We start from the raw sequence: 251,355 nt of genomic DNA on the forward strand, positions 1-251,355 counted from the left end.
CCTTGTCCTGCAAAAGGAGGAACCTTAAAAGACATCCCTGTACTGTGCTCATTTGAGCGAGGATGCCTTCTCCTTAAGAGAGCCTATCTAGGTCCTTAAAAACCACATTTTCTGCACTAGAACAGGTTTAAGAAAATGCCATAAGAAAATGCCATACTGGGTCAGACCAAGGGTCCATCAAGCCCAGCATCCTGTTTCCAACAGTGGCCAATCCAGGCCATAAGAACCTGGCAAGTACCCAAAAACTAAGTCTATTCCATGTAACCATTGCTAATGGCAGTGGCTATTCTCTAAGTGAACTTAATAGTTTGACTTAAAGTTGACTAGGAATCCCGGATACTGAAGGAACTGAATGACCATCTCAAGAGGCTCTATAACTTGTGACAGGGATGGTCATACCAGCCAGTCACCTAGATATGAGAACACACAGCCAATGAAGCTGCCCTTTCACCATCATCAAGCACTTCATGCACTCTTGGGGCCACAGACTGGCCAAAAAGAAACACTTTTGATACAAACCCGAGGAACTTTCTATATGAAGGGGTTTCATCTTGAACTTCTCCTGAACTAACAGTTCATTCAGTCTTTATAAATTCAAAATAAGTCTCAATCCTTCCAATTTCCTGGATATGAGAAAAAATCCAGGAATAAAATGCCTGATAACACTCCTGTAAAAAAAAAATACGCTCCATAGTCTATTGCAAGAGGAGTGACTTCTTTGGGTACTATTGAAACTGAACTGAACTGAAAGCCCAAATCCATTAGGTTGGAGGACAATAAGAAAAGTTTGGAGCAATATCTCTGCTCCACAAATGTTTTAGGTCCCTCAGGTCCCTGGTGATCTGTTGTCACTCTGCAAAGGATTGGACCATGCTCCACACCAAAGGAGATGGGGAAGAAGCCTACAGATCTTTCAAAAAACTGATGCCTGATTTAGGCTATGTCTGCTGTGAAGTTTTAGGCTGAATCCTCTCCTTTTGACACCTCTGAGCAGGAAGCTGTTGCAGAAACCTTGAAGACATTGAAAAAAGAGGAAGAGGCCTCTCTGAAACAGTGTACGTCTAGAAAAGATCCGGTGCCTATCTGCCCTGACTGACAACATCTGTAGTGTGGAATGATGCTTCTTAATCAGAATTACTGTCTTGACTATGTAACGTTGTGGCCAGCCGTGGAACAGCTTGTGACCAGCCACATTCACTGCCATTCCTCTGCACCGTGATGAGGCAGAGACGCTGACCACTCAGTTTCCCGGAGCATCCTAGGCACGCACGTGTGCGGTACGGCACTTCTTAAAGTCTCTGTGGTAATAAACACTGCAGCCAGCGCTCCGTGATGACATCAGTGGCCAGCTATTTAAACCTCGGCCACGCGCTACTACCTCGTTTCAGTGTCAGGTCCTCCTGCATCCAATTCAGTGCAAGTTGTTCATGTTCCTGTTTGCCTTTGTCTTGCCTCTGTCTGCCTTGCCTTGCCATTGTGTTCCTTGTCCTGCTTTTCCTTGTGTTCCTGCCATGTCATGGTCCCCATGCCCTGTCTTGTTTGTCTATCTCTACTTGATTTCTGGTTTTGACCACTGCTTTGGAAATTGAGTACTCTTCTGGACTGCCGCCTGCCCTGACCTTAGCTTGGACCTTGACCTGCCTTCTTGCTCCCTGCCCCGACCTTTATCTGGACCCAGATACTGTCGCTCACCACCAGTCCTGAATACTGCCTGTCAGATTGCTCCTTGCAGGACTTTCACCCAAGACCTGCCAGCCCTGGAACCCAAGGGCTCAACTTGTGGGAAACGGCTTTGGTACAGATGAAAATCCTGCCTCCAGTCGTAGTAAGAGTGAGTCCACCAGCTGCCGATGTGGGCCTAAAAGGTTCATCTGCTAGGTTGCATCAACCATGCCATAGCCCAAGGGTTCACATCCATGACAGTTTGCTGAGGCCATGAGCTTGGTGGACTCATCCCCAGCTCAGGCTATCTCGGGCTTGGCATTCTAGATCCAGCGGCAACAAGACTAGCCTAATCAGATGACCAGCATACTGCAAGGCCTTGTGGCCCGAATATAAGCCATGCAGATCCATTTGCCCATACCTGCAATGGTGCTGCCACCAGCGGCACTGATGCAACCCCTGGACCCATGCCGCAATTACCACCACTGCTCATGTATGCTGGAGACCCGAAGGTCTGCAGAGCTACATCAATCAGTGCAAAATAAACTTTGAGCTGCAGGCTGCCAACTTTCCTTCAGTTAGGACTAAATTTCTGTTGCTTTTGGTAGGTCCTGCCTTGGCCTGGGCTTCACCCCTCTGGGAACGTGATGACCCCCTGGTAGGGAATTTGGATAATTTCCTAAAGCAGTTTCATCTAGTATTGAACGAGACAGGCCAATCTGTCTGTGCTGCTGCAGAGCTGCTTCGTATTTGGCAAGGCAACTGCATGTTAGGAGACTACACCATTCAATTTCGGACCTTCACCTCTGAGCTCCATAGGGACAAGGACAGTCTCAACACCATCTTTTGGCAGGGTCTCACAGACCGCATCAAAGATAAGCTAGCTGAACGAGACCTACCGACAACCCTAGAGGCCCTTATCATACTAACCATTCGAGTGGATCTCTGTTTTCAATAGTGGGTCCGGGAGAGAGAGGTCTTCCAACATTTCAGACTGGCGCCCAAGTTTCAGCATCCCTTGATCCCCACTACGGATGTCGTGCCTGCTCCTCTTGCAGAGGAACCTATGCAACTTGGCAGGGCCTGTCTCACTAAGGAGGAGAAGCTGAGATGTCGCCAGCTCAACTCTGTCTTTACTGTGCTGCTCTGGGGCACTTTGCAGGCTGGTACCCCAAGAAAGCAGAAAATGTTCATGCCTAGGGTTGGTTATAGATACAACCCTAGGTCAACCTGCTTCCTCCCCCCGTTACTCGTACCTGTTCGCCTCAGCTCCTATAATTCTAAGATAATCATGGAAGCATTTCTGGACTCTGGTACCGGGGATAATTTCATTGATGAAGCATTGGTATGCCAATACAACCTGCCTCTGGTGACTCTGCATAAACCAGAGCCTACGTTGGCTGATACTTCACAACCCAATTATTGATCGGCAGGCTCTTCAGATTGCCAATTGGGGCTCCATATGCCATCAACAGTGTCTCACTTGACTTCCTCCTCCTGTACCACTAACACGAACCATGACCTTGACCCTCCTGGGCCTCCCTTCTCAATACTCAGCATTTGCCGATGTCTTTAGCAAAAAGGGGCATAGACCCTGCCACCTACAACTGCCCAATGAAGCTGCTTCCAGGGAAGATGCCCCCTAGGGGCAGGGTCTATTCCCATTCTGCTCCTGAAATGGCAACCATGTCGACTTACATTAAAGAAAACTTGGGCCAAGGTTTCATCCATCCTTCCTCATCCCTGGCAGAGGTAGGGTTCTTCTTTGTGGGAAAAAAGGATGGCTCCCTTAGGCCATGCATTGATTATAGAGACCTATATGCCATAACCCACAAGAACCGATACTGCCCCTAATTACGGAACTATTTAATCGCCTGCAAGGGATACACATATTCACTCTGGATCTCAGGGGAGCTTACAATCTTATACAGATACGAGAAGGGGATAAGTGGAAGGCAGCTTTCAACACAAGAAACAGCCATTACAAGTACCTTGTAATGACATTTGGTCTTTGTAACTCTCCTGCAGTCTTCCAACATATGGTCAATGAGATCTTCCGAGACCTCCTCTGCCTGCATGACCAGGTATATCTGGATGACATTCTCATTTTTTCATGCTTTCTGGTACAGCATCAGGAGCATGTGAATCAAGTATTGAAGAGGGATCCACATCTACCCCATTGGGCATGGCCATGGGGTAGGGGGCTGTTTCCCACCGGCACCCTTCTCTTTGCCTCTTCCAGCATCCACATCTTTCTGCGTCTTGTTCAACCCCTGCCATGAGACGGATCCGTAGGTTGGCTCTTTGGTTGGGGGAGCCTTCCCATACTTGTGAGAGCAAGAGAGGGAACATCCCACCTCAGTTCTGTTCCTCACTCTACTCCAATGCTCAGCTCCTGCTGAGGCTTTGGATCCTTCCAAATGGCCTCCATCTTCCAGCAGATAAAGTTTACTTTTTTCATTCTTTCTTTTTATTATATTTAATGTGGGGCTGCCAAAGCAGCAATAAAAATATGCAGAAAAAGAAGTGGTGCTAGGCCTCAAGCATTAACTAGATAGAAACCATTTTTAAGAAAGAGACAGCATACATCCATACGATAGCTCAGACAAATCTAGATTGAGGTGCTCACAAGGAACGTCCATGTATGCTCAATAAAGTTTTACTAAACTTTGAGAGATGGGTCCATTTGGTGCTGTTGGATAATATTTTACAACCCCATTATCGATCGGCAGGCTCTACAGATTGCCCATTGGGGCTCCATTTGCCAGCAGAAGTGACTCACTCGGGTTCCTCCTCCTGTACCACTAACCCGGACCATGACCTCAACCCTCCCGGGCCTCCCTTCTCAATACTCAGCATTTGCTGATGTCACATTATGGCTAATTCAACCTTGCTTATTAACAGATAATTCTACTCCACTATGGAATACCCCAGGAGTTATCCAGTTAAGTAGTTAGCTGGCTAACTTGTGACAAGTAAAACTGGTGGGCTTTTTAAAATCCCCTTTAACATGGACCTCTGTTAGTATGCCTGGGGTGCTGTTTTGCCCAGCAATTGACCTGGGTAAGAAAATGCTAGGATAATAATATGGTAAAACAATCATTTTGTTTTCCTCTAAGTTAGATGATCTCCTCAAACCTTTCCAACCTCTTCCATTCACTGAGAATGGAATAAATGAATTGAAAATCCTTAGTTAATGTAAGATATGTCATAAATTATCTTAATCTCTAAATATGCCAATTTATAAGGAAGGCTCAGGACAAGGATCTTTGGGGGCTTATAGTATTATGCACAAGGCTGGTCATGTGGAAAAAAAGATATGGGATTGTTAACAAAAGAATCCTTGTCCTGGTTGAAAGGAAAGACAATAGAGAGATAAGAAATATTAGCAGAAATCTGTGAGATATATCATTATCTTGATGATAACTGGCAGAGTGTTCCTGTTTTTTCAAACAAGAAAATCTGTCCTGCGAAAGATGTATCATAGAGCATATAAAACCTTGGCCAGCTATGCTTCTAGAAAAGGTCAAACGTACTTGAGAGCTGGTACTGCTAACAACCATGGTCTCCAGTGTCTCTTGGTATTGATCATATCCAACAAAACCTTTTATTTAAGTGATACCATGGCTGACTGTGATCACGTGATGGCCCAAATCTGAATCTTGTCAGCATCTTCACTCAAACTAGTTTCCAAACCATTTCTGGCCATTCCCAGTGACAGATGCAGATAGTACAGTGGTCTTGGCAACTTGCACATGGATTCAACCTTATTATAGGAAACAATGAGGGCCTCAGATAAGCGATGTCTTCATCACCTTCATTTCTATAAGAATGTCTTGCCAGCATTAATACTGGCCCCAGAGAAAGCTGAGTGAATAACAGCCGTAAAGCTATATTGTTCACAGTCCTATGATTTGTAAAACCTTGAATGATACTCCTTGCTGAAAACTAGGTGCTCTGGCTTTCATTAACAATAAATAAAGAATAGCCCAGTGAGAAAAAGAAGCCTGGAAGTGAGAACAAGACAAATACATTAAGATATAAAATATTGTTCAATAATGATTGTCAATGCCTGATTTAGGTCGAAAATTGGCATCTAAAAGTAACATCAACTTTATTCTTTTAAGTTGTATACCCCCATATTTGGTTGGATAAGGAGCATGCAAACTGTGTTTCTGATATATTTTTCTGTCATTATCAAGAAAAGATTTGATTAAGAATGGGACACTTTATTTTGTGATATATCACACAGGCAGTGGCTTCAGATGGGATCAGTAGGCAGCTTTTAAAATATCTACATAGGGACATGGACTGCACATACTTTTCCCCCCCGAACTCTGTACTGATTTTCATAGCAAAAGTGCATAAGTAGTTATGTACTTTTGCTTTGAAACTTGCCACGGCTACCAAGTGCATGCAGTGACCTGCACCTTCTTTTTCTGTGGGAAAAGTATAGATAAAGATTTGAAAGTGTCATCTGCATGTCTACTTTTCCCCTCCCGAAATGAACGTGCCCCTGGGAACACTGCCTCTCAATACGGCTAAAAGTATGCTTGCTGTAAAGGGTATTTGTGTCTTCTGAAACCGAGTAGCAGAATCACATGCTGAGGGGCTGATCTCCCCCACCAGAATTAGTTTAATATTGGGCAATTATTGCTTAGGGCCTTTGGATTTCAAGAGTCTCTAATTCTGTCTCTCTGAGGAGCCAATGTAATAAGACATGAGTGAAAATTGTGCACTAAACTGCAGCATATATATTCTATACTCATGCACTAAAATAAGATTTAACTCCTGATGCAATAAGCTAATGGCATGCTAATACATCAGGAGTTTTAAAGGTAATAATAACCTAATAATAGTAACCTGATAATGTGCGAGCCAAGGTTTAGCATGCATAAAAACAATATTTATGTGCATAAACCATGTTTTCTGCACAGAAAATGTGTTCTGTGCACAAATAGTTTTTTAAAGTACAGAACACGACTTGTGCAGAAAACTTGATTAGTACACAAATGCTATTTTTTATGTATAGAAAATGGGATTTGTGCATAAATCAGCTTTTCTGCTCAAAAATCCCCAAGTATAGGACCATGAACTCCAGGTTAGCATGTGGCACATTTAAAACTAATCAGAGAAAGTTCTTTTTCTCTCAACGCACATTTAAACTCTGGAATTTGTTGCCAGAGGATGTGGTTAGTGCAGTTAGTATAACTGTGTTTAAAAAAGGATTGGATAAGTTCTTGGAGGAGAAGTCCATTACCTGCTATTAATTAAGCTGACTTAGAAAATAGCCACTGCTATTACTATCAACAGTAACATGGGATAGACTTAGTTTTTGGGTACTTGCCAGGTTCTTAATGGCCTGGATTGGCCACTGTTGGAAACAGGATGCTGGGCTTGATGGACCCTTGGTCTGACCCAGTATGGCATGTTCTTATGAGTGCCTATTTCTATGGACAGAAAATGTGGATTTTTCCAGATTTGTGCAAAACCAGTCAGGAATGGAGGAAAAACTTTTTTACAACATGCATGGGCATGGCATTTCTATTGCACTTTCCTTGTAAATGTTTGCTTACAATGAATAGTGTTATTTATGTTTTTTTGAGCCCTCGCAGCTACGGTATTTTCTTGATAATAAAAAAAGAAAATGGAGACCAAAGTTAGTGTTACGCTTGGGCTCCGGTCAGGCGTCGTGAACACCACCCAGCAGGGTGGCTCCAGGTGGAGAGAGACAGGAAGCTAGAAACAGAGTCTGGTTCCAGTCTGGGTCAGGGCAGGCAGCAAGTAGCAGAGTCAGGGTTCAGGCTGGGTCAGGGCAGGCGGCAGTCAGCAGGATCTGGGTCCAGGCTGGGTCAGGGCAGGTGGCGAGTAGCAGTGTCTAAGTACAGGCAGGGTCAGGGCAGGCGGCAGTCAGCAAGGTCTGGGTCCAGGCTGGGTCAGGGCACAGTAAGCAGGGCAAGGCAGGTCAGAAGGCCCGTAGGCCACACACACACACACACACACGCACAGAAGGCCCGTAGGCCACACACCAATAGCGGGGCAAGGCAGGTCAGAAGGCCCGTAGGCCACACACACACAGAAGGCCCGTAGGCCACACACCATAAGCGGGGCAAGGCAGGTCAGAGGGCCCGTAGGCCACACACACACAGAAGGCCCGTAGGCCACACACCATAAGCGGGGCAAGGCAGGTCAGAAGGCCCGTAGGCCACACACACACAGAAGGCCCGTAGGCCACACACCATAAGCGGGGCAAGGCAGGTCAGAAGGCCCGTAGGCCACACAAGCGGGGCAAGGCAGGTCAGAAGGCCCGTAGGCCACACACACACAGAAGGCCCGTAGGCCACACACCATAAGCGGGGCAAGGCAGGTCAGAAGGCCCGTAGGCCACACACACACAGAAGGCCCGTAGGCCACACACCATAAGCGGGGCAAGGCAGGTCAGAAGGCCCGTAGGCCACACACACACAGACGGCCCGTAGGCCAGGTATGGAAAGCAAGGAAGAAGGCCCAAAGGCCGCGCAAGGCAAGGCAAGGCCAGGCCCGAAGGCCACGCAAGGCAAGGCAAGGCAAGGAAAGGCCCGAAGGCCACGCAAGGCAAGGCAAGGCAAGGAAAGGCCCGAAGGCCACGCAAGGCAAGGCAAGGCAAGGAAAGGCCCGAAGGCCGCGCAAGGCAAGGCAAGGCAAGGAAAGGCCCGAAGGCCGCGCAAGGCAAGGGAAGGCCCGAAGGCCGCGCAAGGCAGGCTAGAGCAGGGAGCCCAGGTGAGCTCGATGCCGAAGCACAGAGGCAACTGTCAGGCAGGGTTATAAGGGCACACCCAGAGCATAGAGTGGACAGGGGAGATAGACTGGGCCTGTCAGGAGAGCCAGCACTAGAGGGACCCCTGGTGGTGAGGCGGTTGCACAGCAGCCACAGCCATAACAGTACCCCCTCCTCAAGGCCTCCCCCACCTCCTCCTGGGGCGATGCGGCAGGTTCAACTCCTTCCCAAGGCAGCAAGGCAGTCCATAACCCCTCCTGGAGTAATAAGGCAGACAAAACCCCCACCTGGAGCAGCAAAATAGTCCGTAATCCCTCCTGAGATGACAGCAGGACTGGTCCGGACCCCTCCAGGGTCGGCATCAGGACTGGCACGGACCCCTCCAAGGTCGGCGACAGCAGGACCAGTACGGACCCCTCCAGGGTCGGCAGCAGAGCCGATTCGAGCCCCTCCGAGGACGGCAGCAGGACCGGTTCAGACCCCTCCGGGGATGACACAGCCAACACAGGTTCTTCTCGGGGTAGTGCAGCAGGCTCGGACCCCTCTCGGGGCATTGTAACAGGCTCAGACCCCTCTCGGAGCATTGTAACAGGCTCAGACCCCTCTCGGAGCATTGTAACAGGCCCGGACCCCTCTCGGGGCATTGTAGCAAACTCGGACCCCTCTCGGGGCATTGTAGCAGGCTCGGACCCCTCTCGGGGCGTTGTTGTAGGCTCGGACCCCTCTCGGGGCGTTGAAGCAGGCTCGGACCCCACTCGGGGCGTTGAAGCAGGCTCGGACCCCTCTCGGGGCGTTGAAGCAGGCTCGAACGCCTCTCCGGGCGTTGTAGCAGGTTCGGACCCCTCTCGGGGCAATGAAGCAGGCTCGAACACCTCTCCGGGCGTTGTAGCAGGTTCAGACCCCTCTCGGGGCGTTGTAGCAGACTTGGACCCCTCTCGGGGCGATGAAGCAGGCTCGGCCCCCTCTCGGGGCGATGAAGCAGGCTCGGCCCCCTCTCGGGGCGATGCAGCAGGCTTGGATCCTCCTCTTGGGGCGATGCAGCAGGCTCGGCCCCCTCTTGGGGTGCTGCAGCAGGCTCGGCCCCCTCTTGGGGTGCTGCAGCAGGCTCGGCCCCCTCTTGGGGCGATGCAGCAGGCTCGGCCCCCTCTTGGGGCGATGCAGCAGGCTCGGACCCTTCTCGGGGTGAGGCAGGAGGCATGGATCCTTCGCGGGGTGAAACAGCAGGCTTGGACCCTTCTTGGGATGCAGCAGGCTCAGGTGGCAGAGCAGCAAGGTTAGAAGCAGTGCACATGGAAGAGACAGATTGCACTGCTGTGGGCTTGAATCCTGGAGCCAAAGTCTGTAGCTCCTGATTTTGTTTCTGGAGGAGCAGTTTAGAGAAGGCACAGGCAGTTCTAGGACATCTAGGGAAGGTGCTCGTTAGTGTCCCAACAGCAGCTGTGGGAAGCAGAGCCCTGCTAGAGTTAATCAGCTCTCTCCGTTTTAGAGAAAACTGTTCCCGAGGATCCAGCACTGGTGTCACAGAAACCTTCTTGGTCAGGTAAGTCCTGGGTTTTTCTTTCCACAAACTGTCAGCTAACATGTCTGTTTTAGTTGAGCCAGAAGCAGAATACCGGTTAGGAAAGCTGATAGTTTTTTCTAATGGAACAGCTGGTCTTAGAGCAGAACAACGGGGGCAGGGTTTGCCTGGTGGTAACAGACACGGAAGACAGGAGCATTTCCACCACCCTGGTTTTGGAGTTAGACAATTTAAACATTCCTGATAAACTGAGACATTCTTCTTATGACAATTGCTGCAAACCCAATGCTCTTGATCTGAGAGTTGACATGCAAGACAGTTCTTGTAACTAAGATAGTTCAAAGTCTGGCAACAAGCACAGACATAAAAACTTGGAGGCTGAGGCATAATGTGAGTAGAGGTAAAAGAAAAATTGGCTCACCGGTAGTACCAAGGCCTATCTCTTCCCCTGGAAAATTAATGGCTTCGGCATACTGTTACGCTTGGACTCCGGTCAGGCGTCATGAACACCACCCAGCAGGGTGGCTCCAGCTGGAGAGAGACAGGAAGCTAGAAACAGAGTCTGGTTCCAGTCTGGGTCAGGGCAGGCAGCAAGTAGCAGAGTCAGGGTTCAGGCTGGGTCAGGGCAGGCGGCGAGTAGCAGTGTCTAAGTACAGGCAGGGTCAGGGCAGGCGGCAGTCAGCAAGGTCTGGGTCCAGGCTGGGTCAGGGCACAGTAAGCAGGGCAAGGCAGGTCAGAAGGCCCGTAGGCCACACACACACACACACACGCACAGAAGGCCCGTAGGCCACACACCAATAGCGGGGCAAGGCAGGTCAGAAGGCCCGTAGGCCACACACACACAGAAGGCCCGTAGGCCACACACCATAAGCGGGGCAAGGCAGGTCAGAAGGCCCGTAGGCCACACACACACAGAAGGCCCGTAGGCCACACACCATAAGCGGGGCAAGGCAGGTCAGAAGGCCCGTAGGCCACACAAGCGGGGCAAGGCAGGTCAGAAGGCCCGTAGGCCACACACACACAGAAGGCCCGTAGGCCACACACCATAAGCGGGGCAAGGCAGGTCAGAAGGCCCGTAGGCCACACACACACAGAAGGCCCGTAGGCCACACACCATAAGCGGGGCAAGGCAGGTCAGAAGGCCCGTAGGCCACACACACACAGAAGGCCCTTAGGCCACACACCATAAGCGGGGCAAGGCAGGTCAGAAGGCCCGTAGGCCACACACACACAGAAGGCCCTTAGGCCACACACCATAAGCGGGGCAAGGCAGGTCAGAAGGCCCGTAGGCCACACACACACAGACGGCCCGTAGGCCAGGTATGGAAAGCAAGGAAGAAGGCCCAAAGGCCGCGCAAGGCAAGGCCAGGCCCGAAGGCCGCGCAAGGCAGGCTAGAGCAGGGAGCCCAGGTGAGCTCGATGCCGAAGCACCGAGGCAACTGTCAGGCAGGGTTATAAGGGCACACCCAGAGCATAGAGTGGACAGGGGAGATAGACTGGGCCTGTCAGGAGAGCCAGCACTAGAGGGACCCCTGGTGGTGAGGCGGTTGCACAGCAGCCACAGCCATAACAGTTAGGGTGGTTTCACCATAGGTTGAAAGCACTTGGTGGATGGTCAATGAAGCTTGGGCATTCTCACTTTTTTATAGTTTTTGCTTGTTCTGTATTCCAAATTAGGTTAGCTCCGAGACCTTTTCTTTCAGATCCTACCAATTTAGTGAGCTATGGGTAGAAGCTATATTTCTTTGGTAAATTGTTGCTTAATGACATTGATTTGGTCTGGATGTGTTCTCTTCAAGTTTATGCTTGATATATTGTTATAAATGAAATAAAAACTAAAAAAAACCCCAAACCATAAGTTAAGCCTATGCAGCGCTCTACATTGGGGGGTGGCGGTGGGGGGGGGGGGGGGGGGAAGTGCTTATTTATGTGCACAATTTTTGTACACAGGACTCTTTGCTAAGTCAGAAGTAAAGTTCAGCACACAATCTGCTCACTAGAATGTAGGGACAACCCAGCACACCTTATAACATTGGGCCCTAAGAGTAACAAAGAACCCCTTATCTTTGGGAAAGAAAGCCATCAAGTTTAGAGAGAGGATAAGGTAATCCAGTTGTTGAGAAGATTGCTTCCTGGCTTTCTGGCACTATTCCATCCCCAAAGGTTTTTCCTCCTTTCTGGAGCACTGAGGGTAATTTCCTGCACCTGGTTCACTATATAAATGGATTCATTTTATCAGGGCTTACCCATGTGGAACACAGACGAGATGTTTCATCTGCTCCTCATTGCACTCGTGCTGCTGCAGGTTGCAGCTCTCTCGGTGAGTATTGCAATGGATCACTCATCTATCTGCCGATAGAAACATAAAAGCTGATGAAAGTTAAGACCGCCGGACCAATCTTATTTGTCTCATTTTCCCTATCTATTCCGATACCCCAGACCCTACAAGATCTGCATCTTTATCCTCACTTCCCAATACTAAGGATCTTCTGTACTTGTTCCACGACTTCTTGAATTCCAATAATGTTTTGCTTTTCAACTGTTTCCATTGGGACATTATTCCATGCATCTACCACCCCTTCAGTGAATAATTTATTCTTAGGCTACTCCTGAGTCTCCTTTATTCTACAGTTTCTTTTCTACCAAAATATGCTTGCCACAAATACCTTTTCAAGTGTTTGAATGTCTCTACCCTATCTCCCATCTCCCTCTTCTCCTCCAGGAAATAATATTTAGAGTCCTTAAGGCTGCCCTCATAGGGCCCATGCACTATGCATCATTTCGATAGCCCTCCTCTAAACTTCATCTTTTCTGTCTATACTCCTCTGGATAAGTGGCCTCCAGAAGAGGTTTTACCAATAACAGAGGTATAATGACCTCCTTTTTCCACTGCTTCATCCCACAAGATGAACCACATTACAAGAATCACCTAAGAAAGTATCCTATCCTTCCGTGGGTAGTGAATGTGGAAGTGTAAGAAACAAGGCTGCTTAGTTCTTCTATTCAGAGGTTAACCACAAAAACTAAATTAGAGGAACATTTTTATGTCATGGTAACTGAGATGGTTGCAAAAGCCTTATTATGTAAATATCCTATTTTACACCTATTTTAGATGGATTATGGTTTTGTGTGCCTGAAAGCTGAAGCTATCCCAGTCAATCATTTCAATTCAGAGTTGAAAATCAGCATTAAAGTCTGTATGTTGCTTCTTATCCATACAATATCTCATGTTTTGGAATCCTAGTACTTCAAAAATATGCCTACAGCTACCTCTGGGGATACTTATGCATGCTAAATTGCAGCTTCTGAAAAAGAGGAAGTAATTACACATTTGTTGAGATTACTGTTGAGCAAACGTAGCCATAGGAAAATAAATTGACTTGCCCAAGGTCACACAGAGGGCCTGTGGCTGAGCTGGGGTTAGAACCCAGGCAGAGAGAAATAAGGTGATTTTCCCAAAGACACATGAAGAATTCAGGTGTCCCAGAAGCTCTCCTGGGTCTGTCCACTTGCTCTGACTAGTAGGCTACATCTCTTCCAATTGATACCCTGTAAAGAAAGAAATGGATAGATATCAAGAGATCTCACTGGAAAATCCAAAGGAGTCATTTGTATCGAGTACTAAAATATCCTGGAACGCTTCACAGAGTACAATCCCTCAAAACTTCTCTAGCCTAACATATTACTTTGTCTTTCCTACCGATTTCATTCTGCTATAAACCTTAAGAGATGCAGGGTAAACCAAAACCAAAGTTTCACTACTAATCAAATCTTGTAACGTTTCAGACACCCCCGCATGCCTTAGCCAGTAAGTCACGTAGCTCAGGCATTGATTGGGAGTCATAAAACATGGTGAGAAGTCCCCTCTCCAAAATCTGCCGCACCCTCACAATTTGCGTTACCTGAACTTCACCGAGTACCTAAAGAGGAGGTATAGAATCTGGTTTAGGAAAAGGTGGAATGGAGGAGGGCAAGGGTGGAAGCAAAGCAAAGCAGACGTAGCAGCCCAGCAGGAGGCAGCCTGTTTCTGGACTCCACCAAGCCCTCCAGAAGAGGCGGTCCTTCCTGTGTCTAATGATAAAGTCTGCAGGAGCTCTGGATATTGCGAATATGCCCAGCACTGAAGGTACATGTATATTTTATTCACTTAAATATTTTTATGTGATATTGAATGTATGGATAAGGTTTCAATTTTAGTTTTCCAGTTTTGCCTCTTTTTTGTTTAAGAACATGATTTGGGCAAACCTTTTTTTTTATTGTGCATGCTTGCATCATCAGTTTAGAATTTGTCAGTAGTGCAACCTATTTTTTTTATCAAATGCTAACATTGTCACTTACGGGCTCTGTGTAAGCAGAGACAGGCTGAGTCCATCCTGGTTTTATCCTTGCTGTATATATGAAGCTGGAAAAATTTGAACTAAGTGTTCCAAGATACAAATGGGGTAAAACCAGGATGGGCTTAGCCTGTGCAGATGACATGGAATCAATTTACCAACCTTACGTATCAAGACCCCCAATTATCCATGTTAAACATGAAGGCGGAGGAAGAATAGGATGTGGCAGATTGCCGGGTTCAGTCAGGGGTGCCATTATGCATATAGTTAAGGCTTTCTGTGGTCAATGTCAACCAACAATATATGAAAGCTAAATATAAACGACACCAGGCAGGTGGCACCTTATAGATTTAACCAATTTATTGAGGCCTGAGCTTTTGATGATAAGAGTCCACTTCATCAGATGCATGAGGTGAAATACAGAGAATGCTAACACGGTTATCCCTCTGAGTATCTAAATATAAATGGTTTCTAGTTTCCCTTTTCATTTAATATTTAGATAATCGGCTGCCCTTGTTTTATTTTAGCCCCTAATCTAGCTAGCTAAACCTCCAGAGGAAATTAGATAGCATTATAAGTAATCAAAGATCCACAATGCTGAGGCAAATATACAAATGGGAGGCAATTACTTCAGCAAGCTCCTGTTATCTGAGATGGACTTCCAAATTCCTGCTCTTTCACTGCTAGCAGAGTTTTTTGAAGGAGAAACTAATTCCTTCATTGGTTCATGCCTTCTGCTTGAACAGTCAAACTCATTCAATGATTGCGCGGTCAATCCCACAATGAAGGCCTGGCACACCTGGGTGCAGTTTGGTGGAGGTTAGAGCACAACATTTAAACTTGGTACTCTGTGGATTCTAAACCTGGCTCTGTCACTGACTTTCTCTGGAGTCTTGGGCAAATAGTTTCTCTTTGACCCTCCTCATCTATTCCACTATAAATTACCAGTTCCTTATGTCACTAACTCACTTAGCACCACCTTATAAGGCCACTGCAAATTGTCTGCATTGGGACACAGCCCAAAGGTAATTTTAACCCACAGACTGTTCCAGTTTGAAGGCAAAATTGTGGGCAGACGTTTGCTTAGAAACTTGCTGTGGGTTCTTGGGGCCATTTGCACCTACTGTCTGTTTTTCCTGGAAAATAGCACACACAGAAGACGTCCTCTCAATGCAAGTCCAAGTTTGCATGTTGTGGAAGAACATGCGGACTCTTAATTAATGTCTTCCACTTATATACCGCCTGACCAAAAAATGGCTCCAGGCCGGTGAACAATACATGAGGCACCAAAATACAATCCACACAGGTACATAAAGAGAACCTACATTTACAGACTTCAAATTAAAATAACACAAACAGAACAGAAATTCAACTACACAGTTTCAATTTTTCAGTCGCATGGAGGGAAGGCCAACTTTGAAACCGCCGAATAATGTGAGAAATGCTTTTTACCTGTGTAAATCGCTCTGAAAGTTGTCTTCTGAATAAGCATTTTTATTGTGCTGCTTCATGAAACGTGATTTTACGGAAGGAGAACGGTTCCGTTCTACACAGACGAATATAACATGCATGAAAATACCAGGAAAGCTGAATGAAATGTTACTCTCGCTGGCCAGTTTGGCTGCTGGTATCTGTGGGAAGTTTTATAATATAATAAACCATATTATTTTGTTTGTTTGTTCTAGTGGGCACCTGATGAGACAATGAGCTACGTCAAAAGCCTGGGGGGCAGCCACAGGGTGAGCTCGAAGAGCTTGTGGAGAAAATTATCCCCAAGGATACGGCAAAAATTATTATTGTGAATTTACGCTATTATTTTCCTAATTACACTTCTACAACTTATATATACATAGTAGGCAATAGTCATGAGCAGAACAGAGAAACCCTCCACTATTCTCAAAAGAGATCCAGGCAATTTTTGTCTGTAACTATAATATTTATAGTTTTCTTTTCTCTGTGCAAACCAAGAGCAGGAAGGCTTTCAAAAAGATACTGATGCACCTACTAATGGAAAGGAGCATTTTAAAAGCACACTGGTGCAGTAAGTTCGGTCACGACTTAACTCCATTCACTCAAATCGGGTCATCAGGAGGCTTATCAAGTGACTCCATGGCATCAGGACAGGCTGAGCCAGTCCTTGTTTTTGCTCCCCACTGCACTGATTTCTCTGTGAGGAACTACAAATCCAGAGATGAAATGGAGATAAGACCAGAACGGGCTCAGCCTGGTCCTCATGATGTGATCCATTGGTAACTGTAGTCATCAGTAACCCTCACAAGTTTGCATATACAGTATTCACTGTAGAGACAGCATGCTACGTGTACTGAGCATTGTAATGGAGTTCATCTTACTGTTTGCTAATCATACTAGTAGGCACTGAGAATATAGATGTTGAATTTCCTTAATTAGTCACTAACCCCTCTAACATATCTGGTAACATTTTCTTTTGATACTGCTATAGTGAAAATCGCTTTCATTTTCACTAAGATACATGTTTGGGTTTTTTTTTTCATTTCCTCTTCTCTACAAAAAGGATGCAACTCCAAAAGTTGCAGAATGCGGAACTCACAGCACAGTCGGCAGCTGCTGTGAAACCGGAGGCCCTGTTGTCATCATGTCTTCAGGGAAAACCAGCCTGGGAGAGAGAGGAGAGGCCTGAAACGGGGTCAATTCTGGTTCTGAACTGCCCTCTCCTGGTGAGCTAATGGGACAGTCAGTCCTCTTAGCAGGCGATGTCCCAGGATGGAGAAAAAAAAAGAGGAATGCAGGCTAGAAGGACATATCTAAGTTGTGTCTGTACTTTTTTTTTTTCTGTGCAAAATGTTTCAAATAATGTTCTAAATAAACATGTATTATGTTACCAGACTGAAGGATAGTGTTTTTATAGGAAGCTCACCCACGTTTTAAACACAAAACAGAGGCGCAGCAAGATCTGTAAAATTCATTCTAGGGCTCCATTCAGCAGAAAATTTGAAAGACATGAGAATGCTCTGAAGCCCAGCTGGCTCTGTGCCATTCAGACAGTTTGATTAGTGTTTGAAGCAAACTGTGATGTCAGTTTGCATTAGGAAAAATAGCAGCAGGCCAAATATCTCCAGGTATTTGACCACTTGAGGCTCCAGAATTTTGCAGAGCTGATTCTTTGCAAGCTTTTCACCTTTATTTGGATAAAGATGCTAGCGTGCAAGAGCTTTAGAAGCCTGAACAGACCCTTTCCTTAGATGCCAAGAAGTCAGTTTTGTCCAGGATCGGTAGGACTACTAGAGCTCTGCAATCCAATGCAGGAAAAAAATGAACCATAATGTCATCAGCTATTCCGTCGTCCATAGCTCAACCTTTCTGACATTTACAAAATCCTCAATAAACGTTTTAAATTTCAGTCGGTGCTATGGTTTATTGGCCATGATGGCCTAAGCCCCCCGCAGAAATAGAAGCCTCTAATCGCAAAGGCACATACACGATAGATCCGTGGCACAGGGAACTGCATCCAATGAGTTACATGGTGGATAACTTCTATCCCCCACTACCTACAGGCCGCTGTCTAGGTTTTCCTTTGAACGAAAATAGCTATTAGGTGCAAAATAATATTTTTCTTTTTTTTTTCCTTTTCATCCTACTGCTAGCCAATTTGTCTTTTGCTGTGCTCAAGATTCTACTCCAAATGATTCCAAGTAAGAAACAAAAGAGGGGTAAGGAATACAATATGAGGGCAAAAGACCTTATAAAGGGGTTTCTCCGATTATATACCATGGGAAAAGAAAAAGCCTTTGATAAACTGAGGATTTTCCCTGGCCACTTCCTTCCCCTCACCAGATGCAGCTTCCTTGATCTCCTAAGGACAAGAGGCCCCTTCAGCAGGCTATGATGAGAGACATCAAGGAGGATATCTTCAGACCGTTCAAGGGCTTTACACCAGTTTTCAAAGAGAAAGTATGCACTTCCTTCAGCTCTGAAACCTGCTGCAGCAGATACGAAATACGGGCAGTTTCGTGCGCCTGCTTTTTGTGCAGGCAGAATTTTGCTTGAAAAGCATTTGCAGAGATCTCAAAATGCAAGCTATGTGGCTACCTGGGAGCACCACACCTCTCAATGCCACTAGAAGTACAATACGCAGACGGATAGTACATTGAGGGTAGGCAAATCTGAGACAGGCGACCGAAGCAGGTAACTCGCTTTCTACCTAGGAAATTGCTTTTAAATTGCCTTCCCCATTACAGAAAAATGCAGAAACAAAATCCATCAGGTGAGTTCCATTATTGGTTGGGCAATATTTTGACGGATTCCTACTTCATCAGCCTACTTCTGTTGAAACATAGAATATGACGGCAGCAAAGGACCTCAAGCTCTAGTTAGTCTGCACAACTCTGTTCTTGTTCATTGCAGAGACTCCAGCTGGTCTTTGGCTTTCCTCTCACTTGTTCATAAATTGTACCATTTAGTTTGTGCTCCTGCACAACGCTTCCCTTTCAGGTTGACATGATGCCACCTCTGAATTAGAGTATAACTATTTCTGGTCTAACCTAAATGCTTTCTGGAGGCGCAGAAAGCACATTTCGAATTCAACACTTGATTTTACAATCATTCTTTGTTGCCATCCATTGTGGCATAGTAGGCATTTTTGCTATTTCTATCCAAAAACACCGTGGGGGTCAATATTGAAAAATTATCCGTTTATCTGAGTTAACCAGAAAGACATATCTAGTTAACTTAGATGGAATATTCAGCAGCACGGCTATGCTGCTGAATATCTTGAAAGAAATCGCTACTTGGATGGATAAGTCTTATCTAAGCTTAGACCTGCTATTGAGCTTATCCAGCTATCTAGCGATCACTGAATATAACTGGCTGTTTGGCGGCCGATAACTAGCCAGATAAGTCATACTTATCTGGCTATCAAGTGTTTAACTATCTGGCCCATTCTGCATAGAATCATGTCTGCAGGAGAATTCCACTCTTCTATGTCATTTCCCCATCCTAAAACTCAGTGTGCTATAACGTAGCTTTGCTATCTCTTTCATGGTCCTTGTATTGAAAGACTGGTTTACAATTGTGATGTGTAACTATCTAAGACTTAAGCAGGCATGCATAACAAGAATTGCATTCATAATGGTTCAGTTTTAAAATCTTTGACGAGACTTGTTGAAGTTACAGCTGTTGATCTGCATATTCCATAGGTCACCAAGACCGTACCTGGAGTAGTGAATAAGAAAGATCAATGTGTGTGCAATGTGGTCCTCCCTGAAAACATATTCCCTGCACAAAAACTGGAAGCTCTGGAGAAGACTGCTCACAGCCTGAACACAAGTGTCCTGCAGGAAATGAACAAAGTAAGCTCTTTGACTACTTTGAAGGGTTGGACAGCATGTAGACTGTGCTAGCAAGCATGCAACAGGAACACATATGACTGTAGTACCAGGAAACATTTGGACTGGTGGCAGTGTGCATGGGGCTCATGACGATGTGGTATTTAGGAGTGCTTCGCTTGGTGGCAGTGCATGTGGAACCAATGAAGATATAGTCCTGGAGAGACCTTAGCTTTATGACATTGAGTGTGAAACTCATGAGGCTAAAGTACTGAGAAGAGCATAGCATGATAAAAATGTGGGGCCCATTAGGCTGCAGTAGTGGCGAGTGCTTAGCTTTGTAGTAACTATAAAACCCTTCCAAGCAGTTCCTGATTTTCTTACAGCTTCAGGAATATGAGAATAGCTTGAAAATGATCAAGGAGAAGCTGGAGAATTTGACCCTCAAGGTGGACCAAATGAACGTTCCTACAGAAGTGTTGCTCTCTGAGGTGGATTTCAATCTTCTCAAAGCTGAAGTGAAGCTTATGGAAACTTTTGTGCATGATCTCCAAACTTCAGTCAATGGCAGCAACAGTAATGTAGATAATCTCTATAATGAGGTAAGAATTGGATATTTGTTGTAATCTCCATGAGAAATGTCAACATCAAGACTATGTAAGAAACAAAGTCCATATCTGGATACCTTAAATAGAATCTTGGTCTTTAGCTCAAAGGGGTAGTCTGCTACAGCAGATAAATGTTAGAAATAAATGTTCAAAACAAGCTTAGCCACCTAGCAACATTTTCCAAAAATGTACCACTACTAAATGACTAAATATAGCCACTTAGTAAATCTAGACAGTTATATTTAGCAAATCAAATTCTGAGCAATCATTAACAGGAGTGGAACTAGGCTGCTGATACTAGCTTTTAAAAAGGAGATAGAGCAGCTTTTAAACTAGAACTATGGGGAAAGTCCTCAGCAGCTCATGGTGCAGAGGAAGGTAAATTCAAAGGATACTAAAATAATAGGGGATTTAGAGCATCCTAATAGAGAGGTTCCAATAAAAGTATACATAGCCCATTTGCCTATAAGTACAGATCAGATTAGTAAAAAATTCCAAATTATCCCTATCAACTGCTAAGAAAATTGCATATACAAATAAAAAATGTACCTTGAAATATCTGCCTTCTAATGCCAGAAGTCTAAAAAATAAAATGTGAGAGTTAGAATGTATAGCATTGAATAGAGGTAGATTTAATTGGCATCTTAGAGACCTGGTGGAAGGAAGATAACCAATGGCACACTGATATACCAGCTTGGTGGGGGGTGGCACTTTATGTTAGGGATGGTATAAAGTCCGATAGGATAAAGATCCTGCAGGAGACTACATGCACAGTAGAATTTTTATGGGTGGAAATTCCATGAGCGATTGGGAAGAGTATAGTGGTGGGGGTATACTACCATCCACCTTGCCAAAATGAACAGAGGGATGATGAAATGCTACCAAAACTTAGGGAAGCTAACAAATTTGGCAGCACAGTAATAATGGAGATTTCAATTACCCCAGTATTGACTGGGTAAATGTCACATCAGGACATGCTAGGGAGGTACTGTTTCTAGATGAAATAAATTACTGTTTCATGAAACAGCTGGTCCAGAAACTGAAGAGAGGGGGAGCCATTTTAGACCATTCAGCAACAGTGATCATAATGCAATCAAATCTGTGTTAATAACAGGAGGGAGGCCATTATGTAAATCTACTGCTCTAGCATTTAACTTTCAAAAGGGAAACTTTGATAAAATGAGGAAAACTAAAATGTGCAGCTACAATGGTAAGAATTTACATCAAGCATGGACATTGTTTAAAAATATCATGTTGGAAGCCTAGACCAGATGTATTATTCCATGCATTAGAAAAGGCGGAAGGAAGGTCATACAACTGCCACTATGGTGAGGTGAAAGAGGCTATTTTATCCAAAAGAACTTCTTTCAGAAATTGGAAAAAAGAATATTGAAAAAGCATAAGCATTCCCAAGTTAGATATAAATCATCGATAAGGCAGGCACAAATAGAATTTGAAAAGAAGCTGGCTGTAGAAGTAAAAACTCATAATAAAATCTTTTTAAAATATATCTACCGCAGGAAGCCTGTGAGGGAATTGGTTGGACCATTAGATCATCGAAGAGTTAAAGGAGTGCTTAGAGAAGACAAGGCATAGTGGAAAGACTAAATGAATTCTTTGCTTCGGTTTTTACTGAAGAGAATTTGGGGAGATAGCTTTGCTGAAAACAGTATTTAATGGTGATGATCATCCCTGGGAACTCTGGATTCGAGCCAGAGACTTAGGGTTTAGAGACCTGTCTCTGGGAGAGCACCCAGAATATCTGGAGTCCTATAAATCACCATCTCTGCTCAGTTGCAGCCTTTTTCCCCAGCCTTCCCCTGGCTGCTGATTGGTTCTAGCTATCACAATGAACCAATCAGCAGTGAGAGGTGGAGAAGGACTGCTAGTCCTGCATGGATCAGGATAAACAGATGGAGAGATGGCAAGAGAAACTGTTAATGCAGTGTGATAGAGTAGGGGTGAGCAAACCTTTTGAGCCATGCTCCCCCTTCCATCCATACAATATGTTGGGCCCCGCACCCACAAAGTTGGGTTACATCTTGTAGATATATATGTGGGTGTGAATGTCAAAGTCTCTCATCAACCAATCAGCTGTAGAAACTTTTGCCAAATAGGCAATCATGCAGCAAGCCAGAAGCTCAAATTCCCAGTTTACATTCTCTTGAGGTTGCTGATAGGAGCAATCAGATGCACACAAACACAAACAGGCCGTTATTGTTAGCCTAGTCTTGGACACGCGTTTTCCCTTACCCCTTTTTCAGTAAGGGGAGGAAAACGCGCGTCCAACCCGCGGCATCTAATAGCGCCCTCAACATGCAAATGCATGTTGAAGGCCCTATTAGGTATTCCCCGCAATACAGAAAGTAAAATGTGCAGCCAAGCTGCACATTTTACTTTCAGAAATTAGCGCTGACCCAAAGGTCGGCGCTAATTTCTTCCGACACCGGGAAAGTGCACAGAAAAGCAGTAAAAACTCCTTTTCTGTGCACCCTCCGACTTAATATCATGGCGATATTAAGTTGCAGGTCCCGAAGAGTAAAAAAAAAATAAATTTGCATTTGGCCCACGGCTGTCGGGCCGAAAACTGGACGCTCAATTTTGCCGCCGTCCGGTTTCCAAGCCCGTAGCTGTCAGCAGGCTCGAGAACCGACGCCGGCAAAATTGAGCGTCGGCTGTCAAACCCGCTGACAGCCGCCGCTCCTGTCAAAAAGGAGGCGCTAGGGACGTGCTAGTGTCCCTAGCGCCTCCTTTTCCCCGTTTCTACCGCGCCACCTAATTTGCATACAGCATCGCGCGCACCGGCGAGGGGCCGGTGCGCGCGCCGGGAGAGCGGGCGTTCATCCGCTCTCCCGCGGATTTTACTGTATCGGCCCGTCTGAGAGGCAGATACCACACCACATCCAGACAGGCACCTCACAGTAACAGCAGCACAAACTCCATCCACTGCCAGACACATTGGGAACTAATACAAAACCCTACAAAAAAGACACTCAAAATCTATACTGCAAACTTATCATAACATAACAGTAGTAACACCAAGAACTCCAACAAGAGCCCTACCTGTGAAAAACCAGCACTGTAAATATTACACTGAGTCCCAGAATACCAATACAGAGCCACCATTCCTCATAAAGCAATAAAATCAAGAAATATAAAGCATAAATTATAATAGTGGAATCATACTAATAAAAGAATATTTCAAAACTACTGACAAATAGAACATATATTAAAGTCATATAAATTTGTTTACATTTCCCAAGCACCCATAAAATATTTCAAAACAGCACATATAGCAAATAACATCCAATAATTAAAACTAATGAGGATAAAAAAGCACCCCTGCTGTCCATACCTGGGAACTTGATTTCCAGTCAGCCTGAGATTATTGAGGATTAGAGGGCTAGGGGGACACCCAAACTTTATCCTCTCCTGCTCACACACACACTCGCATGTTTATTCTCTCTCACACATACACATACATACATTCTCTCATACATACCCACACACTCTCGTACACAGGTTCTAAGTTCCCCCCCCCCCCACACACACACCTCATGCACATAAAAGCTCTTACTCCCCCAGATTCCTTCATACACACTCAGGCTCTCATCCACACAGACCTCCAGGCAGGCACCCATTCATTCTCACACACATACACAGACCCCAGGCAGGCACCTAGTCTCTCTCTCTCTCTCTCTCTCTCTCTCTCACACACACACACACATACACTGACCCCCAGGCAGGTACCTATTCTCTCACACCCACACCCACAAGCAGGCACTCATTCTCTCACAAGCATACATACACAGACAGACCCCCAGACAGGCACTCTTTCTCTCACAAACATACCCATACAGACAGACCCCCAGGCAGGCACCCATTCTCTCTCTCACACATACACACACATACACACATACATACACACACAAGCTCCCATTCAAACACACACTGAAGGCAGGTCCCCTCTCTTTGTTTTGCTGGCAGCTTCAGAGCCTCTCCCATTCCTGCTGCCGTCACCACCACCGCATGGAGCCAATCCCGCTTCGCTGCTTCTGTTACTGCCCGATCTCCCCCTCTGTGCTGGCAGGACTAGCACTTGCTCCATGTTGTTCTCATGCATTGTGAGATCAGTATAAAGAACGTGTTATTCTCGTGAATTCTAATATCACGGGCCTGCACAGACACGGTATCCTTATCTGTTCAGCCGCTGGAGGGATGATGTCCACTGGTGGCAGCATGCCACCAGTGGACATCATGTGTGTTGGGGGGCCAGAGAGAAGAGAAAACTTGAGAACCTGTATGTGTGTGTGTATGTGTGTGTGGGGAGGGTCAGTGAGAGGAGACAGTAAGAGTGTATGTGTGTGGGTAGTTGGGGGGAGTAAGAATGTGGAGGGAGCCAGAATGGGAAGTAAGGATGAGAAAAGAGAGGGGCAAACAATAGAAGGGACAAAAATGTGGAGGTGGGGGGAGTGAAAAGAGGCAGCTGGAGAAGAGATCAAGAGTTGAGGAAGGGAAGGAAAAGGGAGAACAAGTGTATGTGTGGTGGGTGAGGGAGAGATAAGAGCAAGAATGTGGGTGGAAGAAAAAGGAGTTGGGATAGAGGGGAGCACAATATAGGGAAGAGAGAAGGCAATATATTGGAGGAGAGAGAGTCGTCAGGGGAAAATGAGAGCAAGGGCATGAGGAGAAAAAGGGGGAATAGGGAGGAGGAAGAAAAAGGGGTATAAACACCAGGGATGGCCGGAGATGGAGAAAGTGGACCCTGATTTGGGGGGAGGATTCCAGGGTGATAATACAGAAGGAAGTGGATGAGGAATGGAGGAGAGAATGCAGGAGAAATGGTAGGAAGAACGGTGAAAGCAGAGCAAGTAGGATGAAAAGGGAAAAAAGGAGAAGGGGAGAGAAAAAGAAGGAAGAGAAAGTGTTAAAGTATCTTCTGCTGAAGGAAAGAGATAAAGAAGGAAAGGAGAGAGAGAATTGAAACAGAAAATATAAATGAAGGACACCAGAGAGAGAGAGAAAACAAAGAAATAGAGATAAAGACAGAGAATGAGAAAAACAAGTCTGAGCCAGAAAATCAAGCCAGAGACACCAAAGATTGGAAATTTTTTTTTATCTGATAGAGAACTTAAATTAAGAAGAAAGTAGTTGGCGGGGGGGGAGGGCAGATGGAGTGGAGGAAAACTTTTGTACAGCCCGGCTAACCCCCACCCCCACTAATCTCAGGGTGAGTAGAAATTCCCAGATATGGTGATGATTCAGAAGTACTGAAACAAATCACGGTGAACCTGTTTGTGAGAGAATGAGTGAAGAACTGAAAAATTAAATTGCAGATCAATCACTAGTAATTTGTAACCTATAATTGAAATCTATTGTATCTGAAGACTGGAGGATGGCCAATGTGACGCCAGTTTTTAAAAAGGGCTCTAGGGGTAATCTAGGAAATTATAGACCAGCGAGCCTGACTTTGGTGCCAGGAAAAATCGTAGAAACTATTCTAAAAAATAAAATCACAGATCATATAGAAAAGCATAGTTTAATGGGACACAGCCAGCATGGATTTACACATGGGAAGTCTTGCCTCACCAATTTACTATATTCTTTTGAAGGGTTAATAAACATGTGGATAATGGTGATCCAATGGAGACAGTGTATTTGGATTTTCAAAAGGAGTTTGACAAAGTCCCCCATGAGAGACTCCTGAGAAAAATAAAAAGTCATGGGATAGGAGGCAATGTCCTATTGTGGACTGCAAACTGGTTAAAAGACAGGAAATAGAGAGTAGGAATAAATGGTCAGTTTTTTTAGTGGAGAAAATTAAACAGTAGAGTGCCTCAGGAATCTGTAAAAAATGATCTAGAAAAGGAAATGACGAATGAGGTGATCAAATTTGCAGATGACACAATTATTTCAAAGAGTAAAATTACAAGCACATTGTGAGAAATTGCAGGAAGCCCTTGTAAGACTGGGAGATTAGGCATCCAAATGACAGATGAAATTTAATATGGACAACTGCACTCTATGATGCAACATAAAAACCTGCTAGAAAAGTCTCTCAGAACTGTGTGCAGTAGCCGTGTAGGGGTATATTTTATATTATGTCATAGAACACTCTACACACAATCTGGTAAAGCAAAACTTAGTTTACTAAATGATGTAAATATATGGATAATACATCAGCAAAGTAACAACACTGAATACAGTATCACAGTAAGCTGTACATAAATCAATGTAGGTATATAGGAAACAAACAGAAATAAAGATAGCATATTAATCAAAGAACAAAGAACAAAAAGAAGAACACCTCCCTTATACGTCCTCCCCTATATAAACCAGTGTTCATAGAAACCTGGAAGACATGGGCCCAGGGACTCTGAAAAAGAACAAGTCACTCCCTGTTCCTTTCAGCTCATCCAACTAAAATAAACATATGCTATGCCTTATATATCCCTCTGCAAGCTAGATACTCCAAAGCATTTCAGTACCAATCTTTTGATCTCCCTTTTCGTAAAAGACACTAACTTATTATCAGCTCACTGGTATCAATACTAGTCTTTTGCATTTGATCTTCCCAGATGTTAAGAGATACCAAATGTCTTAGTCTTTGATGTCCCCAGAGACACCAAATGTTATTTTAACACTCTATCAGCTCATTGGTGCCAGGAAGTCACAGGAATGAAGGGAACAAATGATGATGGTGTCATGCCTTTATACAATCCCTATACTCAACTTATATGCAATATATTGATGCATACTCAATCATTAGAGTCTGTTCTAATCCATAGCTGTCTATTTGCAGTTCAAAGTCTTCCAGGGATCTAGCTAACTGGCCTAAAATTATCTTCTCACAAGAACCTATGTAGCAAAGCTGCCATACCAAAACAGCACTAATTTCCAGGTTCAAACAACATCAACCACCCTACAGGATGCTGGGCTTGATGGACCCTTGGTCTGACCCAGTATGGCATGTTCTTATGTTCTTTACCTGTGAAAAGGCAGCACTGTATTTGAATGAAGCCACTCTTCTTCACAATGTTAAAGTTCGGTACAGTAAGGACAAAATTTATACTTATGTGGCCAACATACTGATTGCAAAGAACCTATACTTTGATATACCTAACTTTATACCTCTGAGACCATTAAAATGTATCAGGGGATACATTTTAATGTATCCCCTGATACATTAACACTTTCTCTTCCTTCTAGATTACCCCTAGAGCCCTTCTAGATTACCCCTAGAGCCCTTTTTAAAGGGCTCTAGGGGTAAGCCCTTCTAGATTACCCCTAGAGCCCTTTTTAAAAACTGGCGTCACATTGGCCATCCTCCAGTCTTCAGATACAATAGATTTCAATTATAGGTTACAAATTACTAATGATTGATCTGCAATTTAATTTTTCAGTTCTTCACTCATTCTCTCACAAACAGGTTCACCGTGATTTGTTTCAGTACTTCTGAATCATCACCATATCTGGGAATTTCTACTCACCCTGAGATTAGTGGGGGTGGGGGTTAGCCGGGCTGTACAAAAGTTTTCCTCCACTCCATCTGCCCTCCCCCCCCCCCCCCCCCCAACTACTTTCTTCTTAATTTAAGTTCTCTATCAGATAAAAAAAAATTTCCAATCTTTGGTGTCTCTGGCTTGATTTTCTGGCTCAGACTTGTTTTTCTCATTCTCTGTCTTTATCTCTATTTCTTTGTTTTCTCTCTCTCTCTCTCTCTCTCTCTCTGGTGTCCTTCATTTATATTTTCTGTTTCAATTCTCTCTCTCCTTTCCTTCTTTATCTCTTTCCTTCAGCAGAAGATACTTTAACACTTTCTCTTCCTTCTTTTTCTCTCCCCTTCTCCTTTTTTCCCTTTTCATCCTACTTGCTCTGCTTTCACCGTTCTTCCTACCATTTCTCCTGCATTCTCTCCTCCACTTCCTTCTGTATTATCACCCTGGAATCCTCCCCCCAAATCAGGGTCCACTTTCTCCATCTCCGGTCCCTCTCTTTTCTTTGGGATGTTGGCACCACAGGTTTATGCAATACCTGATAAAGGCTTTCATGTCATGAAGGTACTGAAGATGAGCCAGTCTTATCACTGTATCTGGAGAATCAGGAGCTGGCAAGACAGAAACACCAAATTTGTCCTAAGATATTTAACAGAATCCTATGGTACAGGTCAAGATATCAATCCGCTGTTAGAAGCTTTTGGGAATGCCAAGACAGTTTGTAATAGCAGTCTTTTTTTTAAATTTGTAGAAATTCACTTTAATGAAAAGAATTCTGTGGTTGGTGGATTTGTTTCACATTACCTTCTAGAAAAGTCTCAAATCTGTGTATAAGGTCAAGATGAAAGGAATTACCATATTTTATAGGCTGTGTGCAGGTGCTCTGAACGAAATTCGACTAAAGCTTTAGTCGAATTTAAATTGTGGCTGCACTAGGTATTTTGCAATGAAAGAAACAGATAAGTAGATTCTACAGAATCGCAAAAGTCCTGAGTACCTTAAACAAGATTCCTTGAAAGACCCACTGTTAGATGATCATGGAGATTTTAACCGAATGTGCATAGCTATGAAAAAGATTGGTCTGAATGATGCAGAAAAACTTGATCTTTTTCCTTTGTTAGCTGGTGTCCTTCACCTTGGAAATATTGATTTTGAGGAATCTGGCAACACCTCTGGTGGATGTACCCTGCAGAAGAAAACTAGTCAGTCATTGGAGTGTTACACAGTGCTACTGGGACTAGATCAGGAGGATTTAGGTGTCATCTTAACCTCTAGAGCAGGGGTCAGGAACCTTTTTGGCTGAGAGAGCCATAAACGCCACATATTTTAAAATGTAATTCCATGAGAGCCATACAATATGTTTAAAACTAAATACAAGTAAATGTGTGAATTTTATGTAAGATCACACTTTTAATGTACAATACGTCTCTGAAAATATTACACCAGGCCTTAAGACACCAATACATCTCCTATTAGGAAAACGGACCAAGTCAGGCTGCTATAGAGTCCTACACAGAAACAACACGCCAGCAGAAAACCTCACCTGAATCACGTGCTGACCCTCACCTAACATAGAATAAAGAAACCAAAACGCATAACAAGAAGCATGCAGAAAAAACTGAATTGGAAACTGCAACAAGCCAGTGTAACAAAGGATAAAAAGAAACATCACCCATCCTTATAAAACAAATCAAGAAATATAAAATCATCAGCAGTAAAACTGTACTAACAAAAAGAACATATTTTGAAACAGCTGATGAGTGGAATATCCAATAATTAAAAACTCATATAAAACATTTCCAGATACCAACAAAATATTTCAAAATAGCAGACACAAAGATCCAGTAATGAAAAATAATAAGGATACAAAAATTTTTTTGCTCTGCATACCTGGGAACGTTTGATATCCAGGTGTCCTGAGATTGTTCTGAATTAGCAGGAGGAGGGGTGGTTTGCTTGGAACTTTCTCCTCTCTCAGTCACATACCAGCGCTCTCTCTCACACTGGCTCTCAGTTACACACCTATACACACATGCTCTCAGTCACTCACATATACACATGCTTTTTCTCTCTCACTTATATAGGCTCTTAATTACACATTTACACACATGCTGTCTATCTTTTCACGCTTACACACACACACACAGGCTTTCAATCACATAAATACATGCTGTCTTTTTCTCTCACACACAGACTCTCATTCACATGCTTACAAACATGTCCTCTCTTTCTCTCATTTACACACAGGCTCTCAATCACATACTCACATGCTCCCTCACCTAAACCAGCTGTCAATCACACACAGACACACATGATCTCTCTCTTACTTATACACACAGGCTCTTAATCATACATACACATGATTTCTCTCACACACAAAGGATCTCAATCATACACACATACTCTTTCACACAAACAGGTTTTCAATCACAAACTTACACATACAGGTTCTCAATCATACACTTACATTCATGCTCTCTCTCTCACAGGCAGGCTCTCAATCACATATACAGGCTCTCAATCATTCACATACATGCAATCTCTCACTCACACACACAGGATCTCAAACACACATGCTCGCTCGCTCATTCACTCTCTCTCTCCCCCACCCCGGGAACTCGCGGCAGCAGCAGCCTCCTCCCAACGCTAACCTCCTTCATTTTCAGCCCTCGCGAAGGCGGAGTCCCATCGGCCGCGGTTGAAACTCTCCATTTTCCTCCGAGCCGCGCTGCAGTCTTCTTCCCGTCGGACACTAGCGTGGCCTCTTCTTCCCGCGCAGGCACCCGATGCTCACCACTTCCTCTTCCGGGCTGCGGGAAGAAGAGGGCACCGGCGTGCTCTCTTCTTCCCGCGGCCCGGAAGAGGAAGTGGTGAGCATCGGGTGCCTGCACGGGAAGAAGAGGCCTGCGCAGGCACCCGATGACTCCCGCGCTGGCACCCGGCTGACACCCGATGACTCCCGCGCAGGCACCCGGCTGACACCCGATGATTCCCGCGCAGGCACCCGGCTGACTCCAGTCGTGCCGCTGCCGGCGTGCTCTCTTCTCCTCCCCCGCCCCCCGCGGCCCGGAAGAGGAAGTGGAGAGCATCGGGTGCCTGCGCGGAAGAAGAGACCACACTAGCGTGGTCTCTTCTTCCCGCGCAGGCACCCGGCTGACACCCGATGACTCCCGCGCTGGCACCCGGCTGACACCCGATGATTCCCGCGCAGGCACCCGGCTGACTCCAGTCGTGCTGCTGCCGGCATGCTCTCTTCTCCTCCCCCGCAGGCACCCGATGCTCTCCACTTCCTCTTCCGGGCCGCGGGGGGGCGGGGGAGGAGAAGAGAGCACGCCGGCAGCGGCACGACTGGAGTCAGCCGGGTGCCTGCGCGGGAATCATCGGGTGTCAGCCGGGTGCCAACCCGGGAGTCATCGGGTGTCAGCCGGGTGCCAGCGCGGGAGTCATCGGGTGTCAGCCGGGTGCCTGCGCGGGCCTCTTCTTCCCGCGCAGGCACCCGATGCTCTCCACTTCCTCTTCCGGGCCGCGGGGGGGGGGGAGGAGAAGAGAGCACGCCGGTGCCGCTGACTCCAGCTGTCCTGCCGCGTTCCGCCCGGGCTGACAGCATTTTAAGCCCGGGCGGCGGAGGACCGGGGAGCAGCTGGGTCAGCGGGGAACCGCGAAGTGTGGCGACACTTGTCTGCGAGCCAGATGCAGCCCTCAAAAGAGCCATATCTGGCTCGCGAGCCATGGGTTCCCGACCCCTGCTCTAGAGTGATGCATACAACAGCAGGGGGCACTAAAGGCACAGTTATCAAAATACCTCTGAAAGTGGCAGAGCAAACAATGCTTGGCTAAAGCTATGTATAGTCGCCTTTTTTGATCATGTGGTAAACCGGGTAAATTTGTGCTTCCCTTTTGAAAGCTCGTCCTTCCTTCATTGGAGTTCTAGATATTGCTGACTTTGAATACTTTGAACAAGTGCAAAGTAATGCATATAGGGAAAATTAACTCACACTGTGATTACATGATGTTGGGTTCCATATTAGGAGTTACAACCCAGGAAAAGGATCTGAGTGGCATGGTGGACAATACTTTGAAATTCTCGGCTCAGTGTGCAGTGGTGGACCAAAAAAATTAAAAAGAATGTTAGGAATTATTAGGAAAAGAATGGAGAATAAAGCGGAGAATGTCACAATATCTCTATATCGCTCAGTGGTGAGACTACACCTTGAGTACTGGTTGCCGAATCTCAAAAAAGATATAGCTGAACTGGAAAAGGTACAGAGAAGGGTGACCAAAACGATAAAGGGGATAGAATGGTTTCCCTATGAGGAAAGACTAAAGAGGTTTGGTTTGGAGAAGAGATGGCTGAGGGGGGATATGATAGAGGTCTTTAAAATCATGAGTGAAATAGAATGGGTAAATATGAATTGGTTATTTACTCTTTCAAATAATACAAAAACTAGGGGACACCTCATGAAGTTAGTAAGTCACATTTAAAATTGGAGAAAAATCTTTGTAACTCAGTGCACAATTAAACTCTGGAATTCATTGCTGGAGGATGTGGTAAAGGCAGCTAGTTAAGTTGGAACAAGTTCTTGGAGGAGAGGTCCGTAAAATGTTATTAACCGGATAGTCTTGGGAAAAGTCACTACTTATCCCTGGGCATTATCAGGATGGGATATATCTACTGTTTGGGCTCCTGCCAGGCGACATGGATTGGCCACTGTTGGAAACAGGATGCTGAGCTTGATGGACCCTTGATCTGACCGAGTATGGCAATTCTTATGTTTTTAGAAGGGGGTTAAGAGAAGAAACTTAGCTGGCTAGTGCTAATTTTCAGTGCTAGCCAGCTAAGGGGGTTATTTTCTAACCCTATCGCACGCGAAAAGGGACTTTTCGTGTGCGATAGTTAGATTGGGGCGGCGTCGGCACCGGAAGAGGAGGAGTCGGGGCGGTGTCGGGGCAGATGCTGCGGAAACTTCACTGGTGGCGATAAGGTAAGACCCCTTATCGCTGCCAGTAGCGCGCCCAATAGCACCACCTTTCTCGATGGCGCTATTGGGTACAAAAGCCGGCAGCGATAACACCGCAATGGTGCAATCGCTGCCGGCTTTTGCAGGCCCACCCCCCGCTTCGCCCCCCGGCCCCCATTACCACACGATTCAGGAAGGCTTGCGATTTTAGAAAATCCAGGCCTAAGTCAGCTGGCTATCCCTGTGCACAAGGATAGCAGACTTAAATCTAGCCAGTTATGTTGCATCTGAAAATTAATATAATATATCTATCTTGGCCACTCAGCGCCATTCTGAAAATTTGCCCCTATGCTAAGAGAAGTTGCTGACAGTGATCTGACCACAGTCATTAATATGACATTTAAGAGAGAACCTCATATAGGAAAGACAGAGATGTCTTGTGCTTCCACTGGAGCCATAGGATCGTTTAACAGAGAAAAAAATATTTGTTATGTTTTTAGTCAAAGGAGACATAAGAACTCTGTGATCAGAGGGCTTACCATAGTCATCAATAGTCAATTACAGTCACAAAAATCAACTTGTCAACCAGAATTTAGTGAAAAATCCATACCTTCCAGAATACAGCAGTGCCATATCACACTCAGAATTATTACACAGGGTAACTTTTGTAATTCTACAAGATTTAATTCATGTATAAAAGAACCTCAGGATTTTTGTAAACACTTTATAAAGCTTGTTGAAGATTGTTTTCTACATTAAAATTTTAAATAGTAAGTATAGGCATTAGCTGTCGCTGCTTTTCCTACCATACCTATCTTGTACTTTATCATTTTATAAAGGTTCAAAACATATCCAACACGGTTAATCAGCTGGAAACTTTTGACAAAAACAATGTTCTCACAGCACGCCGGGAAATTGATTCCCTTAGGAAACGTCTTGACGACTGCAAGAGAAATTCAGGAAATGTGGATAAAGAAATGCACTCTTATGGTTAGTACATCTGTTATTTTAAACTATAGGCAGAATCTAAAGCTTGATAATGCATTTCTTACTTTTTTGCAAATATTGAGTATGGTGGCATATACACACATACATGGCTGAGCCCATTTATGATAGTATTTTATAACCTGTGCATATCAGATTATACATGTACCTTTAACCCACAACATATGTGTGTACGTGTATTTACACACGAATACAGTCAGTGCATTGAAAGCAGGTATCTCAATGCATTGAACACATATACTTTTCCTATCTATTCTAAAAATATGAGCATATATTTTCCGGACCAAAAAAAAAGGCAAATTTATGCGGGTAAAGCAGTACATTTTAAAACACGCACATGTAATAGAAGCGACCAGTTTTACTAATTACTCTACCAGTTTGTTCAGTCCTTCCCCAGGTTCACTGAGATCCTCCTGGTTCTTCAGTCTGAACTCTCCCAGTTCACCCAGACCTCCCAGTTGGTCAACAGTACACCATCAACACTTTTAATAATCACTTATGTAAGATAAATCCCAGTTCATTCCAATTTATGGATGCAGAAATCTAAGACCTTGGTATTTTTTTATATTCCTTTAGGTGTGTGTGACCATAAAGGCATTGCAAGCATTGGCAAACCTTCCGTGGTGCAGCTCAATTGGAGAGGGGTTGCGCATAGACACGGAGCCTGGGGAAAGGACTCCTCGATGAAGAAGAGCACAAAGAAGAAGTACTGGGTGACCCCACTCGAAGCAGACGGCCGTCTCCTGGATATGTTCCGCGTCTACAATTCAAGCGATGATCTTCTGCTGTACAAGAACTCGGACGAGAAACAGCTCTCAGTCTTGGACAAGAGCACCAACCGGTGGAACCACACCAACAGTGGGCAGGGGGGCGGCATGATCATGTACGACAACTCCCTCTATTACAACTGCTACAACTCCAGGGACATATGCAAGTTCAACCTGGAGACAAACAAAGTGGCGCGGAAAGCTCTCACCAACGCGGCATACAACAACCGCTTCTCTTATGCCGGTGTCTCATTCCAGGACATGGACTTTGCAGCTGACGAGAAAGGGTTCTGGGTGACCTACTCAGCAGAGAAAAATTCAGGAAACATTATGATTGGCAAAATGAATGCCACCTCTCTTAGTATTGAAAGAATATGGATCACATCTCAGTACAAGCCCGGAGTCACCAACACCTTCATGGTCTGTGGGGTGCTGTACGCCACCAGGCCCCTGAACACTCGCAAGGAGGAAATATTCTACATGTTCGACACCAAGACAGGGAAGGAAGGCAGAATCAGCATCAAGATGGATAAACTGACGGAGACAGTGGACAGCATTAATTATGACCCAAATAGCCAGAAAATACACTTGTTCTCTGAGGGTTACCTGATGAGCAGTGATGTCTATTTTAAACACTGAAAAAGCACTGCTTCACATCCCTAGAACAGTGAGCTAAGCAGCTCTCAGATTGCTCTAAGATAAAATGATAGAGATAGATTGGTGGGATTTTATTTAGACCTTTTCTTGCCCTCTGGTTTCTATCCCAAACTCTGTGAGTACAGCATAACAAATGTAATGTTAGAAAACACTGGGAAGCTTCTCAAGTCAAGGAAATACCAAGATTTCAGGTTTTTTTTTTTCAGTTTATCTAATTTAAATCTTTTCATTTCAAATACTGTAATTTTCCTCCTTGATCTGAATCTGATAGTTGTGGAATTTATCTGTAATTCACTATTCCTACTGGCTGTATTGCTTTGCTTTATCTGTATTGTACCATTGCGGACTGGAGGAGAGGAGGCAGTTTAAATGTACTATAAGATGTTAATAAAGGGATCAAGCAGGTCTATTCTCCTTAACAGTATAGTTCTTTTAGATTGTACTCTTCCAGTTAAACCATGATAAAACCAGTGTTCGGTGTTTGTATAGATGGGTCGCACAGAATCAGGCAAACATGCTTTACCCCAGCATTTGTATTATGTCATCTTTTATACCGTAAGAGAGATTTTTCACAGCACATATTATTGTATTATTTAAACAAATATATTAGGTGTCACCTATTTCATTTTTCATACGACGATGACCTCCAGTATCTTTTGCCAGTTGTGGACTGGAACTGAGGTAGAGGGAGGGAGAGCAAGAGATTTTCCCAAGATCACACAGAAAATTAATGGCAACCTAGGAAATCAAACTTTGCATCATAAGCTGTCAGTTTCAATCTAAACTCTGGACCATATCTCCCCTGTCATGTTTTACAAGGCTGCGTAAAAACAAACATGTCATGCTGGGTCAGACCAATGATCCATCATGTCCAGTATCCTGTCTCTAATCTGGGTATCTTGAATTATTAGGAAGGGAATGGCAAATAAAATGGAGGATGCCATAATGCTTTGTTTCACTCCATGGTGAGTCCACACCTTGAATACTGGTCACCGCATCTCAGAAAGGTTACATATGCACTGGAGAAAGTGCAGAGAAGGGTGACCAAAATGATAAGGGGCATGGAACGGCTGCCCTATGAGGTAAGGCTAAGAAAGTTAGGGCTGTTCAGTTTGGAGAAGACACGAATGAGGGAGGATATGATAAAAGTCTACAAAATCATGAAAGGACTTGAACAAGTTAATGTAAATCGGTTATTTACTCTCTCAGATAATAAAAGGACCAGGGGGCACTCCATGAAGTTAGCAAGTAGCTCATTTAAAACAAATCAAAGAAAATTCTTTTTCACTCAGCGCATAGTTAGGCTCTGGAATTCATTGTCAGAGGATGTGGTTACAGCAGTTAGTGTAGCTGGATTTAAAAAAGATTTGGATAAGTTCCTAGAGGAAAAATCCATAAACTGCTGTTAAGGTAATTAATAAGAAATACCGGTAGTAGCTTGTGATTTATCTAATGTTTGGGTACTTGCCAGGCGCTTGTGACTTGGACTGGCCACTGTTGGAAACAGGTAGCTGGGCTTGATTGACCCTTGGTCTGACCTAGTATATCTCAAGTTCTTATGTTCTTACGTAAAGTACACGGCAAATTCTAATGGGGTAAGCCATTCCCTGTTGTGATCCCTACTTGGCAACCTGGCTAATAAACTTTAATGCACTTGTAATCCTTTTTTAAACAATTTCAATCTTTCCTGAGGGTATATAAAAAATTAATCTATTTCTGTGGCTAACTCTTCTGCCATGTCCCCAAATCTTCTAGTCCCAAGGTATGGGTCCTTTCTATGGGGGGAAGGATGCCCTTCTAGGCCCAGGCGGTGTACTGTAATCCCTCACTTGTGTGCCACTAAACTTCTTTAGGTAATGCTGTGCTGCAGGTACTAGACAGGGACCAGACAGGGCACAGTTTAGGTGTTCAAATTAACTTTATTGTGCTTCTTCAAAATAAATAAATAAATGTCCAATCAACAAATAACTGTGCCAGATTACAGCTGGGTTTGTACTGGTTTCTTTTACTGAACTTTATTTCTCTGAGTATGTGTCCTTTGTCTCAGGCTTTTGAGATGAAGCATATCACTGTTGAACTGAGTAGATAAACTATCCCATTAGGGCAGGGAAATCCTAAGAGTGAGGGGATCCCTTTTGTCCTGGAAAAATCCTGAGATCGAAAAGTCCGGTCTTCTTCACCCCAGCTTGTCCTGTGTCCCAAAGGGATGGAGATCCCATTGTTGGTCTCCAAAGGTCTTGTTTCTTCTCTCCACTCTCTGGACTCCTTCTGAAGGACCTTCCTCAGGGAAAGGTCTGCAGCACAAATTAAACCAGTCTATTACAGCCCAGCTTCAGTGGAAGGAAGGGGTGGTATTAAACCTCCTCACTAACAAAAAGGTTAAATACTTTCAAAGTCCCAAAAAATTTCTCTGTGGTGAAAACAGTCACTGCAGCCCCTTCACTTACATGGAGAGGGGCACACAGGTCTTCTGCTCACTAGCCTCTGGATCTGGGGTTGGGGAGTAAGGGCTCACCACCAGTCAAAATCTTGCCACTAGGGCGCAACAGGAGGCAATCTGTAAAGTCATTACCACTGCCTCAAAGGCTTGCTTAAGAATAGCCTCAATCCTTCTATCATGTACATCCTTCAAGGCAGCTCCTCCCTCTATGGACACGGCACATACCAGAGCATCCACTTTGGGAACATGCAAATGCTCTCTCAAAGCTGGATCCAGGGGGTACAGGCCTTCCAATGTCCAACCCCCTCTAAAATTTGCCTCTGGGGCATCCCATTTCAGATCATTCAATTCCTGGATGGCATCCATCCCCGGGAAAAAACAAGAGGCTTTACATAAGGAAACCAAAATGGGATTCTTCCTCGGCTCTGACATAACATCTGAACCAGGAACACCCAGCTGTTTCAAGGTCTGGGAAATCAGGGCCAGCAGTTCATCTTTAAGAAAGAACCGCGACATGGTTCAATATGGTCCCAGCCCTGGTGGAATTTCCCTATCTTCCAAGGAATCAGCCATGAATTAGCCATGCTGTCTGGGGGGGGGGGACGTCCTCTGGGCGGCCAGGTGGCGGAGCTTCTCTAAGCACATGGAGTCTTTGAAGTGTCCACCTGTGTGTGTTTTCCCGCGCGGCTCCTGGCTTGCCTCAGTCCAGTTCAAAGCGTACATGGAAGCAGGTAGAGACTGTCTGGGGAGGCGGGTGGGGTCAACATGGCTAATTCATCCTGCTATCTACGGAAAATACTGTTTACAGTAAGCAAACTTGCTTTTTTCCCATAGATAAGCAGGGATGAATTAGCCCTGCTGTCTGGGAGTCCCCAGCTGACAGTGTTGAGCGCAGAGGAAGTTCTTGGGGAGCAGGTGCTGTCCCTCCCATAGAGAAGCATGCGCTCAAGACAGTTCTGTGTGGTGGACAGTCTCCTTACGTCGTGCTTGACTTCAAGGATGGATCTACCCATTTCAGCATCTGCCGCAGCCTGTCGGTCAAGGCAGTAATGGGATGTGAAAGTATGCAATGAAGACCAGGTTGCATCTTTGCAGATGTCCAGGATGGGCACCTTCTGCAGGTGGGCAGTGGACGCCTCCATGGCCCGAACCTGATGAGCTTCAGGGAAGCAGGCAAGCCTTCAGACTTTTTATGGTAGCAGAATTGGATACAACTTGAAATCCGAGAAGAGTGTCCTCTTGGAGACAGGAAATCCCGGGGCATTGGGGTTGAAGGAGGCAAAAAGCTGGGAGGCTCTGTGATCCGAGTGATTTCGACATTTATAGTAAGCAAGTGCACGTTTGCAGTCCAACGTGTGAAACTGCTGTTCACCTTTGTTTTTGTGCGGCTTCGGGAAGAAGGTCAGCAGGGAGATAGTTTGGTTGAGGTGGAATGCCGACACCACCTTGGAGAGGAATGTGGGACACATTCACAAAGTCACTTTGCTGTGATAGAATTCCACGTATGGAGAGTAGTGAACTAATGCTTGCAACGCACTGATGCGCCTCGCTGAGGTGAAGGCAATGAGGAAGAGGACCTTCCAGGAGAGGAACCTCGAGTGACAACTGTCCAAGGGCTCAAAGGGTGGAAGCATCAGCTGGTCCGGAACTATATTAAGGTCCTATGGAACTGGAGGTTTGAGAATTGGGGGGGGGGGGGGGGGGCGCAGACGTAGCATGCCCTTCATGAACCTAGAGATCAATGGGTGGCAGGACACTGGTGCACCATTATGCAGATGATGGTAGGCTGCAATGGCACTGACGTGGACTCTGACAGAGGCTGTTGCAAGTCCTGTCTGGTACAGAAGATGGAGGTACTCCAACAGATGCTCTGATGAGCAGGGGAAAGGGTCCACACTGTGCTCGACACACCAAGATGAATATCTGACCCATTTACCTTGATAGTTCTTTCTAATGGAGAGCTTCCTGGAGGAGACCAGGGTATCTTGAAGCTGCAGGGATAGGTTCAAGTGACTTAGTACCGTCCATTCAATCTCCACACTGTGAGATGTAGAGAGGAGTGGAGGGGGTGTAGGAGGGAGCCCCCTTCCTGGGAGAGCTGGATTCAAAAAAGGTTTGAATAAGTTCTTGGAGAAGTCCATTAACTGCTATTAATCATGTTTACTTAGGGGTAGATTTTCAAAAAACGCGAATAGGCGTACTTTTGCTGGCGCATCAGGCGCAAGCAAAAGTACGCTGGATTTTAGTAGATACGCGCAGAGCCGCGCGTATCCACTAAAATCCTGGATCGGCGCGCGCAAGGCTATGAATTCTGTATAGCCGGCGCGCGCCGAGCCGCGCAGCCTACCCCGTTCCCTCCGAGGCCGCTCCGAAATCGGAGCGGCCTCGGAGGGAACTTCCTTTTGCCCTCACCTTCCCCTCCCTTCCCCTACCTAACCCACCCACCCGGCCCTGTCTAAGCCCCCCCCTTACCTTTGTCGGGGGAGGCGTAAATCCCCGCGTGCCAGCGGGCCGCTAGCGCGCCGGGACGCGACCTGGGGGCGGGTCCGGAGGGCGTGGCCACACCCCCGGGCCGCAACCACGCCCCCGGGCCCGCCCCCAAAACGCTCCCGACACGCCCCCTAAACGCCGCGATGACCGGGCCCGCCCCCCGACACGCCCCCTCGGAGAACCCCGGGACTTACGCGAGTCCCGGGGTCTGCGCTTGCCGGTGAGCCTATGTAAAATAGGCTCACCGGCGCACAGGGCCCTGCTCACCTAAATCCGCCCGGATTTGGGCGGATTTAGGCGAGCAGGGCTCTTAAAATCCGCCCCTTAGGGAATAGCCACTGCTGTTAATTGCATCAGTAGCATGGAATCTTCTTGGTGTTTGGGTAATTGCCAGGTTCTTATGGCCTGGTTTGGCCTCTGTTGGAAACAGGATGCTGGCCTTGATGGACCCTTGGTCTGACACAGCATGGCAATTTCTTATGATCTTATGTGGCCGAGCGGGATGGGCCTGTCGATGGAGAGCTGAACTAGATATGCGTATCATGGTTGTCTTGGCTATGCTGGCGCTATGAGGATGAGATTGGCCTTGTCCACAATGCACTTCTGGATCATTCGTGAAATGAGTGGTATGAGAGGGTAAGCGTATAGGAGACCCTCCGCCCACAAGATGAGGAACGTGTCCTGCGCCAGGCATTGGATGCTGGGGTAAACCGAGCAGAAGGTCTGTACTTTTCAGTTATGCTCTGTAGCAAAAAGATCGACGCGAGGAAGACCCCAAATTTGAAAGAGTCTTTCAGCCACACCCTGACGAAGCTCCCATTCATGAGGGTGGAAGATTCTGCTTAACTTGTCTGCTCTGGAGTTGTCTATCCCTGGCAGATAAGTGGCTTGCAGCGTGATGGAGCGCCATTCCAGGATCTATACCGCTTCCTTTCACAATGTCCAGGAACCGGACCCTCCTTCCTTGTTTATGTAGAACATTACTACTTGGTTGTCTGTATGGATCATTATTGTTTTTCCATGAAGGAAATTCTCGAATGTGCAGAATGCATTCCTGATGGCTTGAAGCTCCAGGAGGTTGATCTGCTGTGCCCTCTCCCAACTGGACCAAAGGCCTTGAGTCTGAAGATGGGTTAGGTGGGCGCCCCACCCCTTGTTCAATGCATTGATGGTGAGAATCGGGTGATGGGCTGGTGGGCAGAGGGGCACTCCAGCGGTAAGCACTGTGGGCCCCAGCTACCAGCTGAGGTCCATTTTCATGCTGCACGTGAGAACAATTTGCCAGGATAAGGGGTGCCGGAGTTGGTGCTACTGTGATTTCAAGCCCCACTGCAGGCGGTGCATTTGTAGGTGCGTGTGTGGCACTACATAGATGGATGCTGCCATGTGGCCCAGTATAGTTAAGATCTGCCGGGCGGAGATGCTGGTGGCGCACAAGAGCTGAGCTGCCAGGGTCTGAAGGGAGAGGGACCTGGCCTCTGGAAGGAATGCTCTGTCCAACTCTATGTTGATACAGGCTCCAATGAATTGCAAGGCCCGGGATGGGTGCAGATTGGATTTCTCGTAATTGATGAGCAAGCCCAGGTTTTCCAGGCAGCGAATGGTCACCAGTAGGTGGCTGCAGAGGGTGGGAGGGTCTGGGGCTAGCAGCAACCAGTCATTGAGGTAAGGAAACAATTGAATTCCCTATTTCCATAGGTGGGCCACAGCTACCGCTAGCACTTGGTGAAGACCCTCGGGGCTGATGAAAGAGTATTGGAAGTGGCATCCACTGACTTTGAAACATAGGTACCGCCAGGACGCATGGAGCATAGGGATATGGGAGTACGCATCCTTGAGGTCGAGCGAACACATCCAATCTTTGGGCCTTAGGAAGGGCAGGATGGATTTGAGGGAAGTCATCTTGAATTTCTCTCTGGCTAGGAATTTGTTAAGAGACCGGAGGTCCAGGATGGGACGTAGGCCTCCCGATTTCTTGGGAATGAGGAAGTATTGAGAGTAGAATCCCTGATGATGCTGGGTGGAAAAATGCTGAAGAAGCAGCTTGGTGACTTCTTCCATCAGAGAGCGGCTGCTTAATGAGTCAACCTGCTTTGGCCGTACCGTGTGGAGAAGAAATGGTGCAGACTTGAAGTTGAGGGTGTAGCCTTCCTTGATGATCTTGAGCACCCAACGGTCAGATGTGATCGCTTCCCATGAGGTGAGGAAATGGGAAAGTCTCCCTCCAACAGGAAGTGATAGAGGCGACCCAGCATTCTCTAAAATTCCTGAGGGGGTTTGGGGGTGTTGCTGTTGGGGGGAGGACGCGGCTGCCATGGGGGACGCTGGTGTGAGCGGTTCTGCAGCTGCAGAAGTGGGTGTGCCCGGGATAGTGGGTAAGGCTGCAGGAGGAAGGGCGGGTATGGTCTGTAAGAGCGCCTCTGAAAGTAAGATTTTCTGTAACTGGGGTAGTACTGCTTTGTGGATGTGGGATCTGAGGTCGTCATCTGTGATATGACAGCCACATTCTGTTCTTTAAGTTGCACCTCCGTTTCGTGCAACTTATCCCCAAAGAAGTTGTTGGGGAGGCATGGGAGATCCGCCAACTTCTCGTGCACATCTTCTCTGATTGCACTGGCATGGAGCCATGAAAATCGTCTGGCCGCAATGGCACCTGCTGTGGCTTGGTCAGACGTGTCGAAAGCTTCATATATAGTATGGCGCAAGTGTCAGAGGCCTTCCTCTATATCATGGAACTTCTCAGGCAGGCGGTTGTCCGGCACAGCCTCTGTGACTAAAGGTTTTAGCGATTGCAGACACTCGTATAAATACCAAGTAATGTAAAATAGAAGTTGTTGAATTTTCGCATTCAGCATGCCAGACTGAAAAGCCCGCTTGCCAAAATTGTTTAGGTACTTCCAGTCCTTCCTTGGAGGGGTGTTGCAAGTGCAGTCGTGTCTTTATCGCCCTCTTCATGGCCAACTCAACAATCACTGATGCATGAAGAAGTTGGAACACGCTATAGAAGGGGGACTGCCTCATGCGAAATTTGAGGTCGGTCTTGCGTGACATCAGTGGTCCGTGTTAAGCGCCAAGCTATGCTTTATGACGCTTACCCAGGGATACAAGAACACTTAGACTTTGTAGAAAGTATAATTTTTTATTGAGCAATAGAAGTATTCTTGGGAGATGCTGATGCCACTTCTTTGACAAACTGACCACCAGCATCTCATTGTATACATGAACTGATCCTTCTTTTATAGGTTAGAAATTCTAAAAGTGTGTGATTACCCAGAGAATCATTTACATTGATTGTCATGTCAACAGCATGATAGATTATTCCTAAACTACCCTGATTATTTCTCCAAGGTGGATCCCATTCACCATCACTCTTTAAATAGTCCTTTGTTCTGTTAGAATCTTGCTGGTCAGAGCAATTATCCCATCTTAGGCTGTGTTTACAGATGCCCCTGTAGTGACAGTCTAGCCTGAAGTTCCAACCTTTGCCTTCTGCTTTCGTGACCCTATAATTAGGCATCACAAAATGTCGCCAGCTTCAACTGTTGTCCAGGTGTCCTTGCAATTCCTCCAGGTCAGGCTCAGTAAGGCATTTAAAGTTCATATATTTATTTATTTATTAAGGCTTTTATATACCGAATTTCTTGATACAAATCAAATCAATTCGGTTTACAATGAACTAAGTAGAATATACAATTAACCAATCAACAAGAGATACAGAGCATACAGTTACATTATAACAAGGAAGCCTTAACTTGGAGTAGGAAAATAAAGAAGGGGTGAACAGAGCAATAAATATATAAAGTGCAATAAAATAGAATAAATACTATATACAGTGGAGGGGGCTAGGAGCCAACCTCTCTTTAATGGATATTAGGCATGAAAAATTTGGAAAAGTTTTGTTTACAGAGATGTGTGGTGAACAATTCTAGATCAGGCAATGGAGTTTGTGGTGGGGAAGGCTTGGCTGAACAGCCATGTCTTTAGTTTCTTTTTAAAAGTTGTTAGACAAGTCTCCAGTCTGAGGTCCGGAGGCATGGCGTTCGACATGGAAGGGCCTGCTGTAGAGAATGACCGGTCTCTGATGTTTGCGTGGTGCACTAATTTGATTGTAGGAACGTGTAAAGATCCCTTGTAAGCATCCCTTAAAGGCCTGGCTGTCGAGTGCAGTCTGAGAGGATGAGACAGATCAAGCGGGGTTTGATGGTGGATATTTTTATGAATGATTGTGAGAGATTTATGGAGGATCCGGAAGTTTACTGGGAGCCAGTGGAGATCTTTTAGAATAGGAGAAATATGCTCTCTCCGATTGGTATTTGTCAAAATCCTTGCCGCTGCATTTTGTAGCAGCTGGAGCGGTTTAATGGTAGAGGCTGGAAGACCATGCAGGATGGAGTTGCAATAGTCGATCTTAGAGAACAGAATGGCTTGGAGGACGGATCTGAAATCGTAGTGGAATAGGAGCGGTTTGAGTTTTTTGAGTACTTGTAACTTGTAAAAGCACTCCTTAGTAGTGTGTTTTATAAAATGCTTTAGGTTAAGGTGACTGTCGATTAAGACTCCAAGATCTCTGGCGTGTGATATATGTGGAATATTTTGTGATTGGAGAAGTATGGGACTACCTTCTGGAGTAATTAGTAAGAGTTCGGTTTTAGAAGTGTTGAGCACAAGGTTGAGGCTGGATAAGTAGTGGTTTATAGTTTGTAGATGAGCGTTCCATAACTTGAGTGTTGAGTCCAATGATTTGGATATAGGGATTAAAATTTGAAGGTCATCTGCGTAAATATAAAATTTGAGTTTGAGGTTTGAAAGTAGGTGGCAGAGGGGGAGAATGTAGATATTAAACAGGGTGGGTGATAGGGAGGAGCCCTGGGGGACGCCAAAAGGAGCATTAGTATGAGGTGATTCCATGTTTTTAATTTTTACCTTATAGCCTCTATTACTGAGGAAAGATTCGAACCATCTGAGGGCTGAGCCTGTAATTCCTATGTCTGAGAGTCGGTTTAGGAGGATGTTGTGATTTACCGTATCAAAAGCCGCAGAGATGTCGAGGAGGGCTAAGAGAAATGACTGTCCTTTATCAAAACCAATATATAGTTGATCCAGGAGGGAGGTGAGGAGGGTTTCCGTATTGTGTTCTTTTCGGAAACCATATTGTGACGTGTGAAGTATATTGTGGTCTTCTAGGTAATTTGAAAGTTGCTTATTTACAATTTTCTCCATGATCTTAGATACAAATGGGAGATTTGATATGGGACGGTAATTGTTGAGGTCTTCCGGGTCCAGGTTGGATTTTTTGAGTATGGGTTTGAGCGTGGCCAATTTGAGTGCGTCCGGTAATGTTCCTTGTGTAAGGGAACAATTGATGATATCAGCTAGATATTTGGATATGTATTCTGGGATGAGGATCAGTAACTTGGAGGGTATTTGGTCCAGTGGGTGGGTCGAAGGTTTCATTCTTTTTATCAGCGATTCTACCTCTAAGGTGTGGGTTGAATCAAAGAAATCCAATCTTATGTCTGAGTTTGGTAGGAGAACTGTGTCCGGAAGAGTAGGATTTGTGTTGACAGGTAATCTGGCCAGGGTATTGGTGATTTTATTTTGAAAGAATAAGGCCAGGTCATTGGCCTTTGATTGAGCTGTATCGTCAGGGATGTTAGGAAGAGCTGTTTTGGTCAGTTCCGAAACATAGGAGAAGAGGGCCCTCGCATCATACAGCATATCGTGGATGCGGTGAGCATAGAAATCTCTTTTTGTTCGAAGTATTGCTGATCTGTACTGGTGGAGAGTAGTTTTGTATATGGAAAGAGTGAGGGGATTAGAGTTCTTCCTCCATTCTTTTTCTTTCCGTCTTAGATTTTGCTTCTGAGTGCGGAGTTCATTAGAGAACCACGGTTGCTTATTTTTATGGGAGGGGTTTATAATTTTTTTTTACATTGGGCATAGTTCGTTAGCTATCATTTCAGTGATGTTTTGCCATGAGGTGATAGCTGAATTGGGATTTGAAAGATCCAAGTTTGGGAGATTTCTGATCAGGGATTTGCCAAGATCTTCTGAAGAACAAGTTTTCCTGTAGTATAGAGTTGTAGGCTGATGAGGTGTGGTCAATCCTGTCAATGACCTGAAGGTGGAGTTGATCATAAAATGATCTGACCATGGGACTGGTAGGCATAAGGGGGGTGAGAGTGGGGAAAGATTAGAATTTGTGAAGATAAGATCAAGAGTGTGACCCGCTTTATGTGTTGGTTGGTTAATGTGCTGTTTGAAGCCCATGTCCGAAAGTGCTGATAGGAAAGCATCACAGTTGGTCGATCGAGGACTAGCATCAATGTGGAGGTTAAAATCTCCAATGATTATGGCAGGAGAGTCTAGTTTTAGGTATTTGGCTATAACCTCTATCATGGGAGAGGCATCTTGATCTAAAAGTCCAGGAGGTGCGTAGGTGAGTAGGATTTGAAGTGACTTCGATTTGAATAAGCCTACCTCAAGTTTGGGTATAGTATAGATAGGTTGTTGCTTGAGGTTAAAAAGTTTTTTTGCAGCTATAAGGAGACCTCCTCCTTTCTTTTTCTTTCTGGGTAAGGAGAAGACATCATATGTTTGTGTAGGCAATTGATTTATTAGGACTGTGTCTGAGGATTTTAACCAGGTCTCTGTGATGGCACAGATGTCTGGTTTAGTATCTAGCAGGTGGTCATTAAGGATGTGGGTTTTTTTTGTGATTGATTGGGCATTGAAGAGTGATAAGGTGAATAGAGCCAAACCAAGTAATTGTGTGACTGGTGAGATCATTACCGGAGTTAGATTTCTACGGGTTATAGGTTGATATCTTAGTGTAGGCTTCATCTTGGAGAAGGAGTAGTGATGTAATATATGTATTGGGTGTCCTTGCAACATGGTTGTATGAGGGAGATGACTTTGATGGTGTAGTCAGAATCAGGTGTCCTATGACGTTATGGCGGTAATAGATTGTGGAAATGTTCTTTAAGGAGGTCTGAATGATATGTTTGGTTGTGTAATCTTTTGCTAGATGAATGCTGAGGCTGTTGGTTGACTGCTGAATTGGCTGGTTGGATGCTGAGGTGGTTGAATGCTGAGGCTGTTGAATGCTGAGACAGTGGGTTGAATGCTGAGGCTGTTGAATGCTGAGACAGTGGGTTGAATGCTGAGGCTGTTGAATTCTGAGGCTGTTGAATGCTGAGACAGTGGGTTGAATGCTGAGGCTGTTGAATTCTGAGGCTGTTGAATGCTGAGACAGTGGGTTGAATGCTGAGGCTGTTGAATGCTGAGGCTGCTGGTTGGATGCTGAGATAGTGGGTTGAATTGAATGATGAGTGGATGCTGGATGAGTTCTAGTGCAGTATTGGTGTGATGCAGCTCGGGGAAGCGATGTTCGAAACGAAGGGGCGAAACAAAGGGGCAGGCCCCTTTGTCGCGCTCCTTCGTGCGCGCGACGCCTGGCGCGCGGCGCCAGGAGAGTGGTGGTTTAAATAGCCCGCCGGTCGCGCCTCTGACGTCACCGCCGCGACTTTTTCGTGGGTGGTCCGGGGCGAGGGCTCGCGGCTCTGCTGGGGGCCTGCTAGAGGCGAGGGCTCGTGCTTCGGGTCGAGGCTGTGCGAGATCGGCGTTACTTAGCTCCGATGGCGGCTGGCTGGAGGCAGAGACTCGCAGTCTCTCAGGTAAGTGGATGCTGGAGCGACGGGCCGGCGATCGGCGAGGGAGCCCGATCGGGGTGAGCGGAACAAGAGGCCTTACCCCGACGGGCTTCAGCGCCGATCGCGCAGGCCTAGTTCACCGCTGGAGCCCCGTGGAAGATAAAGGAGGATTGAGCAGAGAGCGGGGGTTTAAATAGCCCGCCGGTCGCGCCTCTGACGTCACCGCCGCGACTTTTTCGTGGGCGGTCCGGGGCGAGGGCTCGCGGCTCGGCTGGGGGCCTGCTAGAGGCGAGGGCTCGTGCTTCGGGTCGAGGCTGTGCGAGATCGGCGTTACTTAGCTCCGATGGCGGCTGGCTGGAGGCAGAGACTCGCGGTCTCTCAGGTAAGTGGATGCTGGGGCGACAGGCCGGCGATCGGCGAGGGAGCCCGATCGGGGTGAGCGGAACAAGAGGCCTTACCCCGACGGGCTTCAGCGCCGATCGCGCAGGCCTAGTTCACCGCTGGAGCCCCGTGGAAGATAAAGGAGGATTGAGCAGAGAGCGGGGGTTTAAATAGCCCGCCGGTCGCGCCTCTGACGTCACCGCCGCGACTTTTTCGTGGGCGGTCCGGGGCGAGGGCTCGCGGCTCGGCTGGGGGCCTGCTAGAGGCGAGGGCTCGTGCTTCGGGTCGAGGCTGTGCGAGATCGGCATTACTTAGCTCCGATGGCGGCTGGCTGGAGGCAGAGACTCGCGGTCTCTCAGGTAAGTGGATGCTGGAGCGACGGGCCGGCGATCGGCGAGGGAGCCCGATCGGGGTGAGCGGAACAAGAGGCCTTACCCCGACGGGCTTCAGCGCCGATCGCGCAGGCCTAGTTCACCGCTGGAGCCCCGTGGAAGATATAGCCAGGAAGGCTAAGAAAGCAGAGGATTCTGGGTCAGTTACCGTCTCCATGTTGGTCTCAAGCTCAGGCACACTTATGCGGAGAAAGGGGACTCCCATGTCCTGATCATCACTGCATCCAAGATGGCATGCGAGGGCAAAGCTGTGGGCTCTGACAGCACGTCAGGGATCTGTACTTGGACCGGTGCTTCTCAATATATATATAAATGATCTGGAAAGGAATATGACGAGTGAGATTATCAAATCTGCAGTTGATACAAAATTATTCAGAGTAGTTAAATCACAAGTGGATTGTGATACATTACAGGAGGACCTTGCAAGACTGGAAGATTGGGCATCCAAATGGCAGATGAAATTTAATGTGGACAAGTGCAAGGTGATGCATATAGGGAAAAATAGCCCTTGCTGTAGTTACACGGTTAGGTTCCATATTAGGAGCTACCACCTAGGAAAAAGATCTAGGTATCATAGTGGATAATACTTTAAAATCGTCGGCTCAGTGCTGCAGCAGTCAAAAAAGCAAACAGAATGCTAGGAATTATTAGGAAGGGAATGGTTAATAAAACGGAAAATGTCATAATGCCTCTATATCGCTCCATGGTGAGACCGCACCTTGAATTCTGTGTACAATTCTGGTTGCTGCATCTCAAAAAAGATATAGTTGCGATAGAGAAGGTACAGAGAAGGGCAACCAAAATTATAAAGGAGATGGAACAGCTCCCTTATGAGGAAAGACTGAAGAGGTTACGACTGTTCAGTTTGGAGAAGAGACGGCTGTGGGGGGATATGATAGAGGTCTTTAAGATCATGAGAGGTCTTGAACAAGTAGATGTGAATCGGTTATTTACACTTTCGAATAATAGAAGGACTAGGGGGCATTCCATGAAGTTAACAAGTAGCACATTTAAGACTAATCGGAGAAAATTCTTTTTCACTCAACGCACAATAAAGCTCTGGAATTTGTTGTAAACTAAGTCTATTCCATGTTACTGTTGCTAGTAATAGCAGTGGCTATTTTCTAAGTCAACTTAATTAATAGCAGGTAATGGACTTCTCCTCCAAGAACTTATCCAATCCTTTTTTAAACACAGCTATACTAACTGCACTAACCACACACTCTGGCAACAAATTCCAGAGTTTAAATGTGCGTTGAGTGAAAAAGAACTTTCCCCGATTAGTTTTAAATGTGCCCCATGCTAACTTCATGGAGTGCCCCCTAGTCTTTCTATTATCTGAAAGAGTAAATAACCGATTCACATCTACCCGTTCTAGACCTCTCATGATTTTAAACACCTCTATCATATCCCCCCCCCCCCCCCCCCCAAGCTGTCTCTTCTCCAAGCTGAAAACTCCTAACCTCTTTAGTCTTTCCTCATAGGGAAGCTGTTCCATTCCCCTTATCATTTTGGTCAAATTCCTTTTTGTCTACAAATTATGACCTAGCTGTCACCATTTTGTATTCGCATCTGATACCGTAACACGGTCATCCCTGAATCTAATTTATGGCGGGAAAAAATAGGCCTAGAGCTCAACGCGCGCCAAAATTAAAAAAAAAAAAAAACCAAAAGAAATCTGCACGCTCTCTTCCTCCTTTACGTTTTAAGTAAATGAGACGGTCTTCTTCGATTGGTTCACAACGGCCGCCGAAAAAAAAAAACCAACCAACCCTGTCAATCGACTTTGTTATGTTTCACCTTTCACTTAACGCCAGCAGTCTACGTAAATATCCCCGCCCCCTCCCAACAACAGGCTTTCCGTTGAGAAGCAACAACAACCAAAAAAAAAAAAAAACCAATCGGAGCTAGGCTCCGATTGGTCGGCTCCTGTTTTCCTCTAGTCCGTCGCTTCCAACCAATTTCAGGCGCTTTTCTAATAATCCGAAGCCCCTTCGCGCGCGCGCGCTCAGGCGTCAACGACGACGTCGGAGTGGCCGCCATTTTGACCGCTTCTGTTTCTCTGCACGTCTGTGGTGGAGGCTGCGGGTGCTGTTTTTAACAGCAACGTTGAGAAATAAAGGCCCAACGGGCTCCCTCTTTCCACAGCACATAGGAAGTGCCCTTTCACCAAGGAAAGACCGAGCAGGAGGAGGGGGCCGGCGCGGAAAGCTGGGACAGCCCTCAAGCTTTGGGGCCTGCTCCCCTCTCCTTAATTATTTCAGTGCTTTATTTTTTTTTTCGGGTTTTTTTTTTAACGTTATTACTGAGTGAATTTTGGGGGTGGGGGTGTAAACGTTTTATTTTACTTGAGCTTGCGCTTGCTATGGACGTGAGGCGGCTGCGGGTGAACGAGTTGAAAGAGGAACTACAGCGACGCGGCCTGGACACGCGGGGTTTGAAGGCGGAGCTGGCCGAACGACTGCAGGCGGCGCTGGAGAACGAGGGGAATGGAAATCGGGGCCCGTATGGTGGCGGCGGTGGGCCCCGTACCTACCAACCGCGACAGTCGGATGGACACTGTAAGGAATCCTTCACACTGTTTTTCCCATGTCGTATCAGAATAGTTTCGTGCAGTAAGCGGTGTTGAAAGCGGGACTACAACTCCCAGGAGGCTGTGCATAACTGTTCTCTGGTGACCCTTATGACGTGGTGCTCGGCAGCCCTGTTTGCCAGGAGAAAATGTTACCCTTGCTTTTCCAAAATGGGCAGGGGTGTAAAACTCAGGTCTTGGCCTTTAGGATAGCCCAAACTGAACATTTATGATGCGTTTGCATGTGGTTTAGTTAATTTCTATGCTTGGTTTGTCCTTGAAATAAGGCCTCTAAAATGTAAGTCTTGCACTTCTGGTATATAATGGGACTCAGCGGGATAATTTACTTCAGTGGTTCCCAAATCTGTCTTCGGAGACTCCTGCCGGTCTGGTTTCAGGATACTTACAGTAAATATGAGCTGTTTGCATGCACTACTTCCATTGTATGTTGATTGATCATGTATATTCTGCATCTAATGAACACCTGACTGGTTGGGGGTCCTTGAGGATATGTTTGGTAAATCTGATTTGTAGTTCCCTATAACAACATATCCCTGAGCAGGAGAATGTGAAGTAGTGACTAATGCATGCACACACATCACTGTGTCTCTTGTCAACCACCCCTGTTCAAACTTGGGTTATAAGTTTTAGGGAGATGGGACCAGCTGGAAGCTGGTATTAACTTGTGCTGTGCATCTTTGTTATGAATAGCTAAGCATTGAAACATGTCCAGCCTTTTTTTTTTTTTACTTAGTCTATTCTGTGAAAGATGTGTGGCTGGTCATCTGAAAGCTGACACCTAGTCATGCCTTGCATTCATTCAGTATTGCTGTATAACTAAAATTCTCATATTTTCACATCCTCAGTATTTCAATGAGTAAAAAGCTTGAAGAAAAGGGCAGGTACTTAACTCTAAAATAATATCTATGCTTTTTCCTCACTTGTCATGTTCCTGTAAGGTAGTGGTGAGGAGATGTGTTTTCACGAGCCTAGTAGTGGAATAACCAAAAAGATTTCCATACGCAGAAGAGCAGTTTTTTTTTTAATCCAAAAGAGGCTGCAGGGATGACAAGAAACCATACCTCTGGAAATAGAGGTTTTAGCAAGTGTCATCTTTTTTGCTGAAATTTTTCAACCCCTGTTATTTTGTAGTATGTTGGATGGAAAGATGCTCTTGGGTACAACAGAGTACAGCATAATTAGCTGTGCAATTATGAACTCTTACAAAGAAATGGCCCTTCTGTAGTACAGAATATGTGAATTGGAGAGCTGTGTAAAGCAGCATGAATTTTCACAGGAAATAAATTGTATAAACAGATTAGGTAGAATGTTTTAATGCCAAATAATTCTCAAAAGATTTTGAACTAACTAAGATTAAGTGCTGTTTCTGTTAGTTTTGACTTCTAAGACAAATCTTTATGAGGTTGACACCTAGGTTAAGAGAACCTAATAGTTCCCTTCTGAGTGCTCCGAATCTCTTTATTTTTATTATAAAGATATGCTGATTGTAGTTAATATATTATAGGTTACTTTACAGAGTACTGTTGCACTTGATAAAAGTTAATAGCCCCACAACAGCTGCTTAAAATAAAACTTCTTCTGAACGAGATTGTGGCTGCCTCTTCTACTGTGTCTGGGGCAGAAGAAGACATCAACTATGGTGAGTGAATTCAAGAGTTGTATGTGTGGAAAGATTGACCGTCACCAACAGCCAGGAATTGTTATCGATGCCTTTGGCCAGATCATAACCAGGAGAACTGCTACGCCTGCAGACAGATGTCCCCTGCATTCGTAGAGGTCCAGGGCACTTCAGTCAAGGAACTGCGTAAATATCCAGCATCACAGGTGGGTCTTTGTCCCGTGGTGCATCATCTGCCTTGACAGAAAAAGAGTTGAGCGGAAGCTCCTTAAAACCTTGCCCATCCACTGAGGCCGAAGTCGTGGGGTTGATTCTTATGAGCCACCCTGCATCGAAAGTGAAATGGCATCAATCATTGGAACCATTGCAGCCTGTATTAAAGAAGCATAATCATTCTATGTGGAGTGCATCAGCACCAAGAGCACTGGTGATGCATGGTGCATTGACTCGCCCAATACAATCACCAATGCCAGCGACGCATAAATGCATGATGCTCAGATGCCGTACAAACCTTTAGCGTCCATATATAACCCTGCAATGCACAGTGCAAGAACCTATGGTGTAACTCGAATGCAACAGATGCCTATCATCTGCCTGTACCGGATTCCTCAACATGCATCTCTAAAGAATCACCAATGCATGCCAAGGCATCCGAACACTCAACCCCTTCGAAGCCATTGACGTATCCACCTCAGACTTCAATTTATTAAGTTGCTTTGCCATCTTAGCTCTGCAGTCCATCCTAGATCAGCAGAAGGGATAAAGTTGCCTCTGCTTCTACCAGTAAACCAGAGCACTTACAGACTGATACTAATGGCAGAGGGAGTCCTTGCCTGAAAACTGTTGACCTCTATAGTACCACTCATTTCTAACAAGCTGCCCGTCCTCATGCAGGAACCTGTCCTGGTCTCAGAAGAAGATGTTCCGCTGCCTTTGCCAGGACAGAGAACACAGCAGTCATTCGACCAGACTTGGTGCAATATTTTTTTTTACCTCTCTGACCAAGGAGACAGAAGGAATGTTCCATCCTCTCCTCTCCAATTTTGCTCCGGCAAACCCCAAACTGGTGTCCTGATATCGCCTATAGGGGTGAACTCATCAGAGCCTTTGCTCAGGGGTTCTTCATTTTATTGAAGAGGGTTAGAGTAAGTCGGAGGTGTTAGACCAGGCTGTTCCTCCGAGTGAATCAGAACCCTCTCCTGGTTCGCCCTCTTCGTCATTGGATAAGAGACCGTAAACCTTTAGGCTCAAACGAAGAAACTATGCATACTCTCCGATCCCCTTCCAGATCACACATCGCCACCAGAAGATCTGACCTATTCTAAGGTAGTAAAAAAAAGTATTTTACTGGCTGTCCATGTCCACAAAGACTACCAGTCCAAACTCCTTGAGTTTCTTCAAATAAATGGACACTCTAGTAACACTGCAGTTCACAACATTTTCAATGCTCTACAAATGAGAACATGGGAAAATCCCATTTCGGACACCCCAACTGCTAGAAAGTTAGACTTCAAATTCGGTCAATCACCAGGCACTGGTGTCATTCAGCTGTCTCACCAGTCCGTAATAGTTGAATCTCTATGGAAAAAGTGAAGATAAGCATATACTCAAATTTTCCTGGCAAAGATCTCAAGCTTCTAGATAAGTTTGGCACGAAAATGTTTCTAAGGGCAATGCAAGTAGATTGCATTATCATCCATGGTACAGTTCATACATGATTGCATTCAAAAGTTGAAGCCTTTCTTATTGCCATAGAGCAAGACAATTACTATTCATAACCACTCATAGACATGGAAGAGGTCAACAGCCATTTTTTCCAATCAGTATACGAATCCATTGATGCCATTTCAAATACTTCATCTGTCTCTATTGGGATTAGATGTGTGGTGTGGCTTCAAGCGAGTAGCATCCACAAAAAACTAGTGGACCTTCCCTGCTTAAGAGGACATTCATTTTGGTGAAAGGCTCTGTGAGACAGTCACTCTGGTTAAAGACCAAAATATGGTGGTGCAGTCACTCTCAATAGCTCCTGAATAGCCCTCCACAGTACATCACTTCTATTCATACAAATGACCATACTTCTAAAGGAGATCTTGCTGGTCTTTTTAACAGTATCGTGTACCTCCCCTTCTGGCCCAGTGTCAATAGCCACTTCCGTCCAGGCTTTGACAAAGAATATTGGCAACAGAAACCTACATAACAGGTCCAACCCAAACCAGGCCCTAGTTTTTTAATCCTTCTGAACAATCCATTTCAGATTCTCTCAGTTGAGGGAAGAATCCAACATTTCATGGAGGAGTGGAATCGGATCACCCATGTTGGCACTCCATCTGGATCTATCTCATTTATTTCAGCTTTGGCTGGAAGTCCAGATGCTTTTCAAACAACGAGAGAGTACCAGTTCCTCGGTCTCAGCATATGCTGAGGTTCTGTTCCCAGTACTTCCTTAACCCAATAAAACATGAGGAGTGCAGATCATTCTCACCTTGATACCTGCACAAAACACATACTCTGAAAGAAATTCAAAATGAGTTCCTGAAGCACAATCTAATCCAAGACAAACTGATGTGTGTCTTGGATGTGAAGGATGCATATGCTCACATACCCATCCACCCTTCGCATTGGCACTACTTTCATGGATTCTTCTCATTATCTGTATAAGTACTCCCATTTGGCTTCTTGTCAGCCTTGAGAGTTTTTACAAAATACCTTGCAGTAGTGGCAGTTCATCACCAGGGAATACGAGTCCCATATCTGGACAATTGGCTTATTACATTGAACTCTAGATGAAGTGCTACGTTTTCTGACCTTGGCCATAGCTCTAGTACAACGCATAGGATTTTTGATCAACTTTGAGAAGTTAAACATTGAGCCCGCTCATTCTCAAATCAGGGCTTGCATATAAACCTGGTACAAAAGAGCATTCCTGCCTCCTGACCAAACACCATGATGTTGCTCATTCACAGACTGCTCTCTTACCCTCATTCATCTACAAGATGACTCCTAGTTGATTCTCTGTCATAGGTCAGCGGAACCATGTGGATGGCCACTGCCATATCTTCACATTTGCTACATTCCCAATGGGATCAACTAACTCAACCACTGTTGTCTTCAGTGCAGTTTCATAAGAGTTGCAGGGTTGGTTACACCTATGAGTTTTCAAAGAAAGCGCCCCTCTTTGATTGCTCCCTTGTGAAGTAGTTCTGGTGATGAATGCCTTCAACAAAGGGTGAGGAACATAAGGCCACTGGACTCTTGAAGAGAGACGTTTATAAATTATTGAACTAGGCTAGTACTCCATAGCTTGACGCTGTGCTTAGAGTATATATCTCTTTAAGAACTCTCAGGTCACAGAATAAGGTGCTCCTTGAAGTTCCATCCATTAAATTGACACACATTGTTAAGATTAGGGACTGAATGTTCTCTGTAGGTGGTCCAATATTATGGAACAGCGTACCAGAAAAGCTAAGAACTGATGTACCCACTGCCACGTTTAAACAATTATTTAAAAAAAACCAAACAAGCAAACAAAACTGGCTGTTCCATAGGCAATTTGGGAACAGAGTCTTTGGAGATAGCTCACAGGAATTTAATTAAAGTCTACAAACCACCTTCTTTATAGATAACTTGGCAACTCCAGATTTTGTTCTGTTAGTATTTGTTTTTAATTTTATGCCAGTGCCACTTGGTTTGTAAACTGAATTGACCTTGTGATAATGCAGTATAAAAATGATTGCTAAATAATCTTCAAGAGTTGAGAACAATTGGATACACTATATCAACCTTTGCTTATCTTCTTCAGGGGAAGAGCATCCTGATTCCAACTGACAACCAGTTGCCATGTTTTATGGTAACAAGCAGGGAGAAACCAGATCATGGCCTCTGAGACCTAAAAAGCTGATACTGGGTGGAGATAAATCAAGCTATTCTTCAGGCCACTTATCTACCGGGCATCTCCAACATGCTGGTGGATCGACTCAGCAGTGTTTCAACCACATGAGTGGTATCCACAGCAGTCAGTAGCCAACAAACACTTCATTTTATAGGGTCTGCTGTTGATGGACTTGTTTGCATTACAGCAGAATCCAAAACTAAATCAGTTTTGCTCAGTTTTACCAAGCACTAACAGGTTGGCTCAAGACACTTTTTCCTCCTTGACTGGGGACAAAGCCTCATGTTTACTTTTCCATAGATACCACTTATTGCCAGAACAATGCAGAAATTTAAAAACACAGAAACATGATGGCAGTAAAAGACTGTATGGCCCATCTAGTCTACCCATCTCAATTGATTTAGCTTTATAATTTTTCCATCACTCCCTTAGAAAACATTCTTCAAGACTACATAGGACATTGTACTATCCCAACCTTTCAAGCCTCAACCTCACAGCTTGGATGTTGAGCACTCAGTGGTGGAAGATCTTTGCTTCTCTACAGAAATTGTGGACATAACTTGTCTTTAGCAGACCTTCCACTAGAAGGATGGAATTATTTATATATGAAATTTGATATTCCACTTTTTGCCAGGTTTGCTCTCAAAGTGGACTACAGAAATTGACTTGGATAGGTTTAACAATAATGTAGTTATTACTCATTGTATGGTATAAGTACCATGTGTGGGGGAAAATGTTAATATTACTAATGAGTCCAAATGTCGTCAAAACACTTTGGCCCCTTTTTCCTGCGAGCTTATGCATCTGCTGAAATATTTACTTGAACTTACTGACTCAGGCCTTGCCACCTCATCTGTACAGGTGCACCGCAGCACTATAGTGGCTTACCATACTCAAAGTGGACAGTAAACCGATCTCTACTCATCTGTTTATCTCGATTCAGGAAAAGGCCTATACCATTCCTTGGGACTTGAATCTAGTCCTTTCCCAACTAATGAAGCCTCCTTTTGAATCATTGGAGTCAGCTTCTCTAAAATACTTGACATGGAAGGTGGTGTTCCTCATTTCAAGAAGAGAAATTGAACTTCAAGCTCTCAACCATTATCCTTTGTACACGATGTTCTTCCACAGCAGGATGGTTCTCCGTGCTCAAAATTTCTCTCAAAGGTCGTCTTGGCGTGCTATCATATTACCTACTTTCTTTCCTAGGCTCCATGTGCACGAGGGCAAAAAAGCTCTGCATACTCTGGACTGTAAAAGGGCTTTAGCATATTACAAGAAATTGACTCAACCACATCGGGGAAAATCTTCCAGCTGTTTGTCTCATACTATCCTAACCGACTAGGAGTAGTGGTTGCTAAGCTAGCTTGTCTGACTGGCTGAGTGCAGGACTGCAAATCACAAATGCTGAAGGCTTAAGTGAGAGCCATGGCTGCTTCTGTTGCACATCTTCGAGAAGTACTTATTGAAGATATCTACAAAGCTGCAAATTGGTTTTGTGTTCATACCTTTGTCCACTACTGTCTTGATAACATCTCGGGCTGACAGTAAATTTGGACAAGCAGTTTTGCAAAGTCTTGTCTCGCAGTAGGTCTGGTTTGCCTTTTAAGTAAATTCTCCACTGCAACCCTTAATTTGGGACTCCTTACCTGTAACAGGTGTTCTCCTAGGACAGCAGGATGTTAGTCCTCACATGTGGGTGACATCATCCGATGGAGCCTGGCACAGAAAACCTTTGTCAAAGTTTTTAGAAACTTTGGCAGACTGAGCATGCCCAGCCTGCTATCTGCACGTCCACACGAGGTCCCCCTTCAGTCTCGTAACATAGCAAAAAATACAAGCGAGAAATATAACACATCAAACCGAAGATAAACCCAGTGTTGTGGGGAGGTGGGCGGGATTCCTGAGGACTAACATCCTGCTGTCCTAGAAGAACACCTGTTACAGGTAAGCAACTGCGCTTTCTCCTAGGACAGTGATGGAGAACTCCCGTCCTCGAGTGCCACAAACAGGCCAGGTTTTCAGGATATCCACAATGAATATGCATGAGAAAGATTTGCATGCACTGTCTCCAATGTATGCAGATCTATTTCATGCATATTCATTGTGGATATCCTGAAAACCTGGCCTGTTTGTGGCACTCGAGGACGGGAGTTCGCCATCACTGTCCTAGGACAAGCAGAACTAAATCAGGACAAGAGGTCCTCGCACGTGGGTGATTACAGAGCTCCAGACTCTGCCCCATTTGATCAGAGGGACCCACAGCAGGCGAACAAGGTGCCAACAGGCACAACACAACTGTGGCGCTGTGGAGAAAGGGTGGTCTTGTTCCACAGAAAGCACGATAGAAACAGTTGGATTCAGGACTGGAATAGATTGTGGAGGACAGACTGGCCAAAAGCGCTGTCCTGGCGACTATCCCTGTCGAGGCAGTAGTGAGACGCGAATGTGTGGAGAGCACTTCAGGTCGCGGCCCTGCAGATTTCGGCGACAGGGACTGTACACAAATGGGCCACTGACTCCGCCATAGCCCGCAGCAGCCTGACTCCGCCATAGCCCGCCATAGCCCGCAGCAGCCTGACTCCGCCATAGCCCGCAGCAGCCAGCAGACCTCCAGCCTTCAGCTGGAGGTCTGCTGGCTCATAGCAGAAGGCAAAGATAGTCCAGCAGGCAGGAGAGCAGACAGGATCCAGTCCATGGCCACCGCACCAGGTAGAGAAAAGCTTCCACTTCGAGCTGTAAGGTTTCCGGGTGGAAGGTTTCCGGGATTCAATCGAGACCCTGGAGACACCATCTGAGATCTGCAAGGGCTGGAGAATCATGCGCTCAACATCCACGCTGTGAGGGCCAGGGCCCGGAGGTTCAGGTGGTGCAGGGTGCCCTGGTTCTGCAATATGAGGTCGAGAGCCGGCCCCGGCAGGGTTTGGAGCGCTCACGGACAGGTCCTGGAGCAGAGGAAACTACACCTGCCTTAGCCTGGAGGGTGCCACCAGGATCATGGTCCCCCACGTCCTCTTGCAGTTTTGTTAGTCCTTGAGAGGAGAGGGATAGGGAGGTATGCATAAATGAGATCCTGTCCCCAGTGAAGGGAGAATGCGTCACAGGCCAGATGGCCCTTCCCTGGAATCGGGGAGCAGAACATGCTCACCTTGTGATTGTGGGGAGAAGCGAACAAGTCCATGTCCGGCATACCCCAGCGACAGAACAGTTCTGCCACCACCAGGTTCAGGGACCACTCTTGTGGCTGGAAGGACCGGGTGAGATGGTCCGCCAGTGCATTCAAGTGACCCGACAGGTAGGTGGCCTGTAGATACATCCCTCTGGATAGGGTCAAGTCCCAGACCTGGATCACTTCCTGGCAGAGGAGGAAGGAGCCTATGCCACCGTGCTTGTTGATGTACCACATCGCCACCTGGTTGTCCGTTCTGATGAGGATGACCTTGGAGGACAGTCTGTCTTGGAAGGCCCACAAGGCATACCGGGTAGTCCGAAGCTCCAGGAAGTTTATCTGGCAGCGGGCTTCGGCCGCAGTCCAAAGGCCCTGGGTATGCAGGCTGTCCGTGTGGGCTCCCCACCCCTGAGGCGAGGCATTGGTGGTGAAGATCTAGGGCGGTGCAGGCTGAAAAGGGAGCCCGATTTCCAGATTGGGCAGTGCCTCCCACCAAGTCAGAGAGAGGCACAGAGGGTTGTGAACGTCACCAGCGCCTCTAGATTCTGCGATGCCTGGCGCCACTAACACCACAAGGTCCATTGAGGGTCCCTCATGCGGAGGTGGGCCCAGGGGGGTCATGTGGACAAAGGCCACCATGTGGCCCACCAGGCATAGCAGCAGACGAGCCGACACCCTCTTCCTGTTGCGAACGAGGGTGGCCAGCGAGGAGAGGGGAGCCGCTCGATCCTTGGGCAGAAAAGCCTTTGCTTGTGCCATAGCCGACCGGGAGCCAATAATGTCTAGCCGTGGAGATGGACTGAGATGCGACTTGGGGGCAGTTGATGATGAACTCCAATGTCTGCAAGGTCTGAACCGTTAAGGCCAGTACATTCAGGGCCTCGTAGTGGGAGTCACCTCGGATCAGCCAGTCGTCCAGGTATGGAAAGACATGGACCGAGTGACGCCTGAGGTAGGCAGCCACCACTGCCAAGCATTTTGTAAAGATGCATGGGGCTGATGCCAGCCCAAAGGGCAGCACTTTGTACTGAAAATGTGCCGACCCCACCAGAAAGTGGAGGTACTTCCTGTGGTTGAGGCAATTGCAATATGGGCGTTAGCCTCCTTCAAGTTGAGGGAGCAGAGCCAGTCTCCTCTTCGGAGGAGTGGGATCAGCGTGCCCAGAGTGACCATTTTGAATTTCTCTCATGAGAAATTGGGTTTAAGCCCTGAGGTCGAGGATGGGGCACAAGCTGCTATTTCTCTTTGGAACGATGAAGTAGCTCGAGTAGAAGCAGTGGCCCCACTACTCGCGGGGGATTGGTTCTATCGCACCCACCGCTAGGAGGGCGAAAAGTTCCAATTGAGAAGGACAACCTGATAGGCGGATGAACCCCACAAAGGACATGGGGGTGCAGTCTCTGGGAACCTGCTGAAGTTCAGGTGGTAGCCCTGGCGGACAATGGAGAGGACCCAACGGTCCGAAGTGATTGTCTCTCAGTGACGGGCGAAGCAAAGGAGCCTGCCATTGACTGGGGGATCGACCGCCAGGGGACCCAACATTTGACTCGTGCCCCCTCTTCGCCAGTCAAAAACTGGCGGACGGGGCCTGCTGTGGGGCTGGTTGGGCCCTCAGAATCTGCTATTATTGGCCACGACCTCTAGGGCTGGATCAAGGCGGGGGGGGGGGCATGGGTAGCAGGGGGAAAGTACTTCATTGACCGGTAGAAGGGCTTGCAAGATTCCGGCCTGGAGGACTTCCTGGCAGAGGAAGGGCCTTCAGAGGGACTGGCAGAGAGTTGCTGAAGAGTATCATGCTGATCTTTCAGGTGCACCTTGACCTCCTTCACCTTATCCCCGAACAGGTTTTCGTCTGTACAGGGAGGGCCACAAGCCTGTCCTGAACCTCTGGTTGGAGACCTGAGGCCCAGAGCGAAGCCAGCTGTCTGGCGCAGACGCCTCCGGCGGTTAGGTGGGCTGTTGTCTGAAACATGTCATAGGTAGACCTGACTTCATGTCTACCCGCCTCAATCCCCAGTGTGCCAATGGCCGCAAGAGACTGCTGCTGTTGCTTGGGAAGGCCAACCGCAAACTCCTGAACCTGCTTCCATAGGTTGTGGTTATTTTGGGTCATGTATATGGGCAACCCGCATAGCCCCCTGGAACATCTTCCCTATGCCATCGAGCTTCCTGTGTTCACACCCCGGAGGGGCAGAAGCATGTGTCCGGGAGAGTCTGACCTTTTTAAGCACAGACTCCACCACTGCTGACTGGTGGAGTAGGTGTCACCGTTCATAGCCCACTGCCTGTTGTACCACATAAGTCGCATCAGCCTTCCTGTTAACCGGGGACACGGATACTGGGTGTTCCCACATACGGAGGAGGAGCTCCTTAAAGATGCCATGGACCGGCACCGCCACGATCTCTTTTAGAGCATTGATGAACTGGAGGGCCACTAGCATCTGGTGACAGGTATCCTCCTCCTCCAACAGAAGCTGAAAGGGGATGGCTTCTGCCATGGCCCTTTCGGAGCTGGCAAATGACAGGTCTTCGGGTGTAGATCGATGCTGTTCCTCCAGAGGGGAAGACTCTGAGAGGGGGTCGTTTGAGGACGAGTCTGAGGAGTCATTGCCCCATGGGTCATAGGAGCTCCTCTCCTAGGGCCTGGATGCCAAGGGCGGGGGCCAGGAGGGGCAGTAGGCCTGGGCCCCCAGGGCAGCGAAGGCCATGGGGGCACCAGCATCATCGAGGGGGGCATCGGCCACGGTATGCCGGGAGGAAACGGCAGCCTGGGGTGCCATGGGCAAGGGTGCCTGGTCCTTGAGACCTCAACCTCTTCGGAGGACCTGGAAATCAGGATTGCTGTGGTGGAGGGCGTCTGTGGCTGAGGAGGCATTAGAAGCCTCTCAGGCATTGGTTGTGTCTGTAGGGCGCCAAGAAGGACATGCAGACGCACCAGCTGGGGTGCAAGCATCGATGGAGGCTCAGGCACCGGTACAGGTGCTGGTGGCGCCGGGAGCTCGATGCTCTGTAGTGCTTTGAGCACCGCCGATTGCACTCTGTAATCCAACTCCTCCTGAAAGTCTTGGGTGGTTAGGACTGATGGAGGGGGCAAGGCGTCGCCGGCTCATCCTTGGAAGGATCACGAGGAGGCATGGCGCCCAGCACCGTTGCCAGTGGGAAACGCCTTGGGCTACGGGGGCACCAGAGAATGGGGCCTCTGGTGGCAGTGCTCGGTGGCTGCTGATGCCGCTCCAAAACTGTGGCAAGATGGTGACCAGTGTCTGCTTCCTGGATTTCTGGTGCTCGGCCTGGTCTTTCCCCGGCACCAAGGAAGATGACCCAGAGGTTAGGGGGGAGGGGAGAGACCACAGAGGATCAATCTCCCTCTCCCCAATCCTTAAGGGTACTGGAGAGTGGGACCGCCAGGGGAAGAGACGGGGATGGTTCCCCACAGTACTTGAGTGTCGAAAGCTGAAGTAGAAGGTTTCAGAAAGCCGAAGAGCTGCTCCATTTTGTCCAGGCGCACTCGACGCCCTTTGGGGGTCATTTGGTTGCACAAACGACACACCCGGACGTCGTGTGAGGTCCCCAGGCAGAGGATACACACCTCATGCAGATCTGTGATGGACATGGTCCGTGGGCACTGGGGGCACCATTGAAAACCTGACGCCATTGGAAAAAGAAGCCGGCGCACGGTCGATGACCAATGAGCACCACAGTGCGAAAGTCGAGAATCGACTGCGAAAAACAAAGGCAAAAAGCAAGGGTACCTACCAAACAGAGGAACTGAACGCGAAGGTGGACCCGACACAGAAGAACCCCTGAAAGAAGATCGAAAGCGATTTCGAGGATTTGGAGCTCCATCACAGGCTACTGCACCGGGTAAAAGAAGAGACTGAAGGGGGACCTTGTGTGGATGCACGGATAGCAGCAGGCTGGGCTTTATATGCGCAAATCCCTGCCTGGCTCCATCGGATGATGCCACCCACATGTGAGGACTACCATCCTGCTTGTCCTAGGAGAATGGCTAATTTAGCTTGCTTGTCAACGGAAAAAGCAAGTTTGTTTACAGTAAGCAGTGTTTTCAGTATATAGGATAAATTAGCCATGGAATACCCACCTGCCTCCCTGGAGAGTAGACTACATTCCTGAATTAACTCTGGTATGGATTGAGGAGTCTTAACAAGTTAGCACCTATGTGGGAACTCTTGCACATGCTCAGAGCCCAAAGCCCTACTAGCTTGGCGAGAAGTCCATTTGGTGCCACTGGATGACGCCACCCACATGTAGCTAATTCATCCTACTATCTTGAGAAAAGTTTATTTATTTATTTATTTGCAATTTTTGTATACCAACATTCGTTAGGAAAACATCACATCTGTTTCCATGTAACATAAAGTGGCCAACTGGGCTTTACAGTGAAACAGTTTATGGTGAGCAGACTTGTTTTATATATGGAAAACTATTTGTGCACATAAATCTTATGCATAGAAAATATGGTTTATGCGCACACATTATTTTCAGTGCATATAAATCCTATTTTATGCATGGAAAACATGCTTATGCACATCAAGGGAGGAGGAATAGCCTAGTGGTTAGAGCAGTGGACTATGAACCAGGAGACCAAGGTTCAAGTCCTGCTGTCACTCCTTGTGACCTTGGGCAAGTCACTTTACCCTACATTGCCTCAGGTACAAAAACTTAGATTGTAAGCCCTCTGGGGATAGAGAAATACCTGAATGTAAACCAGTGTGATATCTCAATTGAGATGAATGTCGGTATATAAAAGTAATAAATAAATAAATAAAATCATTTTTTCTACCCACAAAATCCCAGTTAGAGATCTTTGCACTGGAACTTCAGCTTCCGTCACCCCTGAAACTTTACTCCACCTTGGACTAGGATTTAAGTTTCCAGCATTAAGAAAAAGGAAGGTAATCCAATAAACCTCTCTGCATTGGGAACTGTTTCCTAATGCCATCATTAGCATGAAATTTCCATGTGAGGGTGCTAACTCAAATGCACACATTGGCAGCAGAGTTTGTGCATATAAACTGTGTGCTGTGCTGAGCATACCTTTTTGTATTGATCCCCGTGTTAATCTTTTAAATATGAACTAGCAGTTAAGAGCTGATACCTAATAGAAAATGAAAGCAAAAGTAGTACATTAAGTGCCAGTTTACAAGCAATTTTTAAAGTTTGTCTTCTGTAAACAGCTCTCTTCTAAAAAGTGCCTTTCTTTCTATTTAAAGATGGTTCTCATGCTGCTGATCAAGATGAGTCCCCAGGTGGCTACCAGTCCTACCAGCATTCATCAATAAAACAGGAGAATGAGGCTGGCTATGAAAGAAGACCCCTAGAGCATAGTCAGCCTTTTTCATATACAGGTACCAATATCTTAAAAATCTAGTTATGTTTTCGTAGATCAATTTCTTAAATAAAAGAGGATTTCATAGTGATTTCTTGATAGATGTATGGAAGTCCCAGTGAAGGATTATAGTAATCTTAAACATTATGGGATTTAGCAAAATTTTAATTTTCTTAGCGTGTAGCAGATGGACTCAGGACCAATGGGTATAGTGTACTCCTGATAGCAGTTGGAGACGGATCAGATTTCAATCTGACATCAGCCCTAGTACATATACCCCTGCAGGAAGTGCAGCTCTTCAGTATTTTCCGTCTCCATAGCAGTTAGGGACTACCTGCACGCTCTCACAGCGTTAGAGCAAATTCAACGGAGAAAAATCCTAAATTCAGAAGAAAACTTACCTCTACAGACAAGCCCCGCTCTCCTGCGGTGATACTCTCGGGTCCCTCCCCCAGTTGAGAATTCTCAAAGTGATTTCCGTGATCCCTTGGAGGTAAGCCTCAGTCCGGCGGCCGATCCTTGGCGAGGACCTAGCCCCCGACCTCGGGTGCAGCTGAGAGGCAGCGGGTGCACCCTCGAGCGCGGCGGTGAAGGTATTTTACCCTCTCCCCCCGCAGCCGGAGACCACCCGGAACGAAACCGGGAAGCGCTGAAGACAAGGTAAGGTAGAAATCTTCTTCTAAGACTCCGGTCTCCGAGGTTCGAGGAGTCGCACAGGTCGCCGGCCGGGACCAGTGTCGCTGGGTTGATCCGCCCTAGCAGGGGTAGGCCCCGGTTAGATCAAGGTTCCCCCCCCCCCCCCCCCCCCCCCACATGGAGATCCTCCAAGGTGGTCACCATATTGCCCGCATGGTCGCAGTCGCCATTTTGGCCCTATTCGCTGCTCTGTCCGCTGCTTGGACCCGGGCGCACAAGGCTCGCTAGGCGCACAAGTGCCGTGCGCATAACATACGCGCGCAGCACGCGCTTACTGAGCCGGACGCATATCTGCAGCTTAGGCGCACTCCGCGTACACAATCCGCACGCACATCTTCGGCGCACTTAAGCGCATAAAGATTTACGCACCTATATCCATGGCACCACCGGAAACGGAGATCAAGGCCTCTGCCCAGCATGCCATATCAGAGTTGCACAAAACGAAGAGGTCAACGCCCTGTGCGTCCAGTGCGAGGAGGCCCTGGGAGATCCAGCCCAGGGCCAGTCCCACCCAGGGCAGAGTACTAGCTCCTCAATGAGTACCCTGGACCTAGCAAATTCCAGCGGGACTCCTCCTCAAACGGGAACCCCCAGGGATTCAGCGCCCCCTAGCTTGGACCCCGCATCCATCTCATGGGTGGAATTCTTCAAAGGCCTACACACCTTCGTCCACATGCAGACAGAGTCTCCGGTAAATCAGCCACAGCCTCCACCAGAAGACCTTCATGTCCCAGGCCCCTCTAGGCCCAGACAAGTTTCCACTGCCCAGAAGTCCCATCTACGGGGACATGGATAACTCTGAAGACGAATCAGAGCCCCTAGAAGAGGGGGAACTTCCTCTGAGGACAGAGCCTCATCGGACCATGAGACGCTTCTTCACCAAGGACGAGCTCCCAGACCTGGTCACCCACAGCCTGAAGGAGCTCACTATCCCGGGCACAAGCGCTTCAGGGGAACCTAAGCCGAATCCCCTGCTAGAGGGACTCCGCCAGACTTCTCGCCATTTCCCTCTGTTACAAGCCATTCAGCAGCTAATTGACCTGGAATGGAGTGCTCCAGAGTCCTCATTCAAAGGGGGATGAACTATGGCAGCCATGTACCCTCTGGACCCGGTGGCCAAAGACCTTCTGACATGCCCAAAAGTGGATGCCATGGTCTGCGCGGTCGCAAAGCGCACTACCATCCCAGTGGAGGGAGGTGCAGCGCTCAGATGCTCATGACCGATGGCTGGAATCCATCCTTAAACAGTCCTTTGTCGCCGCTATGTCCTTACAAATAGCGGCCTGCTGCACCGTGGTGACACATGCCTGCCTATCATAGACCAGGAGCAACACCCCTGGAGAGGCCATGGAACCAGCAGTATCATTCCTTGTGGATGCTGCTTCCGATCTGGTGCGCACAGCGGCTAGAGGAGTGTCATCAGCGGTGGCAGCCAGGAGGCAACTCTGGCTCCGAAGCTGGTCGGCTGACGCATCTTCCAAAACGCAACTCACAAGGATGCCCTTCAAGGGATCCCTCCTGTTCAGCAGTGAACTAGAGAAACTGGCTAACAAATGGGGCGAGTCCCCATTGCCACGACTACCGGAGGACAGGAGTAAGAAACACCAACGACCCTTCCCCCGATCCTCCAAGGGCAGAGGTTCACAGCGCTTCAATCCATACTGAAACTCTTATCACTCGCCTCGTCCTACAGGCAGGAACCAGTCCTTTCGTAACAAGCACAACAAAAGGGGAACCAGCTCGGGCCCCGGCTCCAGCCGCACCCCACAATGAGATTCTGCTGACCCGTCCAAAGGAAGAAGCCATAGGGGCAGACTTATCCTATTCTACCAAAGATGGGTCCAGATAACTTCGGACAAGTGGGTCCTAACCATCATTCGAGAGGGGTACTACGTGGATTTCCTCTGAACCCCTCCAGACAAGTTCGTGGAATCCCCCTGCCACGACCCTTCCAAGAGGGCGGCAGTGGAGGCGACTGACCAGATTACTGGCCCTAGAGGCCATAACCCCAGTGCCTCCGCAACAAATAAATACTGGACACTATTCCATCTATTTTATCGTCGCCAAGAAAGAGGGAACGTTCAGGCCCATCCTGGACCTAAAGTCAGTCAACCGCCACCTGAGGAACCCCCGCTTCCGCGTGGAAACCCTACACTCTGTAATAAGGGCGATACAACCGGGAGAATTCCTCACATCCCTGGATCTGTCGGAAGCCTACCTACACATTCCGATCCATCAAGGACATCAGCGCTTCTTTCGCTTCAAAATCCTGGACTGTCACTACCAGTTCCGGGCATTACCCTTCGGGTTAGCCACAGCACCCCGGATGTTCACCAAGATAATAGTGGTGGTGGTGGCAACTCTGAGGAAGGAAGGAATCCTCGTACACCCTTACCTAGACGATTGGTTGATCAGGGTGAAATCCCCAGAGGAGAGTCGCCAGGCAACCAGCAGAGTCCAGACCCTACTGGAGAGCCTCGGATGGGTGGTCAACACAAACAAGAGCTGTCTGCAACCTTCACAGACCCTCGAATACTTAGCAGTCCGATTCAATACCAGGGAAGACAAGGTCATCCTGACACAGGTGAGGAAATTAAAACTGATGAACCAGTTACGAACCCTGCTGAGAGAACATCGCCCCACAGCATGGGATTACCTACAAGTCCTCTGTCTCATGGCATCCATGCTGGAAGTAGTACCATGGACACGAGCTCATATGAGGCCTCTACAGCACTCACTCCTATCGTGATGGAGCCCACTGTCTCAGAACTACACCGTACGTCTACCGCTCCCGGGCAAAGTTCGAACCCAACTACGGTGGTGGCTATAAGACGGCCACCTGAGCCAGGGAGCAAGACTATCCTCACCAACCTGGATCCTACTCACCACGGATGCCAGCCTACGAGGATGGGGAGCAAACTGCGAAGAGCTAACCGCCCAAGGATAGTGGAACGCAGAAGAGTCAGGGTGGAACATCAGTCGCCTAGAAGCCAGGGCAGTCAGACTAGCCTGCCTAGGGTTCAGTCACAGACTCCGAGGCAAAACGGTCAGGGTAATGTCGGACAACGCCACAACAGTGGCATACATCAACCGTCAGGGAGGAACCAGAAGCCAACAAGTGTCCCTGGAAATAGACCCCCCTAATGTCGTGGGTGGAAGGGAACCTCTAGGAGATCTCGGCCATCCACATCGCCGGGAAAGACAACATCACGGTGGCGGATTACCTCAGTAGAGAAAGTCTAGACCCAGGGGAATGGAAGCTGTCGACCACAGCGTTCCAACTGATAGTGAACCGTTGGGGAACACCAACCAAGGACCTTCTGGCAAACCAGTCCAACTCTCAAGTACCCAGTTACTTCAGCCGCAGATGGGAACCTCAGTCCCAAGGCATCGACACCCTGGTTCAGACATGGCCACAGAAGACTCTGCTATACGCCTTCCCACCGTGGCCCCTACTAGGCGCAATCAATCACAAGATAAGCCTACACAGGGGACGGGTGCTTCTTGTGGCCCCGGACTGGCCAAGAAGACCATGGTATGCAGACATGCGGAGATTACTGACAGGAAACCCCCTGCCACTACCTCCACACAGAGACCTGCTCCAACAGGGACCGATCCTCCATGAGGACCCAGCTCGATTCTCTCTTATGGTCTGGCCATTGAGAGGGCTTGCCTGAGAACGGATATTCGGGAGCTGTAATTGACATCCTACTCCGAGCACGCAAATTCTCCACATCTCTAACATACATAAGGGTGTGGAGAGTATTCGAAGCCTGGTGCGAGGACCACAACATCATACCTCACTCAGTCAAAATCCCCGCGGGGGAGGAGGAATAGCCTAGTGGTTAGAGCAGTGGACTACAAACCAGGAGACCAGGGTTCAAGTCTGCTGTCACTCCTTGTGACCTTGGGCAAGTCACTTTACCCCCCATTGCCTCAGTACAAACTTAGATTGTAAGCCCTCTGGGGATAGAGAAATACCTACAGTACCTGAATGTAAACCACTGTGATATCTCAATTGAGATTGAATGTCAGTATATAAATAATAATAATTCCTACAGAACGGCCTACAGAAGGGATTGTCCCTCAACTCCATCAAGGTACAGGTGGCCGCATTGTCATGCTACGGTGCCAAGAAAGAGGGTGGCAGCATAGCCTCTCACCCGGATGTCTCCCGCTTCCTGAAAGGAGTTAAACACATCCGACCACCCTTAAAGTGGCTGGTACCCCTTTGGAACCTCAACCTGGTCCTGGATTTCTTAACAGGAGCCTCGTTCAGACCTTTCCGAGGCCTGTCTCTCCGACTGTTAACATTGAAAACAGCCTTCCTGCTGGCAGTCTGTTCAGCCCGTCGCATATTCGAGCTACAAGCACTGTCCTGTCGTGAGCCGTTTCTCAGGCTCACCCCTGGAACCATCCAGTTGCGCACGGTTCCTTTGTTCCTCCCCAAAGTGGTGTCTCACTTCCACCTTAACCAAACCATCTCGCTACCATTGCCAGATGAACACAATTCGGAAGAGGCCAAAAGTCTACGCCACCTCAACATCAGCAGACTCCTGGCCAGATATCTGGAGATGTTGGGATCCATATGAAAGACAGACCACCTGTTCGTCCTTCACAGCGGGAAGAAGCAAGGGGAAGTGGTCTCACGAGCAACCATAGCCCGCTGGATTAAGGAAGTCATCAAGGCGGCCTACGTAGAAGCGGGCAAGCTGCCGCCTCTACAAATCAAAGCCCATTCTACTAGGGCCCAGGCAGTGACCTGGGCAGAAACCAAAGATGCTGTCACCCGCCGAGATCTGCAGGGCGGTGACATGGTCCTCCATCCACACCTTTCCCAGGTTTTACCGCCTGGATGTTCGGGCTCGGGAGGACACAGCATTTGCAAGGGCAGTACTAAGTGGGTCATGGGCAGCCTCCCACCCAGTTCGGGAGTAGCTTTTATACATCCCATTGGTCCTGAGTCCATCTGCTACACGCTAGGAAATGGAGAAATTACTTACCTGATAATTTCGTTTTCCTTAGTGTAGACAGATGGACTCAGCATCCCACCCACGGCTACCATTACTCATGAAAGCCTCGGGGGACAGCTCCGAGAGCAAGGGAATCAAGGGTAAGCCATGCTTTCCTTCATCTAGGGCACCCACCCTACCGGGTGTCGACGTTTCCCGGTTGAGGGCACTGGCGGTCTCCAGCTATACGGTAGCTAATTCAACAGATTCAAGTTAATTTAACCAAGTTATAAAGTTATTCAAGTTAATGAAATTAGTCAGTCACACATATATCCACAATGCTTTTCCAGTAGAATACTGAAGAGCTGCACTTCCTGCAGGGTATATGTACTAGAGCTGACGTCAGATTGAAATCTGATCCGTCTCCAACTGCTATCAGGAGTACACTATACCCATTGATCCTGAGTCCATCTGTCTACATTAAGGAAAATGAAATTATCAGGTAAGTAATTTCTCCAATACTGTAGGTCTGTAATTCTCCTACGGCATTTTCTTTCTGATTTTAAGTTTTCTGAGGCTTTTTCCAGTGGCTCTTTTCAGATTTTATAAATGATTGCTAATGGGCATTTTTCTCTGCAAGCCACTAGATACCTGAGTACAGGCAGGAATGGGAACATGTGTAGAAAGATTTGGCCCCTGCCAGGAGAAAAATATTTCTTTATAGTTAACACATTTATTTATCTTTATTTATAAAATGTATATTCCACAATCTCTCAGCGATGCTGTCTGATGCAGAGTACATAATAATTATTACCACAGGACATCCGGTTTTTATTTATTTATTTTGCTCTTCATTTTTGTGGAAAAGGGTTATTTTTCTATTCATGTTAATCTAGCTTTGTCCGCTCCTGCTATTGTTTTGTTTCTTTTCCTCTAGCTCATCCTGGTCCTCTACTTTATCTCCATCCTCGTTTTCTCCATGTCTTCCTGTGGCTCTGTCTGATTTAAGACCAGCTGCTTCTCGTGGCATTCAAATTAATTTGAATGTCTGTATATAAATCTGATTAAATAAAATAAAATAATCCTGACTTGTGGTTTGTTCCTTTCTCCTAGGACAAGCAGGATGGTAGCCCTCACACATGGGTGACATCATATGATGGAGCCAGTCACAGAACTTTGATCTCAAAGATTCTAGAGCTTTTAGCATGCCCTACTGAACATGTGCAGCAGTAGTGATAACCCTGCCCCCTAGGCAGAGTCCCTCAGTCTTTTCTTTTCCACAGAGCTGTTGTCTCGCAGTTGTGGAGCTAGTGCTCTTTTTTTTTCCCTCAGAAAATGTTTTTTTTCGGTGTTTAGCATTTCTCTCTCCTTACAGTTGCAGCTTTTTTCTTCTGGTAGTTTTGTTCTTGTTTCCAACTGTCTGCCGGCTGCATGGTGGGTTCTCCCATGTGCAGCCTGGCAAAGTCTGTTTAAAAAAAAAAAATTTGCTTCTGCAAGTTTTGTAATTGCCCTCTCTGTGCTCTGTCCTTTCTCTTTTTCCACAGTGCTGACAGGACTGGGCTATGCAGTTTGTCTGTGATCCGTGTAGGCCGCTGAGCCTGGGGACTCGCTGGAGTTCCATGGTTGCCCACCGATCACTAGGTATATCTGGATTCAGATAATTGAAGGATCGAAGACCATGCTGTTCCTGTGGGGGGGGGAGAGTTCATCCTCCCCACGTATCAAGAATCTCCACAGACAGGAGCCCTGGATGACTTTGCTTCCCCTCTTGCTTGTCAGCCTTGGCAATCCAATCTCCTAGGGAGAGAGGGTGAGCAGAGCCTGTGCTAGCAGCTTGCTGCTGCACTTTGGTGCCATGCCCATGAATGGTTGCCCGTGCACAGCTGTGACCAGTGCACCGTTCGTCTGACACATCGATGTTGGGACCGGGACGGGACTCATCCTTGGGTACCATGGTCCCCTTGACGCCATCAAGGTCCAGGGTCTCCCTCGTTGCATCGAGGGGCGAGACTGCCCACAATGCCACGGTGGCCTTTGTGCTGTTGGCAACTGTGGAACTGGAGTTTCGCTTCACCCGTTTGGGCATTGAGGCTTCCCTGTCCTTGGTGCTGTGCCCTCGATGTTACGGTACCCTTGATGCCACGGTGAAGCGCACCCAGTGACGTGGTGCTCTCTGACATGGTGCCCTCGATCCACTCGGTGCTGCGGTGCAGTGCACTTCATGTCACGGTGCTTTTGGCTCGATCTCTCAGCACAGTGCCCTTTGTGCACTTGCCACAGAACCTTCTGTTTCTTCTTTGTCCTCTGCACTCAATACCTTGGTGCCCTAGGGATTCTCGATACCTTGGTACTCTCAGAGCACTTGGTGCTGTGGTGACCGTGGTGCCATCAATGCTGCTGTGCTCTCGATGCCAGTGGGGCCCTCAATGCTATTGATGCCTTAATCCATCAAGGTGCATGCATGGCCACCCTAGGGGCGGGCAAGGTCGAAGTTGTGGAAGGCCCTTGATACTTTTAAGGGCATAACATCAATTCTGTGGTAGCCCTCGCCGCATCTGCTGGAGGGGAGGCAAAACCTAGGAGTCTGGACTGATCCGTGGTACTACAGGAACGAAAATTAGCAGTTTCCTGTACGTACTCGGATCAGTCCAGGCCGTGGGTTGAGCCTCCTTTCCAGCAGGTGGAGACAGACCAAAACTGAAAGGGTATCCTATATGAGGACAGAGCCTACCCTGCAGCCCTTCAGTATTTGTCTGTCTCCAGCAGGTGGATCAGCTCAACCTTCGGTCTCCTGATTTAGGCTAGTTAGCCTTCTTTTTCTTCCTCTCTTCTTGGATCAAGCAAGTACTTATTTCTTAGGGATCTTGTTTAGCTTCTCTCTGTAAAAAAAAAAAGGGGGGGAGTTTAGTTTTTTCTGTGTAGGAGATGGTCCCGTCTCCTGGCTCTTGCAGGACTCAGGGAGGCTTCGCCCCTTGTGTGGAGCATAGCCTGAGTCCATGTTTGCTTCCAGGTGTGGGGACCGAGGCTGGTGGTCCACTCTGCCGTCTTCCCCTCCCACCCTCTGGTTGCCTAGGGAGCTTAGGGCTCCATCTTTGTGCTCAGTCTTTCTTAAAAAAAAAAAAAAAAAAAAAAGAAAGGGAATAATAATAAAGAAAATCTTATATTAGCAAATTTTATTTGTGACCTTCCCTGGGATTCGAACCGGCAGTCAGACAGGCAAGAGCGAGCAGGCTTCACTCCCCTGCTTCTGCTCCTGCCGGCGGGCTGCCAATCAAGGCTATTTTTAACTTTTTCTCTTCAGCGCGCGGCTCCCCTTCATTGAGGATGCCGCGGCCAGCAGCCTGCCTCGCTTGTGGGCGGTCCCTGGCGCGCCTATTGCACGAGGGATTCTGCTCTTCCTGCCTGCCGGGTGAGGAAGGCCCCTCCTCGGCAGGCAGGCAAATTTAGCCCGGGGATTGATTCCCCAGTGCATGGCCACGCCGTTCCCGGGTCGGCAAAGCCCAGGAACGGTGGCCATTTTGGGTTTTTCTGCCGCTCCCGTTTCAGAGCTGCCTGGGTCTAGAGAGCTGGATTTTTGTGAGTTTCCCCCGATTTGAGCCCCGTGGCCCCCGCAGGATGAGGTCCCTGCCCCCCCGGGAAATCCAGGGCCCGTTTTTCCTCGGAATTTGTCCTCCTGCATAAATCTTATTTGGCTAGCTTGCAGGAGGAGGAGGGTTGTGTCAGTCCCGTCCCCCCCCCCCCCCCCCCCCCCCGGCAAAAATTTCGTGCCCCATGCCGTTACCTGCTGGCCCGGCTGCGGAGCCTTCGGGGTCTGTGCGGGTGGTTCCGGGGGTGGCCCCTATCCCTGACCCTCCGGTGGCCCCAGTTGTTCCTGATCCCACTTCAGATTCCCCCTGGAGAGGGACGATCCCAGGGTTCTCCGCAAGTTTCAGCGGGAGGAGTTGGAGCCCTTCATCCCCTTTGTCCTCCAGGAATTGGGGCTGGAGGGGCCCCCTGCGGATACCCTTACGGCCTCCTTGCCTAAGAATATGGACCCGGTCCTGGCGGGACTCAGGGCTCCGGCAAGCGCTTTTCCTTTTCATCCTATGCACAAGTTGCTGCTCTAGCGTGAATGGGAGGCTCCCGAAGCGGGACTCCGGGTGGGGCGGGCTATGGATAAGCTCTACCCTCTCCTGGAGGAATGCTTAGATATGTTGAAAATTCCCACTGTGGACTCCTCTGTTTCTGTGGTCACCAAGCACACCACTATCCCTGTGGTGGGGTCGATGGCCCTGAAGGACAGACAGGACCGCAAGCTCGAGGCCCATATGAAGCGTATTTTTTAAGTCCTGGCTCTGGGGGTCCGAGCAACTATCTGCAGCAGTCTCATGCAGCGGGCAGGTCTCAGGTGGGTTCAACAATTACTCGGCACCCAGGACCTCACGCCTGCAGAGGCGGAGCAGGCTGAACGTCTGGAAGCCGTCATCGCATATGGGGCTGATGCGCTCTACGATGTCCTGCACATCCAGGCGAAGGCGATGGCCTCGGCGGTATCCACTCATCGGCTCCTCTGGCTGCGCAATTAGTCGGCCGACCCGTCCTCCAAGGCCCGGCTAGGCACTTTGCCTTTCAAAGGTAAGTTGCTTTTTGGAGAGGACCTTGAGAAGCTTATTGACTCCTTGGGGGAAAATAAGGTTCATAAGCTCCCTGAGGACCGTCCGAAACAATCTCGTTCCTTTACCCCCTCCCGTCCTCGCTTCCGGGGACAGAGGAGGTATACGCCCTGCGGATGAGGTGGCTCTTCTAGGGGTTATTCTTCTCGGTCTCAGTCTTGGTCTCAGCCCTTTCGTGGGCATCGTTCCTTTCGTGAGGGCCAGTCCCAGCGCCCCTCCCCAAAGCCTGCCACACAATGAAGTTCAGTTGACCCACTCCTCTGTTCCTTTTCTGGGCGGTCGCCTCTCCCTGTTCTTCGAGGAATGGGTCAAGATCATGTCTGACCAGTGGGTCCTCGACTGTTACGCTTTCGAACTTGTTCGCAACCTACTGGATCTCTTCGTATTCTCCCCATGTGGTCGTCTCAAGCAGGAAGCGGTAGAACAAACCCTCATCAGGCTACTGGATCTGGGCGCAGTGGTCCCGGTCCCGAAAGCGGAGCACAGCGCAGGCCAGTATTCTATTTACTTCGTGGTTCCCAAGAAGGACGGGGCGTTTTGGCCGATCTTAGACCTCAAGAGGGTCAACTGGGCTCTCAAGGTCCCACATTTTCATATGGAAACCTTGCGAGCTGTCATCACGGCGGTTCGCCCTGGAGAGTTTCTCGCCTCACTCGATTTGACAGAGGTGTACTTCCATATTCCAATTCACCGCGATTATCAAAATTATCTTCGCTTCCATATCCTCAACCAGGATTTCCAGTTTCACGCCCTACCTTTCGGCTTCGCGACTGCACCACGCACCTTCACCAAGGTCGTGGTGGTGGCGGCAGCCCTTCGCCGGGAAGGAATCCTAGTCCACCCCTATCTGGACGACTGGCTTGTTCGGGCCAAGTCGGAGGCTCTTTGCAGACAGGCGGTGGATCGGGTATTAGCTCTCCTGGCATCTCTCGGTTGGATAGTGAATTTCTCCAAGAGCAAGCTTCAGCCCTCCCAGGTGCTAGAGTTCCTGGGAGTCCACTTCGACACTCGCATAGGCAAAGTATTTCTGCCTCTTGCGCGGGCCCTCAAGTTGATTGACCAGATTCAGAATCTGCTCTCACTTCCTCTTCCAACGGCCTTGGGACTACCTGCAGGTCCTAGGGACCATGGTTTCCACCAGAGACCTCGTTCCCTGGGCTTTTGCTCATATGCGACCGTTACAGAAAACTTTTACTATCCCGTTGGCAGCCGGTGTCGGAACAGTTTCACATAGTCCTCCCTCTTTTGGACTCTACTGTCGCCGCCTTGCAGTGGTGGCTTTCACTTCCTCATCTTCTCCGGGGAATGCCCCTTCAAGCTCCACAATGGACGATAGTAACCATGGACGCCAGTCTCTCGGGCTGGAGTGCGGTCTGCCTGTCCCAGTCCACTCAGGGGATCTGGTTGCTGGTCCAGACTCGCTGGCACATCAATTGCCTGGAGGCCCGGGCGGTGTGTTTGGCTCTGCAGGAGTTTCTGCCCCTGATACGCAGCAAAGCGGTGAGGGTTCTCTCCGACAACTCCACCACCATGGCTTACATCAACCGTCAGGGGGTCACTCGTAGTCGCCTGGTGGCCCTAGAAGCCAGCCGGCTCTTCGTCTGGGCGGAACGGCATCTGGAGTGCCTGGCGGCCTCCCACATTGCGGGCAAAGAGAACGTTCAGGCCGACTTTCTCAGTCATCAAGCGCTCGATCCGGGAGCATGGGAACTCTCGGAAGAAGCAATGGATCTGATCGTCGACAGGTGGGGTCCTCCTCACCTGGACCTCATGGCGACCTTGCGCAATGCCAAGGCCAATCGGTTCTTCAGCCAATGGAGGGAGCACGGCTCGGAGGGCACTGATGCTCTGGCTCTCCCGTGGCCGGACGTCCTTCTGTACGTGTTCCCCCCGTGGCCTCTGGTGGGAAAAGTTCTCAGGAGAACAGAACTCCACCGAGGGCCCGTGGTTCTGGTAGCACCCGAATGGCCTCGCAGACCATGGTTCGCGGATCTCGTCAACCTGGCGACGGACGGACCCCTCCGGCTAGGCCATCTTCCTCGTCTACTTCAGCAGGAGCCCGTGTTTTTCAACCAAGCCGATCACTTTTGTCTAGCGGCCTGGCTTTTGAACAGCGACGCCTGAGGCGTAAAGGTTATAAGGAGGAGGTCATCTCCACTTTGCTACGAGCCTGGAAGCAGTTAACTTCACCCAGCTTACTTGCGTGTTTGGAAGGTCTTTGAGACGGTTTGTGAGGAGTCAGGTGTCTCAGCGCGCTCCACCCTGGTCTCGTTGGTTCTTTCTTTTCTTCAGAAGGGTCTCTCCAAGGGCCTTTCCTTCAGTTCCCTGCGCGTGCAAGTTTCTGCTCTCGGCTCTCTCCTGGGTCGGGTCAAGGGTCATCCCCTAGTGGGCCACCCGGACGTGGTTCTGTTCCTGAAGGGAGTCAAACACCTGCTTCCGCCTGTTCGCATTACTTGCCCGTTGTGGAGTCTTAATCTGGTCCTTCGGGCCCTCTGTGCTGCCCCGTTCGAACCTCTCCGTCGGGCTACGGTAAAGGACCTCACGCTCAAGACGGTTTTCCTTGTGTCTTATCTCCTCCGCTCGGCGGGTTTCCAAGATCCAAGCATTGTCCTGTCGGGAACCTGTTTTGCGTTTCTCCGATTCAGGTGTTTCCCTCAAGACTGTGCCTTCCTTCTTGCCGAAGGTTGTCTCTACCTTCCATGTCAACCAGTCTGTAGAGCTTCCAGCGTTCTCTCCAGAGGAGATTGCAGGTACCGCTGGAGGCAGTCTTGTAAACTGGATGTCAAACAAGTTCTACTCTGGTATCTCCAGGTCACCAATGACTTTCGGGTCTCGGACCATCTTTTTGTCCTCTGAAGTGGTCCCAATCGGGGTAAACTGGCTTCTAAGACCACTATTGCACGGTGGTTGAAGGAGGTGATCTCAGCCTATCTTTGCCAAGGTCAGGCAGTCCTGGAGGGCCTAAAGGCTCATTCGCTACGTTCTCAAGCTACTTCCTGGGCGGAGAGTCAATCGATTTCTCTGCAGGAGATTTGCAGGGCCGCCACCTGGACGTCTCTGCATACATTTGCTCGCCACTACCGTCTGGATGTGCAAGCACTAGTTTTTGGTTCATTTGGGCGGCAAGTGCTTCGAGCGGGACTGTCTCGGTCCCACCCGGGATAGGGAAGCTTTGGTACATCCCATGGTCTGGACTGATCCGGGTACGTACAGGGAAAGGAAAATTAGTTCTTACCTGTTAATTTTCGTTCCTGTAGTACCACGGATCAGTCCAGACGCCCTTCCCTGTTTGTCTTTCTCTGACTGTCCACTTGAAGCTTATTATTGCAGATTCGCAGAATTCGATACTGAGCGATTACACTGGAAGCCTTGGTTGTTCAAGTACCAAGTATATGCAAGAGCGGTTAGTCCTACATGTGTTTTATATTGTTCTACAGTTGCTCAATTGAGCTTTATAGTTTCTTGATCATATTCTTGGTTTGTTGTTTTCTGCTTTGACAATGGTTATACTGAAGGGCTGCAGGGTAGGCTCTGTCCTCATATAGGATACCATTTCAGTTTTGGTCTGTCCTCATCTGCTGGAAAGGAGGCTCAACCAATGGTCTGGACTGATCCGTCATACTACAGGAACGAAAATTAACAGGTAAGAACCAATTTTCCTGTAAGAATTAAATTTCCCTGTATGTACCCGGATCAGTCCGCGGATGGGTTACCACTACATGAGTTCTGCCCAGCATGCTTTCGCAGCAGAGGGCTTCCAGTTGTCCTCTGTTGCCTGGGGGTTTGTGTGTGTATGTGCGTGCGTGCTTGTGCCTTCCAGGCGGTTACAACAGGTTGTGTTCCGCAGCCGCAGGACTGACCTAGGACTGCACTCCTGGTCAGATCCTGAGGTGAGTGGACATCGTGAGAGTGGCTAGAGCATCCTCTCCTTTCTCAGCATGTTCTTGTGGAACAGTCCCTGAGGCTCTGTCCCTGGGAAATGTTTCTCTTATCCGGGTCCCCGATCCTCTGCATCGGTGTGTCTCCTTGGAGGCCAGGGCCGGGGAGCAGCTGAGGTGGTCGTTGGACTGTCTTCAGCTGGGACCCCTCTGGGAATTGCAATGGCAAACTCCCTTATCTGGGGCTGTTGGCCTGTGGTGGGTTAGTCGCTTCGGCACTTCAGCGGACTGTTATTGTGCATCTCCTCTTCTTCAGGGAGTCGCTCAGTCTTTCAGGATCAGGAGGCTCCAATCCCGTGGCTTTCCTGTCCTGCTTGAAAGGGGAGATTCCTCTGGATTCTGGGGCAGCCCTTTCAGGGTCCCCTCTGGATGTCCCACTGTGCACCCCTTCAAGGAGTATCCTTGTTTCCGTTCCCGGACGAGGGATGTCACTACTCTGATGGGCACCAGCCCCAAGAATAGTCAAGTGTAGCACTCTCCCTTGTACGCTTGAGGCACGGCAGGTCTATCCAGTGTTGCCCCTGGTGACCCTCCAGATTTCCCTTGGTTTGGGAGTTACCTTGGCCTTTACTGGACTCTGGACTTCCTCAAGGATCCCTAGCATCAGTCATCCTTGCCTGGGGGTCCCTCCTCTGTGAGGAGTGTTTGTCATCAGCTAGGTAATCGTGCCTTTCCCCTTTTGCCATGTCCTTGGCAAAAAACAATTAAAAAAACATTTAAGAATTTTTTAAGTTTTGGGACACGTAGGTGTGTTTTAATAAAATTTATAAAAAAAGCTTTTTCAAAAATATTTTAAAAGATTTCTTAATTAAAGACAATAAGATTGCATTTGTGTGGGTTGTTTGATTAATGATATATGGGTTACCCCCACAGTTTGTGGATAGATAGTGGTAGGTTGTAAGGTTATGTCCTTGGCTGAAGCAATTAAGGGCCCAGTCCCAACATGAAGTGCCTTGACCTTTGCCAGTGGTAGCGTGCATGCTGTTCTTTCCCCTTATTTTAGGATCGCCCTGTCTGCGGACAGCAATGGACAATGCAGCATTGTCCATTGCTGGGCCACGTGTTCCCATAGGAGGGGAAGTATATACCCTCATGGCTGGGGTAGTGATATCGCAGCTGGATAGTTTGGTAATCTATTCTGAGATCACCCTGGACCTGCCCTGATGCCCTTTGGGCTTCCAGGCTGGTGGTAACATCAGGTTCTGCCGGAGTGTGCGCATGCGGCTTCCTGTCTCCTGGTGGAGCTTTCGGGGCTTCTCCTCAGGGGCAGTTGCTCTCGGTTTCTGCTGTTTCAAGAAGACTGAGGGTGCCATCTCAGTGGAATATTCCCTGCTATCTTCGTCAGTGAGGAGTTTGCTTGGGGTTGATGCACAACAGGGCGAATTGTGCTTGCCCTGGTGGTTCGCTGGTCTGCCTCCTTGTATTCTTCGTTCCTCCTGCTTTCCAATTGGTTTGTCAGGGTGAGTGGAGAAGAAACTAAGGTGCCTGTGGTATCTCGCCGTATACCTGCAGGGAGAGCTACTGCCTTAGTTTCTCTCGTTCTCTGGGTTGCCCAAAGGGCCTGCCTGTTATTCTGTGACAGGATAGCTGAACCGGTTCTAGCAGGTATTCCTGAGTGAGCTTCAGGCCTATTTTATCTCCCTTTTAGGAGCTTTGGGCTACAGGTCTGTTTCAGGGATTGTTCTCATTCCCTGAAACCCTTGATGCTGTCCTGTGTAGCCAATTAAGTCTGATGCTTTGGCTTGCAATGTCTGTCCCAGGTCCTGCCGTGTGGTGCTTCTTGTTCTTCCAAGCGTGGCATGGGTTTCTTTTGCCCATTCGGCTTTCTAGCCATACCTGGGCACTCTTCTCCATATGCTGTAGGTGGTCGACAGTGTCTCTTTCTGGAGGTCTCTCTGATCTAGTTTATTTTTCGGTTCTTTTTTCACACTGAAGGAAACTTTTTTGGCCTAGAGTCTCTCATTTAAATCTCTGGGTCCTTCCTATATCCAGGAGGATCTAGAGCCACTGGTTTTGTCAGAAACCCTGCTTTTACTGTTTCCGTGATGCACAGTTGCTTCTGCTTGCACTCGCATCACTCCCTTGCCTCAGGCATCCTTGCTATGCATGAGGATTTTTGTCTGTCTTTTTCTTGGTAGAACCAAACTCTTCTCCAGCTTGCACTCCTGGTGAGTCAGCTGCCTTGCAGGCAAAGGAGAGAGGTAGTGCTCTAGCACCGTACGGTTTACCGCCTTGTCCTGTTCGAACAGCCTGGAGCTATGTATTCACCCATGTGTGAGGACTACCATACTGCTTGTCCTAGGAGAAAGCAAGAGTTTATTTGTAACAGATGTTCTCCTAGGGCAGCAGAATGTTGGTCCTCAGGAAACCCTCCCGCCTCCCCTGGGAGTTTGTTTCTCCATGAATTAGCTATATCATGGACTTGAGGGACTCTGTCTAGGGGGCAGGGTTATCACTATAGCCCCCTAGGTTATCACTTCCGGCATGCTGAAAGCTCTAGAATCTTTGAGATCAAAGTTCTCTGTTGGGCTCCATCCAATGTCACCCCTGTGTGAGGACTAACATCCTGCTGTCATAGGATAACACCTGTTACAGGTAAACAGCTCTGCTTTTTCTCTTGGCAGTGGTTTTCTAGGCTTGAGGCCTATTCCAACTTTAGACACGTGTTCCACATTTGCTACTCATGCTGCCAATCTGGGCTGAAGATTTTGCTTCCTAGGTCACCACACTTGGCTATAGTAACACATAGTATTGAATATGGCTTAGCAATCGCCAGTTCGACAACATGCCTGGGATTTCGTGATCGTGGGATCTATCTCAAAATGAAATCACTCCAAATTCCCTGATATTTTTTTTCCCCTTATCTTTCTTGGTTCAACATTATAAAATTTGTTTTTCAGAACAGGAAGTAATTTTTTACATATAGGACGATTCACTAGAACTTGTCTTAATTATTAAAATTTCAGCCCGAATTTTAAAAGCATTGCGTGCGGTAAAATCGGGGGTTATGCACATGACCGGGCCTTGGGCATACTGCGCACATTTTAGAGCAGGCCCAGCCATGCGTGTAACCCCTGATACGCATAGAAGTGCCGGGCCTGTTAAAAGGGGAGGGGTAGGCCAGGAAAGCACCATTAGACACTATCCCAGGGAAGCAGTAAGTATTAAAAAAGAAAAAAAAATGTAAAAATTGGGGATAAGTTTATTTTAGGGGTTGGGGAAGAGGGAGGAAGGTTAGGGAAGTTCCCTCCCAGTCCACTCCCTTATAGGATCGGACTGGGAGGGAACTGGGCAAAGACCCAATTGCATCACCGCTATATTCTTGAAACCCCACCCCCGCGCGGAGGAGGCCACCTTCCTGCACATGCGTGCGTGGACTTTTAAATCTGGTGCGCATGTGTGCGCGGGATTCACATTTTATAGCATGCGTGTGTCAGCGCATGCATGTTATAAAATAGCCATGTCCGAGCACACGGGCCTTTTAAAGTCCACCCTTAAAATTTCAATTTTAGACCTTTTCCTATGTCATCTATTTTCTTTTTTTGTCCCTGCTCCTGAGTTTGGAATAGAAATAAAATTGCTCTTATCTCTAGTAATGGAATATTGTGAACCATTTTAATTCAAATAAAAAATGCAGTTATGAAGACTGAGGTGAAACAGGAAGAAGTGACTCCAGGATTCAGGGCTCCAGATAATCAGCAGCAGCAACAGAGTCGCAAGAGACCCTATGAGGAGAGAGGGCGGGGGTATTATGAGCACAGAGAGGAGAGGAGGTGGGTTAACTATCTAATGTCTAATTTTTGTTTGTAAGGAGAGATGGCATGCTTTCTCCTCTGTATATATTGCTTGCATTTCTTAGGCTACAAAATTGCATTTCACACTTTTCCTTGCAATAGCACTGCATCATCAATATTTATTTTATTTATTTATTTAAGGATTTATATACCGGAGGTTCCTGTATAATATACATATCACCCCGGTTTACAATGAACAGTAACAGTAATATTCAACTTCTAAAAAAAAAAAAAGTTGCATGTTGATAATCCATATTCATTTTGCACATTGCAAACAAATGAAATAATACTTCTAGTGAGCTATATGACACTGTATTAGGGATATGCATTTGTTTCATCTATCTCGGCAATATGCGCATAACTTGCCAACTTTATAGTACAAGTGAAAAAACAGCATGCATGTATTTTTAATAATTTATGCGCATACTTATCCATTTTCTTTGTGTGTGTACTATGAAGTAGGCAAGGTACATGTGTACTGCCGAAACTGATTAAACGAATGTGCATCCTCACAGTGTATTGTGTATATAACGCAGCGCTAAGCAGATAATACTTACTGACCACAATGAGACTGTATAAGAACCAAGATAATGTCTCCAGGAAGGATAATGGATTTTTTTTGGGTACATACTGATGTGGTAATATCTTGCAAAAAATACCACTCATTCAGTTTTTGTTCTTTCTGCAGAAATGTTACGATCTGTAAAAAGTGCCCCAGGGGAATCTTTTAGAATCTTCTTTGATACTGTTAGGATCAGAAATATATTTTCATTATTGTTATGCTAGACCAGACCAAATGTGTGGGTTTATGCTTTTCTATCAGCAAATAGACAGCGCACAATCTTTCTTTTTCAACTAGCCAGACCAGTCCAGATGCTTTGGTTATGCCCACCAACCAGCAAATGGAGACAGACTAACAGGCTTCCTGAGTCACCCTTTATAAGCCCGCAAGATTATTTCCTTTGCACAAGTCAGGCAGGTTTTTGATTGACTTAAATGGGACCCTCCTAGGGAGAAGGTCCTTGGCAAGCTGTACCGTCTCCTCTCCCAAGACAAGGGAAAACTTCCTTAAGCCGGATGTAGTCTTTTCCAGTGATAGTTGGTTGAATGAGGCTTTCTGGGATCCTCTGGAGTGCGTCCAAAAGTTGGGACAATCTCACTTTTGTTTCCCGCTGCGGGGACAGAAGCCCAGCAAGAACAGCGGCCATCTTAAGTCACTAGATTCTAATGTCCTGAGGAATTGCGCCATTAGACAAGCAGGGAAGCCGCTCTTATCAGGTGGGTCTAATGTTTTAGTCTGCCCAACTTAACCAAGCTGCTGGTTAGAGGACAGCAAACTGTTCAGGGGCCAGTTGGCAAAGATTTAAGGGGACTTGAAAGATCCCAGCTTACCGGAAGACAGGAATCCTTGTCCACCCATACCTGGACGAGTGGTTGATCCGCACAAAATCCTTTGAGGGGGAGCTAGGTGGCTTCCTGGAGAGTGATACAGTTGCAGGAGCTGGGTTGGATTGTCAGCCTGGCCAAGAGTGATCTGCAACCATCTCAACACCTAGTTTACCTGGGTGCTCAATTCGATACATCCTTCAAGCAGATATGTCTCCCGGAACACTGGTTTTGGACATTGCAAGATCAGGTCAGAAGGTTACAGACAGTTTGGGCTCAGTCAGTCTGGCTTTACCTTTGGACCCTGAGTTCATGGCTGCAGCATTGGACTTGGTTCCTTGGACGAGAGCCCACATTGCACCCATTATGGAGAACTTTTTTGTTGGAATCCCCAGAGTCAAGATTATTTGGTGAGGTTGCTTTTTCTGGTGGAAGTCACACACAGTCTTCAGTAGTGGCTGGATCAAGAGCATTTGATCAGGGGATGGATTTGATGCTTCCCATTTGGTCGGTAGTGACCATGGAAGTGGGCCTCTTTGGATGGGTAGCTCACTGTCAGGAGCTCATAGCGCAAGGCCAGTGATCTAGTGTGGAGGTGAAGTAACCCATCAACCATCTGTAGACTTGGGCGATTTGTCTGGCACTCCTAGAAATTTGTTCCCCATTTACTTGGAGGAATGGTGAGAATGTCAGACAATGCAGTGGCATTCCCAGTACGTATCCGGATCAGTCCAGACCATGGGTTGAGCCTCCTGTCCAGCAAATGGAGACAGACCAAAACTGAAAGGGTATCCTATATCAGGACAGAGCCTACCCTGCAGCCCTTCAGTATTTGTCTGTCTCCAGCAGATGCCAGGCAGCTCACCCTGCAGTTCCCTGTTAGCTTGCCCTTTCCCTTCAGGGTCCTTTCCTTCTTTTTTTCTTGGGGGGCAAGCTGAAGCAAGTATTATCTTGAGTTAATTCTCTGTTTAAAAAAAAAAAAGTTAAATTTGTGAATTTTATTTATTCTGTGTCAGGGAGACAGTACTGTCTCCCTTGCTCTTGGGGAGCCATGGGGGGCTTGCCCCTTGACTTGTTCAGCCTAGGCTCCCTCCCCGGTGACCTTTTTATTGTGGGGGCGATACTGGTGGTGCCAGTCACTCCCCCTGTACCTTCTGCCTTGCCCCGAGATGGCTATTCCTCGGGTGCTCTAACAGGGGTGATTTATTCCCCTGCTTGTTGAAAAAAAAAACAAAACAAAGATTAAAAAGCAGAAATTATTTACCTCTGCTGTCTTTCAAGGCCCCAGAGAGGCTGAGGAACTTATATAAATTTGTGTCTGACTCAGCATCGGGAGAGTGCAGGGTTCAATCTCCTGCATTCCCCCGGGAGGGTCCCAGCTCAGCTGGTTTTTTTTTCTTTGCTTCGCAATTGCTATTCCTGCCTCAATGCAGTGTTCTCACTTGTGCTTGGCCTGTGGAGAGCCGGCCTCCCGGCTGTCCCACAATGGTCTCTGTTTTGGCTGCCTGCTGGGTGGGAAGGGCCCCTCCTTGGCAGCGCTGAAGAATTCAGCCCGGGGACGTGCTCCCCAACACATGGCCAGGCCGTTCCCGACCCGGCAAACCACGGGAACAGCAGCCATCTTGGGTTTTTCTGACAATGTCAATACAGGACTTCAGGGGGCAGAGGAGCTGGATTCTTCAGTTCCTGTACGTACCCGGATCAGTCCAGACAGTGGGTTGAGCCTCCTTTCCAGCAGGTGGAGACAGACTAAAACTTGAAGGATGCCCTATATCAGGACAGAGCCTATCCTCTACCCCTTCAGTATTCGTCTGTCTCCAGCAGGTGCAGCATCTCCCCTTCGGTTCTCTGCTGTAGGCTAGTCAGCCTCTTCTTCTTTCTTTTTCGGCTCAAGCAAGTAGTTCTTTTGATTCCCGCTAGTTTTAGAAACAAAGGAAAAATTCTACGAAGGAAATTTTGCCTTCTTTTAGTGTTTTTGTGTGGGAGAAATCAGTCTCCCAGCTGTTGCCCGGCTCAGGGGGGCTTTGCCCCTTTTGCAGGAGGGGGTTCCCTGCATAGTCCTGAGTCCGTGGACGCTTCCAGGTGTGGGGACAGACTCTCTCCGGGCCTCGTTCCCCTTCTGGCTGCCGAGAGGGTTTTTTAACCCGCTGCTGCGCTCAGTAAAAAAAAAAAAAAAAAAGTTTCAAACTTTCAATAAGTTGCAGGTACTCACCTACTTCTAACTTGTTTGCAGCAGTTGACCAGCTTTTTTATTTGTTTCTGGTCAGAGTAGGGCTAGAACCGGCAGCCAGAGAAGCAGAAGGCAGCAGGTTTCCCGCCTGCTCTCTCCTGCTTTGCAGGCTGTCAGTCAAGCTTTTTCTTTCCAGCTTTTTTTTCTTCAGCCACGGCTTAGCTATGTCCCGGCTGGCAGCCTGCCTTTCTTTGTTTTAACAATTTTTATTGGGTTTTACAATAACAGTACAAATCACAACACCTGGAAGTGAGAGGAACTCTGATCTCACCCCAGAACAGTATCACCAATAAAAAAACCTCTACAGGATCCCCCCCCCACCCAAACCAACCCCCCACCCCCGCCACAGAAGCGAGTAAAACTGTAGGTACTACGAAATAGTCCCCCTCTCCGTAGGCAAGGCCATCCCTTACAGAAATAGAAAGAGAAATGAAAATTAATCATTGACAACAAGACTGCGAGCACGGGGGGTCAACGACTGCAGGTACGGCTGCCAGATCCTCAGAAATCGCCTGCGGCGCTGGGGTGTCATCCGAGCCTCCAGGCTCTCCATGGTCATCATGAAGTGCAGACTGTTCTGCCAAGACCAAAAGGAAGGGGACTCAGCAGACCGCCACGTCGAGAGAATAATCTTCTTTCCCACCAAACAGGCCTTGGAGAGAAGCAAACGCAAGCCAGGGTCCCGAATGTGAATCGGGGAGATGCAGCCAAAAAGTAGCCACAAGGGAGCAATAGGGAAAACAACATCCAGCAGATCCGCTAGATAATTTACCACTCGATGCCAAAATCGTCGAACCGGGCCGCAAGCCCAAAACATATGCGAAAGTGTACCCCTGTTATGACCACACTTAAGACAAGCCGCCGTAGGGGCTATAGCAAAATGCCTGGCCAACACAGGGGACACATATGCCCGGCATAAAAATTTAAATTGCATCTCCCGGTAATATTGATTCTTCGTGACCCTGGCTATGCGTCCAAAACTTCTTCTTAATATCGATTGAGTCACCATAAACTCCCCATCCTCATTCCAACGCGTCTCCAGTATCTGAATTTGATTTAGTGCTGACCTCCGCCGCAGACACTTATAATACATTGACAGTGAGGAGCAACGCGACGCTCAAAATGGAACACATTGTCCAAAATCAGGTAAGATGAGGGTAACCTTGCATCCGCTGGGAGGGCCCCGTATGTAATGACAAATTTGCATAAATGGGAAGGTGTGTGTCACCCCAAATCCATATTGGGACATAAAATCTGAATATGAGAAAAGCGTCCCCTCACGTGTTAACAAATGACCTAGTAGTGTGACCCCTCGGGCAAACCAAGACCTAAAAACCGAGGACTGTGTTCCCGGGCTAAAATCGGCATTCCCACCTATCGGCAGAAAATAAGCATTTAAAGCAGGAAGCTGCAACCTTCGAGCTAACTGTTTCCACGTCTGCCGCAGCGGGCCAATCATGGCTGTATGAGTCAAAAAAGAGGGCAGGGACGCCGAGTTAACTTGTAGCACGTACGAGGGGGCCCAAGGATACATCAAGGCTCAATCCGCTACCAGGGATGTGTGCATGGACTCATCTACCAACCAGTCTCTCACAATTCGCAAATTACTAGCTAGGTTATACTCAGCCAGGTCAGGCAGCCCAAGGCCCCCCCCTACCAGTCGCACCCTTTAACCAGGATAGGGGAACTCTTGCTCTCCCCCCTCCCCAGATAAATTTCCGGATCGCTCTCTCAACCACCTTTATGTCTCTGCGCTGAACCAATATTGGGAGATTCTGGAAAAGATAAAGCCATCTAGGCAACAGTATAATTTTAACCATATTTATCCGGCCACTAAGGGAAAGGGGAAGTTGACTCCAGCCCGTCACTTTGTCAATCGTTACCTGTATCTGAGAAGGGACATTAACCTGTTAAAGACGTTCTGGATCTACCGGTAGCTGCACCCCCAAGTATTGCAGCGACTCTCCCGCCCATCTCAGTGGAAACTCGTCTGGCCATGTATCTCTTAAATTGGGAGGATAGGCCAGCGCAGAAGACTTGGTGGCATTTAAACTAAAGCCCGAGAAAATTCCGAAGTCCCAAATCGTCTTCATTAAGACAGGAAGGGATCTCTGGGGATCTGTGATGAAAGCGAAAGCCACCGTTTTAAAGATGTGACTACCCATACGGACCCCCCTTATCTCTCGAGTGCTTTGAATGGCAAGGCGAAGAGGCTCGAGCTGAAGGATAAACAAGAGGGGCGATAAAGGGCAGCCCTGCCTGGTCCCCCTAGCTATCTCCAGCGGTTCCGACTGCGTGCCATTAGCGATAACGACCGCCTCAGGCCGCGTGTATAAGAGATGTAATGCTTGGAGGTAAAAACCCGAAAACCCCATCCTCTCCAGTACAGTAAAGAGATATTTCCATTCCACTCTATCAAACGCTTTCTCAGCGTCGAAGCTAATAGTGAGGTAAGAAATATCCATTTGGCGACACATGGTCATAGCAACCAACACCCGCCTAATGTTTGCCAGTGCATAGCGCTGTCTGACAAACCCAACCTGATGGTCTCCAACTAAGAAGGGGAGGAGGACAGCCAATCTTTCTGCCAAACCTTTTGCTAATATTTTGACATCTATATTCAGTAAGGAGATGGGCCTATAGGACTCAGGAAGAAGGGGATCCTTCCCCTCTTTAGGAATAAGCGTGATGTGAGCCCGATTCTCATAAGCAGGGAAAGATCCCTGGCGGATGAGATCCATAAATCCCTCTGCCAATGGACCCGCTATTTGCTCCTTTAAAAGTTTAAAAAATTCCGCTGTGTAACCATCTGGGCCTGGAGCCTTCAGGGGACGTAGGCGGCCAATAACCAACCCCTCCTCCTCCTCCGTTATGGGGCCATTTAAACTCTGCCGCTGCTCCTCTGTCAAGCACGGGAGCGACACCTTGGAGCAAAAATTATCCCAAACCTCCTCACTACCCCTGTAGATGTGTATAAATCAGCATAATAATTACGAAAGATTTGTAGGATAGAGGGAGAGTCCTTCACAGTCCTACCCGAGGGCATACGCAATGCAGGGATGTGGCTGCGACCCCGAGTCGACCGGAGAAGGTTAGCCATCATGCGGCCTGTTTTGTTGGAATATTGAAACAATTGGAACTTATAGTAGAGAATCCCTTTTTTAGCACGCTGATGAAGAAGAGAATTTAATGGTCCCGATTACGGGGTGTCCCTGCCCTATTAAAGGCTGCTCGAGCAGTAGTCAACTGCCTGGTTAACTGCAAGATCCTTTTGTTAAGCATTTTACTTCTATGGGCCATATACGAAATAATCTCCCCTCGCAGAACTGCCTTCGCCGCTGACCAAAGCAAGATCGGTTGCGAATTGTGAGATTGGTTACAGGCCAGATAATCCGCCCACTTTGCCCTGACATGCTCCTGAAAATGGCTGTCATTGGCCAAAAAATACGGGTAACGCCACAGTCTTGTTTCCGGTTGCCTGCCTCTAAACTGAAAATCCACCCATATGGGTGCATGGTCTGAAATCACAATATTATCGATTTCCGCACCCTGCACCTGCCCAAAGGCGTGACCACTGATTAGGAAAAAATCCAATCTGGATTGCGAGTCGTGCACCCGTGAGACATGGGTAAAGTCGCATTCCAGCGGATGCAAAGTTCTCCACACGTCTAGTAAATGCAGTGTATCTTCCAACATTACAGGACCCCTCCCCATTCCATGCTCCCTCTGTCTCGCAGGTCGAGCATCCAACTCTCTCCATCTTTAACTGTATTGAAATCTCCGCCCACTACAAGTATGTCAGTCAAATGTGGTAGCAAATATGAGTATAAACATCTGAAAAAATGGGGGTTATAGGTATTAGGGGCATATACATTACAAAGCACTATAGTTTGCCCATACAATTCAGCAATGAGAATAATATATCGCCCTTGAGGGTCTGCGATTTCCTTCAATATCTGCAAAGGTAAGTTTTTATGTATTAAAATAGCAACCCCTGCTGATCTAGAGGAACCCCCTGCCCCTCTAATCTCTCCTACCCAGTCCCGCTTCAAGTACCTAAGTTCCGTTACCGCAAGATGTGTCTCCTGTAGAAATGCCACCGACGCCTGCTTACGTTTCAGTAAAGTGAGAACTTTAGAACGCTTAACCGGGGAGTGTAATCCACAGACATTCCATGATATCACCCGTGTAAGATTAAGCATACCAGAAAGACCAACATCCACAGGAATGCCTCATATCCCACCTCAAAGGGGTAGGGACCCTCCCAGCCAAGGCCCCCACCTTCCAACATCCATACACCCCCATTTCAAAGGAAACACTCATTCCATAGTACCAGCCAGACAATCATTCATCCTCGCTTCTACAACTTGCCCCCCTTGGCCCACCCAATAGGGTTTCCCTCCAGTCCCCCTCATTATCATCAGCCCCCGGACCCCCTAAGCGGAGGTAAGGATCACGCTTACTGATGCTTCCGGGCACCGCCCCAGCCATATATACAGGGTCCACATTGCACTCTCCCCCCTCCTCGCCGTCCCTCTCTGGTCTAAGCCCCATCCCCTAAAAAGCAACTGCAACAGGTGACTTCCACACTCCATTAAGTCCAGACCAAATTGAGAACATATGAGTACGAGTTCTGAGAGATGCAGTCCTCCGGCAAAAAAGACACCCTTCATCGTCTAGCAGGAGCATAGCCAGTCCTCTCCGTGCGAGCATCTAATTCTTATGTCCGAGCTGGAGGGGCGTAATCGGCCAGACTCTAAGGCCTATTGCAGCGGAAGTGCATAGTTCATAGCTCCTCAGATATGAAAAGAAATAGATGGTATAATAAAAACTAGTGCTCAGAGGCTTTCAAGTCCATCTGTAAAGCTGAGGTGTCCGGTATCCCAATAATGTGTGGACAGAAAAAAACCAAATGAACATCGGAACCAGGCAACCAGCCTTTGAACTGCAGAACCTCGTCCACACGCAGCAAAACCTGCAATGGGATTGTACTTGTCATAGTCGCTGGACTCTCATCTGCTTCTTGAGAAGAAAAAACAAACTCTTGCAGGAGCCATCACTATCTTCCCCTGAGATACAATCATCAGGTATCCAGGGTATCCACAAAGGCCTTAGCCTTCTCCACTGTATCAAAGTAATGCACCCGCGAGTCATGCCAAACCCGTAAACGCGCTGGAAATAACAACGCAAACTTTATGCCTTTGGTGTGAAGCGTGGAGCATATCTGTGAAAAGCGACGTCTGCTCGCTGACACTGCTGCCGAGAAATCCTGGAACACCCGGATAGTGTGAGCCTGATATTTCAAATCTGCTTTCTGCCGCGATGCTCTCCACAGCTCCGCCTTATGCGCTGAATTTAAAATTTTTGCAATCACCAGTCTTGGCCTATCCAGATTCTGCTGTTTTGTTCCCAGCCGGTGAGCACGCTCCACAACCAGTTTCCCCTTAAGGTGTGGCAGGGCCAGCGCCTCTGGGAGCCAGGTCTCAAGCACAGTGCGCAGGGAGCCCTCCTCCAGGCTCTCAGGGAATCCTAGAAAGCGCAGATTATCCCTGCGCGCTCTATTTTCTAGATCCTCCACCTTGTCTGCCAAGGCCTGAAGTGTGGATGCCTGCTCCGCCATCTTGGCCATGCGGTCAGTGCCTGCATCTTCCAGAGCAGAGATACGAGTCTCAGCTGCTTCCAGCCACTGTGGCAGAGCTGCCAGGGTGTCCCTCACCTCCCCCAACTGATCGGTCAGTCCAGCCCAACGCTCGTCCAAGGCCTCCCGAATCGCTAGCTTTATGTCATCTATGGTAAGAGGAAGCGGGGGGAGGGGGACTCACCCGTCGATACGGCAGCCATTTTCTCGTCGGCCACCCTGGCCTTTTCTTTCTCTTTTTTTGCCTTCAACGATGCCATTCGACCCACGGTTTTTGCAAAAAGCAAATCGCTGGATCGAGCCCCTCTCCCTGACTCCTAAACTGTCCAATTTGGTGGTGTTCACGCGGTTTGGGGTCGCGTTATCGCTGAGACTGGCCCGGAGCTGAGCCGAAGCACGTCTGCTCAGCTAGTGCATCACGTGATCCCTCCAGCCTGCCTTTCTTGTGGGCTGCCCTCTTCGCTTGCCTGCCGGGTGGGGAAGGTCCCTCCTCGGCAGGACAAGCAAATTTAGCCCGGGGCTCCACTCCTCCCGGCATGGCCAGGCCTTTCCCGGGTCGGCAGAGCCCGGGAACAGCCGCCATCTTGGAGTTTTCATCGGGGCCGATTTCGGTGCTCCCTGGGGCTGGGGGGCCAGTTTTTTTTTTTTATTTAACCCCCGATTTGGCCCCCGCGGGTGCCCAGGAGGGGGTCCTGACCTTCCCTCGCGCCGCCCCCCCCCCCCCCGCCAAATCCAGGGTCCCTTTTTCAGCGGATTTCGTCCTCATGCACAAATCTTATCTAGCTAGCCTGCATGAGCTGGACGAAAGCCCCCCCCCCTTTGCCCTCCCCCGCCAAAAATCCCTCGTTCAAAGCCGTTGACCACTGGACCGGCCGCGGAGCCCCAGGGACCAGTGCGGGTGGTCCCGGGGGTTCCCCCCCGGTGTCTCCCGTGTCCTCAGACCCCGCTGCTTCCTCGGATTCGGCAGATGCCCCCCCCCCCCCCTAGAGGGGGATGATCCTAGAGCCCTCTGTCTTTTTCGTAAGGAGGAATTAGAGCCCCTCCTCCCTTTTGTTTTGCAGGAGCTGGGTCTGGAGAGTCCCTCCGTGGATAATCTCATGGCCTCGCTCCCTAAGGATATGAACCCGGTTCTGGGAGGGCTCCGGGCTCCGGCCTCGGCCTTTCCCTTCCACCCCATGCTTAAGCTCCTTATCCTGCAGGAATGGGAGGCTCCTGAGGGTGCGCTTCGGGTGGGGCGTGCGATGGATAAGCTCTATCCCCTCCCGGAGGAGGGCTTGGAGCTGTTGCGATATCCATCGGTGGATTTTTAATGTTTCTGCAGTGGCCAAGCACACCACCATTCCAGTGGAAGGTTCCACAGCCTTGAAGGATTCACAAGATCGTAAGCTGGAGGCTCACCTGAAGCGCATCTTCGTTCTGGCCCTCGGGGTCCGGGCGTCTTGCTGTAGCAGTCTCATGATGCGAGCGGGCCTCCAGTGGGTCCAACAGTTACTCTACGCCCGGAAGATTCCACCAGGTGAGGCATAACAAGCCGAACGTCTGGAGGCAGTAACCGCTTACGTATCGGATGCCCTCTATGATCTGGTCCGTGTCCAGGCGAATGTTTCGGCAGTGGCGGTCCGGAGGCTCCTTTGGCTACGCCACTGGTCGGCTGATCAGTCCTCGAAGACCCGGTTGGGCACGCTGCCCTTCAAAGGTAAGATGCTCTTTGGTGAGGATCTCGAGAAGCTTATGGACTCCTTGGCTGACAACAAGGTCCATAAGCTTCCACAGGACCGCGGCCTCTCTCTTCAGGGGCCAGCGTCGCTTCGCTCCTCGGGGGCAGGGCGGTTCTGCGAGGGGGGTCTTCTCGTGCGCAGTCCTGGTCGCAGTCCTTTCGTGGCAGACGGCCTTTTCCCTGTCTGTACCAGGATCAGTCCAGACGGTGGGTTATGTCCCCCATCCAGCAGATGGAGTCAGAACAGACTTCGAGGGGCGTTACCATAATAACCAGTACACCCTCTGCTGGAGCTCAGTATCTTTCTGACTCCAGCAGATGAGAGTTGGGGAACCAGCGGCTTCCCCAGGGTGGCAGGGCTTTAAATTTTTCTTCTTTCTTTCTGCTTCCTGTCACTCACATTTTGGATCAAGTTTTAGAGTTTTAAATTGTGAGGGCCATCCCGTGCGTGCCACCGCTAAACCTGCCACGCAATGAAGTTCAGCCGACCCATTTCTCAGTTCCTTACCTCGGAGGACGCCTCTCCCTGTTCTTCTAGGAATGGGTGAAGTTCACGTCGGATCAGTGGGTCCTCGACATTATCAGAGACGGGTACGCTTTCGACCTCGTCAGGGAACTTCCAGATCTTTCTTTTCTCGCCTTGCGGCCGGGCCAAGAGGGACGCGGTGGTCCAGACTCTCTCCAAGCTTCTGGATCTGGGAGCCGTGGTCCCAGTCCCGGCAAGGGAAATTGGCGCCGGCCAGTATTCTATTTACTTCACCGTGCCCAAAAAGGACGGGTCCTTCCGCCCAATATTGGACCTCAAGAGGGTCAATCGGGCTCTCAAGATCCCCCCACTTCTGCATGGAAACCCTGCGGGTGGTCATTGCGGCGGTCCGCCCCGGAGAGTTCCTTGCTTCCCTCGATCTCGCAGAAGCTTATTTTCATATTCCCATTCACCGCGACTATCAGAAGTATCTCCGATTCCACATTCTCAATCAGGACTTCCAGTTTCGAGCTCTTCCCTTCGGCCTCGCGACCGCTCCTCGCACCTTCACGAAGGTCATGGTAGTAGCGGTGGCCTTGCGCCGGGAGGGGATTCTCGTCCATTCCTATCTGGACGATTGGCTCATCAGGGCCAAGTCGGAGATCTCTTGCCGGCGGGCGGTGGATCGTGCCTTGGAGCTCCTTGCCTCTCTCGGGTGGATAGTGAACTTTTCCAAGAGCAAGCTTCAGCCCTCCCAGGAGTTGGAATTTCTGGGAGCCCGCTTCGACACCCGAGTAGGCAAGGTTTTCTTACCTCGGACGCGAGCCCTCAAGCTGATCGATCAGGTCCAGACTGATTGCCCTACCTTCCCTGACAGCCTGGGATTATCTCCAAGTCCTGGGATCCATGGCTTCTACCATCGACCTTGTCCCCTGGGCTTTTGCTCATATGCGTCCGTTACAGAAAGCTTTGCTGTCCCGTTGGCAGCCAGTGTCAGAGCAGTTTCACGTAGTCCTTCCGTTCTTGGATTCTACTGCCGACGAATTACAGTGGTGACTGTCTCTTCCTCATCTTCTGCAAGGGATGCTTCTTCAAGCTCCACAGTGGACGATAGTGACCACGGACGCCAGCCTGTTGGGCTGGGGTGCGGTCTGCCTTTCTCAGTCCAGGGGACATGGTTGCAGACTCAGTCGCGCTGGCACATCAATCGACTGGAAACTTTGGCGGTCCGCCTGGCTCTTCAGGAGTTCCTTCCCCTGATCCGCGGCAAGGCGGTACGAGTCCTGTCCGACAACTCCACCATAGTCGCCTACATCAATCGCCAAGGGGGCACTCGCAGTCCCCTGGTAGCCTTAGAAGCCAGCCGTCTCCTCGCTTGGGCGGAGCGTCACCTACAGTGACTTGCGGCCTCTCACATCGCCGGAAGAGACAATGTTCAAGCCGACTTCCTCAGCCGGCAGTCGCTCGATCCGGGAGAGTGGGAGCTCTTGGACGCGGCCATGGCTCTGATAGTGACCTAGGCACAGCTCCTCGAACTTTCACCAAGGTGATGGTGGTGGTAGCTGCCTTCCTTCGCAAGTAAGGGATTTTAGTCCATCCTTACCTGGACGATTGGTTGATTCTCGCGAAGTCTCGCAAGGACAGCGAGAGGTCTGTTTGATTGGTGATGCTCACCTTGCAGGCGCTTGGGTGGGTCATCAATGTTCAAAAGAGTCATTTGGAACCCACCCAAGATCTGGTTTACTTGGGAGCGCAGATCGATACCTTGCGCGGCAAGGTGTTTCTGGCGGCGGACCAAATACCAAAGTTGCAAAGCCAGGTCCAAGCCCTTCTTTGGAGGAAGAATCCCACCGTCTGGCATCACCTACAAGTTCTGAGATCCATGGCTTCCACCTTGGACTTGTAGTATTACAAGAATGAAAATTAGCAGGTAAGAACCAATTTTCCTTTTTAACATCATCAATGACAGAAACAGTTGCTTATTAGGTGTTACACTTCAATCATACACACCACAGCAAACACAAAGATAGCAAAACAAAGGACTATTAACCGTGCCTACAACGCGGAGTATATATCTAACGCAAATAAGAGACTGTATGTTTTCCATAGCAGGCCCCATGTTGTGGAATTCTCTACCAGAATTGTTACATCTGATAACAGAAAGAAAGAGCTTCAAATGTGAGCTGAAAACATGACTCTTCAAAAATGCATATGATCTAACATAAAATGATATGCAGAAAATTACAAAATTAAAAACATAGCTATTGTGAGATGAGTGAGCAACAATTATTGAAAGACGTAAAGTGTGTTAAGACAACTCACTGACTAATTTGTGAAGGTTATTGAAAAGGAATTAATGTATCACAAATTACTTTTCTAGCAAGCTAGTTAAAATGTTCTGATGTTGCGCTGACTCATGTGAATGCTGCTTTTGTAAACTGTTGAGATCTTCTTTTGGAACGACGGAATATAAAATGCCTAAATAAGTTTAAGGATTGCTGCTATGAATACAGTCCTTTGCTAATGTGTGTAAATTGAGTCCCTGTCTTTAGATGTTCATTTTTAATCTAATTGAATATTCTATTGAATTTCTCATATCTGTAACCTAAATTTATTCATAGTGTCAATTCTGTCTTGTGGGATAGTGACTTCCAAGTGTTGTTTGTGGAGCTGATTACTATGAATGTTGAAGATTTGAACCTGGATTTTAAAATGAATGTCTTTTGCTGCAGAGGCCGATCTCCTCAGCCACCTGCAGAAGATGATGAAGAAGATTTTGATGACACACTCGTGGCTATTGACACATGTGAGTTCCAGGGATAAACTTATTTAGTAAAGTTGTTTACCTATAGCAGGTGTTTTTCCATGGACAGCAGAACAAACAGCCACACAAGTGGGTGACATTGTCCAACAGCGCCAAGGTTGGAACCTGTTCTCATAGCTCAGAATTTTCCAGAAGTGTTTGAGCATATGCGGGACTTCCTGTGTTAGTGTTGTTGCGTGCCTCTCCTCAGTCGAGTACCTAGCTAAGTACAACTTTCTAGGGAGGGTGGGATTGTGTGATTGTCCTACTGTCCATGAAGAACACTTATTACAAGTTAGCAACTTTGCTTTCTTCATGGACAAGTAGCACAATACAGCCACACACATGGCCCCAATGGAAGCACTTGGAGGCCGCCTGGGGCATCTCTGGTCTGGAGGCAGTGACAGCATGACTTCTTCCCACCCATGTGGCCTGGAAAAGGAAGTGGTGGGTCCACGCAGGCAGGAAGAAGAGGCAGTCATGTAGGAGAACGATGCATCCCTCAGTCCCTTGCAGGAAGAGGCAGAATTGGCTCCAGGTTCGCACGGCATTCGAGCACAGGAGGAGCCCTCATCTCCACGCAGGTGCATTCCCCAGGCCATTGCAGGAAGAGAACTATCATCAGCCTAGGTTCAAGTGCAGGAAGAACAGCAACAACACCTCTTCCCCCCCCCCCCCCCCCCTGCTGCAGGAAACAGCAGCATCAGCCCCCATGACCTCAAGAAAAATGAAGTCTGTCTGACATGGGTACTGAAAGTGGAGGCTGCTACTGCACTTGTCCTTCTGCTGGGGAGGGGGAAGGAGATTGAGTGAGGGAGTGTGTCTGCATGTGTGTGAGCATGTTCTATGATTGAGCATCTGGAAATCAACAGATCCCAGGAATGAACAGCTGGGGATTTTTTTTTATCCTTTTAAGTATTGGATGGTGTTTGAAATATTTTATTGGTCTTTGGAAAATTTGAGTTTTAAATTATTAGATGTTCTATTTGTCAGCTGTTTTGAAATTTTCTTTTTGTTAGTATGGTTTTACTTCTATTGATTTATATTTCCTGATTTATTTTTGTTTTTCTGAGGAATTGTAATTTTCCTAGCGTGTAGCCAGATTGACTCAGGACCAATGGGTTATGCTTCTCTACCAGCAGGTGAAGGCAGTCAGATTTCAAAGTTGATGTCACCCTAGATACACCCTACAGTGACCTCAGCCCTTCAGTATCTCTCTGTCTCCTAGCGGATGTGGACATGCTTTCCCTATGGGGATCGCCTTACCCTTTAGAAGAAGAAATTCTACTTTTAAATTGGAGAAAGATTGAGTCCCGCCTCCTGCGATGATACCTAAAGGTCCCTCCCCCAGTTGAGAATTACTGAGGTGATTTCAGAGATCCCTCAGAGGTGTACCTTGGTCCAGTAGCCGGTTCCCCATGTGGACTTTGCTGCCGAATCAGCTGAAAGGCAGCGGGTGCATGAAGCCGAGCGCGGTGGGGACAGCCAATACCCTCTCCACCCGTAGCCAGAGACAGTCTCTGAACTCAGCCGGTAAGATCTGAGTACAGTACAGGTAAGTGTAAAAATAAATAAATAAATAAATTCCTCCTGATTGAGACATTGGAGCGATTTCGGTAAGACTTCTTCCAGTCTCCTTGCTTGGTGCACTATACTAATGTTCCCCTAAGGGGACGTGGGCTTCCGAACGGGTTAAGCAACCCCCTGGTGGGCTAGGCCCTGCTTTAGGCATGGTTGGCAAACTGTGTGGTAGGCTGCAGCAGCGCCATTTTGTGTGTTTTCTATTCCCCACCATGGTGTCGGTATGCCACAACCTACTCCGGATCTGAGTAATCCCCGGGGCTGGGTCTTCCATGGGTGAGGGAAATCCAGCAGCACCTACCACAGTACTTCCTGGGCTAGGTATGGACCCGGCTACCTTCTCTTGGGTGGAATTTTTTCAAGACCTTCAAGCTTTCCTACAGGCACAGTCTACTTCACTTGCCCCAGTCTGGACAGAACCCCAGCAGGTAAGTTCTCCCTCTCCCAGCCCTATCGACAGGCCTCGAGACATGCCTTGCCTCATCATGGGTATCCCTGGCAGGAAGCCGGATAGCAAGGACGAAGAAGGGGGACTCAGATTCCTTGGAAGATGGGGAAATCCCACCGGGTTTAGAATCATATCTGACCATGTTACATTTTTTCCATAGAGATGAATTACCGGCCCTGGTTTCCCAGACTGTGAAGATGCAGGAAGTCCCTGGCGTGGACTCTGGCGGAACCAAAGAAGAATCCCATCTTGGTTTCTCTTCTGAAAGCCTCTTGCTATTTTCTAGTGCTGGAAGCCATGCAGGAGTTGATTGACCTGGAATGGGACGCCCCTGAAGCAAATTTTAAAGCTGAACGAGCATTAGAAGCTCTATACCCACTGGATCCGGCGGCGAGAGAGCATATACATTTCCCTAAAGTGGATGCGCTGGTCTGAGCCATTTCGAAGCGAACTATCTCAGTGGAAGGAGGAGCGGCAAAGGATCTCTGAAGGAAATTTCTGCCTTCTTTAGTGCTTTTCTGTTTTTTGTGTGGGAGACAGTCTCCCAGCTCTTGCCCGGCTCAGGGGGGCTTGTCCCCTTTTGCAGGAGGGGGTTCCCTGCATAGTCCTGAGTCCGTGGACGCTTCAGGTGTGGGGACCGACACTCTCTGGGCCTCGTTCCCCCTCTGGCTGCCGAGAGGGTTTTGAACCCGCTGCTGCGCTCAGTAAAAAAAAAAAAAAAAAAAAAAAGGAGTTAAAAGGTGTTAAACTTTCAATAAGTTGCAGGTACTCACCTACCTCTAACTTATTTGCAGCAGTTGACCAGCTTTTTTACTTTTTTCTGGTCAGAGTAGGGCTAGAACCGGCAGTCAGAGAAGCAGAAGGCAGCAGGTTTCCCGCCTGCTCTATCCTGCTGTGCAGGCTGTCAATCAAGCTTTTTTCCAACTTTTTTTTTCTTCAGCCGAGGTTTAGCTATGTCCCGGCTGACAGCCTGTCTTTCTTGTGGGCTGTCCTTTTCGCGTCAGGGCCTCTGCACTGCTTGCCTGCCGGGTGGGGAAGGTCCCTCCTCGGCAGGACAAGCAAATTTAGCCCGGGGCTTCACTCCTCCTGGCATGGCTAGGCCTTTCCCGGGTCGGCAGAGCCCGGGAACGGCCGCCATCTTGGATTTTTCATCGGGGCCAATTTCAGTGCTCCCTGGGGCTGTGGGGCCGGATTTTTTTGATTTAACCCCCGATTTGGCCCCCACGGGTCCCCAGGAGGGGGTCCTGACCTTCCCTCGCCCCCCCCCCCCCCCGGCAAATCCAGGGTCCCTTTTTCAGCGGATTTCGTTGTCCTCATGCACAAATCTTATCTAGCTAGCCTGCATGAGCTGGATGAAAGCCCCCCCCCCCCGCCAAAAATCCCTCACGGACCGGTGCGGGTGGTCCCCCCCGGTGTCTCCCGGGTCCTCGGACCCCCGCTGCTTCCTCGGATTCGGCGGATGCCCCCTCCCTAGAGGGGGATGACCCCAGAGCCCTTTGTCTTTTTCGTAAGGAGGAGTTAGAGCCCCTCCTCCCTTTTTGTTTTGGAGGAGCTGGGTCTGGAAAGTCCCTCCATGGATAATCTCATGGCCTCATTCCCTAAGGATATGAACCCGGTTTTGGGAGGGCTCTGGGCTCCGGCCTCGGCCTTTCCCTTCCACCCCATGCTTAAGCTCCTTATCCTGTGGGAATGGGAGGCTCCTGAGGGTGCGCTCCAGGTGGGGCGTGCGATGGATAAGCTCTATCCCCTCCCGGAAGAGGGCTTGGAGCTGTTGCGACATCCATCGGTGGATTCTTATGTTTCTGCAGCGGCCAAGCACACCACGATTCCAGTGGAAGGTTCCACGGCCTTGAAGGATTCACAAGATCGTAAGCTGGAGGCTCACCTGAAGCGCATCTTTTATGTCCTAGCCCTCGGGGTTCGGGCGTCTTGCTGTAGCAGTCTCATGATGCGGGCGGGCCTCCAGTGGGTCCGTTACTCTGCGCCCGGGAGCTTCCGCCAGGTGAGGTAGAACAAGCCGAACGTCTGGAGGCGGTAATCGCTTACGTATCAGACGCCCTCTACGATTTGGTCTGTGTGCAGGCGAAGGCAATGGTTTCGGCAGTGGCTGCCCGGAGGCTCCTTTGGCTACGCCACTGGTCGGCTGATCAGTCCTCGAAGACCCGGCTGGGCACGCTTCCCTTCAAAGGTAAGATGCTCTTTGGCGAGGACCTCGACAAGCTTATGGACTCCTTGGCTGACAACAAGGTCCATAAGCTTCCAGAGGACCGCCCTAAGTCTTCTCGGTCCTTCGCGGCCTCTCGCTTTCGCTTCAGGGGTCAGCGTCACTCCGCCTCTCGCAGGCGGGGCAGTGCTACGAGGGGGTCTTCTCGTGCGCAGTCCTGGTCGCAGTCCTTTCGTGGCAGGCGGCCTTTTCGCGAGGGCCAGCCTGTGGCGTATCACCGCTAAACCTGCCACGCAATGAAGTTCAGCCAACCCATTCCTCGGTCCCTTACCTCGGCGGATGCCTCTCCCTGTTTTTCGAGGAATGGGTCAAAATCACATCGGATCAGTGGGTCCTCGACATTATCAGAGACGGGTACGCTTTCGACCTCGTCCGGGAACTTCCAGATCTCTTTCTGTTCTCCTCTTGCGGCTGGGCCAAGAGGGACGCGGTGGTCCAGACTCTTTCCTAGCTTCTGGATCTGGGGGCAGTGGTCCCAGTCCCAAAAGGGGAACTGGCGCCGGCAGTATTCTGGATACACGTTAGGAAATGGAGAAATTACTTATCTGATAATTTCGTTTTCTTTAGTGTAGACAGATGTACTCAGCATCCCGCCCATGGCTGCCCCAGAAAAGAAGAACCTCTGATAACAAACCTCGAGACAAAGATAATACGGGTAAGCCATGGCCTACCCCTAGTTCAAGACACCCACAGTTTGTCTGGTGTCGGCGTTAGTTGATTGAATGCACTGGTGGTCTCTAGTTTGAAAATCAGTTGAACCAGTTCGAGTTTAATCAAGTTATTTAAGCAAACATATACTACAATGGCTTTTCGAAGAGAATACTGAAGAGCTAAGCTTCCTGCACGGGTATATGTAGAGTGACGTCAGCTTTGAAATCGGACTCCGTCTCCCATCTGCTAGCAGAAGAGCACAATACCCATTGGTCCTGAGTCCATCTGTCTGCACTAAGGAAAACAAAATTATCAGGTAAGTAAATTTTCTATTACAGCATAGAACCCATAACCCGAGGTGGTGATAGTTTGCTATTTTATATGAAACTATCGACACATCTTCTCTTTATAGTTCTCACAGGACAAGCAGGATGGTAGTCCTCACAAATGGGTGACATCGAGGATGGAGCCCACCACGGAAAACTTCTGTCAAAGTTTAAACAGAACTTTGACTGGCCCCTACTGGGCATGCCCAGCACGGCACTGACCCTGCAGCCAGCAGGGGTCTCCCTTCAGTCTTCTTTTTTCCGCGCAGCAGTTGCCACGCGGTGAAAGGAGCTCTCTAACCACGTTCCTGACAGGAATTTGGAAATTAATTTCCGAAGAAAATTTGCCCCTCAGGGGTCTCCCTTCGACAAATCTTTTGTCATCATTACGGAATCCGGTAAGTTTTTTGCCATTTTCCATCGACTACCGTTGATTTTGGCCCTCGAGGCCTGTTGGCACTTACCGATCCCCAGGCTAAATTTTGGCTTACAGCCATGGCAACGGGGTTCCGTCGTTGTCCGGATTGCACCCGGACTATGTCAATCACAGACCCCCACAGGGTTTGTGTTATGTGTTTGGGTAGTGAGCATGATGTCCTGACTTGCACCAAATGTGCCTTAATGACGCCCAAAGGTCGCAAAGCCAGGATGGAGAAGATGGGGCTCCTCTTCCATGCACCCACCCCAACGCCATCGATAGCATCGACGTCATCGGAACCGGCACCGTCGAAGTTGCACCATCACCGTCAACCCTCCGGTGACCGTCCGCCATCGATCGCTTCTCGGCCGTCGACTCCCGTCCCTTCCCCGGATGGGCGAGGGGATCGGAAAGAAAAGCATCGCCATCGACGGCACAAGTCTCGGCCTGTCGAGGATCCACAGCCATCGACCTCCGCTCAAGCCGAGCCACCGACAAAAAAGCCGCGAACAGACCGGACACCCTCCACGTCTCGTTCGCAGGCACCGAGGAAACCCTCACCCTCTCGGGGTGTGGGGGCCGTGATCCCACCGGTTACGGTGGTCCCTTCGGCCCTGCCTCAGCCTCCCTCTCCCGTTGAGCCGGGTATTGTTACCCCTGGTCTCCGGGCAGAACTGGACTGGCTGGTCCAGGAGGCCATCGAGAAAGCGATGAAGAAGTTACAACCTCCATCGACACCGTCTCCGGCACTGACGCCGGCACCGACTTCGCCACCGAGGAGGGAACCGACCACCGAGCCGTTGGTGCAAGCTCTAGCACTGCTACTGCGCCGCATGGAGGCACTTATGACGGCCCTTCCATCGGTGATTCCAGTACCATCGACAACACCACCGTCTCCGACTGGATTTTCATCGGCAGGAGAAACACCGTTCCGGATTCCCCCTTCCGGGGTGGTTCCATCGGTGCCTTCTGGTATATCTCCACCGATTTATCCTTCGGCTCCATCGATTCCGCGACTGGCACCGATTCCATCGGCAGCACCGAAGCCATCAATGCCATTCCTAGTTCCACCGACTGCACCGATTCCATCTAGATTTCCATCGATGCCATCAGAGCCTCAGCCAGGTCCTTCAGGGCTTCAAGCCCCACATGATCCCTACGATACCTGGGGTGATGATGATGATACATCTTCTGACACAGATTTGCCTTCACCACCATCTCCTACAGAGAGTAGGAAAAGATCTCCTCCTGAGGATCTCTTTCATTAATTTCGTGAAAGAGATGTCAGAAGTTGTACCTTTTCAGCTACAATCTGAAGCCGATGACAGACACCAGATGATGGAACTACTTCAATTTCTGGATGCTCCAAAAATCATCGCTTCCATCCCTATTCACCAGGTATTTTTGGATCTGCTGAAGAAAAACTGGGAATCTCCTTCATCTATTTCACCAGTTAACAAGAAAGCTGACTCCACATACCTTGTCCAGTCAGCACCAGGTTTTCAAAAGCCTCAACTGGATCATCGCTCTGTTGTAGTTGAGTCCGCGCAGAAGAAGGCCAAGCGTCTTAAGCCACACTCTTCTACCCCACCTACCAAGGACAATAAATTCCTGGACAGTGTGGGACGGAAAGTATATCATGGAGCTATGTTGATTTCACGCATAGCTTCATATCAACTTTACATGACTCAGTACAACAGAGCCATCCTTAAGCAGATGCAAGACTATGCTGACACGTTGCCGGACCAATACCAACCACAGCTTCAAGCCCTTCTTCACAAAGGATTTGAGGCAGGGAAGCACGAGATTAGAACAGCCTACGACATCTTCGATGCTTCCACAAAAGTCTCAGCTACTGCCATCTCAGCCAGACGTTGGGCGTGGTTAAAGTCATCCAACCTTCGCCCAGAGGTCCAGGATCGTCTTGCTGATTTACCCTGCTTAGGCGACAATTTGTTTGGAGAGCAAATTCAACAGATTGTGGCGGAGTTAAAAGATCACCATGAGACGTTGAAACAACTCTCATCTGTCCCGCCTGAAGTGTCCTCCAAGCAACCACCAAAGAAGGACTCTAAGAAGTCGTTCTTTCGACCACGTCGCTACTACCCTCCATCAGCTAGGGCTCGTCCTGCACGGTCCTCCAACAGGCCTCAGCCTCGTCAGCCGAGAAAGCAAAGACCTACTGTAGCCCCACCTCCTGGGCCTGCGGCGGGCCTTTGACTCCCCTGTTCTGAGCACATGCCGAATCCCTCTTCCGCACATCCCTGTGGGAGGTCGACTGTTCCACTTCTTACACCGTTGGAAACAGATCACCTCAGATCAGTGGGTTCTAGCAATTATCGCACAGGGTTACCACCTCAACTTCACAACTCTCCCGCCAGACTCCCCGCCCCTTCAGGCATGGAGTCTAACCAGCCTTTTGACTCAATTACAACAAGAAGTATCCCTTCTTCTACAATCAAATGCTATAGAACCCGTCCCTCCCTGGCAACAAGGGAAAGGATTCTATTCCAGATACTTCCTAATACCAAAGAAATCAGGGGGGCTACGTCCAATTCTGGACCTTCGGGCCCTCAACAAGTATCTGCAAAAAGAAAAGTTCAAGATGGTAACTCTGGGCGCCTTGCTCCCTCTGCTGCAAAAGGGGGATTGGCTGTGTTCTCTCGACCTCAAGGACGCTTATACCCACATCGCGATAACACAATCCCATCGCAAGTATCTGCGTTTTCTGATAGGCCACGACCATTATCAATACCGGGTACTACCTTTCGGGCTGGCATCTGCTCCACGAGTCTTTACCAAATGTCTCGTAGTGGTAGCAGCATTCCTCAGGAAGGAAGGTGTCCACGTCTACCCCTACCTGGACGATTGGCTAATCAGGGCCTCCACCCCTCAGATTGCTCAATCCTCCCTAAAATTGACAATTCACACACTCCTTTCCTTGGGGTTTCTTGTCAATTACGAGAAATCTTGCTTAGTCCCATCTCAAACCTTATCCTTCATTGGAGCAGACTTGGACACCTTACAAGTAAAAGCCTACCTTCCACTTCAACGAGTCCAAACTCTCATGTCCCTAGCTCGCCAGCTCCAGTCTCAACACACTGCCACAGCTCGCCAATTCCTCATCCTTCTAGGACACATGGCATCCTCGGTTCAAGTCACTCCCATGACTCGACTAGCCATGAGAGTGACACAATGGACTCTACGACACCAATGGATTCAAGCTTTTCAGCCTCTGTCCTCCATTGTCACAGTTACACGAGCGCTACGCCTGTCTTTAACCTGGTGGACGACTCAAGTCAACCTCCTTCAAGGCTTACCCTTTCTCCTACCAGATCCACAGGTAATCCTAACCACCGATGCTTCCCACATCGGTTGGGGGGCCCATGTGGACGATTTACAAACCCAAGGGTTATGGTCACCAGAGGAAGCCGAACACCAGATAAACTTCTTGGAACTTCGAGCAATCCGCTACGCGCTCAGAACTTTCAAAGATCATCTATCGAATCAGATTATCTTAATCCAGACAGACAACCAAGTCGCCATGTGGTACATAGACAAGCAGGGAGGCACAGGCTCCTTCCTTCTGTGTCAGGAAGCTGCGCAGATTTGGGCAGAAGCCCTCTCCCACTCCATGTACCTCAGGGCCACTTACTTGCCGGGAGTGGACAATGTATTGGCAGACCAGCTGAGCCGTGTCTTCCAACCACACGAGTGGTCACTCGATCCTCTAGTAGCAACCTCTCTGTTTCACAAGTGGGGTTTTCCCCGCATAGACCTCTTTGCGTCCCCACAGAACCACAAAGTGGACGATTACTGCTCTCTCACTCGGAGCCAGCACTCTCGACCGAGGGATGCCTTCTCCCTCAAGTGGACGACAGGTCTGCTCTATGCATTCCCTCCACTTCCTCTTCTGTCAAGGACTCTTGTGAAGCTTCGCCAGGACGGAGGAACCATGATCCTAATAGCACCCCACTGGCCACGCCAAGTGTGGTTTCCCATACTCCAGGATCTCTCCATCCGCAGGCACATCCCTCTGGGAACGGATCCGCATCTGCTCACTCAAAACGGCGGATGCCTCCTCCATCCCAACCTCCAAGCCTTGTCCCTGACGGCATGGATGTTGAAAGGTTAGTCCTTCAGCCTTTTAACCTTTCAGATTCGGTTTCTCGTGTCCTGATAGCTTCACGAAAGCCCTCCACCAGAAGATCCTATTCATATAAATGGAAACGGTACACATCATGGTGCACTTCTCAGTCCCTTGATCCCCTTTCCTGTCCAATCTCTAAGTTCTTGGACTATTTATGGCACCCATCAGAATCCGGTCTAAAGACCTCTTCCATTAGGATGCATGTCAGTGCGGTAGCCGCCTTCCATAAAGGTATAGAGGGTGTCCCTATTTCAGTACAACCCCTGGTAACACGCTTTCTTAAAGGCTTGCTCCATCTGAAGCCACCCTTACGTCCTCCGGCCCCATCTTGGGACCTTAATCTGGTTCTTGGTCGTCTAATGAAACCACCTTTCGAACCTCTGCACTCCTGTGAATTGAAGTATCTCACATGGAAAGTATTATTCCTGTTGGCTATTACTTCAGCTCGCAGGGTTAGTGAGTTACAGGCCTTAGTCACCTATCCGCCTTACACTAAACTCCTGCAAGACAGGGCGGTACTCCGCACTCACCCTAAATTTTTACCTAAGGTAGTTTCTGAATTTCATATCAATCAATCCAAAATACTACCTATCTTTTTTCCCAGGCCCCATTCCAACTCTGGGGAACAGACTCTGCATACCCTAGACTGTAAACGGGCTCTAGCTTTTTATCTAGACCGTACAGTTGCTCACAGGAAGAGCACTCAATTGTTTGTCTCTTTCCATCCTAACAAGTTAGGACAACCTGTGGGTAAGCAGGCTCTTTCCTCCTGGTTGGCGGACTGCATTTCTTTTTGCTATCAGCAAGCTGGCATTCCTTTTCAAGACCGTGTAAAAGCACACTCTGTGAGGGCCATGGCGACTTCAGTGGCACACCTTCGATCGGTGCCGCTTCCTGACATCTGTAAAGCTGCAACCTGGAGTTCTCTCCATACCTTTGCAGCCCATTATTGTTTGGACAAAGCTGGAAGACAGGACTCCATCTTCGGCCAATCTGTCTTGCGTAACCTTTTTCCAACATGATGTACCAACACCCTTCCACCTCCCGGTAGGGTGCGGATGCCCTTTACCAAATTCCACCCCAATTGTTGTGCCTGTCGCACGTCCTTGGGTACATTTGGTGCAAGTCAGGACATCCTCAGCTCGGTACTCACCCATTTGTGAGGACTACCATCCTGCTTGTCCTGTGAGAAAGCAAATGTTGCTTACCTGATGTAACAGGTGTTCTCACAGGACAGCAGGATGTTAGTCCTCACGAAACCCGCCCGCCACCCCGCGGTGTTGGGTTCGTTTTGTTTTTACTTTTTTAGGCACTGCCTGTAGCTTTGAAAATCAGACTGAAGGGAGACCCCTGCTGGCTGCAGGGTCAGTGCCGTGCTGGGCATGCCCAGTAGGGGCCAGTCAAAGTTCTGTTTAAACTTTGACAGAAGTTTTCCGTGGTGGGTTCCATCCTCGATGTCACCCATTTGTGAGGACTAACATCCTGCTGTCCTGTGAGAACACCTGTCACATCAGGTAAGCAACATTTGCTTTTTCCTGTATTATAGTTCCTAGAGTTAGGTAGTGATTTCAGCTCAAAAACATTTTTTTTGAGTCCTATATAAGTAGATCTAGGTATATGGTTTATACATTGTTATTTTGGGGCGCATGGCAACGCTAATGTGGGTAGACCCACACATGCTCAGAACGCTTCTGGGAAAATTGAGAGCTATGAGAGAACAGATACCGATCTCTTCTTTTGGATGAGCTTACCTACTTGTGTGGCAGTGCTATACTGCTTATCCACAGAGAATACTTAGATATTTCAATGTTTTAACCTTGTGTTTTCTGGATACCTGTGAAGTAGGCAGGTCCAGCATTTTATCCAGTCAGATTTATTTTGAGCGCATCAAAATTAATGCTGTATGATTTTAACCGTTGGAAATCTATTATGGGCCAGATCAATTCTTTGATTCTTCAGGCCAGCTGAGGTTGTTGTGGAGGAGGCACTGTTCACAGCCCTTGGGGGTGGGGGGGAGGCATTTAGTCATTGTGTAAAGGTGGTACCTAGTGGCCTGACTTAAGGCACATGGTTGCAGGGTTTAAGAAGGAGCTCTGGTACATTACCTATGGCTGAAGACGCTTATTGTGACTGGGCTAAGTAAGTTGGGAGGTGTTTTGGGGAAAAATCTTCAGGTAGTTGCATGTGAAAGCTCATGACATTATAGCTTAGCAGGGGCCAGACTGAGCTGGAAGCTCATATTCGCAGAAAGAATTTGGTTTCACATAGATTTTTTTCTTGTTTTTTCAGGAGGATATTAATTTGTAACTTTTTCTTCTAGATAATTGTGACCTTCATTTTAAAGTAGCGAGGGATCGGTATACTGGCTATCCTCTCACCATAGAAGGTTTTGCATTTTTGTGGTCTGGTGCACGAGCGACATATGGAGTCAACCGGGGCAGAGTGTGCTTTGAGATGAAGGTAAGACTAGTTATGATGTTTAATAGAATGCTGTATAATTGTGCTGTGCCAATGTCATGTGAAGGGTTCCTGGTTCGGTTCCCAGATTGGGTATCCTAAGTTGGCTGGGGTAGGTTTGCTGCACAGGTATCGTTTACCTTCCCTGAGGAGGGGAGGGAGTTAAGGTCATTGCTAAGGTGGCACTTGGCTGGCATTAAAGCCCATGATAATGTTCGTGAAGCAGCACTGGTGCATCGTTTCTGTCCTCAGGACCATTGCAGCAATGAATAAGCAGACATGAGAGGGTGGGCCTGTTAAAACAAGAAAAATTCCTCAGTAGTTGCTAATGAAAGTTTCATATCATCCTGCCATAGCATAGATAAGTGGGTTATGCTTCCCTGCCAACAGGCAGAGAGAACAATACAACTTAACAATTCCTCTTCACTCAGGAAGCACACAAGTGGTTATGCACCTCTACCAGCAGATAGAAATGGAGTAAAACTGACTCGCTGATGTAACACACGTAGCCCTGCCCCGACAGCTGGTGATCCGGGAATGGGATACTCCAGAAGCTGGACTTAAGGTAGGCAGGGCAATGGCAAAGCTATACCCCCTGCCAGAGGAGACCTTGGCACTTCTGATGCTCTTGAAAGTGAATGCTTTGGTCTCTGCGATGACCATGAAGACGACCATCCCAGTGGCAGGGTCGGCCGCGTTAAAGGACTCCCAGGACTGAAAGTTAGAGATCCATTTGAAGAGTATCTTTGAGGTTTTGGCCTTGAACCTTCGGACTGTGATCTTTAGTAGCCTTATGCAGCAAGCCTGTTTGAACTGGGTGCAGAAGGCATAGGAGAAAGATTGTTTTCTCAGCCAACTCCAAGCAGGCAGCCTGTTTGGAAGCGGGGGTGGCCTGTGTGGCAGATGCACTGTATGATTTGGTCAGGATGACTGCCAGGAATATGGTCTCAGCTGTAGTAGCATGGAGGCTCCTGTGGTTGCGTAATTGGTCGGCGGATATATGATCCAAGTGGCAGCTATGAGGTCTCCTTTTAAAGGAAAACTGCTATTTGGGGAGGACCTGGAATAGTTAAGCATTTGGGAGAGTAAAAGGGAAATAATTTGCCCGCGGGATGTGAGGAGATATCAGTCCAACAGGAGCTCTTCTGCTTCCTCGCAAAAGTAAGGAGAGGGAAGGCAGCAGCACTTTCGGGGGATAGTTCTGGTCGAGGGACTGGAGGATGTAAATCTGCGCAGTGAGGCCAGGCTGGTCCACTCTTCCCTAGAAGCCATCGGGGGTAGACAGGTCCTCTTTTACGAGTTAGTGGACCAAGATCACTTTGAATCAATGGGCTCTAGAGTGATAAGAGACGGCTACATTTTAGAATTTTCTTGGCCGGTCCACGAAGCCTACATAATGTCCCATTGTATATCCAGCATCAAATGAGAGGCAGTGTGGAATTTTGTTGCAACAGCTGAGAAGTCTAGAGGCAATAATGCTGGCTCCCCTGCAGAAACATGTCTAGGGAAGGTGCTCTATTTACTTCGTGGTTCCAAAAAAATAGGGCACCTTCTGCCCATTCTAGTTCTGAAGAAGGTCCATACAGTGCTTTGGGTGCTGTGTTTTTTTGCATGGAAGCATTTCGGGCAGTGATAGGTGCAGTTCGGAAGAGGGAGTATCTGGTATCCTTGGGTTTAACAGCTGCACATCCCCATCCAACCAGACCATCAAAAGTTCTGTGGTTTATGGTGCTAGGAGAGCATTTTCAGTTTCGTGCTCTTCCATTCGGCTTGGTGGCGGCCCCACGGATTTTCACCAAGGTCATGATGGGTGGTGGCTGTGGCGCTGAGAAAAGTAGGGGGTCCTTTTTCACCCATACTTGGACGACTGGCTCATTCGAGTGAAGTCGAAATTGGAATGTTGACAGTAGGTTCTGTGGGTCATGAGAATGTTGCAATCTCTGGGCTGGGTACTAAACCTGGCAAAGAGCAATCTAGGTCCATTCTAATCGTTGGAATACCTGGGGGCATGGTTCGATACCCGCATGGGCAAGGTGTTCCTTCGGACAGGGTGACGACGTTCTAGGCTCAGGTTCTTCAGTTATTATGGCTTTTGGTACCCAGGGCCTGGGATTATTTACAGTTCCTGGGTTCTATGGTGTCCACACTGGAATTAGTTCTGTGGATGTTTGCTCACATGTGCCCTCTCCAGAGAGCGCTTTTGTCCTGTTGGAGTCTGCTGTCTGAGGACTTTCACCTTCTTTACCACTTCAGGGATGCTTAGGTCCAGTCTCTCATGGTGGCTTTCTCACCCTAATTTGGGGAGAGGGATGGAGCTGGCGATTCATTTCTGGGTATTAGTGACCACTGAGGCCAGCCTCAAGGGTTGGGGGGGGGGCCATTTGTCAAGGATGGACAGCTCAAGGTTGGTGGTCTGTACTGGAAGCATCTTGGTCTGTCGATCGGTTGGAAACGAGAGCGGCTTGCAGGGCATTGCTTTCTTTCCTTCTGCAGGTGCGAGGGCAGACAGTGCAACAACGGTGGTGTATATCAATCGCCAAGACAGGACAATGAGTTGTTTGGTGGCTCAGAAGGCCCAGGATCTTTTTCTCTGGGTGGAGCAGCATCTGGCTGGGTTGGACAATATGCAGGCTGACTCTCAGCAGGCAGCATTTAGATCCAGGAGAATGGGAGTTGTCCTCGGAGGCCATGGATCTCATTTGACCCAGATGAGGCAGTCCCCAGCTGGACCTGATGGCTTCGCGGCACAATGCCAAGGCGAGTTGGTTCTTCAATTGCAGGAGAGGGTTCTGACTTGAGGAGCTTGTAGTTGAAACAACCTCTAACCACTGAGATTGATCCCTGAACACCTTCATTAGTCCTGCAATCAAGTCCCAAAGAGAATCTAATGTCACTACTGGTGGTCTTTCTATAATCTGAAGAGAGTCTGAGATATGTGCAGTCTTAGGAAGCACACTTTCCATATGTTGTTCTTTCTCTCCAAAGGAGACTGGTAAATGTAATTCTTCTACTTCTCCTTCATTCATCAAAAGATGTTTTTCGTGAATTTCCCCCATCAGACTCTCCCTCCTGATTTGGTTCTCTGCCTCCTTCTGTCAGGGGATTAGCAGAATTATTTGCTCTCCACAAAGCAGTAGAATCATTACCAGGGCAAGTAAGCAGTGGTGTCCTGGGTCTGGCGGCATAAGTGATACTTCCCCAGGTGAAAAAGATGCTCCTTTACTTATTTCACCAATGAGGCTTACCCGCAAAGGATCCGGAGTAGAAACAACAAAGTCAGTTATAACCTTTGATCTACTGGTAGCGAGGGTTCTGAAGGAAAAACCCTCGCTGTGCCTTTCCTTTTATGTGGCATTACTGATTAGAAATGAACAAGGAAAATGGACCAAGAGACTTTTGCTGTATAAAACCACTGTTTACCTTACCTCTTGAGGGGACCAAAATGCAGGAAGAGTCAAGGGAGGTCTTTCTCAAGTAATCAAACTTTGGCAGCATCTGTGCGCCTCTGCGAGCCCGGTTTTAAGGCTCTTCCCTGGCCTCGGGTGGAAGTGACGTCACGGTACCCCTCCGTTCCAGCACCTGGGGATCTGAGTCCGGTGACAGCACTCAGTCCAAGCAGGGCGATGTCTCCCTCAGAACAGGACTTCTCCCACTTCCTCCAAATGGCTCTGTTCCAGCTGGAAATGAATAATTATAATCTATGATTATGCAAAGAATTTACGTAACAAAGAATGACATTAATTGTAAATGTAAGAAATTGGCAGTAGGGGCGGAGCTGGGGGCAGATCTGGATTGACCCTCCCAACCAGAAAGGTATTCCACTGGTAAAGCAACTTTCTGGGCCAAATTTAGGGCATCCTTTTCAGGGATATTTGCAAGGCTGTAACTTGGTTATCCATTGCTAAGCATTTCCGCATGGATGTCCAGGCTAGGAATGACTTTGGACCACCTCCTACCCAGTATGAGGGTACCTTGGATACGTCCCATTTGTCTGGACTAGAATGGCAGGATAAGGCAGAAGAAGTTTAATTTTATTTTTATTTAGATTTTTATATTCCGCTTTTTGCACTTTTTTCAGCACTTCAAAGCAGATTACATTCAGGTGCTGTAGGATTCTTACCTAACATTCTTTTCCTTGAATCATGCCATACCAGTCCAAACTAGGCTGGAAAAAGTATAGAAATTACAGCAATTTATTCTTTGGGAGAACAGAAGATAGCACGATTCGTTAGGTCTTTCCTGTCTTCCTTTTCTTTCTCAAATGACAGGGAAAAAATATATATATAACTTTTTTTTTTCATGTGCTCAGTTGATTAGCTGTGACAAAGGTTTATGGCTGCAGTATTTCATATAATGTGAGTGGTGACATGGAACATTTGAAGTTCTCATCGTCTTTTAGTACAAAGGTACAATCCATTTATCTGGGTTGGTATGATAGGATTCAAGGAAAGGAAATTATCAGGTAAGATAAAATTTCTCTTTCATGGTACCAGAATCCCACCACTGGTTCCAATTTAAGCTGGAATTGAGAGAAGAGGACATCCAGACTAAAGATAAAAAGAATGATGTGTACTCTGTGCCTTTCAAAGGAATTTTACAACCCTTAAGAGCTTTCAGGGCATATGCTCATATTGCTAATATGCAGTCTTCAAGTGTACTGCATTATAAATCTATTATTTTGTCCTTTTCTCAGATTAATGAAGAAATTGCTGTGAAGCATCTTCCTGCAAGCGAGCCTGACCCACATGTTGTCCGCATTGGCTGGTCCTTAGATTCCTGTAGCACTCAGTTAGGTGAGGATACATGCCTGTGCTTCAGATCACTATGAATGTGAACTTGTCCAAAATTGCCTTGTCATTGTCAGTCTCTGCATGGGTGTTATTCTGTAGCTGAACTATAGCAATGGTTCAGCACTGATCTTTGGTACTCAGTTCTATTTCTTAAACTCTTCTGCCATTTAAACAAAAGGAGCAAACTTCGTCCCATTCCTCCCAGAAATAGATGCCTGTCTTCAAGAAGCAGAAAGGAAAATTGTTAAAATAACATGTTTAGTTGTGAAAGTCTTTCTCACTCTTAGGTGAAGAGCTTTATTCTTATGGCTATGGAGGCACAGGGAAAAAATCAACTAACTGCAAATTTGAAAACTATGGTGAACCCTTTACGGAGAATGATATAATTGGATGCTTTATTGTAAGTATCCATATAAAAACAGAATACATTCAGTTCACCTTTGAGGTCTGTAAAGCAGTTGGTTACTATGAAGTCAATATTTTTGTCTTTAAATAGGACTTTGAATCTGCAAATGACATTGAGATGTCTTTTTCAAAGAATGGCAGACCACTGGGCAATGCATACCGAATCAGAAGAGAGGTGATAAGTGGTCAGGCTTTCTTCCCACATGTCCTAGTGAAGAACTGCGCCATTGAATTCAACTTTGGACAGCGTGATGAGCCCTATTTCCGCGTCCCTCCAGGGTACACATACATTCAGCATGTTCCGCTGCATGATCGAGTTCGTGGCACCATAGGACCAAAGAGTAAATCTGAATGTGAGGTGAGTCCGTGGCCTGTTGAAGCTGTACAATGGAATTGGCAGAACTAGAGAAGTGAATCTGAAATCCAGCTCTTGCCAGTATGTTACATTGAAAAATAAAAGAACTGTTCCTTGTTCAAACACGGATCAGTCCAGACAGTGGGTTGAGCCTCCTGTTCAGCAGATGGAGACAGAGAAAAACTGAAAGGGTATCCTATATCAAGACAGTGCTCACCCTGCATCCCTTCAGTATTTCTCTGTCTCCAGCAGATGCAGACAGTTGAACCTGCGGTTCCCTAGCATTATCTACATTTCTTCTCTTTGGTGATTTCTTTTCTCTTCCTCCCGCTGGGTTGATACAGGATCAAGCAAGTATCGTTTATTCAAGTTTAAAAAAAAAACAAACCAGAATTTGTGCAAAGGGAAGACATAGTTGTCTCCCAGCTCTTACTGGGTCCCAGGGGGGATTTTTCCCCTTGAATATTAAGCCTGGGACCCACTTTCCCGGTGACCTCCAGCCTGGCTGCATGTGGTGATACTGGTGGTCCAGTCACTCCCCCTTTTTGCCTAGTCTGACCCAGAAGAGGCTCCTGGCTCGGGTTCTATAGCAGAGAGGTGTTCTTTCCTCTGTCTAAAAACAGACTGATAGGCAAAAGGCAATCGGCAGCGTTTCAGCGGCACTTACAGGGGAAGGAGCGTAGCAGGGCTTGTTCCCTTGCTTTAGCTCGTGTCAGCCAGGCACTGCCATTTTTTCAGCACAAGCGTGCTTGGCCCCCCCCCCCCCTCCCCCCCCCGGGAGTGGATGCCACGTTCATCAGCCTGCCTTGCCTGCGGGGAGCCTGCCTCTCAGCTCTCCCGCGATGGGCTTTGCTCCTTATGCCTACCTGGAGGGGAGGGACCCTCCGGGGCAGCAGCTAAATCGGCGATTCGGGGTCGGGCCGTGAAGCGCATTCCTAAGCCGGTTCCCTCGCAAAAAACCGCGGGAACGGTGGCCATTTTGTCTCCAGAGCTCCCTTCTAGTACAAGCCCTGAGGGACTTGTAGAGCCGATTTTTAACCCTTCACCGCCCGATCTTAGCCCCGTGGATTCCCCGGGTCCAGTTTCTGACCCCCCCCCCCCCCCCCCTTACCTGGGAAGGTTCAGCATCGTTTTTCTACAGAATTTGTTCTCCTAATGCATAAATCTTTTCTGGCTAGTTTGGAGGAATAGAATGATCCCTACCCGAGCCCCCCCCCCCCCCATCCGAGCCCCCCCCCCCCCTCAGGTGGTCACCAGTCAGGGCCCTAGGGTCACAGATTTACCGGGCACAAATAGGGTCAGGACCGTGCCGGGCATACCGGATCCTCCAGACCCCCTTGGCCATCGCCTCTGCCGGATCCCGATCCAGACTCAGAAATGGCTCTTCCGAATCCGCCTGCCGACGGGGACGATCCCAGGGTTCTGAGACTATTTCAACGTGAGGAGCTGGACACACTCATTCCCTTTGTGTTGGATGAACTTGGCATTAAGGTTCCGCCTGAGGAGCCACTCACTGCCTCAACTTCAAGCACTGTGGACCCAGTCCTGGCGGGACTAGGGCTCCGCCACGTACTTTTCCATCCCACCCCATGCTTATGCAGCTCCTGTTTCGGGAGTGGGAGTCTCCCGAGTCAGGCCTCCGGGTGGGAAGGGCGATGGACAAGCTTTATCCTCTGCCAGACCAATGTCTGGAGATGCTTAAGGTACCTAAAGTAGATGCTTCTGTGTCCGCAGTCACCAAACGCACCACCATCCCAGTGGTAGGAGCCACGGCTTTGAAGGATCTTCAGGAACGGAAGCTGGAGCTTCATCTCAAGAGGATCTTTGAAGTTCTGGCATGGGGAGTTAGGGCAACAGTCTGTATCTGTCTCATGCAGCAGGCAAGTCTCAGGTGGGTTCACCAATTACTCAGCACCCAGGACCTGCAGAGGCAGAATGGCTGGAATCTGCTGTGGCTTATGGAGCTGACGCTCTCTACGATCTCCTCAGGGTTCAAGCCAGAGCCATGGTCTCAGCGGTTTCAGTCTGGCGTCTCCTCTGAGGAATTGGGCTGCAGACTCCTCTTCTAAATCACAGTTGGGCACTCTTCCCTTCAAGGGTAAGTTGCTTTTTGGCAAGGACCTGGAACAGCTTATCAAATCCTTAGGCGAATAAGGTTCATAAGCTGCCTGAGGACCGCCCCAAACAGTCCAGGTCGTTTTTTCAGTCACGCTCTTGCTTCAGGGGGCAGCGCAGGTACAATACCCTTTGAACCCCTCCAGCAGGCCACACTTAAGGATCTGACTCTTAAGACAGTTTTTCTCGTTACTATTTGCTCTGCCAGGAGGGTGTTGGAGCTCCAAGCGTTGTCTTATAGGGAGCCCTTTCTCCGTTTTTCTGATTCAGGTGTCTCCCTTAAGACGGTACTATCATTCTTGCCGAAGGTTGTGTCTTCTTTTCACGTCAATCAGTCAGTGGAACTCCCTGCTTTTTCTTTCTTTTTTTTTTACATATAGAAATTAATCTATACTTGCTTGATCCTGGAAACAATCAGGAGAAAGTGTGGAAAACAGAGAAAACTAGGGAACCGCAGGTTCAACTGCCTGCCTCTGCTGGGAGACAGAGAAATACTGAAGGGACGCAGGGTGAGCACTGTCCTGATATAGGATACCTTTTCAGTTTTTCTCTGTCTCCCTCTGCTGGACAGGAGGCTCAACCCACTGTCTAGACTGATCCGTGGTTTACAGGAACGAAAATTAGCAGGTAAGAACCAATATTCCTCTTATTGGCATGAGGTTTTATTTTCCTCCTTTTATGCCACCTTTCTTTTCTTGCTTTTTAGGCTCCTTGGGATAAGATGTGAAGGGAGGGTTTAATGGAGTCTCTGTATATTCTAGTGTCTGATTTTTTTTTTTTTCTTCTTCTATGGATGGGCTCAATATTGTACTTTTCACACAGCCTATGTAGGTTAATTTTCTCCTACTTGTTTTGCACTATTCTGTTTTTCCTAGCATGTAGCCAGATGGACTGAGGACTCTAATGGGTTATGCACCCCTGCCAGCAGATGGAGACTGAATCAGATTTCATAGCTGATGTCACCCTAGATACATACCTGCAGTGATCTCAGCCCTTCAGTATTTCTCAGTCTCCAGCAGATGGTGGTCATACCTCTGCCTTTGGGGACTGTTGTATTTTTGAAAGGAGAAATTCTACATTTAAATTGGAGAAAAAATTAAGGTATCTCCTGCAGTGATACCTAAAGGTCCCTCATACAGTTGAGAATGAGGCGATTTCCAAGATTCCTCAGAGGTGTGCCTTGGTCTGGTAGCTGGTTCCTGGTGTGGATTTTGCTGCTTAAGCTGCTGAAAGGCAGCAGGTGCAGGACACCGAGCGCGGCTGTGATGGCCAAAGCCCTTTTCCCCTGCAGCCAGAGTTAGTCTCTGTACTCAGCTGGTAAGTGCTAAGCCCAGGTAAGGAAAAAAAAAAAGAGAGAAAAGATGATTACTCCCGACTCAGACTTTTGGAGGGGTTTAGTTAAGACTTTCTCTGATCTAGCTTGGCGCACCATACCAGTGATGTTCCCAATCCCATTGGGATAAAGGGAAGTGGGCTATGCCCCATTTTAGGCTTGGTCGGCACACCATGTGGTAGGCAGCGGCACTACATTCTTGCGCGCACATTTTTGTGCATGTCGTATTGCCCTCCATAGAACGTCTGTACGCTCAGTGCATCGGCTATGCGCATAATGTCGTGAGTGTATGCAGGCACAACCTACTCAGTGCAGAATACAGGTAAAGCCGGGTGCATGGGCTATGCGTGCGCCTTGCCGCATCGTGCCTAGGCGCCCGAAATCTGTGTGCGTAAAATTTTAAGCGCGAGCTGACAACACAGTTACTGCTGCCAATGGCTCAGACAGCCAAGAAACATAAGTGCCTGTCTCTCTGTGTTGCTTGTCATTTTAGGGCTTCACAGTCTGACCTGGATGCCGGCACAGTGAGGAAACCCAGGGAGAGCTGGCCTCCCCGGACTTTGCTAAGCCCAGCTCCTCCTATTCAGAGGATGGGTTAGCCACAGCCTTAACTGGAAGTACCCCAGATCTGAGTACCCTCAGGACTGGGTCATCCAAGGGAGAGGGAAATTCAGCGGCACCTACCCCAGTACCTCCTGGGCTAGACATGGACCCTACTGCCTTCTCTTGGGTAGAATTTTTCCAGGGCCTTCAAGCCTTCATACAGGTGCAGTCTGCTACCTCACTTGCCCCTGCCGGACGGAACCTCAGCCGGTAAGCCCTCCCTCTCCCAGTCCTATCGGAAGACCTTGAGGCATGCCTTGCCTCAACAAGAGTATCCCTGGCAGGGACCTGGACAGCACAGATGAAGAGGAGGATACAGATTTCTTGGAAGATGGGGAAATTCCCCCTGGTTTAGAACCGTATCAGACCATGTTATGGTTTTTCCATAGAGATGAATTGCTGGCCCTGGTTTCCCAGACCCTGAAGATGCTGGGAGTTCCTGGGGCAGACTCTGATGGAACCAAAGAAGAACCTCATTCTGATTTCCCTACAGAAAGCCTCTTACTATTTTCCAGTATTGGAAGCCATTCAGGAGTTGATAGACCTGGAATGGGATGCCCCAGAAGTGAGTTTTAAAGGGGAAGAGCATTAGAAGCTCTATACCCACTGGATCCAGCAGTGAGAGGGCGTTTGCGTCTCTCTAAAGTGGATGCGCTGGTCTGTGCCATCTCTAAGCGAACTATCCCTGTGGAGGGAAGAGTGACCTTAAAGGATACACACAATAGATGGATGGAGTCCATCCTTAAATGGACCTTTGACACAGTAGCAATGACCTTAGAATTGCCTCTTGTGCACTGGTAGCTAGTTCGTGCCTACTCCTCTCTCAGGAGGTGGATGACTCAGGAAGGGGAATGAATTCCAGAGCAGTTATGGAACCCGCTGCCGCCTTTTTAGCTGACGAGGGCTCGGGTCTAGTCCATACTTCAGCCAGAGGAATGGCCTCAGCGGTAGCAGCCAGAAGACAGCTATGGCTGTGAAATTGTTCAGCAGACGCAACCTCCAAGGCCAATCTTACAAAGATGCCCTTTAAAGGATCACTCCTTTTCGGAAGCGAATTGGAAAAGTTGGACAACAAATGGGGCGAATCTCCAGTTCCCCGGCTACCAGAAGATGAGAAAGCAGTTATAGCGCTCCTCACCTATGAGGGGTCGATCCAGGGGCTCTCTATGCTTTCGCTCCTACAGATACTCGACATTTCAGAAGTCTCTGCCCTTTGGGAGGTCTCAGTCCTTTCATAGTCAACAGCCCAAGAGAGGAGCAGATTTGGGTTTAGGTTCGTCCTAAACCCCCCCCCCATGAAAATTTGCTGATCCACCCTCAGAACAAGGTGAAAGGGGGGTCAACTGTCCCTCTTCTACAGAGGTTTCTCGATCATTTCAAACAATGGGTATTGGAGGTCATACGAGAAGGATATTTGCTCGGGACATATTCATGATGTCTCCTTGCCACTCCCAGCACAAGAAGCAGGCAATGGAGACTACTCTTTTAAGGCTCCTCAGGATGTGGGCTATAATCCCAGTACCTGTGACCCAGGAAAATACGGAGCATTATTCCATCTGCTTCATCGTACCCAAGAAGGAAGGTTCCTTTCGCCCCATCCTGGGCCTCAAGTGCGTCAATCAACATCTACAAGTGAATCATTTCTGCATGGAAACTTTACGCTTCAATAAGATAAATCAGCCGTAATTCCTGTCCAGCTCTGACTCTGCTTCTTTTAATTACACACTAAGTTGAACTTTTTGTACCTTATTTCTCCCATTTGTATCTTTTAAACTTTTAAAATCTATTTTATTTCATTTTTATTTTTTGATGTAACTGTAAACCGCTTAGTTCACAACTTGTTTGTATAGGCAGTATACAAACATTTTAAAATTAAAAAAAAAAATGCTCCGTGATGACTGTACAATCGGAAAGCTCTTAACCTCCCTGGACCTATCCAAGGCCTACCTACATATTCCAATCCATCAAGAACACTGTTTCCTACACTTTGCAGTACTGGGTCACCATTATCAGTTCCGGGCTCTGCCCTTTGGCCTAGCCAGCACCCCCAGAATATTTTCTAAGATTATGGTGGTTGTAGCAGCAGCATTGAGAAAAGAGGGAATCCTGGTGCACCCGTACTTGGACAATTGGTTGATCCAGGCCAAGTCTGTGGAAGAGACTGCGTGACCAATAGTGACCTCCTTGCTTCAAGAACTCGGTTGGGTCGTAAACCTGGACACAAGCAGTGTCAAGCCATCCCAGTCCTTGGAATATCTGGGAGTCCGGTTCGACACCAAACAAGGCAAGGTCTTCCTTCTGATCACGTGGATAAGGAAATTGATGTCTCAAGTGCGTCAGTTGATGAGCACGATACGCCCGACGGTGTGGAGCTATCTCAAAGTTCAGTTTGGCAGCAAATCTGGAGGTAGTGCCGTGGGCGAAGGCTCATTACTGTCACGTTGGAACCCGAAGTCTCAAGACTACTCAATTTGCCTCCACTTACTGATGAGAGTATGCGCTCTGCTCCAGTGGTGACTACAGGAAACTCATCTGAGCAGGGGTGTATCCCTGTTCTTTCCAAACTGGCTGGTCCTTACAACAGACGTGAGCCTTCGGGGCTGGGGAGCTCACTGTCAGGAACCTGATAGCTTAGGGACATTGAACCGAGGAAGAGGCCCTCTGGAACTTCAACCGCCTGGAAGCCCGGGCAGTCAGGTTGGCATATCTACTATTCAGCCACAGACTCCAGGGTCAAGCGGTCCGTGTCATGTCGGACAAGGAAACGACAGTGACCTACATCAATTGCCAGGGAGAAACCCAAGAGCCAGGAAGTGTCACAGAGGAGAGACCTCCTTATGGAATGAGTGGAAGTACATCTACAGATGATCTCAGTCTCCCACATCGCAGGAAAAGACAATGTCAGAGCAAACTTTCTAGCAGGGAGAGTCTAGATCTAGGAGAGTGGGAATTGTTGGCCAAAGCATTTCAACTGGTGAGATCATTGGGGCCTCCCATCAATTGACCTGCTGGCCGCATCCCACGATGCAAAGGTTCCTCGATTCTTCAGTCGCAGAAAAGAACCATGGTCCCTGGAAGTTGACTCTCTCATTCAGATCTGGCCGGAAAACGAGTTGCTATACACCTTTCCTCCATGGCCCCTGCTGGCAGGGTCATTCACAGAATCAAGCAGCACAGGGGACTAATCCTGCTAGTAGCTCCAGATTGACCTAGGGGTCCTTGGTGTGCGGACATGCGGAGGCTCCTGGAAGAGAACCCCCTGCGCCTCCCACTTCACGGACCTTTTACAGTAGGGACCAGTCCTTCACGAGGATCTGACTCTATTCTGTCTTACGGGCTGGTCCTTGAGAAGGCGCGCCTGATGAAGTGAGGATATTCTGCAGCGGTACTTATCACTTTACTCCGCACTCAGAAGTTCTCCACGTCCCTAGCATGTGTGCGGGTCTGGAGAGGGTTTGAGGCCTGGTGCGAGAAACGCGGTGTCTCCCCTCGGGTGGTCAAAATCCCACTTTTCTGGAATTTTTGCAGGACAGCTTAAATAAAGGTTTGGCCCGTAACTCCTTGAAGGAGCAAGTAGCGGCTTTCTCCTGTTTCAGGGGTGAGGTGAATGGGATCTCCTGGAATTTTTGGCAGGTCTGTCCTTTCGGCCGCTGCGCAGTCTTTCCTTGCATTTATTGACTTTGAAAATGGTGCTCCTGGTAGCTATATTTTATTTATTTATTTATTTATTTGAAACTTTTTATATACCGGCATTAGTAAGCATACATCATACCGGTTCACATTGTAACTAGAAGGTTGGAATTACAATCAACAGGGAGGGGAAAACTGGGAGGAATATACATAGAGCAGGCAGGTTGGAAATTAAAGCAATTAACAAGTGAAACAGACTATTTACAGGTATTTACATGGCAGCTTAAGCAGTAATACTGACCGGTCACTTCTCTGAACTGCAGGCATTGTCATGCCGGGAGCCCTTCCTCCAGATGACTCCAGGACGTTGCAGCTACGTACTGTTCCATCCTTCTTGCCCAAGGTAGTCTCGGAGTTTCATTTGAATCAATCCATTTCATTGCCATCCCTAGATAAGCTCAAGGATGCGGAGGATTATCTGCTCCTCCGTCATTTGGATGTCAAGAGACTTTTAGTGCAATATCTGAAAGTCTCAGAACCGGCCCGAAAGACTGTGTGTTCTTTACGGCGGAAGAAAACAGGGCGAACCAGTTTCATGGGCTACCATAGCTCGCTGGATTAAGGAGGTGATCAAGGGAGCCTATGTGGAGGCTGGAAAGCCATTACTCTCTCAGAGCCATTCCACTAGTCCTCAAGCGGTTTCATGGGCGGAGGTCAGATTACTGTCTCCCATCGATGTCTGCTGGGTGGCGACGTGGTCCTTCTTGCACAACTTCTCCAGGTTTTATCACCTGGACGTACAAGCCCAAGAGGTCACTGCCTTTGCAGAGGCGGTGTTGACTGGACCGTGAGCAGCCTCGTGCCCTGATCAGGAGTAGTTTTGTATATGCTAGGAAATGGAGAACTTACCTGAGAATTTCATTTTCCTTAGCTTAGACGGATGGACTCAGCATACTACCCTCGGCTGCCCAAGAGTTGCGCCACAGGTCCTGCCGTGGAATGGGCCTCAAATCCAAGGGATCATGGTTAAGTGTTCATCCCAGACGCTAGGTCACTGCAGGGGGTATATGTGCGGTGACGTCAACTTTGCAACGTGACTTCGTCTTCATCTGCTGGCAGCATAACCTCTTGGTCTTGAGTTCATCAGTCTACGCTAAAGAAAACAAAATTATCAGATAAGTAATTTCTCCAATTTCCTTCCTTTGAATCCCCTACACCAGTCCAAAAGCACCTGGAAGGTCAAAGAGCTTTGGTTCGCACTGACTTATTTCTCTTAGGAAAAGGTCTTTGGATTTATCAGAAAGGTCTAATGAATTTTTTTTTCTCCTTGGCGAATCAAGTGCAAATCTTCATCTGTCTCATTTGTTTTTGTGTTCTTTACTCATTTGGGAAGAGGTTGGTATTGAAGGTTCTCTTTCACGGTTTAAAAATTTTATTTTTTGTTTACAGAGCATTGATTTGAAGCTAGTTTTCCATTGCTTTGTCTTTAATATACTGGCATCTCACTGCTGTTACTAAAACCAGTAATGTTCCTGGAAAAGTTCTGTTCTCTCTCCATTTGCTGGCATAGTGGCAAAAACCCATGCATTGGACCGGTGTAGTAGGATTCAAGGAAAATAAAATTATTGGGTAAGACTAAATTTCATTTTTCTAAACCTGACAGCTATATAGCTCCCTGTATTACAAATTGAATTTTTTTTATACAGCTGCTCCTACTTGTTTTATTAGGAACTAATAAAATGCATTTTCAACAAATGTAGTAACTGGTCCCAGGTTTTGAATTAATATTTAGTGGGAGATTTTCAGCTGGCCCCCGAGTGCCTAAGATAATGAAGTTTTAGCTCATTTTTAGCTGCAACCTAGCTGGCTAGGTTATAGCTGAAAATGAGTCTGATAGCTAAAGCTTGTCTATTTTATCTGCTGTGAAAGGGGACATTTACCATGTATAATTTAGCCATCTAACTCCTTAGTTAGGGGGCTAGATAACTGCTGAAAGTCAGCCCCTTAGTGTTCATTTTGATAAATGTCTTGCTCTCTCCGTTTGTTCGGTTCTCTGACAAGCTGGGATGAATCAGCCATGACATGTGATGCTATCCAAAGTCACTGAACAGACCCATCTCTCTGCTCAGTAAAGTTTTACTTCTGAGCATTCATGGGCATTCCCACATGTGCACTGCCTCGTGTGCCCCTTGGTCTTTTTTCTTTTTTTTTTGGCCAAGCTTCCACATTGACTCGTACCTTCTCTACTAACTTTTTCTAATCTTCTGCTTTTACAGTTTTTCTTCAACTTCTAACATTTTTCAAGCCCCTCAACAGCACTTTTCAGTGCTACCTAAAAAAGAAAAAATCAAAAGATATATTGAAAACTGTCTGGCTCTAAGAATGCCACGACATCTTCTATAGGTACCTGGTCCAGATCACAACTCTGCTAACTGATATCATTGTAGTTGGATGTCACCTAGATCCCAGGAGAACAGGGCTTGGAAGATGAAGGAACTTCTCAGGTCAGTAAAGAGTCTGCACCATTCATCCTCCTAGAGCGGGGCCTCCTTAGGGGTCTGTCTGCATTGAGTTGAACCTGAGCTCCTCAGGCTGGTTTCCCTCAACTGTGGCACAGCATTCTGGATCCACCACAGTTCAAGGGTTGAGCAAGCCATGTAAGTATTGGGCACAGAAGCCGGCATGCTTTTCAGCGCACCTATGAGCTATTTCCCTTTCTTTGCAGGGCTCGTTGGCGCAGAAGAAGCAGCGCCATTCTTTGGAGCCAGCAGTGCAGTCGGTGCTTTCAAAGCAGTCTGCACCGAAGTATAACGCTGTCTGTGCAACAGTCCCTGCACACTCCGCACAGGAGCAAACTTCAGTAGCTACGTGCCATTCAATGTGTTGAGAGAATTATTGCATCTTCTTCAGGGAAAGCAAATTCTTATTCAAACCAGCAACCAAGTGGCAATGTTCTAATTGAACAAAGGGGCGCACAGGGTCTTGGCTTGTGTGCCAGGAATCCCTGAGAATTTGGGAGGAGCTCTGTTGTGGAGCTTACCTTCCTTGGATCGCCACATGCTGATAGATCACCTCAGCAAAGTTGGTTTTTTTTGTCCCTCCCCCTGCACACAAAATGGTCCTTGGATCCCAGGGCATGGTGAACTGTCTATTCAACCTCCAAGTTCACCCATCAATTGACTTGTTCGCATCAAAAAACAGGAAAGTCAAATTTTGTTCCATTCTTCAAAGCAAGCTCAGATCTGCTCTGGATGTTTTTCTGCTTAAGTGGGATGCAAATGTGCTGTATACTTTTCCTCCATTTCTATTGGTAGTAAGGGTGGTGCAGAAGGTATTCGAAGATCAGCCATGTCTTATTCTCATTGATTCAGCGAGGCCTAGGCAAGTGTGGTTCTCTTACCTAGTCAGTATCAATTCATCCACCTATCCTGCTGGTATATCTGGTCTGTTTCTTCTAACTCAGGAGAAGGGATGTCTGTTATTCAAGCCTTCCCCCCTCTCAACTTGATGGCATGGATTTGAGCATTCTCATCATTGTCACTGTCTAAGGAAGTTCAGCCAAGAAGCTGTCTACCAGAAGAGTTCATGGCTTTAAACGGAAGTGTTTCTTCTCTTGGTGTCAAGCAGATTCCCTGAACCCATTTGCTTGTATTTCAAAAGATCTGCATCAGTACCTGTTCTCGCTATCCTCATTGGGTCTCGGTACATAATCTGTCAAAGTGAATTTTAATGCCATCACTTCTTACCACTCTCAGGTGGATGGAAAACCAATCTCCATTTGTCCTCTGGTTTCAAAATTAAGGGCTTGTGGCATATGAAGCCCCCAGTTGCAAAACCACCTGTGCCATGGGATCTCAATGTTATCTTAGCATAATTGATTAAACCTTCCTTCTAGCCACCGGAGACAGCTTTCTTGAAGTTTCTCACATGAAAAGGGCTATTCCTAGTTGCCATTACTTTGGGCTAGATAATTCAGTGAGCATCAAGCATTGGTTTCTTACTCTCTGCACATAGTTTTTCCACAGTAGGGTGATGCTGCACACCAATGCTCTCTCCAAGGAGTGACTAGGTGTGTGCAAATTATTTTTTGAGAGCAATTTTTTAAGCCAATTTGAGTGCCAATAATAGCATTCTATTTCTGTATATAGTATGAAGAAAAGTTTGTGAGCAACCATGTAAAACCTCTGAGCGAAGCTCCAAAATGTATGTGCAATCGCTCATGTGCTCATCTTAGAGAAAACTATGCTGCAGGCCCATCCTAAGTTTCTAACTAAGGTGGTTGCCTCTACACTCAGGCAGGTCAGTCCACACAGGTGGGTTATGCACCTCTACCAGCAGATGGAGATGGAGTTAAAGCTGACATCACGGATATATATCCCCGCCCCAACATGAGCCTGCCAGTATTCTCCAACTCCAGTAGATGGAGGACCTGCAGTTCCCTTCTGGAGATTGCCTGTGGTAAAAATTAATAGAAGAAAAGGAGAAGATGGAAGAATTCTCAAACACCGCTTGAGCTCCTGAGTTGACACCAGTGAGTCCCTCCCTAGGTTGAGCATTCTCAGGCATGGACTTAAAAAAGGTTGGAGCCAGAAGGGAGTGCTTGTGGGATGACTGCTTGTGGCCCCCCCCCCAAAGCCGGAAACCCATTCGTGTTCTCAGCCAGAAAGGGCTGAGCTCGGATACAAAAAAAAGGGGAAGAGTATGTTTAAGGAGGTTTTTTCCCTTCCTTCCTTACCGGGTCGCCTTCCCTCGATGCTACGTTTAGCGTCCCTTACCCCTTCCCTCTCACTTTCCGCCAGAGTTTAGTGTAGAGCGGACGGTATGGGCTCAGTGGGTTGAGTAGCCTTTGACTAGGCCCCGCTCATAAGGCTCTTTCCCTGTATGTACCCGAATCAGCCTAGACTGCTGGGTTATGCCTCCCTTCCAGCAGATGGAGACAGAGAAAAACTTGAAGGGCACCCCTGTAAGTAGGATGTGCTACCTGCAAGCCCCTTCAGTATTTCTCTGTCTCCAGCAGATGAAGGTGGCAGAACCTGCAGTCCTGGCTAATTGATTCTATATTAAAAAAAAAAAAAGTTGCAGTGACAGGAATCTTTTAAATTTGTCTGGCTGAAACAAAGTTTAAAAAAAAAAAAAAATAGAAGAGCCGGGCCTCCCGGGGAGAGGAGTTATTTCTCCTCGGTGGTAGGCCTGCCGGCTAGTTTTCTCTTCACTCCGGTGTACCAGGAGTAGCAGCCGATGAGTGACTTGGGGTGATTTACCAGTGGGCCGGTCCCTCCCCCCTGGCCCAGAGACAACCGTGGGTTGTGCTCTGGTGAGGCCAACACGTTAAAAAAAAAAAAAAAAAAAAAGGAACAATCCGCTTTGTTTTTTAGAGCTGTGCTGCTCTTCTTCGGCCTCCCATGCTCCGGGTGTTTACTTTGGCGGCCACCTCTCCCTTACAGCGCAGTGATGCCGCGTGCTTTGGCCTGTAAAGCCTGTGGGGAGACGGCAGCACGGCTCTCCCGAGAAAGCCTCTGCTCCTGGTGTCTTCCCGGGGACGAGGGCCCGTCAGCAGTAACAGCAGCTGGCGGAAGGGGGAGGCAGGCGCATTGGTCCCATGGTGCGGGTACCCCAATGCTGCTTCATGGCACTCAGCCTGCCCTGCTCCCGCGGAACATGGCAACGGTGGCCATTTTAGGAGCTGCTGATGCAGATGGCTCGGCAGGGGGAGGGGATCTCCCTCCTCAGTTATTTCTGCAGGAATTTTGCCCCGGGTCTCCTCACAATTTGTTTACAGCCTTCCCTGCTCCCTTGGGTACCCCCCTCGGGAAAATTTAAAGGGCCAGCATCCTTTTTCGGCTGATTTTATTTTGTTACATAAGGCATATTTAGCTAGCCTTATGCCCATGGGGGATCCTGAGCCCCATCCGGGGAGGCCTAGGGCCGGGCCCTCTCCTCCTGTGCAGGTTCCTAGGCCAGATCCTCCTGAGGTCTCCTGGATTCGGGTGTCTGGGAAGGGCTCTGTTCCGGGAGCCATGGTGCGTTGCCGCTGGCGGATCCGCTTCAGGCGGACGTGGATGAGGATTCTGAGCGTGTGGCCCCGGTGGAAGGGGATGATCCTCGGGTCCTTAGGCTCCTTCGTAGAGATGAGTTGGAGCCGATTATTCCACATGTTCTAGCGGAGTTGGGTATGCCAGCTGGTCAAACGCCGACGCCTCAGGATCAGGGCACAGTGGATCCGGTGCTGTCTGGTCTTCGTCCCCCAGCTTGGTCTTTTCCTTTTCATCCTATGTTGCTCCAGCTGATGTTTCGAGAGTGGGATACTCCGGAAGCTAGCCTTCGCGTAGGCAGAGCTATGGAAAAATTGTACCCGCTGCCAGACTACTCTCTCGACCTCCTTAAGATTCCCCAAGGTGGAATGCAGCCATTTCCGCAGTCACTAAGCGTATGACTATTCCAGTGGTCGGGGCGGCTGCCCTTAAGGACCCTCAGGATCGTAAGCTTGAGGTGCTTCTCAAGCGTATCTTCGAGGTGTTGGCTCTGGGGGTTCGAGCGGCTATTGGGAAAGTTTAATGCAGCATGCGAGTCTCCGGTGGGTGCAACAACTCCTGAGTGCCAGAGAGCTGTCCTCGGAAGAGTTTGTAGCAGGCTGATCATTTGGAGGTGGCGGTAGTGTATGGGGCAGATGCCTTGTACGATCTCCTTCGTACGTCTTCGCGTTCTATGGCTTCTGTGGCGTCAGCCCGCAGGCTTTTATGGCTCTGTAATTGGTTGGCCGATGCTTCCCCCAAGTCGCAACTGGGTGCTTTTCCGTTTCGGGGAAAATTACCTTTTGGAGATGATTTGGAGCAGCTCATTAAGTCCTTGGGGGGGACAATAAGGTGTACAAGCTCCTGGAGGATAGGTCAAAGGCTTCCAGAGGTTTCGGCCCTACCCGGTCGCGTTTTCGGCGGCAGTGCCGTTTTTGCCAGTCTAAGCCGGCTCCGTTTGGCCAAAGACCGTCGTCCGGCTGATCAGTGCCGCAGGGGCGACAGGAGTCACGTCCTCCCAATGAAATAGCGCCGACCCACGCCCCTGTTCCGGTCGTTGGGTGGAGGTTGTCCCTGTTTTACGAGGAGTGGGTCAAAATAACATCGGACCATTGGGTTCTAAACATTATAGAACATGGCTACGCTTTATATTTTGCTCGTCCCTTACACGATCTATTTCTGGTGTCACCTGCAGGTCCCTGGAGAAAAGGCGCCAGGTGTCTCTCATGCTTCGCCGGTTGTTAGAACTCGGGGTGGTCGTTCCGGTTCCTTCAGACGAACTTCGAACCAGCAGATATTAGATTTATTTTCTGGTTCCGAAGAAGGATGGGTCCTTCCGTCCGATTTTAGATCTGAAGAAGGTCAACAGGGCTCTCGGAGTGCCCCGTTTTCGCATGGAGATACTACGTTCCGTAATCGCCTCCATCGGAGAAGGGGATTCCCTGTACGTACCAGGATCAGTCCAGACAGTGGGTTATGTCCCCCGTCCAGCAGATGGAGTCAGAGCAAACTTCGGAGGGTGCTGGCATATAAGCTGGTGCACCCTCCCCAGAACCCCAGTATCTCTCTGACTCCAGCAGATGCGAGTAGGGGAACTCAGTGCTTCCCCTGTGAGGTGGACATTACCCACATTCACTCTTTATTATTTTCTTCAGGTTGGATCAAGCTAGGTACAGCACTAGTCACAGTGTTAGTTTTAAAAAAAAAAAAAAGATACAAATTTTTTGGTATTCTGTTGGGCTCCTTGGAGCCCCGTCTCCTTGCCAGCAGGGCTGTTTCACCAGTCTTTCCCTCCTGTCTCCGGGGGTAAGTAGTTGTTGTTATCCTGTGGGGTTTGCTCCTGTACAGGTCTTCGTTCGCTGGTGGAGCAGGGGGTGGATGCTGGTGGGGCCGGCCCCTCCCCCCCTCGCCGCGGTTTAGTCCCCCCCACCTCTGCCCTGCGACGTGACATTCCCCAGGGCCAACGCAGTAGGGAAGTGGCATTCCCCTGCTGCTCTCGACGGGGGGCTTCAGAGTTGAGCGGAGGCGTTTCATTCCCGCTCCTCCCGCGGTGCTGCTCGGGGCCTAATTTTCCCGCGCTTGCCGTTTCTCCCCCGGGCCCATGTCATGCAGCGCCCCGCCCGCTGCTCTTCCTGCGGCGGCCCGGGGCCGGGAGGATCGCAAGAGGGGCTCTGCTGTAGGTGTCTCCCTGGTGGGGAGAGCAGCTCCAGGCGACATCGCCACCGCTTTCCTCGGAGCGCCGCGAGCCTCGAGGGACGGCTCCGCCCCCTCCGGCGGCAGCAGTGGCCATCTTGGAACTGGAAGACAGCACGTTCTCGGACACAGAGGGAGCTCCGGAGGATCTTGCGGGCTCGTCACTGCCAGCCCTTAATCAGGGTCTCGCACTGCCCTCCCCGGACCCTCCAAGGGACCCCTCCATGCGCCCCCCCCGGGCCCCCCTGCGTTCTCGGCTGAGTTTGTTGTGCTCATGCACAAGGCTTATTTACAGACCATTCAGCAGCCAGGGGGCCCGGCCTCAGCTCCATCTCCCTGCAAGGTCCCTCGCCTGGCGGACACAGCGGGCGCAATCCCTGGAACCTTGGGGGGGGGGCCCAGGGTGCATCTTGCCCTCCCCCGGGGGGGGGGAGGAGGGGCTCCGGACCCGGGGGGAGATCCGCCCTCGCTTTCGGCTGACGATCCTCTCACTCCCTCTCATCTGGAATGCGATAACCCCTGTGTTCTTCAGATCTTTCGTAAGGAAGAGCTCGTGGACCTCATCCCCTATGTCCTGCAGGAGTTGGACCTCGATCCTCCAGTCGAGCCCCCAGGGCCCCGGGCTCCCACCGTAGCCTCTGCCAGTAAGAAGGGGGACCCGTTGCTGGCGGGTCTGTCACCTGGCTCGGACTTTTCCAATTCACGATTCCTTTCTACAGCTCCTGGTGAGTGAGTGGGATATTCCGGAGGCCTCCCTCCGGGTCGGCAGGGCAATGGACAAGCTTTACCCTCTACCAGGAGATTTCCTGGACCTTCTTAAGGTTCCGAAGGTGGACTCTGCAGTTTCAGTGGTCACAAAAAAAGGACCACGATCCCGGTCACGGGGGGCACTGCGCTCCTTGACCTGCAGGACAGAAAGCTGGAAGTTTGCCTCAAGAAGGTTTTTGAGGTTGCGGCGCTGGGAGTACGGGCAGCAATCTGTGGTTCGCTCACTCAGAGGACTGGCCTCCGATGGGTGCAGCAGCTCCTCACATCACAGCAATTGCCGCTGGAGGAGGCGGCCCAGGCAGATCGGCTGGAAGCCGTTATGGCCTACGGAGCGGATGCTCTTCACGACCTGCTGCGCGTCTTGGCGAGGTCTATGGTCTCCGCAGTCTCGGCCAGACGCCTCTTATGGCTTCGCAACTGGGCGGCGGATTCCTCCTCCAAATCCAGCCTGGGTGCTCTCCCTTTCAAAGGCAGGTTCCTGTTCGGCGAAGATCTGGACCAGATTATCAAATCGCTAGGGGAAAATGCAGTACACCGGCTCCCTGAGGACCGTCAACGGTCGTATCGTCCCTCCTCTTCCTCCAGGAGTCGGCCCCGCACCCAACACTGGTACAGGGGCTACAGGCAGCAGGGGAGTCTGACACCTTCCTCCAGGTCTCCGTCGTGGCCGCCGGCCTCCTAGGGAGGCCCCGGCACAGGGAGCATCTTCCATGGCTCCCCAATGATGCCTGGCCAGCCCACTCCCCGTTGCCTCGGATCGGGGGCCGTCTCTTACTTTTCTATGGGGAGTGGGCCAACATCACCACGGATCAGTGGGTCCTGGATATTCTAAGACAAGGCTACGCGTTGGAGTTTGTTCGCACCCCAAGAGACAGGTTCATCTTCTCACCCTGCGTTTCAAGTCTCAAGCGGCTGGGGGTACAACAGACCCTAGACAGGCTCCTGGACCTTGGGAGCATCTCGCCCGTCCCCTCCAGAGAGGTGGGCTCGGATCATTATTCCATTTACTTCGTGGTACTCAAGAAAGACTGGACTTTTCGTCCCATCCTGGACCTCAAGGAAGTAAACAAGGCACTTCGGATATCCCGCTTTCGCATGGAGACTCTGCGTTCTGTCATCGCGGCGGTCCATCAGGGAGAGTTCCTCGCCTCTCTAGATCTCACAGAGGCCTATCTGCACATCCCGATCCTGGCGGCTCATCGGAATTTCCTTCGCTTCAAGATCCTGAACCAACACTACCAGTTCCAGGCCCTTCCTTTCGGTCTGGCGACCGCCCCCAGGACCTTCACGAAGATTATGGTGGTAGTGGCGGCCGCCTTGAGGCGGGAGGGGATCCTGGTCCACCCCTACCTGGACGATTGGCTCATCCGGGCGAAGTCCTTCTCGCAGGGACTGGCCGCAGTCGACAGGGTCGTCCATCTCCTCCAGTCCCTCGGATGGGTGGTGAACTTCAACAAGAGCAGTCTCCGATCTTCTCAGTGCCTGGACTTCCTGGGAGCCCGCTTCGACACAGCTCAGGGCAAAGTCTTTCTGCGCCCAGACAAAGCGCAAGCACTTCGGGAACAGATTCAGCGCTTCGAGGCTCTGCCGGAACCCACGGCCTGGGATTATCTACAGATCTTGGGATCCATGGCCTTCGCAATAGACCTGGTCCCATGGGCATTCGCGCACCTTCGTCCCCTGCAGGCGGCCCTGCTGTCTCGGCGGAAACCCGTGTCTCGGGACTGTCAGGTCGTTCTCCCCCTCTCCACGACCGCCAGGGACAGCTTACGCTGGTGGTTAGACCCAAGGAACCTGGCCCAAGGCTCTCCCCTCGAGACTCCGGATTGGGTGGTAGTCACCACCGATACCAGTCTTACCTGTTGGGGAGCAGTTTGCCAACAGAGCTTGGCGCAGGGGCAGTAGACGAAGGACCAAGCATCCTGGCCCATCAACCGTCTGGAGACCAGAGCGGTTCGGCTGGCAATCGAGCATTTTCTCCCTCTCCTACGAAACCGGGCAGTACGAGTCTGTCGGACAATGCGACCACCGTGGCCTACATCAACCGTCAAAGCGGCACCAGGAGCCGACGGGTGGCCCTCGAAGCCTCTCGCCTGATGGTCTGGGCAGAGCGCTTCCTCAAGCGTCTGGCAGCCTCACACATCGCCGGGGTAGACAACATCCAAGCGGACTACTTGAGTCGCCAGACCCTGGACCCCGGGGAATGGGCCCCCTCCGGCGACGCAATTCTACTCATCACCCGTCGCTGGGGGACTCCGGCGATGGATCTCATGGCAACGCTCTCAAACACCAAGGCTCCTCGATTCTTCAGTCGAAGGAGGGAACACGGCGCAGAGGGGGTGGATGCCCTGGTGCTTCCCTGGCCAACCCGGATCCTGCTCTACGTCTTCCCACCTTGGCCCCTGGTGGGCAAGGTTCTAAGGAGAATAGAGAACCACCAAGGGACGGTCATCCTGGTGGCTCCGGAGTGGCCTCGGCATCCGTGGTTCGCAGATCTCAACATCGTGGTGGACAGGCCCCTACGTCTCGCCCATCTTCCTCGGCTCCTTCATCAGGGTCCAGTATTTTCCGACCAGGCAGAACACTTCTGTGTTGCGGCCTGGCTTTTGAAAGGCGGAGACTCCAGGGCAAGGGCTACTCGGCCCCAGTTGTAGACAAACTCCGCAAGGCCCGCAAGGTCTCGACGTCGGTCGCTTATGTACGTGTCTGGAAGGTGTTCGAGGTGTGGTGCTCCAATCACGGATCTCACGCGGCCACGGCCTCGATCGTTCAGATTCTGGCTTTTCTCCAGGATGGCCTCGACAAGGGTCTCGCCTACAATTCCCTGCGGGTACAGGTCTCCACCCTGGGATCATTCGTTCGAACCACGGGACGGCCGGACCTCTCGTCTTCTCCGGACATCACGAGGTTTCTCAAGGGGGCTAAACACTTGCGACCTCCGGTGTGGAATCCCTTTCCCTCGTGGAACCTCAGCCTGGTCCTCCGGGTTCTGTCGGGGGCCCCCTTCGAGCCACTACGACACGCTACACTCAAGGCGGTCTTCTTGGTGGCCATAGGTTCAGCGCGTCGTATCTCTGAGCTCCAGGCGCTCTCCTGCAGGGAGCCCTTCCTGCGCTTCACGGACTCGGGGGTCTCGTTGTGTACGGTCCCCTCGTTTCTGCCCAAGGTAGTTTCCGCGTTCCATTTGAACCAGACAGTGGAGCTCCCGTCCTTTCCGGGGGATGCCCCCAGGTCTCTCCGGCATCTGGACGTCAAGCGTACCCTACTCCGCTACCTGGAGGTGACTAACGACTTCCGGGTCTCCAACCATCTCTTCGTTCTCTGGTCTGGCAACAGGAAAGGCTCTCAGGCTTCGAAGACTACGATAGCGAGGTGGCTCAAGGAAGCGGTGGTGTCGGCGTACATAGGCGCCGGCCGGGCCCCCCCCCCCCCCCCCCCCCCCCCGGCGGAGGTTAAAGCTCACCCGCTGCGCGCCCAGTCGACTTCCTGGGCGGAATCTCATTGCGTTTCAGCTCAAGAAATCTGTCGAGCAGCTATCTGGAAGTCCCTGCACGCGTTCTCCAGACATTATCGGCTTCATTTGCCGGTCTCCGACTCAGGGTCTCTGGGCGACAGGGTGATCCGAGTAGGGTTCTCAGGGACCCACCCGACTTAGGGAAGCTTTGGTACATCCCACTGTCTGGACTGATCCTGGTACGTACAGGGAAAAGAAAATTATTTCTCACCTGCTAATTTTTGTTCCTGTAGTACCAAGGATCAGTCCAGATGCCCACCCTGGTTCGGTTCGGACTTGGGGGTAACGCCTGCTCGTCCTGTCTCTCCTGTCTTTTCTGGCTTTTCAGTTGGATCGGGTCCTGTTACCCCATTCCCTGTTTTTCCCTCTTGGGATGGTTGACAGTTCTACTTGCAAGTTGCATTGCATTGTTAGTTTTCAGCAGTTTCAGTTCTGTTAAGCTTGATCCATCCTTCTCAGTTTTAGCAGCTTTGATATTCTCGATACTGAGGTTCTGGGGAGGGTGCACCAGCTTATATGCCAGCACCCTCCGAAGTTTGCTCTGACTCCATCTGCTGGACGGGGGACATAACCCACTGTCTGGACTGATCCTTGGTACTACAGGAACGAAAATTAGCAGGTGAGAAATAATTTTCTTGTTTTTAGCATCCCTAGATTTGACAGAAGCGTACCTACACATCACAGTTCGGAAGGACCATCAGCGGTATCTCCGGTTTATGGTCTTCTGCAAGCATTACCAGTTTCAGGCGCTCCCCTTCAGGCTGGCTACTGCTCCACCCGCATTTACCAAGGTGATGGTGGTCGTGGCAGTGGCTCTTTGTTGCCAGGGGATCCTGGTCCATCCCTACTTGAACGATTGGCTCATTCGAGCGAAGTCGCAGGAGCTATGTGAGGCGGCGGTTGCCAAGGTCGTTCAGACACTTCGAGCTCTGGGTTGGATCATCAATGCGGACAATAGCCAGTTGTCCCCTGCCCAAGTTCTGGATTTTTGGGGGGGCGAGATTCAATACTCTGATTGGGAAAGTCTTCCTGATGCAGGAACGTATAGTCAAACTCATTTCGCAAGTTCGGCGTCTCTTGTCCCTGCCAGTTCCCACGGCGTGGGACTATTTACAGGTTCTTGGTTCTATGGCGTCTTCTCTGGAGTTGGTCCCGTGGGCTTTCGCTTATATGAGGCCATTGAAAAGGGCTTTGCTCTCACGTTGGGGACCCCAAGTTGGAGGCTTTTCAAGTCTCCTTACCCCTCCAGGAACCGGCCAGGTTCAGCCTAGCTTGGTGGCTGAGCTCCGAACACTTTTCCTGGGGGGTGGATCTGGAGGTCCCCCAATGGATTATTGTGACGACTGATGCCAGTCTTTCCAGCTGGGGAGCAGTTTGCCAGTCTCAGGCAGCACAAGGCCAATGGACGGAGCAGGAAGCGCAATGGTCCATCAATCATCTCGAAACCAGGGCAGTACGGTTGGCCTTGCCTCTGGTTCGTCGGTCGGTGAGAGAGCTCTCCAACGCAATGACGGTAGCATACATCAACCAGCAGGGGAGGCACAAAGAGTCTTCCCTTAGTGGAGGCGGACGAGCTCATGGCTTGGGCAGAAATTCATCTGCTCAGGATAGCGGCTTTGCACATTGCCGGAGTAGACAACGTACAGGCGGATTTTCTGAGCCATCAAAGATTGGATCCTGGAGAATGGGAGCTGTCTGAGGGTTCGCGTTGATATCTCATCAGTGGGGGATTCCCCGTTTGGACCTACTGGCGACTCGGAGGAATGCCAAGGTGCGCCGCGCTTCTTCAGTCGCAGAAGAGGTGGATGCTCTTGTCTTCCCATGGCCTCGCAACATTCAGCTCTACGCATTCCCACCTTGGCCTCTGGTTGGCAAGGTCTTGAGAAGGATAGAAGCCCATCCGGGAGAGGTGGTGCTGGTGGCTTCGGAATGGCCACGGAGGTCGTGGTTCTCCTCAACCTTGTTCTGCTGCAGAACCTTAATCTTGTCTTGGCTTTGTCAAGTCCCACCTTTCATCCACTGTGTGGACATTCCTTGCCAGCTACTAACCTTCGCAGGGAGTTGTTTTTTTTCTCATGGCAATCTGTTTAGCATGTTGGGTTTCCAAGCTGCGAGATCTTCTTGCCATAAGCCGGCTTTTGTGTAACTCCGGAGGTGGTCAGTTTAAAGCTGTGCCTGCCTTCTTGCTAACAATGGTTTCATTAGTTTCAGTTGACTCATTCTATCCCCCTTCCCATGCTGGAGGTTAGTGATGAGACTGGGTCTTGTTTTTTGGGTGCCTTAGATGTCAAGTGACATCAGAGGGATAATTGCAGTTTTCTGGCTCTTTCAGGTATTTGGATTGATTGTTTCGTGGTGGAGATAAAGGGATCTCACAAAGTGGGCAGCTATAGCTCTGATGCTGAGATTTCTTTCTTTAAGTAACTTAGAGCATGTTCCAGTAGAGCTCAGATGGTGTCGTGTGCGGAGAATTGGTTATTCTCTCCTGCTATGTTTTCTTGGACAGCAACGAGGTATTCCTTGCACACTTTCCCAAGCATTGTTGTTTGGACATTTGGTGACTGAAGGACGCAACCTTCAAGCAAGGTGTTGTCTGCACTGCGGTAGCTTCCTGCCCTATTCAGGAGTAGCTTTGGTGCATCCTACTTGTGTGGATTGACGTGCAGAGGAAGGAGAAATTACTACTTACTTTTCCTTTCCTCTAAGGAAGGCAGGTCAGTCCACAACCCACCCTCTGCTGCTTTTGTTCGTCCCTTGTTGCGGACAATACAGACTTTTCTGTTCATTCATTGAAGGACTGGTAAGTGACATAACCAGCCCCTAAGAGTAGTGCATGTTAATGCTTTTGACTGAGCTCTGTGTTCCCGATTTGGGTGGAAACATGACTGGTTGACTGTTAATCATATTCGCATATAATCAGTTTGTCCACAGTTTGGCTTTTCCAGAGAATACTGGCAGGCTAATGTTCCATGACATCAGCTTTTACTCAGTCTTCATCTGCTGGTAGAGGTACATAACCCATTTGTGTGGCCTGACCTGCCTTCTTTAGAGGAAAGGAAATTATCAGACAACTAGTAATTTCTCCTTCTGCATTTCATTTGAACCAAGCTATTGTTTTGCTCACTTTTTTCCCAAGGCTCCGTGCAAACAAAAGAGAGCTCTCTGTTTGCTGGTCTGTAAACAGGCTTTGGCCTATTATCTGAGGGCAACTTGGCCATACTGTCAAGCATCTTAACTGTCAAAATCAAAAAAAGAAAGAGGTCAATAATATAACATGTTTAATTTAAACTTATACAAATTTGAAATACCTTATATAAAGCAATCAATTATAATAGACAAAATCAAAGAAAATACACACTTGATAATCAAAAATTAAACCCAACACAAATCAAGACAAACGAGATGATTGTGACTGACAGTAGTAGCAGTGAACTCCCTGAAGCATCTGGTAGCGAAACATGGATCTCATTAGTCGCTACTGATTTTCAGGTAGACATTTGGTGTTCTGCCTTTTCATCTTCATCAATCATCTGGCAAGAAGAAAATTTGAGACTTTTTGTAGTGTGGTATGTGTTTGTGAGTTTGGTGTGTATGTAGTTTTTGTGGGCCCCTCTGTATCATCTTGTCTTTCTTCTTTTGTATTGGGTTTATTTTTTGAATATTGTATGTGTTTCTCTTTGGTTTTGTCTTACAATTGATTTGATTGCTTTGTATAAGGTATTTAAAATTTATAAAAATTTAAATTAAAATGTTTTGTACTTTTGATCTCTTTCCTTTTTTTGATTGTATTTTTATTAAATATTCATTTTTTGCCTGGCTGTTACTGAGCAGTCTTTGATCAACTGGCCATCAGACTGTATCATGCATTGCTATGCATTGGCTGGCCTTCAAATCATAAACTGTCAAGGCTCATTAAGTGAGAACCTTGGCTACCTCTGGCTCACATAAGAGCGTTCTCAGTCAGACATTTGAAAAGTTGCAGCTTGGTCAACAATTCACATCTTCACATCCAGTTACTGTCTGGACAATCTCAAGAAGCAACAGCTTTGAGCAAGCTGTGTTGCACAACCTGTTCTCACAGTAGTCCATTCTTCACAGGGAATCTGAGCTGCTTATTCAGTAAGTGTTCGGCTTGCAACCCTCATTTTGGGAACTTCCCATGTGTCATGGTTAATTCAGCCCTGCTTGTTGATAGGGAAAGCAAGTTTGCTTGCCATAATCTAAACAGGATGAATTAGCCATGCTTAATACTTGCCCATCTCACTGGAGCATCGACTACCTGGCTAAAATGAAGTTCTACAGTTTACTTATGAGGCAACCTGCATGTGGGAACTCCCTCACATGCTCAGTAATAAAACTTTACTGAGCTAGAGAGAGGGGTCCATTTGTTAGATGTTGTCACCTACAATTCATCCTGCTAGCTACAGAGAACCTGTTTACAGTAAGCAGACTTGCTGTTTGTATTGTGGTTAGATCTTTTGCTCTTGTTTAGATCCTGATGATGGTTGGGCTTCCTGGAGCTGGAAAGACCACCTGGGCCATGAAGCACACAGTTGCCAACCCCATCAAGAAGTATAACATCCTGGGGACCAATGCCATCATGGACAAGATGAAGGTTAGAGATCTGTCACCAGTGACATGTAATTGTAACTAGATGCAGTGTGCAAATTTTCCCCACTTGGATATCATGTATATGTTGTATTCTTATTCCTTTTTCAGGTGATGGGACTTCGACGCCAGCGCAATTATGCAGGCCGCTGGGATGTCCTGATTCAGCAAGCAACTCAGTGCCTGAACAGGCTAATCCAAATTGCAGCTCGCAAGAAACGCAACTACATCTTGGACCAGGTAATGAACCCATTACCATTACCACTGCAGTCTTCCCCATTCCATGCTATTTTATAATCGTGTGTTTAATTTTGAGAATTGCAGTCTTAGTTTCAAAAGGATTGTTGCCAGGTCAGGTATTACCTGTACACTGCAATCTCTGTAAATCAGACATGTTAACAAAGCAACTGTTTTATATTTCTTGCGATGCTGGGAAGAGCCCACCCTAAAGAGCATATGAAATAAATATGTTGAAAACAAGTAAACATACTGGTGAGTAATAGATTTTTCTTTAATGTTGAATTATTTATTATTGTATTTGAAAATGTTTATAATACATACAGGTAAGTAGATCTAGTAATTTGGTTAACTTTTTAGGTTTCTGAAGATTAAGGTAAGTACTGGTACTCCTGGGAGATCATAAATACCATATGAAAGAAGTTAATTTTATATACAGGGTTGGGTATCCCACAAAGAACAGTTACAGGTAAGTGATGTCTGTAACCAATATGGCTTGGAGTTAATTTCCCCCCTCCCTCTACACACACACATACAGAGAACTTTTAATGCTTCCTTCTTACTAAAACTTCACACAATAACACTGAAGAGCACACCTACTAAGACCTCAGCATGGTCTAGGTACTGCTTTTACTCCTTGCTCCTAGATTTTGGAAGCATTGGTGCGCTCCCCTTAGATCTTAATGGGGGAATTGAATCTTAATAATCATTCAGTCTGTAAGGGAATTTTGCCCCTTAGAGATCCAGGATACTGGTAAGGATCTATTGGCTGACCCAATTGCCAGCTGTAAGTTATGAAAACTTGTCTAATGCCCTTCCTTTCCCTTTTTACTGCATTTAGCCTTGCATTCTTGTCTGAAAAGAGCAGTAAATCTACTTCTTTTTTTTTTTTTCCAAAATAATTTTTATTGGCAAGAAAACACAACCAGGCCGTCCAGAGCTCATACAGAATAGAAGCAAGCCCATAACAGCAGAAAACAGCAACATTACATTTTAATAGCAATCCAAGGCAGTGATAGCCAACTAGAAAACGAGTGCATTTCCTTCCCATCACATTTTATCCCTGAGTTTGCTAACTCCAACCCAAGCCCCCCCCCCAAGAGACCATGGATTGTATCCAATCAGTAGTATAATCACTCTCCTGTAATCCAGCTTGAACACTCGCTGGCAATAGAGGCACACACGGAGTCCAACAAGCTCCATACAGTTTATCGGACTTCTGGTGTCCTTTCAAAAAGTCCAGGCGTTCCAACTGCAAAACTGAGGCCATACGCAGTAAATCTACTTCTAAACATGCTAGGGAGGAAATCCTCTCTACAAGCTAGAACATCCGTAAAATTCCTTACACAGGTCAGACATGGCTACTTTAATGCTTTGTCAATACTTAAATAGCGTACACATTGTCTTTGAGCAATTCTTAACATTGTGCTGATTAAAGGGAACACACAGCTTGAATGGACCTAAATAGTAGTAGTAATTTCCTCTACTCTCAAGCAGGCCAATCAATACTGGTGGGTTATGCACTCCTACCAGCAGATGGCAACAGAGATAACTGATTCGCTGACGTCAGACATCAGCCTGCTAATATTCTGTTTCCAGCAAGTGGTGGACATGCATCTCCCTAGTGGAGATTGCCTGTTTAAAAAAAAAAGAGAAGAAACATACTTGAACTCCTGCGGTGAACCCAGTCTAGGGCTCAGTTGAGCATTTGAGTCTGTGTGCCTTTGACAGATTCCGACTCAAAATAAGAGGAGAAATGGAGCTCAGGGTGAAGGGTTGTGCCCTCTCCCCACATAACCACCAGCCCGGTCATGATTTCAATCAGCGGAGATCTGAGAATAAGGTAAATAAGAATACAGGGGGCGTTTCCTCCCCTACTAGTACTAATTTCCCCCTCGCACCTACGATCGATCTCCGGGAGTGGAGTGGAGTGGTGAACAGGCGATGGTGTTAGTTCGGACAGCAGATGTGCTTTTGGGCTCCCATACCACCATTGTATGTTGGCCACATAAGGAAACGCATTAAAGCTGCAGCTGGGGTTTTTCCTGCATGCACGAATGCAAACAGTAAGCTATTGCCTGGACCCTCATGCACAAGTATGTGCACAAGACATCAGACTTGTTTTGTGCATACATGCGCCCTAGTGCGTCGGCAGTGGAGTTTTTGCAGCACGCAGGCAGCCGCTGGACAGGAACCAGCCCCTTTGAGAAGGTTAATGGCGCCAGGGGTTAGAAAGACTGTCTCTATGCTGCTTGCCAAATAAGGGCAATCCAGCTGTCATTCTCTTTGCTCAGTCCAGTGTTGCTTGACTCAAAGAAATTGTCCTACAAGGATTTTGCTGCTTTGTGGACATCCACTCAGCCAAGTCAGATAGTGGAGGGGAGAGCAGGAGGCGATGCATAGGTCAGCAACAGCTCCCCCTGCCTTTCCCCCAGTTCATTTGAGGAGTGGTATCCCCAGGGTGGTGGAGAGGGAAACATCCTAGGCCTTCCCTCTCTGTGACCAAGTCAGACAAGTGCCGTAAATAGCGGCTTAACGGATGATTCCAGGGAGGATTTGAGCTTTCATCTTTGGAGGAAGATGAAATCCTGCCTGACTCGGATCCACATAGGTCTCTGCTCCATTTCTTTCCACAGGCTCGGACCCTGAAAATGCATGGAATAGATGAGTGGCGCTATGGGAGTACTGAGGAAAGTTTCTATCCTGGTCACCTTAAGTAAGGTGTCCAGTTCCTGAACATACCCAGATCAGTCCAGACAAGTGGGTTTATGCATTCTTTCCAGCAGATGGAGGCAGAGAACAAAACTTTGAGGCACTACCACATAACCGAGGATGCCACCTGCAGTACCTCAGTATTGACCTGTTTCCTGAACATACCCAGATCAGTCCAGAGACTCCAGCACAGGGGGGTTTCAGCCCCTTTTTTTTTTTCCAGTTTGCCCTAGTAGGGGTTTTGAAGTTTATCTTGGCTTGGGTACAGGTCAATTCTGAGGGACTGCAGGTGGCACGCTCTGTTACGTAGCAGTGCCTTAAAGTTTTGTTTTCTGTCTCCATCTGTGGTATTACAGGAAAGAAAATTAGCAGGAAAGAACCAATTTTCCTTTTTGTTTTCAGTCCTGGAACAAGTGCAGGAGTTTTTATTTATTTATTTATAACTTTTATATACCGACATTCAAATGAATATCACATCGGTTCACATATAACTGGGGAGCCAAAAGGTAGTTGGAAGAAAGGAAGGATAAAGTTACAATTAACAGGGATTCACAAGGAACGGGGAGAGAATGTGGAACGGTCTAAGGGACCAAGTGAGTGTAATCGCAGGAGGATACAGCAAACTTAAACAACTTTATAGAGAGAGAGATATCAACTATATTACATATTATATTTACATAACTGTATGACAGTCAAAGGAATAGAATCTGCAGCAAATTGTATTAGCAATGGGTAATAGTTGTGGGTTACCGGGATGGTTATAGGAGGTTAGGTGGAAGGGATACGTTGGTTAACGTATCCCTTCCACCTAACCTAGGATATCCCTTCCACCTAACCTAGGATAGGAGTTGGTTAACCTTCAGTCGTTTACCCGGTAAAAAAAAAAAAAAAGAAATTAACTAAGAAGGTATTTGGCAGCCCTGTAATCTAGAACCAAGAGGGAGCAGTTGGATTCCAGGATGTTGATGCCTGGTGGGTGCAGTCACCATGAGCCACCATCCTGGTTGAAGTAGGAGCGTCTCAGAAGGAGCATTGATGGAAAGATTGAGTCTGTTCCTCAAGCAACATTTGACGTGGTGGGCAATACATTTGCTAATAACTTCTTGCTTCTCTAAGGTGTTTTGAGCAGACTTGTGTCCTCTTCAGGTCTGTGTTGGAACCGGGAGCCGCATTTCTAGGGCTGCTAGAGTAGCTTCTGTACATACCCAGATCAGTCCAAACAAGTGGGTTTATGCATCGCTACCAGCAGATAACATAAGAAATTGCCATGCTGGGTCAGACCAAGGGTCCATCAAGCCCAGCATCCTATTTCAACAGAGGCCAAACCAGGCCACAAGAACCTGGAGGCAGAGGCCACAAGAACCTGGAGGCAGAGGACAAAACTTTGAGGCACTGCTACTAAACTGAGAGTGCCACCTGCAGTCCCTCAATATTTCTGTCTCCAGCAGATGGAAGAGGTGCTAAACCTGCACTCTAGAAAAGAGATTTCAGAAGTTGGAGCACTGAGAGGAGAGGATCACCTTGCTGGTGGCTGAAAGGAATGGGAAATTGTTTTTTTTTTAATAGTATTGTGGCGAAGTTATTGGGGTATGTTATTTAGTGTGTGTTTGTGCTTTTAATAGTCAGGCAGTGAATAAACAGAAGTTAGTGTTTGTATTTCCCAACCCATCTCCCCCAGCTCATCCTTTAATTTATAGGCAGGTGCCACTTTCACTAAAAAAAAATAAATCAGTCTTTAAACTTCACTTCACGAATTCTCCACACCTTATTGAGAGTTTGATCATTCCCCTGTAGGCCACTACCAGACATATAATGAATTCACTAATACATTTAAAGGATGCTAATTAGGCGCATTCCTACTCCCATGGCAACCTAAAACTTAACTAGGAACTGAACAAATCTGAGATGAAGGCAGCAGTCCAGCAGCAAGAGGGGGGCTTCCCAGTCTTTTGCATCAAGTGTCACGTATATGATTTTTTACCGGCCGGTGAGAAATTGTGTATGCAATGCAAAGAGCTTCTGTCTCTCAGAGAACAAGTCTGATCTCTGGAGGCTAGAGTGGTAGACCTGGAGTTGCTGAGGCAGACAGAAGTATATAGATGAGACCTTCAAAGACATAGTAGCCAAGCCTCAACTTCAGACTGGCAGCCCTGGTGCTGCCTTGGAAGAAGAAGATCTCATGATCGGAGAGCATCAACCTGGTGCAGCAGGAAAGGATCCTATAGCAAGGACCTACTCTCCAGGTGGTGCATTGTCCTTTGGCACCGAGAATGTGTCTCCAAGGGCTACTGCCCAGGAGGGAAGAGTTAGGTCTGCCGTCATAGTTGGTGTTTTGATTATTACGAATGTAGGTAGCCGGGTGGCTGGTGGGCGTGAGGATCACCTGGTAACATACGAAGGTGCTGGACCTCATGCATCACCTAGATAGGATTTTAGACGGTGCTGGGGAGGAACCGGTTATCGTGGTACATGTGGGCACCAACGATATAGGAAACTGTGGGAGGGAGGTTCTGGAAGCCAAAATTAGGCCCTTAGGTAGAAAGCTTAAATCCAGAACCTCCAGGGTAGCATTCTCTGAAATGTTCCCTGTTCCACGCACAGGTCCCCAGAGGCAGGCAGAGCTCTGGAGTCTCAATGTGTGGATGAGACAATGGTGCAAGGAAGAGGGATTCAGTTTTGTAAGGAACTGGGGATCCTTTTGGGGAAGGGGGAGTCTCTTCCAAAGGGATGGGGCTCCACCTTAATCAGGGTGGAACCAGACTGCTGGGCGCTATCCTTTAAAACGGAGATAGAGCAGCTTTTAAACCTCGAACAAAGGGGAAAGCTGAAAGTCGCTCAGCAGCGCATGGTTCGGAGGGAGGTATCTTCAAAGGATACTAATGACGCATTAGAATTAGGGCATCCCAACAGTAAGGTTCCAATAATAAGAAAAGTAAGCCAAGTACCTGTATCTAAAACCTCATCTGAGCTAAAAAAAAATTCTAACATCCCTATCAATTAAAAAGCAGAATGAAAATACAAACAAAAAACAAACTTTGAAATGTTTGTGCTAATGCCAGAAGTCAAAGAACTAAGATGGGAGAATTAGAATATATAGCAGTGAATGATGACAGATTTAATTGGCATCTCAGAGACATGGTGGAAGGAGGATAACCAATGGGACAGTGCTATACCAGGGTACAAATTACATCGCAATGACAGAGAGGAGCACCCAGGAGGCGGTGTGGCGCTTTTGTCTGGGATATCATAGAGTCCAACAGGATAAACATCTTGCATGAGACTAAATGCACAATCGAATCTTTATGGGAAGAAATTCCTTGTGTGTTGGGGAAGATGGCCAAGATGGTGAGACAGACAGTGAAATGCTAAGAGAAATTAGGAAAGCTAACCAAATTGGTAGTATAGTAATGGGAGATTTCAATTACCCCAATATTGACTGGGTAAATGTATTATTGGGACATGCTAGAGAGAGAAAGTTCCTGGATGGAATAAATGACAGTTTCATGAAGCAATTGGTTCAGAAACTGACGAGAGAGGGAGCAATTTTAGATCTAATTCTCAGTGGAGCACAGGATGTGATGAGAGATAACGATGGTGGGGCCACTTGGCAATAGTGATCATAATATGATCAAATTTGAATTAATGACTGGAAGGGGGACAGTAAGCAAATCCACGGCTCTCGTGCTAAACTTTCAAAAGGGAAACTTTAATAAAATGAGAAAAATAGAAAAAAAACTGAAAGGAGCAGCTACAAAGGTAAAAAGTGTGCAAGAGGCGTGGACATTGTTAAAAAAAAAAAAATACCATCCTAGAAGCACAGCCCAGATGTATTCCACACATTAAGAAAGGTGGAAGGAAGGCAAAACGATTACCGGCATGATTAAATGGTGAGGTGAAAGAAGCTATTTTAGCCAAAAGGTCTTCATTCAAAAATTGGAAGAAGGATCCAACAGAAGAAAATAGGATAATGCATAAGCGTTGGCAAATTAAATGTAAGATATTGATAAGACAGGCTAAGAGAATTTGAAAAGAAGTTGGCCATAGAGGCAAAAACTCACAGTAAAAAGTTTTTAAAATATATCCGAAGCTGAAAGCCTGTGAGGGAGTCAGTTGGACCGTTAGTTGATCAAGGGGTTAAAGGGGCACTTAGAGCAGATAAGGCCATTGTGGAAAGATTAAACGATTTCTTTGCTTCAGTGTTTACTGAAGAGGATGTTGGAGAGAGACCCATTCCGGAGAAGGTTTTCATGAGTAATGATTCAGATGGAATGAACCAAATTATGGTGAACCTAGAAGATGTGGTAGGTCTGATTGACAAACTGAAGAGGAGTAAATCACCTGGACCGGATGGTATACCCTCCAGAATTCTGAAGGAACTGAAAAATGAAATTTCAGATCTATTAGTAAACAGTTTTAACCTATCATTAAAATCATCCATTGTCCCTAAATACTGGAGGGTGGCTAATGTAACCCCAATATTTAAAAAGGGCTCCAGGGGCGATCCGGGAAACTGCAGACCAGTTAGCCTGACTTCAGTGCCAGGAAAAATAGTGGAAAGTGTTCTAAATATCAAAATCACAGAACATGAAGAAAGACATGGTTTAATGGAACAAAGTCAGCATGGCTTTACCCAAGGCAAGTCTTGCCTCACAAATCTGCTTCACTTTTTTTTTTTTTTTTTTTTAATTTATAACTTTTATTGGCAAAATATAAAACAGCTGTGCAACACGTACAAAATCCAATGTAATCATAAGTGAACAATGTGTGCCATTATACCAGCGAAGAAGCCATTTCACTCTAGTATATCCCCTTGGATCCCCCCCCCCCCCCCATCGAGTAAGCTAGTCTATATCATCAATCATAGAGCAGCAAGACACATGGTCAGCAATTCTCCTGATAGCGAACAGAAAAACGCAAAGGCGTGAGTAAGATAACATCGTGGCAGAACAGCGGACCACCAACAGCATAGATTCCCCAATCCCCATGACATCTGCTTTCCCAGACCAGCTACAGAAACACCAGAAAACACCAGTCCTGAGTTCCACCAATAGGAGTCACTGTGTTTATCCATGATTGGTCACTGCGAAACCATAGGAAGTCGTAGCCAATGTTCGTAGCGACCCCAGACCTTGTGAAAATGCAGGGACGATTTGTTGCGAAATGCGGTAATCTTTCCCAAGGTGTGCGTATGAAGAACCAACGCCTGAACCATGGTTAATGTTGGCACCCCAGGGTCCTTCCAACACCGTGCTATAGCACATCTGGTCGCAGTCACCACAAACTTAATAAAATAATTATGAGATTTGGATCTATCTTGGAGTTCAGCATTCAGGAGTGCTTGTGCTGGTGTGAGTTGAATACAGCCATGCAAAATCGTAGAAATCCAGGTCGATATCGTTGTCCACAGCTGTTGTATTTTGGGGCATTGCCACCATAAGTGGAAAAAAGTGCCCCGCTCCCGGCAAAGTTTCCAGCAAAGCCCTTGTGTGTTTGGCGCGTAATGCTGAATGAGACTTGGGGTTACATACCATCTGTAGTATAATTTGTATCCATTTTCGATATGTTGTGTTGATATAAATCCTTTCCGTAAACTTTGAAAAATTGTCAGCCAGTCCTCCTTTGTCCAGGTACATTGTAAGTCCGATTGCCATGCTCGTATGTGTGACGCAGACTGGTCAAAGTCATCGCTCAATAATCCATAGATATTAGTAATATGTTTAGTTACCATGTGGGAATGTCTACACATGCTCTCAAATGATGAAATACCCTTTGCAAGGTCAGCTTCAATCCGATTGCTAAGAAAAAAGTGTCTAACTTGGAGATAGCGGAAACGTTCCGCATGACCCAGCTGAAATTGGCGGCCAAGGGTAGGAAATGATAACAATCCCCCGGGGGACCAAACATGTGACCATTGGGAAACACCTTTATCTATCCAAAATTTAAACGCCCGCGGATTGCCAGCGGGCCGAAACCCCCGGTGGTAAAATAAGTGGGTGCTATGGAAGAAGCCCCGAGAACCCACAAGAGCTTTCTTCCACCGGTCCCATACGGTCAGAGTAGCTTGCACTGTCTCTGGTAAAGGCAGTCTGGGAAACCTAGAAGTCTGGGTCTGCCACAACAATGCGGAAATCGGAAAAGGTCCTATCAGGGCCTGCTCCAAGCGTACCCAAGGTTTGCTCCTTTTGCTGTCATGCCACTCTATGGCTGCTTTCAAATGGGCCGCCCCATGGTATCGAGCTAGATTAGGCATGCCTACCCCTCCTCTATATCTGGGCAGGTACAACGTTTTCAGAGCAATCCTAGGCCTTTTTCCCTTCCATAGATATTTGTTTAGTCTCCGTTGCCATTTATCCAATAGCTTAACAGGAATAACAATAGGTAAAGTCTGCAGTAAATACATAATCCGGGGCATGACATTCATCTTCAGGACAGCTAATCTCCCCAGCCAAGAAATGTGGTATCTGTCCCACTCCTCTAGGTCTTTATATATCCTCCTCAAAAGTGGAGCATAGTTTAAATGAAAGAGATCGGGCTCCATTCCCAGATAGATCCCCAAATACTTTAACTGGTGCTTGGCCCTTTTAAAGGGAAAATCCCTTACAATTTGGCCTATTAATTCTGATGATGCAGTAACATTTAGCAATTCTGACTTTTCCCAGTTAATCGAAAACCCCGAGACCCTGCCAAATGCGGCCAACTCCTCCGAAACTGCCCGCAAAGATTGCAGTGGGTCAGTGAGGGTAAACAAAATGTCATCTGCGAATAAAGACAGTTTTGAGGAAAAGTCTCCCACACTCACTCCAGAAATTGACGTATTACTCCGGATACGGTGCGTGAAGGGTTCTAGAAAGAGCGCAAACAGCAGTGGGGACAGTGGACACCCCTGCCGGGTACCTCTTCCAACCGCAATCGAAGAGGAATATCCCCCATTAATTTTGAGACAAGCCGTGGGCGCTTCATACAGTTTTTGAATCCATGTAATAAACTTATCTCCCAAATTAAATAATCGCAAGGTATGGAACAAGAAGGGCCAATGCACATAGTCGAAAGCCTTTTCGGCATCGATGGCTAATAGCAGCAGGGGGACCCGTTGGGAACGGGCCCACCCCATGATGTCAACCGTTTTGCGGACGTTGTCCGACGCCATTCGGCCCGGTATAAAGCCAGATTGATCGGGATGCACCAGATCCGGCAGAGAAACATTAAGCCTGTGAGCTAAAATTTTGGCCAGTATTTTCATGTCTAAATTAATTAAAGAAATGGGTCGGTACGAACCGCACACCGTGGGGTCCCGGCCTGGTTTCGCCAGGACTGTCACCCCGGCCATATTATCTTCCGGGGATATCGAAGCCGCCCCCTGCAGGGCATTAAATAAGGAAACCAGCGGGGGCACCAAAAGTACCAAAAATTTCTTATAAAAAGAGGCGGTATAGCCATCGAGCCCTGGCGACTTGCCCACTTTCATGGATTTTATGGCCCAAGTTACTTCTGCCGCAGTAATATCCCTGGTAAGAAATACCTGGGTCTCAGGGGGGATCTGGGGTAATTTAAGATGGTGAAAATAGGCTTCCAGCTCATCGGGCTTTATGGTGGTTTGTGCCCCATATAATTCCGTATAGTAACGGAGAAAGCGTTGCCGGATATCAGCATTAGAAGTTAACATGTTTCCGCTTTCATCCTTTATTTTAACAATATTTGACTGGGCCTGACGGACCTTTAATTTTCGTGCCAACTGTTTACCCGATTTGTTACCCCCTTCATAGTATTGCTGCTGACTGCAAGTTTGCCGGTGCGCGATTTGAGCCGCCTCTAGATCTGCCAAGTGCTTGCGTAGCGTGTCGATTTGCAGTAATAAATCGGCCTCCCCAGTAGTGGAATGCACCCGCCCTAGCCTCTGTAATCGCATTAACGTATCAACCTTGTCTTGCTGTTTGCATCTCTTTACATAAGCCCCCCTAGCAATAAGCTTCCCCCTCATCACCGCCTTCAAGCAATCCCATAAGGTAGAGGGAGAGGTATCAGGATTATCATTAAACTGCAGGTATTCTTGAATGTCCCCGTATAACTGTGTACAGAACGCCTCATCTTCGAGGAGGCTATCATTAAGTCTCCAATATTTTCGCCCCTTGTCGTACCCCGAGAAATGGAAATCTAAATACACGGGACCATGATCAGACCAAGTAATTGGGCCCAGGGACGGATCTAGAACCTGGTTACAACAGCCCTTATCCACCAACAGGTAGTCAATACGTGAATAAGAGTTTTGCACCCTAGAGTAGAAGGTATAGTTCCTGGATGTGGGGTGCCATACCCGCCAGACATCGACCAGGCCATGATGTCGCAGAAAGCGGCGAAACGCCTGCCTGTCTGAGCGCCTGGTGGGAGAGGTCTGATGGGAGTTATCTAGGCGGGGGTCCATTGTCAAATTAAAGTCCCCACCGAGGATTATATAACCCTCTGCCCACAAATCAAGTAGCTGAGAAAGACCTTCCATATAGGCGCCCTGCCCCGCATTAGGTGCATAGGAACTGACCAAGGTGTATTTATCCCCTCCAATAGCAATGACCAGCACTAAGTACCTGCCTTCTGGGTCTGACTGGCAAACCAATTCATCAAATATCAGATCTTTATGGATAAGTATTCCTACCCCTAGATATTTATGGGCCAACGGCCTAGCAGCCCAATATTGTTTGGGGAAACTAGGGTGTTTAAGTAAGTACTCATATCTCCGCTTCAAGTGTGTTTCTTGCACAAAGGCAATCATGGTACGCTGAAGAATCAAATCGTCAAAGAGGGATTGCCTTTTTAATGGGGTATTTAGTCCCTTCACATTTAGGGACAGAATGTTGAAAGTAGTCATGGAGATAGATATGAGAAAGTTATCAGCCCAAGGGGCAGTGTCAGCCGTCCCAACCACTGCAAGAAGCTGCCTGGTTTACCCGCCCTTGAGTACCATGTGTACACTATAGACTGGAGTCGATGATAGCTGCTACTCTCTAGCTTCCCCCCCCGCTTTCCCACCTCCCCCACAGCTTGATCCCTTTGCCAGGGCCACGCTGTCTGGTTAAGGGAGGAGTCAATCATCCCAGCATTAGTCTACCCCTAATGACATCCTATATGCTAATGGTAACAGTGTCTGACAACAGAGCATCACCAACAGTATAACAGTTTAGCTCAGGTCTTTACGCCTTAACAATAAGACAAACAGTAACCATAGGTGAATCAAACTTAATAGCAAACAATGATGGATACCATAGAAACCAGAGTCTAATCCACAGGTCCAAAAGTAATGGCCCAGCCTGGGCATGACCGCGGATAAAAATCCGGCGAATGAAAGAGTCCCCTGCAGGAACTCCCAAGCCCTCACCGGTCCGAGGCACCGTGCTGCGTGGGTGAATCAGTTTGTCGCCGCAGCCTTTTGTCGCCTCTGGTCACACGTTGCCAGCGCGGCGGTCCCTCCCGCCGCACGGTCGGTTTTTGGGCGGCAGGTAGGCCCACGAGCTCCGGGTAACCCGCGTCCCGCAACATAGTGGAGGCCTCAGCCGGTGTTTTCGCCCGTAATGCTTCGCCTTTCAGGGTGAAATTGATCCCAAAGGGGAACATCCACCTGTATCGAATAGTTTCCTTTCGTAGAAAATCAGTAATCGGCTTGAAATCCCGCCTTTTCTTTATCGTTGTGGGCGAGAGGTCCGTAAAAATCATGACCTCATTGCCCTGCCACTTCCAGCTATTCTGCTGCCTAGCTATGTTCGCTATTCTGTCTTTAACGGCATATTCATGAAAGCAGGCGATTATGTCTTTGGGTAGATTATTAACCCGGGGACCAAAAACTCTATGAGCTCTTGCAATTTTTACCTCCTCCACCTCAGGCGCCGTGGAAGTAGAAGCGGAGCCCGCTCCGGAAGACAGAAGCATGGCGCTGATCTGGGCCACGGTGGCTATACAATCTGCATATTCCGGGCCCTCCGGGATGCCCCTGAAGCGAAGATTCTGTCGCCTTGACCTGTTTTCTAGGTCTTCCATCTTCTCTTGCATACGTTCCATTTCCTCCTGCATGCTATGGATTTTATCGTGCTGATCCTTGAGGTCCGCGCTGTTAGCTTCCGCCCGGGTTTCGACCTCAAAGATACGGCGGCCATTTTCAGCGATATCCCCCTTCAGCTCCTCTATAGAAGACATAATGATCGCAGTTTTCGCCGCTATTTCGGATTTAATTTCGTCGACCCAGCCCTTCATCTCCGCTTTCGTAAGGAGCACTGTCTCGGCTGTAGAGTCACCCGCGGCCATCTCCCCGAGGTCCGCGGGCTCGTTGCTTGCCCCCGCCATGTTGTCACCCGGAGGCTCACCTTCCAGCGGTAGTTTACTATATGAAAACTTTTTTAAGTCTACCGTTCTTCGTCGGTGAGACATCTGCCGGGGAGCCCGAAGTTAATAGGCGTATTTTGGCCACAGATCGCTAGTTAGGACGCCCGATGTCAGAGGATTTAGCTGACGCCGAGGGGGAGACTCAAATTTAGTCCGCCATCTGCTGGGATGACGTCACATCCTCCTGCTTCACTTTTTTTAAGGAGTTAATAAACATGTAGATAAAGGTGAACCGGTAGATGTAGTGTATTTGGATTTTCAAAAGGTGTTTGACAAAGTTCCTCATGAGAGGCTTCTAGGAAAAGTAAAAAGTCATGGGATAGGTGGTGGTGTCCTTTTGTGTATTTCAAACTGGCTAAAAGACAGGAAACAGAGTAGGATTACATGGACAATTTTCTCAGTGGAAGGGAGTGGGCAGTGGAGTGCCTCAGGGATCTGTATTGGGATCCGTGCTTTTCAATATATTTATAAATGATCTGGAAAGGAATACGATGAGGTAATCAAATTTGCAGATGATACAAAATTATTCAGAGTAGTTAAATCACAGGCGGATTGTGATAAATTGCAGGAAGACCTTGTGAGACTGGAAAATTGGGCATCAAAATGGCAGATGAAATTTAATGTGGATAACTGCAAGGTGATGCATATAGAGAAAAATAACCCATGCTGTAGTTACACAATGTTAGGTTACATATTAGGAGCTACCACCGAAGAAAGAGACCTAGGCGTCATAGTGGATAACACAGTGAAATAGCCGGTTCAGTGTGCTGCGTCAGTCAAAAAAGCAAACGATGTTGGGAATTAGGGAATGGTGAATAAAACGGAAAATGTCAATGCCGCCTTATCGCTCCATGGTGAGACCGCACCTTAAATACTGTGTACAATTCTGGTCACCGCATCTCAAAAAAGATAATAGTTGCGATGGAGAAGGTACAGAGAAGGGTGACCAAAATGATAAAGGGGATGGAACAGCTCCCCTATGAGGAAAGACTAAAGAAGATAGGGCTGTTCAGTTTGGAGAAGAGACGGCTGAGGGGGCATATGATAGAGGTGTTTAAAATCATGAGGTCTAGAATGGGTAAATGTGAATCTGTTATTTACTCTTTTGGATGATAGAAGGACTAGGTGGCACTCCATGAAGTTAGCATGTGGCTCATTTAAAACTAATCGGAGAAAGTTCTTTTTCACTGAATGCACAATTAAACTCTGGAATTTGTTGCCAGAGGATGTGCTTTAGTGCAGTTAGTGTAGCTGGGTTTAAAAAAGGATTGGAGAAGTTCTTGGAGAAGAAGTCCATTAACTGCTATTAATCAAGTTGACCTAGAGAATCGTCTCTGCTATTACTGGCATCAGTAGCATGGGATCTTAGTGTTTGGATACTTGCCAGGTTCTTGTAGCCTGGTTTGGCCTTTGTTGGAAACAGGATGCTGGGCTTGATGGACCCTTAGTCTGACCTAGCATGGTATGTTCTTATGTTCAGTTGGACCTCATGGCCACAAAGGCAAACGCAAAAATGACGAAGTTTCTAAGTCGCAGAGGCCTGCGCAGTGGGACTGGATGCTCTGGTGTGTCCTTGGCTGACAAGGATTCTCCTGTACATGGACCCCCTGTGGCCATTGATTGGGTGAGTTTTACGTCGGATAGAATCCCACACAGGGCCAGTAAGTACTAGTGGCTCCCGAGTGGCCAAGATGCCCGTGGTTTGCAGATCTGGTACATCTCGCGCAAGAGGGTCCTCTCAGACTGAACCTCCTGCCATGTTTACTGCGACATGGACCCATATTTTTGGCTCAGGAGAATCAATTCTGTCTTGCGGCTTGGCTTTTGAGAGGTGGCGTCTCCGACTGAAGGGATATTCAGAGCCAGTTATTGCTACACTGCTCCAAGCCCGGAGGCTGGCTACATCTCTAGCATATGTCATGGTCTGGAGGGCTTTTGAGGCCTGGTGTCTGCTGAGGTGGCTGGGTCCTTTACAGGTGGACATTCCACAAGTTTTGGCCTTCTTGCAGGAAGGTCTGTTGAAGGGTCTGGCCTGTAACACTATCCGCATTGAGGTTGCAGTCTTGGATTCCTTTAGGGGGAAGTGGGGTAGACCTTTGGCCTCGCACCCTGATGTGGTTCGTTTCCTTAAGGGGGTGAAACATTTGCATCCACTGGTGTGAAAGCTGTGTCCAGAATGGAACCTGAATTTGGTTCTGCGAGTGCTCTGTGATGCACCTTTTGAGCCCTTGTGAAGGGTGATGTTAAAGGATCTTATGCTGAAGACTGTATTTTTGGTGGCTATTTGTTTGGCCTGTAGGATTTCGGAGCTTCAGGCTCTATCGTGTAGGGATCCTTTCTTGTGCATTTTTAATGAGGGGGTCACGTTAAGAATGGTTCCCGCCTTTTTGCCGAAGTTGGTGTCCTCGTTTCACGTTAATCAGTCTGTAGAGCTTCCAGCTTTCCTGAATTGGTCCAAGGATTCCCCGCAGGAAAGGAAATTGCATCTTTTAGATGTGTGCCAGATTATTCTGTGGTGTCTGGAGTTCACTAATCCTTTCCACCCGTTGGACCAACGTTTTGTGCTATTCGGTGGCACGAAGAAAGATAAGGCATCCAAGGCTATGATTGCTTGTTGGTTAAAGGAGATTGTTTGTTCTGCGTATATTTCTAAGGATCGCAAGATTCTGGTGGGCCTGAAAGCGCATTCTACAAGAGCACAAGCGATCTCTTGGGCAGAGTGTCAGTTGCTTTCACCTCAGGAGATTTGTAGGGCAGCAGTGTGGTCTTCTCTTCGTACTTTCACAAGACATCGTTTGGAAGGGCAGGCACGGAAAGATGTATCCTTTGAGAGTGTGTTGTGAGCAGGTCTTTCGGGTTCCTGCCCAGTTTAAGGGTACTTGGGTACATCCCATTTGTCTAGACTGATCTGGGTATGTACAGTAAAGGAAAGTTGATTCTTACCTGCTAATTTTCGTTCCTTAATACCATAGATCAGTCCAGGGACCCAACCCATCACTGCCGAAAGACTGTTTTCCTACTGATCATTGTACGACTTTTCTAAGAGTTTCTTCGAATGTTCATAAGTTTTTGAGTGATCTGGAGGTGACAGATACTCCAGCACAAGGGGTTTCAGCCCTTTTTTTTTCCTGGTTTGCCCTAGTAGGGGTTTTGAAGTTTATCTTGGCTTGGGTGCAGGTCAATACTGAGAGACTGCAGGTGGCACTTTCACTTAAGTAGCAGTGCTTCAAAGTTTTGTTCTCTGCCTCCATCTGCTGGTAGGGATGCATAAAACCCACTTGTCCAGACTGATCTGTGGTATTACAGGAACGAAAATTAGCAGGTAAGAACCAATTTTCCTTTATAGTAGCAAGATACCCTGCTTGGCAGATACAAGGTCTTAAGTCAAATTTGACAAACTTACCCTTTAAGGGTTCTCTCTCTCTGCTTTGGGACCTGAGTTGGAGAGGAAGGTGAATTGATGGAATGATGCCAAGATTTTGTGTTTGCCGGAGCACTACAGAGCAGTTGCACGCTCTTTTGGGGCGAGAGGCCACTCCAGGGATTCCCGGCGTTTTCCCCTCTAAGGAGGATTAACGAATCAAAAGTCTCATCTCGTTGAAGGCTTGAGGTCCTTTTGACCAATTTGTTGAATACAGACTCTGACTGATGCTGGAACATCTCAGACCTCGCATTGAAGGTTCGGGGGTCCACCTACAGGTTTCGGAGATAGGTTGATGACTTTTGATGACTTTTTTGATGACTATCTTACTTTTATCCGCCAATTCACAACGGACCAGTGGGTCTTGGAAGGTTTAAGAGGTGGCTGGGCTCTAGAGTTTCGTCGATGCCTCCAGATGTCCTTCTGGGTTGGCCCTGAAACTCACTAAAGAGGAGAAGGGGCAGTGGAATTATGGCTGACAGCCCTTAGGGCTGTAATTCCAGTTCCCAAACTGCAGGAAAAAATGCCTGGGTGCTAGTCCATTTATTTTGTCATGCCCAAGAAGGCGGAGGGCTCCTTTCAACACCTCCTGAATCTGAAAGAGGTTAAACGGCATTTGCGCGTAGTGCACTTCAAAATGGAACTTGGTACTTCATCATTATGACAACGCAGAAAGAAGACCTTCTCCCATCTCTTGAACTAACAGAAGCATATCTACATGCGCTCATAAAACAGAACCATTGGTGGTTTCTCCGTTTGGCGTTCTAGGATGACATTATCAGTGTCAAGCCTGGCCATTCGGACTGGCTACGGGGCTCAGAACCTTCTCCAAAATCAGGGAGATAGTAATGGCATCTCGATGTAAGGCAGGTATTTTGGTCCACCCATATCTGGGCAGCTTAGTGATTTGACCCAAGCTTGCAGTTGAGAGTTATGGGGCATTTCACAAGGTTATCTGCCTCCTCCTTGAGCTGTGCTACATAGTAGACTTAAAAACGTAGTCTGCGGCCACCACAGACTTGGACTACCTCAGAGTGAGATTCGATTGTGCACAAGGCAGGACCGGCCAGGACACCGTGTCAGACAGTTGCAGAGTCTGGTTCAATCCTTGAGATTGGCCATCTGTCCAACGGTGTGGAGTTATTTCTGCGTCTTGGAGTTGATGACAGCATTGGAGGTAGTTCCTTGGGTGAGGGCGCTTATGCATCTGCTATAGCAGGCTCTGCTGGGGTGGTGGACTTCGCAATCACAGATGTAGGCAGTGAGGCTATCCTGGCCAATGGACATGAGTGCGTATTTGAGGTGATGGGTTGCAAAAGGGAACACCTCCCAAGAAGGGGTACCCTTACAGACCTCACAACAGGGGGCAAGCCTCCCAGAGGGGGAGACTTCCTACCAAGAGTTGATGGCTCAAGGTTGGTGGAATGCCGAGGATCGACGGGTGACTGTCAGTCGATTGGAAACTTGTCCAGGTTGCCTTGTGTGCTCACGGTTCATTGAGTGGCTGATAGGAGGATCGGTGAGAGTGATGTCAGACAAGGCCACCACAGTTGCCTATATACCCCAATGAGGCGTTAGCAGTTATCACCAGGTGTTGGTGGAGATTTTCTGCCCATTTCATGGGAGCATCTAACATATCTAAACGATATCAGCCTTTCACATTGCCAGGACAGACAATGTGAGGGCTGATTTTCTCAGCAGACATGACTTGGTTCAAGTCTCTCGATGGGACCAGAGGTATCTTGATCAGATGGCGTCTTACCACCATGCAACAATGCAATGGGTTGTATAGTCGCAGTCAGGATCCGGGAACATTGGTAATATGATGCTCTTGTTTGACAGTGAGCCATGGAGCAAAATACTATATGGGTTCCCTCCCTGGTCGATGTTCGATAAGGTAAGGAAGATTGTAAGTCATCCCAGGACTGTAAGCCTGGTGGCTTGGTTAGCCCCAGAGATCCAGTTTCAGTTACTGGTAGACAGTCCTATGGGGAGGCCGTAACCGAAGGATCTTCTACAAGAAGGATTGATTTTATATGAAAGTCCAGGGTGCTTTAGTCTTATGGTTTGACCTTTCATGGGGTCGACTGCTGAGGCTTTGTTGTTTTCTGGCAGTTGTCTGCACTGCTCTGAGCTGAGAAGTTTTCCACATCTCTGCTTTATATCAGGGTTGGAAGGTGTTGGAAAATTGATGAGGTGAGAGATTTTCCCCCTCTGAATGGAAATACCACTAATCCTGGGTTTTCTGTAGGAAGGATTAGTGTAAGGGTCTGGTCCTGAAACTCCTTACAGTTTGCAGCATTGGTATGTTATATTAATGGTAGGCCTCGTTCTCCCATCCAGATGTTTCTCTACTTTTGAAGAGAGTTTAACATCTGCGTCCTTCATGGCATCTGCTGATGCCACTTTGAGCCCTCAGTCTGGTATTGAGTTTTTAGGGCAGGCCCCCTCTTTCAACAGCTGAATGTTCTTACCTTGAAATTGATTTTCCTGGTCGCTATATGTTTGAGGTGGTTTTCCGGGTTGTAAGCTTTCTCTTGACTTGAGCCTTTTCTGTGAATGACTCTGGAGGCAGTACAGATTAGGTCTGGTTACTGGAGGTGGAATTGGAGTTGCGGTTGAATTACTATATTTCCCTGCCAACATTGGACAGGGACAGAATTGAACAGGAATAGGCAGTTATATGCCTTAGAGATGAAGCGACATTGCGGTACCTGAGGGTCACCCACTCCTGGCAAAAGATTGCTCGATTGCTTGGTCTCCATAGTGGAGACAGAAATGGAGAACCGGCATTTAGTTCTGAAGGAACTAAAAAATGAAATTTCAGACCTATTAGTAAAAATTTGGAACCTATCATTAAAATCATCCATTGTACCTGAAGACTGGAGGATAGCAAATGTAACCCCAATATTTAAAAAGGGCTCCAGGGGCGATCCGGGAAACTACAGACCAGTTAGCCTGACTTCAGTGCCAGGAAAAAGTGGAAAGTGTTCTAAATATCAAAATCACAGAACATATAGAAAGACATGGTTTAATGGAACAAAGTCAGCATGGCTTTACCCAAGGCAAGTCTTGCCTCACAAATCTGCTTCACTTTTTTGAAGGAGTTAATAAACATGTGGATAAAGGTGAACCGGTTCCATATTAGGTGCTACAATCCAAGAGAGAGATCTAGGCGTCATAGTGGATAACACATTGAAATCGTCAGTTCAGTGTGCTGCGGCAGTAAAAAAAAAAAAAAAAAGCAAACAGAATGTTGGGAATTATTAGGGCATGGTGAATAAAACAGAAAATATAATGCCTCTGTATCGCTCCATGGTGAGACCGCACCTTGAATACTGTGTACAATTCTGGTCTCCACATCTCAAAAAAGATATAATTGTGATGGAGAAAGTACAGAGAAGGGCTACCAAAATGATAAGGGGAATGGAACAGCTCCCCTATGAGGAAAGACTAAAGAGGTTAGGACTTTTCAGCTTGGAGAAGAGACGTCTGAGGGGGGATATGATAGAGATGTTTAAAATCATGAGAGGTCTAGAACGGGTAGATGTGAATCGGTTATTTACTCTTTCGGATAAAAGACTAGGGGGCACTCCATGAAGTTAGCATGTGGCACATTTAAAACTAATCAGAGAAAGTTCTTTTTTACTCAATGCACAATTAAACTCTGGAATTTGTTGCCAGAGGATGTGGTTAGTGCAGTTAGTATAGCTGTGTTTAAAAAAGGATTGGATAAGTTCTTGGAGGAAAAGTCCATTACCTGCTATTAGGTTCACTTAGAGAATAGCCACTGGCAATGGTAACATGGAATAGACTTAGTTTTTGGGTACTTGCCAGGTTCTTATGGCCTGGATTGGCCACTGTTGGAAACAGGATGCTGGGCTTGATGGACCCTTGGTTTGACCCAGTATGGCATGTTCTTATAGAAACATAGAAACATAGAAATGACGGCAGAAGGAGACCAAATGGCCCATCTAGTCTGCCCCGCAAATTTTCTCTCTCATACTTATCTGCTTCTCTTAGCTCTTGGTTCTATTTCCCTTCCACCCCCACCTTTAATGTAGAGAGCAGTGATGGAGCTGCATCCAAGTGAAATATCTAGCTTGATTAGTTAGGGGTAGAAGCCGCCGCAATAAGCAATCTGCACCCATGTTTATTTGTTTTACCCAGACTGTTATACAGCCCTTATTGGTTGATTTTCTTCTCCCATGCCGTTGAAGCAGAGAGCTATGCTGGATATGCATCGAAAGTGAAGTATCAGGCACATTTGGTTTGGGGTAGTAACCGCCGTAACAAGCCAGCTACTCCCTGCTTTGCGAGTGCGAACCCTCTTTTCTGGATGTGTGAAGTATCAGTTTTTCTTCTCCCCTGCCGTTGAATCAGAGAACTATGCTGTATATGCATTGAAAGTGAAGTATCAGGCTTATTTGATTTGGGGTAGTAACCGCCGTAACAAGCCAGCTACTCCCCTCTTTGTGAGTGTGAATCCTTTTTTCCACATTTCCTCTTGCTGTTGAAGCTTAGAGCGATTTTGGAGTCACAGTAAGCCTGTGTATGTTTATTTAATAAGGGTATTGACTCCAGGCAGTAGCCGTCATTCTGGCGAGTCACCCACTCTTCATTGGCAGCCTCTTGACTTTATGGATCCACAGTGTTTATCCCATGCCCCTTTGAAGTCCTTCACAGTTCTGGTCTTCACCACATCCTCCGGAAGGGCATTCCAGGCATCCACCACCCTCTCCGTGAAGAAATACTTCCTGACATTGGTTCTGAATCTTCCTCCCTGGAGCTTCAAATCGTGACCCCTGGTTCTGCTGATTTTTTTCCTTCGGAAAAGGTTTGTCGTTGTCTTTTGATCATTAACACCTTTCAAGTATCTGAAAGTCTGTATCATATCACCTCTGCTCCTCCTTTCCTCCAGGGTGTACATATTTAGATTCTTCAATCTCTCCTCATACGTCATCCGATGAAGATCCTCCACCTTCCTGGTCGCCCTTCTCTGTACCGCCTCCATCTTGTCTTTGTCTTTTTGAAGGTACGGTCTCCAGAACTTATGATGTTGTTATGGACTGAAGTGGCTCATTTGGTTAAGAAGTTATCACTGCAGCCTATGTAGGTGCAGAGGTTCCATTGCTTAAGCAAGTCAGGAGGTCTCTATGGTGGAGACTTGACTGTGGTCTCATTCCGAGAATTGTCGGACAGCAATACATTCTTGCTCCGAGCATTATTGCTTGGATGCTAAAGTGCAAGAGGATGCAGCCTTCACGAGGGCACCATTGATGGGAGCTCAGGCAGCCTCCCACTTGTTTTGGGAGTAGCTTTGGTACATCCCACCGGTGTGGATTGGCCTTCCTCCCTCTAAGGAAGGCAGACCAATTCACATTTCCACCCTGGGCTGCCTATTTGCAGTTTTGTTTTCAATTCATCCTTTCCTTCCGGGACAATGTAGATTATTCCTTGTTTAAGGATCTGTTGAAGGACTGGTAAGTGAGAAAACAGCCTGTGTAATCAGTTGCAATTAATATTTTACCTGGGCTCAGTGCTTCTGAGTTAGGTGGAGTTAAGAGTGTAAGGTATGATTACTTGTCCATAGTTTGCTTTTTCTAAAGACACTGGCAGGCTGATATCTGGGCCAGGACTATGTCGGTGACATCAGTGAATCAGTTGTCTCTGTCTCCATCTGTTGGTAGGTGTGCATAACCCACCGATATGGATTGGCCTGCCTTCCTTAGAGGAAAGGAAATGAGGTGAGATTAATTTCACCATTTTGATTGTGTCGTCATTAACCCTGAAGCTTGAGTAAACTCTGAAATATTTTTTAAGCCTAGTGAATACCCAATTCTACTGTGCACGGGTGAGATCTTTCTTCGTTTCTCGCTGCAAAAATTGCCATGCCTGAAGTGAAACCTGGTGTAAGTTAGTTCATCTAATGTAAAAATAGTCCAGTTTTATAGGACAAGCACAGTTGGAAGTGCAGTGATCTTGTGAAAAGAAAAATTTGCAGGCAGGAAGCTGTTGTGGGCATTCAGCAGGTGGACAGTTATGCGTAAAATCTTGATGTGAGACAGCTTTTATTGATGCAGCAGTTTCCTGCTGCTTTTGGATTTTAGCTTAATCAGAACCAGGGTTGGAGTGCCTTCAGCTATTATTCACAACTATCCAAGGACTTTTTTTTTAAACTTATTTTGATACCCTTTCTCAAGTCACCTAGCCCAGTCATTGCAACAACAGTCCTCGGTCATGGGCCAGGCAATAGGACTCTTCCTAGAACCCTACAATCAGTTCTAAATCCAGCCACTAGGTGTCACCATTGCATAGTGACTGACTTCCTCCTCCCAGGGCTGTGATTGCTGACTCTGCAGCATTTAGGGCTGACCTGGGGAGCAGAAGACCTGTCCAAGGAATTGAGCCCAGGTCCTCTGCAAGGTAGATGCGCAGCAGTGCCATTGAAGCAGCTTGATGTGCATTCTGTCATACCTGGCAAGAGATCTAGATAAGCGATTCTCAACTGGTGTGTTGCCAAGAACCAGTAGGTATGACGCAGCTTCCTGTTGCCCCACTGCCCCAGTTGCACTTCCATCCCTCTCCTCCATTGCAGCGAGATGCAAACATTCTTCTACTAACCACTGCTGCCTTTCCGTCTGGGCTACGACGACAGCAGTGTTAGTGGAAGCTGGCAATATTAGCGGCATGGCTCTTTCTTCTTCCCACCCCTACAGCCTGGAAAATGAAGTGATGTACAGTGGGGCGTGCAGAATGAAGAAAGGACCATGCTGTGTAAAGTATTGACAGCAGTGAGGGTCTAAACCAAAATGAAGCACCGTCTGTGATGAATGATGGGAGAAAGTGTAGTATTAAGCTTCCGCAGCCAATTCAATTTTTCGTTCTTGGGCTATGGGGGCTGGAGGGAGGAGGCTTCAGCAGCTGCAATTTGTGCTGGGGGCGGGGAGGTCATGAGTGAGAGCGAGCCAGAGAGGGGAGAGAGCATGTGTGTGTGATTGAGAGCATGTTTGAGCGAGAGAGAGAGACTGGTCAGGGAGATGACTGGTATGTGTGTGAGACAGACTGGTCGTGGGGTCTAATTGGGTGTGTGTGCTCGAGAGACTGTTCGTGGGCCCTAAGGAAGAGCACTGTGAGGACAGATCTTCAGCAGCCACTGCTGCTTCTGATGTGTTAATGGCCTGCAAGGGAAATGAGTAGAAGAGTTGGTGAGGGTACGTAAAGATGGCTTTTTGTTTATTTTTCTTGATTGACTACCATTTTAATTATTGGGTATGATGTGATGTCTGCTGTTCTGAAATTTTATTGATATTTGGAGAATTGTTTAGTTTTTAATCATGGGATGATATTCTGTTCATCGGTTGTTTTGAAACATGTATTAATATAGTTTTACAACTATTTCTGTGGGGATCTATAGCAGCTTGGCTTGTTCTGTTTTCCTAATAGGAGGTGTATTGGTGTTTAGAGCCTGGTTTAATATTTGTATTGCCTTTTCATAGATAAAGTTGTTACTGTTTGAATCCGTGCCATAATGCAGGTGTAACTTTGTGCAGATTAGCTTGTGTGTGGTGTTGCAGATCCTGGGAGTGTGAGGTGCTATATTTCTGTTTCTTGTTCGTAGCCTGCATCAGCCCAGACAAGTGGGTTTATGCATCCCTGGAGGCAGAGAGCAAAACTTTGAGGCACTGCTACCTAACCAACAAAACTCTTGGACGTGCGTTTTCCCTTACCTCTTATTCAGTAATAGGGCCCTCAACATGCAAATGCATGTTGAGGGCCCTATTAGGTATGCATGCGGGATACAGAAAGTAAAATGTGCAGCCAAGCCGCACATTTTACTTTCAGAAATTAGCGCCTACCCAAAGGTAGGCGCTAATTTCTTCCGGCGCCGGGAAAGTGCACAGAAAAGCAGTTAAAACTGCTTTTCTGTGCACCCTCCGACTTAATATCATGGCGATATTAAGTCGGAGATCCCGAAGAGTGTAAAAAAAGTAAAAAAAAAAATAAAAATTTGAATTCGGCCCTCAGCTGTCGGGCTGAAAACCAGACGCTCAATTTTGCCGGCGTCTGGTTTCTGAGTCCGTGGCTGTCAGCGGGCTCGAGAACCAACGCTGGCAAAACTGAGCGTCTGCTGTCAAACCCGCTGACAGCCGCCGCTCCAGGCTAAAAGGAGGCGCTATGGACGCGCTAGTGTCCCTAGCACCTCCTTTTGCCCGATTCTACCGCACCACCTCATTTGCATACTGTATCGCGCGCGCCAGGCGAGCGGGCGTTCGTCCGCTCTCCCGTGTTTTTACTGAATCGGCCTGCAAGAGTGCCATCTGCAGTCCCTCAGTATTTCTCTGTCTCCTTAGCAGATGTGCAAACCTGCAGTCTGGAGTTTTAAATTTAAAAAAAAAAAGAGATTTTGGCTTCCTGAGGAGTTAGGGATGACCCTCGAAAGGAACCTGGGGTGGAGCAGGGCGAGTGAGGGGGAAAGGGTTTGGTGACCCCTGACCTGACCCGGCCCTTGTCAAGAGGGGGTTGATAGCCAGGGGTCCTGGTTCCCTCATCCCCTCTGGGCCCTTCACTCCCTCTGTGTCCCTGGCACCCTCAGCACTCGGCCTCCACAAGCAGGGAAGTATTTCTGTCCCTTTTCTGGCTGGGTCTGTTTCTTTAAAAAAAGAAAAGAAGCACAGCAGTAGCGGATGAGAGAAGGGCTGAGGCAGCAGATAAGTCATTGTATTCCTGCTGGGAGGCAGGCAAGAGGGAGTGGGCCGAATTGCTGCTGTTGGTCGGGACTGAGAGCGCTTGTGTCAGCAGAGGCTGTTTTTAGGCCCGACCGAGCCAGCATTCCTACTCCCATGTAGTGCGGCAAAATTTGGCACAACTACAGTTTAAAGCGGGCTCGACTTAATTCTGCCTCGTTTTGCTGAGAATGTGGGGGGGGGGGGGGAGGCAAGACCATGATGGCAGCTAGGCAAGCTCTGGAGACCCGGGAGGGGCGGAGGAACCAGTGGCCTTTTTGTCAGCACATGCTGGAAGTCAGGCTATTTTGGAGCCTCAGGACTCCCTCCCAAGCTGTTTCCCGCTGAACAGGAGCCTGCTGGTGGCAGAGGAAGTGGAGCGGCTCAGGGAATTGCTGGTCAGGACTCTTCCTCAGATCTGGAGGCGTTTTCCATGGATTTTGTTCTTTTCCATGGATTTTATTCTTCTTTTCCATAAGGCTTATTTGGCCAGGAAGGATTTAGGGTCCAAGAGATCCTTATCAAGGAGTCCCAGGCGGCGAAGAAGGCTAGGGATTGGAGGCCTGTGGAGACTTAGGGATCCTGCGCTCATTGGGACTCAGACAGGCCGCAGAGGAAGACGTTTCCTTGGGGGGGGGGGGGGGGGGCAGGTGTTCCTGATCAGATGCAGGGGGAGTTCAGTAGATCTGGACAGAGACCCTGTTGGTGCCTTGGGGGATCCATTGCAGGATCCGGAACTGGATCCAGTGGATGCATTGGTTTACAAACCTACCTCTAGCAGTGGATGGTCCTGTTCGCTTGACCCATCAGGATTGCTGCGACAGGGGCCTGTATTTTCAGACCAGGAGGCTCACTTCTGTCTAGTAGCTTAGCTTTTGAGAGGTGGCGACTCCGTTTGAAGGGTTATTCAGAGCCTGTGATTGCGACTTTGCTTCAGGCAAGGAGACCTTCCACATCAATGGTTTATGTCTGAGTGTGGAGGGTATTCGAATCATGGTGTTTTCAAAACAGGGTGCAACCTTTGAAGGTGGATGTTCCGCAGATCCTGGCCTTTTTGCAAAGCAGTGTGGTTAAGACTTTGGCTTATAATTCCCTTCAGGTCCAGATAGCAGCCTTGGGTTCCCTTCGAGGTAGGATTCAGGGTTAAACCAGTGGCATCTCATCCGGATGTAGTTCGTTTCCTTAAGGGGGCAAATCATCTGCGTCCTCCAGGAGGATTTGTCCAGCCTGGAACCTTAATTTAGTGTTTAGAGGACTGTGTGGTCCGTCCTTTGATGCGGAGGGCGGCGTTAAAGGATTTAACCCTGAAGACTATTTTCCTGGTGACTGTCTGTTCGGCTAGGCATATATCTGAGCTGCAAGAGTGGTTGTTTAGGGACCCTTTTCTTCGTTTGTCGGAAGATGGGGTTTCTTTACGTGTATGGTTCCTTCCTTTTTGCCTAAGGTGGTGTCCTTTCACCTTAACCAGGTTGTCGAGCTATCGGTCTTTCTGAATTTGGTAGCCGATGATCCAATGGCAAAGGAACTTCACTTATTGGATGTGCGTTGAATTCTTTTGCGATATCTAAGGTGATGAATGCCTTTTGGAGATCTGATCATCTGTGTGTCCTGTGCAGTGGATCAAAGAAGGGAAATAAGGCTTACCAAGGGCACTGTTGCACAGAGGTTGAAGGAGACAATAGCTGCAGCTTACATCTGTAAGGGCCGCTCAGTGCTGGAGGGGTTGAGAGTGCATTCCACTAGAGCGCAAGCAACCTCTTGGGCAGAGTGTCAACTGCTTTCTTCACAGGAGATTTGTTGAGTGGCGACGTGGTCTTCTCTTCATACTTTTACCAGACATTACCGCTTGGATGTGCGGGCACCAGAAAGAGGGGCTTGGGTACATCCCACTTGTCTGGACTGATCCGGGGTACGAACAGGAAAGGAAAATTGGTTCTTACCTGCTAATTTTCGTTCCTGAAGTACCACGGATTAGTTCAGAGACCCGCCCCCAATCTTTCGAAAGATGTCCTTGCTTCTGGATGTTGCTGGACTGGTATGTGATATACTCAGATTACTGAGAGGTGTACATAGTTTGGTATGTGTGTTGTGTAAGTCACAGGGGCCTAGTTCCAGGATTGTGTAAGTCACGGGAGCCTAGTTCCAGGGGGCTCCAACTTTGATTCTCCTTTCGCCCTATTGTTTATTGAGGGTTTGTTAACCTAGACATCTTGGCTTGGGCACAAGTCAATACTGAGGGACTGCAGGTGGTGCACTCAGTTATGTAGCAGTATCTCAAAGTTTTTGTTCTCTGCCTCCATCTGCTGGTAGGGTGCATACACCCACTTGTCTGGATGGATCCATGGTACTTCAGGAATGAAAATTAGCAGGTAAGAACCAATTTTCTTTCCATTTCTCCATTTTTGCACTGCATGCAGAGTAGTTTTTTTGGGTTTCCATTCCAGTTTGCCTTCATATTTGTAATTTGTGGTCTTCCTGTACTTGGTGAAGGTCAGTTCTGTGTATGTGACCGAGGTGAGGTATTTTATTAGCATGTAAGCATTTGTTTTCAGTCTTATTTGTTGTGTTTTCTCAATAGGACAAGCATTGGTGGTAAACTATTGTCTTTTCATAAGGAGGGCTATTGCGTCTGGTAGTAGAGGCCTTTTTTGTTTTGCTGTTACTGAGATACCAGAATATCTTTTTGTATGGTGAGTTGTACAGTATCCATTGTTAGGAGTTGGGGAGGGGGGTTCCTGTGGGTGCAGAGTGTTTACATTTAGCTCCCTGATGGTTATATGTTCAGTGTGTCATGCATGTGAGAACCATCTGTCAGATGTGTCCTGACAGAAAAAAGGTTGAGAACCACTGATCTAGATCACAGAATAAGGTTGACACTTCAGTGAGTGAAGGCAGAGCTGTAATACAGCTAAAGTGCATGCTACCCTACCAAGGGTTAACACAGGGCTTGAGATATTATTAAATGCGAATATAGCATCTAAAAAGCAATGAATTCCTCATTCTGTCTAATAATGATTCCAACCTTGAATGATCACAAAGCTGTCTGGAATTTTCAGTAATGTTTGCAGCATTAAGCATTGTACAGAAAACTGAGAGGGTAGAAAAATTAGTTTTTCAAAGGATGGAGGCAACTAGTCCTGCATATTTTTTGGCCTGACCATTTCCTTCTGCTCCTCTTAGACTCCAGTTTGATTGGAACTTGTCTCTTAGTAATGATGCCATGAGTCTTCATAACTATTTGGGAAATGAGAAATACCCCTGGTTTTAATATCCCTCCATCCAACTCAACCTAGCTATCGCAGCAACAGATCCTTGGCCAGATTCTATGAACCGCAGCTCCCTCTGAAATCCGAGTGTCACAGTTTGATGGCATATACTTTTACTTCCCCTGCATTCACCTATTAGCTTCACTCTGTGAAGCTAATAGGTAGCATATTTTAAAACAAATTGGAAAAAGTATTTTTTTTCATTCATCACACAATTAAACCGTGGAATTTGTTGCAGAGGATGTGGAAAAAGCATTTAGCAAGTTGTGTTCAAAAAAGGTTTGGACAAATTCCTGGAGGAAAGTCCATAAACTGTTGTAAGCCATATAGTCTTGAGAGAGCCATGGCTTATCCCTGGTTATGAGCAAGGAAGATTGGATCTTTCTGTGGGATCTTGCCAGGTACATATGGCCTGGATTGGCTACTATGAGAGACAGGATGCTGGGCTTGATGGACATTTGGTCTTACCCAGAATAAGTTGTAGAGAGTATAGTCCTGGCCCAGCAACCAAAGCCAGATCCTTTGCATAGTAGTGTGAAGCAGTTGTCACTATATGCACTCCTGCCTCTTCTAAGCCATAAATAAATTATGAAAAAGTATAAAAACCCCAGCAGAACTGGAAATAGCTAATGGTTAGCTAGAACCAGCAGCACATTTCTTTTGTACTTAAGGTACTGTCTTAGTGGCATCAGGAGTGTGTTTGTGAATGTGTTGTGCAACCTAGGTTCACTTAAATCTGTGATGTTTTCAGTATTTTATTTTTTGCTTCATTAATTTTTAGTGTTGTGAAATCCTTTTATTTTTAATCCTGTACTTGAATTTTTAACTCTTTGAGCTTGGATTTGGAAAGGCAAATTAAATCTAAAATCAAGACTGACTTATTCAGTGGGGGATTTTGGAACTTCAATTGCGAAATACTGAGATTGTAATTCTACTCTGTGAGTGATTTGAGCCCCTGCTGCTGCTGTACCACCCCTTCTCCCACAAGTGTTTCACAGTGGGAGTTGGAGAGAAAAAGTGTTGGTTCTCTTTTATGAGCAGCCTAGGAACAATGAAGGATCTCAAAAGCAAACTAAACAAACCCTGTGCTGGTTCCATGTACACTAGTTTCTCAAGCAACTGTTCTAGAGGTAAGTGGTAGGCAGATGTGTTCAGAATCATTTAAAAAAAAAAAAAAAAGTTTGTTGTGGCTGGGTGAAGTGGGTCAGTATCTTATGTCCATGGGTGGGTAGGGGAGCAAAAAGTGACAAATAATAAATCACTTTTACCTCTTCTTTGTCATCACTGCTAGACGAATGTTTATGGATCTGCCCAGAGACGAAAAATGCGTCCTTTTGAAGGTTTTCAACGCAAGGCTGTTATAATTTGCCCTACGGATGAGGATTTAAATGATCGAATAATAAAACGCACTGATGAGGAGGGGAAGGATGTGCCAGATCATGCAGTACTAGAAATGAAAGGTAGGATTCTAGAAAGCAAAACCACATCACACCAGAAAGAGAAGATGTGTTTGTTTAAGAAAAAAAGTTGGCAGGCAAGCAAATTACATATTGATGCTCTTCGTTTTTCCTTTTGTTTGCCTCTTTCATCTCCCAGTCCTGTTCTTCACCCACTGACTGCTATTAAACCCTCATTTAAAAATGAAAAGTCTTGGCATTTTGCAAGTGGTGGTATCCAGGAAGGAAACAGCATGGTAGGGAAGAAGTAGGGAGCTGGAGTTTAGATTTGATTCCGATCTACTTTAGATTGGAGCAGGGGCAGATTTTGCTAGTGCAGTGGACTCTAGCAATGGAGTTTCTGGTCTACATGTTGGCTTCCTTCTAGAAATCTTTTTCTGAATGAACTATATAGTGATGAAATTAAATAGGAGGTTTGGCCAAAAAAGGTCAACTTAACATGTTAAAAAAAAATCATTTGATTATATTCTTCCCAACTGCCTATTTTTATTGGTCAGTGGATACAAGATATAGCAATCCATATTCAGTGTCCAACTAAGTTCAGATTTAGCGGGAAATAATGCTGTTTGAATATGTGGTTAGCATTATCCAGCTATCTTTTTATCCAGCTAAAAAGTCAACCAGATAGGCAGTGTCAGCTATCTTGCTAACTTAGCCGCATAAACACTGTTCCTCATCATTCCTACCTGAACAGTCCAAATGCCTGGGTTTTTCTCCCCTACCAGCAGTGGAGACAAAAAGCTTTGCTGGAAGCAGTCTTATAAGTCAGTGTGGCACCTGCAGCTTTTCAGTATTTCCCGGTCTCCAGCAAATGGTAGAGGTGTGAAGCCTGTAGGTGTTGGAAAAACTCTCAGAAGGGTGACATGGTATTAGGGCCTGCTCCTTCTAATTGAGACACTGGCAAAAAGGGAGATCAGTGAACCCTTGTTTGAGAGAGGGTGGCTGAAAACCAGTAGTGCTGGTTCCAGATACATACCAAAATAAGTCCAGACTCCTGGGTTTTGCCTCCCTTCCAGCAGATGGAGACAGAAAAAGTTTCACAGGCACTGTCTTAACCCGGTGTGCCACCTGCAACTCCTCAGTATTTCTTTGTTTCCAGCAGATGGAGATGGTGCAAAACCTGCAGTTCTGTACCTTAAAAAAAAAGAAATATTAGGCTAAGAGTGGAGTTTTCCCTCCCAGGAGGTTGTCAGGTCCTAGTAGGACTATCCCTCCTGGTTGTAGGGGTTAGACGAGCAGGGATTGGGGACCCTAGGTTGTGCTCTGGTTCTCACCTGAGGTGATAGCTGGTGGTCCAGTTTCCTCACCCCCAGGAGGATTAGGAGAAGCCCTGCCACTTTCCAGATGACTGGCATTTTTTTTGTCTATTTCTTATAAAGTTTAAAAAAAGAGAGACTCGGCTGCTAGAAGATTTTTAAAAGCACTGTGTGCATTTCCTTTGCTTTCAGTTTCCCCGTCACGGGTGGTGGTGGGGTCAGCTTCGGCTTAATTTCTTGGCAGCTCTCTCACTGCCTTCCTCCCTCCGGGTGTTTGCTGTGTGGTCTAAGCCATGCAGAAGGGGTTCCTATGTGGGGAGAGCTCCACACGCCTCTCTCGTTCTGGCCGCTGTACCCATTGCCTCTCTGCTGAAGAGGGCTCATCGGGAGGGACTGCAGCGGCGGCTTTGAGGCAATGTGACTTCGAGGACCTGAAAGCTGTGTCGGGAGGAGCCGGCAATCCGTTCCCGCTGAGTGCGGGAACAGCAGCCATTTTGAATACATTCGCTGCTAAGGAGAAGGCTGCAGCAAGAAGAAGGAATCTGCCACCTGAACTTTCTCTGGCCGAGTTCAGCTCTGAGGAGAGACCCGGGGGGCCTGCAGGAAGCAGTCAGAGGAGGACATTGATCCTCTAGAAGAGGATTCTGATGGTGCCTCCCCTTTTTCACCAGAGTTTGTGCTCTTGGTGCACAAAGCTTTTTTTGCCTGCAAGGCTACAGAGTGTCCCCTTTCTAAGCGGAGGATGACAGATCCTCCTCCCAGGAAGAAGTCCAGATTTTTGGGGGCCACCAGAATTCAGAGGGTCCTGGGCCCTTCTGGGACTGGGGCCATCGATGAAGGTTCCTCAGAGAAGTCTGAATGGGGGTTGCCATCTGGTGATGTTACTCCCGATCCTGATCTGTCTCGCGTGCCTCAAGATCTGGAAGGGGATGCAGGGAAGGTCCCGACAATGGAAGGCAATGATCCTAAGGTGGTTAATCTGTTTCAGAGGGAGGAACTCTCTCCCCTCATCCTGCCAGTCCTGGTGGAATTAGGGATCTCAGTCCCACAGGAGCAGGTAGACCTAGAGGAAGTGGATCCGGTCATGGTTGACTTGGGTCCAGCCAAGACTTTCCCATTTCACAAGTCGATTAAGGAGCTGGTAGTCAGGGAGTGGGATACTGCAGGGACTGGCCTTAAGATTAGTAGGGCTATGGATAGGCTTTATCCTTTGCCCAAAGACTCTTTGGAGCTCTTGAGGATGCCGAAGGTGGATGCTTCAGTCTCAGTGGTTACAAAGAAGACCACCATTCCGATAGCTAGTGCAACAGCCCTTAAAGATTTGCAGGACAGAAAGCTTGAAGTGCAGGTTAAGGTTTTCAAGGTATCTGCCCTGGGCATCTGCGCAGCTGTGTGCAGCAGCTTTATGCTCCGGGCTAGTTTGAGATGGGTGCTGCTGTTGCAGAGTGCCAGAGACATGTCGCCCCAGGAGTCCAAACAGGTGGAGCAATTGGAGGGCTGCGGTGGCTTACAGGAAGAATGCTTCATATGACCTCATTTGCACGTCTTCCAGGACCATGATGTCCGTGGTATCAGCCAGGAGGCTGCTTTGTTTAAGAAACTGGTCAGTGCACGTTTCGTCAAAGGCTAAGCTGGGAGTGTTACCTTTTAAGGGCAAACTTCTGTTTGGGGAAGATTTGGAACAGCTGATAAAACAGCTGGGTGATAAGATGTACAAGCTACAGAAAGACAAGCCAAAGGGGTCCAAAGGTTTTCTCCCAGTGTGCTTTCTGTTTCGATGTCAGAGGCATTTGTCGGAGCAGGGCTCCAGGAGCTGGTCAAAGACAGAGCTCGGGGAGGTCACAGTCCTGGACCCAGCCTTTTCGAGGGCGCAGAGCAGGCCAAGACAGCTCCAGCCAAGCAGTGGCAGAGCCAAACCTGTGCAATGAGGCGAGGCCAGCCCACTTCTCAGTCCCTGTAATAGAAGGTCGTTTGACTCATTTTTACGAGGAGTGGGTCAAAATCATGTCAGGCCAGTGAGTTCTAAGTGTGATAGGTCAAGGTTACATTTTAGAATTTGCTCGGCCACTCAGAAGCCTGTTTATGGTGTCTCATTGCGCCTTGGAAGAGAAGAAGCTGATCGTCCTGCAGACTATACAATGCCTGCGGAAGCTGGGGGCCATTGTTCCCGTCCCCCAGGACAAGTGGGGGATGGGGCGTTATTCCATTTATTTTGTGGTGCCAAAAAAGGAAGGAACCTTTCATCCCATTCTGGATTTAAAGAAGGTGAATGTGACACTCAAGGTTTCCTGTTTCCAGATGGAAACTCTGAGGTCCGTCATAGCGGTGAGAAGCGACAAGTTTTTGGCTTCCTTGGATCTGATGGAGGCATTCTCCTGGATCATCAGAAGTACCGCCGGTTTATAATCCTGAGGGAGACATTTTCAATTTTGCACACTCCCATTCAGGCTAGCGACAGCCTCGCAGACCTTCACCATTACGGTGGGCGCGGCAGCCCTCAGAAAGGAGGACGTGGTGGTCCACCCGTTTCTAGACTGGCTCATCTGGGCGAAGTCTGAAGTCCTTTGCAGGCGAACTGTGGAAGCAGTGGTGCAGCACTGGACTTCATTGGGATGAATCAGTCGAGTAAACAAAAGCATGGGTGTAGCTTGCTTATTGAGGCGGTTACTACCCCTAACTAAGCTACATATTCAATTAGATGCAGTTCCAACACTGCTCTCTACATTAATGGTGGGGGGGAAGGAAATAAAACTAAAAGGTACTAAGAGCCAAGCGTAACAAGTAAGAGGGGGAAAAAAAAAAGTGCATAGCTTGCTGGGCAGACTGGATGGGCCGTTTGGTCTTCTTCTGCCGTCATTTCTATGTTTCTATGGATAGTGAATCTGTCCAAGAGCCACCTTTGCATGTTCTGGAGTTCTTGGGCACGCATTTCGATACCCGAGTGGGGAAGGACTTTCTCACAGAGGAGTGGTTAGTCAAGCCTCAAGGTCATGTTCAAAACCCGTTTGAGGTCTGAGATTACTTGCAAGTCCTCGCTTCCATGGCCTCGACCTTGGAGTTGGTTCCGTGGGTGTTTGTTCATATGAGACCTCTACAGAGAGCTTTGCTATCCTGGTGGGATCCAATTTCAGATCAGTTTCATCTTCCATTACCACTTACACAGTCTGCCAGGTCCAGTCTTTTGTGGTGGCTTGGACGGGAACATTTGGGCTGTGGGGTTGATCTCGAGGTGACACAGAGGATAGTAGTGACCACAGACGGTTGGGGAGCTGTGTGAGAGTCCCAATCTGTGCAAGGCCAATGGTCGGAGGAGGAAGCAGCCTGGTCCATCAGTCGTGGTACGAGAGCAGGTACGGTTGGCTCTGCAAGAGTTTCTTCCTCTTCTGCACACCCATGCAGTCAGATTTCTGTCTGACAACACGACGGCGGTGGCCTACATCAACTGCCAGGGGCGTACCAGGAGTCGAGCGGTTGCTGTGGAAGCGTAGATGCTGATGTCCTGGGCGGAGAAGCATCTGGCCTAGTTAGCGGCCTCGCACATAGCAGAATCTGACGATGTGCAAGCAGATTTTCTCAGCCAACAGCGTTTAGACCCAGGAGAATGGGAGCTCTCGGAGGAGGCAATGATTCTAATTTCTCACAGATGGGGCATGCCTCATATGGATCTCATGGCAACTCAGAGGAATGCCAAGGCGCTGCGCTTCTTCAGTCTGAGAAGAGAGCACAGAGTGGAAGGGGTCGATGCCCTGGTTCTTCCTTGGCCGCACGACATTCTGATCTACATGTTTCTTCCATGGCCCCTGGTAGGAAAGGTTGTAAAGAGAATAGAGGTCCACCCAGGAAAGGTGATTCTCGTGGCTCCGGAGTAGCCATGAAGGTCTTGGTTTGCAGATCTGGTCAATCTGGCAGTGGACAGCCTCTTAAAGGCTGGGCCATCTGCCAAATCTCCTTTGTCAGGGCCCTATATTTTCAAATCAAACTGCTCGCTTTTGTCTAGTGGCTTGGCTTTTGAGAGGAGGCAATTAAGGAAAAAATGATATCCTGAGGATGTTATTTTTACTCTGTTGCAGGCTAGAAAGCCTTCTATTTCCTTGGCATATATCAGAATTTGGAGATGTGCAGAGCAGGGGCGCGAGCCTCAGTGGCACAGATTCTGGTGATGGTAGAGGAATGAAAATTAGGTAAGAACCAATTTTCTTATCACGCGCCCAGGAGAGGTGCCTGAGCGTGCATCCGGAGAGCGGGCGCTCAACACGGAGAGCCCACGATTTTTACAGTTACGGCCTGTAAGATGGTTGGATGTCAGGAGGGCTTTGTTGCAATATCTGGAGTCAGTAACGGTTTCCGGTTGTCAGATCACCCTTTTGTGCTTTGGAATGGTGCAAAAAAGGGACAGAGCATCGAAGGCCACAATTGTGCAGTGGTTGAAGGAGGCTATTGGGTCCGTATATATCTGTCGTTGTCCTATCCCAGAAGGGGAAAGAGCTCATTCTATCTGTTCCCAGGTGGCCTCCTGGGCAGAGTGCCAACTGGTGTTGCCAGAGATTTGCAGGGCAACTACTTTGAAGTCTTTGCATACTTTTGCCAGATACTACTGGTTGTACGTCCGAGCCCCGGATGTTGATAGATTTGGTGAAAGTGTTCAAGAGGGACTCTCGCAGTCTGGGAAACTTTGGTACATCCCAGGAGGGTGGACTTATCTGGGTATGTACAGGGAAAGAGAAATTGGTTCTTACCTGCTAATTTTTGTTCTTGTAATACCACAGATCAGCCCAGAGTCCCACCCGGGGGAGAGGAGAGAGTTGGCACAGATTTTCTCATTAATCCTTTCAGTACAGTTTTCACATAGGATTATAAATTCCTTTTTCCTCTGCTTGTTCCGTCAAATGTTAGAGTTGAGTATTAGAAACCTTTTTTGTCTATATATGCTTGGGTACTCAGTAATACTGAAGAGCTGCAGGTGACACACTGGGTTAAGAGGTGGTGCATGTGAAACTTTCTCTGACTCCATCTGCTGGAAAGGAGGCAAAACCCAGGCATCTGAACTGATCTTTTGTACTACAGGAACAAAAATTAGCAGGTAAGAACAAATTTTCCTTTCCCCTTCTCCCTCCTCCTCTGTATCTGATGCCCTGACCTGGGATCCTGGAAGGAGAAGAATGGCAGGGATGTATTCCTGGTTGGTTTGTTTTTAATTCTTTATAACTTTACAAAACAAACATTTGTAGCAGAAATACCAAGTGATTTACATGAAATCATTAACTATTTATCCAAAGATAGTTCATTAGGATACATAACTCACACATACTATATAAAGTATAAATTCACAAATTAAATTCCACATAATATTTAGTAAATAACCTATTTCTTTTATTGTCAGTTATTCTAAATGATAGGGGCTAGAACATAGGAGTTTATATAAGTAAAAACTCATTTCCAGGAAAACCAAAATGGACGAGCATAGCATACCCGGTTTAATTCTATCATTACAACACAGGGGTTGATGTACTGGGTTTCTTAGAATCTATAAAAACCTTTAATTGATCAGGGGTAAAAAAATATAAAACATTTGTCTTTTTCACAAGAATGTAAAACCCAAAGCAACAACTTCCTGACGAAATGCTAGGAAACTCTTCCTTCTCACTTGTGTCGCTAACGCCAAATCAGGAAAACTTTTTTTTACTATATCTAAAGATTTTACTGAGTATTTCCTAAAATAAACTTTTATTATTTTATTAACATCATACGTTGATATTAGAGAAACCAACAGCGTACCCCTATCTAATACTTCAAAATCCGAGTTTTCCAGAATATTTGTCAAATCATTTTGGAATTGCATGTTGGTTTCTCTATTCAAATTTCTAGACCTTGGGAAGAAATAACAAGTATTAATAGGCATATCTTCATTTGAAAAACCCAGTCCTTCTTGAAGAAATCTTTTTAAAGTTGTAAAAGGGATTTCTCCTATGATTCTTGGAAAATTCAAGAATCGTAGATTCATATTTTTGGTGTTATTTTCAAGGTGTTCCAAATGCCTAGCTAGCATTTCTCTATCCTTTGCCACTACTGCTTTAAATTCCTGCGTTTTCTTATCCCTTTTTTCTAATTCAGAGACTCTATCCATCACATTTTCCACTTTTCTTTGAATTTCTCCCAAATCCTGCTGTTGCTTAAAAGTAGCTTGGTCTAATTTCTGGTTTAAACTTCTCATGTCAGTTGCAAACCCAGCCATCAAATCCCACAGGCTGTCTAGGGTCACGACAGACGGTCGGGTAAGGGGGCCCTCGATCTCTCCGCTCACGGCCTCTCCGTTTGTACCTGCTGTAATCCAGGTTCCGGTCTCAATTGCTCTCTCCAATAGGATAGTTCACATTTGTTGTTTCACCTCTGTTTTCCTCTGGAATCACTGCGGTACTCTGAAGTTGTACTTTCAGAGGTTTCGACTCTTGCGGCATCTCACCCGATGTTCCTCCTGCTCCGCATCCAGAATCGGAAGTGACATCACTTCCTGGTCCCTCTTCGAAGCTTCTCCCACACACACTCTGTGCTGGTGGCCTCCTTAGTTCGGGACTCAGCAAAGCCGCCTCTGCCGGCTCAAATGGCTCTCCTACACCACTTTGCACATCAGGATCCTCGGTTGCCGGTATATTTCCAGGTACAGACATAAATTCCGTTATTTCCAGCTGCATAGGTAGGGGCAAGGTTTCTGAGGGATATACCCTCACCTTGCCCTTCCTTTTCACAGGCATTGCACTTAGTTTCAAGAGAAATTGTTGAAAATCTTAACGCCGATCTTAGAGGGGTCCTGCTTATGCCGCCATCTTGGGAACACATGGATGACATCAGATGTAGCCTGAAGCAGAAAACTTAAGTTTCTAGAAACTTTGACTAGTAACACTGAGCATGCCCTGTACCACGCGTCCATGCGAGGTCCCTCTTCAGTCTAGTTTTTTTTGTGGAGCTGTGAGCCTCACAGTTTGATTGATCTCTAAAAACTTGGCTTTTGCCTTGTGGAAAACTTAGATTTTTTTTTTGCGGTTTTCGCAATCTTTTTCTTTGTTCCGTCACTGGGTCCCTCTGTGCCTCCCCGTAGTGTCCCCAGTCAGGGTTTTTGGCGTTTCAGGTAAGTTTCTTTTCGTGGTTGGTTCCCCCCCATGGTGGCAGTGCCTCAGTGCCCGCCAGCCATTGACATCTTTCGTCATTGTTCCATCCTTCTACCCTTTTGTTCGCCCCATCATGGCCACATTTGACTTTTGTCAAGGCCTCCAGTGCCCAAGGACCATGTCTATCACTGATCCTCATGACATATGCATCCTCTGCCTGGGGGCATTGCATGACATCTGGGGTTGTTGCTTGTGTGCCCAGATGACCCCAAAGAGATGTCAGCTTTGTCTGGACAAGATGGATCAGCTCTTCGGGTTGAAGTCCGAGCCATCTGCATCCCAGGTCCTTGGAGCCACACCGATGAACACCTCGCCATTGACATGGCAGGACTGTCATTTCTGTCAAGGTCGCCAGTGGATAAGCGCACTGGAAACTGACTGTTGTCGATCTCCTGTGGGCCGAAGACGCTGGGCAAAGACTGGGCTGAGCATCGAGGGAAGCCTAAGAAGCATCGGCACCAACCCTCGTTTATGCATGGTGCCGGGCATGGGAATGCCCCCGAAGCAATCCCATGGCAAGGAGCACCCATCCTCCATCAATGCCTGAGGTCTGCGACTCTCCACTGATCCTGGTGCCAGTCTCTGATTTCTCCCCCCATGGGTCTGAGGAAGATTTAGCCACTCCTTACTCCCAGTCGGTGTTGGCATCAGCAACATTTGAGATTGAGCTGCTACTTGTTCCTCTTTGCATACTACTTCTAGGCATTATCATCTGGACATGCAGGCTAGGGATGAGGCAAGTGTCTTGAAAGTAGGAATTTCAGGGTCCCTTTCAGGTTAAAGGTGGCTTGGAATACATCCTAGGCATTTGGATTGGTTTGGTAGGGGACGACAAAGAAGGTAAAATTGTTTCTTACCTAATAATTTTCTTTCCTGGAATCCTTAGACCAGAGCAGTCCAGACAGCTGGACCAGGATCAGTCCATACAGCTGGGTTTTGCCTCCCCTCCAGCAGATGGAGACAGACATTTTTGAGGTGCTACCTGCAGTTCGTCAGTATTTCTCTGTCTCCAGCAGATGGTGGAGGTGCAAACTCCTGCAGTCTGGGAAATAAAAGAAGAATTAATCCAACTAAAAGAAAAAGCTATTTTTCAAGAGGAGTCTATAGCTTCCCAGGGGGTTGCTAGGTCCCGGTGGGACCATTCCCCCTGATAATAGAGGAGACCTTTCAGCTTAGCTAAACTTAATTTGGCTAACCTCAAAATAGCCATGAATATTCAGCAGCATAGCCACCCCACTGAATATCCAAGCAGAGTATAGGCAGTATAGTACTTCTAAAACCAGCATCAGTTTTACTTTGTGTCAGGAACACATCACCTTGTGTGTCAAGAGGAAAAGATGTATTTAGTCAAGGAACATTGTAAAAGCTGAATGGCAGCACTGGGTAACTGCCTCCTTTTCTTGGTTTAAAGCAGTGGTTCCCTGTATGTAACCGGATCAGTCCAGACCCCGTGGGTTGAGCCTCCTGTCCAGCAGATGGAGACAGACCAAAACTGAAAGGGTATCCTATATCAGGACAGAGCCTACCCTGCATCCCTTCAGTATTTGTCTGTCTCCAGCAGATGCAGGCAGCTGAACCTGCGGTTCCCCTTCTTAACTTCTCCCTGTGGGGATCTTGTACTTTTCTTTATTAGGATCAAGCAAGTATTTATTGATTTATATTTAAAAAAATAAAAAATTAACAATTTGAAAGATTTCTCTTTTGTTCCTTGGAGACAGCTCTGTCTCCTCGCTCTGCTGGGGGCCTAGGGGGCTTGCCCCTTGAGTTCTTCAGCCTAGGCTCCCCATTCCCGGTGACCTTTTGGGGTGATACTGGTGGTCCAATCACTCCCCTTGGCTAGCAGTCCACTTTTGAAAAGTGTCCTTTCTAGGGCCTGTGGCAGGGAAGTTTATTCTCCTGCACTAGCTAACTTTAAAAAAAAAAAAAAAAAAAGTTTTTAAACCTAGCCCTACTTAGCTTGTAATTTAAAGACAGCTCCGGCAGTGTGCAGGGTTCAGTCTCTGCCTCCGCTGACTGGCAGGGCTCAGCTCAGCTGTTTTTTCTCTCACAGCGATTTTTTTTTCTGAAGCTGATGCCGCGTTTCAGCATGTGTACCGCCTGCGGGGAGCCTGCCCCGCAGCAGGCTCTGCTCCGGGTCCTGCTGGGTGGGGGAGGGTCCCTCCTCGGCACCCGCGACTACTACGACCCGGGGTCGGACTGCACGCTGTGTGGCCAGGCCGGTCCCCGACTCGGAAAACCACGGGAACGGTGGCCATTTTGGGAGCACTTTCTGAAGCTGAATCGGACTTGCAGGAGGAAGGTGAGCCCGATTCTCTAATTTCCCCTTCGGATTTGAGCCCCTCACATTCCCCGGAGGGGGTTTCTGATCTCCCCTTCCCCCCCCCCCCCCCCCCCCCCGGGAAGTCCAAGCCTCGTTTTTCCACAGATTTGTGCTCCTCATGCACAAATCTTATCTCGCTAGCCTGCAGGAGGAGGAGGACCCCCACCTAAGAGCCCGCGCTCTCCACAGCCTCCTAAGGCGCCAGAGGGGCAGGGCTCCATTAGAGTCAGGGTGGTGCTGGGGGCCCGCTGCCTCCGGACCCCCCCCCCCCCCCCGCCTGGGGGACGACCCACGAGTGCTTCGCTTATTCCAAAGGGAGGAACTGGAACCACTCATTCCCTTCACCTTGAAGGAGCTGAGAATTGAGGTGCCCCCTGAGGATATGGTTACAGCCGCTATGCCTGCTATTGTGGACGCGGGACTTAGGGCTCCTCCACGTAAGTTCCTATTCCATCCTATGCACAGCTAATGCTCCTTCGGGAATGGGAGTCTCCGGAGGCGGGTAGGGCTATGGATAAGCTCTACCCTCTCCCTGAGGACTGCTTGGAAATGCTTAAGATACCCAAGGTGGATCCTCCATCTCTGCGGTTGCCAAGCACACCACCATCCCAGTGGTGGGGGCCACGGCATTGAAGGATGTTCAGGACCGCAAACTGGAATTTTATCTTAAGCGCATCTTTGAGGTCTTGTCCTTAGGAGTTCGGATGACAATCTGCAGCAGTCTCATGCAGTGGGCAAGCCTCAGGTGGGTTCAACAATTACTCAGCACTCAAGACCTCCCGTCTGCGGAGGCGGAGCAGGCGGACCGGCTAGAAGGTGCTATTGCGTATGGGGCCGATGCCTTTTACGATCTTTTGTGGGTGCAAGCCAGAGCCATGATCTCCGCAGTCTCGGCCAGGCGTCTCCTCTGACTGAGGAACTGGGCTGCGGATGCCTCTTCTAAAGCGAAGTTGGGCACTCTCCCTTTCAAGGGTCAGTTGCTTTTTGAGGACCTAGAACAGCTTATTAAATCTCTAGGTGAGAACAAGGTTCATAAGCTGCCGGAGGGCTGCCCAAGGCCGCCTTTCCTTTCCACATTCGCTTCAGAGGTCAACGTCGATATAACAGCAGAGCACGGGGCTCCTTTCCGAGAGGCAATGCTTCCAGATCTCAATCCTGGTCTCATTCCTTTCGTGGAAGTCGACCCTTCCGGGATGGTAGCCAGCAACACTCTGCCACAAAGTCCTCTTCCCAATGAAATACAGCCGGCCCATTCCTCCATTCCAAACTTAGGTGGACGGCTGTCCCTGTTTCTCGAGGAATGGGCCAAGAGCACAACGGATCAGTGTGTCCTAGAGGTGATAGAAAAAGGCTACGCGTTAGAATTTGTTCGAGACCTACCAGACCTTCACCTAATCTCTCCCTTAGGAAGTTGAAAGAGGCCTGTGGTCAACCAGACTCTGAGCAGTCTGCTGGAACTGGGTGCCATAGTTCCAGTCCCGGTGGAGGAACAAGCGTCCAGCCAATATTCCATATATTTCGTCATTCCCAAAAAGGAAGGCTCCTTTTGTCCAATTTTGGATCTCAAGCGAGTCAACCGAGCCCTCAAGGTACCCTATTTTCGAATGAAAACCCTAAGGGCTGTGACAGCGGCGGTTCGCTCAGGCGAATTCCTGTCATCGCTCGACCTGGCGGAGGCTTACTTGCACATTCATTCTGATTTGCCTCGACCATCAGAGGTATCTCCGGTTCAAGATCCTGAGCCAACATTTCCAGTTTCGGGCACTCCCATTCGGTCTCGCCACGGCACCATGCACTTTTACCAAGGTCATGGTGGTAGTGGCGGCCTCTCTTCGAGGAGTTCTGGTCCATCCTTACGTGGACGATTGGCTCATTCAAGCCAAGTCTGAGTCTCTCTGCAAGCTGGCGGTCGACAATGTCCTGACTTGTCTGACCTCCCTTGGGTGGATAATCAACTTTCCCAAGAGCAAGCTTCAGCCATCCCAGATCCTGGAATTCCTGGGAGCGCAATTCGACACTCGGCAAGGTGTTCCTTCCAGATGTGCAGGCGCTCAAACTCAGGGACCAAGTGTGCGGTTTTCTTGCACTTTCTCTGCCCACGGCCTTGGGACTACCTTCAGGTCTTGGGGTCTATGGCCTCCACTATCTTATCTGATTCCTTGGGCCTTTGCGCATATGCATCCATTACAGAAAGCTTTGCTATCCCGCTGGAAACCGGTGTCTGAGCAGTTTCGGACACCTCTCCTGCTCTCCGAGTCTACCATCGCCGAGCTACAATGGTGGCTCTTGCCTGCCCACCTTCTGAAGGGGAGTGCCCCTTCAGACGCCGCAGTGGATCGTTGTCACAACGGACGCCAGCCTCTCTGGCTGGGGAGCCGGAACCAGTCTACACAGGGACTCTGGTCCCCAGTCCAATCTCGCTGGCACATCAATCGGCTGGAGGCTCGAGCGGTATGCCTGGCTCTCAAGGTTTTCCTTCCTTTGCTCCATCGCAAGGCGGTGCGGGTCTCTCTCGGACAACTCCACCACGGTACCTTATATCAATCGGCAGGGAGGCACCAGGAGTCGCCTGATGGCTCTGGAAGCCAGCAAGCTCTTCACCTGGGCAGAGCGTCACTTGGATCGCCTAGCAGCTTCCCACATTGCGGGGAAGGAGAATGTTCAAGGCGATTTCCTCAGTCGCCAGCAGTTAAACCCCAGCGAGTGGGAATTGTCAGACGGAGCAAAGGATATGATCATCTGCAGGTGGGGTTCCCCCCCCACTTAGATGTGATGGCTACAATGGACAATGCAAAAGCTCCCAGGTTCTTCAGCCGCAGAAGGGAGCATTGCACGGAAGGAGTGGATGCGCTGGTCCTTCCCTGGCCTCACAATGTTCTCCTGTACGTTTTCCCTCCTTGGCCGCTAGTGAGAAAGGTACTCAGAAGAATCGAGCTCCATTGGGGCCCCGTCATCCTAATGGCTCCCGAGTGGCCCCACAGATAGTGGTTTGTTGATCTGGTAAACCTCGCCACGGACAGCCCTCTCCACCTCTGTCATCTTCCACGCCTCTTTCGGCAGGGTCCCATATTTTTCGATCAGGCGATCGCTTTTGTCTAGCTGCCTGGCTTTTGAATGGCAGAGATTGAGAAAGAAGGGATATAAAGAAGAAGTTATATCCACACTGTTGCGGGCCCGGAAGCAGTCTACCTCTCTCGCTTATGTCCAGGTGTTGAAGGTCTTTGAAAATGCGTGTGCCGCATTGGGAGTGTCGGCTCGTAAAGCTCCGGTATCCCAGATCCTTTCCTTCCTCCAGAACAGTCTTTCCAAGGGTTTGTCTTTCAGTTCCTTGCGGGTGCAGGTTTCCGCCCTCGGCTCCCTCTTAGGTAACATCGACGGTTACATGGTGGCGGCTCATCCGGATGTCGTCCACTTCCTCAAGGGGGCCAAGCATTTGATTCCGCCAGTCCGGGCTATTTGTCCCTTGTGGAGTCTTAACTTGGCTCTTCGGGTTCTCTGCGAGGCTCCCTTCGAACCTCTATGGAGGGCTACACTTAAGGATTTGACTCTCAAAACCGTCTTTCTGGTGTCCATTTGTTCCGCCAGAAGGGTGTCGGAGCTCCAAGCTTTATCTTGCAGGGAACCTTTTCTACGTTTTTCTGATTCAGGAGTATCCCTCAAGATGGTACTCTCCTTGCTGAAGGCTGTGTTTTCCTTTCATGTCAATCAGTCGGTGGAATGCCCGGCTTTTTCTTTTGAAGACATAGCGAGCACATCTGGTGGTGATCTCCGGCGCCTGGATGTAAAACAGGTTTTACTGCGCTACTTCCAGGTTACGAATGAGTTCCGGGTCTCGGATCACCTGTTTTTCCTATGGAGTGGTCAAAATAAGGGTAACAAGGCTTCAAAGGCCATGATTGCACGCTGGCTAAAGGAAGCTATTGTGTCGGCTTACATCTGTAAGGGCCGATCGATTCCGGAGGGCTTGAAGGGCCCCACTCCTTACGTTCTCAGGCCACCTCTTGGGCAGAGAGTCAGTTGGTCTCCCCGCAGGAAATATGCAGGGCAGCTACTTGGAAATCTCTGCATACCTTTGCTCGTCATTACCGCCTCGATGTACAGGCTCCAGTTTTTGGCTCCTTCGGGCAGCAGGTTCTTCGAGTGGGACTGTCTCGGTCCCACCCAGTTTAGGTAAGCTTTGGTACATGCCACGGTCTGGACTGATCCGAGTACGTATAAGGAAAGGAAAATTGGTTCTTACGTGCTAATCTTTGTTCCTGTAGTACCACGGATCAGTCCAGACACCCTCCCGTGCTAGATCTGTTCCGTCCGCTCAAAGTTTCTTCCTTTACAGGTTCTTGGATACCTGAATCTTCTATTATTGCTTTAAGGCACTGGAAGCATCTAATTGATGGAAATGAATTTTTATGCAAGAGCGTTTTTTATACAGAATTCTTTCAGTTGTTCAATTTATCAGTTTCTTGTTAACTTGCTTGATCTTTTGTGAGCTATTTCTGCTTTGAAAATGTTATACTGAAGGGGATGCAGGGTAGGCTCTGTCCTGATATAGGATACCCTTTCAATTTTGGTCTGTCTCCATCTGCTGGATAGGAGGCTCAACCCACAGTCTGGACTGATCCGTGGTACTACAGGAACGAAAATTAGCAGATGAGAACCAATTTTCCTTTCCCAACCCTGTCCTGGGGACCCTCCAGCCAGTCAGATTTTCAGGATATCCACAGTGAATATGCATGAGAGAAAATGTGCATGTTATGGAGGCAGTGCATGCAAATGACTGGCTGGGGGTCCCCAGGACAGGGTTGGAAACCACTAGTTTATAGTATCTCTCCTCTATATTTGGATTCTTTGCCTCCTCTCTCTGATAGTCTAGTGTCCTGGTGTAAAACTGGCTTTCACTACAGGGCAGCCTTTGCCCCATTTACTGTTTTTATTACATTATATGGCTCTAACTTTGTCTTGTTTTCTTATTTGCCAACTGCGTGGGGTGGAACCAACAGCCAATTTTAGCCTTCCAGAGGCGGGAGACTTCCTGAATGAAGTCGTCTACATTGAGGTGCAGAGAGAAGAGGCTGAGAAGCTGGTGAGAATATATAATGAGGAAGGCAAGAGAGCTGGCCCATCCCCGGAGAAACGCTTTGACAACAGAGGTGGTGGCTTCCGAGGCCGTGGTGGTGGTGGTGGTGGTGGCGGCGGCGGCGGCGGCAGCGGAGGGTTCCAACGCTTCGACAATCGTGGCTCCCAGGGAGGGAATCGAGGTGGATTCCAAAACCGAGGAGGGGGTGGAGGAGGCTTTAGAGGAGGTAAGTTTAAAAAAAAACTTGACGTTGGATTGAAAGTTAATATTGCCTTTGTGTCTGCATCTTCTTTCAGAGAGTGAACTGCCAAGGCATGCAATAGCCAGTACTGAAATAAGTCTGTTAAATAGCTCACACACAGGTCGATACTCTAAGGCTGCAGTAGAAAGAGTGCGGCAGTGCCTGGCGCACCCTCGTTCCCCGCACGCACAGTTCTCTTCACCTACCGCTCGATACTCTCTTCTAATTGCATGCAAATGCATGCCGCGTCTGCGAAGTGTTAGGGAAGCGTTAGGCCCGCGCAACCCATTTTACTGTATAGAGCACCTATACAGTATCCTGGGTGCTCAGGCCTAACACTTCACGGCCACGCTGGTATCTGTCATTTCAAATGTCATTTGAAATGACAGATACCAGGAAGTCGGGGTTGCCGTCCCCTCTCCCGAAGCAAAAAAAAAAGTGAAAAAAAAAGTTGCGAGAGAGAGAGGGGAGAGGACGGCAATCCTACGCTCGGCGACTTACTTTTGCAGCCCCTCTCCGGACATCGTGGCTTCCCCCGTGCCAGTTCCCCCTCCACTCCTCCCGAAGCAGGGTGCGAAAAGCGCGAAGCGACTTACTTTTGCAGCCCCCTCCGGACATCGGACGACCTCTCCTGCCTCCAGCTGGGGGGGGGGGGGGCTGCGGCGCAAGGAGAGAAGACGCAACTTACTCCAGCCAGCCCCCACTTCGGCAGCTCCCCTTCGGCAGCCCCCCTACGGCGGAGACGGCAGTGTAAAGTGAGACGGACCTTCGGCGGAGACGGCACTGTAAAGCGAGACAGACCGCAGCGCAAGGAGAGGAGGAGAGAGACGATGCAACTTACTCCAGCCAGCCCTCCTCCAGACAGCGGCTCCTCTGCCTCCCAGCTGCCGGCGAAGATAGACGCCCGAACGGGTAGGCCCCTCGTGCAATTTGACCTCAAGGCGTGACGTCGCATGCGTGACGCCAAGCGTCGTGACGTCACGCCTTGAGGTCAAATTGCACGAGGGGCCTACCCATTCGGGTGTCTATCTTCGCCGGCAGCTGGGAGGCAGAGGAGCCGCTGTCCGGAGGAGGGCTGGCTGGCTGGAGTAAGTTGCGTCTTCTCTCTCCTCCTCTCCTTGCGCCGCGGTCTGTCTCGCTTTACAGTGTCGTCTCCGCCGAAGGTCCGTCTTGCTTTACACTGCCGTCTCCGCCAAAGGGGGGCTGCCGAAGTGGGGCCGCATTGGATTTTTTTTTTTGCTTCGGGAGGAGGGAGAGGACTGGGGCTACCCCGGAGACCGGCACCCATGGACGCGACCAGGGCAGGTGAGCCGGGGCTGGGGGAAAGTTTGCCGCTTACCCTTACTCCTGCCTCTAATGTAGGGGTAGGCGGTAAACTAACAGGTTAAACGCGCGGCAAATCGGCAGGGAAAAAAAGCGATAGTCGGAGCGCGCGTCACAGTATCGGAGGGGAATAGCTAATTCCTTCGTTATACAGCTAATTCGTTCATTTACATATCATTTACATGCGTGCGGGAAAGGTTATGCGTCTGTTTTAAGAAGCGCTAAGGACGCGTGAAACTGGAGACTGTATCGCCTTACGCGTCCGAATTGTGCGCTCCCAGCACGTTACAGATGGGAAATCTTCAACCGCACGTTACAGTATCGACCTGACAGCAAGAAAGAAGACATTCTTTTTTCTTCTGCTTTCTTTTTCTTGCCTGGTTGCACACCACCATATCCTTTTGTAACTTACTGTGTTACTGTGCAATCAGCAGCTAAACTGAGTGGATTTCCTAGCGGGTAGCCATATGGATTCAGGACCAATGGATTATATGCTCTAGTTACACCCTTGCAGTGACCTCAGCCCTTCAGTATCTCTGTTTCTCACAGGACAAGCAGGATGGTAGTCCTCACATATGGGCGACATCATCAGGATGGAGCCCAATCACGGAAAACTTCTGTCAAAGTTTCCAGAACTTTGACTGGCCCCTACTGGGCATGCCTAGCATGGCACCAACCCTGCAGCCAGCAGGGGTCCCCCTTCTGTCTTTTTTCCACGCAGAAGTAGCCTCGCGGTAAAGGAGCTCTGAAGAGATTCCTGACAAGAATTTTCCTCATGGAATTACTAGAGGCAGGCAAACATGAGATACAAAGATTTATTTATTTTATTTAGCATTCGTTTATATACCGAGGTATAGCAGACATTGCCTTCACTCCGGTTTACATTATAACAAACCAGTTACATTTAAATCCATAACAGTATAACAGTAAAAAATTGAATCAGAACAATAACTTAGTAATAGTCAATAAATACATTATATATTAGAAATATGACTGTATAAAAAACTTGTAGGGGGACGGTTGATACCGTAACAAAAGCGAGAGAGGTTTCTGTGAGTCAGGGCGGTCGTCGTAGGAGGGGGATTGCTCACATAAAATGGAACGTGCAGAGGAAGAAATCAAAGATTTATGTTCTGCTGTCATTGGGTGAGCAACCAATGCAGGACTGTGAGAGTAGCCAGGCTTTAAGCTCTTTTTTAAAAGATTTAACGTTTTCTTGCGAATTGAGGTGGTGAGGTAATGAGTTCCATAATTTTGGGCCGACGATGGAGATGGCTCTATTTCTTGTGGAGGATAGTTTGGCTTGTGACATCTTATGACATCTCTGATACCTCTACTTGATTATATGGAGCTGCTATTTCGGCAAGACGGTGGGCCTGGCTCAAGTTTTCTGACCTTCGCCCAGAAGTACAAGACAGGTTATCCGACCTGCCTTGTGTCGGAGATAATCTGTTCGGCGAACAGATTCAACGGACGTGGCGGAACTAAAGGACCATCGTGAGACCCTAAGACAGCTCTCTGATGCCTTCCGACTTCTCTTCAAAACAGCCCTTCAGAAAGGACTCTAAGAAGTCCTCCTTCCACCCGAAGAAGTTTTACCCGCCACCAACCAGATCCCGTGCCACGAGATCTTATCAAAAACCGCAGTCTCGTCAAACACATAAGCAAAAGCCACAAGCAACTCCTCAACCAGGGCCTGCTTCGGGTTTTTTACTTCCATCTAGAGAGCAGCAGCCAGATTCCTCTGTCTCACATACCAATGGGAGGTCGATTGTGCCACTTCCACAACATATGGCACTCAATCACCTCAGACCAATAGATAATGGCAATAATTGCTCAAGGTTACCATCTGAATTTTCTCTCCGTGCCTCCAGACTCCCCACCTCCGCCAATGTGAAGAACATCCGTTCATTCCATTCTTCTGGATCAAGAGGTCTCCCTCCTTCTCCAGTCCAAAGCAATAGAACCCGTACCATACTCTCAGCACGGCCTAGGGTTCTATTCCCGGTACTTTCTAATCCCCAAAAAATCGGGAGGCGTCTGTCCTATTCTGGACCTACGTGCCCTCAACAAGTACCTCCAGTGAGAAAAATTCAAGATGGTCTCCTTGGGCTCGCTTCTTTCTCTTCTTCAAAGAGGAGACTGGCTCTGCTCTCTGGACATCCAGGATGCATACACTCATATTGTGATAACTCCAGCTCATCGCAAATACCTGAGGTTTCTAGTAGGCCCCAAGGCTGCGCAGATCTGGGCGGAAGTTCTCCCCCACTCGATGTACCTCAGGGCCACCTGGTTGCTGGGAGTGGACAATGTGCTGGCAGACAAGCTGAGTCGCGTCTTTCAACCGCACGAGTGGTCTCTCAACCCCTCGGTAGCGATCTCCATCTTCCAACAATGGAGATATCCTCGGTTAGACCTCTTTTTGTCCCCACAAAACCACAAAATGGAGAACTGCTCTCTCATTCACAGCAAACTCTCTCTACCCAGAGACACATTCTCCCTCTCATAGGCAACTGGTCTGCTCTACACATTCCCTCCACTTCCTCTTCTCTCGAAGACTCTCGTGAAATTACATCGGAACAAGGGAACCATGATCCTGATAGCACCTCACTGGCCAAGCCAAGTGTGGTTTCCAATACTTCAGGATCTCTCCATCCGCAGGCACATTCCCTTGGGAAAGGACCCGCTTCTGATCACTCAAAACGACGGGTGCCTACGCCATCCCAATCTTCAAGCCTTGTCCCTGACAGCATGGATGTTGAAAGGTTAATCCTTCAGCCACTTAACCTTTCTGAACCGGTTTCCCGTGTCTTGATTGCTTCACGGAAGCCTTCCACGAGAAAAGCTTACTCTTACAAATGGAAAAGGTTCACGTCATGGTGCTCTTCTCAGTCCCTTGACCCCTTTTCCTGTCCAATCCCGAAGTTTCTGGACTATCTCTGGCATCTGTCAGTCAGGTCTAAAGACTTCTTCCATTAGAATGCATGTCAGTGCGGTAGCCGCCTTCCATAAAGGTGTCAGGGATGTCCCTATATCAGTACAACCCCTTGTCACACGTTTTTTGAAGGGCTTGCTCCACATCAAGCCTCCGCTACGTCCTCCGGCCCCTTCTTGAGACCTTAATCTGGTTCTGGGTCGGCTCATGAAACCACCATTCGAGCCTCTTCACTCTTGTGAACTTCGATATCTCACATGGAAAGTGATTTTCCTTTTGGCTATCACTTCAGCTCACAGAGTTAGTGAATTGCAGGCCCTAGTTACCTATCCGCCTTACACTAAGCTTCTGCAGGACCGGGAGGTGCTCCACACTCACCCTAAATTCTTAGCTAAGGTAGGTTTTGGTTTTTCATCTCAATCAATCCATCATACTACCTACCTTTTTTCCCAGGCCCCATGCCAATCCAGGAGAACAGGCTCTGCATATCCTTGACTGTAATCGGGCTCTAGCATTCTACCTAGACCATACAGCTGCCCACAGGGAAAGCACACAATTGTTCTTCTCTTTCCACCCTAACAAATTGGGGAAGCCCGTGGGTAAACAGACTCTCTCCTACTGGTTGGCGGACTGCATATCCTTCTGCTATCAGCAAGCGGGCATTCCATTTCAAGACCGTGTTAAAGCACACTCTGTGAGGGCCATGGCGACTTCAGTAGCTCACCTATGATCGGTGCCGCTTTCTGACATTTGCAGGGCTGCCACCTGGAGTTCTCTCCACACCTTTGCAACCCAGTATTGCTTGGACAAAGCCGGAAGACAAGATTCCATCTTTGGCCAGTCTGTCCTTCGTAAGCTCTTTACAACATGACGTACCAACACCCTTCCGCCTGCCCGGTGGGGTTCAGGATGCCCTCTACCAAATTCCACCCCAGTTGTTGTGCCTGTTGCACGCCTTTGGGTACATTTGGTGCATGTTCGGACATCCTCAGCTTGGTACTCACCCATATGTGAGGACTTACCATCCTGCTTGACCTGTGAGAAAGCAAATGTTGCTTACCTGTAACAGGTGTTCTCACAGGACAGCAGGATGTTAGTCCTCACGAAGCCCGCCGCCCCACGGTGTTGGGTTCGTAATGTTTTATTATTTTATTTTTCGGCACTGCCTGTAGCTTTTAAATAAGACTGAAGGGGGACCCCTGCTGGCTGCAGGGTTGGTGCCATGCTGGGCATGCCGAGTAGGGGCTAGTCAAAGTTCTGGAAACTTTGACAGAAGTTTTCCGTGATTGGGCTCCATCCTGATGATGTCACCCATATGTGAGGACTAACATCCTGCTGTCCTGTAAGAACACCTGTTACAGGTAAGCAACATTTGCTTTCCTAGTAGATGTGGACGTGCTTTCCCTATGAGGATTGCTGTACCTTTTAGAAGAGGAAATTCTACTTTTAAATTGGAGAAAGATTGAGTCCCAATCTCCTGCGGTGATACCTAAAGGTCCCTCCCCCAATTGAGAATTCCTGAAGTGATTTCAGAGATTCCTCAAAGGTGTGCCTTGGTCTGGTAGCCGGTGCCCGGCATGGACTTTGCTGTTGAAGCAGCTGAAAGGCAGCGCGGGTGCAGGAAGCAGAGCACGGTGGTGACTACCAAAGCCCTCTCTCCCCACAGCCAGAGACAGTCTCTGTACTCAGCTGGTAAGCGCTGAGCCCAGGTATGTTTAAAAAATATATATATTCCTCCTGATTCAGAGACGTTGGAGGGGTTTTGGTTAGACTTCCTCAGGTCTCCTTGCTCGGCGCACCATACTAGCATTGTTCCCGATCCCATTGGGGTAAGAAGAAGTGGGCTTCTGAGCAGGTTGAGTACAAGTGGGCTAGGCCCCACTTTAGGTTCGATAGGTACACCACATGGTAGGCCACAGCAGCGCCATCTTGCGTGCGTTTTTGTGCGTCTTGTATTGCTCGCCATAAAGCGTTGGTATGAGCAGTGTGCAAAACTACGTGTGCACACAACTGTCTATGCGCAGAATTTAGGTAAAGCCGGGCGCTCGGGCTGTGTGTGTGCCTCACTGCAACCCACACCTGCGCCTGAAATCTGTGCGCACAAAACTTTTAAGCACGAGCCAGCTGAACTCAGTTCCCTGTATGTACCCAGATCAGTCCATACTCCTGGGTTTTGTCTCCCTTCCAGCAGATGGATTCAGAGAAAGTTTTGCCGACTCCACCTGCAATTCCTCAGCATTTCTCTGTCTTCAGCAGATAGAGGAGGTGCAAAACCTGCTGTTCTGTACCTGAGTTTTTCAACCAAAAAAAAAAGAATAAGATAAAATAGAAGAGGATTTTTAGTTTCAAAAAGAGAATGTTTATCCTTTCAGGAGGTTGGCAGGTCCTGGTGGGACCATCCCTCCTGGTTGCAGGGCACGATGAGCAGGGGTTAGGGATTCTAATTTACTCACTGAATCACACCAGAGGTGATAGCTGGTGGTCCAGTTCTCTCACTTACAAGAGGATTGAAGGAAGCCTCTGCCACCCTTCAATCAGAACAGTGTTTTGTTAATTCTTATAAAGTTTACCAAAAAAAAAAAGAAGCCCAAAAGAGAAATGTTAACGTTATACGACAGGGGCCTTGTTTTCTTTCGGCTCTTCATGTCGGTGGCAGAGGGGAAGGTAAGCCGTTCAGAGGGTTCTGGTCTTTGTGGCTCTCTCCCTCCCTTCTCTGCGGGCATGTGCCGAGCAGTCAGTCAGACCAAGCCATGCTGCAAGGGATTCGCAGTGCTGTGTGTGGTGAGCAAAGCTCGCAATTGTCGAGGGCCAGCCGATACTCCCAATGCCTCTCCAGCAGGGAGGGCTCATCAGGAAGGGGCTGCAGCGACATCGTTGAGGCAGCGCGAGCTTGGAAGGTCACTGCCTGCGTTGGCAGAGGCTACTAATCCGTTCCTGCTCAGCGTGGGAACGGTGGCCATTTTGAAAACATTCATAGCTTCTGCAGAGAGGTCAGCAGGGGGGAGGGGATCTCACGCCACCTCTGTCCTCTGCGAATTCCAGCCCCGATGAAGCCCAGGAGGGGCAGTCTGAGCAGGAGTCAGATCTTCTGATGGGGGATTTTCCGGATCCTGCTCCCTTTTCCGTGGAGTTTATTCTCATGCATATGAAGCCTTTCTGGCCCGGTGCAGTGCGGGGCACCCCCCCACCCCCCCCTTCCACGTGGAAAGCTTCAGCTGCTCGGCCCAAAAAGAAGTTTACGTTTTAGGGGGCCATGAGGATTCAGAGTACTCAGCCTAACAGTGTCAGGGTCCAGCAAGGACGGTTCCTCAGAGTAGTCCAATTGTGGGATGCCATCTGGGGACAGTTCTCCCGACTTGATTCCACCCAGGGTTGGGCAGGATCCAGATGAGGAATTGGCAAAGGTTTCCTCTATGGAAGGGGACAATCCCAAAGTAGATTGCCTGTTTCAAAAGGAGGAACTGGGACCTATGAATCCGCATGCCCTGGTGGAGTTAGCGATAACGATTCTGCAGTAGGAGTCTGACCAGAATTCGGTGGATCTGGTCATGGCTGGCTTACAGGGTCAGGCCAGTAGCTGGTGCAGCAGTTCTGAAGGATTTGCAGGACCGGAAGCTCGAGGTGCACCTTAAGAAGATATTTGAGGTGTCTGCTCTGGGCATATGTGTGCTGCAGTGTGTAGCAGTTTTATGCTTTGGGCTAACTTTTGGTGGGTGCAGCAGTTACAAGGTAACAAGGCTTTGTCACCCCAGGATTTGAAACAGGCAGAATGCTTCGAGGTGGCAGTTGCCTATGGGCCGATACTTTGTATGACCTCATTAGCACTTCTTCCGGGATGATGATGTCTGCGGTCTCGGCTAGGAGGCTCCTTTTGCTTATGGAATTTGTCAGTGGATGTTTCAATAAAGGCTCAACTGGGAGCTTTGCCTTTTTAAGGGCAAGCTCCTTTTTGGAGAAGACTTGGAGCAGCTGATAAAGCATCTGGGAGGCGACAAAGTGCTCAAGCTACCAGAGTACAAGCCCAAAGGGTCAAAAGGATTTCTTCCTGTGCACTCTCGTTTTCGGGGGCAGAGGCGTTTTCCACCAGAGCAGAGCTCCAGGTGCTGGCCGGAGGCAGACTTCGGGGAGATCGCAGTCCTGGGACCAGTCATTTCGTGGACGTCTGCCTAACAGAGGTCCAGGAGTGGCAGAGCCAAACTGCATAATGATTTGAAGCCAGCCCAGTCCTCAGTCCCAGTCATCGAGGGTTGTTTGACTCAATTTTATGAGGCAGTGGAGTTTACCTTGGTAAGGCTATATAATTCCAGATCACAGAGACCTCCTGTCCATCGACTTGGTGTCCGCATCTCACAAATCAAAGGTTCCCCAATTGTTCAGTTGCAGAATAGATCAGTGGTCCCTGGGGATTGACTCTCTTTGTTCAGACCTGGCTGTAAGAGGGCTTGCTATGCGCCTTCCCTCAGTTGCCCCTGCTGGGTAAGGTCATTTGCAGAATTGAGCGCCACAGGGGATTAGTTTTAATAGCTCCAGATTAGCCCAGGCGTCCGTGGTATGCAGACATGCGGAGATTCCTGGTGGAGACCCCCCTGCGCCTCCCACCGTACTGGGACATTCTTCAGCAGGGACCAGTCCTTCAGGAGGATCTGACTCTATTCTGTCTTACGTTTTGGCCCTTGAGAGGGCTCACCTGATGAAATGTGGCTATTTGGCAGCAGTAATTGCCATCTTACTCCGTGTGTGGAAGTTCTCTACGTCCCTAGCATATATGCTGGTCTGGAGAGTATTTGAGGCCTGGTGCGAGGAACGCGGTGTTTCCCCTCAGTCAAAATCTCACGAATTCTGGAATTTTTACAGGACAGCTTCAATAAAGGTTTGACCTTTAAGTCCTTGAAGGTGCAGGTAGAGGCCCTCTCCTGTTTTCAGGGGCAAAATGAACAGAGTCTGCCTGTCTGCTCATCCAGACATAGCCTGTTTTCTGAAAGGAGTAAAGCACCTCTGGCCACCCCTATGGTGGTAGGTTCCCTTGTAGAATCTTAATCTAGTATTGGAGTTTTTGGCAGGTTCTTCCTTTCGGCCACTACAGTCTTTCCTTGCGCTTGTTAAACCTGAAAACTGTGTTCCTTGTGGCTATATGCTCGGCATGTTGCATCTCTGAACTACAGGCATTGTCATATTGGGAATCGTTCCTCTGGACAACCCCAGGAGCATTACAACTTTGTACCATTCCATCCTTCTTGCCTATCGTAGTCTCGGAGTTTCATTTGAATCAGTCCATTTTGTTGCCATCCCTAGATAGGCACAAGGATGTGGAAGAATACTGTCACCTCTGCCTTTTGGACGTTAGGCTTTTGTTGCAGTATCTGGAAGTTTCAGAACCAGTCTGCAAGATGGACTGCTTGTTTGTTCTTCACGGTGGAAGGATGCAGGGCGAACCAGCTTTGTGGGCTACCATAGCTCGCTGGATCAAGGAGGTGGTCACGGGAGCCTATGTGGAAGCAGGAAAGCCATTACCCTTTCAGTTTAAAGCTCATTCCATTAGGGCTCAGGCAGTCTCCTGGGCAGAAGCTAGATTGTCTCCCGTTGACATCTGCCGAGCAGCGATGTGGTCCTCCTTACACATCTTGTCCGGGTTCTATCGCCTGGAAGTTCTGGCCTGAGAGGACACAGCCCTTGCAAGGGTAGTGTTAACTGGACCGCGGCCAGCCTCCCGCCCTGATCGGATTTTGTACATCCCATTGGTCCTGAGTCTGGCTACATGCTAGGAAATGGAGAAATTACTTACCTGATAATTTTGTTTCCTTAGTGTAGACAGATGGACTCAGCATCCCGCCTGTGGCTGCCCAAGAACGGTGCCAAGGAATCTGCCGTGAAATGAATATCGATTCCAAGAGATTACGGGTAAGCCGTCGCCCAATCCCTAGATCAGGGCATCTATAATCTTGCTGCGGTTCAGTGTTTGAGTACGGTTACGGTTATCTGTTTTTAGTCAAGCTGGTTTTAATCAAGTTTTTCAATAGTATGTCCACAATGGCTTTTGAAGAGAATACCGAAAAGCTGAGGTCACTGCACAGGTGTATCTAGGGTGACGTCAGCTTTGAAACCTGACTCTGTCTCCTCTGCTAGCAGGGGAGCATATAACCCATTGGTCCTGAGTCGATCTGTCTACACTAAGGAAAACAAAATTATCAGGTGAGTAATTTCTCCATTTCTTGATTGCACCTTGGATTCATTGTGAAAGGTTCCTGGTATTTTCTTTTCTCTCCCTTGCCAAACTGTGACTGTGGAAACCACTTTTGTGATTTCCCAGTGTTGACCAGCAAGCATGGTTTTTGGAGCTGGATTAGCTTGAACTACAGATATTCCCGAATCTATTCGATATCCTATTGGGCACCGCCATCAGGTCAGCTTACTTAGAAGAGTTTTAAAAAGTCTGCTCACTGGATCTCTCGCTCTCTGCTATTCTGATTGTTTTTGGTCCTTTGGGTTTTGTCTTATATTAGGTTTCAGCCATGGAAGTGGCTATACCCAGAATCGGTGGGGAAGTGGGAATCGAGACAGTAACTCCAGTAATCGAGGTGGTTACAACAGAAATAACCCACAGCAACAACAACAGCAGCAGCAGCAGCACCAGAGCTACAGCCCTGTGCGCACTGTGAGCAGCTACAAAAGCAGCAGTGTCCCAACCCCTAGCACGCCTGCTAGCTACAGCCAAGGGCAGGTAAGGAGCGGCGCACTCTCTCATGCCTGCCAACACTGCTTATTGTTAGGACACTTGGATAGTTTTTTCCAGCTAAGGTTGGCAACCTTTTTCATACCCCTTTCTCAAAACTCATATGTCAGCTGTGCTAATTCCATGCTGTGCAAATGAGTATCGCCAGCCCACAAGTTTTGAAACTGCTTGTGGTGCTGGCATTTGGTAGGAAGAGGCATGGGTAGGAGGATTTTCCCTGTGCGTACCCGGGTCACTTCAGACTCCTGGGTTTTACCTCCCTTCCAGTAGATGGAATCAGAGAAAGTTTTACTGACACTGTCACTTAAGCTGGTGTGCCACCTGCAGTCAGTCAGTAATTCTCAGTCTCCAGCAAGGTGGTGCAAATCCTGCAGTCTGAGAAGAATAAAAAAAAAAGGATTTTAAAAGTATTCTTAGGGTTAGCATTATTTATTTATTTAATAGTTTTTATATACCGAATTTTCATGCGAGCATATCAAATCGGTTTACAGTAGTTAGCAAATATTCATTTAAAAATATTTGCATTTCCAAAAGAAAAAAGTAGGTATATAGTTTCATAATGTACATAAAATAGTAAATTAAAAATAGGCTAAATCTAAAAATTTAATCAGAGAGACAGTATAGTAGGAGTAGAGATAATAAAATCAAAAATATATACATTACCTTGGTATAAATTCAGCAGTTTGAACTCATATTAATAACTCTTGGAAGGCTTGTTTAAAAAGCCAAGTTTTAATGCCATTTTTTTTAAATAATTTGATGTCTGCTTCTAGTCGTAATTCCTGTGGAATAGAATTCCATAGTTGGGGTCCAGCAATAGAGTTTTTTCTCTTACATTATTTAGATGGGCAATTTTAGGGGAAGGAATTGGCAACATCCCTGTTCCGGTTGATCTAGTGATTCTAGAAGGGATGTGGAAATGAAGTGATGAAGTTAGCCATTCAATTTTTTCATTGTATAGGGTTTTATGAATTAGGGACAAGATTTTATGCTGAGCCCTGTATTTGACCGGTAGCCAGTGAAGTTCTTTCAGTATTGGGGTGATATGTTCGGATCTTCTAGTTCCTGTCAGAAGTCTAGCTGCTGAATTTTGCAGAAGTTGCAGTGGTCTTGTAATATTTGCAGGTAGGCCTAAAAATAGTGAGTTGCAGTAGTCTAATCTTGACAAGACAAGTGCCTGTAAAACGGTTCTAAAATCTTTTGGGAATAGGAGAGGTTTTAATTTTTTGAGGATATTTAATTTAAAGTAACCATCGCTTATGATTTTTTTAACGCAAGATTTCATTGAGAATTCGCCATCTATGAGGATCCCTAGATCTCTTACTTCTAGGGAGATGAGGTCATTTTTTGCTGCTTCTTGAATTTCAAGCTCTTTAGTCTTGCTTAATTTGGGTGAGATGTATAGAATTTCAGTTTTATTAGTGTTAAGGGAAAGATTAATTTGGGTTAATACCTTTTCAATGGCGGATTGGTATATATCCCAGAGCTTGAGAGTTTGGTCGATAGAATTTTGAATCGGTATTAAAATCTGAACGTCGTCAGCATAGACAAAATGTGTTAGAGGCCTGATAGAATTCTGCACAATGGGAGCATATAAATATTAAAAAGGGTTGAGGATAGCGAGGATCCCTGAGGTACTCCATATTGGAGATCGATTGGTTGCGATTCGTTGCATCACTACTTAGCCCTTCCTGAAGGTTAGTAGATCCTGCCGGGGGCCATCCTTTCAAGTAGAGGAGTGGACGAGTGGGAGGTTGGAAACACCTGGGTCTGTCTGGATCCTTGACCCACTGAGAGGGGATATAACTGGTGGGACCAGTTTCCCCTCCTCCCTCCTACAGGTGGACAGCCGGAGCCTGCAGCTGCAAGTAGGGAAGGCTTTTGTATAAAGTTTTGGGAGGAAAAAAAAAAGGTCTCGCTGTTTTTGCTTTTTGTTGTGCCAGTCAGGTGCTTTGATTGGGTTTCGCTGCGTTCCACGAGGACGTCGGGTGATCTTGAGGTCTGGTTTTGGTAGTGTTGGTGCAGGCGACCTGGTGCAGCTTTTATAAAAAAAAAAATGTAATTTTACAACAATGCCGTGCGGCATGTGGGAGATGCACGTGCCTCTCTCTCTTCCTGGCACTTGCTCCTGCTGCATCTTCAGGGGGAGAAAGCAGCTCATAGAGCCTCAGATAGACAGGGATCCTCCGCAGGTAATGCAGAGGGAGCTGAACAGCCTGAAGATGTCTTCCTGATTTCGGCGGAAAAGGTGGCCAGTTTATCTTCTTTTGCTGCCGTGACTGATGGCCTGCAAGGATATTGCCCTGCTGCCACTGCTGTAGCCAGCAGATTGAAGACTCTCAGAGCCCTGGGGGACCCGGGATCCTCTGCTGGGGAAGGAGGACGACGACCTCCTGGAGTCAGATCCAGATGAATCGGGATGTCCACAGTCTGCGCTTAGAAGGCTTCTGTGATTAAGGAACCTGGTCTGCAGATGTTTTGTCTGTCTCAGCTGGGATTGCTCCCTTTTAAGGAGAAGCTTCTTTTTGATGAGGACTTGGAGGAGTACAAGCTTCCAGAGGACAAACCAAAGGTCGGCAGAGATTTCTCTTTGGCATGGGCTCGTTTCCGGTTGAACCGATGTCCCCGGCAGTCTCGTTCTTCGGGAGGAGGTCAGAGACAAGGTGCTGGGAGGCAGCAGGCTTGGAATCAGTCCTTTCAAGGCCGTAGACCAATCAGAAATGGTACCAGTCAGGGAGCCTTCGGTTCCAAGTCCTCCCAATGAAGCGAGGCCAGCCTGCTCCTCCGTTCTAAAAATCGGAGGTCAGTTAACATCTTTTCTTGAGTGGGCCAAGATCACATTATATCAGTGGGTCCTAGTGTGATAGAACACGGTTACACTTTAGAATTTGCTCATCCGTTTAAAGGATTTTTTCATAAGGTCCCCTTGCACTTATGAGCAGAAAAGACAAGTAGTTCGTGAAACTATCAGTCTTTGTTTGTTGGGGGGCCATCGTCCCAGTACCGGTCAAGGAGCAGGAAACAGGAATGTATTCCATTTATTTTGTGGTCCCAAAGAAGGACTGCGCTTTTCTTCTGATTCTGGATTTAAAGAAGGTGAATCTGGCACTTGAGGTACTTCATTTTCCGATGGAAATGTTAAGGTCGTTGATCACTGTAGTGCACATAGGGGAGTTTTTGCCTTCTCTAGATTTGACCGAGGCGTGTATCCATATTCCAGTTCGTCCAGACCATTAAAGGTTTCTCAGGTTCATGATCCTCTGAGATCATTTTCAGTTTTGTGCCCTGCCTTTTGGGTTGGCAACAACACTAAGGACCTTTACAAAGGAGATGGTCATAGTGGCAGCAGATCTTCGGCAGGAGAGCATCCTGGTTCGCCCGTATTTGGACTGGTTGATTCGTGCAAAGTCAGAGGACCTTTGTCACCGTTCGGTGGCAATAGTGCTTACGATCCCTTGGCTGGGTTGTGAATTTGCTCAAGAGACAGCTAATACTGTCTCAAGTTCTGGAATTTCTGGGAGTGTGCTTAGACACTGGGCTCGGGAGAGTTTTTCTTACCAAGGAGTGGATTGTCAAGATCCAGGGACAGATTGGCAGTTTGTTAGACAGGGCGGTTCCCAGTGTCTGGGATTATCTGCAGGTTCTTGGGTCTGTGGCTTCCACTTTGGAATTGATCCTGGTTCCCTTGCTCTTCCCCCTGAGGGCTTCCCTCTGAAGCCAGCCTGTGGAAGTGTCCTGGAGCCCCAGAAGCAGGAGAGTATCTTGCTGTCCCCTTTCTGTCCTTCCTTGGGGAGACTGGGGCCTTTCAGGAACATCTGTGCAGTTAATTTTTTCCTTGCTGTGTTCGGTCTGCTCAGCTTTGAGGAGGAGAGACTCGTACGGCTTGTGCTGTCCGTTCAGCACCCAGACAGCGGTGCGTGCGGCTGCAGGGGCTTTATTTTTTCCTATATGATTTGCTTCGCACTTTAGCTAGGAACATGGTGTCCGTGCGAATGCTCCTTCTGGATCTGCAATTAGTTGACGGATGTTTGGTCAAAGGTGCTAATCTCCCTTTTAAGGGGCAGTTCGCTGAGGACCTGGAGAAGCTGATGAAGCATCTGGCAGACTCTTAAGGGGGAATAGGTTGTCAGAGGATAAGAAGGGCACTAAAAAACCTTTCCGTCTCACTCTCACTTCCAAGAGATGAGGTTTCGTGTCAGCAGAAGTTCATCCAGTTCTTCACAGAAGCAGGGATCAGGACAGTAGCGGTCCTTTCAGGGGACCCTAAGATCAGCCAGAGAGGGTTCCAGACAGGGGTCCGGAAGTGTCAAGCCCACCCAATGAAAGTAGGCTGGTCCACTCCTCCCTCGTGGCTGTCAGAGGAAGGGCTGTCCCGTTCTTACGAGCAGTGGACCAGAATTACCTCGGCTCAGTGGGTGCTAGAAGTAATGAGACACGTCAGAATTTTCTCAACCCCTGAAGGAGGCCTTTGTAGTGTCCCTTTGCACTTCGCCTGCCAAGCGAACGGTGGTGCAGGACAATCTGCTACTCTGCAGCGATTGGAAGCCATCCTCCCAGTGCTGCTCAAGGAGTACAGTCAGGAAAGGTATTGTGTATTTTGTGGTTCCCAAGAAGGAGGGCTCATTTTGGCCCATTCTGGATCTGCAAAGGGTCATTGCGACATTGTGCGTTCTATGTTTTCGGATGGAAACATTACGAACAGTGATTGCGGCGGTACGCGTGTTAGCTCTCCTTGCGTTTCTCAGGTGGACAGTGAATTTCTCCAAGAGCAACCTTCAACCCTCCCAGGAGTTAGATTTCCTGGGGGCCCACATCGACACCCGGGTGGGCGAGGTCTTCCTACCTCTTACGCGAGCTCTCAAGCTGATCGAGCGGATTCAGACTCTGATTTCGCTGCCTTCCCCAACGGCCTGGGACTACTTGCAAGTCTTGGGATCCATGGCTTCCGCCATCGATCTAGTCTCCTGGGCATTTGCTCATATGCGTTCGTCGCAGAAAGCCTTGCTATCCCATTGGCAGCCGGTGTCGGAACAGTTCCACATGGTCCTTCCGTTCTTGGACCCTACAGTCGCTGATTTGCAGTGGTGGCTGTCTCTCCCCCATCTCCTTCAGGGAATGCCGCTCCAAACTCCACCACCGTGTCATTCATCACTCGCTAAGGAGGCACCCGCAGTTCCCTGATGGCCCTAGAATCCATCCGTCTCTTCGCATGGGCGGAACGGCATCTGCAGTGACTGGCAGCCTCCCACATCACGGGCAAGGAGAATGTTCAAGCCGATTTCCTCAGCCGTCACTCGCTCGATCCGGGGGAGTGGGAGCTCTCGGTCGTGGCCATGGCTTTGATAGTGGACAGGTGGGGTTCCCCCCCCCCCCCTCCACCTCGACCTCATGGCGACCCAGTGCAACTCCAAAGCTTATCGGTTCTTCAGCCGCTGGAGGGAGCACGGCTCGGAGGGCGTGGATGCTCTGGCTCTCTCTTGACCGGCGGACGTCCTTCTGTACGTGTTCCCTCCGTGGCCCCTGGTGGGGAAAGTTCTCAGAAGATTAGAGCTCCACCTGGGACCTGTGGTTCTGGTAGCACCCGGGTGGCCACTATGGCCATGGTTTGCAGGTCTCATCAGCCTGGCAATGGATGGACCCCTCCGACTTGGTCATCTCCCTCGTCTACTTCGGCAGGGGCCTGTCTTTTTCGACCAGGCCGATCGCTTCTGTCTAGCGGCCTGGCTTTTGAACAGCGACACCTGTGGCATAAGGGCTATAGGGAGGAGGTCATCTCCACCTTATTGCGGGCCCGGAAACAGTAGACTCCTCTGGCTTACTTGCGTGTCCGGAAGGTCTTTGAATCTGTTTGTGCGGAGTCGGGTGTGTCTGTGTGCTCCGCCCCGGAATCGTTGGTCCTTTTCTTCCTTTAGAAGGGCCTTTCCTTCCGTTCTCTGCATGTGCAAGTTTCTGCTTTTGGCTCCCTCAGACGTTGGGTAGGCAGCCATCCCCTAACGGGCCACCCGGACGTGATCCAGTCCTTGAAAGGCATCAAACACAGCCACCTTCTCGTACCATTTGCCCATCGTGGAGTCTTAACATAAGAACATAAGAAAATGCCATACTGGGTCAGACCAAGGGTCCATCAAGCCCAGCATCCTGTTTCCAACAGTGGCCAATCCAGGTCATAAGAACCTGGCAAGTACCCAAAAAACTAAGTCTATTCCATGTAACCATTGCTAATGGCAGTGGCTATTCTCTAAGTGAACTTAATAGCAGGTAATGGACTTCTCCTCCAAGAACTTATCCAATCCTTTTTTAAACACAGCTATACTAACTGCACGAACCACATTCTCTGGCAACAAATTCCAGAGTTTAATTGTGCATTGAGTAAAAAAGAACTTTCTCCGATTAGTTTTAAATGTGCCCCATGCTAACTTCATGGAGTGTCCCCTAGTCTTTCTACTATCCGAAAGAGTAAATAACCGATTCACATCTACCCGTTCTAGACCTCTCATGATTTTAAACACCTCTATCATATCCCCCCTCATTCGTCTCTTCTCCAAGCTGAAAAGTCCTAACCTCTTTAGTCTTTCCTCATAGGGGAGTTGTTCCATTCCCCTTATCATTTTGGTAGCCCTTCTCTGTACCTTCTCCATCGCAATTATATCTTTTTTGAGATGCGGCGACCAGAATTGTACACAGTATTCAAGGTGCGGTCTCACCATGGAGCGATACAGAGGCATTATGACATTTTCCGTTTTATTCATTATTCCTTTTCTAATAATTCCCAACATTCTGTTTGCTTTTTTGACTGCCACAGCACACTGAACCAACGATTTCAATGTGTTATCCACTATGACACCTAACTTGGTCCTTCGGGCCCTCTGTGCAGCTCCGTTCGAGCCTCTCTGTCGCACTACGCTATAAGATCTTACTCTCAAAACTGTTTTCCTAGTCTCTATCTCCTCCGCTCAACGGCTCTCCGAGATTCAAGCGTTGTCCTGTCGGGAACTTTTCTTGCGCTTTTCTGATTCAGGGGTATCCCTCAAGACTGTCCCTTCCTTCCTGCCAAAGGTTGTTTCCAACTTCCATGTTAACCTATCGGTAGTACTTCCTGCCTTTTCCCCAGAGGACATTGCGGATCCGATTGGGGGCGATCTTCGTAAACCAGATGCCAAGTGGATTCTCGGACCATCCTTTTGTCCTCAGGAGTGGGTTTCTATGCCCACTATTGCGCGGTGGTTGAAGCAAGCGATCTCCTCGGCCTATTTTTGCCAAGATCGGGCGGTTCCCGAGGGCCTCAAGGCTCATTCGCTACGTTCCCAAGCTACTTCTTGGGCGGAGTGCCTTTCGGTCTCCCCGCAGGAGATTTGCACGGCCGCCACATGGTCGTCCTTGCATTCTTTTGCTCAACATTACCATTTGGATGTGCAAGCTCCGGTGTTTGGTTCGTTTGGGCGGCAAGTGCTTTGAGCGGGACTATCTCAGTCCCACCCGGTTTAGGGAAGCTTTGGTACATCCCACGGTCTGGACTGATCCGGGTACGTACAGGGAAAAGAAAATTAGTTCTTACCTGTTAATTTTCGTTCTTGTAGTACCACGGATCAGTCCAGACGCCCTTCCCTGTCTGTCTTTCTTTCTGTCCTCTCGACAGAATCCGATCCGGGCAGCGATATGTAGCAATTTTTCATTGCAGCAGCTCCTTGCCAACGAGTCATTATCCTAGGAAGAAGCCCTCCAGGTTCAGGACTCAGAGGCTGCTGGACAGGTACTTGTTTAAAAAGCAAAGCTTAACCTAACCACAAAAGACGTCGTGCTGACACCATGGTCCTGGCTGATGCGCGAAGCAAATCGTAACCTAACAACTTTAGACCGGCTCATGAAACCCCCAAATGGGAACAGTACCCAAGGTACTCGGAAGAACTCAACTGATCTGCAAGAAAAGAGAACAACTCATGACAGAATAGCGTGGACTCTCCAAATTCCAATAAGACCCAAAATAGGGCAGGACATACAAAATACAATTCCTCTCCGTAGGCATCCCAGCTTCAAACCATGAAAAAAAAATTCAGTAAAAGAATTAGATATTCTTATAATTCGATAAACTGTCTCTAAATTGTACTTACCATAACTTTAATTCTTCTAAAATGCCACTTTGAAAGGTCAGTGATGCTGGTGAAAAATTGAAGTTCTCAGTCTCCTCTTGCTGGCAGGGAGGTATAGCCCACTTGTCTGGACTAGCATGGCAGGATTCAAGGAAAGAAAATTATGTAAGATAAAATTTCCCTTTATTTAACGTCCAGTACCCCTTCCTGAATATGTAGCCTCTGAGGTCTCCTGTGCTGTCTAATAAAGCAGATGCTGGCTGAATTTAGTTTTCTGATGATGCTTCATATTTTCATTATAAGTCACAGATGCTGCTACTTAGCAACTTGTTTTATAGTGGAATTTTGTTCTTTTTAAAATAAAGCAACAATTGGGTAACTTGCAGCACTGTTCCCACCTATTTTACAACTGAAGCAAACTCTAAGGAATTTTGACATCTAAAATGTTCTTAGGCCAGCAACCAATCTCGCTTTCTACTAGGGAGTTCCCTGTACGTACCTGGATCAGTCCAGGACAGCTGGGTTTTGCCTTCCCTCCAGCAGATGGAGACAGAAAAAGACTGCGGACTCTGACCTACACCCCTGAGGTGCCACCTAGTGTCTGCCAGTATTTTTCTTTTTTTTTTTTAGGTTTAACAATTTTTATTGATGCATATAACGGTAAGGTACATCAACAACCTTAAGATACAGAAAAAATATAGAATGCATCACAGGTTTATGTCCCCCTTCTGCCCCCTCCACCCTTCCCCCCCCCCCTCAAAGATCCTCTGCTAAATGAGTCCGCAACAGATTAAGTAAGGTAAAGCCCTCACCATCACCACCATTAACAACAGTATGCAGAATCAATGTTACAGTGAAACGAGTTGGATAGAAGTGTCATGTATGGATAGAATAACATTGGATCCACACCCAGCCCTGCAAAGGCAAACCACCAGAATTTGCAGGGATAAACTGCTACAGACAAAGAGAACACATCAACAATGGTCAGGTACAACAGATATGACAGTCACACTTGAGATATGGATGTCCAGGAAGTCCGCCAGGCCAGATAAGGGTTCCAAATGCGGTGAAAGGATTTCAGCCTCCCATATTTTTCCGCTGTGAGTTTATTCAAGGTACAAATGTGGTCCGTCCTATGTTGCACCGCAGCCAAGGATGCACCTGGCTTATTCTTCCATTGGCGCGCAATTTCAAGTCTCGTTGCGATGCACACTTGTGTACAAAAGGCCGAACAAGCCTTGGAAGCTTCCCGATCAAAGTCACTCAGCAAGGCACCCTCAGCTGCTAGACGTATCGAGGAAGCAAGCACCTCAGAGATCCAACATTCCACCTTCCTCCAGAGAGGCTGTATACAGTCCCCAGCCCACCACATATGGAAAAACGTACCCTTGGTATCACAGCCCCTCCAACATTTCCCATCATGCCCAGGTATTATCTTCCCCAATCTATCAGGGGTCATATACCAACGATAGAAAAGTTTATAACCATTTTCTACAAGCAATGCGGACACTGAAGCTTTACTAATGCATAAAAGAATGCGATCCCAGTCCTGAGTAGATATATCCCGTTTGAGATCAACACTCCACGCCAAGATATGACCAGTGTCTGCCAGAATCCTAGTATTTAGTAATTTATAAATCTTTGAGAGCAACCCCCTCGTTCGCTGTGGATTAGAGCAGTACCCTTCAAAGAGAGTTTTCCCCTTAGACAGGTCCGCTGACACTCCATTGGTGGAACAAAAATGTGCAAGCTGATGATAAGCTAGGAACTCAGTGGCCGGTAACCCCGAGTTTTCCTGTAGGGAAGTGAAAGAGAGCAATTTATCACTCCCCCATATGTGTGCCAGCCGAGTTAGGGATCTGGCTTTCCAGGCATGGAATGCTGAGGCTGGGAGGCCCGGCCCAAAGTCCTTATTATGATATAGACTAGTTAAGTAAAAATATCTCTTAGAGCCCACTAATTGTGTCTTCCACTGAGCCCACATGGATAAAGTATGTTTGGTGGTAGGCAACAGAGCCTTGCATTCCAGCCACGTGGAACGCGGTTGCCAAGGCATTGCATCAAGTTTCATCTCTGGTACCCTATCCTGCTCTATAAGGACCCAGTGCTTCATAACCGGCTCCCCATGCCATTCAATAATGGGTCTTACTTGGCCCGCCACGAAGTACCATTGAAAGTTAGGTACGCTAAGACCCCCTTCCAATCTAGTTTGATACAGCACCTGTCTCCGAATGCGCGGTGGCCGCCTGCGCCAGATAAAACTAAAGATGCGCCTTTGCCAAAGTTTTAGTGCCGCATTTGGAATAGCAATAGGAAGAGACTGAAATAAGTAAAGTAGTTTGGGTAAAATGGACATTTTTACAGTAGCTATACGTCCCAACCACGATATTGGCAAGCGATGCCATTTATCCAAATCAAAAAAAATTTTCTTAATGAGAGGCGGGTAGTTATAGCTAAAGAGATCTTTCGGGTGGCTAGTGAGATAAATTCCCAAATATTTAAGCGTGTGATGTGCCCATTGCCAGTATTTTTCTGTCTCGAGCAGATGGCGGAGGTGCAAAACCTAGTGTCTGATAGAGGTACTGAGTTTAGGGTTGGATTTGGTCTGACTTTAGTCTCTTTGCGCTTGATTTTACAAGGGAAGCTTAGTTTAAGAATCCCTTTAAATTAAAAAAAAAGTTTGGTTAGAGCAGTGATCGGACAGTTGCGAGTAGCCTCCCAGGAGGTTGACAGGTCCTGGTGGGACCATCCCCCCTGGTATTCGAGGCTGGAGAGCAGAGGGTTGGGAACCCTGAAACTGCTGCAGCGAGGGCTGATACCGGGGGTCCCGGCTCACTTACCTCAGCCAGCCTGTCTTCAGCCAGGTAAAAAAAAAAATACCAAACACAAATATAGATAGATATATATATATAGATAGATAAATATAGATAGATATATATAAATATATAATTGTGTTTGGGGCTCTCTGGCCGTGCGTCCGCTCTGTTTTTGTTGATTTTTGCCGCTTTCCCGGCCCTGTTTTTGACAGGGAAATCCGTCCATTCGCAGTTCTTTTTTCGGTGAGAGTCAAAATCGAGGCCGGGGATATGCCTCATGGTGCGGCCTGTGGCAGTGCGCGTTTCCGCGGATTTCCCGCGCCAGGGTCTGCACAGCCTGTTTGTGAGGCGGAGAAGGTCCATCGGCCTCACAGGTCACAGGAGGATTGGGCTGATACTTCGGATAGTGATCCTGAGGGGGCCTCAGATGGGTCGTCTTCCTCGTTCTCCTTGGACTTGGTGAAGTTTTTTCAGAAAATGTTCAAGGCATGGAGAGCGTCCAAACGCAAGAGGGGCAAGGTCTCTGAGGTTCCCTCGTCCCGTAAGCGTCCCAAGTCCCCGCCGGTGGGGGGGGGGGGGGGGGGGGGATACTAAGTCTAAGCACCCTCTCAGATCCGTATCAGGTCTGGATGATTCGTCTTCGTCAGATCTATCTGATGGAGGAGACCCTACCCCGCAACACCTTCAGGGAGTAGACGCAGGCCAGGATGGTCAGCCCCTGGTGTCCAAGCAGGGAGGCGCTTCTGCGGTGAACGGTGATGATCCCAAGGTGGTACGCTTTTTCCAGAGAGATGAATTGGGTCCACTTATCCCGAATATTCTGGAAGAGCTCGGAATTGAAGTCCCATAGGAGGATTCGCGTATGGGAGCGGTGGATCCCGTGATGTTAGGTCTGAGGTCCGGCTCGCTCTTTTCTCTTTCATATGTCGGTCACTGACCTCTTGTTCCGGGAGTGGGACACTCCGGATCTAGGTTTGAAAGTCAGCCGCGCTATGGATAAGTTGTACCCACTACCGGAGGATGCACTAGAGCTGCTCAGGGTACCCAAGGTGGATGCGGCAGTCTCTGCAGTCACTACAAAGACCACCATCCCAGTCATGGGAGCGACGGCCCTAAAAGATTTCCAGGACCAAAAGTTGGAGGTACAGCCTAAAAGATATTTGAGACCTCCTCCCTAAGAGTGTGGGCGGCCATGTGCAGCAGTTTTGCTCTGCATGTGAGCCTGCGTTGGGTGCAGCACTTACAATCTATGGCATCCTTTTCGGAAGTCGACGCGGCTCAGGCTGGTCATTTGGAGGCGGCGGTGACTTACAGTGCGGATGCACTGTATGATATCCTGCACACGTCGGGAAGAACAGTGGTCTCCACTGTTTCGGCCCGCAGGCTCCTTTGGCTCAGAAATTGGTCGGCAGATGTCTCCTCAAAAGCTCAGCTGAGTTCCTTATCTTTCAAGGGAAAGCTGCTCTTCAGCCAACAGTTGGAGGACATGATTAAGTCTCTGGGAGAGAATATGGTCCACAAGCTGCCAGAGGACAGGCCCAGGAGCAGTGGCTCTCTTCCTCAGAGGTCCAGATTCCGGGGGAATTGTTTTTGGGCCTCACGGTCTTCTGGATCCTCCTCTCGTCAGGCTCCCAGCCATGATGGATTCGGCACGGTCCAATCTTCTTTGATGGCTGTGTCCAGATTACTACGGGGTGTGGATTTGGAAATTCCCTCTTGGATAGTGGTAACCACCAATGCCAGCCTCTCCGGGTGGGGAGCGGTTTGAGGAACAGTAGTGCAAGATCAGTGGATGAGGTCAGAGTCGTCTTGGTCGATCGATTGGTTGGAGACCAGAGCGATTCGGTTGGTGCTACAGGCCCTCCTTCCCTTAGTAGAGGGGAGATCAGTGCAGATTCTCTCAGACAATGCGATGACGTGGCTTACATCAGTCGTCAGGGCGGAACTCGAAGTCATCCGTTGGCGATGGAGGCTCAACTTTTAATCAGCTGGGCAAAACAGCACCTGTACAGGATAGCAGCCTCTCACATTGCCGGAGTGGACAATGTGCAGGCTGATTTTCTCAGCCGCCACCAGTTGGATCCAGGAGAGTGGGAACTCTCCGAGGCTTTCAGTCTCCTGTTCAACCGATGTCCAGGCCCGCGATGGACCTGTTAGCGACGTATCGCAATGCCAAAGCTCCTCAATTTTTTTCAGTCATCGAAGAGAGCCTGGAGCGGTAGGTGTAAACTCTCTGGTGCTTCCCTAGCCAAAGGACATTCTGTTGTACGTCTTTCCGCCATGGCCGTTGGCAAGATTCTACGCCGCATCGAGGCTCATTCGGGTAAAGTGATAATCGTCGCACCAGAGTGGCCGAGGCATCCGTGGTTTGCGGACCTTCTCAATCTAGCGGTAGACGGTCCACTGAGATTTCATCCGTCCCCGAGTCTGCTGTGACAAGGTCCCGTTTATTTCACAGAGGTGCATGGCTTTTGAAAGGCGGAGATTGAGAAATAAGGGTTACTCGGAGGAGATGATTACTACGCTTTCGCAGTCCCGTATACCTTCTACCTCCATAGCCTACGTCAAGTTTGGGGTATTTTCAAGGACTGGTGCCTGAACCACGCGGTGGAGCCGTCCAGAGCTACTATTCTGGATGTTCTGACCTTTCTGCAGGCAGGTCTAGTAAATGTCTAGCCTTCAATTCCCTACGAGTTCAGATGGCAGCCCTTGAAAGTTTTCAGGGAAAGGTACAGGGCCTCGCTCTAGCGTCTCATCCGGATGTGGTTCGTTCTCTGCGTGGCGTTAAATATCTTCGTCCTCCGATTCGGAACCCCTGTCCTTCGTGGAAGCTCAACCTGGTTCTCTATGCCCTTTGGTAATGCACCTTTCGAGCTGCTGACACGGGCGACCTTGAAAGATCTGGCGTTGAAGGACGTTTTCCTCGTGGCTATCGTATCGGCGCATTTCGGAGCTACAGGCCTTATCTTGTCAGGAGCTCTTCTTAAGGATTTCTAACGAAGAAGTTTCTTTACGAACGGTTCCCTCCTTTCTTCTGAAAGTAGTGTCCTCTTTTCATTTGAATCAGACGGTGGCGCTCCCATCCTTGGCGGGCCTAGCTCTTCCTGCTTCCAAGTCTAGGGAGTTAAGACAGTTGGACGTCATACCTTTGCCAGACATTATCGACTGGATGTCCGGACCCCAGAGCCCAGTTCTTTGGGAACAGTGTACTCTGAGCGGGACTCTCTCAGTCCCACCCTGGTTAGGAAAGCTTTGGTACATCCCAGCTGTCCTGGACTGATCCGGGTATGTACAGGGAAAGGAAAATTGGTTCTTACCTGCTAATTTTCGTTCCTGTAGTACCACGGATCAGTCCAGACGCCCACCCGGGGGAAAATGGAGAATCTACTCGGCCGGTAGCTGATCAATTTTTCTGCAAGTTTTATTGAATGCCCCCCTTTTCAGGGAAAAGTTTTGGGCATGTTGTTCATTCATTCATAAGATTTCCAGTGTTTTCTTTTCCTCTGGTCTTCAGGGGGAAGTGGTTTTATGGCTGCCGTTATGGTTTTTTAAATTTCTGCTTGGGTACAGTATAATACTGGCAGACACTAGGTGGCACCTCGGGTATAGGACTAGAGTCTGTCTCCATCTGCTGGAGGGGAGGCAAAACCCAACTGTCCTGGACTGATCCGAGGTACTACTGGAACGAAAATTAGCAGGTAAGAACCAATTTTCCTCTGTGTAGATGCCAGAATTCATAAGAGCAATAAAAAGCAGTACAGTCATCTGCAGGGACTATACCATATCACTTCAGTTTAGCAGCAGCTGATAGTTATTTACCAAGTTTATTGTATTTCTGTAATTTGTTTAAAAAGAAAAATTCAGTATTTCAACATCTTTATTTTTGTTTTCAGCCTAGTTACAGCCAGAGCTATAACCAGGCATCCTACAGTCAGAGCAGCGGAGGAAGTAGCTACAATCAGAATTACAGCTATGGGAACTACAGTGGATATAACCAAGGTTACAGCCAAAGCTACAGCCAGCCTCAGAGTGCTCCTACTGCTCCTGCTCCTGCTCCTGTACCACCCCCACCTCCAGCCCCAGCTCCACCTCCAGCTCCTGTCCCTGCCCCAGCTCCAGCACAAAGCTACAGTCAACCCAGCTACAACCAGTATCAGCAGGTAAGCCACAGGAAGTGGAGCCAAATACTGGTAGCTAAGCTAATTAATTTCTTCTTTCCTCTGCACTCAGGCAGGCCAATCCACACCAGTGGTTATGTACTCCTACCAGGAGATGGAGTAAAGCTGACTCGCTGACGTCACTATCCCAAAATCAGCCTGCCAGTATTCTTCCTCTTCAGCAGATGGTGGACATGCAGCTCTCTTGTGAAGTTTGCTTGTAGGGGGAAAAAAAAAAAAGAGACAAAATAAGATTTGGACGCACCATTTGAGCTTCTGAGGTGACACCCCTTTGATCCCTCCCTCAGTTGAACGCTTTGCCTGGAAGCCTGACCAGGCAAAGACTTAAAAGTAAAGCGGAAAAGAGGACATGGAAGTGCTCGTGGTAAATGTGAGAGAAAAAGTAAAAAGTCATGAGATAGGTGGCGATGTCCTTTCGTGGATTACAAACTGGCTAAAAGGTGGAAACAGAGAGTAGGATTAAATGGACAATTTTCTCAGTGGAAGGGAGTACGCAGTGGAGTGCCTCAGGGATCTGTAATTGGGACCCTTATTTTTCAATATATTTATAAATGATCTGGAAAGAAATACGAGTGAGGTAATCAAATGTGCAGATGATACAAAATTGTTCAGAGTAGTTAAATCACAAGCAGATTGTGATAAATTGCAGGAAGACCTTGTGAGACTGCAAAACTGGGCATTGAAATGGCAGATGAAATTTAATGTGGATAAGTACAAGGTGATGCATATAGGGAAAAATAACCCATGCTATAGTTACACAATGTTAAGTTCCATATTAGGTGCTACCACCCAAGAAAGAGATCTAGGCGTCATAGTGGATAACACATTGAAATTGTCGGTTCAGTGTACTGCAGCAGTCAAAAAAGCAAACAATGTTGGGAATTATTAGAAAGGGAATGGTGAATAAAACAGAAAATGTCATAATGCCTCTGTATCGCTCCATGGTGAAGACCGCACCTTCAATAATGTGTACAATTCTGGTCACCACATCTCAAAAAAGATATAGTTGCGATGGAGAAGGTACAGAGAAGAGTGACCAAAATAAGGGGAATGGAACAGCTCCCCTATGAGGAAAGACTAAAGAGGTTAGGACTTTTCAGCTTGGAGAAGACACGGCTGAGGGGGCGGATATGATAGAGGTGTTTAAAATCATGAGATGTCTAGAATGAGTAGAGGCGAATCGGTTATTTACTCTTTCAGATAATAGACTAGGGGGCACTTTTAAAGCTAATTGGAGAAAGTTCTTTTTCACTCAGCGCACAATTAAACTCTGGAATTTGTTGCCAGAGGATGTGGTTAGTGCAGTTAGTATAGTTGTTTAAAAAAGGATTGGATAAGTTCTTGGAGAGAAGTCCATTACCTGCTATTAATTAAGTTGACTTAGAAAATAGCCACTGCTATTACTAGCAACAGTAACATGGAATAGACTTAGTTTTTGGGTACTTTCCAGGTTCTTATGGCCTGGATTGGCCACTGTTGGAAACAGGATGCTGGGCTTGATGGACCCTTGGTCTCACCCAGTATGGCATGTTTTTAAGAGGATTTTCGAAGTTTCTGCCCTGGGTATTCGTGCTGCAGTCTGCAGTAGCTACATGCTCAGGGCAGGCCTCTGCTGGATGCAGCAGTTGCTCAGCGCCAAGGATTTGGAGCCTCAAGAGGCTAAGCAGGCGAAACACCTGAATGTTGCCGTCGCTTATGGCACGGACACTTTGTATGACCTTCTTCGCACCTAGTCGTAGACAATGGTGTCAACAATCTCTGCCAGGAGGCTCTTGTGGCTCCGTAACTGGGCTGCGGATGTATCTTCAAAGGCTCAACTCTGTGCTCTTCCTTTTAAAGGCAGACTACTCTTCGGAGAGGACTTAGATCAGCTAATAAAGCAGCTGGGTGATAAGGTGCATAAGCTCTCAGAAGATAGGCCGAAGGGGCAGAAAGCTTTCCCCTTGGCTTGCTCTTGTTTTTATGGCCTAAAACATTTCCAGCAGAGCGCGGGCCAAAGACAGACCTCGGAGAGGTTCCAGTCCTGGTCGCAGGCCTACTGTGGGTGTAGATCAGCCCGTGATGGTTACGGGCAGGGGCCCAGCCGGGCTAAAGCTGCCCAATGAGTTCTGGCCGGCCCACTCCTCTGACCCGGTCATAGGGGGTCGGCTGACTTTTTTATGAGTGGGTCAAAATCACTTCGGACCAGTGGGTTCTCAGTGTGATAGAACACGGCTTATGTATTAGAGTCTGCTTGTCCACTATGCAGCCTGTTTCTGGTGTCCCCTTGTGGGTTCCCAAAAAAAGTGGTTATTGTTTGTCAGACCCTGGAGTGCCTCCAAAGTCTGGGGGCCATTGTGCTAGTTCTCCATTTACTTCATAGTCCCGAAGGAGGGGACTTTTCAGCCCATCCTAGACTTAAAGAAGGTGAATGTAGCTCTCAAAGTGCCACGTTTCCGGATGGAGACGCTCTGCTCTGTCATCGCAGCTGTACAGAAGGGCGAATGTGGTGGCATTGGATCTGACAGAAGCCTGTCTCCACATCTGGATTCGCAAGGACCATCAGAGGTACCTCAGGTTTATGGTTCTAGGTCAACATTTTCAATTTTGCGCTCTTCTGTTTGGCCTTGCCACATCTCCTTGGACCTTCACCAATGTTATGGTGGTTGTGGCAGCAGCCCTGCAGAAGGAAGGGGTTCTGGTGCATGTGGCGGCAGCCCTGCAGAAGGAAGGGGTTCTGGTGCATCCCTATCTGTTCGATTGGCTCATCCGAGCTAAGTCGGCCGACCAATGCTCGAAGGCAGTAGATGTTCTTCACCACCTGAGGTCTCTGGGCTGGGTGTTCAACCTTGCCAAGAGCCATCTAACCCCATCCCAGGTGCTGAATGTTTTGGGAGCTCACTTCGATACCCAAGTGGGCAAGGTGTTCCTCTCAAAGGCTAGAATCCTCAAATTGCACAGCTAAGTCAGACACCTCTTGCAAGCTTCTGTGCCCAGGGTCTGGGATTACCTGCAGGCTTCGACCTTGGAACTGGTCCTATGGGCCTTTGCGCATATATGAGGTCGCTTCAAGCTGCATTGCTGTCTCGCCGGAACCCGCTGTCTGAATAATTCCACCTACTGCTACCACTTACCAGCGTTGCCAGATCAGTCTTTCGTGGTGGCTCACCCAGGACAACTTGGATCGCGGGGTGAATCTGGAGATACCCCAGTGGATGGTTGTGACAACAGATGCCAGTCTCACTGGCTAGGGAGCGGTATGCCAGACTCTGTTCAGAGCTGGTGGTCTCCGGTGGAAGCATCCTGGTTGATCAATCGTCTCAAGACAAGGGCCGGCTGGCTCTGCAGAGCTTCCTCCTACTTTTGCGCAGTCGGGCAGTCAGAGTCTTGTCCAACAATGCGACGACTGTAGCCTACATCAACCGGCAGGGAGTAACCAGGATTTGTCCCATAGCATTCAAAGCAGAGAAGCTGATGTCCTGGGCGGAGCAGTATCTAGCAATGTTGGCAGCGTCTCACATCATGGGATCGACTAACATGCAGGTGGACTTCCTCAGTCGATAACAGCTAGACCCAGGAGAGTGGGAGCTGTCCGATGCTGCCTTGCGCCTAATCTGTCAAAGGTGGGGCAAACCTCACATGGATTTGAGGCGACTCAAACAAATACCAAGGCTACACGCTGTTTCAGTCGCAGACGAGATAACTGCGCGGAGGGAGTCGATGCCGTAGTAGTTCCTTGGCCACATGATGTCTTCCTTTCTGCAGAATGGTTTAGACAAAGGATTGTCTTTTAATTCGCTGAAGGCTCAGATCTCTGCCCTAGAATGTTTGCGGAGCCACACTCTGCGTGCTCCTCTAGACCAGCTCATGGTATGAGTGGAGGTACATCTCTAGGAGATCTCTGTCTCCCACATTGCAGGAAAAGACAATGTGAGAGCAGATAGTCTGGATCCAGGAGAATGGGAATTGTCAGATTAATTGTTCCAGTTCATGGTGGGCTGCTGGGGCCTACCATATCTAGACTTGCTAGCAACATCGCACAATGCGAAGGTTTTTCATTTCTTCAGTCACAGGCAGATCCAAAAAGCTGGGCATCAATGCTTTAGTGCAGGAGTGGCCGAAGGGCAGGTTGGTTTGGAGGATCAAGAGGCACACGGAGATGGTGCTTCTGTTGGCTCCTGACTGGCCCAGAAGGCCGTGATATGCAGATCTGCAGAGACTCTTGTCCGGCTCTCTACGCCAAAGAGATCTTTTGCAATAGGGGTCTATTCTTCATGAGGATCCAACTTGATTTTGTCTTACGGTATGGCCCTTGAAAGGGCTTAGTAGCTGAAACGGGGTTTTTCCACTTCTGTGATTTCCACCTTGCTTTGAGCTTGGAAGTTCTCAACCTCCTTAGCCTGCATTTGAGGCTTGGTGTGAGGAACGAGGGACTCATCCTCATTCGGTTAAGATCCCACTCGTTTTGGACTTCTTGCAGGATGGGCTGATTAAAGGCTTGGTCCTTAATTCCTTGAAGGAACAGGTGGCAGCTATAGCCTGTTTCCAGGGTCAGGTGAATGGTGAACTCTTGTCAGCTCATCCAGATGTGGCCTGGTTCTTGAAGGGGGGTGAAGCATCTTTGTCCTCCCTTGCGGTTGCCCGTGGCTTTGTGGAGCTTTAATCTGGTTCTAGATTTTCTGGCGGGTCCCAACTTTCAACCACTGTGTAGCCTCTCCTTGAGGTTACTTACCTTGAAGACTGTTTTTCTTGTGACAATTTGTTCTGCACGTAGTTTCCAAACTGCAGGCTTTCTTGCCGGGAGTCATTCCTGCGAGTGACTCTGGGGGTGGTCCAGCTGTTTACTGTTCCGTCCTTTTTGCCAAAAGTGGTTTTGGACTTTCACTTGAATCAATCGATTTCCCTGCCAACGCTGGACAGGGAAAAAGATGTGGATGAATATTGTCTGTTGCGGATCTGGATATCAAGTGACATCTCTGGAGGTTAAAAGGTGAGGTGAAAGAGGCTATTTTAGCCAAAAAATCATCCTTCAAAAATTGGAAGAAGGATCCATCTGAAGAAAATAGGATAAAACATAAGCATTGTCAAGTTAAGTGTAAAACATTGATAAGGCAGGTGAAGAGAGAATTTGAAATGAAGTTGGCCATAGAGGCAAAAACTCATAATAAAAACTTTTTTAAATATATCCAAAGCAAGAAACCTGTGAGGGAGTCGGTTGGACCATTAGATGACCGAGGGGTTAAAGGGGCTCTTAGGGAAGATAAGGCCATTGCAGAAAGACTAAATGAATTCTTTGCTTCCGTGTTTACTAATGAGGATGTTGGGGAGATACCAGTTCCGGAGATGGTTTTCAGGGGTGATGAGTCAGACAAACTGAATGAAATCACTGTGAACCTGGAAGATGTAGTAGGCCAGATTGACAAACTAAAGAGTAGCAAATCACCTGGACTGGATGGTATGCATCCTAGGGTACTAAAGGAACTCAAAAATGAAATTTCTGATCTATTAGTTAAAATTTGTAACCTATCATTAAAATCATCCATTGTACCTGAAGACTGGAGGGTGGCCAATGTAACCCCAATATTTAAAAAAGGCTCCAGGGGCGATCCAGGTAACTATAGACCAGTGAGCCTAACTTCAGTGCCAGGAAAAATAGTGGAAACTATTCTCAAGATCAAAATCGTAGAGCATATAGAAAGACATTATTTAATGGAACACAGTCAACACGGATTTACCCAAAGGAAGTCCTGCCTAACAAATCTGCTTCACTTTTTTGAAGGGGTTAATAAACATATGGATATAGGTGAACTGGTAGATGTAGTGTATTTGGATTTTCAGAAGGCGTTTGACAAAGTCCCTCATGAGAGGCTTCTAAGAAAACTAAAAAGTCATGGGATAGGAGGCGATGTCCTTTCGTGGATTACAAACTGGTTAAAAGACAGGAAACAGAGAGTAGGACTAAATGGTCAATTTTCTCAGTGGAAAAGGGTAAACAGTGGAGTGCCTCAGGGATCTGTACTTGGACCAATGCTTTTCAATATATATATATAAATGATCTGGAAAGGAATACGAGTGACGTTATCAAATTTGCAGATGACACAAAATTATTCAGAGTAGTTAAATCACAAGCAGACTGTGATACATTACAGGAGGACCTTGCAAGACTGGAAGATTGGGCATCCAAATGGCAGATGAAATTTAATGTGGACAAGTGCAAGGTGTTGCATATAGGGAAAAATAACCCTTGCTGTAGTTACACGATGTTAGGTTCCATATTAGGAGCTACCACTCAGGAAGAAGATCTAGGCATCATACTGGATAATACTTTAAAATCGTCGGCTCAGTGTGCTGCAGCAGTCAAAAAAGCAAACAGAATGTTAGGAATTATTAGGAAGGGAATGGTTAATAAAACGGAAAATGTCATAATGCCTCTATATTGCTCCATGGTGAGACCACACCTTGAATACTGTGTACAATTCTGGTCGCCGCATCTCAAAAAAGATATAGTTGCGATGGAGAAGGTACAGAGAAGGGCAACCAAAATGATAAAGGGGATGGAACAGCTCCCCTATGAGGAAAGGCTGAAGAGATTAGGGCTGTTCAGCTTGGAGAAGAGACGGCTGAGGGGGGATATGATAGAGGTCTTTAAGATCATGAGAGGTCTTGAACGAGTAGATGTGACTCGGTTATTTGCACTTTCGAATAATAGAAGTACTAGGGGGCATTCCATGAAGTTAGCAAGTAGCACATTTAAGACTAATCGGAGAAAATTCTTTTTTACTCAACGCACAATAAAGCTCTGGAATTTGTTGCCAGAGGATGTGGTTAGTGCAGTTAGTGTAGCTGGGTTCAAAAACGGTTTGGTTAAGTTCTTGGAGGAGAAGTCCATTGACTGCTATTAATCAAGTTTACTTAGGGAATAGCCAATGCTATTAATTGCATCAGTAACATGGGATCTTCTTAGTGTTTGGATAATTGCCAGGTTCTTGTGGCCTGGTTTGGCCTCTGTTGGATACAGGATGCTGGGCTTGATGGACCCTTGGTCTGACCAAGCATGGCAATTTATGTTCTTATTTGGAGGTGTTTAGATCTCTTAGGAAGACATAAGAACATGCCATACTGGGTCAGACCAAGGATCCATCAAGCCCAGCATCCTGTTTCCAACAGTAGCCAATCCAGGCCATAAGAACCTGGCAAGTACCCAAAAACTAAGTCAATTCCATGTTACCGTTGCTAGTAATAGCAGTGGCTATTTTCTAAGTCAACTTAATAGCAGGTAATGGACTTCTCCTCCAAGAGAAGACCCAGGAGAGTGGGAGCTGTCCGATGCTGCCATGCGCCTGATCTGTCAAAGGTGGGGTGAACCTCACATGGATTTGATGGCGACTCACACAAATACCAAGGATACGCTCTGTTTCAGTCGCAGACGAGATAATGGCGCGGAGGGAGTCGATGCCCTAGTAGTTCCTTGGCCACACAATGTCCTCCTTTACATGTTCCCCCTCCCCCCGTGGCTGCTGGTGGGAAATATTTTTTGGAGGATAGAACCTCACCCGGGACGGTGACTGTGCTCCACGGTGAGAATAAACAAGGTGAGTCGGTGTGGCGGGTTAGAATAGCCCGCTGGATTAAGGAGGTTATCATGGCCGCATATGTGGATGCTAAGCACCTATTACCTAAACAGGTTAGGGCTCATTCCACTAGGGATCAGGAAGTGTCATGGGCAGAGCTTCGATTGTTTCCTGTCGAAATTTGCCAAGTGGCGAGATGATCCTCCTTACATGTTTTTTCCAGATATTACTGTCTGGTTGTGCAGGCCTGGGAGGACGCAGCCTTTGCACGTGCAGTCAGACCATGGGCAGCCTCTCACTCTCTTCGGGAGTAGCTTGGGTACATCCCACTGGTCATAATTTAACCTGTCTGAATGCTGAGAAATTACTACTTTCCTGATAATTTCCTTTTCTCTAGTGAAAATAGGTTAATTCACCTTTCTGCCCTTGGTTGTCAGTTTGTGGTTCTATTGTCCTCCAGAGTGGCTGTGTTCTGGGAATAACTGGTAAATGTCAGTTTCAGCCCTTAGATTAGTGATGTTACACTCTTTGGCTGCACTCAGTGTTGCCTGTTGCTGAGTGCTTGAATGGTTGTCTGTCTGTTAATGGTTAAAATCAAGTAGTATTAGTTTGTGCACAGTTGACTTTTGAAGAGAATACTGGCAGGCTGATGTCAGAGCAGGGGTAGGTATATATACCATGACATTGGCTTTGCTCCATCTCCATCTGCTGGTAGAGGTGAATAACCCACTGTTTGCAAATTAAGCTGTCTTCACTAGAGAGAAGGAAATCGAAGAAAGGATTATTATTCCCAGGGTTGCCAGGTTCTGTGAAGGATCACCCCCTCCCCCCCCTCCAGTTAAGTAGGGCAAGCAGGGGTTGGTGACCTTGAACTGCCAAGAATCAATTTTCCTATTTTTTCCCCTATTTTTATCATTGTGATGATGGACTTCGGCTGGAACCCCTGCAATCATGGTCCCTAAATCTGGCCGCTGAGTGTCAGCAGCAACAAATCTAATTCTACAGTTGTCTTTAGGGAAGGTCAACTAGTTGCTGCTTCCTCCTTTTTTCCCTGAATTTGTGCCTGGTATGGGGGGAAGGGGAGCACCTTAGTTTGCATAAGCTGTCCTAATGATTCAGCTGCACAGGAACAGTTACTGGAGAAATTCCTGTGACATGGCTGACTTCCAGTGGCAAGGTAATTGCCTACTCTGCCTGTTGGGTGATGACTCATTCCCTTCTCCCATGGGCTGTGAGCACTGGCTACTTAGGATCCCCAGAAAACCTGGGGAGTGGAAAATCTGCCTGAAATTAAACTAAGGATCATGTTTGCATGATAGTGCACAGCACTGCCACTGAACTACCACGCCTGCGCATGTTTCATTTTTATATGGTGGCTTTTTACAGCAGCAAGAATGCTTTACAGCCAAAACGCAAGGTCCTTTTACCATTTCCATGCTTGCCTCCTTATAGAAATATATATTAAAGGTGAACTCATTTTTTTGTCTTTCAGTATGCCCAGCAGTGGAGTCAGTACTATCAGAGCCAGAGTCAGAGCCAGAGCCAGAGTCAGAGTCAGAGCCAGTGGAACCCCTACTACCCAAGCTATGACTACGGGAGCTATTCAGGAAGCTCACAGGGAGGCTCCAGCACACAGTGAGGCAGCATGAGTGGAGACTACAGGGGACATTGCAGCAGCTGGACAGTCTTTTTGGTTTAAAATGACTGAGTAGCCATTGTCATTTGTGGTGATCTTGGGGTGGGTGGGGGTCAGGGGAGGATTGGAAAATCCCCTTACCTACTGTTCTGATTGGGTGTGTCCTTTTGATTTTATTTTTGTGCCCTAGAGAAATACCATTTTTCCCCTCCCATCCCACCTCCCAAACTGGCATTCAACCTGCTGCTGAGGAGTTGACCCATCTAAGAGACCAGCAAAGCATCTAGGTGCCAGAAAAATAATTTGCGGTGAAGAGGTTACAGCAGTTCTTTATATGGTTATAAATAGAGATGATCTTCTCTTGTTATATTTTGGGAGGGAGATGTAGCAGATTTCATTATTGAAGATGAAGCATTCCTAAAACTCATTAGTTGTAGTGTGACACCAAAAGGTATGCTGGGGACCACAGCTGTCAATATTGGAGCTCCTCTGACCTGCATATTGAACAGCAGTCATTGGCTCATTGGAAGGTGGGGGGTAGTTCACACAGCAGTTCTGCTGTTGTGTAAATAGATACCTAATATGCAGCTGTAGACTGGGATGAAGACAGAAGGGGGTTCACTGGTGAATGCTGGCTTGTTGAAAAGGTGTTCTGTAGCTTCAAAGCCTGTCTGCTCTTGATGCATCAGAAAGAAAGCAGGTGGGACTACTTCAGTGCAAAGCAGCAATGGTGCAGCATTTGGTGAAATGCTGGAAACTGATATGTTATACCTTCAGCTTTCTCCTTTTTTCCAGTACACATGTTTTAACATCTCTCAAAAAATTTAAATATTTCATTTTGAAAAATAAATATTTCATTTTGAAAATGATGGAATCTAGAATACAAGTAAAAATGTATCCTCCTCCTCCTTCCCCCCCCCCCCCCTTTTTTTTTTCTAATTTTTTTTTTTTTTTTTTAATATTTGAAGGGGGTTTTCTCTGCTCCTTTCCTTTCAAGTCTAAAATAGCTACAAGCCAAATCTGGCCTATAAGTGAGCCCCTCCTGCCTGCTTGTTTTCTGTCTCCCAGTTCTGTGTAAATTCCACATGCAGATGTTCTGTCCTCTACTTGCTTCATTTAAGGAAATAAGATAGCGGAAAGACATGTTTTATGGTAATTATGATTTTTTTAAAGAATTTTATGTAACTTTTTACTGTGTTTAACCGCTGTTAATATTTCATCAGGATAAATGATTCCTTTGAATACAGGGGAAAGATCATCTAAAATGTGCAACTTTTATACAATGTCTGAGTTCTGTAAACTTCGCACATGCTTATTGTGTTGAGTTGTAACAGCTTTTTGTATTTGGAGAAAGTGAATATTGAACTTTAAAAACAAATTCACTTATGTATTATGAATTCTATTTTTTTTTTGGCATCGCAAAACAATCAGCTTGCTTGTTTTTTATTAGTAGTTGTCTTCTGTTTTGGTCTTATTTCTAGGTTTTATTTTTCGTGTAGATTGTTTTGATCATAAAAGTGCCTTTTCTAGTTAAGGTCATATCTGCTTCAGAAAAAAAAACTCCCCTAAGGTCATGTTAGTTGTTCCTGTTTTTCACTTTGGGTTCGGCTTTCTGTTCCCAGGTTTCTCTTTAGCTGTTTGTGTTGTCTTAGTAGGGGAGCTGTCTAGAGCTACATTTATTTCTTCTCAGGAATGAATTATTCATCAGGAAAAAAAATTGCATTTTGTGCTGAGTTTCTGTATGTCATACTACTGCTTTTTGTGTTCAAAAGGCTTGGGTTGGTAGAAGAAAAGACCACCCTAGTGCCGCCTCCCTTCGTAACTGTAGCATAGATTGAGCTTAAAGAAGTCAAGTTAAATCAGTATGCCTTTGAGGTGGGAAAAAGATAATGTGGTAATACGTATGGCGAAGGGTACTTGTAACTGCTCAGCTCACATAGAAGCAATTATATCTTTAATTCATTTTTATATTGACTTTAGTTACTGAACATGTCTTAACTTCCAAGTGGGACCTAAATTTAATTTCAGACTCATGAAATTTGCCACAATAAAAATTGGAAGTTTTACAGATCCTCGTGTTAGAGAAAATGGTTTTGGTGGCAATGCTATCGTGTGGGAATTCTAGCTTGGATGATTTGGGGGTAGAGGCCCATAAGAAATGGGAAAACAGGGTGACTGAAATTAAGAATGAACCAATTCTAGGTACACTCAATAAAATTATATTGTGTTATACAGTTGTATGCAAAACTTTAGGCCCCCTTAGTTAAATTGTATGTTTCAATGAATATCTCTAAGTGAAGAGAAGCTGACATAGTACAAAGTTAAACACCTCATGTGAAAACATGAGTTAACATTTAAATAAACATTCAAAAAACAAAAAATATATTTGTATGATTTTTATATATTTTTGAGACATCAAGCGCGGAACTTCAAAGTTTTTAACTGATGCCCCAACTTTACATTTTAAAATGGTTGGAATTTATTTTGAGATTTTTTTGAACACTAAAATCATGACTGGCATATGATAAGGGGTGGAGTACTTAGTTAAAAACAGTTGAAGCTCCACGTTTTATGCCTCAAAAATTTATAAAAATCATACAAATATATTTTTCATTTATTTAATATTCACTCATGTTTTTCACTTTAGGTATTTATATTAATATGGGTTGTGGTTGCTCCTTGTGTGCTTTACAAAGTTAAACATGACACTTTTCTGCCATTTTTAATGCAAAATTCTTTCATCCTACTACACTAGTTCAGTTCAAACAGATGGGTTGTAGCCCCCTACAGGCAGATGGAGACAGAGCACACCGATTTCTCCAGTAACGATATGTATGGATGGTACAACACTGCAAGAACCTACTATGCTATGTCTCTAGCAGATGGTAGGATTGGTGGTGCAGCAGGATTACGTGAAAAGCATTATTGTTATATTGGGCTAAGCCTCTGTTGTGCCAGCCGAGTGAGCCTGTTAAGATTTGGTTGAGCCCAAAAAGGGGGGCTATCTCCTTAAAAGAAACCACTTTCTCAAAACTTTTTTACTTGCGGGTGGTGAAAATCATCCTGATTTCCACCTGCTCCTCATCCATGCATTAGTGGCTGAGTTAAACAAAAAAAAAAAACTAGATAAAACAGCAGGCAGGAAGTGAGTAGTTGCCGGCCTGCAAGCTGAGGAAAGGCAGGATTTGAGTGAAAGTCTGCAGTGGAGTAAGTGCTGAGAGTATCTTTAGACTTTAGTCTCCTTCAGAGCTGAGTCCGGGCACAGCATATGCTGTAGGGCTTGCAACTGCAGGAGTTCCACATCTGCCATGGGACATTTTTGTTCTGCCTGCATTGCTGCCAAGGTGATCCAGGGAGAATGCTTTTTGGCCTTGAGGGAGGAGGGGGGGGTTGGTAGAAAGGGTTTGTGTGACGTTCCTCCTGACTTGGGGCAGCCTTCAGGCACAGAACCACCATTGGGACTTCCTCAGGCAGAGGCCTTCAATGCTGTGGTTTTAGCAGGATATTAGGCCATGTACCTGTGCTTGTTTCTGATTTGCAGCTCCAACAGGACGGTACTGAATTGGGTAGCTGTGTCATGCCTCCCAGGAACAGATGAGTTGGCTGCTGAATTTTCTCCTGAATTTTTCAGATTTTTGCTATTCAGAGGCCTGATAGGAAATTTGATTTTTCAACTGAGGCTGCCAAGATTCTGATTTGTGCTCTGGTTCTGTACAAGCACTCTTCGATGTTTGCAGAGCCCTCTTCCCTGGTCTGTTAGGGTTTCAGGAAGAATCTGAGGAGCCAAGTGTATATCTATAGAGAAAGGAAAGTTTGTCTCTGATAGGGAGGAAGATTGTCATTCAATTTTTTCCTAAAGAAATTGCAGCCTTGATTGATCAAATGGTCTCTTGGAAACACAGAAGTATGATGGCAGAAAAAAACCATATGGCCCATCTGTCCAATTAATTTAGCATTATAATTATCACTTCCATAGAAGTCCCCTGTATTTATCCCATTCTTTCTTGCATTCAGATACTGTTTTTGTTTCCTCCACTTCCCCTGGGAGGCTGTTTCACTCATCCATCACACTCTATAAAGAAATATTTCTCAAGATTACTCCCGAGTCTACCCTCTTTCAATCTCATCTCATGACCCCTTGTTCTAGAGCCTCTTTTTTATTGAAATGACTCACCACCTCTGCATGGAAACCTTTGACCAATGGATATAGTGTACTCCTGATAGTTGGAGACGGATCAGATATCAGTCTGACGTTAGCCCCTAGTACATATACCCCTGCAGGAAGTGCAGCTCCTCAGTATTTTCCGTCTCCATAGCAGTTAGGGACTATCTGCACGCTCTCACAGCTTTAGAACAAATTCAACGGAGAAAACCCAAAAATCGGAAGAAAACCTACTCTGAAGATGAGCCCTGCTCTCCTGCGGTGATACCCTCAGGTCCCTCCCCAGTTGAGAATTCCCGAGGTGATTTCCGTGGTCCCTCGGAGGTAAGCCTCGGTCCGGCAGCCGATTCATGGCGAGGACCTAGCCCCCGATCTCGGGTGCGGCTGCGAGGCAGCGGGTACACCCTCGAGTTCGGCAGTGAAGATATTTGCCCTCTTCCCCCGCAGCCGGAGACCGCCTGGAACGAAACCGGGAAGCGCCGAAGACAAGGTAAGGTAGAAATCTTCAGCATAGACTCCGAGGTTCGAGGAGTCGCACAGGTCACCAGCCGGGACCAATGCCACCGGGTTGATCCGCCCTAACAGGGCCAGGCCCCGGCTAGTTCAAAGGGTCTTCCTATGTGGAGACCCTCAGAGGTGGTCGCCATATTGCGCGTATGGTCGCAGTCGCCATCTTGGCCCTATTCGCCGCTCTGTCCGCCATCTCGATCCGGGCACACAAGGCTAGCTAGGTGCACATAAAGTTACACGCACAAGGGCTGTGCGCATAAGATATACGCGCATTGCGCGCCTACCGGGCTGAGCGCATACCGGCAACTTGGGTGCACAACTACGCACACAACCCACACGCACATCTTAGACGCGCCGGAGCACATAAGGATTTATGCGCCTATAGCCATGGCAACACCGGAAACGGAGATCAAGGCCTCTGCCCAGCATGCCCTATCAGAGCCACACAAAGCGAAGATGCCAATGCCCTGTGCGCTTGGTGCGAGGAGGCCCTGGGAGATCCAGTCTAGGGCCAGTCCCACCCAGGGCCAAGTACTAGCTCCTCAGACCTAGCAAATTCCAGTGGGACACCCCCTCAGACGGGGACCCCCAGGGACTCTCAACGCCCCTTAGCTTGGACCCAGCGTCTATCTCATGGGTGGAATTCTTCAAAGGGCTACACACCTTCACATGCAGACGGAGCCTCCAGCTAAACAGCCACAACCTCCACCAGAGGACCTTTATGCCCCAGGCCCCTCTAGGCCTAGACAAATGTTTCCACCGCCCAGAAGCCCCACCTATGGGGACATGGACAACTCTGAAGAGGAAGCAGAGCCCCTAGAAGAGGGGGAACTCCCCCCAGGGACAGAGCCTCACAGAACCATGAGGTGCTTCTTCACAAAGGACGAGCTCCCTGACCTGGTCACCCACAGCCTGAAGGAGCTCACTATCCCGGGCGCAAGTGCTTCGGGGGAGCCTAAGACGAATCCCCTGCTAGAGGGCCTCCGCCAGACCTCCCACCATTTCCCTCTGTTACAAGCCGTCCAGCAGCTAATCGACTTGGAATGGAGTGCTCCAGAGTCCACATTCAAAGGGGGACGAGCTATGGCAGCCATGTACCCCCTGGACCCGGCGGCCAAAGACCTTCTGACATGCCCAAAAGTGGATGCCATGGTCTGCGAGGTCTTGAAGCGCACTCTCAAAGCGCACTACTATCCCAGTGGAGGGAGGCGCAGCGCTCAAAGATGCTCATGACCAGCGTCTGGAATCCATCCTTAAACAGTCCTTTGACGTTGCCGCTATGTCCCTACAAATAGCGGCCTGATGCACTGTAGTGACACGTGCCTCCTCTCTCAGACCAGGAGCAACACCCCTGGGGAGGCCATGGAACCAGCAGATGCTGCTGCCGATCTGGTGCGCACAGTGGCCAGAGGAGTGTCATCAGCTGTGGCTGCCAGGAGACACCTCTGTCTCCAAAGCTGGTCGGCCGACGCATCTTCCAAAACGCGTCTCACAAGGATGCCCTTCAAAGAATCCCTCCTGTTCGGCAGCGAACTAGAGAAACTGGCCAACAAATGGGGTGAGTCCCCATTGCCGTGCCTACCGGAGGACAGGAATAAGCGAAACCAGCGACCCTTCCCCCGGTCCTCCAGGGGCAGAGGTTCACAGTGCTTCAATCCATACAGAAGCAACTATCAAGCGCCCCACCCTAGGGGCAGGAACCAGTCCTTTCGGAACAAGAAGGAAAGCAGCTCAGGCCCCAGCCGCACCCCACAATGAAATTCAGCCGACTCGTCCAAGGGAAGAAGCCATAGGGGGCAGACTAGCCCTATTCTGCCAAAGGTGGGTCGAGAGAACTTCGGACAAGTGGGTCCTAGCCATCATTCCAGAGGGGTACTACCTGGATTTCCTACGAACCCCTCCGGACAAGTTCGTGGAATCCCCCTGCCACGATCTCTCCAAGAGGGTGGAAGTGGAAGCTAAACTGACCAGACTACTGGCCCGCGAGGCCATAACCTCAGTGGCTCCACAAGAAATAAATACTGGGCATTATTCCATTAATTTTATCGTCCCCAAGAAAAAGGGGACGTTCAGGCCCATCCTGGACCTTAAGTTGGTCAACCGCCACCTGAGGATTCTTCGCTTCCGCATGGAAACCCTACGCTCCATAATAAGGGCGATACAACTGGGAGAGTTTCTCACATCCCTGGATCTTTCGGAGGCCTACCTACACATCCCAATTCATCAGGAACACCAGCGCTTCCTACGCTTCAAAATCCTGGACCGTCACTACCAGTTCCGGGCACTATCCTTCGGGTTAGCCACAGCACCCCGGACGTTCACCAAGATCATAGTGGTGGTGGTGGCGGCAACACTGAGGAAGGAAGGAATCCTCGTACACCCTTACCTAGATGATTGGCTGATCAGGGCGAAATCCCCAGAGGAAAGCCACCAAGCAACCAACAGAGTCAAAACTCTACTGGAGAGCCTAGGATGGGTGGTCAACACAAACAAAAGTTGTCTGCAGCCCTCACAGTCTCTAGAATACCTAGGAGTCCGATTCGACACCAAAGAAGACAAGGTCAGCCTGACTCCCACAAGGAGATCAAAACTGAGGAACCGGTTACAAATCCTGCTGAGCGAACCTCGCCCCACAGCATGGGATTACCTGCAAGTCCTCGGTCTGATTGCATCCACACTGGAAGTAGTGCCATGGGCGCGAGCTCACATGAGACCCCTACAGCGCTCACTTCTATCGCGATGGAATCCACTGTCTCAGAACTATGCCGTATGTCTTATCACTCCCGGGCAGAGTCCGGACCCAGCTATGGTGGTGGCTGCAGGTCAGCCACCTGAGCCAGGGAACAAGGCTATCTTCACCAACCTGGACCCTGCTCACCAGATGCAAGCCTACGAGGATGGGGAGCACACTGCGAGGAGCTAACCGCCCAAGGGCAGTGGAACACAGAAGAGTCTGGATGGAACATCAACCGCGTAGAAGCGCGTGGGCGGTCAGGCTAGCCTGCCTACGATTCGCTCACAGACTCCGAGACAAAGTGGTCAGAGTAATGTCGGACAATGCCACGACAGTGGCCTACATCAACCATCAGGGGGGAACCAGAAGCCAACAGGTGTCTCTGGAAATAGACCCCCTAATGTCGTGGGCGGAAGTAAACCTCCAGAAGATCTCAGCCGCCCACATCGCCGGGAAAGACAACATCACGGCAGACTACCTCGGCAGCGAAAGTCTAGACCCAGGAGATTAGAAGCTGTCGTCCGCAGCATTCCAAATGATAGTGAACCGGTGGGGGACACCAGACATGGACCTTCTAGCAAATCGGTCCAACGTCCAAGTACCCAGGTACTTCAGCTGCAAGCGGGAACCTCAGTCCCAGGGGATCGATGCCCTGGTACAGACGTGGCCACAGGGGACCCTATTATACTCCTTCCCGCCGTGGCCCCTATTGGGTGCAATCATTCACAAGATACAGCTACACAGGGGACTAGTACTTCTGGTGGCCTCGGACTGGCCAAGAAGACCGTGTTACGCAGACATAAGAAGACTACTGGCAGGGACCCCCCTGCCACTGCCTCCACACAGAGACCTGCTTCAACAAGGACTGATCCTCCACGAGGATCCAGCTCAATTCTCTCTTACGGCCTGGCCATTGAGAGGGCTCACCTGAGAAAGAGCGGATATTCGGGGGCTGTAATCGACACCCTACTCCGAGCATGCAAGTTCTCCACATCTTTAACGTACATAAGGATTTGGAGAGTATTTGAAGCCTGGTGCAAAGACCACGACATCATACCACGCTCAATTAAAGTTCCCATGATCCTGGAATTCCTGCAGAACGGGCTTCAGAAGGGTCTGTCCCTCAACTCCATCAAGGTACAGGTGGCCGCATTGTCATGCTACGGCCCCAAGAGCGAGGGCGACAGCATAGCTTCTCACCCGGACGTTTCACGCTTCCTGAAAGGAATCAAACACATCCGCCCACCACTAAAGTGGCCGGTACCTCTTTGGAATCTCAACCTGGTCCTAGATTTTCTAGCAGGAACATCCTTCAGGACCCTCCGAGATCTGTCCCTCCGCCTGTTAACTTTAGACAGCGTTCCTGCTGGCAGTTTGTTCAGCCAGTCGCATTTCAGAACTACAAGCACTGTCCTGCCGTGAGCCGTTCCTCAGGCTCACCCCGGGAACCATCCAGCTACGCACGGTCCCTTTGTTCCTTCCCAAAATGGTGTCACACTTCCATCTTAACCAAACCATCTCGCTACCATCGCCGGATGAATCTAAGAATTCGGAAGAAGCTCGTAGTCTACGCCACCTCAACATCAGCAGACTCCTATCCAGATACCTGGAAATGTCAGAACCTGTACGAAAAATGGACCACCTATTCGTCCTTCATAGCGGGAAAGAGAAAAGGGGAAGCGGCCTTGCGGATAACCATAGCCCACTAGATCAAGGAAGTCATCAAGGCGGCAAGCCACCGCTTCTACAGGTCAAGGCCCATTCTTCTAGAGCCCAGGCAGTGTCCTGGGCAGAAACCAGAATGCTGTCACCCGCCGAGATTTGCAGGGTGGCGACATGGTCCTCCATCCACACCTCCAGATTCTACCACCTGGATGTTCAGGCTTGGGAGGACATGGCATTTGCAAGGGCAGTACTAAGCGGGTCATGGGCAGCCTCCCACCCGGTTCGGGAATAGCTTTTATACATCCCATTAGTCTTGAGTCCATCTGCTACACGCTAGGAAATGGAGAAATTACTTACCTGATAATTTCGTTTTCCTTAGTGTAGACAGATGGACTCAGCATCCCACCCTTGCCTGCTGTTACGCATGGAATTTCAAATAATTCAAGGGTAAGCCATGTTTTCATTCACTTAGAACACCCACCCTACCGGGTGTCGACTCTTTCCGGTTGAATACACTGGCGGTCTCCAGCTATAGCTAATTCAACCAGTCAAGTTAATCAAGTTATAAAGTTTAACCAAGTTATGAAGTTATTCAAGTTAGTCAGTCACACATATATCCACAATGCTTTTCGAGGAAAATACTGAGGAGCTGCACTTCCTGCAGGGATATATATACTAGGGGCTGACGTCAGATTGAAATCTGATCCGTCTCCAACTGCTATCAGGAGTACACTATACCCATTGGTCCTGAGTCCATCTGTCTACACTAAGGAAAACGAAATTATCAGGTAAGTAATTTCTCCATTTATATCCTTTTGAAGGTACAGTCTCCAGAATTGTACAAGTTTTCCAAAAGAAGACTCACCAGGGACCTAATAAGTCATTCCCTGTATGTACCCAGATCAGTCCAGACTCCTGGGTTTTGCCTCCTGGCAGATGGAGACAAAGTTTTACTGACTGTAACATAACCTGGTGCTCCACCTGCAGTCTGCCAGTATTTCTCTGTCTCCAGCAGATGGAAGGTGGTACAAACCCTGCACTCTGAAGAACTTATAAAGGGGGGAAGAATATAAAAAAAAATATACAAGAACTTCTGGATCTTTCTCCTTCAGCCCTCCTTGTGGGTCGGTAGGTCCTAGTGCGACCGGCCCTTCAGGTAGAAGAGCCTATTAGTGGGAGAGTTTGGAAACCCCTGACTGTTGCTTTTCCTGCTGAGAGGGGAGATATCTGGTGGTGCCAGTTCCCCCCACCCCCGGATGGTCAGCCGTTGCCTGCAGCAACAGTAATATGTAAGGTTTAAAAAAAAAAAATCCTGGTGGTTCTCCGCCTCTGAGTTCTGTGGTGCTTGGCCGGCCCATTTTTCTTTTGCATCAGTGTGCCAGAGACTTGTTAGCTACCCAAAAAAAAAAAAAGTGCAGCACAAGTTTTCCCGACGCTGCTTTTGCTATGCCCTGCGGTTGGCAGTGCATGGTGGATGGAGACACACGTTCTCCACTTTCTTCTACCTGCCCCCCGCTGCGTCGCCAGCGGTGAAGGCAGCTCAGGGAGGGGGGGCGCTAACAGGCAGTGTTCCTCTGTGGTCGGCACGGGAGACACTGCGCTGTCCAGTGCTGCCTTCCCAATTTCGGCAGGAATGGAGGCCATTTAGTCTACCTTCACTGTCGCTACAGACCAGGCCTGCAGAGAGGCTGCCCTGCCCCCGCCACTTTCGCTGGCTGTATAAAGGCTTCTAGAGCCCCGGGTTTCTCTGTGTGAGGCAGAGGAGGGAGGACCTCATGGATCAGGAGCTTGAGGAAGCGGGATTTCTCCCCAGATTTTGTTCTAATAATGCATAAGGCCTTTTTGCAAAAAAGGGTGGCTGGACGCTGCCACCTTAAGCCAATGGGCTGTCAAGACCCCCTGTTGGCTAAAAGTCCCTACTGCTTTCCCTCTGAGCTTCCCCTGGGGCAACTGGTGGGTCAGAACCCTCCTGACCCTGGTTGCTTCATCAGATACCTTGGAGGCCAAGGACCTCCCCTGAGTTAGTCCTGTCAGGGGGAGATTCCTGTTCAGATGGATTGGACCTGGATGAGGCCCAGAGTTCAACTCCTCTGCTGGAGGGGGATGACCCGAAGGTGGTCTGCCTTTTTCACCTGGAGGAATATGTGGCCCTTGCTCCCCGTTATTCTTAGTGGACTAGGTATTAAGGAGCCCCAGGAGGATATGGGTCACGAGGGGGTGGATCTGGTTATGTGGGGTTTGAGAGGGTTTACCAGAACTCTTCCCTTTCACCAGTCGATGAAGGAGTTGGTCCTCCGGGAGTGGGAGTCTCCAGATACAGGCCTAAAGGGTGGCAGAGCCATGGAGCAATTATATCCTCTGCCTGAGGACACATTGGACCTCCTGTGCTTTCCCAAAGTGGATGCTTTGGTGTCAGCTAAAACAAAAAATACGTCTATCCTGGTAGCTGGTTAGGCAGCACTCAAGAATATGCACAATAGGAAGTTGGAGATACATCTCAAAAAATTTTTTAGGTCTCAGTGTTGGGCATTTGTGCTGCTGTGTGTAGCAGCTTTATGCTCCATGCCGGTTTGCATTGGGTGCAACAGTTATAGTCCGACAAGGCATCGGTGGAAGAGGCGCAGAGGCCATAGTGGCCTGTGGAGTGGATGCCTTGTATGACCTGATTCGCACATCTTCGAGGTCAATGATGTCTGTGGTTTCTGCCAGACATCTCCTTTGGTTAAGAAACCGGTCTGCAGATGTTTGGTCTAAGTCCCAGCTGGAATCACTGCAAGACTTGGAACAGCTGGTCAAACTTCTTGGGGAGACTAAAGGGCACAAGCTGCCAGAGGACAAACCGAGGCTCGGCAGAAGTTTCTCTTCAGCTCGGTCTTGTTTCCGGGCAAATAGACATTCCCATCCGTCTTGTCCTCTGGCTGGCAGGGAGCCAGAAGGCAACCATTTTGAAACCAATCCTTTCGAGGCCAGAGACCAGTCAGAAATGGTTCCGCTCCAGGAACCTCTGGTGTCAAAACCTCCCAATGAAGCTGTGCCGGCCCATGCATCGGCGGTCGATTAATGTTTTTTCTCAAGGAGTGGGCCAAGATTACATCTAACCAGTGGGTCCTAAGTGTAGAATTTGCTCAGCCGCTAAAATATTTGTTCATGCAGTCCTCTTGCACTTTAGAAGCAACGAGTGGTTTGGGAAACCCTCTCTCGTCTTAGTCTCTTGGGAGCCATAGTACCAGTGCTGGTCAAGGAAAGAGGGTCCGGAAGGTATTCCATTTACTTTGTGGTCCCGAAGAAGGATGGTACCTTTCACCCAATTTTGGATTTAAAGAAGGTGAATCTAGCGCTCAAGGTGCCCCGTTTTTGGATGGAAACGCTGAGATCGGTGATTGCTGCAGAGTGCGCAAAGGGGGAGTTTTTGGCTTCTCTGAATTTGACTGAGGCCTATCTTCACATTCCCATTCGCCTGGACCATCAAAGGCTCCTCAGGTTCATGATCCTCGGAGAGCATTTTCAGTTTTATGCCCTGCCATTCAGATTAGCAACGGCCCCGAGGACTTTTATGAAAGTGGTAGCGGCGGTGTTACGGCAGGAGGGTGTCCTGGTCCTCCTGTACTTGGACGATTGGCTGATTCGAGCGAAGTCTGAGGACCTCTGCCAGCAGTTAGTGTCCTTGGTCCTACAGCGGTTGCAGTCCCTTGACTGGGTGGTGAATTTTCCCAAGAGCCATCTAGCACCATCTCAGGTCCTGGAGTTTCTGGGAGCATGCTTCGACACTGAGCTTGGAAAAGTCTTCCTCACCGAGGAGCGCATGTTCAAGCTCCAGAATCAGATTTCCAGATTGTTCAGCAATTTGACTCCCAAGGTCTGGGATTTCCTACAAGTCCTTAGGTCTACGGCTACCACTTTGGAATTGGTCCCTTGGGTCTTCACTCATATGCATCCTCTTCAATAGGCTTTGCTGTCCAGGTGGAATCCTGTCTCGGAGCAGTTTCATCTTCCACTACCTCTTCCAGTGGATACCCGGGCCAGTCTGGCGTGGTGGCTGTAGAGACACAGGATGCCCTTGGAGGTCCCAGACTGGATAGTGGTAATGACCGATGCAGTCTCTCCGGTTGGGGAGCCATATATCTATCAGGCTCAAGTGGTGCAGGGCCTCTGGTCTCTGAAGGAGACATCTTGGTCCATCAACCGTCTAGAGACACGGGCAGCGCATCTTCCTCTTGTCCAGGGCAAGTCTGTGAGAGTGTCAGACAGTGCGACGATTGTGACATACATCAACCGACAGGGCAGTACAAAGAGTCAAGCGGTGGCCCGGGAGGCACAAGTTAGTCCTTCTTCCATGCTTACAGCAGAGTGGTTATCACGTCCTCAGGACAACCCTTCTCTTAGACGTCTCTTCTCAAAAGCCAAGCCGCAAGAGAGAAGCGATCCACCTGATCCAAAAATATAGGCCAGGTGGCTGCCTTGGGTTGCCTTAGAGACCAGAAGACATGGTGTATCTCTGGTGGCTCACCCAAATGTGGTGCATTTTCTGCAAGGAGCCAAGCATTTGCGTTCTTTCCCCCCCCCCCCCCCCCCCCCCCCCAATACTTAAGGCTTGGCCCCCATGGTGATTGAACTTCGTTCTTAAAGCTCTCTTTGGGGTGTCATTCGAACCGCTGTGCAGCACGACTTTGAAGGACCTCACTCTGAAGGTTGTTTTTATGGTGGTGATTTGTTCCGCTCGGTGAATTTCTGAGCTACAGGCACTGTCATGTAGGGATCCCTTTCTCAGGGTTTCTGGCTCTGGTGTTGCATACGGTGCCCTCTTTCCTTCCTAAGGTTGTTTCCTCTTTTAATTTGAATCAGACTGGAGTTGCCGGCCTTCCCGAATGTGGTTAGGTCGGTTCCTTTCGGCAAGGACTTGCAGTGCCTAGATGTCAAGCATGCGCTATTGAGATATCTGGAAGTCACTAACAGTTTTCGGGTTTCCAATCATTTATTCGTGCTCTGGAGTGGTGCAAAGAGAGAGCAAAAAGCTTTGAAAGTGACTATAGCACGATGGCTGAAGGAGGCCATAGTTTCAACCTACATTTTGTATGTGTCGCCTGGTGCGACCGTGAAGAGCTCACTCTTCACGGTCGCAAGCAGCATCGTAGGCCGAATGTCAACTAGTGTCGCCACAAGACATTTTGTAGAGCAGCTACTTGGAAGTCTTTGCACACTTTCTCCAAGCATTATCACCTGGTGACTGGCAGTTTTGGAGAGAGTGTACTTCGAGCAGGACTCTCACAGTCCCACCCAGTTTGTTTGTTTGTTTATTTATTTATTTAGATTCTTATATACCGAAGTATAGCAAGGTGCCTTCACTCCGGTTTACAATGTAACCAACATCATACATAAAACGCATTCATAACGAACATATTGAAACGTGTATAGACAACTAGTAACAATTCGGCATGTGTCAGAAGTGTGAGGATAGGTACATAGCTTTGGTACATCTCAGGAGTCTGGACTGATCTGGGTATGTACAGGGAAAGGAAAATTGGTCCTTCCCTGTTAATTTTTGTTCCTGTAGTATCACAGATCAGTCCAGAGACCCACCCTGGTTTGGAGAGTCCGCTCGATCGGTGCTGCTGATGTATAATCTAATGATTTTCCAATGCATTTTCTGGCTCAGGTGATGGCTGAATGTTTACTTTGGGCTGTATAAAGCTTGTTCAAATTCTGTTTTCTCCCCCTCCCGCCCATTGGTGGGAGATGGGCTTTAGTTTGAATCCTGTTTTGGTTTGATTTTTTTTCCTATTTTTGCTTGGGTATGGATAAATACTGGCAGACTGCAGGTGGAGCACTAGGTTATGTTACAGTGTCAGTAAAACTATCTCTCTCCATCTGCTGGAAGGGAGGCAAAACCCAGGAATCTGAACTGTTCTGTGGTACTATAGGAACGAAAATTAGCAGGTAAGGACCAATCTTCCTATATCATCTCCCTTTTTCTTTAGAATGGTAGATGCTCTGGTAGAGGAGTCTCATGTGCATGATCATATCATTAAGGGGATGCCCAAGTCCACAAAAGCCTTCCCTTTACATTCTGAGGTGGAGGAAATGGTGTTAGTGGAATGGGGGACCCTGAGTCTGGTCTCAAGTGTTTAAAGCACCTTTTGAAGCTGTATACTTTCCCTCCAGAGGTTCCTCGAGTGGATGATATGGTCACAGCTGTCGCTAGATGCTCTACAATCTGGTGGAGGGTAGTACTTCTCTCATGGACCCTCAGGATCGAAAGATAGAGAATACTTTAAAATACCGGCGGTGCAAATTTCTATTTGTGGTGATTTTGTGGTTATGGCGCTCTTGCGCTGGATTCAACAGCTTCAGGAAAGAGAGGAGGCAGCTAGAATGAAGTCTGCTGTGTTTTTGGTAGATGCCTTGTATGATGATCTCAGTATTTCTTCCTGTTCAGTAGCTTCGGCTGTAACAGCCTGGAGGCTTCTTTTAGCTTTGCAACTAGTCTGCAAATTCTTGGCCAAAGTCTCAGTTGGGGAAGCTATCTTTCAAATGGGGGTTAATATTTAGACTGGATTTAAGGCAGCTGTCAAGAATCTGGGACATCCAAAGCCTTGCAAAGGCTCCTTGATGATAAGCATTGCTTTTTGTATCATTCTACAGGCCACGGTCACTAGGTGATATAAGCTTGGTAAGCAAGCACTCTATTCCTTCCAAGGGTCTCAAGCTTTGAGAGGCAAGGGTCAATCCTTTCAGAGGTTTCCAAAAGCACAAGTCTTGACTCTGCTGCCCCCTCAGGAGGTGGTAGGGCTTCTTAATGAAGTTTGATGGATCCACTCACTAGTCATGTCAGTGAGCAGCCACCTACAACTTTTTTTTTTTTTTTTTGAGTAGACCCACATAACCTCAGATCAATAGGTTTTGGATCTGATCTGGTTCAGTTATACCTTTGAACTTCTGGCTCCTATTCCTGAATGTTTGTAGTTTCTCCCTGTGCTTCAGCTGTCAAGTGAAAAATGGTAGTCTATGTGAGATAGACCCCACTGTCTCAGCTCTGTTAAAGAATGTGATTCCAATTTCCTTGGTGGAGAGAGGTCGTGGTTGTTATTCTATCTACTTCACAGTTCCCAAGAAAGATGGGTCCTTCAGGCCTATCCTGGACCACCTCAAACACGAGAATGTAAACTCCGGATTTCTCATTTTCAAATGGAGACGTTTTGTTCAGTGCTCAGTGTGGTTCACCAGCGTATCTGTCTTCTCTGGATATCTTGCAGAGATCTATTTTCAAACTTCTATAAGGCTAGAGCGTCAGAGGTATCTCCATTTTTGCACTCTCTCCAGGAGCATTTTCAGATTTGGGCTCTTCTGTTTGGATTAACCAGAACTCTTGAGTTTTCAGTAAGAGCATGGAGGCAATGGTCATATTTATGATTAAAAAAAAAAAAAAAGGTGGGGGGGATCAGAGTTCATCCCTATCTGGATGATTGGCAAAGCGATGCCAATGTTTTTCAAGAAGATATTCATATTGCTGACATGGTTCAACTTTTAAAAAGCTTGGGCTGGGTAGTCAATTTTGTAAAGAGCAATCTGGTATCTTCAGTCGTTTGAGTGCCTGAGGGCTCGCTTTGATACCAAGGTGGACCAGTATTTTTCTGACCCTTCTAGCACTGAGATCCTCTGATTATCTTTGACTCTTGGGTTCCATGGTGGCAGCTTTGGATTTGGTTCCCTGGGACAGAGCTCATCTGAGACCTCTCCGGCATTCTTTTCTGTCTCATTGGTTGCCTCAATCTCAGACCTGCAAGTTGCATCTTCCCTTGCCAACAGTGGTAGAGCAGAGCCTCAATATCTGTTCCCTGTATGTACCAAGATGTTTTCTCTTTGCTTGGATGTTCTGTATACTGAGGGAATGTAGAGGGCACACTAGCTAATAAGGGACCGCCCTCTCAGTTTTTGCTCTGACTCCGTCTGCTGGAAGGGGGCGACAACCCACGGTCTGGACTGATCCATGGCACTACAGGAGCCAAAATTAGCAGGTAAGATAAAATTTTCTTTTGTGAGGAGTCCGTTTGATGTCTCTGTCTTGGATTCTGGTCATGACAGATATGATCCTGTTCAGGTGGAAGGCTCATTGCCTGATCAAGTGATGCAGGAGTTCTGGTTGGCAGCAGAAGCAGTCTGGTCTGTCAACAGGTTTAAAACTGGGGGCATGAGGTTGGCTCTTAACTTCCTGCACTTGATACATGGAAAAGCTGTCTGGGGTGCTGACCAACAATGCCTCGGTGGTAGCATGTGTGAACAGGCAGGGTAGTAGTAGGGGGATGGGTGTGTTGGAAGAGACAAATCTTTTCCGATAGGCAGAAGAGAACCTGCAGCTCTTGGTGGCTCATGTTGCAGGACAGGAAAATGTACAGGCAGATTTTCTAGCCCATCATTGTCAGGTGCGATCTGCCTCACATGGATGTGATGGCGTCATGCAAGAATGCCATGGTTCTACAGTTTTTCAGTCATCTCATGGAGGCAGGATCCTGCAGCCATAGGTGTGTTGCTTTAACTGTGGCTGGTAGGAGAGCTCCTCTGTATTCCCTCCTGAGGGTGATCTGACTACAGATTTAATTGATAACTATTTAACTGGAATCAAATGTTAAGGGAGCAGAAGCTTACACTTTGTGAGGTAGTAATCAGTTGTATTATAGCAGCATAAGATTTAATACAGTAAATATAGTTTTGGTTTTTAAGTTTGTTGTACAGAGCAATGCACTGTTATGTAAAACAAGCATAAACTTGTGTTGTCTGTCAACCTGACCAATATGTAACACCAAACTAATCCAGCTGCGCTATCAATTAAGCCAATTTTATCTCACTGTTAGCCATTGGTGGGTCACACTCCTGCAGAAATCCTGGACCTGTCTCATAGCCCCACATGGAGGAATCCAGCAACACTCTACAGCCAAATGACAGATTACCACGGAACCTAGAGCTCTCTCAGATGTCTGTGAGATATATTGGGAAGAACAGGGTAAAGAAGAAATAGACTGGCCATGGTTCTGGCAGGGAAAATATTGGCAAGTATGACAAGCAGCTATTTCAAGATTAATGGAGCAGGCTCCATTCACCAAGGAACTCAGTATTTAGCTATTTGATTCATTGGTGTAACAATCAGGGGAATAAAATTCCTTGCAAAGATATCACAGGAAGAGTGCTGCAGTCTGTGTAGTTCAGAGCTTATTTTTCCTCTGATCAGAACTTCACTCCATATTCAGTTCTATAGGATCCAGTGTTGATCTTGATTGAATGTCAACCACTATCTATAGACACAGGATTAGTGGGCTGCTGACATCAGAGTCCAGATGCATGTGAATGTTCTCGCTTTGGTAAGGAGGTTTATTAGCGAACATTTGCTGAACAAAATCTTCATAGCTGGTTTCATGACTAGATACAAAGTTTCCATCAAGGACATGCCATTGCTCAACAGTTGTGTGTCCAAGCTGTACTAGCACATGAGAAAGTGTGGGCATATCTGAGAGGGAAGAATAATTGCAGTTTCTTCTGTGTGGGGTTCATAGCCTCATAGAAAGTTGCCAAGCTCAATATGTGGCTGAAGACTCGCATCTTTGTGTTACTCAGACTTGTACTTTGGTTCAGACTGTGTGCATGGCTTTAGACTTGAGTTCAATTGTGCACGTCCTTGTTTAGAGTGACTAGCTTTTACCCTAAACTTCTTGGTCTCTGATAACATAAGAAATTGCCATGCTAGAACAGACCAAAAGTCCATCAAGACCAGCATCCTGTTTCCAATAGTGGCCAATTCACATTACAAGTACCCAAATCGTAAATAAATCCTGTACTACTAATACCAGTAATAAGTAGTGGCTATTCCCAAAGTCTACTTGGTTAATTATGAATTTCTCCTCCAGGAACTTGTCCAAATATTATTAAACCCAGCTATGCTAACTGCTTTAACCATATCCTCCAGCAATGAATTCCAGAGCTTAGTTGTGCATTGAGTGAAAAATAGTTTTCTGTTTGTTTTAAATGTGCTACTTACTAATGTCATGGAATGCCCTCAGACCTTATATTATTTAAAAGAGTAAATAACCGCTCCAGTCCATACTAGTCTTCTCATGACTTTGTAGACATCTATCATATCACCCCTCAGCTGTCTTCTCCCAGCTGAACAATCTTAAACTTTTTAGCCTTTCTTCACATGGGAGCCACTCCATCCCCTTTATCAGTTTGGTCACCCTTATCTGTAATTTTTCCAGTGCAACTGTTTGCTTTTGAGACGTGGTGACCAGAACTGCACATCTCCAGGTGTGGTCTCGCCATGCAGCGATACAGCGATATTATGAAACTGTATTTACCATTCCTTTTCTAATAATTCTTAACATTCTGTTGCTTTTTTTAATTGCCACTGCACACTGAGTCAAGAATGTCAATATATTGTCCATTAAAATGCATTGGTAACTCCTAATATGGAATCTAACTGTGTAACTACAGCTTGGGGTACTTTTCTCTAAGTGCATCATCTTGCACTTGTCCACATTAAATTTAATCCACAGATCATTTATAAATATATTGTCCCAGTATAGATCCCTAAAGAACTCCACTGTTTACTTTTCTCCATCTAGCAAACTGACCATTTAATCCTTCCCTTTGTTTCCTGCCTTTTAACTAGTTTACAATCCACAACAGAACATTGCCTGCTAGCCCATGACTTGTTAATTTTCTCAGGAGCCTCTCATGAGGGACTTTGTCAAATGTCTTCTGAAAATCCAAATAAACTAAAACTACTGGCTCACATTTATTCACATGTTTATTAAACTCTTAAAAAAAAAATATATATAGCAGATTTCTGAGGCAAGACTTCCCTTGTGTAAATCCATGCTGCCTGTGTCCCTTTAAACCATGACTGTCTATATCAGGGGTCAGGAACCTTTTTGGCTGAGAGAGCCATAAATGCCACATATTTTAAAATGTAATTCCATGAGAGCCATACAATATGTTTAAAACTAAATACAAGTAAATGTGTGCATTTTATGTAAGATCACACTTTTAAAGTACAATAAGTCTCTGAAAATATTACACCAGGCCTTAAGACACCAATACATCTCCTATTAGGAAAACGGACCAAGTCAGGCTGCTATAGAGTCCTACACAGAAACTACACGCCAGCAGAAAACCTCACCTGAATCACGTGCTGTCCCTCACCTAACATAGAATAAAGAGACCAAAACGCATAACAAGAAGCATGCAGACAAAAACTGAATTGGAAACTGCAACAAGCCAGAGTCTCTGTATGCAGTGTAACAAAGGAAAAAAGAAACATCACACATCCTTATAAAACAAATCAAGAAATATAAAATCATCAGCAGTAAAAGTGTACTAACAAAAAGAACATATTTCGAAACAGCTGATGAGTGGAATATCCAATAATTAAAAACTCATATAAAACATTTCCAGATACCAACAAAATATTTCAAAATAGCAGACACAAAGATCCAGTAATGAAAAATAATAAGGATACAAACATTTTTTTGCTCTGCATACCTGGGAATGTTTGATATCCAGGTGTCCTGAGATTGTTCTGAATTAGCAGGAGGTGGGGTGGTTTGCTTGGAACTTTCTCCTCTCTCAGTCACATACCAGCGCTGTCTCTCACACTGGCTCTCAATGACACACCTATACACACATGCTCTCAGTCACTCACATATACAAATGTTTTTTCTCTCTCACTTATATAGGCTCTTAATTACACATTTACACACATGCTGTCTATCTTTTCACGCTTACACACACACAGGCTTTCAATCACATAAATACATGCTGTCTTTTTCTCTCACACACAGACTCTCATTCACATGCTTACAAACATGTCCTCTCTTTCTCTCATTTACACACAGGCTCTCAATCACATACTCACATGCTCCCTCACCTAAATCAGCTCTCAATCACACACATACACACATGGTCTCTCTCTCTCATTTAAACACAGGCTCTCAATCACATACTCACATGCTCCCTCACCTAAATCAGCTCTCAATCACACAGACACACATGGTCTCTCTCTCTCATTTAAACACAGGCTCTCAATCACATACTCACATGCTCCATCACCTAAACCAGCTGTCAATCAGACACAGACACACATGATCTCTCTCTTACTTATACACACAGGCTCTTAATCATACATACACATGATCTCTCTCACACACAAAGGATCTCAATCATACACACATACTCTTTCAAACAAACAGGTTTTCAATTACAAACTTACACATACAGGTTCCCAATGGTAAACTTACATTCATGCTCTCTCTCTCACAGGCAGGATCTCAATCACAGACATACTCTCTTTCACATATACAGGCTCTCAATCATTCACATACATGCAATCTCTCACTCACACACACAGGATCTCAAACACACATGCTTGCTCGCTCATTCATTCACTCTCTCTCTCCCCCTTCCCCCCCCCCCCCCCCCCGGGAACTCGCGGCAGCAGCAGCCACCTCCCAACGCTAACCTCCTTCATTTTCAGCCCTCGCGGAGGCGAAGGCGGAGTCCCATCGGCCGCGGTTGAAGATTTTCATTTTCCTCCGAGCCGCGCTGCAATCTTCTTCCCGTCGGACAGTAGCGTGCCTGCGCGGGTCTTCCCGCGCAGGCACCCGATGCTCTCCACTTCCTCTTCCGGGCCGCGGGAAGAAGAGAGCACCGGCGTGCTCTCTTCTTCCCGCGGCCCGGAAGAGGAAGTGGAGAGCATCGGGTGCCTGCGCGGGAAGACCCGCGCAGGCACCCGATGACTCCAGCGCTGGCACCCGGCTGACACCCGATGACTCCCGCGCAGGCACCCGGATGACTCCAGTCGGCGTGCTCTCTTCTCCTCCCCCCCGCGGCCCGGAAGAGGAAGTGGTGAGCATCGGGTGCCTGCGCGGAAGAAGAGACCACGCTAGTGTGGTCTCTTCTTCCGCGCAGGCACACGATGCTCTCCACTTCCTCTTCCGGGCCGCGGGGGGGGGGGGGGGGGGAAAGAGAGCACGCCGGTGCCGCTGACTCCAGCTGTCCTGCCGCGTTCCGCCCGGGCTGACAGCATTTTAAGCCCGGGCGGCGGAGGACCGGGGAGCAGCTGGGTCAGCGGGGAACCGCGAAGTATGGCGACACTTGTCTGCGAGCCAGATGCAGCCCTCAAAAGAGCCATATCTGGCTCGCGAGCCATGGGTTCCCGACCCCTGGTCTATATGTTCTTTAGTGGCACTGAAGTCAGGCTTAACTGGTCTGTAGTTCCCAGATCACCCTGGAGCCCTTTTTAAATATCAGGGTTACATTGGCCACCCTCCAGGCTTGAAGTAGAATGGACAATTTTAATGTTAGATTACAAATTACTAGTAGTAGGTTTGAGGTTTCATTTTTTAATTATTTCATTATCCTGGGGTGTATATCATCTGTCAGGGCGATCTATGCTTTAGTTTGTCAGTCTGCCCTGTTGCATTTTCTTGGTGCATCATGATTTGGTTCAGTTCATCTGAATCTTCACTCTTAGGACGATATCAGTTCTGGAAATAGTTTAACATCCTCATTAATAAACACCAAAGCAAAGAATTTTGGTCTTTCAGCAATGGCTTTATCTTTGCTAAGTGCCCTTTTAATCCCTCAATCATCTAACAGTCCAATGGACTCCCTTACAGGCTTCCTGCTTCTGATAGATTTTAAAAAGTGTTTATTATGAGGTTTTGCCTCTACAGCCAGCTTCTTTTCAAATTCTCTCAATCTGTCTTATCAATGTTATACATCTAACTTGCCAGTGCTTATGCTTTTTCCAATTTTTCTCTGATGGATCCTTCTTCCAATTTTTGAAGGAAGTTCTTTTGGCTAAAATAACCTCTTTTCCCTCTGCTTTAAACCATGCTGGCAGTTGTTTGGCCTTCCACCTTTTTTAATGTGAGGAATAATCTGGGCTGCACTTCTAGAATGGTATTTTTTTTTATATATCTTTTTTTGAGGTAACTATGTATATGGTATTATGGTTACACATAATACCATATACATAACCAGCATATAAACAATACTTAATATAATAACCATTATTATTATTATACTGGTAGCTATTATACTGGTGCATTATTGCCGAGCCGGTCTTTCATCCTTTCGTAGATTCTCAAATGGACTGGAATTCACTGTATAGAACATGCAATAATGTAAGAATATATAATAAATTGTAACAATAATAACTCAGCAATAGGCCAAGTACTAGAATGGTATTTTTTAACAACGGCGAAGAAGAGTAATTCTGCACGTAATATATGTAAACCAAGGGAAACGAGCCGAGTAGTTCAGAATCCACACAATTGTTTGAATAAAGAAAATACTTATTTATTGCGGCAACTCCACAGTTTTCAGAGCGACATAATTTTTAATTTTTAAACTGTGGAGTTGCCGCAATAAATAAGTATTTTCTTTATTCAAACAATTGTGTGGATTCTGAACTACTCGGCTCGTTTCCCTTGGTTTACATTTTTTAACTATGTCCATGCCTGTTGTACACTCTACCTTTTGTAGCTGCAACTTTCATTTTTTTCTATTTTCCTCAATTTATCAAAGTATCCTGTTTGAAAGTTTAATGCTAGAGCTGTAGATGTCCTTATTCTCCGAGGACAAGCAGGATGGTAGTCCTCACACATGGGTGACATCAGATGGAGCCCAATGCAGAAAATGTATGTCAAAAGTTTCTAGAACTTTGAGCATGCCCTATACCTTGTGCGGTCACTCTCCAGCCTCTCCATGGTGCTGTAAACATCATGCTGTGAGTGAACTCACTCTGGCTGTTTTTTGACTTGTGGAAAACTGGTTTTTTGCAGGTTTTTCCTTGTTCAGGTGCCTCAGTGCCCTCTTGTAGTGTCTCCTAGTCAGGATTTTTGGTGGTTTAGGTAAGTTTCCTATTGCAGTCGATTCTCTGATGCAGGGGTGTATCGGTGCATGCTGCCCCTTGATGCCCTGCCACCATCACTTTCAGATAGTGCCCCTTTTGTCGGAGATGGCCATGTCCAGTTTTCAGCGATGCCCCCCAATGCTTGAGGACCATGTCCATCACGGATCCGTATGAGATGTGTCCTCTGCCTGGGGCCATCGCATGATGTTTGGGGTTGTCACTTATGCACTCGAATAACTCAAAGGGACATCTGCTTCCCCTCGACAAGGTGGAACAGCTCTTAGGGTCAAAGAAGTCCTAGCCATCAGCATCGAAGGACCAAGGAGTTGCACCAATGGACACTGAGCCCTCAACATCAGCACCAATGGTTCCATCAATGCTGTCAGTGGACAGGGGTGCTAGAGACTGCCCATAGTCTATCTCCTCCAGGCTACGAATGTTGGGTTCCTAGTCTTCAGCCTTGGCACCAGGCGGGCTAAGCATCAAGGGAAGCTGAAGAAGCATTGCCACCATTCTTTGTCAATGCATGGGGCTGGATACAGGGCTGCACTGGTTTTTGCCGCAATGCCACCAAACCTACCCCAAGGTGAGAAGTACCAATCTTCAATTGGTGCTGGGGATCCACAATAATCTTCACCTCTCTTGATGCCAGTCACTGCTCCACCTTGAGCTGAAGAGGATCTGGCTACCTCTCTTTCCTTCCAGTCTGTGTTAGCATTGGCAATGTTCAAGGAGGAGCTTGAGTGCCAAGTCCAATTAGTGGACCAGGCACTGCAAGGCTTTGGTCTCATGGCACTAATGGTGCTGCCCATCTCACCACTTCTGGAGAAGGTCAACATGCTCATTGGTTTGTTACAAGCCCAGCTGGTGTTTGATTCCGGGACTGCATGGGTGCCCAGTAGGCCACTACGGCTTCCCTCTAAAGATATGGTAGTCATTGCCGGTTCTTCCAAAAAGGAAGCTTCATAGAAGCCTGCCCCTGTCCAGTTATATAGGTGCCTGCACCTCTGGATGAAGGCCTAGCAGCTAGGGACCCATACTCTGTGACTTACAGTGAGGATGAGGAACCCTGTGAGTGTTGGGTAGATGATGGTTTGGAGTCCTCCAATGAAGGCTCTGAGCGTCTCCCTTCAGAACCTTCTCCAGAGGAGTGAAGGAAGCCTCCACCTGAGGACTTAACCTTTGCAGGTTTTGTGCAGATGGTGGTGGAAACCACCCCGTTATTGATGGAGGAGGATGCCAAGCACAAAATGCTTGAGCTCCTCCAATTCGTGGAGCCTTCTAAGGAGATCGTGGCTTACCTGAAACCCTTAAGTTGCTGAGGATATGGGAATACCCCCTCACCGTGCTGCCCATTAATAAGAAGACAGATGATCTACCTCGTCCAGAAGGCAACCGGATTCGATAAGCTTAAGCTGCCTCACCAGTTGGTGGTGGTCGAATATGACCATAAGAGGGCCAAGCACTCTTGGACTCATTACTCAGTGGCCCCAGCGAAGGACCATAGACTGATAGATGCTTTTGGGAAGAAGGTGTTTCAAGGCACCATGCTGATTGCCCGCATCACTGCCTGCCAGCTTTATATGAGCCAGTACTCGCAGGACATCTGGAGACAGGTGCAGAAGGTGGCTGAGCTGCTGCCTCAGAAGCAGGACACCCTCATGTCACTTGCATAAGGGCCTGGAGTACAGAAAACATGAAGTCTGTGCAACCTCCGATGTTTTTGAGACAGCAGTGAGCGTCTCTGCAGCGAGAATCTGTGCCCACAGCATGGCATGACTGCGGTCCTCTGATCTCCAACCAGAGGTACAAAAATGACTCGCTGACAGGCCGTGTATTGGAGAGAATCTCTTCAGAGATAGGGTGAGGGACACCGTGGCCCAACATGGGGGCCACCATGAAACCATCCAGCTCTTCACCAGTACTATGGACCTGTCCTCCTCTTCTAGGAGGTCAGTGTGACCAGGACCAAGGAAGTCTCTCCAAAGGAAGTACTTCATCGTCCATCCCCTCACACCTATCAGGGCTCCTGTGGCTGTCCTATGCACAGATAGCCCCCAAGCCCCAGCTGGCTCCTCGGTCAACTCTGGGCATGAGCTTTTGACTGGGTCATAGGGAGCTTATGCCTGTTCACTGTATCCTGGATGATGGAACCCTCTGTTGGGGGAAGGCTGCAATTCTTTGTGAACCAGTGATCCAGTATAACCTCAGCCCAGTCTGTTCTATCCATCATCCTTCAGGGGTACCAACTGAATCTATTGGGTATCCCACCACATTGCCTTCTGTGTCTGTTGTGGGAGCAGATAGTGCATCAGGAGGGTACTACTAACGGAGCTCTCCTTCCTCTTACCGGCCAGAGGTCAAGCTTGTGCCACCAGGGCAGGGAGGGTGGGGATTCTACGCCAGGTACTTCCTGATTCCAAATAAAACAGTAGAACTCACTCCCATCCTAGACCTAAGACCCTTGAACAAGTTTCTAAAAAAAAAAAAAGAAGTTCAAGATGGTTTCCCATTGGCATCTTGATTCCCTTTTTGCCAAAAGGAGACTGGCTATTCTTCCTCAACCTAAAGGACATATACACTCATTTTCAGATCTTCCCTGCTCCCTGGAAGTATCTCCAATTTGTGTTGAGAAAACAGCACTTCCAGTATCGGGTGTTGGCATTCAGGCTCGTGTCCTGCTCTTTACAAAAATGCCTAGCTGTGGTGGCAGTGCACCTCCATATGGTGGGAGTTCGTTTTCCTGTATCTGGATTATTAACTGGTCAACAGCATGACTCGGGCAGGGGCCACCAGGTCCATGCGCTTGACCATTCTGGTGTTGGAGTCACTAGGGTTCGTTCGCAGCCAGTCACTTCAGTTGGACTTGTTAGGAGTGCTGCTAGACATGGCAGGCCAAGGCGTTCCTGTCTCGCCAGAGTGCCATCACGTTGATGGCTATTGTGGCAGATATCCAACAGAACCAGCAGAGGTCAGCCTGGCACAAGTTGAGGTTGTTGGGCCATATGGCTGTGACCGTCCATGTCATTCCCTTGGCACATTTACACATGCGCAGAGCCCACTGGACCCTAAGGTAACACTGGTGCTAGACCACCCAGAGCCTCCAGAATTGCATATGAATCACTCCATCTCTCCGGGCCTCATTGTCAAGGTGGGTATTTTCAAATCTAGAACGGGGATCTTGTTTCAAAGTCCCCCTACCTAAATTGTCCTAAACACGGACGCATCAACCCTGGGGTGGGGAACTCCTACAGAAGGGGCAAGCTACTCAGGATCTCTGGTCTGCCCAGCAACGCTCTTGTCAAATCATCTTCCTGGAACTTCAGGTGATCAGGTATGTGCTATGGGCTTTCAGAGATGTCCTGATCCACATGGACAACCACCCCTGCAGCAAAGTCTGCAGGGCATGGAAAAATTATCACCAGCAAAAGGAGAATGGATCCAACCCAACCCTTCTGTCAGATGGCTCTGGTATCGGGGAGGGGACAACTCTGAATTTCCTGCCTTCCTCCACCCTGGGATTCACTATAGTTCAAGGGAACAGCCCAATATCAGCAAAATCCATAGAAGGTAAATTCCCTTGAGCCTCCAAACTGCACTGACACAGGCATAGAGAAAGTGATAGCTGGATTGCCCTTATATGGCAAGCCTCACATATAGCATGGCCTTTAGACCTTTTTGCTCCCGGTGCCATAACTGGCCTGCACTTGAACTCCAGGTGGCTTCCTGTGCACCCATCAACAGTTCACAGGCATGCACGCCCAAATACATGTTCCAAAGTAGGTAACTTGCTGGATTTGGGCAAGAGACTATGTTACAGGTTCAGACCATGCACACTGGTATCCTGCGCAGGGGCTCTGAGCTGGGGCCCTAATCTCATATTTATTTATTTATTTAATGCTTTTTTTTTTTATACTGTCAGTCTGTAAACAATCTTAATGGTGTACAATAAACAATGTTAAAAGAAAATAAAAACAAAAAACATTAATTCAAACAAAAACATAATCATCAAATCAAATATGATAAAACAAAATGTAAATTTTACCTAAATGAAAACAAATTAAATATGGAATATAAAATATTGCTCTGACCACAAATGCAGCTAGTCTCAAACCCTAAATGCCTATTAATACTCACAATTACTGGGATTATACCTGGGGGCTTGAACCCAGGAGCTTATCCCCTACACAAAGAGCCACACACAAACTTTGATTCAAGTCATCACGGTTCCAGGTAAGAAAGTAAGTTTATTTGAGCAATAGGAGGATAGAACAAATAAAATCAGATCATATAGAAGAAGTAATGGTAGATAATAATTGCTACATAAATATAAAAAGCTTACATTTCCAAAAGATCAGATGTACCATCATGTTGAGGGCTCTCTCCCCTCCCTCTCTTTCTCGCTATTTCTCCTCATACACTACAAAGGCTTGTGAAAGCAGTAGCATTCCCTCCCTCTGAATTATCAGATTTCTAGACACAGCAGTGTGGCTTTCACTTTCTCAGGGTTTAGTTTAATTGCTAGTTTTCTCATCATAGACTCAGTGGAATAACTAAATAGACTCTTGCCTGTTTGTAATCATTTCACAATGCAAGACAGAAACCAGGCGTTCACTTAGACACAAACTAGTTTGAAGGCCACAGGCCAACCTCTAAGTGAAAACTGTGAATCCATATGCCATATCCTCTATATACATCCTCAGCCAAAGTAACTAAAAATGACTCCAATAGACTAGAAAGGAATTGCCAGGTTTCTGGGCTAATGCTGGGAAAATCTGTGTGCCGTGGCAAAAGTAGGCGTGGGAAGAAAAATCATGTGGTTGGAAAGGAAGAGTAGTGTTGGGCCTATGTGCCTTAAGAAGCAATAGCGGTAGCATTGGGGCTCACGTGGCTGAAGGATCTTTAGGATGAAACAAGAAATGTTGACTCCCACAGCCACAGGAGCCAAGGACTTTGCCTGAAAAAGGAGGCTGATGCTGCTCAAAAACGAAGTTGCTGTTGCTGGTGGATTGGGAAGGAAGTAAATAGGCTAAGAGAGAATGAAGGAGCATGGCTGTGAGTGTGTTTTGGTGTAGGTGAAAGGGTGTATGGAAAAGGGAGAGAAGTGAATGAGTATGTGTAGGTGAGAGTGTGAAAAGAATAAATGAGAAGCAGGACTGGAAAAGAGGACTTGCATTCAGACAACAGCCAACACTGACATTGAACTGTACAGACTGGGAAACAAATAAGCATGGGAGTAACTTGCTTGATGTGGCAATTACTACCCTTAACCAAAAAGCCTTATACTATACTTCTGATGTAACTCCAACACTGGTCTCTGCTTCAACAGCAGGCACTGAAAGGAAATTAAACAGAAAGCAAGACTAGGGGGTACTTCATGAAGTTAGCAAGTAGCACATTTAAGACTAATCAGAACAAATTCTTTTTCACTCAATGCACAATTAAGCTCTGGAATTTGTTGCCAGAGGATGCGTGTAGTGTAGCTGGGTTCAAAAAAAGATTTGGATAAGTTATTGGAGGAGATGTCCATTAACTGCTAGTAATAAAGTTGACTTAGGTAATGGCCTCTGCTATTACCGGCATCAGTAGCATGTGATCTTCTTGGTGTTTGGGTATTTGCTCGGTTTTTGTGGCCTGGTTTGGCCTCTGTTGGAAACAGGGTGCTGGGCTTGATGGACCCTTGGTCTGACCCAGCATGGCAATTTCTTGTTTTTAAGAGCCCTGACCTTGGTGGTCTAAGTAACTGATAAGTATGGGAACTTGCTGGGCAGACTGGATGTGTTAGTGAGAGAGGGTAAGGATGCATGAGTATCTTAGTGAATGATGGGACTAGGACCTGGACTATGGGTGAGAGCACAAGGCAGAAGGTTTGCCTATGGTACCTAATACCCTTGCATACGAGGGAGACTAAGTGTGAATGTTAGTGGGTGTGTATGTATGTGTATATATATATATATATATATACACACACATATGGATATACATATACTTACA

General features: G+C 47.8%; 2 protein-coding genes and 1 pseudogene across 2 annotated transcripts; all 3 read left to right on the forward strand.

Moving 5' to 3' along the window:
* Positions 1-9,732: 9,732 nt before the first annotated feature.
* LOC115073492 (olfactomedin-like) lies at positions 9,733-35,954 on the forward strand. The gene is made up of 6 exons (XM_029571940.1): positions 9,733-9,959; positions 12,178-12,258; positions 19,447-19,599; positions 19,962-20,177; positions 33,477-33,627; positions 34,219-35,954. Exons 2-6 carry the CDS (start codon positions 12,187-12,189, stop codon positions 35,046-35,048), a joined length of 1,422 nt encoding a protein of 473 aa, XP_029427800.1. The 5' UTR covers positions 9,733-9,959; positions 12,178-12,186; the 3' UTR covers positions 35,049-35,954.
* LOC115073064 lies at positions 25,025-28,589 on the forward strand (annotated as a pseudogene).
* A 14,419-nt stretch (positions 35,955-50,373) lies between the features above and the next one.
* HNRNPUL1 (heterogeneous nuclear ribonucleoprotein U like 1) lies at positions 50,374-223,458 on the forward strand. The gene is made up of 15 exons (XM_029571581.1): positions 50,374-50,982; positions 64,928-65,062; positions 82,919-83,054; positions 97,245-97,318; positions 109,434-109,573; positions 114,264-114,363; positions 114,648-114,760; positions 114,857-115,123; positions 139,780-139,902; positions 140,007-140,135; positions 169,914-170,082; positions 185,816-186,118; positions 196,892-197,109; positions 211,918-212,184; positions 221,245-223,458. Exons 1-15 carry the CDS (start codon positions 50,787-50,789, stop codon positions 221,389-221,391), a joined length of 2,517 nt encoding a protein of 838 aa, XP_029427441.1. The 5' UTR covers positions 50,374-50,786; the 3' UTR covers positions 221,392-223,458.
* Positions 223,459-251,355: the final 27,897 nt, after the last annotated feature.

This window comes from Rhinatrema bivittatum, chromosome 11 (assembly GCF_901001135.1).
Source record: "Rhinatrema bivittatum chromosome 11, aRhiBiv1.1, whole genome shotgun sequence".
NCBI classification, from domain to species: Eukaryota; Metazoa; Chordata; class Amphibia; order Gymnophiona; family Rhinatrematidae; genus Rhinatrema; species Rhinatrema bivittatum.

Excerpts from the sequence above, each read along its gene's own strand:
- HNRNPUL1 (XM_029571581.1), top strand. The coding sequence starts at position 50,787 with ATGGACGTGAGGCGGCTGCGGGTGAACGAGTTGAAAGAGGAACTACAG. Across the intron at positions 115,124-139,779 it reads AGAGTAAATCTGAATGTGAG|ATCCTGATGATGGTTGGGCT; the intron begins GTGAGTCCGTGG and ends GCTCTTGTTTAG. Across the intron at positions 140,136-169,913 it reads GCAACTACATCTTGGACCAG|ACGAATGTTTATGGATCTGC; the intron begins GTAATGAACCCA and ends CATCACTGCTAG.
- LOC115073492 (XM_029571940.1), top strand. The coding sequence starts at position 12,187 with ATGTGGAACACAGACGAGATGTTTCATCTGCTCCTCATTGCACTCGTG. Across the intron at positions 12,259-19,446 it reads TGCAGGTTGCAGCTCTCTCG|GTCACCAAGACCGTACCTGG; the intron begins GTGAGTATTGCA and ends CATATTCCATAG. Across the intron at positions 33,628-34,218 it reads TAAAGAAATGCACTCTTATG|GTGTGTGTGACCATAAAGGC; the intron begins GTTAGTACATCT and ends ATATTCCTTTAG.